The sequence below is a fragment of the Canis aureus genome, chromosome 4 (assembly GCF_053574225.1).
Source record: "Canis aureus isolate CA01 chromosome 4, VMU_Caureus_v.1.0, whole genome shotgun sequence".
Taxonomy (NCBI): Eukaryota; Metazoa; Chordata; class Mammalia; order Carnivora; family Canidae; genus Canis; species Canis aureus.
Genome location: NC_135614.1, coordinates 82,786,233 through 83,074,590, shown reverse-complemented (window position 1 = coordinate 83,074,590; position 288,358 = coordinate 82,786,233). Strand labels below are relative to the sequence as shown.

The 288,358-nt window shown below is 35.3% G+C and overlaps 1 protein-coding gene across 3 annotated transcripts; it reads right to left on the bottom strand.

Annotated features, from left to right (window-relative positions):
• Positions 1 to 93,919: 93,919 nt before the first annotated feature.
• On the bottom strand, positions 93,920 to 269,464 carry LOC144313063 (cadherin-10). 3 transcript variants are annotated; one of them, XM_077896363.1, is made up of 12 exons: positions 269,072 to 269,464; positions 205,742 to 206,097; positions 148,699 to 148,993; positions 147,078 to 147,197; positions 146,480 to 146,647; positions 122,019 to 122,206; positions 120,211 to 120,464; positions 115,343 to 115,479; positions 109,834 to 109,955; positions 103,748 to 103,856; positions 97,620 to 97,871; positions 93,920 to 94,989 (listed from the first exon to the last, which is right to left on the bottom strand). In XM_077896363.1, exons 2-12 carry the CDS (start codon positions 205,970 to 205,972, stop codon positions 94,505 to 94,507), a joined length of 2,361 nt encoding a protein of 786 aa, XP_077752489.1. In that variant the 5' UTR covers positions 205,973 to 206,097; positions 269,072 to 269,464; the 3' UTR covers positions 93,920 to 94,504. The 3 variants fall into 3 exon arrangements, with proteins under 3 accessions (XP_077752489.1, XP_077752487.1, XP_077752488.1); XM_077896361.1 differs by having other exon boundaries at positions 93,920 to 94,995; positions 269,072 to 269,463; XM_077896362.1 differs by lacking the exon at positions 269,072 to 269,464 and adding an exon at positions 262,869 to 263,016 and having other exon boundaries at positions 93,920 to 94,995.
• Positions 269,465 to 288,358: the final 18,894 nt, after the last annotated feature.

Here is a 288,358-nt window from a genome sequence, read left to right as displayed (position 1 = left end):
GAAGAATTGCAAAGATTTGTGAGTATGTGTTAAAACCACCACAATAATTTAAAAAAGTATTTCGATAAGATATTTTAGAAGATTCTTTATTTGTACTATAGGTACTCTTCATCTCAAAATATATGAGTGGCTGAACTCCTGGTAGCCCAAAATTTCTGAAGGCAAGTGATGATTGTAATCGTTGAAGATACTTTTGTACCTTCAAGTTTGTAATGCTAATAAATAGACAAAAATAATAATGATAACTAGAAGAATCACAAGTATAAGTGCTCCAATTAGGACACAGTTTACTCCAAAAGCACATGAGGAAACATGGAATTCTGTGGGTATATGAGAAGTATTTTTAAAATTGTTTTATTTTATTTATTTTATTTTTTTAAAGACACCATTTATCTATTCATGAGAGACGCAGAGAGAGGGAGGCAGAGACACAGGCAGAGGGAGAAGCAGGCTCCATGCAGGGAGCCCGACGTGGGACTCGATCCTGGGACCCCAGGACCAGGCCCTGGCCTGAAGACGGTGCTAAACCGTTGAGCCACTAGGGCTGCCCTTTTAAATTGTTTTAAATGGAAATTGTAGTATAGAAATGGAAGCTATCCATGAGGTGAAGGACTGCAGTCATTCTTTGTACTTCTATCACCTAACATTTGGTCTGATTCATGATATGCTGCTGAAATGTTGAATGAAAAGGAGAACACAAAATTAGAGAAAAAAAAACACAAAAAATGAAACAAAACTCTGATACAGAAATGATAAACTGAACACATTAAGGATTTATTACCTTGAAGCTTAAATAGAGACAACAAATAACCAAGAAAAATAAAATTCAAAAAGTGTAAAATTTTCTGAAGGAATGAAATCCAGAAAAGCAAGATAATTAAAATTTCCCCCCAAATCAGTATTTTTTTTTTAACCCAGAACCTATGTGCTTTCTCTTATCAAAATCAAATCATGGACAATTTATGCTGCGAGTAAGGAGGTGTTAATTAAGAATTGTTGAATGTCAATGAAATAGTATTTTTCAAATATTCACTCCTTCATCGTGTATTTATTGAGTATTTACAATGCAAAATATTCTATGTGGTAAATGAATAGAAAAGGTACAGGCCCATCCTGAATTTCATAAAGCTTCATTTACGGTATTGTTCAATGTATTTCATTAAGCAAGTAACATCTAAGAGAAATTACAAATAAAAAAAATACAAATGTCATTGCTGGTGACAGCATAACACTGTAATGCTTTAGATAACATGGGTTTGTGTGTATAATCCTCAAGGATTTCTGCATGTCTTATCGCTGTGGGTACCTACCATAGCTATGGCATAACCGATTGAATGATACATTGTTAAAGATTTCAAAATAGTTAAATTTTCAAATTTCAAATTGTGTGGCTTTAGGCAAACTACATACATTCTCTCCTCTTTAGATTCTTGGTCTATAAAATGATCATTTCAATGGAGAAAAACTTGCAGATGAGTGGATTTTTCAGTGGAGTTTTAAACTTTTTAGTTCAAGCAGTAGAGTCCCTCTGCTTAAATAAAGTTATCTCTTTTCAAAAAACATTGAGAATTAGAGAAAAGGCCTAGCGTCATCCCTGGGATCTTAGAGAAAAACACCCTAATCTAGAATACTAAAAGCTTTCTACATCAAACAGTTAAAAAAAAAATCAATCTATTCTTTCCTAGGATTTAAAACAGGCAAAAAAAATTGAAAGTGATTTTCTAAACTGGTTGGGATGAAGATGGGAGGATGAGAGGCTGTACTCCTTTTCTTAAAGTTTTATTTTATTTAAATTCAATTTGCCACCATATAGTATAACATCCAGGGCTCATCCCATCACGTGCCCTCCTTAATGCCCGTCACCCAGTTACCCCATCCCTCCACCCTCCTCCCCTTCCACAACTCTCTGTTTGTTTACCAGAGTTAGGAGTCTCTCAGGATTTGTCTTCCTCTCTAATTTTTCCCCACTCAGTTTCCCTCCTTTCCCTATGGTCCCTTTCACTGTTACTCATATATTCCATATATGAGTGAAACCATATGATGATTATCCTTTTCTGATTGACTTACTTCACTCAGCATCATACCCTCCAGTTCCATCCATGTCAGAGCAAATGGTGGGTGTTCATCATTTCTCATGGCTGACTCGTATTCCATTGTGTATATAGACCACGTCTTCTTTACCTATTCATCTGTTGAAGGACATCAAAGCTCCTTCAACAAGACATCAACAACATTGCGGTGTAGGTGTCCCAGTGTTTCCCTACATCAGTATCTTTGGGGTAAATCCCCAGCAGTGCATTTGCTGGGTCTTGGGCAGATCTATTTTTAACTCTTTGAGGAGCCTCCACACGGTTTTCCAGAGTGGCTGCACCAGTTCACATTCCCACCAACAGTGCAAGAGGGTTCCCCTTTCTCCACATCCTCGCCAACATTGGTTGCTTCCTGTTTTGTTAATTTTGGCCATTCTCACCGGTGTGAGGTGGGATCTCATTGTGGTTTCGGTTTGTAGTTCCCTGATACTGAGTGATGTGGAACATTTTTTCACATGCTTGTTGGCCATGTGTATGTCTTCTTCGGAAGGGAGGCTGTACTCCTAACATTATATTCCTTTGAGAATTTTTGCTATAGGCAGCCACTGTTGTGTATTAAATACCTAATGGGAGAATGAATATACAAGTGGACGATGACCAGACCATATATGACAATAGAGATCTGACCCACAACCTCTGCAGGGCCCAGCCCAGGAAGCCAAACTACATTGATTCAGTCTGTCCAGAATTCCACAGTTGTCAGGCCCTGCTCAGTGACAGCTCCCCTCCCTGCCTATTCATGTTTATCCCACTTTCAACTCAGAGCCAATAAAAGAAAGTCAAATATGCCTCCCAAACCTGACACAGAGGTAACCCCACTTCTATTGAACCCTCTTAAACTTCCTTGTGACAATATCTTTTACTCAGAGGACAATTGAACTCTTTTTTCTCTCTCTTTCTCTCTCTCTTTAAAGCTTTCCCATTCCCCTGCCTGCCTTTGAATGTCTACCAAACACAGTGATGGCGGCTGACCTTTCCTATAGCAAGTCCTCAGTAAATTGCCTCTATTTGCTCTCATTAGGGTAGTCTCCACTTATTTCAGAATTAAGGTGTGCGGGTGTAGGGGAAAAAGACAAAAACTATAGATTAAAAGAAACATAACAAAGCACTGCAGTGATGACATTTTCAACCTACTTTAAAACAATGTGGAGTTAGTGGTTTGAGAAATCATCATGAACAAGGTTGCCTCCATTGACTCATGCATTATTTGTACACACGATACCTGAGTGCTTATTTAGTTATTTATTTTACCTTAGAAGAATCTCTTTTGCATCTGCATCCACAGCATTCTTTAGCCAAGGCAGCAAGTGATGTCTTAAAACATTTTTTGTGCTCTGGCATGGTCTCCTTTGATTTCAGCCATCTAGGGCGCGGCCTTTACCCAAGTTTATGCTAGCAGTGTCTCTGCACATTAGCCCACTGCAACGCCATCAGAAAACAAAACAAAACAAAACGAAAAGACAAAACCCCCATACATCTTAAGTAGGAAGTTGTATTTTAGAGTAAATTTGTGAAAAGAAAATATAAAAACATTTTTAAATGTGAAAAATTCATTATAATGTACTATTTTGCATGGGTGTGCTCCTATCGGGGAGAGGTGTGGAAATGGGGTCATTAATGGCAGTGATACCAAAGTGTCCAATATCAACAACCTGCACAGTTGAGATTCTATTCCTTGGGAAACTTTGTAATCCTACCTGTGTCCTCATCTCCATAAAATAGCAATGACCATTTGGGAAACTCAGTAAAAACTGATGTTCCATATTGTTCTCCCTATGCTAAAGTCCTCCCCAGGGGCTAAATAGATTTACTAAACCACATGTTGTTTACCCAATTTTTTGTGCCAAAGCATTAATGAGACTCCTATGGGTAATGATGCTTTGCCAAAATATTGGTTCCTCAGCTCAATATCACCTTTATTCTCGGCAATGCACTTATTTGTTAAATCTATGTTTTTAAAAAAACAAGCAGATTATAATTCAGCGTATCACAGAATACTCAAATGGTCTTGTTGACTTGAATTCCTCTACATAAAATTTAATAAAAAAAACTATTTCAGAATCACTACCCTAGGGGGGTGGGGTGGGAAACAATAAACAGCAGTAAACTTTGAACCATTACATTCAGTGCAGATGAGAAAAATAACCTGACACCTTTGTCTAGATTCCAAATTAAAAAAGAAAAAAATTAAAAATGTGTAAAGTACAAGTCATAAAGGAATTTAAATTGCCTATATATTTGGATTACAGAAAATGTTTACTTTAAGTTTGAATGATCAAACACCATTTTTAATAAGCAGAAAAGAAGGAATTTAATAAAGTTTAAATCTCCTTTTTAATAATACTTTTCTCAATGCCCGTTAGCAATTCCAAGACCCTAAAAGCTTTGAAAACTGAAAGGGTTTTGTTCTTGTTGCTGTTATTGTTGCAGAGGTTTTGTACCAGTTCATTGGCAGCAAAACTAGCCTTGCATCGGCATGAAGCTATTTATAGTAATTATTTAGCGCGCATTCAGTGATTATTCATATGTTATCAACAATAAAAGAATATTTGATTATAGAGTGTAGCCTTGGATCATGATGTGCTTATGATATTTATGCCACTTATTATTATGTTAAAATCCAAAAACAATCTGTATTCTGAAACATTTGTGGCCCAATATTTTGGAGAAGGAATTGTTAAGGAATTCTTAAAATGTGTTAGTGATGTAACTGAACAAAGAAATGAAACAAAAACAAACAAAAACAAATGATGATCTCCAAAGACTTCCTTAGACTTACAGGAAAGTAATTTTAGAAGGCTATCTCTCCCAGAAGAGGCTCCAAGAGGAAAGGAGTCCTTCTGAGAACGTGATATTATTGACTGTGTTGGGCTATCTCATAAACTAATTTAAGAATTGTCAAACCCTCTTCATTTGGAAGGTTTCTCTCCTGGAAAGGATTTAGTAAATGTATTTCTATATACTCCAGAGATCTTAGAAAAATCCTTAATTCTCATATCTTCCTATTTCTTGACTTCCTCATATAAAATTTTTCTTTTATTTTTTTTAAGATTTTATTTATTTATTCATGAGAGACACAGAGAGAGAGAGATAGAGAGAGAGAGAGAGGCAGAGACACAGGCAGAGGGAGAAGCCGGCTCCATGCAGGGGGCCTGACGTGGGACTCGATCCCGGGCCTCCAGGATCACGCCCTGGGCTGAAGGCGATGCTAAACCGCTGAGCCACCGGGGCTGCCCTAAAATTTTTCTTTTTAATTTACATTCTGTTCATGTAAAATTGGTAAGTTAGGCCATACTCAACAATAGTATTTAATTTATTCTATAAAATATCAGTTTAGCAAAGCCATAATATGAAAAATAATATTAAGAGCAATACCTACATTTTTAATGTTAACAGTTTCTGGCATCATGCTAAATACTACATATATATATAACATTAGTATATCATTAGTATGAATACATACAATATATTGAGACAGATATCTCTTTAAAAAATGAGTAGCAATAAGAATGACAGCACTGACACATGTGATGTCTAACATAATATTCCTATGTGTACATTCCTCTATGCTTTTTATATTCATTTATTTTCTGTTTTTTTTTTTCCCCAGAACTTGCCCTTTCCTCCATTTCCTGTGTTTATTTTTTTTCCCTCCTATAGCTTCCATAACTCCAGTCACTAGTGAAGATTTCTTACTTTTCCAATTAGAAAACAGGGAGTGAAATGCAACAGAAAGAGACTAAATATATCACCATGCATTTGGTAATTATTTCTACAAATAAGACAAGCTATTGAGATCTCCCGGTGTATATTTCTAAAGGCTACACAATATTAACTCACTTTACTGTTGCCATAAAGTAACATCTATTTCTAGATGATCTGAGTTCACTTTCAGAATATTCAGAGTAAGGGGTGCCTGGGTGGGTAGGTGGTTAAGGTCGATGATGACTGGAGTTGACTCTTGATTTTGGCTCAGGTCATGTTGTTCTCAGCGTCAAGTTCAAGCCACTTTGGGCTCCCTGCTCAGCGGGGAGTCTGCTTGAGGGTCTCTCTTCCTCTGTCTCTCCTCCTCCCCACATGTGCACATGCATGCCCATGCTGTCTCTCCCTCAATCTAAAATAAATAAAATTTTAAAAAAGAAAGAGCATTCAGAGTAGTTTCCTTTGTCTGCAAATTCCTCAGAAAGTTTTAAATAGCAGGTCTACTTGGCATAGTTGATATGCATACTCAGAAGGCCAGCTATCAATTCTGTGTCTCTCTGATGGCTTACATTCTAAATAAAACTCATTATCTTTTGTTCTCTGTGCACCACAAATGTGAAAAATTGATATATGATTCTATTCATGTCACCAAAAAATAAGTTTGCCCTTCCTTTTTTTGTCCTAACATAGAAAAAAGAATAAAATGATGAAAAATAGTGGAAAGTTAAAAGAATATTGTATTTCTTTTGGATAGAGAAGCATATTCAGCAACATAACATTGGTTTATATGATGCCAAAATAAAATTAGCTCTTTTTATTGTTTCCAAATAAATGATTTCAAGTTACTATCTATATATTCTTATATCAATGCATTTTTGAAGAAGACTATTCACTGCAGTCACTAAGATATTATGAATGGAATTGAATGGAATTCATGCTAATACCATAATGATTAAGAATTCTGTCTACATGTCACCGAGACCAATTTCTACAATAGATTGGTTTTGTAATTTGAGACAAGTACTTACTCTTTCCTACTCTGGATTTCCATTTCATAAATTGGTTATAATCTCATCTATCTCACTGCTTTTTATAAATATTAAATATATAAAATATATAATATTTATATGAATCATATACTAATAGTATATTTATATAGAGAGATAATTTAGCACAATGCCAGAAATCTAACATTAAAAATATAAATACTGGGGTACCTGAGTGGCTCCGTGTTTGGGCGTCTGCCTTTGGCTCAGGTCCTGATCCCAGGATCAAGTCCCACATCGGGCTTCCTGAATGGAGCCTGCTTCTTCCTCTGCCTGTGTCTCTACCTCTCTCTCTGTGTCTCTTATGAACAAATAAACAAAACCTTAAAAAAACTTAAGATATAGTTACTGCTATTATTTTGCATATTATGACTTTGTTATACTGACATTTTACAGAGAAAATTGAATACTGTTCTTGAATATGATCTAGCTCAGCAATTTTACATGAGGGAAATATAAATTAAAAAACAAATTATATATAAGGAAATCAAGAAATAGAAAGATAGGAGAATTAACAATTTTTCTATTTAGTTTATATTGAAAATTAAATACTATGGGTAATTTTGCCATTAGGGAAATTATCTCATAATGATACAGAAGGCTACAGAACAAATATCTCTAAAAGATAGATTAGATAGATAGATAGAGAAAAACAAAAAATAACCTAATCTTGTAGGAAAATAAACATTGAGCTTCCAAGTTTTTAGACATTAAAGCATTAAAGAAAATTTACAAAAACATTTCAATTTAGCTAAATGCTCTTGTCATTTAAGTGTTAACAGATGTGAAAGAAGAGAGATAAAACTATGCAAAAGCACAATACTCATGTAAAAAGTGAAATTAAGTCTTAATTGGTCTTAAATCACTTCATGGTAACATTATCACAGTTCTTTTACAATGATGATGAAAACATGCATGTTTCCCTTAAAATAGAAACCTGATTGGATCAAGGTAATCTTTAGTTTTTGCATTGAGTGTCTGATAAATTTAGTAAATAATGCACCCAACCTCCTAGTGCTATTATTACAAAGGGCTGCCAAAGAAACTCATCTCCTATCAGCATTGGAATTAGGTTGCCGTCTGGGAGTCAAATAGGAAACCCCAAACCCAATGGATGTGCTTAACCATCAGTGTGATTACACCGAACACTTATCTATGAAGATGTGAATGAGCATAGTCTCTCCTCCCATGACTCCAATATTCACAAAAAGTCTTTGTAAATTGAGTTTGGCTTCCAGTGTAACCTAACTTAAGGAAGCAAAGGCACTAAGTGGCTAAAGAAAACATGTGAACTGTTTGGCAGTCACATCATCATTGTTAACAAATAAACAGCTCATGCTTTTAAATAGGTCAGTTGACCCCACCATCATCTATCTGCTCTCGTTTCTTTTTTTTTTTTTCCTTTCAGAGATATTTCACTATTTTTTTTAATTTATTTTTTATTGGTGTTCAATTTACTAACATACAGAATAACCCCCAGTGCCCGTCACCCATTCACTCCCACCCCCCGCCCTCCTCCCCTTCTACCACCCCTAGTTCGTTTCCCAGAGTTAGCAGTCTTTACGTTCTGTCTCCCTTTCTGATATTTCCCACACATTTCTTCTCCCTTTCCTTATATTCCCTTTCACTATTATTTATATTCCCCAAATGAATGAGAACATATAATGTTTGTCCTTCTCCGACTGACTTACTTCACTCAGCATAATACCCTCCAGTTCCATCCACGTTGAAGCAAATGGTGGGTATTTGTCATTTCTAATAGCTGAGGAATATTCCATTGTATACATAAACCACATCTTCTTTATCCATTCATCTTTCTCGTTTCTATCTGTATCTTACATCAATCTGTCCATCCTCACTGCATCTATCATAGTAGATCATTCTCTTTCCACCCATCCATTCTTTTTTAAAGATTTTAATTATTTAATAATGAGAGACACAAAGAGAAGGAGAGAGAGAGAGAAAGACAGACAGAGAGACAGAGAGAGACAGAGACAGAGACACAAGCAGAGGGAGAGGGAGAGGAATAAGTAAGCTCCATGAAGGGATCCCGATGTGGGACTCGATTCCAGGTCTCCAGGATCACGCCCTGGGCTGAAGGCAGGCACTAAACCTGTGAGCCACCCAAGGATCCCCTTCCACCCATCCATTCTTTTTTTTTTTTTTTTTTAAGATTTTATTTATTTATTCATGAGAGACAGAGAGAGAGAGATTGAGGGGAGGGGGGGCAGAGACACAGGCAGAGGGAGAAGCAGGCTCCATGCAGGAAGCCTGATATGGGACTCGATCCCAGATCTCCAGGATCATGCCCTGGGGCAAAGGCAGGTGCCAAACCACTGAACCACCCAGGATCCCCTCACCCATCCATGCTTTTTTGTTGTTGTTGTTTTCCCCCATCCATTCTTAACTTCCATTTATCTATATATCTATGTATGACTTTGGATAGTGTAAGATTGGATGCTAAAGCTGGAACCATCTACTTTCTGTGCTGGTAAAGCTGAACATCAGTGACTGTGCAGAATTTTGCTTACCGAACTGAGAAACATTTTAATTCCTTTCTAGAGGATCAATCTAATGGTGGGGTTCATACAGAAAAATTCCGCTGAATCTCTCTGGAACGCCCAAATCTTAACCTTTTTAGAAAGTAACAATAGCTTGATGTAACTATATTCACCCAAGTGTTCACTGGATCTCCCTTTCATTTAAATAAAACTCTATATTGTGTGCAAATAAATGTTTGGCATAGAGCACTTTAGATTGGACTTCTGCTTTCATTTATATTTGGGGCTTTATTTCAAGGAACAGTCTTCAAATTCCTAGTGAAGTGTCATGTATGAGAAGCAGTTACTACAGACCAGCAGAGTTGAAATGTCCATTATAGGGTCCAGGACACTGCTCTGACAGGAAATGGTATCTTTGACCAAAGTCCTCATCACAAGCAGAAGGTGGCTGAAGTACCCCTAGGGAACCTCTACAAGGGAGAAAGAAATGGGGAGGGGGGCAAGCAAAGAAGAAAAAATACATGGCTTGACTATTCACACTGGAAGCTCACAGGCAGGCTTTATCCAAGGAAAAGAAGTGACAAAAACACTCAATCACAGGTGTTCTTTCCCAAATACAAAGAAGGCATTTGACCCTTTGCCAGATCCCTATTCACATTATTTCATTTATTCTTCACAACTCTGTGAGGTGGTTATTATTATTTTCTCCTACTCCCTGTCTGGGTTTTCTTAGGTTCAACCTATCAATTAAACTTACAAGACTCTCATAGGCAGTCTGTGACACTGGCTTTACCAAGGACCCGGGACAGGAAATAGAGCAGGCGGCCGAGCAGCCTCTGGCATGCCCAAGGGATAGCCCAGATGCAAGACAAGGAGACACAGAGGGTGGTGCTTCCCTGGCTTAGAGGCCCAAGTTTCAAGTAGGAGGCAAAAAATCCTCTTGTGACAGTCCCAGAGGCAAGGCTTCCAGGATCTCAGCAGGGCAATGCCCAGTTCTAAGACTCACTGCTCTCAAGTCAGCCTCGAAGCCATTACTTCTTACTAAATATTTATAGTTTATCCATCGATCTTCTGTCCAGATGTCATTTGCCTATTTGAGGTCATATTTGCTGTAGGCAATGCTGCACAGTTACACGGCTGGCATCCCACGTCTATAGGAGCAACAGGGAGAGAAACTCAAACTAGGAAAAAAAAAGGTTTGTTAACTCTCCACATTCCCATAGAGCTATGAGGAAGCTGATGGTCATAGGCAGTAAGGACTTTCTTAAGATCACACAACTATTATGTGATGGAATGTGACTCGATTCCTTCTCTGTCAGACCCTGCAGACGTTTGCTGAGATTAACACTTGTTTATCTCAGCTCCATACCTGTCTTGCTTTGCCCAGCGCAGCCGGAGTGCATGACTTAAAATTGCATGACTTTCACGTGGGCCCAAATGTCTTATCTATCACAGGGAATTAAAGCTTTTATGAACGAATAAGTCCTACCTATTTCCGATTGTACTAGACAGATAATTCTGAAAACAGCCACTATCTGTGATGTGTCAACATTTGTAATATACATACCATCTAAACTCAATAGTAGCTGCCTCAAGTAATTCATCTTAAGGAATTAATCACACTAAAGCACACACACAAAAATATTTTTTAAAAATAACAAAAATTAGAGAAGGCACAGACAATCCAGAAGATGATATGTACAAAGAATAATTTTAAAACGAGTGCAATAGAGTTGTTACTACAATAATCTTGAAATTTTAAGTGAGGTAGATTAAATTCTGTGAAAAATGAGTATTACTCAAAAACAAATATTTTATAAATAAAAACTAGTTAAAGCTAAACATACCCTAAGTAATATGAACAATAAGAATAATATGTTTATATCTAAGTTCAAAGGAAAGTGAGCGTCTCCCAAGGTGAAAAATATACAAAGAAAAATATGGTATATTTATCTGGATCAAAACTAAGGATAAAAGCTGAAAGTTGGGCAGCCTGGGTGGCTCAGCAGTTTAGCACCTGCCTTCGGCCCAGGGTGTGATCCTGGAGTCCCGGGATCGAGTCCCACATCAGGCTCCCTGCATGGAGCCTGCTTCTCCCTGTGCCTGTGTCTGCCTCTCTCTCTGTGTCTCTCATGAATAAATAAATAAAATATTAAAAAAAAAACTTAAACAATTTTTAAAAAGCTGAAAGTCATTCACAATAGGAAAAAAGAGCACAAGTTATTAATGAACATGAAAAATTCTATTTTTCATGAAAATAATACATGAATAACAATTTTAAAAAATAAATAATTTTACCAACCATTAAATGGTCAACATTTTAACATTTTTAGCAGTTCATTCGTCCAAAGAATTAGAAAACAAGCAATCATTTACTGCTGATAGGAGTACAATGCTGTGGCTAATTTGAAGGCAATTTTACACTAATCTCAAAAAAAAAAAAAAAAAAAAAGCCACTAGGACCAGAACTAAGAATGTTCAAAAGTATAAATCAGTGAATTTTTTATAATAATTATTACAATTAGAGTAAAAATATTCTTAAGTGTACCTCAATGAAGAAGTACTAACTAAACTTAGATCAATTTATATTGGTAAATATAAATATATGTAATATATATATTTGTAAATATTATACAGAAGTAAAAAGAAAACTTAAATCTACTTTGTCTGAGTCTGTCTGAGGTGCTGTAATAAAACACATAGACAGGCTGGCTTATAAACAACAAGATTTATTTCAGACAGTTCTAGAGACTGGAAAGTTCAAAATCAAGGTATTGCTGATATATTCAGGGTCTAGTGAAGACTGACCTCCTGGTTGATAGTCCAGTATTTTCAATATGTTCTCATGTGGCACAGGGGTTCTCTGGGCCCCCTTTTATGAGACACTAATGTCATTCATGAGAGCTCTGTGTGCATGAGGTCAGCACCTCCCAAAATCTTTCTTCCAAATACCATCACAACAGGGATTAAGCTTCAATGTATCATTTGAGGGGGATACCAGTATTTAGACTTATCAGTACTGACATAGAATGTCTTTAAGACGAAAAAATGAATTGAAAAAGTGTTTGGAGGGAAGCCTGGGTGGCTCAGTGGTTGAACATCTGCCTTCGGCTCAGGTTGTGATCCCAGGGTCCTGGGATCCAGCCCAGCATCCAGCTCCCTGCCGGGATCCTACTTCTCCCTCTCCCTGTGTCTCTGCCTCTCTCTCTGTGTGTCTCTCATAAATAAATAAATATAATTTCTTTAAAAAAAAGGAAAAGTGTTTGTAGAGATACTGCATTTATATAAAATCAAAACAACCACATGACTCTACTAAATATTTTCATATCAACAAAAAAAAGAGAAATTAAATTTTCAGAGGTTGGAGAGCATAAAAACTATTCCATATATGTACACTGTATGAAATACTGACTAAGAAATGCACTCCCCTTTCAGCGAATTGGCAGGAACCAAAATAAATTAAAAATCTATTTAAAATAGAAGCTAAAATTTAAAGTATTTATAAGTACATCCATAGCAATATAAAAGTACTGAAATATATATATATTGCAGATATTAATTAGTCTATTTCTAAAATTCTACATTTTATGAAGTGGGGGAATGGGGTTAAAATAAAGCTATGATTATTTTCTTGGCATTTGTAAAATGGGAAAACATGTATTTTAAAATCTTAACAATAGTAGAATAAATGTCCTTTCTATAAAAAGTAGCAGAGAAAACCTTTTTCTTTTCTTTTTTTTCTTTTTTTAGAGATAGAGAGAGAGGGAGAGCATGGTGGGCAGGGGCAGAGGGTGAGGAAGAGAATCTTAAGCAGCCCAGGGTGGGGCTTGATCTCCTGAATCTGAGATCATGACCTGACCTAAAATCAGGAGTCAAAGTATTTAACAGACTGAGCCACCCAGGCATCCCGAGAAAACATTTTTTTTTTAAACAGAGAACAGACAAATATTTTTATATAAGTGAATAAATGTCAAGAATAAAGAAAACTGTCTGCTATGCCCATGTTACTTTTCTGTCTCAAAGTGAGATTGGATAGCTTTATCCTTTAAGAATTTTACTTCCTATATGGCTTACCTTACAATTGATCTACCATTTTTTGCGATCGGTTTCTTATAAGACACATTCATAAAAATTTACCATCTTTATTCCAATTACACACTACTTTAACACTATAAATGAAGAGGCATCATTACAAATTTTCAGTTTGTTATAATACTAAATTGTGTTGTCTATTAAATATTAAACATTGTTTAATTCTTTGGAAATCTTACTTTTCAAATCTATATTTCCCAAAGTAAAATGTTCATCATAACTTTTCAACTACCTTTCCAAAACTAGACTTCTATGTATGACATAAACATACTCGATTTCAAGGAAAGAATGCATAGTGTTTATGCTGTGGATGGTATAAAATGTTATAATTGGTTAAATGTTAGGTTATAACACAAATATGTATTAGTGTTCAAAGACACAGATGGATTATTTAAGAAATTGAAAATTCATCTTCATGCACTGTTGGTGGGAATGTAAACTGGTCCAGCCACTGTGGAAAACAGTATGGTGGTTAATCAAAAAAAAGTAAAAATAGAAATATCATATGATCCAGTAATTTCATTATCGGATATTTACCCAATGAAAATGAAAACACTAACTTGAAAAGATATATGCACCCCTATATTTATTGCAGCATCATTTACAATAGCTTAGATATGGAAGTAACCCAATGATCCTTTGATAGATGAATGGATAAGAAATGGCATATATACATATAATGGAATGTAACTCGGCCATAAAAAAGGATGAGCTCTTGCCATCTGAGACAACATGGATGGATCCAGAGAGTATTATGCTCCGTGAAATGAGACAAGTAGAGGACGACAAATACCACATGATTTCATTTCTATGTAAAATCTGAAAAACACAAGAAATTAGCAAAAAGCAGAAATAGACCCATGGTAGGAGAACAAACTGTTGGTTGCCAGAGGGGTGGAAAATGGAGGGATGGGCAAAATGGGTGCAGGAGAGTGAGAGATACAAGATTCCGGTTCTGGAATGAATAAGTTCCAGAGAGCAAAGGTACAGCAGAGGGCATATAGTCAATGATATTATAACACCATTGTATGGTCACAGACAGTAGCTAACTCGTGGTGGGCGTAGTATAATGTATAGAGTTTCAAATTACCAGTTTTGTACAGCTGAAACTAATGTAACATTGTGTATAAATTACACTTCAATTTGAAAAAGGAGACATTAAAGGCTTACTATTAATTTAAAGTTATAAACAATATTTCAACCTTGTAGTAAATTAAACAAACTTGAGATGATAAAATTAGAGAAGACAATATTTAGAAAAAAAAAGATGTAAAACACATATTGGAGCATTCATAGTAAAACTAATAAATTCATAGACTGATGAGATTTTTAACTTCCATAATACCTTGGTCACCAATGTGTCATGAAATATACATGCTACATATTAAGCTTATTTTTATATATGCATCTTTGTAAATTTATTTCACAGATGAAAAATACATATAATACTAGATACTAACAAAAATTTTAAATAGGCCTGAATATTCAAAATATGTAGCTGGTTATACTTTAATGCCTCAACTGGAAGTAATGATATATAGTCATGTCAAATGGCAATAATAAATGTACTTTAGAGGTATGAGAAAAATGTATTTTATAAGAATACAAAATATAAAATGGTATCTTTTGATAGTGTAAAAATTGTTTTATATTATTTAAACATGAAATAAAGTTTTGACAATTTTTGTTTTCCTTAAAAAAATATCACAGTATGTTTTTAAAGATTTTCTTTATTTATTTTATTTGAGAGGAAAGAGAGAAAGAGATGGTGAGCATGAATGTGTGTAGGGGCAGAGGGAGAGGGAGAGAGAGAATCTCAAGCTGACTCCTCCACACTGAGTGTGAAGCCCAATGCAGGGCTAAATCTCACCCTGAGATCATGACCTGAGCTGAAGCCAAGTCGGCTTCCCATCTCACACTACTTTTTAGTGTAAATAAAATACTCATCTACATCATGATGATATTTATAAATTGTCATAATTTCTCTTGATAACTTAAAGAGTAATATTTTTATGAATTTATACCTAAAAATAATGACATTGAAACATTTTAATAAGCACTGTATACAATTTATATATAAGCAAAGAACAAGGATGTTAAGAAAAAATATTAGTAAAAATACTGTGAGCCTCCAGAAATATACCAGTGATGAAAGCACATTAAGAAGCGAATATAATAATTTTTAAAAAGTAAAAATAAATATTGACAGTTAATATATATTTATATATATGAGTTTTATAAAGGGGAATACTTAAAAATAATTTATGTGAATATTGCATTTAATTATACTTCATGCAAAGAAACAGACATTGATGAAAACTCTCAAATACTATAAAAGTGAAAGTATTTAAAAATACATTTTCTGCAAAATAGAAGATTGTATCTATAGTGACATGGGGAAAGAGGAAATGCAAAAATATACACTGAAACGAACTTAAAAAAATCACATATAACTAGAATTTTTTATAACTTATTTTAAGACAATTATTAGAAATATCCATTGAAGTTATTTTCATCGTTTTTAAGTAATAAAGGCAGTAACTCTCATTACTCAGCAAGAGATAAATGAAGGTAACTTTTACCCAAAGCCATATTTCCTGTAAATAGCAACATATCATAACTCAGCATGTTGTCAGTACAGTCGCTTGAATTTTAAGAAACTATATATAATTTATTCTCTTTACTGTTACAGCATTTGAAAAAAATTACTTTAGAAATTCATAATAAGAAAAAGAAGTAGGCCCACCAAGCTATTTCTCACCTGGCAAGGATTAGGAGTCATTAATTGTTAAGTCTTTGATGTGAAATGTATTTTTCCATTTCAGCTCCTCAACTCGGTTCCGCACACAGTTTTTGTTAATTATCTGGCAATACCTAAAAATGTTTACTTTACATCATAAGAAAATGGAATTCATAATAGTTCAACAATCAAAGACGATGGAGTCCACCCAGTTTCATGCTTCGTATTAAATTCATCACCTATAAACTTAAGTCACCCATCGTGGACTTCTGGAATCCAGTTTTCAAATATGACAAGCATCACTATTATTTGAGAACTTTCATTTAGCTTCTTTGTAACATATGTTCCTAAGCAATGGGAACATTTATATTTTTATTTAATATATAAATATTAAATGATATTAAATGATAAATATATTTAACCCATATATTTATCAATGAGTATTTATTAAGGTATGTCATAGTTGATTTCCCCTGGGAATAGAGATAAATAGGGCATAAGGAGGTAGAGGTGGGCCCAGCAATCTGGAGTGACCAGCCCTGGAGAGTGGGGAGGAGCGGGGGGGGGGAAGGCAGCCTTGCAGAGTGTTCACTGGGTCCTTGCTGTTGGAAGCACACTTTGGGGTCCTCTGGGCTTTCTGAGAAGCATGCAGAATGCCTCCGGGGGTTGCTTACCTGTCACATTTATCCACCAGCTCCCTTTCCCAACTATTTTAGAGTTGTCCCCTTAGACACTAACTCTTGCATAATCCAGAGGACATATTTCCAGGCTGAATGAGTTCCTGCTGGTTTGGAGAAGACCCCAGGCCAGACAGCAGACAGACTGGCATACAGCACAACTGCAGGGGAAGCCAGAGGGCTGGGCCATTGCACACTCGGGACTCCCCAGACCTGTGTGCAAGGGAGCTACTGCAGGTCATGTACAGACCTAGGACTTTGGAATTAATTGAACAACTCAATTGCAGCATATAAAACTATAGGCACCTAAAGACCAGTCACTAACGTCAATGAATTTATAATCAATAATAGCAATGCAAGATTGTTCAGTCTTAATATAAAATGAGTGACTTAGATAAGACTTATAGGAGTTAATTTGTTTAAAAGTCCACCCCCTAAAAAGACAATCACCTCTCTGTGGGCAGAGAACATATAAAACTTGGTATTGTAAAGCCCAAGCATATACTCAGATACATATTCCAAATGAATGGATAGGGGGAAGAAAAAAAAGAAGAAAACCCAATGAAGCTGAGAGTCATTCAGAAAGAGACTCTTAGAAAAGGAACTATTTGTAGTATGCTTCATAATACGGAAGTAATTACACTGTATGGCATGTTTATGGCTATCTGTTAGTATGGTATATTTTCATTTAAATAATATTTTAGAAGAAGAAACTATTCAAAATATGAATGATGGGAAAGGAAAAGATTTTAACTACCTCTAAATACAAATCAATAAAATTACCTTAACTCTTTCATTATTATTTGTAAATTATAATACATTAATTTCAGAACGAGATTTTTGATTACTGAAAACAAAATCTAGTTATAAAACCTGGTTCAATGCTCTTACAACCAGATGCAGGTCTTCTTTGCTTTTGTTTCCTTTTTTTCTTCACCATTTAAAATGCTACATCGTGCTTTCTCTGAGTTTTCTCTACAACATTGGTCCTGACAATTAGGAGATCCTACAAAAAAGGTCAACAATGTCCATCTCTACAGGCTGAACCACATTTGAATACCTCTTCTTGAAATATTTTATTTGGCAGAAAACCCAGAGACTTTTTAGCTCAATAGATAAATACGTTTGTAAAATCAAAGTCTGTGTCAGTGCTTTGCTATTTCAAAGGAATAAACGTTTTATAAATACCCTCAAAGATCAAGAGCTATTTAAAAAGTAAAACCTCACAAAATTCGAGCCAACAACATGAATGTGTGATTTGTGCCAGGTTCACAAGAATAGTATATGATTGAGTCTTCAGTTAATTGAAAATCGCATGCCTTTCTAAGGACATCCCTTCAAATCACATTTTTAAAAATTATGCTGGTCAAAAGCAAAACAAACAAAAATAACCTATGCACATACATATCACTTATTTACTACCACAGTCATGCTGTGTAAAAAGCAATCACAAAACCTTCATGACCTGTATTGTCAAACGTTTAGTTTTTAACTCTCACATCTAGGGTATTCCATTGATCTCAATTAGGCTGGCTCATACATCTTTGGTCTACTCTTCTAGAGCTTACTCACATGCCTGTGGATTAGCTAGGTTTCAGATGATCTAAAATAGCCTGGTTTCAAGTAGACAAATGTGAGTATATCCTTATGTCATTCCAAGGAAATAAGAGAGAAAATGGAAACACACACTTTTCCAGGCCTCTGCATGGATCACATATCCTAATGCCCCATTGGCCTGAGTGAGATATATAAGTGAACTGAGAATTCGGAACTAGGGAAACAGATTCAACTTCTTTAGCAAGAGGAATTGTGAATCCATATGGCAAAAAACATGGATCTAAGGGGAAAGGATGGAGGCTGGGGGCCATTAGTGCAGCCAATCTCCTATACCTGTGTGTTATCTCTAATAAAAAAGCATCCATCCTTGACCTCTACTATAGGCTATAATTGTGCACCACGAAGAATCATTTATATCATTTATATGGTTAGTCTGTGTAATCAAGCCCACTAGAAAAGCTATTAACACCACAGAAGCTGTTGTTGATCAATTTTTAAGGATCATTAAAACACGAGTTATAATGGAATCTGGTCCTTTTATTTATGAACTTATTCTATGTATAATGATTCTTTTTAAAAAGTATTTTATTTATTCATTTAAGACAAAGAGAGAGAGAGAGGGAGCATTAATAGTGGGGACAGGTAGAGGGAGAGGGAGAAGCGGACTCCCTGCTGAGCCAAGAGCCAGACATGGGGCTGGATCCCAGGACCCAGAGGTCATGACCTGATCTCTAATTTTTAGGGCTCCCACAATGCATTTCTGTATAACATTTGTCTTACTACCCCACCAACTGTGAACAATTGCATCTTCGTACTTGTGTCCTGCACAACACACAACACTACTTATACTTCCTCAATAAGTGGTTGCTGAACTGAATTGGATGAAATTACAACTTAGGTTAATCAGTGATTCTTTGGTGCTTTATATTTTTCCAAAGTCTTAGCTAAAGGAAGAGGACCACATACGTCACCCCTTCCTTTTAATCTGCCATGATTCAAATTTGGTAATTCCTTCTCTGATTTTGTCAAAGGTGACTGCAACAAGAAGATACAGGGAGATTAAAAGATAAACGCTAAGAAAATAAAATATTCTTTTTGGATTTCCAACATGAAAGGGAATTAGCTAGGGCTAGATTTCAGGGGTTTAAACATATGTTCCCACAAACAGGCTGGCTATTGCTCTTCTGAGAGTGTGTGGATGTGTGTGTGTGTTTGTTTAATTCCTTTTAAAATCAAAACTTTGACTGCCATGTGAAGGTCCTGTATAGTCTGAGGGTAGATGATTTCATTCTTAGTCTAGCCCAAGCCTTCTCACAAATCATATTCAACCCCAAAATACCTAATATTCATTCTTATTCTGAATGACTATTAAGATTAAATCACTTCCATTAATTTTATGTTCTGGTTACCATAAAATTGTCATCTTTAACAAACTTATAGGAGAAATTTGATATATTTAAATGTGATAAAATGTACAACACACATAAATTATCAGTTTTCATTTGAAAGGTATTTGGTTCTTAAAATTCCTCAAGATTATCATTTTAAAAATTCTACATTAATTAGGTATAATAAAGTAAGCAAAGTCTATATCACTATAGTCATATATGTTGTTAAATGCCTGTTAAGATTAATCTCTATTATCTTATCTCTAAGAAATGTATTCTCATCACATGAATAAGGCTTTTATACATTAAATTTTGAAATATGGATTAAATCTACAAAGGGAAGAAAATTTTATGAATGCTTTTTTTTGAAGTAATTGTATGCTTAAGAATAACATTGTATTAATAATTCAGTACATAAAATTGTTTGGTAGATCTTTTAAATATGGTTAAATTCTGAGTTTTTCACTGTATATAAGATTCCAGCTCCAGCAAGCACAAATCTTATCACCAGCTCAACAGAGGGAAGGAACTCTTTGCTTAAATAAATAATTCATACTGGGGAGAAAAGCAAAAATAAAGTGGCTAAATATTTTTCACTCTTGAGAGCTTTGACCTGTTACTATTGCTAATACTGATCAACCATTGCACACCTAACCCTGATTCAGCACATCGATTGATACATTGCTGAGTGTATTTCTATCTCTAGAATAGGCAAGTGCAGGCATTAAATTATTGAATTATATATTTCTGTTTTTATATTTATATTCTCATAATTATAGAACAAATCATTTGAAAATATTATGAAATTACTGCAGAATTTAAACAAACTACTAACTAAATAATTTGCTACCATGACCACTTAATAGATATGCACAAAAAAGAGCTCCTGACCTCTTGATGGAAATTTTCTGGTACATTCACTAGACAGTCAATGACCCTTATTTTTCCAAACTATGTGACTAAACTTAAAGACCTTTTCAAAGACCTATCTGCCTACTTACCCTGATTGCATTTACACTCTTAAGACCATTTGCTTTTGTGACGGCCACAAGTAACATTGAAATATGGATGGTTAAGTTCTTCAAAAGAAAAGGTATCTCTGTGGCATCCATTCAAACGCATTGTTTCACAGGGGATGTATTTTGAGAAAGGGCAGATGGTAGCATTTCCCAGAACATCTGTTACCCATCATTCTTTCACAGAGCAACCCAGATGCTGTTGACAACTTGTATGTAAATCATGCTGACAATTTGTTCAGCGTCTTTCCTGCTGAGACTGAGGTTGTCCTGGTCATACCATTTATCAGATATAGGAGATACTCTGGTCCCACAAGAACAGCTCCAACTCTGTTTTGGCCAGGGAACAATAACAACCATTAAATCAATGGAACTATTTATCTACTTTGAAGTTATCTCCATATTACAGCAAGGATTTCCTACCCCACTATTCCTACTCTTATCTGAAAGTGTACATTAGATATTAAATGCTCCATAGCATAGGCAAATGCCAAATTGCTTCCTGATATTTGTCCTTAACTTCTATTATTATTTGTTAGGGGTAATCATTTCTTTGACCTTGCATTTTAAAATTACTTTCATCTCAGGGAAATGACATATAAGAGGAAAATTATGCATGCATTGCTATATAAATGTCAGATTTTTTAGTTTGCAAATGTCTGCTATAAAATATTCACAGTACAGAAGTTGATTTACAATCCATTTCAGCCTGTAATCTATCTTATTCTAATTTTGCACCTTGTATCAGGATGCATTTTTCACATTGTAGAAAAGAAAACAAAAAGAAAAAAAATGATCATTTCATTAATTAACCTACGTATGCAAAAAAAAAAAACATTGGCATTTATTAAATGATTATAGCTTTCTAAACAAACTTAATTAGACCATAATACAGGTTGTAAAAAGGGAAAATACATAATTAAATGTTAAAATATCTAAACTGTTAAGGCATTATACATAAGCTGAGCTTCTTGTTAAAATAATGAAGATAAAAAATTAAAAATTTGGTTAAGTAACTTTAATGTCAATTTGCACATCAAAATTCCCCCATTTAATTTGCAAAGTAAATACATTTTACTTTGAGGGTTGATTGATCTGCATCTGATAATAATCAATTTCATCTCAAGCATTTTTGTTACACAGTTACAGATTGAGAAAACTGAGAAAACTATGAACTCTGCTGGCTATAAAATACAAATATGTTCCACATATAGTTTTTAAACTTATAATATACATAATATGGATAGCATATGTATAATATCACATGTATTATTATGTATTGTTATGCACACATACAATCATGAAATAATCTGCAACTGTTAGATTGGCACATTACTATTATTAATTATTATTTATTAAATAATATTATTTAATTATTATTTGTTAAATAATTATTAAAAATGTTCTGAACAGAAATTATAATTATTGCACTAAAAAAGGAGGTGAAGATAGTTTAGTGAGTTCTTTTCCAGGAAGCCAGCCTATTAAATTATAATTGCTTTGGACTAAAAGCAATGTTAAATTTCAATTTTATCTCTAAGAGTGAGCCTCCTGGCCTTATAATTCAGGAGTAGTCTATATAAAATGTCATAGAATTTTAACCAACTTCTCAGGTGATACTTAAAAAAAAAAGTTTTTGCAATAGATGATAAAAGATAGTTTCATCTATAATTTATGTTTAGTATGTACTAGAATCCATACTTATGTGTAACATCTGGGAAGAATAATCATCATATATTTTTGTCACTTGCTTAAATATAAATAGTATGATATAATCAAATTTAGCAAATTTATAGTCATTGTTCTGTCATTTAATAACATATTTATAACAATATTAAGTTTTTTTTCAATATTAAGTTTATATCAAAACATCCCAAATATAATGGCACCGTAACAAAGTATCTATGAATAATTTTTAAGTGTGTTTACCATATAGGTCCATTACTTAAGTTAGTGGACCATAGAGTTAGCAAGAGCCAGGGTTTGGGTTTTATTTTCTTATTAGTCAAGTAGCTTCAAAACAAGATAATTTCTGTGGATTATTATCTGTGTATCTACTAACTGACATACATGTGTGGGAACATGCACACACACACACACACACATTTTTTATACTATTGGATCAAATCAAATAGATCCAACAAGAAATTCAGGAGTAGCATTTGGTCATGCGTATTCTGAAGCCAACGTTGTCCAAATTCATCTGTATTGAAAAGCTTCTGCAACTGTACATGTAGAAGACCAAATTGTGAAAAATAACTTTGACCTGAAACTCTTGAGCTGACGTGTATTTCAAGATTCTATGGCTCTGTGTGTTGGAACACAAAACTCATCAGAGCCCTCTTGCTACTGGCAGCATTCAGGAAGTCAAAAATTTTCCATACATTGTACCTTGTTATGCTTGTTTTCTGGCACACTTAATAATGTCCCCAGTCATTCCGCAATGCACAGGTTACGATGACAAATTGCATGACCACACTACTTACTAACGACCCAAGTGCATCATGATGCTCTACAAAGCTCAGTATCAATTCAGATCTGGAAACCTTTTGAAGCAGCTTAGTTTCTGATTTATAAATTACACATCCAGAATGTTTGTCTCAATTTCCCCAAAACCTATCAGTGGCTCCTTGTTGGACGTCTTTAAAAGAAACTAAAGTCCAGTTAACATTAACTTTGACACCGTGATTCTAAAAGAAAACTGTAGTTGCCTCCTCGTGTACTGGCAAGCAGGGAGGTTTGCTATTTTTAGGACCATAGAAATCATTATATAAAAGAAAGTCTGTTTATATCTGTGCCTGACAACTTGACTAGTCTCACACAGAAGGAAAGATAATAGATGTGAAAAGTGTTTTAAGCACAAGGTGCTTCTCTGCTTCCCAATTTGTCAAGAGCTTTCACGAGTAAAAATATAAGATTCTAGTAACCCGAGGGGATAAGTTATTGTTCAAGTTGACCTACAAATGTATTCTGACATGATAGCAAATCACCTTCTTAAAACTCGGTCAGTTGCACATCCTCTGCCTTAGGTGTATATTAGGGCGATGATCTTATTTCTTTAGCTGCAGAAATTACTTTGTCCTGTTGGTTCAAAAGTACAAAATATATTTGCTTTCAATTGAGCATAAAAGGTCATGATTCTCCGAAAATGATTTATGTCAATAATTAAGTCAATTCGCTATGAAAAGAATAAACCCTTCATAATCTGTAACTTCTCTCTTGTGGCCCCAAATTAAATCTATGGACGTGAAGTGCTAAATGAAATTCAAGCACATCATTTTGTACTTCGAAACCACCTCTGCTGGGTCAACTTGGAGTGTGTTTTGAAATGCCAAGAGACGGAGCTAGAGACATGATGCCTCTGGAATGATAGGGTCAGGGAGTAGCTTAAAATTGGTTTTAATACACACGTATTGATTCCAGTCCAGGCAGTCAAAGTTTCTGGCATTTATCAAATGCTAGATTAAACCTTTGAAAAGATTACTGGTGTCAAATAGTGAGCTGAGTACATATCATCTCTTCATTGTGCATCAAACCCAATGCACTTACAAAATGATATTAAGAAATAATAAATGTGTAAAATATATACTTACACTCAAAAGTAAGAAAGAAAATTTGGTAGGTTAGAAACTATGAAAAAATATCTTAAAGTTTAAATATCATAAGAGACAGAATAAAGATCAAAACTGTAGTTTGAGAGCTATGCAAGAGTGTGTCTTAGTCTCCTCACACTCTTTGCCAGGCAATGGAAGAGATTCACCTACCTCAGTGACAGCATTCCATCAAGGGTGACAGGTTAGTGTAACTGAAATTAAAAAATAATAATAAATATCTATATCTTTTCATTTTATTTGATTTCCTGGACTTAAAGGTATGATAAAAATTGTTTCTTGGCCTATCGTAGTAAACAATTACTAAAAGTTTCAGTTACTGTACACATATATTTCTTCTCCAGTCTTTTAGGTTCTTTTCTCTCCTATTAGGTCTAAAAATGGTGTTGGCTGAAGTAAAAGAGATAAATCATATCAATTTCCTTGAATGCCAGAGAAATGATCTCCGAAAATGCTCATAAAATAGGCAAGCTTGTTTTTCAAAGTTTTGGATGAACTTCCTAATGAAATAGAGATCAATGAGTTCTAGCCATCGTAGTTCCCTCCAGACTTGCCTGAAATCATTTTAGTTGCCTAACTTTAAACTGGAAATCTTTCAGTGTCTATGGAGTCTATACACCCAACAACTGATATGTCAGCAGAAGAACCTAAAAGTCACATAGATTTTGCAGAGCTCCGTTCATATTTAACCCAAATTAACAGAATCTTTCCACTACAAAGCACTTCTTTCGTACTTCCTGGAAGAATTATTTTGTGATCAGACTTGTGAGTCAAACCTAGAGGTTAATTTCCTTTATTTCCAAAGAAAAGATGATGCTATTAATGACTTAGTATTTGCTATCTTCTAACCGTGAGCATTCTTAATGTAAGGATACCAGAACAATTTGTGTTTAGAGATTTTGTTTGTTTGTTTTTATTTTTTTATGATTTTACTTTTTTATAGATTTTATTTATTTATTCACGAGAGACACACAGAGAGAGGCAGAGAAACAGGCAGAGGGAGAAGCAGGCCCCATGCAGGGAGCCCGATGTGGGACTCGATCCCAGGTCTCCAGGATCACACCCTGGGCCAAAGGCAGGTGCTAAACCGCTGAGCCACCCAGGGATCCCCAATTTTACTTTTAAATAATCTCTACACCCAACGTGGACCTTGAACTTACAACACTAAGATCAAGAGTTGCATGTTCTACCAACTAAGCCACCAGGCATTCCTAAAGTAATTTGAAGATGATAAAGGTTTCCTTCTCAAGCCTGTAACTACAATGATAAAATTAGAGGAAAAACAGAATTAATAGAGTAAGGTCTCCCTTACATTTCAAGCTCTATTCTATTACCTAAAAAACAGATAATGCCTCCATCTGAATATTTTCTTTCTGTATTTTATAAAAGCAAGCAGATATTGAACACAATTCCATTAGTACTTGTTATTCCTTGTTTTACTTGCAGTCATATTTTAGTTCAATTATATATTCAACAAACATTTAATAAGGGCCTAATATGAAATAGGCAATTTTATAGAAAAATCCAGGAATAAACTGCATTGAACTATTATCGGTTTTTGTTAACAGAAATACATTTTAAGCAGACCACTTCAGATATAACAGTTTAATTAATCTGCTCTTCACATCAATCTAGGAATTAGAGAAATGGCTGCTTGACAAAGCATGTCACAATTTGAAGCATTTTAATGAAGGGGGTGTTTTATTTTTCATTCTACAATCTTTGCATGTAAGAACATGAATGTAGGCGTTTTAAAGAATAGTATACAAACATCATAGGAAAAAAAGGAAGACATGTGTCCTGTATTCCACTTACATGCTTTTATTATTATGGAAAAGGGATCAATACAGAAAGCAATTTTCCTAATATAAGTAGCATAAAATATAATACCTTAGCATTGGTTTTAATTAAGTGAACATTTTTTTTAGAAATATTAGTTTCCTAGGGCTGCTATAACAATGTAACACAAACTAAAGTGGCTTTAAAAACATAAATGTCTGATCTCACAGTTTTGGAGGCTAGAAGCCTGAAACTATGGTATTGGAAGGGCTATACTCCCTCCAAAATCTGCAGGGACTCACTCTTTGACTCTTCTAGCTTCTGGTACTTTGCCAGCAATCTTTGTTATTCCTTGACTTTGCAGCTGCATAACTTCATCTCTGAATTTGTCATCACAGGACATATTCCCAGTGTTTCTCTGTCTTCACATGGCCATCTTCTTATAAGACACTAACCACATTGGATTTAGGGCCAATCTTATTCCAGTATAACCTCATTTTAGCTAACTACGCCTGCCTTGACCATATGTCAAAATAAAATCACGTACTGAAAGGAACTTGGATTAGGACTTCAACATCTTTTGGAAGGGAATACACTTAAGCCTATAATACCTGATAGTCTTTATTATTTAAAAAGTCAACATAAACTAACTCAATTTATCAAAAAAATGTGGATATATTTCCCTGCAAACGTTTTTGCTGGGAAATCAACCAGCCATGTGTGCCACGCAGGGATATTACTGAATTGTAATAAGGGTAAAGAGGATGAAAACTCTGAAAATTATGCAAATTAAATTGTCTGGCCATAGGTGATGATTTACCTTCACAATATCTCAACCAAATATTTCCCCGGGTTTTGGAGGATGTGCAAGCTACTTCTTGGAGAAAACCCTAGTTGAGCTTTATCGGCCCTGGACCTTTACTCTGGGGAGAGGAGGGAAAACTCTCCAAGTAGAAGAAAGTGCTGCTTTCCTGTTCTAGCTTCAAAATATAATATTCTTACTCATGCCTTCTAACAGACCTGGGATAAGTCAGTGGTTTCTATCACAAAAAGCATGGAATGCCTTTATGAATAAATTTGTCTTAGCTTAAGTATATTCTCACATTCATCTTAAGTGAGAAGGAGAATTGTGCCCTTAGATAATCACAGTTAGGGGCCATTCACAGTCCTAGTAACTATCTTCTTGTACTAACAGGAGACGGAAACTCACACATTGGAATTCAACATAAAATACAGATGGAAACCTCTGTACCATTTCATGGTAAAATCCAAATCCAGCAGAGATATTCATAATATTTATCAACCAACCAAGAAGCACAGGCCAATCAGAATTGACAGGACCCTGAAGTAAACAATATGTCTTAATCATTTCAGACCAGTTGAATGTCTCCTGAAGGCTACGATAACAACTATATTTGGATTATTACTTGTATGGCTTTATATGACATTTTTCTGTAACAGAGATTTTCTAGGGAGATTAATAAACCAATAAAAAAATATGATCTTTTAAAATTTTAATTTTGAGAAGTGATTAGTGATTCTCTTTCAAAAGTCATGCATTTATATGAATACTTCTAATTTATTAGAAGTTTTGTAATGTCTTAATAAAACAGAAAAGTGTGAGATACATGCAAAATCAATATATGAATCTCTTTCTTGAGCTTTTCCAATCAAATAATGTTAGGATACTGTTTCAAGTTAGCCATATTCTAACACATGCAATGACATTATTTTAAATTTGAATGTTAAAGAAATTATTATTATATTTTATTTTAAGATATCAATTGCATGGTAGTTTGCCAAGGTAGTTTTTTTTTTTTTCTTTTCCTGTGATTGGTCCTTACTAAGTCCTTCAAGTATTCTGCATAGAAGGTGTTAGTAATAAACTACAAAGGATAGACAGCATTTCTTCCCAAATAAATAAAGTAAAAGGTTTTTCCCATCCTGTTATCAGTGTTTTTCTTAAGGGATTATTACTCAAAAATGAAAATGCCATTGTTTGTTTCAAAATTAATTTAATGTGTGTCTAGAGTAGAAAATGGGGATTTTTTCATGTCCTTGTAAAGTTATTCGATGCATCTAATTTGCTTGCCTCTCTGTGCCTAACCACATCACCTTTCATCATATAATAACCAAATAATTCTTGAGTGTTTTTATTATGAACCTACAAACACATTTTGTTATTGTTGTTATTGTTAAAAAGTAATATTACCCCTTGCTTTGAAAGGAGAATCACAGTTTTAAATAAAAGTGGAAATGTCAATGAATCTAGATCCTTTTTTTCTTTTCTTTTTTTTTTTTTAATATTTTATTTATCTGTTTGGTAGAGAGAGATCACAAGCAGGGGGAGTGGGAGAGGGAGATGCAGGCTCCCGTCCAAGGAGGGAGCCAAACGTGGGGCTGGATCCCAGGACTCCAGATGACCATGACCTGAACCAAAGGCAGACACACAACCAACTGAGCTGTAGATCCTTATTTCTAAAACACAAAATCACTATATATTGTCTAAGTTTGCATTTATGCAGTACTGCTGCGCTGAAGTGTTTAGTGGAATTTGGAGCATTACAAAATTCCTGAATCATACCAGGCAATGGTTTGTTTTCAAAGTCTTAGACATGATTAGCACATGTCACCCTATTTAATTCACTGCAGCAGGTAAGAAAACTTGTGAGATTTACATAAATATTTCTAGAATATTGTTGTAGAATGATATTTATTATTCTAGATATTATGGAATATTTATATTCTACATATATAATAGAATAAATATTTATTGAATAACCCCAACAGGAGTGTTTTGTTGTGTTTTTGCACTTGTTGCTGTTTTTTTTTTTTTTTTTTTTCCAGGAAGCTTTTCACCCAGTACTTGTCTTTAAAATGCACTGCAGCCAGTCACAGAGGGGAGCTGAGTCTTTCTGTGCAAGGTTAGCAGGACATCTAGCCTGCATCCTCCTTCTTTCATCTCCAAGGATAGTCCTACCCACAGAGGTGGATTCAAAAGAAATCACAATGTATTTTTCTACATAAATTTTAACAATATGTTGGTGTTTGTTGATGTGTTTAAAAAACCCCTGCCCAATACAAATTGATTTCCCCAAATATTTTTTATGTGTTAATTTTTGGTTCACCAGACATAATTTGAATGGTTCATTCCTAAATAAACGTGTAAAGGCCACGAGGAGGATTCTTTTGTTTTCAAAAGACAGCTCAATGCCCTTTCAGCATGTTCATTCAAGGTGAAAAGTAACAGAGTTGGTTGTAGCACTTAAGGCAATTATCAATTCTTAAATGGTTTAAGATTAGCACTGACTCCGCCCATGATCTTGCCCCTGGAGTCTCAATGTCACCAAAATGCCCAGACTGACATTATCTTAGAAGAAATTCCCTCAGCATCTCTGCCACCTGTCTTTGTGTCATGTTACCCACTTTACCGTTCCACCATCTGTCACGCCTTGGAAGTGACCTGTAATTAAGCTCTTTGAAGTTAAGTCGACTCTAAATTATGATTGGACGTAGTCTTTCATGGCCCTCAAAATATAACATTTCTGTTCTTGCTATTTGTCAAGAATTCCCTTGCATGGGGCATGGAGAAGACTGGCATGTGCAGAAAATAACCTTAGTGTCCTAATGACCACTAACTATGCATTCTGTTTTTTAAACAGCACAGGTATATGACAACCATGCAGCTGCTGATCCCAGAAAGAAGAATTAAGGTTTTATCGGGTGGAGATATTTTGTATATTGTATTTCTCTCCTTAGAATATGATACATATTTTGAATTTTATTAAATTTGCTCCTTTTAATACGATGCATATTTTGGATTTCCCCAAATAATTTCCTTATGCCATGAAGCTACTTTTAGTTTTCCTTAAAAGTATATAATAGAATTCACTTATTAGTGTATTTTTAATGTAGTATAAAATGTTTTGGTCATATAAAATACATGTTTGGAGAACAAAATGAAAATGGCTAATTTGAAAAGTCTGCTAAAAAGATCAATTATACATTGTGAATAATATTGTACAATTTCAAGAATTTTATTTTAATATCTGTATTCCAAATGCCAGATGTTCCCATAATGATAAATCCTGTGAGAGGAGGAATTTTTCTCACTTTATTTTTAATGATTTCAAAATTTATTCAACTCACAGATTTGTTAAAAACACTGCAGATATCTTCTTGAATTTCCATATCTTCTGCTTCTTAAGACAACATATTACCATTTGAAGTCATTTTTATAGCAAATTAAACTATATCATTTGGAAGTATAATATCAAACATCACTAAGTAAAAGGGAGATGGAAAAAAATGAGTTTGGATAATTAAAAGAAATTGGGTGAACTCTCAATTTTATAAATCTTCTCATCTTTAGCAATGACATGCTATGTATTTTTAAAGCTGTCCTCGACACACCTTAAACTACTTGGGTGCCCCTTGAAGCTCCAGCACCATCCTCAGCCATATTCTTTAAGACCAGTCAAGCTCTACATCCCAAGCACTTCTATCTACTTCGGATAGTTATCTTTGCTAGAATGACTTTTCTTAATAGTGTGTCAAAAGCTTCTTCCAAACTCCCATTTTTTTATAACAAAGTATTGAATCCTTGGGCGATAAACCTCAAAGCAAACCCTGCTTCTCCTCCCAGTCCATTACAATATGAACATAAGTATTACTTCTCACACTAGAAATTTCTAATCATTTTGCCACTCCTAAAAAAAAGAGAATTTTAAAAATATCTTCAATATTTTTAATGTCTTTAACATCCCAATGGTACTCTAAGACACATCATTTTTATTTTAATATATTGACTATCATATTTCATAAAATAAATGGATCTTTACCCACTATAAACCATTACTGCTCACCATCTGAGTGAATGATGAAGAATTTTATGATGAATAAGGCATAAGGGGTATGGAAAGATAACCTTAGCAGATGTATCTGATTTCTCAGTGCTTTAAAAATATATATGTGTATATATATATACTATTTTATATTTGTTATATTTACATATAATATATACATTGCTATATATATTTATATAACTACAAATATATTTAAATATATTTAAATATACATTATATTATATATGTACAAATATATATATAATATATATAACGGCCAATTATAATTGCTTATCAGTATCTGTGCATATAATTAAGCTATATATAGTCTTGATGTATATTGAAGAGGAATGGTAAATTATGCATTTAATACATTATCTCTACTTCTCCAAATCCCTGTAACTCCTTATGATGTTCACTTTTTTTAATAATAAATTTATTTTTTTATTGGTGTTCAGTTTGCCAACATACGGAATAACACCCAGTGCTCATTAAAAGAAATTGGGTGAACTCTCAATTTTATAAAAGTGCCCCCCCCAGTGTCCGTCACGCATTCACCCCCACCCCCCGCCCTCCTCCCCTTCCACCACCCCTAGTTCGTATGTACACATATATGCATATACATACTCACACACAAAAATACACGCAAGCATACATACACTCATGTAGTATGTGATCTATGCAGTTTGTTGCCTGACAACAGTGCTGGGATATGGTCCAAAACGTTCACTATCATATTTAGATTTACCGATCCTGGAATAACAAAAACAATTACAAGTGTTGACTCCAATTCGGTGAAAACAACATAAAGATACTTGTGAACTCCTTTCCTTATCATTTATTCTTCCTCTCTCCTTTTAGATAAATCAATGAACAGAAATGAAATGAGCATGTGAGACTTTAAAAGGCCAGCTGCTACTGTTGGCATGTATCTGAAGCTAATGGCTAATCTTCAAGTACAGTGCCTGTTTTGCTAAAACCTGAATCCTCTTTCATCCTGACAGCCTGTTTCTGAGCCAAAATCAGGGGACAGTTCTTGAATTTCTGAATCTCTTATTTGAGAGTGGTGTGGGATACACAGATGCAGTGTAGGGGAGAAGGAAAATGTTGTGCATCCTCAGTCAGTTCTCAATGATGCTTTATCTTCAGTTCGTTATTCTTTTAAAGGAAATATATGGAAAAAATTTCCGTGTGAATTATCAAAGATACACTCTATGTTTAGATACTGGAGATATTTTAACTTTCATTATTATGTAGCTGAACCAGAAACATTTGAAATTAAAAATACTACCATCACTCTAAAATATGTCACTTACATGTATACAATACTTGCTTGTTATGATTTTGCATTCTTGCATATGGCTTATTGATGTTTGTTTTATTTTTCAGTAATTTTGTAAATGGCATAATTCACAGTCTGTAACATGGAGCTTTGTTTTAGTATAGTGCAAAAAATGTTTGTTAATTATAAAACTAATGTTTTTTATTTTGTCACAATGGTAATTTAGACCTTGGTTTCCAATTTTCCTGAATCTTAGAAAACATCTACTTAATGATGTTCAAATGAACAAATTGAAATAAACACATTGGGCAATTTAGTGATAATTTAGTGAAACAAACTACTTAAAGTGATGGCTTTTTTAATTGACCAGCAATCAATTTGGTGAATCATGTTCCTATGTTAGACTGTTTCATAGTCAACCTGCCATTTTACATATCTTGAGGATTAACATCGGTTGCCAAAACAGAGTAAAAAATGTGGGTTTTATATTAATGATGCATATATACACACATATGCATGTTTATGTCCATTTACAAGTCTCTATGTGTGTATATATATATATATATGCACATGTATATCTATGCTATTGTTTCACATATAGAAATATAATTGTCGCACATAGTTGACAACTTTGGGGTAGAGGAGGAAGACGTAATGCATAGGTCACATATACAAGTGTATATAAATTTAAAAATTTATATATGTAATTTTATGTGAAGAACTTTTATATATATTAGCATCATTTAAAAAAAATTAAGTCCTTAATTATTCCATTATAAGTCTTTACTAAATATTCATTTCCTAGACATCATAACATATTATGAAACAAATCTATATAGATAAGTCTATATAAATCTTTCTCCTCATTAAAAATAATAAAAGGACATAATGAAATGGAATTGAAGTACTCAAACCTTATGATAACATTAAAGTAGAACTGTTTCTATTAAGAATATCAAGGATAAAATGAAGATGATGATGATGATGATGGTTTTTAAAAATTAGTTCAGAGAAATATACAAGTAATGTAAATGAGAAGATGCAAAAAACATGATTTTTTTTTCCACAAGATTACATTTAATGTCAGTAGAACCCATGAAAATAATACAGCAAAACAAGTAGAAACTTCATGAGATCGACTTCTTTCCCCCAAACTCTTCCTATCAGGCTTGGTAACTTTATTGTCCACAGAGATGAATCAATCACACTCTCCAACCAATATCCCAATCTGATTACTGAACTTCATTCAACCTTCTTACCCTCTCCTAATCTTATACTCCAAACTCTCCCCAGAAAGTTGTTAACTCCCTCTTTTTATTCAAGGTCAAGTATATTCACAGAAATGTTTTTTGTCTCTTTTGATCCCCAATCCATCTTCATGCTCTGGCTTCCTCCATCTCTGTATAAACTTAATCTTGTTGTTCACAATAAAACCTATCACTTTTTAATATTTTCTTAAAGATTTACTTATATTTTAGAGATAGAAAGAGTGCATGAGCAGAAGAGAGAGAGGGAGAGGGAAGGAGAATCCGAAGTAGATTCCATGCTGAGCACTGAGCCCCCCATGCTTCTCAGTCTCATAACCCTGAGATCACGACCTGACCCAAAATCAACAGTCTGACACTTAACCAACTGTGCCATCCAGGTGCCTCTTTTGAATATTCTCTACTGCTTTTTCCTCTCTAACATACTTGTTTGACAAATCAGCAGCCTTGGATCTTTTTATAATCCAAGCTTACACATAAACTTTATGAAGTTTCCACAATAACTTACACAACTAAACTGAAGGAATATAGTAATTTTAAAAAATACTCTAAACAGCACTCAATACCAACTTTTTTGCAAAGAATGTAATGTAGAAAAAAATTACATTCATAACAACAATAATAAAGGAAGTGACAAGCTGGGGATATACTAGATTTATGTTAAATAATAAAAATAAACTGAATTTTTAAAAAAACTTAAAGAATGCAAAAACATTTTTTTCTTGGCTAGAAATACTCAATGTCTTAGATATCATAAATAAAGAAATGTATCTATAAATTTAAGCTCAACTAAAGCATCTATAGAGTGATAATTGAATTAGAAAAATTATAACTATTATACAAATAATGAATATAATTGGATGTTTGAGGGAATTCTGAAAAAAATAAACAAGATGATTAAAAGGATAATAATTAGAAATGTTTGATACTCATCTATGAATAATGCAGGTTAATAAAATCAAATGGAGAGTACTAGATACAAATATGATGGAAATTTAGTATATAAAAAAAGAACAAACTTAAAAGCAATGCAGAAAAAGTTTTAAACACATGGCCAACAATTTAAAGAAAAAATAGTCTGAATATGAACATAAGCATTCATCAAAATACATTTTCAAGATATCAAAAATTTAAACTTTAAAAAGTAAAAGCAGGTGAATACATGAAAAGAAAAGCAAGATTAAAATAAAAAAAAAAAGATTCCAGGGCAAATCCAAATAGAATATTTATCAATTTATCATTATTATGAATTAATCAAATCACTTTTAAAAGTGAAAGCCTCGGGACACATGGGTGGGTCAGCAGTTGAGCTTTTGCCTTCAGCTCTGGATGTGATCCTGGATCCTGGGATCGAGTCTCCCATCGGGCTGCCTGCATGGATCTTGCTTCTCCCTCTGCCTGTGTCTCTCATGAATAAATAAATAAAATATATTTTCTAAAAAGTTAAAGCCTTTATATGAAGTCTTAAAATGTCAAAAATTCTCTATGTGAGATGCATCTGAGAAAATATAATACAGGTGTCACAGAAAGGTTGGGTTTTGAAACCAAGAGACCACAGAGTCAAAATAAGCAGAATGTAAAGGGTTTGAGTAAACTTAGTATAATACTCATATAAATAAATTTGTACTCAACAAACCTGTACCTGATTTTCTCTTCAAGATACAGAAACCACACAGAAAAATTGACAGTGCCCTAGATCACAAAGGAAAGCCAACAAATTTCAAAATCTACTTTCTTGGAGACCGTTCTCCCCAAAGACCAGGCAATAACATCAGACGTCAACAGAGGATATCAAAAATAATTTTAAGGTATAAATATACCTTCTTATGATAATAAGATGAAAGTGAAAGCACTGACACACTTTTATAAAAAGAATATATCCAAATAAATAAGCAAAATTTAATAAAATAAATAAAAACAGGCATACAAGACTATAACTAGCTTAATAATAATATACTTCTACCAGCAAATATTTTTTAAAGATGTTATTTATTTATTCATGAGAAACTCAGAGAGAGGCAGAGACACAGGCAGAGGGAGAAGCAGGCTCCCTGTGGGGAGCCCAGGCGTCCCTGCCTGCAAATATTAAAATAAGGCATAACAATCCCCCCAAAAAATTAGTTGCTACATTTCTTTCAGAAATGCAAAATATATGAATCACAAAAAAAAAACATAAAATAAATGTAAAACTAGACAAAGATGACTCCACGCTAAGGAATCTGGCCAGGGTAGATTATTAGAAACAAATTTTACCATTTGTTCGATAAACAAAATTAACAACTTTTTGAAATATTTTATTTTATGAAACTCTTACGTGAAATGCGGAAAATGACAGCTCAAAATAATTAAAAAGGAGACATCTCGATTTATAAATAGGATAAACCGAGTTGGTACTTGAAATGATCCAATAGAGATTACTTCCTGACGACGAAGTGTGGAGAGCAGCAGAAAATATACATCAAATACATCAAACCATTAGACGACAGCAACAGCAAGACGATTGATCAACAGATTCTGTTTCTTAAAAAGACAGAAATCCGACAGCCTATTAGGAAAAAAATGTCAATTTTGGAAAAGAACAGGAAAAAAGACAAGTTTTCATTGAATAATATAGTTTCCCTTAAATAATACCAAAAACAGTATGAGGAGATTACCTGGAAAATTATTAAAACCAGCAAGAAATGTCAGCAAGTTTGTCAGCAAAAAGATCACCATACAGAACAGTTTTCTTACACAACTCTGGGGACAAATTGGAAAATGTACCAGGAAATATTTCAATGATGGCTGGAGCAAGACAGCAGCAAATATTACATAGGACTAACAACAAACCATGCAAGACCTTTATAGGCTCTTTCTGTGAAAAGAGAAAAATCCTCCGTAACTGTAATATAGGATATTCATGCATAGGGGTATGTGACCATGCAAATCCACCAATCTCCACAGGGACCTATAAATGCAACGTAATATCAATCACAGGCCAATTATATTTGAATGAATCTCGACATGCATAGTCTAAAATGTGTTATCCTAGAAATGTTGGTGCTGTTGGATTTAACAACACTTTACTCTCTCTCTCAAGACCAAAACCATATGGGCTCTCAGTTTAGGAGGGTCAGATGAAGTGTACCTTGCAAGGACGGGAAAGGGTGGGGAGCTTGGGCTTGGGTCCAGCCATCGGGTGCACTGGTGGTCACATCCTCCTGTGGTTACCTCGTCTGAAATTCTCCCTCCCATGACCTGCTTCCACGATCTTGTAAGTCCCCTTCTTTTGCGGTGTCCTCTGAGTGGTCACAGGTGGTCTCGTTAGCTCAGGGATGGCTCATTTCCCAGCTGTCTGGCTGCTGTGGAGGCAGCTACCTCAGCGACAACAGGTGCCTGCAAGAGAAAACACAGGTCAAGATAATGATCCCCATGATAAATTTTATATATATATATATATATATATATATATATATATATATATAATTTTTTTTTTTCCTACCAAGAGCCCTAGGATCAGAAAGACTGAATTCAATCAAGCCCCTAGACTGGGGGTTGAATCACTCAGAGTTCAATGACATAAACTGTGATTTACTACAGATGGTACAACAATCAGACAACTCTTCCATGTTTGGATAAGGGCAGAGCTGCCCCTTCGTAAGGCAGAGCTGATGTCCAGGGCATTCCTGCTGTTGAGGACAGCTTTTATCTTATTTTATTTTTTTTTTCATTAGATATATTTCAGTGGTTGCTAAGGAGAAGCTCTGTTGAACATCACTTAAGGCTTATTGGGTGAGTTTGGTGAGGGCTGTTCTGTGTCCTACAATGGCCTCCAGACAAATGGACGGGAGAAGATGGCAATCAAATGATCACACCGATGGAAAACAGAACAGGCCCCTGGGTCTTGAGGAGATTGACAGCTTTAGAACTTTTTTTAAAATATTTTATTTATTTATTCATGAGAGACACATGGGGGGGGCGCAGAGACACAGGCAGAGGGAGAAGCAGGCTCCACGCAGGGAGCCCAATGTGGGACTCGATCCCAGGACCCCAGGATCATGCCCTGACCCAAAGACAGATGCTCAACTTCTGAGCCACTCAGGTGTCCCACAGCTTTAGAACTTGACCAGGTTGTACATCCCATACAGGTTGGCTGCCAATGGGGGCAGGAATGGGGGTACTGTCAGGGATGAGGACTGGGAGCAAGACATGCTGGACCAGGCCCCTCCTTTCCTTCCTTCTTTCAAGGGATGTTTCATTTCAACCATAGCATATTTCCACATCCTGGCTTGTGGCAGGACAACAGGACCTTAGTGGAGATTGAGTAGTCTCCCCTCCTCCAGGGTGCAAATATCCTGGTGGGAGAGTCCAGGAGATGACGCCTTTTCTCTTTTTATCTTTTCTTTTTTTTTTCTTTTTTCTTTTCTTTTCTTTTCTTTTCTTTTCTTTTCTTTTCTTTTCTTTTCTTTTCTTTCCTTTTCTGTTCTTTTCTCTTCCTTTTCCCTTCTTTTTCTTTTTTCTTTCTTTTTTTTCTTTTCTTGTCTTTTCTCTTCCTTTTCTTTCTCTTCTTTTTTTCTGTTTTCTTTTCTTGTCATTACTTTTTTTTTTCTTTTTTGTAGTTTCATATTTTTATTTAAGTTCCAGTTAGTTAACATACAGTGTAATATTAGTTCCGGGTATAGAATTTAGTAATTCAACACTTACATCCAACACCCAGTGCTCATCCCAACAAGTATCCTCCTTAGCAGCCCTCACTTGTTTAACCTATTTCCCCACCCATGTCCCCTCCAGCACCCCTCAGTTTGTTTTCTATAACTAATAGTCAGTATTATGGTTTACCTCTCCTTTTTTCCCCTATGTTCATTTGTTTTGTTTCTTGAATTCTACATATGAGTGAGTGCATATGGTATTTGTTTTTCTCACACTAACTTATTTAGCTTAGTACAATACTCTCTAGCTCTTTTCATGTCATTGATAATGGCAAGATTTCATCATTTTTCTATGATTGAGTAACATTCCATTAACTATATACCACATCTTCTTTTTCCATTCATCAGTCGATGGACTCTGGGGCTCTTTCTATAATTTGGCAATTGTTGGCAATGCTGCTATAAACATTGGAGTGCATGAGTCCCTTCTAATCTGGATAATGCCTTTTCAATTTTTTCTATTTTTTTTGCCTTTTCTATTTTTTCCTCTTTTTTTCCTTTGCTATTTTTTAAAAGATTTTATTTATTTTTTTTCAGAGAGAGAGAGAGATTGAGAGAGAGAGAGAGAGAGAACGTGAGCGGGGGATGGGCAGAGGGAGAGGAAGAGAGAATTTCATGTAGACTTTGCACTGAGATCCCTGAGATCATGACCTGAGCCAACATCAAGAGTCATATGCTTAACTGACTGAACCACCCAAGCCCCCCAAGATCATGCCTCTTCTAAGTGTTGTGGAACTTGGTGTTTCCAACAACAGAGTGCATTGATCCACAGTGAGAGTTGGGGCAATGGCTGTTTCCTGAGACTATCGTACTCCCCAGGTGTTTCAGGAGGGTTCTACAGTCTGACATATAAAGCAACAGACCCCGCTGGTTGATTATTCAAACTTATTAAAGCATGGTATAGCACTTTAGTCCACACAGCCAATGTGGTTTTATTGTTAGTAATTCAATCTGCCACCTAAATACTCCATCCTTTATTTCTGCCAACCTTTCTGCTTGTGGATTATATGAGAGATCTATTCAGTGTTGTAATCTTTTGCCCAAACTAGTACATCACGACCTTTGAAACATGATGCCCAGTCACTGTCTATTCAATGAGGGTATCTATCTGTACATGATGCACAGTTTTCTAATCCCCTAATGGTGGCAGCCTGGTTTGGGCAGCGACAGGGTTAACTTGGGTTAGAGGAGGTCAGTGTCTACACAAAGGAAATTGTATTTAGAAACTTCATTTGGAGTGAGGGGCCCATGTAACCAATTTGATAATTCCTCACCATTTGTGAACTCCAGTGGCTGACCCAAGGCTTCTTTGGCAATTGCCTTGTACATTGTTTACAACATCCAAGAAATGCTGTTACAGTATTAACAAGTCGCTATATTTCTTCCTTTATATATATATATTTTTTTTTAATTGGAGTTCAATTTGCCAACATATAGTATAACACCCAGTCCTCATCCTGTCAAGTGTTCCCCTCAGTTCCCATCACCCAGTCACCCCAACCCCCCGCCCACCTCCCCTTCTACTACACCTTGTTCACTTCCCAGAGTTAGGAGTCTCTCATGTGCTGTCTCCGTCTCTGATATTTCCCACTCATTTCTCCTCCTTTCCCCTATAAACCCTTTCACTATTTTTTATATTCCCCGTATGAGTGAAACCATATAATGTTAGTCCTTCTCTGATTGACTTACTTTACTCAGCATCATACCCTCCAGTTCCATCCACGTTGAAGCAAAAGGTGGGTATTTGTTATTTCTAATGGCTGAGGAATATTCCATTGTACACATAGACCACAGCTTCTTTATCCATCATCTTTCAGTGGACACCGAGGCTCCTTCCACAGTTTGGCTATTGTGGACATTGCTGCTAGAAACATTGGGGTGCAGGTGTCTCAGATTTTCACTGCATCTGTATCTTTGAGGTAAATCCTCAGTAGCAAGTCACTGTATTTCAAGCATAACCTGGCATCCTTGGCAATACTCAACCCACACAAGCACCGCGGTGACCACTTTTTCTATGCACCCAATCTGCTATATTTACTAAGGGGTCAGTTGTTAGGGCTCATACCTGAGCTAAGGCATTAACTTCCTCTTTAATTGTTTTTTTTTTTTTTTTTTAGATTTTAGTTGTTTTATTCGTGAGACACACACACACAGAGAAGCAGAGACACAGGCAGAGGGAGAAGCAGGTTCCATGAAGCGAACCTGACGTGGGACTTGATCCCAGATCCCAGAATCACACCCTGAACCAAAGGCAGATGCTCAAGCACTGAGCCACCCAGGTGCCCCACTTCCTCTTGATGACCTCTTCCAACAAGAAGATTTGAAAATGATGAATAAGCTGAGAAAGTAAGAACTCTGGAAGGTAACATTTAAAATAAATAAAGGTAGTTCAAGAATATGCTATTAATGTAGAAATAAACCAAACATAGATGAAACAGAATCTAGAACCCCAAACCAACATAAAATGCCAGATCTGTGTCCTCGTTCATAGCATATTTTTATCAGTGAGTCCAAAATGGACAACTTATTTCTTTTTTCTATTTTATTCTTAATTCCCTCTGTTATTTCCCTAACTCCAGTACACGTTCTACTCAAAAATGTTAAATGTGTTTGAGCACATACCTTTAGCTGTGGTTTTTATCCTGGGGAAGTAGTGCTTAATTTACTTGAATATTTTGTCATATACATTTTTAACTTCTTGATCTTTCTCATGCATCACGTGCATTAGTTCAATCTACATTGCTGGGATCCCTGGGTGGCTCAGCCGTTGAGTGCCTGCCTCTGACTCAGGGCATGATCCTTGAGTCCCAGGATCGAGTCCCGCGTTGGGCTCCCTGCATTGAGCCTGCTTCTCCCTCTGCCTGTGTTTCTGCCTCTCTCTCTGTGTCTCATGAATAAATAAATAAAATCTTAAAAAAAAAATTACACTGCTGAGTAGACATTTAGTGTTTTGTTCACTATATTCCATAGTGTTTGTCTGATATTGCCTGTAGTAAAAACTTACATCGTTTCCAAATTCTCTTTCATACCCCAAAATACACTATAGTGACTAACCGTGTAGGCCATTTATTTTTTTTTTTTGCACGTCGTGTGTCAAATTGCTTTAAAGCAACTACTAAATATCCCACCCCTTCCTATGTATGTGAGTTACCATCATTGTATATCTACCAATGCACTGTATGTCTGTGCCTTCTAGTATGTTTCATTAGTCTTTTTATTTTTCTGATTTTTTGGCAGAACAAAATGTTTTAAAAATATGGTTTGTAATATAGTTTTACACCTGCTATGTCAATTTCTACTTTTTTGCTCTTAAGAAATTAATTAACAATGTACTTTTACACTCTTAAAATTATAAAATTACTTTGCACCCTGGATGAGAGGAAACTACTCAATCTGTACTAGGATCCTACTGTCCTGCTACCTGTTCTATTTTCCTGAGGCAAGGGAAATAAAAGCAAAAATAAACTATTGGGACTACATCAAAAATGAAAAGCCTCTGCACAGCAAAGCAGCCAACAAATCTAAAAGGCATCCAACTAAATGGGAAAATATATTTTCAAATAACATACTCTAGAAAGGGTTAGTATCCAAAATATGTAAAAAACTGACACAACTCAACAACAACAAAAAATACCACTAATAATACAATTAAAAAGTGCACAGAAGACATAAACAGACATTTCTCCAAAGAAGACAGACAGATGGTCAACAGACACATGAAAAGATGCTCATCATCACTTATCATCAGGGAAATGCAAATCAGAACTAGAAGGAGATATCACATCACACCTGTCAGAATGGCTAACACCAAAAACAAAAGAAACAACAAGTGTTGGCAAGACTGTAGAGAATCTGTTGATGGGAATGCAAACTGGTTCAGCCAGTGAGAAAAACAATACGGAGTTTCCTCAAAAAGTTGAAAATGAAACTACTCAATGATCCAATAAACCTGCACTGATACGTCATCATCACCCAAAGAACATTAGGGTTCAATGCTGGTGTCGTACATCCTATGGGCTTACATAAATGTATAAAGGCACTTACCCATTATTATAAAACCATGCAGAGTATTTTCACTGCCCTAAATGTCCCCTGTGTTCTGCTTAAACATTCCTCCTTGCCTCCAACTCTGGCAACGAGCGATTATTTTATTATCTTCATAGTTTTGCCTTTCCCAGAATGTCTTACAGTTGGAGGCGTACAATAAATATATATAGGCTTTTCAGATTGACTTCTTTCACTTAGTAATATACATAAAGTCCCTCCTCGTCTTTCCATGACTTGATAGTCTATTTCTTTTTTGTGCTAAATAATGATCCACTGTCTGGATGTACTACAATTTACATCTTCATCCACCTACTGAAGGACATATTGGTTGCTTCTGAGTTTGGGCAATTATGAATAAAGGTGCTATAACATCCATGTGTAGGGTTTTGTATGCACATAAATTTTCACTTCCTTTGGGTGACATATCAAGGAGCATGAATGCTCAACTCTACGACAAGCTTGTTTAATTTTGCAAGGAGCCACCAAACTGTCTTCCAAAGTGGCTGTGCCACGTTGCATTCCCATCAGCAAAACATGAGAGTTCCCGTTGCTTCCGTCTTCACCAGTTTTGGTGTTGTCCGTGCTCTGTATTTAGACTAATAGGTGTGCAGTGACTTCTTATTGTTTTAGTTTGCATTTCCCTGTTGATATATAATGTGGAGTACCTTTGCCTGTAGTTACTTGCCACCTGTATGTTTTTGATGAGATGTCTGTTGAAATCTTTAGCCTATTTTTGAACGACTTGGTTTTTTCATATTGTTGATTTTAAGGAATTCTTTGTATATTTCAGATTACAATCCTTTATCGGATGCATCTTTTGCAAATAATTTCTCTCACTCTGTGACTTGTCTTCTTCCTTTCTTGATTCTGTCTTTCATAGAGCAGAAGTTTTCAATTTGAATAAAGTCCACCTTATCAGTCATTTCTTTCATGGATGATGCCTTTGATGTTTTGTCTGAAAAGCCATCATATCAAAGTTATACTGGTTTTCTACTATGTTATTATCTCCTAACGGTTTTATAGATTTGTGTTTACATTTAGACCTGTGATCCATTTTGAGTTAATTTGTGGAAGATGTAAGCTCTGTCTAGATGCATTTCTTTGCATGTAGATGCATTCTAGCACCATTTATTTAAGAAAATATCTTTGTTCTATTGTATTGCTTTGGCTACATTGTCAAAAAATCAATTGACTGTATTTGTAGAGGTCTATTTCTGAACTCTGGACTCCCTAACATTGATCTATTTGTCTATTCTTTCACCCATGCAACATTGTCTTGATTATTATAACTTTATAGTAAGTCTTAAAGTTGAGTAGCATCTGTCCTCCTATTTTGTTCTTCTCCTTCAACATTATATTGGTTATTCCGGGCCTTTCGCTTTTTCATATAAACTGTAGAATTAGTTTGTCAATATCCATAAAATAGCTTAGTGGGGATGATGATTTTTTAATGTGCCTGATAAAATCTACAAATAATTAAAAATTAATCTTTTCTCACCTTAACAGATACCATAAATTTTTTTCACAGCATTTTTTCTCGTTTAAAAAGTTTTGCAAGGGATCCCTAGGTGGCGCAGCGGTTTAGCGCCTGCCTTTGGCCGAGGGCGCGATCCTGGAGACCCGGGATCCAATCCCACGTCTGGGTCCCGGTGCATGGAGCCTGCTTCTCCCTCTGCCTGTGTCTCTGCCTCTCTCTCTCTCTCTCTCTCTCTCTCTCTCTCTCTCTCTCTGTGACTATCATAAATAAATAAAAAAATAAAAATAAAAAGTTTTGCAAGGTTCAACCTGAACAATAGCAGTAATAGCAGACTTGCTTTTACAAATTCTTTCTCCAAGTTTAAAAGAAATGCATTTTAGTTATTCCACATATTTTAATGATTGTGTTAAGTGCACATAATATAGGCATCATCAGGTCAAAACGTTCCCTTTTATCCCTTCATATAGAGTATGTATTTTTTAAAATCACATATGTAAACTGCATTTATCAAAATATTTTTCTGAATCTATTGATATTATCACAGTAAAATAATGTAATAATATAAAGTATTATATAAAATATATATAATAATGTAATAATATAATTTCTTTAATATAACAAAATTCAAAGTAGATTATAAATAAGACAGTGGCAATAAAACAGCCCAAGATTTAAACAAAGCATTGCAGTGTGTAGAAAGATTTTCCATTGACTATTATCCTTTTCTGATAATCCCCCAAAGACACATACTGTATCCTGATGACATTTTTTCTTAAATGTCTTCTATTTCTAAAGGATTTTCACACAGATTTTTATGTCAGTTTTCCAAATACACATACTTTCTTTCCTATCACTTCTGAAGAAGCATCCCTATTTTTGGGAGAAAGCCAGCTGCTTATGCTAGCTATCCCTTTTTTCCCCATAAGGAAATGTATTATATCCTATAAGTGACATTTCAAATCTGTGAGGTAAATATTAGGTATTCAAAACTTGATGTTGGGTAATGGCTTCTGCATATAGGAAATTAAATTTAGGTTTATAGTCTGCATACACAAAAATTAATGGAAATTAAAGAACTAATCACCAATAGAAAAACTCAAAAATATCAGAAAAATGTGTTTATAACTGAGATCTTTTATAAAGAACATCCAAAAGTTGACTATATCTATATTAAAAATAATAGTATAAAACAAAGAACTTGCATAGATAATTATTTAAAAATAACATTTTTAAAGAAATAATTTGTACCATATATAATATTGACAAAGTATTAATATCTAGGCCAAGGGAAAAAAGAAAATATATCATGAGTAATGTATTAGTAAAAAAATTAAACTCCCAAGAACTAAAGATTATAGAAATATTTAATAGACTTAAGTAAGAACACTTAATTGATTTAAAATAAAGAAAATAATGAAACATATGGGAAACTCAAACATATAAAAATCCAAAGAGACAAGATAATTTTAAAATTATTTAAATGGAATCTCTAAGAGTGTTATTGAGTTTGAATCACAGAAACTTACTGAATTTTAACCAGCAGATTCAACTCATCTGTAAAAACAGAAAGACCTGAAATTGTGATCCACGTTATAGTATAGACAGAAAGAAGGAAAAATATAAAAGGGAGTATAATGAACCAGGAGGCTGGTTAGCATGCCTCGTAGGAATTATCCCGGGAGGAAATAGATGGAATGGAGAGAAGGCAAAGGACTAATTTTATGAGTGAAAAGACTCAGATTCAAAGGCAGTTTTAAGTAAGAAGAATCTGCATGTCAGCATATCTCAGCAAAACTTCAGAGAACTAAATGTGATGAGAAGTTTTTAACACAATTAGATTCTGGTGTATCAATATGCAGAGTAAGTTATTGAAACATTAATACATTATCTAAGGGATTGCTGAGGAAAGAAATTAGTCACCAATTGTATCACATCCAGGTCTCCAGAGCAGGTTATTTTAAGATCATACTTATTTTTAAAACTTGTTAAGTCTGAAAAAAAAAATAAAATTTGTTAACTCTACGATACGTGATAAAAATTTCAAAAGTATCCTTTTGAGGAAAATAATAACAATGTATAGTATAAATTTTTATTCAGTATACAGAGGTGAGAAAATAAACATCCAAAACCCAAAGTTATCGGGGAAAAAAAAAAGCATAAAAAGGAACACACAAATTATAATGGTGGAAATGAGTCTTCACATATTGAAAATTACAATCGAGAAAATGGCCTAAATGCCACATACAAGGGAGATGTCTTAAAAATATGATAGCAGGAAAATTCTAAATAAAGGAAAATTAGCGTTGTTATAATATCATTTGAAAAGAATAATTTTAAGCAAAAGTCTGTTAAGGCATAAACTGAGGCATTTACAAGAATTTATTTGAACAAACATCAATTTCAATGTGACTGACCAAACCAAAATTAGTTAGGAGCAGTCGACAGATAGAAGGTAGTAGAAACGCTTTGATGGAGATGACGTGGAAGGAAGCAAATAATTGTATGTATATAGATGTGTATATAATTATATATCATTTATGTTTTTGTTATATGTTTATGTAATTATGTATGTAATTTATAATATATATAATTTATAATGTATATAATATATGCTACATATAATTACATGTATATACGATTTGCTAGTCTATTCCTTAAGCAACTGCCTTATTTGGGAAAGCCTTTTGGCTGTTTACGATTAGTTGTTCTTTTTTATTTATTTTTTTATTAAAGCTTTTATTTATTTGAGAGAGAGAGCACAAGCAGGAGGATGGGTAGAGGCGGAGGGAGAGGGAGCAGCAGACTCCCTACTGAGCCCAGTGCTGCCCTGGAGGCTCCATGTGGGACTCGATCCCAGGACCCTGAGATCATGACCTGAGCTTAAGCAACTGAGCACCCAGCCACCCCTGTGATTAGTTGTTCTTGAGTTTTGTTTTCTCATATTTGACTGTATTGACTCTGGCTTAGGTTTCATTTGCTTATGCAAGCAAGCAAGGCTTCAGAGTCTCTTCAGTCTAACGGTCTCCTAGTTTAATTCCTTTAAATGCCTTAGTAGGCATCGAAAGTATTATTATTCTATCGATAAACTGGGCTAGAACAGGAATGGGAAAGAGAAATAATGATTTACTCTCACTTATGAATTTTGATACAGAAGTCTTAAGTAAATTAGCAATAGTTAAAAAGCAAACATGATCTTACTGCATGTGTTTGCCGAATGCAGGAACAGTTCGACACTCAACAAGCTAGTAATGCCAAGTGCCACAGTAACAGACACCCGAAAAAATGAGATCATTTCAAAATATGCAGAGATGTCATTAAAGATAGTCAATCAGGATTTAAATGAAAATATCTTATTAACTAGGAAAAGGAGGGAAATTAATTACCTTAATAAGGAGAATATACCACCTTGCAGCAGCCACAGTTAATGGTGAATGTTTGTGTTTCACTTTTTCAAGTGATGCACACCATGTTCAGGGGCCCTGTCTCATCACTTCTGTTTGCCGGTGGGCCGAGTATCCAGGGGGTGCAGACAGGTAGCCCCCCGCCATCACCTGGGCAGCGTCTCTTAGAAGCCCTGCCACCCATGTTCATGGACATAAGAAATAAGGTGGCTCGGTTCCAGATCCCTGCAGCAAGTAGTGTGAAGATCACAATAAAGTGAGTCAGATGATTTTGTTGTTGTTGTTGTTGTTTTGGTTTCCCAGTGGATGGAAAAGTTACATTTACACTACCCTGTAATCTGCTAAGAGTACAACAGCACTGTGTCTTAAAAAAGAAAAATGCCCAGACCTTAATTTAAAAATACTTCATTGCTAAAAAATTGCTAACCATCATCTGAGCTTTCAAGGACTGGCTGTCACTGAACCCAGACCACCATAACCAATTAAATAAAATGAAAAAGCTCGGATGGTTCCAAGAGTTACCAAAATGTGACACAGAGACGTGGAGTGCCGTAGACCTGCTGTGCAGAGTAGCCACACACCTTCAATTTGTAAAGAATGCGATATCTCAAAGCACAATACAGTGAGGTCTGCCTGTGTTCCCTAATGATGCACCCGAGGATTAGAAAGAAATGGGCAAAGCTGACTTCTTGACAGATTATGTCATCAGTACGTTGGACACAATCTGCAAACCATAAGATAGAATGAAAGACTTCCATGTATAATTATTGTAGAAAAATCAATTGTTTCTATACCCAAGAAATACACAATTATAACCTGTACTGGGAAAAATACTACTTCAAACAATACTTGGAAAATATTCCTAATGTACACTTGCCGGACAGGTAAGCCAGGAATAGGATATTAACAAGTCATACAATTTGAACAGGTTAAAAGCACATAGAAGGACTTTACCATGGACAGCTTGGAAGAGGAGCTATGTAAGGAGGGTTTAGGCATGGTGAGTGAATAAAATTTGTTCAAGAAAGAAACAATGTGGGGTTCCTGGGGGGCTCAGTTGGTGACGCGTCTGCCTTCAGCTCAGGTCATGATCCCAGGGTGCTGAGGTTGAGCCCCACGTGGGGTTCCCTGCTCAGCAAAGAGTCTCCTTCTCCCTCTGCTTCTCCTCCCATTCATGCTTTCTCTCATGCTTGTACTCTCTCTTTCACTCTCTAAATAAATAAATAAATAAACAAATAAATAAAATCTTGAGAGAAAGAAAAAAGAAAGAAAAAGAAAAGAGAGAAAGAAGAATGAAAAGAAGAAAGAAAAAAAGAAAAGAAAAGAAAAAAGAAAGAAAGAAAGAAAGAAAGAAAGAAAGAAAGAAAGAAGAAGAAGAAGAAAGAAAGAAAGAAAGAAAGAAAGAAAGAAAGAAAGAAAGAAAGAAAAAGAAAGAAAGAAAGAAAGAAAGAAAGAAAGAAAGAAAGAAAGAAAGAAAGGAAAGAAAGGAAGAAAGAAAAAGAGAAAGGTTGAGCAGGAGAAATTTAGGGGAGTCAGGTCATGAACAGCTTACTATCTCCGCTTACGGAAGTGGCTTTATTCTCCTGTCACTGCTGATGACCATGAAGCTGATATAACTCGGAAAACTGATTTAATAAAATCAAACCTACTTCTCAGGAAGAAGGCCAACTCGGGTAGATGGACTCAAGCAGGGAGAGATTGGAGACGGGAGGATCACTTGTGCGTATCGCCTCTGTATCATTTTAACCTCACGTTTAGCAGACATTCAAACTTTCCCGTGAAATTACTTTCGTAATCCATAACCATTCAAGCAGTGCCGCTCTTGGAATATGCATTATGACAGTGTTTTCCTTCAGCATATTTATTTTTTTGGTAGCCTATAAACTTCCTCATATATCTTCTTAAAATTGCAATCACCACTACAAAAATTCCCTTTCATATCTTATTAATATTGCAATAACCATTAAGACTGTGCAGCATATATCTCCGTAATATGGCAATACCCATTAGCTTATTTTAATGCTAATAAAATATATAAACATGTCACTCTACTATATACTGCTAAGTTTATATGTGTTCATTGGTTGGAGACTTTAATACCATAATGAAAAAGGAGCTGGGTCATAGAGCGGAAAGCCAGGCCCTTTGCAGTCAGACGGGCCTCAACTCAGTTCCTGGCTCTATAATTTTCAAATGGAAAACCTGAGCAAGTTCTTTCTTCCCAGATTTAGCTGTTAATGTCTTTACAAGTAGGAATGCTAATGCCAACCACACAGTAGGTGTTGATATCATTAGTAAAAATAACTGAGATGATGTACGTAATATGAGATGACATCTGTGAGGTTTCTAGGCTAGTTACTGGCATCTCCTAGGTCCCAAAGAAAATGAGTTCCTTCAAGTTTCCCCCAATACTACAAAAAACAATGAGAGGGGAAAGAAAGTGGGAGAGAAATGGCTTTACTCTGTGTGTGTGTGTGTGTGTGTGTGTGTTTGTGTGGGTGTGTATATGGTGCATTGTAGGTGATGGTGGGAACCTTCTGCAGGTTCAATAATGAAAAACATTAAGATGGGAACAGAAAAAAGTAATTATTCATGCCCAATACATTCAAATAATTGAAAGCACACCAGTGATTAACTCAAGGCTTAGCGGTTAAGTCATTATTAATATCAGAGCAGTTAAATGGAGTTCTTAAAAATAAATCTACACAATGTTACAAATATTGAGACAAGTTATAATTTTTCATGCCTATATGACTCATGTGGTAATATATAGTTGATAAAGTTGGATCCAGTATTGTGTAACATCTACCCTTTGTGATAAATATAATACTTATCTTTAGAATCACCTTAGTTTAAATCCCAACAAAACTTTAAGGGAGCACATACAGTGACTTTTTTTTTTAAGATTTTATTTATTTATTTGAGAGAGAGAGAAAGAGAGAGACAGAGAGAGAGAGAACAAACAGGGGGAGCAGCAGGTAGAGGTTGAGGGAGAGCAGGGCTGGATCCCAGGACCCTGGGATCATGATTGGAGCGGAAGGCAGATCCCTAACCACCTTGGTCACCCAGGCATCTCTGCAGGGCCTTTTTAAAAGAGAGGATGTTTGTGCCCATGCGAAGTGTGTGTGTGTGTGTGTGTGTGTGTTTGTGTACGTGCATGTGTATTGAGAAGATAAGAAGAATGAAGTCAAAAGATAAGAAGACCCTTGCAATTGATGAGATAAGGTAGTGGTGTGGACCAGTGGCAACACAGATAAACCCTAATAGCCAAAGCTAATGACTTTTGTTCTAACCACGGGTTTCGTGCTCAGGGGACCCTATAGGAGAATTGAAATCTAATGCCCTGTGTTCAAAGAGCTTAAGCCTTGGAGTTTTAGCTGTGTCAGTCTGAAGCACATTGTTTTTTTGTTTTGTTTTGTTTTTGTTTTTTGTTTTTGTTTTTTTTTGTTTTGTTTTGTTTTGTTTTTTATTCAAACGAGCTATTGTGTGTCAGCAAGCTCTCTGATACTCTCATATTGCATGCACATGGCAGGTATTATTTTAGGTAAGCTACATAGTTTATTTCAAGACAGAGATGCATGGGACACAGTGCCATGTTGGTTTGGGTCCACTGACAAGAAGAATTCAAGATTGGATGTACATACACAAATAATGGGAGGGGCAGGAGGGATGGAGAGGAGTCCTGGGAGGTAAGCAAGGTGCCCTAGACATGCGTGTTCCACCCCCCCTCCCCGGTGTCATCATTATGTTCCAGTCATGGCTCCCTTTCCTGTAGACTGCCATGGCCCTCTTACAGAACCCAAATGGCCTAAAATCAGAAGTCCCTTCCCTCCCTTTCCTTAGAGCACTCAATTTAGAAAACATGTCTTTGTAATTTCTTTGTTTGCTCATTTGAGATGTAATCTTTTTGTGCTCACTTCGGCAGCACATATACTAAAATTGGAGATGTAAATCTTTTTAATAGCCCCTTGCCTGTTTTACCACCCTAGCCGTGTCTTTCTCAAGGACCTGGGGGCCCTCACTTTGAAATGTAATCATGAAGGAAGATGCTGCCCCTCTCAGTCTGAAGGAGAATAGAAGCCTAACCTCCATAGACACCTTGCTTCAACTTGTAAAAGTATCTACTGTCATAAAGTTTGGAAAAAGTTTACTTTTCTTTTGGGTAAGACTGATTGGCAAACACAGATGGGCCATTAGCCTAGTGCCAAGGTTGCCCATTAAAATCGCTCTGCTTCTCTTTCTAATGGACTGACCTTCATCCTCTTGCCATTCTTGGCCATGATGATCTATAGGAAATGTGGCCAAGGCTCAAACACAGTCGTGGAAACAGAGGGTCAGCAGTCACTGAGGATCCTCTACCATGACAGTTGAACAACACATTTGCATGGCTTCCACTGTCCATACTGCTTACTTCTCCATACAAGTTCAGGGAGTAGCAATTTCATGATTCTGTGGGCCTTTTTTTTTTTTTTTTCTGGCTGGTTGGACTTGTAAGGAATAGTTCCATGCCCAAGGCCATGTGTTGGCCTCTCTTGTTTTAAAGAAGTACCATTTTTATTTTTGGAGTTTGCATTTATCTCACAGTGATGGCATAAATATATATCCTCAAATAATATTTTACTAAATTAATTTTAGCATGTTAAATCCAGCAGTGCTAAAATTATTTAATAAACATTATTTGAAGGTACATGTCCATTTCAGCAGTATGAGATGAATAAAGATTTCAAACATAAAAGTGCAGCCTTTTTGAAGTAAACCATTTTAAAAGCGTTAGTCTTTTCTCTAATTTTTTTTGCCCAATATTTTATTTACACCAAATTAGCTTTCATACTTGGCTTTGTTTGTTTGTTTTTTAAAGATTTTATTTATTTATTCATGAGAGGCACAGAGAGAGAGAGAGAGAGACACAGGCAGAGGGAGAAGCAGGCTCCCCACAAGGAGCTGGATGCAGGACTCCATCCCAGGGTCCCGAGATCACGACCTGAACCAAAGGCAGACGCCCAACCACTGAGCCACCCAAGTGCCCCCATACTTGGGTTTGTTTTAGCACAAAAGTGTTATGCTTATGACAGTAGGATCTTCATATTATGCCACTTTTAAGTGTGCTTCCTTTTATTCTGGAGGCAATATCTCCAGCTTCAAAAGAGAAATAAACAAATATATTCAGAAAATTTAATACTATGGGTTTGAACCGAATATGAATGCTGTAAGGCCCACAGTGGAGTGCATATACAAATACTACACTAAATGTGATTAATTTATATTTTTTAGTAAATGTATTAATTTATAAAATGTCTATGGAAAAGTGGACATGTTATTTTTGTCTAAGTTTCACAAAGTGAACCTACCATCATAACCAGCACTCAGACATAAAAACATTACCAGTCTTCTAAAGATTCCCCTTTTTACTTCCTCCTCAGGGTCAATCTCTAACCCAATGATGTTTACCACTATTTGTCCTGAAACAATAAAGTTTAGTTTTGAATAGCATTTCAACTTCAGATGAATAAATAACACATAATGCATACCTTTGTGTTGGGTTGTTTGCTCAACAATATCAGTGAAATCTATCCAATTTGTTGTGCATAGTTATAGGTTATTTATTCTCATTTGTGGAAGATTTTCAATAATATAAATATACTACAGTTTATCCATTTTCTATTGACTTTGTGTTCAGATGCCTCTTCCCTCCTCGCCTGGACTCTTACTCCTCTAGTCTTTCTTATTGCCTTTAGTCCATCACAAATGCTACTCCCTAAGGTATAGTTCTGTTTAAATCATGATTCTGCACAGAATCTCATCAATGGTCCTCTTCCTCCCATAGGATGACATCTTGATTTCCATGCAAGGACATTCAAGAGCTTCCACTTTTGGGAGCTATTATACATTTAAGTTGTGCTCCATTAAAACCAGATTTCTTTTTAATACTATAAGGCCCTATATGTTTTCCTGCCCAAGTATTTGTTTTTACTGTTTCCTCTCCTTAGAATGCCAGCTTGACCCTATCCCAGGTCAAAATCCCGTCCTTGTTAAATGCTCGAAGGACACCTGAAACTTTTATTTGCATCTCCTTTGTAACTAACAATTTTGATTGCACATTGCTTTGTATTATGGTTATTCGTGCCTGCCTTTCACTCTTAATAGTATTTTCTTTCTTAAGGGAATGTGTATATATGTATGTGTGCATATAAAATATACTATTCTATATAATGTAATGGATGTCATATATCATATGACATTTTACAAAAATAGGTAACTTTTATAGCACCACCTCCCAGAATATGCCATGCATAAAGGCACTTAAAAGTGAAATACTTTATAAATGACTGAACATCTACCAAGTAACAAGGAAAATGAATTTCCATTTCCTTTAGGGCTGGTGCAGGTCAACTAAATTGAAGATTAAGAAGCAGAGTCTTAATAGAACAGGTGACCTGAGAATAACCTCTGTGAATTTTACTGATGAAAACAATCCATGGCTGTGAAGAAAGGAGTAGAGAAGTGAGTTCACTGCTTGCGAATTGAATGAAGCTCCCTAACCAACTCTAGCGGGCCCTTGCAAATCTGCCCTAATCCCCAATTTAGGACTATCAAGGCTTGTGCATTGGCTTGTCTGACCTCAATGAGTGGGATGTTGGGGGGCTGTGGTGGTGGGGGGTTCTCAACCCTCCCAGAGAGCACAAGACAGAACTGCTCCTAGGCTTGCACAGGCATAGAGTCACTAGATTTCCCTCCTTCCCTCATGCCACTGCCAGTGTGTCCCAGACCTACCACCTCAAGGGTAGATGATATTGTTATATTTAACTAAGACATGCACCAGGATATGGCTTAATGACAGTTTGGTAATAGATGATGTTTGGAAATTGTTCGACATAACAGTAAATGGACCTTACTTGGAAGATTTAGTGACATACGTTCACACTCAACTCAGTCATACAAAAATAATTTCAAAGAATGACACTTATGAGAGAACACTCTGACTTTGAAATTAACTGGTATTTGGTTTGCTGTGATGGATAGTAAGCTAATACATTCTTGTTAAAACAAAAAATAATTCTGTAAGTACAACATTATTTTGTGTAGTCCTTGTAGGCTATTAGGCAATCTTTTCATAGAGGAGTCCTGGAATTCATGGCGGTAAAGAGTAAACAAATTTTTAAAAAACACATTTTGTTTATTTTTAGTTCGAATCAAAGTCTACAATTTTCTTGCAGGTCACTCAAAGTATTATGAAATTTCTGAGTATCAGGAAACATTTGACAAGGTTAAATTTGATATGGTTACATTAGACAAAAACACTCTCAGGTTACTGTGGCAACGCTAATTCATAATATTGTTAAGATGAAAACTATTTTTGACATTCATACACAAGTTGACCTATTAAAACTGATGTTATATAAAAAAATAAAAAAAATAAAAAAAAAAACTGATGTTATTCCAAGACGATTTGGGTCATTACTTATTTTGTAAATTCTCGTGTTTTCATAGATAAAAATCAAGTGTGTAAATTATACTGGGCCTCCTGTAGTTGAAGAACAAGAAAGGTGATTAGTGGACAAGAAAAAAAATATTTTAATAGTTAAGGGAATAAACTGCTCAAATGTCACTTTTTCTTTGAAAGTGCATATTAGCTTTCATTTCTATAACAAATAGTCAATATTTTATTATGCTTTTCCTAAGTCTTGAATTTTGGCATTTGACTATAATGTCTTCATGCAGTCTTGTAAGGGAAAAGCAGTGGGGTTAGGTTAATATAATGATTCAAGACAAGTGCCAAGTGCACGTCTCACGAGACTTATACTCTCCATAGAGAGAATCACAGAAGCATGGAGCATGGTGATATATGTGAGTGTGGCACCGAAGTTCTACAGATGGATGTAGATATATTGAGTTAGGCACTTAAAGCAATTGCTTCCAGTCATCTCAATGATAAGCAGTCACAGATGAGATGTGTGTGTGTGCATTTGAGATGAAAGAGGTTGGTGTAAATTTAAATCAAATCCAAAGTCTGACATTTATCTCATTTTGGTTGGAGAGGAAAGAAATATATTTAAGTTTGAGAAACAAATTTAAATACTCAAGATGAGTTAAAAAAAAGTTAGAAATTCTGTCACAGAATCTTTACTTAGCTTCACTGTATAAAAATGAGTTGTCGACTGCCTCATATATTCGCATTTAGGTAAATAGAAGACTTCTTCGATTGTGGGTTGAAATGAGATTAATGTGTGAAGGTAAGTTATTGGGCAATCATTTTATTGTTTAAACAGAGACAATCAAGAAGGGAAACCATTATCATAGGGAAATATACATAGTGTTCTAGGTCCATTCAATATAAATCACACTACACATTGAGTAGACAGGACAAGGTGACACGTAAAAAGAATTAAAATCACTGAGTCCTACAGACTACAATATGCAACAAAACATAAGCTGCTGTTCATTGTAAACTACTGTGAATTTAGACTTTGAAAGAGAATTTCTATATTTTTAATTATACATACGACACTTTCAGTATAAAGTGTCCCCAGCATTTTTTAATAGATAAATCAGAAAAAAAGGAGGCCAAAGAAACAGAAAAAAAGAGTCATAAACATTAATGCAATATTGTAGTTTGTCTTATTAGATACAGAATCATCTTGAGGAACTTTCCCCAATGCCCAACACATGCCAATAGAGATGATCAGTCAATACCAGGTTCTGAAAAAACTAAAGGGGCTGGAATTGTTTACTGTGCACAGCACCTAAAGAAGGAATTAAAGCTAACATCCGACTAAATGAACGAACATCCAACTAAAAGCAAAAGGCTTTTATGATCTGGACATTCACCTTCACGATGAATGTGGCTAAGCACAGAGGAGACGTTAATGACTCATACTCAATAGGAGTTTTGACGAACGCTGGGAACTTTTCCCCAGTGGCTTAAAAAGGGCAAATAAGTGGGTAAGTTTGATTTTTAAGATGTTATCTGAAACATCAAGGTTTGGAGCAATCTTTGCAAATGATCACAATTTACTTTCAGTGTAGATCTACTATCATAAAGAATATTACTTACCTTATCACAAAAGTCAAGGTCTTTTGTCTTTGGCCATTGACAAACATTGTCTCATCAAGAGTAGATATTCTGATTAGCAATTTTACCCAAAATAACTACGTATTTAAGAACAATTCTTCTTACTCATGGATTTTTGAAGTATTTGAAGTAAACATATTTTTTCTGTCACATTCTAGAAGATATTACTTCTGCTTTCTATCATTGGGCTTGCAGGTCATAAATACACTGTGTATGTGCTCTCTTTTCATTCCTCACAAGGGGAATATACCATTACAAGTGTAGAGAAGTAGGAAGTTAATCTCCCACAGTTCCACAGGTTCTGGAAGAGGACATAAGACTCTTGGGCCACAAATAAAGTACTGTGTTATTCATTGAACATTAGGCAGCATGATTTTATATTTGTGTGAGATTCCACTTGCCCCCTCAAGGACCCACTGAGATAATCCGGAAATGGGCCCAATTGTACAAAGAACATGTAGTGCATTTTTGCAACAGCTGAGGAACCCCAAGCTTATGAAAACCCCTGTCTTATGAAGGGGTTGTTAGCAAACCTGACCAAACTTTTTCCCAGATGGAGACATCATTTTTGTCAGACTCATCAGGAAATGTACTGCCTTCTGCCCTCAAAGGGAGACATGGCTTTTATTATCCAAGGGTTTTTGCTAACACAAATATCCTTGAAACTAGAGTTGACCTCAAAAGCGATCACAAAACATGTAAAAATACCTTGGAAGATGACCTTCAAAAACAAACATAAATCAAAATATTTGAGAATCAACTAAAAGAAAGCAGAAGTTGAAGTGACATCCTGAATAAAAATATGAATCAAATAGAATAAGAAGGTTAATCCCTCTTTAACATCACATGCAGAAATTAATTAACAATGATAAGCAGTATCTCCTTTGTGATTTCTTTCTATCATATGCCTTTATTTTATTATAAGTGCTCTTGCTTCTTCTACATTGCTGGGATATTCAATGGAGGCTTCAACTGCACTGTTGACCTTTAATTTAATTTAATAATCATATTTTTTCAGTCAATGCCACTTATCACCATTGAGATATTTTGTGACCGCTACATGCAAATTACTGGCATAGATTGATGTTATAAACCAAGGAAACACTAAACTGAGTCATTTTTCAAAGGGTCTTTATTTTTCTTAAAATAATAAAACACAGTTACAGGTAGATAAGATAAACATTAAAGAATTTACACAGAATAAAAAGGACTCAAATAGAATAAACACAAAACAAAATAAGTTCTTATTATGTCAAGATTTCATCACTTTAAAAAAAAAAGATTTTATCTTTTACAATAACACTAACCAGGCTTTTGTATTTTTTTTTTTTCTTTTCAACTCGAGACATTACCTGTTTTTATTGGATGGAGCTTACAATAGATTTGTAGCCTCAACTAAAATATATGGTCTGTTTAACCTTCATCAGCCTTATTGTAACTTTTCCCCGTGGTGCCAGAGAATAGATTTCCTGAAATTTACAGCCACTCTGCTCTTGGTGTATTGGAATTGGCACAGTGTACAATATCTCAAACAGTAATTCCTATTACCTAACAGTACAGACCTAAAGTGAGACAAATCCATTGTACCAATAAAGCAAGACTTCTCAGGCAGCTCATGACTAATTGAAATGAAAGTTCCTCTGATTTCAAGTTTCGTAGCACCATGGGTAACATTTCGTTAATGATGTTCTACTCACTTGTTTTGTTTTTTTTTTTTAATTGATTATACAATTAGAAAAAGAAAATATTTGCTTTGTATTTCTTAATAGGTTCTTATGAACAACTTATAGTCCTTCATTTATTTTAACATTTAGTACACGTATTTTTTTTTACCTTACTTTTAAAATATTTGTTTAAATTCCAATTAGTTGATATACAGTGTAACATTAGTTTCAGGTGTATAATTTAGTGATTCAACGCTTCCATACAATACCCGGTGCTCATCACAAATGCACTGCTTAATCTCCATCACCTATTTCACCCATCACCCCGCCCACCTCCCCTTTGGTAACCATGAGTTTGTTTTCTATACTTCAGAATTCATTTCCTGGTTGGCCTCTCTCTCTTTTTGTTCCCTATATTCATTTGTATACACATATCGCTTTTTCTTTATCCATTCATTGGTCTATGGATATTTGGGTTGTTTCCATAATTTAGCTATTGTAAATAAATACTGCTATAAACATTGGAGTACATCTATCCCTTTGACTTATTAGTTTTGTAATCTTTGGACAAATACCTAACAGTGTAATTGTTGGATCATAGGGTATTTCTATTTTTAACTTTTTGAGGAACATCCATACTGTATTCCAGAGTGGATGCACCACCAATCTATTGGTGGATGCATTCCCACCAACAGTGCAGGATGGTTCCCATTCCTTTACATGCTTGGCAACGCTTTTTTGTTGTGTTGTTGGTTTTAGCCATTTTGACAGGAGTGAGATATATCGTGGTAGTTTTGACTTGTATTTCTCTGATCATAAGTGAGGTTGAGGATCTTCTCATGTGTCTATTGGCCATATGTATTTCTTTGGTAAAATGTCTATTCATATCTTCTGTCCATTTTTAAATTAATAAACATCTAACCAGACTTATCCAAAAAAAAGGAAGAAGAAGAAGAAGAAGAAGAAGAAGAAGAAGAAGAAGAAGAAGAAGAAGAAGAAGAAAAGGAGAAAGGTCTCAAATAAATAAAGTCACAAATGAGAGGAGAATAACAACCAAGACCACAGAAGACAATTATAAGAGAATATTATGAAAAACTATATGCCAACAATTTGGATGACTTGGAAGAAATGGATAAATTCTTAGAAACATATCAACTACCAAAACTGAAATAAGAAGAAATAAAAAAACTTTAACAGACCAATAACCAGAAAATAAATTGAATCAATATTAAAAAAAAACAAAAAAACAAAAAAACTCCCAACCAACAAAAGTCCAGGGCCAGATAGCTTCAAGGCAAATTCTACCAAACATTTAAAGAAAAATTAATACTTACTTTTCTCAAACTCTTCCAAAAAATTGCAAAAGAAGGAAAAATTCCAAATTCATTCCATGAGGCCACTATTACCCTGATATCAAAACTAGATAAAGACTCCACTAAAAAAGATAACTATAGGACACTAAGCTTGATCAATATAGATGCAAAATTCTTAGTAAAATACTAGCAAATAGAATCCAAAAATACATTAAGAGAATCATTCACCAAGATCAAATAGTATTTATTGCTGGGTTGTAAGAATGGTTCAATATTTGCAATTCAATCAACCTGATACACCACATTAATAAAAGAAAGGATAAGAACCATATGATTCTCTTAATTGATGCAGAAAAGCATTGGACAAACCACAGTATCCACTTTTTAAAAAATACATTCTTGATAAGTACACTCAAAAAAATAGGGTTAGAGGAAACATCCCTCAGTATCACAGAGGCCATACAAGATAGACCCACAGCTAATATCATCCTCAATGGGAAAAAACTGAGAGCTTTTCCTTTAAGGTGGTCAAGACAGGGGTGTCCACTCTCACCACTATTATTTAATATAGTACTGTCGGGATCCCTGGGTGGCGCAGCGGTTTGGCGCCTGCCTTTGGCCCAGGGCGCGATCCTGGAGACCCGGGATCGAATCCCACGTCGGGCTCCCGGTGCATGGAGCCTGCTTCTCCCTCTGCCTGGTCTCTGCCTCTCTCTCTCTCTCTATGTGACTATCATAAATAAATAAAATTAAAAAAAATATATAGTACTGTCAATCACACAGCACAAAAAAATAAATAAAAGGCATCCAAATCAGCAAGGAAGAAGTCCAACTTTCACTCTTTGCAGATGACAGGACACTCTGTATAGGAAATCCAAAAGACTCTCCACCAAAACACTGCTAGAACTGATAAACAAATCCAGTAAAGTTGCAGAACACATAATCAATGTAGAGACCTGTTGCATTTTTATACACAGGTAATGAAGCAGCAAAAAGACAAGTTGAGGAATCAATCTCAGTAACAATTACACCAAAAATAGTAAGATACCTAGGAATAAACCTAACCAAAGAGTTGAAAGACCTGTACTCTGAAAACTGTGAAACACCAATGAAAGAAATTAAGGAGGACACAAAGAAATGGAAACATTCCTTACTCATGGATTGGAAGAACAAATATGGTAAAATGTCTCTACTACCCAAAACAATCTATACATTTTATACAACCCCTATCAAAATGCCACAAGCATTTTTCACAGAGCTAGAAAAAACAATCCTAAAATTTCTATGGGACCAAAAAGATCCCAAATAGCCAAAGCAAACTTGAAAATGAAAAGCAGGGACAGCTGGGTGGCTCAGCGGTTGAGTGTCTGCCTTTGACTCAGGGCGTGATCCTGGTCCAGGGATGGAGTCCCACATGGGGCTCCCTGCGAGGAACCTGCTTCTCCCTCTATGTCTCTGCTTTTCTCTGTGTCTCTCAAGAATAAATAAAAATTTTTAAAAGAAAATGAAAAACAAAGCTGTAGCATCACAATTCTGGATTTCATTTTTTATTACAAAGCTGTGATCAAAACAGTATGGTACTGGCACAAAAATAGACACATAGACCAATAGAACAGAATAGAAAACCCAGAAAAGAACCCACAACTCTATAGGCACTTAATCTCCAAAACAGGAAAGAATATCCAAATAGGATAAAGACAGTCTCTTCAATAAATGGTATTGGGAAAACAGGGCAGCCACATGCAAAAGAATGAGACTGGACCACTTTCTGACACCATACACAACAATAAATTAAAAATGGATGAAAGATCTAAGTGTGAGACAGGAAACTATAAATTCCTAGAGGAGAGTGCAGGCAATAACATAGCAACTTCTTACTACATATGTTTTCCGAGGCAAGGGACAAAAAATAAAGATAAACTATTGGGACTTCATCAAAATAAAAAGTTTCTGCACATCAAAGGCAACTTCAACAAAACTAAAAGGCATCCTACGGAATAGGAGAAGGTATTTACACATGACATATCTGATTAAGGATGAGGATCCGAAATATATAAAGTACTTATAAAACCCAACACTCAAAAAAAGAATAATCCCATTTTTGCTCTTAAAAAGTTATCTATCCTGTTAAGTCCCATTCACCACTCTTGTTACTCTGAGTGTGCTTGTTTTTTTCTATCATCAGTAGTCAATTCACCCCTATGTTGCATTGCTCTTTGCTGTCTTGACTCTTATCAAGAGAGTTGAATACAATCGTATTATGTGTATTTCTGAAAATGAACATTAATATAATTTTGGGTGGATTGACTTCTATATTGCTCAATAGTGAATTTACAAAATATTAGATCGTCTTTTGCTTTCTGCTCTTTCAACATGATTTTGAGAGATTTTGGTAACCACCCCCAAAACTTTTTTTAGCTATCTCAAATATCTACATCTACAGGAAAAAAAGACACTGCTTTATGTAAGTCAAGACAAAATGGAGAAATAAAGCAACCAAAGTCATTATTCAATAATTCAATTTATAATTAATGTCAACAGTCTTGGGTGGGTTTCTTTTCATATTCCTTTTCCATATTCCTTTTCTTATTCCTATTTCCCTTAATTTCTACTTAACTTTATTTTTTCTTAGTAATTAACTTCCAAACATTGATTCGTTACTTCCAATGTGTCAGACAATGTGCTACATAGTGAGCATACAATCTAGACAAGAACCTTTTCTTTTTAAAGCTCACACTATTATAGAGAAACAGGCAATAATAAAACAATTAAATGCAATGAGATGTGCTGGGGTCCTATACGAGCATGTACCTGTTTGTAGAAGATTAGGGAAGGGCGTCTAGGCTGTCCTGAGCTTGGAAAAATCACTTTCTCCCTCATCCCCTCTCTCTTCTCAATCACCACATAATTCTCTTAATATTTACTGTCATTAATGTGATGTGCACATTTGGGTCTCTAAAGTGCAATTGAGAGCTTACCATTATTTTAAATTTTGCTTAAATATATCTATTCCTGTCCTGTTTTATAATCACTGAACTAAGAAAAATTAGACATTTCTTAAATTCTTTATTGTTTCTTCCTCTTTCTTTTTTTAATTCGATTTTATTGTTTGAAAGTGTGTGAGGGTATAAGAAGGAGGAAGGGCAGAGGGACGAACAGATCCCCATTGAGTAGAAAGCCTGCCATGGGGCTTGCTCCCAGGACCCTGACATCACAATCTGAGCCAAAGTCAGACTCTTAACTGACTGAGACAGCCAGGCGCTCTGGCAATTCTTAAATTCTCATTAGTTTTATGATAGTAATAGATTAAAAAAAATCTAAATTTCTCTATCATAGCATTTGTTAAGGAGGACACAGCAAACATTTAGTTACATGTATCCTAATGGTATGTAACTACAAGTGATGTATAGTGTTCCAATATTTACATACTATGGGAATATTTTCCATAAACATCAAATGAAACTGGCTTTCTTTTGATTTATGTCATACTCATGGAATGCTTCTCCACACATAACTATTTATAAAAATAACTATTTTTTAAGATTTTATTTATTTATTCATGAGAGACACAGAGAGGGGAAAGAGAGAGCGAGAGAGAGACAGGGAAACAGAGGCAGAGAGAGAGGCAGAGGGAGAAGCAGGCTCCCTGCAGGGAGCCTCACATAGAACTCGATCCCGGGACTCCAGGATCATACCCTGGGCGGAAGGCAGGGGCTAAACCACTGAGCCCCCCGGGCTGCCTCAGAGGGAATTCTTTAAAAAGTCACACAAAATTATCCTCCCAAAAATATCTAGAGACAACAGCTTGATATTTTACAGTTGTCCTTTATGTATAATGCATATTTGTCCACGTGTGTGTATGTGTCCATACATTTAAGTGTCCTCTTCTCGTGCAGTTTTCCCTAATACAACTGAATAGTTGTATAATATAGCACTTGAATTTTTTTTATAAATCTAGCAATTTTATTTTATCCATATATTATTCTTTATAATGTTCTCTTTTAGAAATATTACCACAATGAATATATCTTTACCTGAACCTTTCTTTCAGTGCATTATAATATATTCCACAAACTTCTGAATGAAATAAAGGCAAAAATGTGATTCTTTTTTTACAAAAGATTTTATTTATTTATTCATGAGAAAGAGAGAGAGAGAGAGAGGCAGAGGGAGAAGCAGGTTCCATGCAGGGATCCTGACGTGGGACTAGATCCTGGGACTCCAGGATCACTCCCTGGGCCAAAGGCAGGTGCTAAACTGCTGAGCCACCTAGGGATCTCCCCAAAAATGTGATTCTTATGCTTCACCCAAGCATCCATTTTAAACATTCTACTTTTGTTCCTATTTTGCTGATGTAACCAAATATTTAAACCAATACAAAGAATCTTGTTTGTAATGAGGAAGACTTGTAGTTGAATAAGCCAATTAAGAGCAACACTGCCACCTACAATGACCTTAAGGAAAAGAGATCAGTGATGACAAGACCAAGGGGACAGCCCTCTTCTGGACTTACAGATGCCCACCTTCTTGCTGTGCACGCACCTGGCTGAAAGATCAGGAGAACAAGCTCTCTGGTCTCTTCTTTAAGGACACTAATCCCATCATGAGGACTCTTGACCCTCATGACCTCACCTAAACCTGATTACCTCCCAAAGGGCCCAACTCCAAATACCATCACACTGCGGGGTTCGGACTTTACCGTAGGTATGCACTTGGGTTGGGGGACACCACTTAGTCCATAGAATCCTGCTTCAGATCATCCAGCTGAAAGTCAAGTCTTCCCCTGCCAGATGCCCGGGGCACGTGGCACAATGGCAGCCTTACATGGTACAGGAGAAGCCACTGCCAACACATACTACCAATCACATGTATCCCAAAGGTCACCAGATTATTTTTAAGAATCACTTGCTTATGGAAAAGGGTGGGGAATTGGACAGATTACTTGAAGGAGATACTTCTTTCTTTATTTCTTCACCTTCAATAAACAGGTCTGTCCCTTAAGAGCCTGAATGAAAATGTCAGGGAAAGCTGTTTTGTAATGCCTTCATTCTTCAGCTGTATTCGAGAATCTTCTGGGACACAGAACTCCATCCATCTCATCTCTTGTCCCTGAAGTCAGTAAGAAGGCTTCAATTCAGATCTAGACTTTCTCTAACACAAATAGTTTGCCCTCCATCTCTAAGTCTTACTCCCTCATCAGATGCCTTGGAAATGTACCCACCGCTTCAGCTTCAACTTTCTGCAGAGTCATTTAGTGATGGACTACATTAGCCAATCTGAGAAATTTATGACTTCTTCTCCTTTCATAAAATTTTTTCGCTCTATGCTTTTCACAATACCATTCTAAATATTTAGCATGGGGGCTCCGGGTAGTTCAGCAGCTGAGCGTCTGACTTTGGCTCAGGGTGTGAATCCAGAGTCCTGGGATCGAGTCCCATATCGCCCTCCCTGCATGGAGCCTGCTTCCCCCTCTGCCTGTGTCTCTGCCTCTCTCTGTGTGTCTCTCATGAATAAATAATGTTTAAAAAGATAAAAACTTAGCGTGGATTATACTTCTAAGTCTAAGTTTAAAAACATATGCTCCTGGAACATTCATGAAATGTTCTTTTTACCCTGATTTTCTTATCCCTTATACTTTGCTTTATGCTCTGGGATCATCAAATCACATTTCTTTTGGTCAAAAATCATAGAAACAGGAATAGCATTGATAATGACAATTTGAATGTTATACTATTGTCAAAATACTTTCATGAGAATCAATACATTGACTTTTATGTCAGCTCTGTGAGATCTGAAAATAATTCTTGTCTTTATATTACAGAAGAAGAAACTGAGGCATATTAAGGACATGGTGCATGCGTAAGCCGAGCAATACAAAAGGTAAAGGTCAGAGACTGAAACTGAGATTTTTTTGTTTAGATTAAAACTTAAAAGAAAATTAAAAAGCATACTCTTGACACCACCTCACAGAGTTTTCCTTTATTACAAGTTGTTCCATGCATCTATGTTTTGACTAATCATTTGGAGTTAAAAGGAAATTAGAACTTTATTTGCCTGAATGATCTCAAATCACTACGTACATTCACACTAAAAATTCCTTGTGTTTCTTCGCATTCAAGAGGTCTTTAATTCCTATCACATGAAGAAGGAACTGAAGTTGTCAGACTTCACATGCTGATGTTCGGTTTGATAACAACCTCCTTTTGCACTTTCTTTTATAACTGCTGTGGAGTCCTTGTATTTGCGCAAATCCATCTCCATTTTTGGAATCATTAGGCATACATAATGTAGTTCATTACTATCAGAACTTCGTGCTTATATAATATAACTGACTCACAGTAATTAGTAGGATGCTTATTTTTGCCTGAAGTTAGAAATTTTCATTTTTCTTCCTTTTTGACTCTTGGGTCAGAGATTTAAAGCTAAGTAGAAATTTGTATAATTATCCTGTGGATTTCAAAAGTTCTAGAATGCCTAACCAATTTAAGTGATTAAATAGTTTCTCTCTCTCTCTCTCTCTCTTTTTCTTTTCTTTTTTCTTTTTCTTTTTTTTTTTTTTTAATCTGAGTTCAGGACAATATAAAGCCCTTCAGATATAATTGAGAAATCACATTTTATTTCACTTTGCCTCGCCTAGTTTTTATTATCAACATTCTTAGCCTATATCCTAAAAAATAAATAAAATTTTTTTAAATCACTACATTGCAGGTATTTAAAAAAGCAAGACTTTTTTTTTTTTTTTTGCCACCATTTTGTTCCCAAACTCATTTCATTTGTGCATTCACTTATCAACTATGCATTCTAAGTGTCAGATACTCAGGTAGGTAATTGAATAGAAAAATAAATAGGTCATGTTCTTGATTAGACTTTATAAATGACATATTCTAAAGGAGTAGGCAAAAATAGCCAAAGTAGAATGTAATAAATACGGTAACAGAGGTGTGTATGTGTTACTTTGGTAACTCAGAGGAAGAGGAAGACACACTTCGTCTTCAGGTAGATTGGTTGTCAGGGAGCTTCCCCAGAGAAGGCTGGCTTTTAATCAGAATCATGCAGTGTTTGGAACAGTTTGCCAGGTACACTGGGAAGGATATAGAGAACGGCACATGCGTGAAAAAAAAAACAGGAATCTTAAACTGCATGGATTTTTCAAGCAGAATGAGCAAAACATTCTTTGAGGAAAAGGAAGATGAAGGGCATGGGGCAAATGGCTTAGTTGGAAAATAACTTTTAAATGTTAAGTTTGAAAGGGACATTGAAGTCTGGTTGAATTGTGGGAAGAACGTGGCTCAGGTCCTCCTTCTACATCATCTACATTTGTCAAGGGACAAATTACTTGACAGCTATGTGAAGTTTTGATATTTGAAATATATGGATGGGTAGATAGATAGATAGATAGATAGATATAGATATATACACATGCATATGTACTATTTGTGGGTTTGGGGGATTTAAATAAAATAATAAAATTTATGTGGTGAACATAGTGCTGGACTCTCTCTTTTTTTTTTTTTAAGATTTTATTTATTTATTCATGAGAGACACAGAGAGAGAGAGAGAGGTAGAGACACAGGCAGAGGGAGAAGCAGGCTCCATGCACCGGGAGCCCGACGTGGGACTCGATCCCGGGTCTCCAGGATCAGGCCCTGGGCTACAGGCGGTGCTAAACCGCTGGATCACCCAGGGATCCCCTCTATTCAGATTTCATCAATGTGGTTCCTATTCTTACTGCTCCTACTATTATTAGGGCTTTATTCTATAGGAAGGTCATTCCAGCAGCTGCATGGAGGACCCATGGGTAGAGGAAAACACTGCAGGCTAGGGAATCTCTTTACAGAGTGTTACAACACCCCTGTCTACAGAACAAAGCAGAATAATAATATCGATAGTAACAACAAAAACATTATGTAAAATCACTTAGCACCTTGTACCAGAGAAACAGAACCAATTTTTATTTTTTTAAGATTTCATTTATTTATTCATGAGAGACACAGAGAGAGAGGCAGAGACACAGGCAGAGGGAGAAGCAGGCTCTATGCAGGGAGCCTGATGTGGGACTCGATCCCGGGACCCTGGGTCACGCCCTGGGCCCAAGGTGACGCTCAACTGCTGAGCCACCCAGAGGCCCCAGAACCAATATTTTACACACACACACACACAGTTACAGAAAGACAGATAGATGAGAAGAGACGAACAGAAGACAGAAGCAGAGACAGGGAGGCAAAGAGGTAGAGAGAGATTTATTTTAAGGAATTGGCTCCCCTGACTGTGGGGGCTAGAAACTCAGATCTGCAGGGTAGGTGGCAGGCTAGAAATGCAGACAGAATTTCTATGTTACAGTCTTTGGCAGAATTTCTTCTCCTTTCAGAAACCTCAGTGATTTCTCTTGCAGCCTTAACTGGTTGGCCTTCCCATCGGGGAGGATAATCTGCTTTACTCAAGTCTCCTGATTGTAAATGTTAATCACATCCAAGAAATGCGCCTATAACTTCTCCACAGCATCTAGGTTGGTGTTTGACCAAACAACTGGGCACCATAGTCCAGCCAAGTTGACCTGTAAGATTTACCAACAAAATTGGGCTGATGAAACAAGGTTTAGTAGGTCTTACTGATGACATGTGAGATGTCTGGGAGGTGGTGGAAGGTGGAGCTGGTCTCAGAGCCCCGGGCTACCTGCCCTCATACTCAGACTGTGTCCCATCTGCCACCCCATCTACAGGTAGATTGGGAGAAGAGGGGAGCCACGTGACAGCTATGCTTCTACGAGGGAAATGGGAGAGCAGAGGGAGCATAAAATCATTCCGTATAGCTTATTTTTAATGATTTAGGTGACTGGTAGAAAGATTCTGAAAAGGGGCGATTGTGGAGGATGAAGAGCTGGTGTGTCTTGAATCACGTAAGTTTGAGTCCTGCAAAGACCAACCTGTTACCTCCCTGAGTAAAAATAAATAAATAAATAACTTGGATTAAAAAAAAAAAATCATTGTTCCTTGCCTCCTTCCTTTCCAAATATCATTCCTGCTGCGTGAAATGTCTTTCCACATTTATCCACACACAGCACCCAACTCCTCCTTCAAGTTTTAGATAGATTAGTGTCTTCCTTGTGAAGTCTTCTGTGAGTTTCCAGGCACTTAGTCATCTTTCCAAAGGCACAGCTTTGTCAATGCTCGCACCCCACAGCCACCTCCCGCAGGTCGGGACCCACGTCTGACCCAGCTTTGTAGACTCAGCGGCTCACAGAGCGCTTGGCCCCCCACCACTGGGCACCAAGCCACTCCTGAACGAATAAAGATTAATCTCCTCATTTTATTAATATAAGTATGCATATGGTTGGTCAGGATTATAAAATATGATGACAGATTTATGGATCCTTTTAAATATCTGGCTTAAGTATGAAATAATAGGTTGACTGCCCTATAAAGTGGAACTATAACCATAAAGTAAAATGTTGTCCCTGAACTCATTCATATCCCTCTGAGTTTGGTTTGTCTCAATGTGGACTGCAAATTATGTATCATTCTTATGCTTATATATTCATGTGATTAGGTGTGCTAGAAAAAATACCGTTGACACATGTCACTGCTTATTATTGTGTAACTTGAACTGAATCTAAAAACAAATAATTAAAGGGGGGGAAGGAATTAGTATATATTGTGTTACTGAATAAATTCAGCCTTAAAAAGGTTTTGTTTCCTTTCATAATGAAATGGGGAAAAATAGTATTTTGTGTTTTCCCTTTTTTTGGCATCTAACCCAGGTATTCTTTGTTTTATTTTTTTTCATTCAGGAAAATAAGGTGGCTCTCTAATATTTTGATATAGTTACATGACATTGTACTACAACTTAGGATTGTATAATCAAATAATTGATTCCAATTCCAATGACTAAAATTTAGTCAATAACATCTAATTTAGAAGTACATATTCTAAAAAAAAAAAATAAAAAAAGAAGTACATATTCTGCCCAAACCATAATGCATATTAATTAATTAATTGGGAAGGAAGAGCAAGTGTGGATTTATCCATTGTGGTTCGTATTCTGATTTATATTCTGATTTATATATTCACTTCCAAGGTCCTGAAATTCTGTCTGTCTTTGCAGCATCGGAGCACATTACAAGCGGGTCAGAGCCTTTCAGGGGCACGTAGGTGTCCAGTGGAATTGTGCTTGGCAGCTTGCGTACCGGGTGCACACATCAATAACTGAACACGAGATCTCCCCTCTCAGTTGGAGCCACTTTCTGATTCACTTCTGCATCTGTATATGGTTTTAGCCAAAAATGAACGGATTAGCAGCGACTTTGAGCAGCACATTGGGTAAATAAATGGGATTATCTTCTATAAAAGCCTTAAATTTGAATAATACTGATATATAAAATTCCAGAAAGAGAAACGGAACGCTCACTAACTTTCATTAAAGAAAAATTCCATTGTAAATAATGGAGATCCACAAAGAAGTTTATTTATAGCCGTCAACTTTAAAGAAGCATAGAAAATATACTTTTTTAGATAAAAGGATGCTTTTAGTATGCAGCATATTCTGAATGTTAGAACATTCATTGACCTAGTTACACCTAACCTCGTCTGTTCTAGGAGAAATGCTTATTTCTCTCTTCTCCTCTTCTTTAACTGCTTGTGTAGTGTTGAGTATTCTTAATTTTAAGCCTCTAAATAAGCATAGAGTTGCGTACTCAACAATAGTCTGTGAAATACAAACTATATTCTATTTAGATAAAAACTTTACATTTCCTTTATTAAACCATTAAAACCTTTAAATCGTTAAATTATGTGGCTAAATTACAAATTGTAATTAAGTTATTTTACTCAATCCTAAATACATGTTTCTTCTATGCATATATCCTATTCTTAAAATGAATGTGCATATTTGGATTAGCAATGTCTTCTTCTGAATCTCATCTTAGCTTCAAAAATTCAGGAGAATTGTATTAGCCTCTAGAACATTCTCAAAGAATGCCCCCAGGAAGCTTCTAGGATGCCAACCCCATCTCCCTATCTCACCTGTGGTTTAAGGCATTTAAGATGCCTTACATAATGACATTGCCCTCTTTCTTTCTCTCTTGTATTTCCAAGTTTCTTTCTTGTAATAATTCAGCAAACATTTAGTGAGTGCCCACTAGGTGTCAGACAATCTCCTAGTAATTAAAAAAAAAAAAAAAAGAATGAAAGAAAGAAAACTTTCTTGATATCTTCACATATGCAGAAAGAATGAGACAAAGAAAGCACAGTGTGAGAAAGAAGTAATTTTTTGCTATTTTCTCTTTGAAAATGCTGAAGTAGCCTGCTTCCTGAACATTTTCCAACTGGAGCTGGTTTTATAATTGACTGGATTATAACACTATTTCTTTTAAAAATGATTTTGTGTAGCAAATTAGCACAATAACGTAATTACTGTCCTAAAGACTCATTTGTCATGGAACATTGTTCATATTGAAAAAAATTGTACATATATTTTTTTTAAGATTTTATTTATTTACCCATGAAAGAGACAGAGGGAGAGGAAGGACATAGGCAGGAGGACAAGCAGGCTCCCTGCAGGGAACCTGATGCAGAACTCAATCCCAGGACCCTGGGATCACACCCTGAGCCAAAGGCAGACGCTCAACCACTGTGCCACCCAGGCGTCTCCATACAGAAAACATTTTACAGAAGTTTGTAAATAATATATTTTTTTCATTTATTCACAAAACATTGTTGGAATGTCTATCCTATTTCACAATTTCTGTGAAGAAAACATAAATAAAAAATGATGCCTATTCTCAAGAAACTTACACTTTGCAAGAGAGAAATTAATATAATCATATTCAGAAATGTCAGTCGGAATGTGAACTTTACATGCTCAATCAACATGGAATTTAGGTGCTAATTTAAAACTTAATTCCATTCTTATACCTCTGGGCGATTTTCACACTAAAAAAATCTATGGCATGAACTGTATATAAAACTTTGTTAATTTTAACTAGAGATATACAGTCTTAAAAGAAAATTTCAAATTCAAAAAAAAAAAAAAACTCATTGCATGTCTTGATACTATCGTATTGCAAAGGAGACCCTTTCTTTTTCTTATGCAATGAACATTATTTCGAAAATACTTAGGCTTGCTCCTAACTGAAAAGAGACCTCAAGAAACCATAAAATAAAGGATTCCAGTTTATAAAGGAATTCACAAATCTCTATATTAAGATAGTTTTTTTAAACTGGTGCAATAGACTATACATAATGGTGATTTACATTATTTTGAAATACAGATATAATCTACAAGTTCATTGGTTGATTCTTGATGTTTTGTTTTTGTTTTTGTTTTCTGTTTTTTGTTTTTTAACATTTATCTGTTTATTAGAAGGAGAGAGCACACTTGCCGCACACAGATGAAAGGGGAGGGAAAGGGTGGGGAGTGTGGAGAGTCAGAATCCCAAGCAGACTCCTCACTGAGCTAATAGGTGCCATCTCTGGGGCTCCCTCTCATCACCCTGAGATCATGACCTGAGCGAAATCAAGACCTGGAGTCTCAACCATCTGAGCTACCTAGACATCCCAGTTGATTTCTTTTAGTATATATGCAATATCCAAAGACCTATCTGAGGTTTTTATTATAACTATTCTAAAATCTTCTGTTTTCTATGTTAATGTTTAATTCTACTGTTTTAATCCATTGCTTTAGTCTCATTGTAAAAGTTTTTTTTTTCCTAATATGGGCCAACTCTTATTTATTTAATAATAATATAATTATTAATATCTCATATTATATGGTTTTTCATGTTATATAATTATAATATTATTATCATTTGGAAATTCTATTCCAGTTTTAATTTGCTGTGGCCTTTCCTAGATGTTGCAGAAGATGGACGGAATGTATGGCTCCTACGAGAGGTGTGTGCCAGGGTCATTTCCTCCGAATATGTGCTGTTACCTCTCTTTGGGGTATAATTAGCTTCCAAGAACATTTCTCTATCTCTTCATTCTCTCATTCTCACTGTTCCAGCTCAAGATCAAGTGCGACCACTGTGAGTTCTGAGCAAAATGGGGAGAACTCAAATGGTCTACCCATTCCAAATCTATTTCTCCCACTATTCACCTTGAGAACAGATGTTTCTAAGTTCGTTGGTGCATCCTGCATGCATGGAGTCACTCTGGCATCTCTGGGGCTGCTCTTACTTTTGCAGTAGTTACCTGCTCTGCTTGTTTTGGGAGGGGGTTTCTTTAGGTTTGAGATGTGAACATGTCTACTTTCTACATGTTACGGTTCCCCTCAGTATTTCTGTAAAGTGACATCACTTTTTGTTGTTTTCTTAGACATCTATGTGTTTACTCTTATTTGTGAAATGCTTCTTTGGTTCATTTCACAGAATCTTGAGTGAGAGAGTGTATATATTTCTTACCTCATTATTTTGTTCCATGTTGCAAATTCACATTTATCTTTCAATACCCTGAACACTGTACTTTGTCACACAATTTGTCGCTTTAATAAAGAGGTTGTCATTTGAAAACGGGCTTCTTTCTTTGATTCTTTGTTTCCTTTCCTCAGGGAATGACAACATATCCCCTCACTCCCTCCACAAAACTTTAAAGTCTTATTTCCTTTTTAATCCTATCGCCTCCATTTAAACTATCCAGTGAGGTTTTCTTAATGTTAGTTGTAACTGTTTTTTTTTTTTTCCTCAAATACTTTATATTAAATGCTTTCAAAGCTTCCTCCACTGTCTATTTTTCACTACCACCGTTTGGTTCCACATCTGCTTTTTCTTGACTGGCCTATTGATTCACCTCAGTGGTCATTGCCTTCTTCAGTGTGCCCAACTAATTGATTTATTTCACAGCAGATCAAATTATTCCCAAGGTGTAAATCAGATCTCATTTCCCCATGAATCTCCAATGCCTCTGGAGAATGACCTATCATCCTAAATGGAGCACAAAATCCTTCATGATTTTCAGCTCATATCTCTCTGACTGATTCCTGGCATCCATTAAAGTGGAAGTTCTTTTCTCTGATTCCCCAGGCTCTTTCTAGTATCCTTGATTGTGCATAGATCCCAAGTGAGACACCCAGTCACACCAGAGTACAAATGGATACCTTTTCAGATAAAATAGTCTCTTAATATTTCTTGAATACCTATTGATTACAGATACTAGAATTTGAGCAGATGGATTCTTGGTACCATGATTAAAAGTCTCCCTCTCTTATTCTCTAAGTATTTCACCTCTGGCTTCAGTTTCCCGTACACTTCTCAGTAACCAAAGAAAAGAAAAGACAAGAAAAACAACAACAAAAACTCTCTCAGAAAAGCATGAATAATCCACTGGACTTACCATTTCTTGACTCATTATATTGATCCCAAACCTAAGAAATTACATCGGCGCCTCACCCTCCTATAGAAAACACAAATATTAGTTGACCTTCCAATATCAGATTGAGCCATATAAAATTAACCATCTTTTCTTGGTCAAAAATGTCAGATTTTGCCAATGTTATGTGATTTAACTTAGTATGTACAGTATTACATCCTACAAAATACTAGTAAAAGTTATTGTCTCTGCCTTGTTACATTTTCAGTGATGATATGGTACTGCCCAGAGTTTGGTCTATCAGACACTTCACATACCTCTTAATGTGTATTTAATTCAGGTAAGATATTCTCTCTGGCTGAAATTATTCTAGGAGTTTCTTAAAAATAGACTTTTCTTTGGAGGCCTGGGTGGCTCAGTGGTTGAGCATCTGCCTTTGGCTCAGGACATGATCCTGGGGTCCCGGGATTGAGTCCCACGTCAGGCTCCCTACATGGAACCTGCTTCTCCCTCTGCCTGTGTCTCTGCTTCTCCCTCTGTGTCTCTCATGGATAAGTAAAATATTTAAAAAAAAAATAGACTTTATTTTTTAGAGCAGTTTTAAGTTCACAACGAAACTGAACGGAAAGTACAGGGTTTCCATTACCCCTCTGTCCCACACAGGACAGCCTCCTCCACCATCAATATCCTCTAACTAGTGGGACATTTAATGCAATCAGTAATGCTACACTGGCACATCATATTTGCCCCACATCCTTAGTTCACGTTAAGTTGGTCTTGTATATTCTATGGGTTATGACAAATGCATAATGGCATGTGTTCACCATTATAGTGTCACACAGAGTAGTTTCACCACCCAAAATGTCCTCTATGCTCCACCTATTGGTCCTTCCCTTCCTTATCCTAATTCTTGGCATCCACGGATCTTTTTACATCCCCATGGTCTTGCTTTTTCCAGAATATCATATGGTTGGAATCATACAGTATGCAGCTTTTTCAGATTGGCTTCTTTCACTTAGTAGGATCCATTTAAAACATGTCTATGTTTTTCATGACTCATTTCTTTTTAGTGCTGAACCACAATTATTTATACATTCATCTACTGAAAAGACATCTTAGTTGTTCACAAGTTTTGGCAATTTTGAATAAAGCTTCAATAAACATCCATGTGCAGGTTTTTGTATGGACATGTGTTTCAGCTTGCTTGGATAAATACCAAGGGCATGATTGCAGGATGCTAAGAGTATATTTAGTTTTATAAGAAAAGACCAAACTGTCTTCTAAAGTAGTGATGCCATTTTGAATTCTCATCAGGCTTTACCACTTTTGTTAGCTAAGAGGACTCTCATATACTATTTATGGGGATCCCAGTTCTCATTTTTTTTAAATGAAACTCTCACAATCTCCAGGTAAAACTGGGCATTTTGTTCTCTATTCCACCAGAAATCTTAACTTTTTAAAAAACATGTGTTAATTAGACCCAGAATGAAGCCAAATCTAGGAAAGGAGAACAAGTGTCTTTGGAAGGGTTACCTCACTTGAAAAAGGTTATGATATAGGATGGGAAGTTATGTCAGATATCAAATCTGAGTAACTGAAGAAGATATGTTTACGGGGGAAAAATAAAATGAATTAAATTACAGGTTGCTTGCAGCTTCTCATGCAAGAGCCCTGATCTGTTTTGGCATGAAGTTCCTGTCTGAGCATCACACAGGAAGAGAGACTTTCTATCCTAACATTGAAGTAGTGCTTGGCAGGTTGGGAGCAGCTACAGTGCCCTCACACAGGGTGTTTTCTATTGGGAACAGCTGCAGGATGCCAGAATTTGGCAGGGGAACTTGACTGGAAAAAGGATGGCCTGGTCACAGTTTTATTCTGTCTTTGAAATCATGACCTTTAAGTACAGTTCTTAAAGAAATCGAAACCAGCACTTAGTGATGTCCAGACACCGGTTGATTTGTAACTCACCCTTAAGGGTTAAGGATTGATAAAAATTACTCAAGAAAGGGTATCAGTAGGGGAATAAAACCTCAAAATCAGCAGAAGGCAGGTGCCTTTAAAATATGGCTAATAAAATAAGTATGAAACAATATACTAGGTATAGAAATGATTAGAAATCAAATAAAATAATGTGTATTATTGTACTTCGAAATAACATTCTATACAAGGTAAAGCATTATTTATTATAAAAGTAAATATATTTGGGAGCACCTGAGTGGCTCAGTCAGTTAAGTGTCTGCTTCAGTCCAGGTCATGATCCTGAGGGTCCTGGGACAGATCCCCAAGTCTGGCTCCCTGGTTGGTTGGGAGCCTGCTTCTCCCTCTCCCCCTGCTACTCCCCCTGTTTCTCTCATTCTCGCTCTCTCTTAAATTAATAAATGGATAAAATCTTTTTTTTTGATAAAATCTTTTTTAAAAAAGAGAAAGAAACTTATTTTAATTGTGCTTTAAAAACAATTAAAATTGGGATCCCTGGGTGGTGCAGCGGTTCGGCGCCTGCCTTTGGCCCAGGGCGCGATCCTGGAGACCCGGCATCGAATCCCACGTCGGGCTCCCGGTGCATGGAGCCTGCTTCTCCCTCTGCCTGTGTCTCTGCCTCTCTCTCTCTCTCTCTGTGACTATCATAAATAAATAAAAAATAAAAAATAAATAAATAAAAACAATTAAAATGACTGCAGTTAATATCCTTTAATGAGTAAGATTAACATAGGAAAAAGTTTCAAAGATTACTTCATTTAGTATGAAAATAAGAATATAATTGTTTCAGTTTTGTATTTTTTATAATCTTCTGGCATTTTTGACATTAATATTATCAAAGAAAAAAATGAGTTCACATAATTCAGTAGCTAACTGGCCCCAGGAACTAAAAGATTCAATGCAAGTCCTCAGGAGGGCTAACCTGTTATGTTTAAGTTTTCATATTGAAAACAAATGATCAACAAAAAGTTTTAAAAATGTATTCGCATGTTTAAATGCTTGCCAAACCAACAGTGAGTCTTTAAATATTATTGTTTTTCTCATCCTTAAACCAAATGACATTGACAGAAACAAGGATATCTGCCAAGAAGAAACACTTGTTGTTTCTTGTTCAAGGAGGTAATACGGATTAGACACTTTAATTCATCAAATACTCAAATTTAAAGGAGACTCTAGAAGAAAAAGTTGTTGCATCATTTGAAAGTTTTAAAATTCTTAAACGAATATATTTGTAATATAGATTTGAATTGTATTTTTTTTTTTCTGTGAGAATGATAAATGATGGTTTGCATTTGACGGATTAGAAAAGATGGCTAAATATAGTAGTGGTTAAGATCATAAGTTCAGGTGTTAAACTTAGTGTCAAATCTTATTTTGTCAAATTATTATTATCTCAGTGACCTTGGTTGGGTAAATGAACAGTACCCCTTTCATTGAGATGGTATGGGAATTGAATAAGTTGACACCTGTAAATGTGTTTAACATTTAAAATTAATCAGTGTAATTTACTGCATTAACAGAACAAAGAATAAAATCGATATGATCATCTTAACAGATGTAGAAAAAACATTTAACAAAATTCAAAACCCAGTCATAATAAACACCTCAGTGACATAGCTATGACGAAAACATATTAAACATGATAAAATATTCCATGAAAACTCAATAACTAGCATAATACTTAGTAAACAGACTAAAACTTCCCTAAGCTGATTGAGAACAACGAACGCAAGAATGTCTGTGTTCACTTCAGTTTAATATTATGCTGGAGTTCCTAGCCAATGCAAAAAAGGAAAGAAAAATTTGTTCTTATAAGAATAGAAGAATTAAAAAAAAGTATTTGGAAGAAACATGATTGCATTTATATAAAATTCTAGTTAATCAGAGGGAAAGAAAACTAAGATTACTAATAAACAAATTTATCAAGATCATAGGTTTCAAATCAATATGAAAGAAAGAAGTATATTTTAGTTTCCTCTCTCCATGTCCTGAATCAGTGCTGTCCTGGACACAGGAACAGGAGGACTGAGCTTTAGTGTTCCCTAGTGGCAGGGCCTGGGAGGCTGTCACCAACAGCTGCCCCCGCTTTCCCTATAGCTGGCAGGCCCTGATCCCCTGCTTACCGGGGACCCTCACCTCCCTTACCACACGTCTCACCTGCTACCTTGGGACCTGTTGAATACGGTGCAGGTATGGGTGCTGGGGTCCCAGCCACAGTAGGGGTCCCGGGCCAGGATGCAGTCATAACAGGAGCGATAGCGGGAGCAGCTAGACAGTGGTAGCTGGATGACTCCCGTAGGGGCCCCCACGTAGAGGCTATGCTGGGAGCCAGAGAGGAAAGCTGGTTGGCAACACCCTCAACTCCCACCTACAGACACACATGGTCACTGCCCAGCCATCTACTAAAAAAAATAAAATAAAATAAAATAAATAAAATAAAATAAAATAAAATAAAATAAAATAAAATAAATACTATTTTTAGTAGTAAACTACTACTAAACTAGTAAACTAGTAAACTACTGGAAATTATAAAAACAACACCATTCACAACAATTTAACTTTAATTTAAATTGTAAATTCAAATATATACGTATGTATTTGCAATAAATATGATAAGCCCACTATACTGAAAATTATAACATAAAGCAGAGAGAAATTTAAAAAGATCTAAATAAATGGAGAGATAGTTTATGTCAGAAATTTAGAGGGTTTAAATACTATTAATAGATAAGTCTTCTCAAAATATTCAAAATATGCAAAATATGCTATTCAAAAATAATATGCAAATTCAAGGTCCATCCTGTGAAAAATTCAAGATACTTTCTTGTAGAAATTGACATATTGATTCTCAAATGGACACACAAATGCAAAGGACCAAAGAGAAGACTTACACTACTTAATTTTATTTTATTTATTTTATTTTTTTTATTTTTTTAAATATTTTTTAAGATTTTATTTATTTATTCATGAAAGACACAGAGAGAGAGACAGAGAGGCAGAGACACAGGCAGAGGGAGAAGCAGACTCCATGCAAGGAGCCTGACGTGGGACTTGATCCTGGGTCTCCAGGATCACGCCCTGGGCCAAAGGCAGGCGCCAAACCACTGCGCCACCCAAGGATCCCACTACTTAATTTTAATACCATTGTTAGTATAAATAGTTAGTGGTGGGCAAATAGATCAATAGAACAGAACAGAGAGTCCAGAAATAGACATAAATAGATACAATCAATTAAATTTTAATCCAAGTACTAAGGTAATTAACTGGGGAAAACTTTTTCTCTTTAAATGTCCTGAAACAACTGAAAATACATATGAGGGAAAATGAATCAATATCCCTACCTCAAATGATTCATACAAATTAAATTGAAATGGATAATTGAACCAAATATAGAAATTCAAATTATAAAACTTCAGAAGCAAACTTAGGATGATAGCTTTGCAACCTCTAAGTAGGTAAAGATTTCTTACAAAAATACAAAAATCATTAAATATGGAAGAAAAAGGGGCATAGGTTCACTTTGTCAAAATTATACGTTTCTACTCCTCAAAACACATCTTGATAAAATGAAAGGGCAATCCACAAATTAGCAGGAAACACCTTATAGATGTGAAGCTGTCAAAAGACTCGTATCCAGAATTATCTCCATCTATGTCTGTGTTAGCATGTGTGTGCCTACCTATAATTCAATAATAAGAACAACAGTGTATAAAGTGTGCAAAAGACTTCTGAATCCTATGAAAGGTTGCTCAAAACAGTAGTCATTGGGGATGCAAATTAAAAAGTACTTCATATTAGCTTTAATGACTAAAATTTATGTCACATCAATAAGTTGATGCTATCACGTTAGTGAGTATAAGTGCTACCGAATCCTGTACCCATTTCTGCTGAGTGGATAAGTTATTACAATCGCTTCAGAAGATAGTTGGGCAGTTTCTTATAAACAAGACCTATAATACGACCCATGAATTCCAATCCACTAACCATATGACTCAGCAATTACTCTCAAGAGAATATTCACAAAAGCTTCCTTCTAGTAATCAAAAGGGGAAAATGACACTAATATCCATTAATGGATATAGAAATTGAGGCATTCAAACAATTCATATACAGTAATAAAGTGGACAAACAATTGATGCACACAGTGACATGGATGAATTTTAAAACCTTGTGGTAAGTGAAAGAAGCCAAGAGATAGCACATATTGCACGACTCCATTTATATTAATTTCTAGACAGGAAAAACTAAGTAATGGTGATAGAAGCCAGAAATTTGCTTTGCACTGGAGGACTTGGAGTGAGGATTTACTGACATAGGACCTGAGAAACACACAGTAGTGATGAAAATGTTCTAAGGTTATTTGGGATGGGGATCACATATGGCACATATTTGGCAAAACCCCCAAATTCCATAGTTAAAACACGTTAAAAAAAAACAACAGTTTACCCGAATGCAAAATGTTTTAATCTGTAACTACTGATCTATTAAAAAAAGGAAAAACAGCTACCAGGAGGTATTATATATAAAATCACATAATAATATCTCTATAACTATATAAATATATCATTACAAATAGTCAGAAAAATTGTATATATATATGCATGTAACAGCATTATAAGGGGATATGCATATATATGTATATTTGTATGAATGTGTATACATATATGCGGGGGTGTGGATGCATGTGACATATGTGATATGTCTCCCAGCCTAAGCCAGTAAATATTAAGAAGATGGTAAAGAATAAACAAGAAAATTCAATATATATTCAAGTACATTTTTAAGCCTGATCTTCTTCAGTTATTCAACTACATGTTGAAAAGTTCATTTGAATATTAGTATATATAACTACATTCTTAAAATCATGTTTACATATTTAAATATTATATTCATTATTCCTCTGCACCTAGGTAAAGCTTATTTTTAGCTTTTAGTGTTGGTGATTCATATAGATCATTTTAAGGAGATAAATTTTGTTTGTATACTTAACATATTATTATTATTTTAAAAGCAGGGATCTTTTCGCTTTTTATTGTAACAGGATAATGTAGGTTTTTTTTTTCCTTCCTTATGAGATGATCTTAAAATACTCTTCATAATTACAGACTTAATCATAAACATACTTAAAACTTTGGTAAGTAAATATAAGTCTGCTTCTTTTTTCTCTTCTTTGGCAAAAAACAAAAAAAGAACGTACTAACTAATATTTCCTTTAATTCCATTATTTTCCTATAATTTCAAAACCACTTTTCTCAAGTAATTGAGAGGATATAAGCCAAGACATAAAGTTGTAAAATGTTAAGAAAGACTTGAGCCAACAACCTAGCTTTTGACCCAGGGCAAAACACTCATTAGCTCCCAGCCTCCACCTTGAACCCATGAGAAGGCATGAGATTGATGGAACTGGCCTTAGTAATAACACCAAATGCTGAAAACTTGGTGGGAATATAGGAGGAGCCTATGTGAGAGGAATTGGAGGAATGAAACCCAACATTGGAGAAACCACTGCCTTGGTGTGGGAGGAGACCAGAAGACACACAGGATAGGACAGGCTGGGGATGATATATTACCTGTGCTGTTGTTCCTTTGCAAATTGACCGAGAAATATCTTGTCCTACTAAGACAAGTAAGTACACTTGCTGGTTGTACTAAGACAAGTCTTGTACTTGCTTGGTTCACTAAGACGAGCCAGTACAGCCAATGCCATACAGCAAAGTAAGAATGGGAGAGCCCTGGAGCTCCTATGGATAATTAGGTACTAGTAATGTGTAAAGCAAAGGGTATCAGTGAGTTCCTTCTGCTTTTCCAAATCTATCTCCCAGTGTGCATCATATTTGGAATGCTTGTCTAATGCAACAGACAATTGCAGGCTAAAGATTGTGTAGTGCCTAAAACGGTGGTGATGAGAAATTATTTGAGGTTATGGGATACTCTGTACATACCCAACACATACACACAGGAGAAGTAGAGTTTATTAAAACTAACATCCAAATAAAGCATCCAAATAAATATCCCAAATAAGCATTCTGAGTTTTTGAAAAGTAACAAAAATCCCCCAGAATCAGATATCGAAAATCAAGAATACCCAAAAGGGGGGATAAATGCAAAGAGAATTGATTGGATTCAGGTAAGTCATGAAAAAGGAAAATGTGTGTCAGAAATAAAAAAAAAAAAATAGTACACAGTTGTCAAATTAAGATAAATGAGGATACTGTCTAATAAAACAGATTTATGAAAGGAAACAAAACAAAAAGAAATGAACATGAAATAAAGGAGTGGAAGTGTCAGAAGTAAAAGGGATTAAAACAGAGTACAGACAAAGAAAGTCCACTACCCATATAGCCCATATAGTCTTGACAAAGAAAACAAAACAAACAAGGGATATGTAAAACTAAAATGCAAACCATTATTGTGGAAATGATTTTTGAAACCTTAAATAAATCTATTGAAATTGTCCACCATAGACCTTGGAAAAATTGGGCTATAAAAAATCAATCCTGAGATATATTTTAGTTAAAATTTTAGACCTTAAGACAAAGGAAAACTATCTTAGAAACTCTAAGCAAAAATACAAAACGACTTAGAAGTCAGTGAAAATTCCACTGGCATTAGAGTCCTTAAATGCTACATCTAAAACTGGGCAAAAAAAAAAAAAAAAAACTGGGCAACAGGGTAATAGATCTTCAAGAGACTCAGGAAGCAGAAGCCAAGGTTTTCTAGCCCATCCCAAATGGATTCAAAAGCAACATTTTGAAAAGACAAAAACTCAAGGACTGCCCATTGTTGAGGGTTTGACTGAACTGCTCCCTAACACACTGCCTTGGCGACCAGTTGGCATGACAGGCCGCCATAGAAGCTGCCTGCAGGAGCCTTGAACTGACAGGAGCCCCACCCATGAGCCACAAGCCTATGCAAGTTCCTCATAGGACTCCCCTAACTACCTCCTGATAGCACCTTTTCCTGTCTCCCAGGGTCTTCCCCTTCTGTGACCCCCCGATAGGATCCCCAAGAAGCTTACCAAGACCTGAGAGTCCTTTGATCTGACTTGACCAATCAATCTGGCCTTGAAACAGGAGCCACCAAGCCCTTCCCATGAGGACCCTAATAAAAGCACATGTCCCAGACCCTGCCCCACTCCTTCTGCCTGTACCTGTCTTGACCTTTCATGGCCCCTAAAAGCATACTCTGTACCTCCTCCAGATCCTGCGAATTAAACTTCTTTATTTCACTTTCCCTTGTTTCACCCTACCCTGACTCACCACTGGACACTCCAAGACTTGACTTAACAATGCTAGCAGTCACCACAATTGGCTTCACCAATAGAACCAGATAGATTGCACTACACATAGCTGCAAGTGGCTTTCTGACGGGCTCTCCTGGGTGGGTAATTCTATCTGAGAGGGGCCACCGCTTGCTGGCCTTCAGTTGTTCTATTTTCTCTATTCTGCATTGTACCAACTGTAGGGTTTTGCCTCGGCCTCTCATCCCAAAGTTCAGGCTCTGAAAGAAGGAACCAGATTGCTCCTAAACCTCAGAGTAGTGTTCGTTGGAGCTGCTTAGGGGTGCCATGGATGCATTTTCCACTTATTTCCACTTATTAACACCTCATGGGGTAAAATCCCCAAGTGGGTGTCAGGCTTTGGGTATATTTCCTGACCTAAGCACAAACCCAGCTGCTGAGTGTTACGAGATTTGAGTAGATTTTTTGCAGAGTCCTGTTGCATTAGTTAATGGCCGGGATTTGAGAGTGGCAACCCCAGCCCAAATATGGGCTACTGTACGAAGGTATCCTCAGAAGTGCCCTTAGAAGGAGGAGAGGGAGATTCTCCTTCCCTGACTGCTGTGTTTGGGAGCAGCATCAGACTCCACGTCCTAACCAGTACGCGTGGGGCACCCTCATTCAGGAAGCCATGGGTCTAGCTAGGCGAGAACAGTTGGGGCTGTGGTCCCTCCATCAGTATGTACGTTGCTCCTGTCATACCATATCTCCTGACCCCTTGGGTATCACAGGCCCCTTCCCTGGCACATGGTGTCACAAGATCTAATGGCTGAATACAAATGGCTGAAACACCTAGTCCCAGCTCCCCCTAAAGCTCTCAAGGAAGTTCAAAAGCTTCTTACAAAATCTAAAATGCCCATGGAAGGCCTGGCACACCTCACTGCCACAGTAGGACAAGGTACCAAAGCTCTGGTTCTAGGGGTCTAGGGGTCAGTCCTAAAGATCCTGCCACCATTGCACTAGGACCCCAATCCCCATGAGGTCAATTGGGATACTCTGGAGAGGAAATCAGCCTCGTATGAGTCACACCAGTTTCTTGAGACATTCCACTCTGTGGGCTCTCTGCGGATGCTCTCCCAGACTTAGGCCAGTAATGCAATATTTACCTCAGAGAGGGTGGGCCATTGCCCTGCAGAAGATCAAAGGACCGGCCACTGAGGTCAGCTGACTTCCAGGGACTGTCATTCAGGGGAGGACCTCACAATTCCTCTCCCCGTAAAACATCAACTCCCAACCAAGCTGTGCAGTAGGCACAGCACGTGTTGGGTCTCTTCGCTTCTCGGAGGCCACACATTCCGCACTTGTCCATTCCACTTCAGTCACCTTATGCTCTTTCATGCCAATCAGTGTCTTTCCATCGGAGACAACTTCAACAAACTGCCTTGCAGCTGGCCCAGCAAGCCATACAGCAGGCCCTGCCTTCAGTCCCTTCCCTTGGGGCTCAGACGTCTGAGCTAAGTCACAGGGGACATCTTCTGGAGATAAGCATGATTTATCTCACTGTCCTTGGGGTTCTGGATCAAATGCCTGTCCCACACTGCAGCCGGGTAGGTACATCCCAGTCAAGCACCGAAGTTTGACAGCCTCCTGGACCCTTTTAGAGACAGTGACACTATACAACTATACTATACAACCATCCCCCCACTGTTACGAGGGGATTGGGTACCCTCAGGAAAGGGCTAAATATGGTGTCAAAGGCCTTTCTAGATAGCAGGAGAATGGAGCATCCCCCATGCTCAGCCTCTTGCCCACTTCAGATCCTGCAGCTCCAGATCCTCACATCCCGGCCATTAACTATGCAACAGGACTCTGCAAAAAATCTACTCAAATCTCATAACACTCAGCAGCTGGGTTTGTGCTTAGGTCAGGAAATATACCCAGAGCCTAACACCCACTTGGGGATTTTACCTCATGAGGTGGTAATAAGTGGAAATAAGTGGAAAATGCATCCATGGCACCCCTAAGCAGCTCCAACGAACAATACTCTGAGGTTCAGGAGCATTCTGGTTCCTTCTTTCAGAGCCTGAACTTTGGGATGAGAGGCCAAGGCAAAACCCTACAGTTGGTACAATGCAGAATAGAGAAAATAGCACAACTGAAGGCCAGCAAGCGGTGGCCCCTCTCAGATAGAATTACCCACCCAGGAGAGCCCATCAGAAAGCCACTTGCAGCTACGTGTAGTGCAATCTGTCCGGTTCCATTGGTGAAGCCAATTGTGGTGACTGCTAGCATTGTTATGTCAAGTCTTGGAGTGTCCAGTGGTGAGTCATGGTAGAGGGAAACAAGGGAAAGTGAAATAAAGAAGTTTAATTCGCAGGATCCAGAAGGGCAGCTACTGGTGACCATTAATGGCCCCACTGGCAGTCAGGACAACTCCTGAGGACCAGCTGCCTGACACAGGAAGGGATTCAGCGCCACCCCTGTGGGAAGGGCTGTATCTCTTCATCCTGCTAGTCGAGGAGGCCTCTCCTGGCTTGGTCCATCTGATAGGATTGGTGGCTTCGTGCTCAGCTCCATAAGAGGCCATAAGAATAAAGCTCCAACGTGCAGGCCTTTTTACTGATTCCTGGGTGGTAGTCAATGGGCTCACCGTTTGGTCCAGACGATGACAAACCAATAATGACACGATTCAGGGAAAGTGTCTCTGGGGGGCCTCCATTTGCAAAGAGCCCACTCAGCTCTGTTGATTATCATCAGTCGTGTTAGGGCACACATGCCGACAAATGCCAGAAGCACACTATAATAATGTTGCACACTCCTTATCCAAATTGCATGCCTGTTCCAAGGCCCCACATAAGCCACCTCCTAGAGTCTCAGTCACAACTCCAGATACAGCTATTCCCCCTAGAGATGCCATGTATCTATTAGCAGAGTGGACCCACGTTGTGTCAGGCGGTGTGGGAGTAACAGCCCTCAGTGATTGGGTTTACAGGTGCATGTCCCCACCCACCCACCCTGGCTCTAGCCCAAGTAGTGGTAAATAATTGCCCTTTTGGGGCCCAAATAAAACTCTAGAAGTCTCTCAAATGGAGACACGTGCTCCTGGGCAACGGACCCTATTCAAGAAGGCAAACTGATTTTATTGGACCACTGCATCCTCCGATGGAGCTGGTAGGTACACAGTTACCCTCATTGATACTTTTATGGGATGTCTGGGACTACTTCCTCCAGAATCCTGCTTCCCATCATGTAAACTGCTTCTTAATCAGAAATGTGCTCATCTCTTTTGAGCCACCAGGTGTTCTAGATTCAGTTTAAGGTTCTCATTTCACCTCCCAAGCTGTTCTGTTGTGGGCTGCAAAACATGGAATCTCATGGAACTTCCATCTAGGTTACTCACCCCAAGCAGCTGGATTTACAGAGAGGCATAACAGTGTTCCTGAAGACATGGTCCTTAAGCTTTTAGATGATAAGTAGTCCCCCAAGTGGACAGGTATTTTACCCCAAGCTCTAATAAGCTTAATTCCTAGTCCTCAGATTTTCTACCCTCCCCCCCCCCCCCACACACACACCAACAACCAGTCTCCTCCAAGGACTCCCTTGTAGGTACTTACAATGAATCTTAACACTTTTGGACTTTAGAGAGAACATCATTCGCAGCCACTCACCAAATAAACGTTCCCTTCACCATTTTGATTTTTCCATACACTGGCCACACAGTCAAAAGTGTATTGTACAATAGGACTTTCTTATATCAGAGAGCCCAAGGGGACTAAGCCCTACCAAATTGCTTAGAGAGTATGATTATACATATTTTACTGGCCCAGACAATGGCCCAATATCAGTGGTGAAGCTCAGGCCAAATATGTGTGGTCAAAACCACTATTTTTTTTTTTTTATTAAAGTTCAGTCTCCATAACACTACTGAAAGAAATCCCACTATCACCACTCCCCCAAGATATCAGGATTGATTATTTTATCTTCACCAATAGTAGGCTTGGGTTTAAGAGGACTACCTTAGAATTGAGTCACATGTGTCCCCCAGCTCCACTACGTAAAAAAGAATGGGACTGTGGGCAATTTTACGTAATTCTCACTTGTATTTTTCTGACATGTAAAATTGCGATAGTAGTTACCTCACAGAGTCGTTGTGACAATTAAATGTGTTAGTATATGTTAGACACTTTGAATAGTTCTTGACATATTAATAAGCACATAAATGTTAGTTACTATCATCATCATCATCATCATCATCAATCATCCTCTGTCATCTTCATCGTTCGATTCTATGTGTAAGTTTTCCAAGCACACACATTACAGATATTGTTAATCACTGACATTTTATGTACTTAATTTACCATTTAAAAAACCACATCATTACATTTTAAGTGATTTGGAGAACAACTGTGGTGTTAGTCCTTATTTTCCCTCTTTTCAACAAAATTTTAAAGTGTATACTAATGAATGAGTCAAGATACAAAATTAATTGTGTTCAATATTCCATATTAGTAATGCACTGAGATTTTAGCTTCATAGATAGGGAAACTGAGGCGTAATATGAATATCTCTAGATAAGTAATTCACGTTGCCAATAAATAAACTAAAAATTGAATTCCACTTTTTTCCATTCCTGTCTCAAAAATAAAGTTTATAAAAGAGGGCATCGAGTTTGGGTTTCCTTCCATCGAGTTATCTAAATGCTGTCTGCTCAAGCTATCACTTTTGGGAAGATGATGTGAGAACGTTTCAATATATAGTTGGCATAATTGTGCATAGCTGCTGTCAAGAATTCCTCGGCAGAGACTGTCATCTGAAAAGGTTACTGTGACATTTCTAGAATATGCTTTTTCAAATATGAATGAAACATGTTGCCTTTTTGGTTGAAGGTAGGGAAGGCATGGAACCTGACATTTTCCATAGTGCCAAAATTAGAAAACAAAGTATTAGAATGCCAAGATTAATCAATCACTCAACAAGTATTTGTGTAGTACCTGCTTAGGTGTCCCCGGCACTGCTCAGGACTAGCATTTTACCAGGTGTAGGTTTTTAATCAAATAAAACCTACAAATAAAGGAACTGCTTTAATCTAAATTATATATAAGTGCCAAGAGAATATTCCATATGTTGGAACTACTGAAGTACCTACACACTTTTGAACGAATATTTTCTATGCTCAAAATTATTACAAATGCAGAATAAAATTCTGCCTATAATAAAATTTCACTCTTTGAAGAACTAGAAGTATGAAATTTATGCAGTTAAGATGTGTATGTGTGTGTATATTTATAGACTCAAATCAGTACAATGTACACCTTAAACTTACACAATATTATATGTCAATTATATTCCAAGAAAGCTGGAAAAAATAGATAATACTTTCAAACAAATGACTTGCTGTACTAAAGTCTTGCTCTTCTAAAAGAAAAGCAGAATATGCCAGAAGTTGAATCAATCACCAAGTTTGGCTGTTTTTTTTTTACAAAAATGTATTGACATAAGCAAAACTATTCAGAAAAGACTTCTTTTAGGCTATATTAGCAGTGGGGTTAAATTAATATAAATGGTAACACAAAGACATGGATTTTACACATTGATTTAACAAAGTCTTTTAAAATCCTCTTGATTGTGACAGGAGAGAGGCAAAGATCATGGTAAGAGTCTTAGGAGTGCTTCTAAATATTTCACGTTGTGTAGGAGGTTTATTCAGATAAATTTGGGAATGAAGTTGCTGTGCGATCCTTCCTGCGGAGTTGTAAATGTCATGTTCCAACTTCAGGATAATTCCACAGCTGGAAAAGAGTTTTCACAAACTGTCTACCAGTTTTCTGTTATGCTCTCATTAATTGTTAATCCTTTCTTATATAAATCCCTTAATTTAATAAAGACTGCTCATTGTACTACTTCATGCACACTTTAAAATAATCCTGTTTGTAATAATAGAAGAAAATGAGGTTGAGCAAATCATCTTTATTTGTCTTTTTTGGTTTGTTTTTGCTCCTGCTAATTAGAATTGTGAAAAGTGCCTTTTATTTTTCTCTTCTTTGACTTAGTTCATCTCCATGTCTGAAAAAGAAATGGCTAGTTCAGCATTGAGGTAAATACTACATTTGTAGCCTTAAAGAAATAGTGAGATTATCAGAGAGATTGGGTGCAAATTATAATATGTATAATAAATGAGTGGACTTAACAAAATAAGAAAAAATGAGTGGACTTAAATAAATTATATATACATATATATGTCATATATATATAACAATTATATATTACATGCATTGTTTTGTTGGTTTTGGTTGTGGATATTATATTAAAATATATATATATATATATATATATATATATATATATATATATACATATACTTTAAAAAAACTTCCTTAACCAGCAGTGTAACCTTGGCTCCAAGCATCTTTGCTTATTCACATCAGTTCTCTTGGCTCATTTCCTTGGTTTTGTCATGGGTTCCTGATTCAAGGTTGTCCTAGAGTCCCTACTTAGGTAACTCTGAAGGCTGTCCTCATTGCACATTGGTAACTTGGTATGTTTTTGGCAATTGCAACGAGAGAAATTTCCTAAAAATAATCAAGAAAATATAAGGTCTTTGGTTCCACTTCAACATTCTTTTTCATCTTAATCTTCCTCAAAACCTTCCCTGACCAACAGTCCCTTTAAATGACCTTTCCATAGCACTATCGAGGTCCCCAAATTGTGACCCAGATTCTAAACACATCAGAACCAAACCCGAAAAAGTAGTCATCTATGTTTCTATCACTTACTTTATTTTATGTCAATTCCCTCTTTCATCATTTTGGGGCACTTCACAAATGTTCCAAACACATTTGCAATGTACCTTCATTGGAAACAATGTTTTGACTTTCTCAGATTTGTGTGTCCTTTAAGATTTATCTCTGCTTTCCTAAAGCAATTAGCCAAAATAATCATTGGCTAATTAGCATTTATCTTTAAAATGATGGCCCAGTACAGAAGCAGTCTGGAAGGAAAAAGTTTTCTTGTAAATGATTGTAAAAGTTACGGAGATTCTTTCCATAACTTTGGGTAATTTGTTATCTGAAGGAAGCAGAAATATCATATGCAAATAATATGCATATCTATGCACATGCATGTAAAATTAAATATGATACGTGATAAATCCAATAGTCCAATATTTATCAATTCTCCCAAAAAATGTTTATTGTGCACCTAAGCAGACATACTTCTGTTTATTGGGCATCACAAGGAAGAAAACACAAAATCCATGCTCCCCTGATTTTTACATTCTATTTGAGAGAGACAGAAAGTAATCAGAGTAAACAAGTAAGTCATATAGCATGCTAAAAGGGTAGTGGTGTCGGGGAGAAAACATGCAGTAGAAGAGCAATAGGAAAATCTGTAATTTTCAAGTCGTGTGGACAGGGTTAAGACCTTAATTTAAAAATAACATTTAATAGAGGGTTGTTTTGTTTTGTTTTGTTTTGCATTTGATAAAGATCTGGAACAAGGTAGAGATACAAGCTGGGGAAGAGAAATGGTCAGTGTAAACTCGTGAAGGTGAGGAGAAACAACTGTCAGTAGTTGGAGCACAGCAAATAAATGGGTGAATAGGTGAAAGGGCTTGGCAGAGGCCTTAAGGATACCCGAATGATTTTGCCTTCAACTCTGAGTAAAATAAGGGAAAAGCAGAGTTTAGAACCAAGGAACAACCAAATGGGAAATTCATTTTGAAAATATTTCTTAGATCCCATTGCTGACAGTAGAGTGTAATGGGGAAGGTGACAACAGAGAGACCAAGGTGGAAGTTAACTACCCCTAGTAGTTGAGAAAGGGGGCGTTGGAGATCTAGGGCAGAGTAATGGACATGGTGAGAAGCGGTGGGATCCAGTGCATGTTTTAAAAACAAAACAAATCCAACCTCTTGAATGAGGGATTTACAAGAAAAAGTAGGGTGCAGCAGCACCTGGGTAGCTCAGAGGTCGAGCATCCACCTTTGGCTCAGGTCGTGACCCCAGGGTCCTGGGATCGAGTCCCGCGTCAGGGTCCCTGCAGGGAGCCTGCTTCTCCCTCTCCCTGTGTCTCTACCTTTCTCTCTCTCTGTGTCTCTCATGAATACATAAATAAAATCTTAAAAAAAAAAATAAGGTCCAGAATGACCATAAAGTCTTGAACTGGGACATAACTTTGGAGTAAAAGGGAAAACACAGCTCTTGTGACCAGATGCCACTGTTTTACACTATTTATGACCTGCAGGATGACTTGGTGACCAAGTGGACGCCCTGAACCCCTCTCCGTAAGCCAATACTGAACTCTTTCAAAGCAATGGAAGAGTCCCAGCAGCTGGCCAGATGATCCATGGAGAACAAGGCTTCACTTTCAGCAGATCTGAGCCAGGGAGACTCATTTACTGCTACCAGGAGCTTGCCCAGGCATTCCTGCAGTGCCGCCCAGGGGTGCCTCCGGGGACTAGGGAGCTGCAGCCTGTGGTCAGCAGGTGTCAGGCAACAGACAGTAGAGGGGAGGCATCATGAGGGTATTATATATAGATACTTAGGTGGATGCATTGATCACTGAACCCAGATACTCCTAATTCTCAATCCTAAGTGTTAGGGGCTTCTAAAATTTTTATTCTAGACTATTTTAGGCATCTAATTACTCATAATTTTTATGTTTATGGAGCACCTATGTTTATTGTGCACCTATGTTTACTGAGTCTACCAATAAGCCTCTGGAACTCTTGCACTTGTGTGACAGTATCTATTTGATGTATAGAGGGATATCTCAGCCTAAGAGCATTAATGTATCTCTCCATAAACTTTTCCCTGATATTTTGTTGAGGCTAAAACCAATGAGAATTGATTAACTTAATCACCATTTCTAATGACCAAAGGTTATAAATCATTTTATTTCACTCATCTGAATATTTAAAACATGAAAAAGTGGGGTGCCTGGGTGGTTCAGTCTGGTAAGTGTCTGCCTTCAGCTCAGGCCATGATCCCAGGACCCTGGGATCCAGCCCCACGTTGGGCTCCTTGCCCAGCGGGGAGCCTGTTTCTCCCTGCTCCCCTGCTTCTGCTCTCTGTCTGTCAAATGAATAAAGTCTTAAAAAAAAATAAAACATGAAAAAGGATGACAATAATTTTTCTCTGTGTTTAAAAAAATTATGAACAGTAAAATACTACTAAGTATTTAGTAACAAATTTGGAGTGTTCTTATAACTGTTATATTTTTTTCATTTTCACTCATAGAGGAATTATTAACATATAAAGCTTACATACAATTTATTATTACATCTCTAGAGTCTAGAACACCCTTTGATTTTATAATAGGTGTTCAAAATGTCTGACGAATGAGGGAGTAAATGGATGAATAGATGAAAGACCCATAGTTATGTGATGTCATCAACGACAGGATAATTAGACTCATTTTCCTCATTTCCAATATAAAAAAAAATTAGACATAGAATAATCTGTATATTGGGCATTCTTTGGGAAAGCATCATACCGGGACTCTTAAGAGAGTTTGAGCAGGTCAGTAGAGGGACCCTTTGTCATTTTAGGATCTCCAAGAAATTTAACATATCACTTTCATTATCAAAAAATAATAGGTTATCTGTAACTAAGGACTGTTTCAGAACTCTGAAAAAATGATTTCTGAACAACATAGTTCCTCTATTGCTGAAGAAACCTGTTAATCAATCTCCTTTAGGATAATTTTTTGGAAACCTGATTGGATGATTAGAGATGACTGCTACAATTCTTAAATTTATTAAAAGCCAGTGATAAAATAAGTGACAGAGCAAATTAATATCAGCTTGAAATACTCTGAGGATAATTAAAAACATTCAAATAAGAATTCCAATTACTGATATGCAATATTAATAAAAATAATGCTGGAAATTTTCAAACTAATTTTCAATCAAATGAATATTATATTTTGAATCATAATTAATGTGAAATGTTCATAAGCTACACCTTCTTTTAACCTTTCCGTTTTTTGTTGATTTTATTTGAATGAATAATCTCAGACTATTGAGGGTTTTCTCTTCCTTCAGTTCAATTTTTTTTTTCACCTTTAACTCTGTCCTTTTAACAGTCCACCTTCTGGTTATACAAATGGGTTCCTAGAATATGAGTCAAACAAGTTAAGTTTTACTATGATTTCATGTGTCAGCCTTTTAATGTGACTAATTTTAACTGGACCACATGGGTTGTTTTTCTTTTATAATTATATTACCATGCAAACTAAAATGTCTGTAGTCAGAAAAATGTGTGCCTTTTCACCCTGGAACTTGGAGGTGGGGGGATTCATTCAAGAAGACTGAAATAAATAAATCTGCATTAAAGATATGTCAATATTGTACGCTCACTCCAAAAGCATAGCATTTTCATTAATTTGAAAGCATATAAATCTTTGGTATTGTTTATGATATACTCAGCAGGGAATGCAACTTCCTAGCGTAGGCCCTACAGAGCATTCCATTTATAAATAAATCATATTTGGAGCTTGAGAAACAAGAGATCAGTTGGTGCAGTTGGCCTCTGTGAATCTCAGGAACTCCAGATAATTAACTGCCAGTACTTTTTTTTTTTTTCCCCCTTTCTACTGAATCATTCATTGACAGAAAACCAGACTTAATTACAAGTAAATATGTAATGCACTTTTGAAAACTTGACATAATCACAATGCTGTGCCTTAATGGAATATTCAGCATTATTATTTTCATTACTAGGCATTTTTGAAGTCATCATGAGAGGTAAGTATATTTTCCATTACAGGATTATTTCAGTCTGAAATCTGTCTGAACTATTATTACCTATAACCCTCAGTAGCACAAATGTCATACAAAAATAAGAAAATGTTATATTCTTTCAGATACTACTTAAGTGAATATGAACAAAACGAAATTACCGTACTGCTGATATGTTGGGATAATTAGCATAAGGATGGCCATGTTTTAAATTGGCTCAATTGATAATTTTTAAGTGCTCTCTATATGACCATTACTTTTAATATGACAGGTTTTTCACATATCAGAAAACAAAAACTCACTGAAAAAGAAATTCTTACCTAAATCACCATAATGATTTTGTACCCTTACCTGCATTCAACATCATTTTGTACCAAGATAGTGCAGGGAGAAACTGTTTCTTCCTAGGGAAAAAAAATGAAGCTGGAGACAAGGTAGTTGTAAAAACTTGTTTATTTTTTTTAAAAATAAATACAAAAATATAAATATAAAACATTAGCAGATAGAATTTGATGAAATGAAATTGCACAAACGTTTGTATATACCAGGTTGCAAATCACACCTACTGACACCACATATACGTTTTGTTTTTGTTTTCTTTTTAACTTAATGTACAGAACAGGATATGCCTTAAAATTCTTTTTTTTTTTTTTTCTTCTTCACCTTTTTAAAAAGCTTCATTGGCAGGGGGCAGGATGTGTATCTAAACAGAAGCGGCTTGTGTGTGAGGTGGCTCAAGGGAGAACTATCCTGTTCGTGTTTCTGAGATCATCTTTTATTTCTAAGATGGACAACACTGAATTTCCATAGCTTTGGCTCTTGGAAGTGATTAAAGAAAATTTCGTAGACAATTCCGTGGAGACATCCTACAAGGAGGGGGAAAAAAATAAAGAAAAAGATCAAGGTCATGAATGAACAGATGAAGAAGTCCATGGGACCAAAAAAAAAAAAAAAAAAAATCGTGTGCTGAGTGGCAGGAAGCTTCTGCGGACTGTGAGCTAGTGGCCGGCCGCGCCCAGGTCAGGAGTCCCGGTCGCTGTCCCCGCCGCCGTACATCTCCGCCAGCTTGTGGAACCGCGGGCCCCACTCGCGCAGGTAGTCGTAGTTCTGGTCGCTGTCCGTGGTGCTGGACTCCAGCGAGCTCAGCGAGTCGGCCAGCGAGTCGGTGCCCTCGTAGGCGTAGGTGGCCAGAGAGTCGTAGGGCGGCGCCGTGGGGTCCAGGTCGTGCTCCTTGAGCCTCTCGTGGATGAAATCCCGCACGTCCGTGTTGTCGGGAGCCGTGGGAGTCCTCCGAGGGATAAACAACGTCTCGGGAATAATATCCCGCCGGAGCTTCTTCTCCTCCACGGCCGCGGGGTTGCGCAGGGTGCCGATGTCGAAGGCCTGGGTGTCCTCCTCCCCGCCGCCCTCGTCGTTATAGCTCACGATGTTGTCCCTGATGTCCTCTTTGGACAAGATCAGCGGCTCTTTCTTCCGCTGTCTTTTCAGGGCTGCAAACAGTACGACTATAACTTGAAAAAATAAGAAAAAAAAAAAGAAAAAAAGAAAAAAGAAAGAAAGAAAGAAAGAAAGAAAGAAAGAAAGAAAGAAAGAAAGAGAAAAAAGAAAAAGAAAAAGAAGAAAGAAAGATAAAAAAAGAAAGAAAAAAAGAGAAAGAAAGAAAGAAAGAAAGAAAAGAAAGAAAGAAAGAAAGAGAAAGAAAGAAAGAAAGAAAAAAGAAAAGAAAAGAAGGAAGGAAGGAAGAAAGAAAGAAAGAAAGAAAGAAAGAAAGAAAGAAAGAAAGAAAGAAAGAAAGAAAAAAAAAAAAAAAGAGATTCATTAGCAGTGCACCTACAACACCAGAGAGATGAGGAGTGGAAGTGCAGGAGAGGAATGCAAGGGTTTCTGATTTATGTCTATGACCATCTGGGGGTATTTCTCAAATACAGTGAGACATTTTGTCTATTTTTCTTTTTCTTTTTTTTTTTTTTTCTAAGAACTGTTTAAACTTAGCTCCTGGTCGTGCAGACATTATTTATACTTTGCATTGAAGGGGGACATAAGGTGTTGCATGGAAAATAGACGCAAATTGAATTCGTCTTCAAGTAAAACAATTCGGGAGGACAAAAATAGGCCCGTATTTTGCACATCTTTAACACGCTATTTAAAAGAGGGCATTCTTGACAGGATATACTGTTGGTTTGGATTAAATGGCCTCGCTGATGGATTCACATAGTTGTTTTTGTTTTCTTGTATTGTTAAAAGAAGGGAGGGGAGGGTGACTTTCTGATTACAAACTCTTAGTTTAGCAATCTTTGAGGTTTTACATGGAAATATATATCACAATGAGACCAAAAAGAAAGTTGTCGGATCGCATGGTGACAAAGTGTGAATTTCAATTTCCACATTGAATTACCTATAGAAAGAATGAATGAACTTAGCTTGATCCATCTCAAACAACTGTAGATCCACGAATAGAAATGTGTATCATCCAGAAAGGACATTTCCCAACTTCCCTGAGAAGGTATCAATATTAATAATAATATAATGACTTTACTAATCATGATGGTGATAGCATAAAAGATAGGAGAATGTTAATATCAAATTTCCCCTTGGCTGTATTAGTTTCCCAGTCCTCATTCACTATCCCCAAACATTTTGGACATGATCCTTGAAAATTATGATTTGGGGAAACAGATGCGCATTTGATTAAACAAGGAAAGAGACAGAAAATATTTTACACCAGGTATATATATGATGAAATGCCTATATTTATTTAGCTTTTTTTTAGAAGAAACATTTAAAGGGTATGCGATTTATTATCATTATGAACTGAATGTGTCCTCTTAAAATTCAGGTTAAAGCCTAAATCCCCAAAGTGATGGTATTTGGAAGTGGGGTATAATTAAGTCATAGGGTGGAGCCCTCATGAATTGGATTAGTGTTTTTATGAAAAGAAACCAGGAAGAGGATTGGAGTCGTCCATGTGGGGATACAACATAGGCAGCCATCCTGAAACTAGGAATACGTCCTCACCAAATTTGGAATCTGTCAGTGCCTTGATTTTAGACTTTCCAGCTTCCAAAATTATGAGAAATACATTTCTGTGGCTTAAGCCATCCAGTCTATGGCATAGTTACAGCAGCGTGAACTACGAGAATTATATTAGTATGTGAAGGGCTCTTAACTTTTGTTTTCCCTTTTACTAACAGGACAGTCAGGCTATCTGCCTTCAACCTTGTGTAAAAGGGCAAACAAGAGACTTTTTTTAATTCAACAAAAAATAAGATTTTAATCCATTGGTAAGTATTCTTGACCTTCAAAGTGGCTAAAAAAAAGAAATAGGCTACCACGAAGAGAGGGAAAAAAAAAGCTTATTAAAGCCTTTGAGAAAATATGACATTTTATTTTGCTTAAGTTCGTATTTTCATGCACACACATAAATTTGTGATGTAAAGATTCTAAACCTTAGATTGTTTATTGTCAGCTAAGTGTTCTTACCCAGTAAAAAATGTTCTAATAATGAGGATAATGAAACCTACTATGATTGACTCCAAAATCCAAGTTCATTTTACTGCTTCTTCAAATGTCAGATACAATGTTTTTTGATTAGGGTCATAGGAATATGCACAATAGTTTTAAGATAATGCAACAGGGGAGTAAACTTAATCTGAGTTTTCATTCAAAAGCAGTTAAAAAGCAATTTGCTCTAGGTTATAAAATCAAGTGTTATTGTTGTAGGGAAAAGTAAACCAGGTAAAGGGCCATTTTAACATTATTTCATTGGGAGGGTAAGATACTGAGTGCTTTATCCAGCCACCATAAGATTAAAAACCTAGAAATAAACTTTAGATTTACTGAAAAACTATAACTGATAGCAAAATACTTTGCCTTGGATGAGCCACTACGCAATTGTGCAACTGTGGAAAACATTTTGGCTATCTCTAACTTTCAGTCTTATTATTTAAAAAAAGGTAATAACTGCGTGATCACATAAAATATTTTAATATAAACAGTATCTCATCATTAACTCACGTCTATCTTAAATGTTGAAGTCAACTTGAGAGAAGGTATTTGAAAAATAGAATTTCTTATTTAAAAATACACTAACATAAGGAATCTAGGAAATAATCACATTTTCCTTAAAGTTTCTTACCCAGCAGAATGATGATGCAGAGGAGAATGGCGATGAGGGCCCCCGTGCTGAGGCCAGCAGGGAGCAGCAGGGCTTCCGCGCTGCAGGACTGCATGTTGCCTTGGCTGTCACAAGCACACACTCGGATGGTCAGCGTGCCTGTGCTGCTCTGAATTGGGTAATCATTGTCTGATATCACCACAGGCAAGAGATAGGTACTTATTTCATGTCTATTGAATCCATTTTTTCTGGTTAAAATTCTGGCAGTATTATCTAAAATAAATTTTAAAATATTACCGATGGCTTGGGACAAGAAAGTTCTCTCATCCTGATCTCCACGCTTTGACATACAAGTAAAGAATTATTTATGTAAAATACAAAATTAATACCGATTTTCCTGTAGGATGCATACAATAAGATAAGAATCCACTGAAATAAGATAAATGAAATAGTTTGAGGAGTCTAAGACTGTCACTGCTTATTTACTAGATTTCCAACTTGTTCACAGATAAAGCTTTTGAAATGGTGGATTTTTATAAGTGAACATTTTCTGAAGACCACAAGGATAGTAGCATATTCTCAAAGTTTTCAGAAACCATAAATATGCATATCAAGAAAAAAATTACAGTAAATGTTTTTGTTTATATATGCATGTATGTTTATGCATGACACATACACATAAAAGACACATTAATCCAATAATCATGAAGAAAAATATGAAAGAATAAATTTTATGTATAGTTTCACCTTTAAAATCAATAATGCCCTCAAAACCCATCAAGAATCGCAATATATGAACAATGGCGAACAAGTTATTTATTTATTTATTTATTTATTTATTTATTTATTTATTTTAAAGATTTTATTTATTTATTTCAAAGAGAGTGTGAGCAGGGGGAGGGGCACAGGAAAGGGAGAGAGAGAGGATCCCAAGCATACTCCACATTGAGCACAGAGCTCAATGCAGGACTTGATCCCATGACTCTGAGATCATGACCTTGAGCTGAAATCAAAAGTGGGATGTGAAAACAAGACACCCAGGTGCCCCCAGCAAGTTAGTTAATGTTTCTGAACTTTGATTTCCATCCATTAGAATGAATACAATATATAGCTCAAAGTATTAGGAGAATAAACTGATGTAGAGTACCTCATAAATGCACAGATATAAGGATTTAATAAACATAAGCATCCTACTACCTAGTATATCACTATAGATATTTTCTTTCTTTGATAACTCACCCAGTATCCTTAAATGGACATTGTGTAGTTAATAAAAAAAAAAAAAAAAAGATTTCATCTAGTGCTCTATAATCAATATTTTTTAAAAAATCAATATGCACTTGGATGATAAATTCCTAAGCTGTTTTCCAATGCACTTAGTCTTCTTATGCCAATCCCGTAAACCTATTTAAAATGCTAATGTAGGAAAGGGAGTGAATTGGGTAATGGCTACATCAAATGGGGCAGGAGAAAATAAAGGGTGACAATTTCTTGCAGATATAGTAGTTGAATATAAAGCAGTCATTTCCTAAATTATTAGTAAGATGTTATTTCTACTACATCAGTTAATTATGCTAGGATTAGCCTAATTAAGCTGGGAAAGAAGATTAGCAAAATAGAGGATGTACATAAGCAAATTTAAAAAATAAACTAATCCTGATAATTTTGCAGATTTGACTTCTCTTTCAAAAAGTATTACAATAATTCTTCCATTTTCAAATCTACACTAAAATGAATATTTATATGCATATAGGCATATACTTTTATTTTTTTATTTTCATTTAAATTTTAGTTCATTAGCATAGACTATAATGTTAATTTCAGGTCTAGAATTTAGTAATTCATCACTTCCTTACAACACGTGGTGTGCATCACAAGTACCTTTCTTAATCCTCATCACCTATTTCACCCACCCACTCATCTACCTCCCCTCTGATAATCATCAGTTTGTTCTCTATAGGTAAGAGTTTATTCCTGGGTTTGCCTCTCTCTCTCTTTTTCCCTTTGCTCCTTTGTTTTTTTTAAATTTCACATATGAGGGAAATCACATGGTATTTGTCTTTCTCTGACTGACTTATTTAGCTTAGCATAATACTCTGTAGCTCTACCCATGTCATTGCAAATGGCAAAATTTCATTTCTTTTTTGGTAGCTGAGTAATATTCCACTTTATAGATAGATATAGATATAGATATAGATATAGATAGATATAGATGATATAGATATAGATAGATATGCATAGATATATATCACTTCTTTTTTATCCATTCATCAGTTGATGGACACTAGGGCTGTTTCCATAATTTGGCTATTGTAGAGAATGCTGCTATAAATATCAGGGAGCATCACTTTGAATTAGTATTTCTGTATTCTTTGGGTAGATACCTAGTAGTGCAATTTCTAAATCATAGGATACTTCTATTCTTTAACACTTTGAAGAACCTTCATACTGTTTTCCAGAGTGGCTGCACCAGTTTGCATTCCCACCAACAGTGCAAGAGAGTTCCCATTTCTCCACATCTTCATCAATACTCATTCATGATAAAAACCCTCCACAAAGTAGGTTTAGAGGAAACATACCTCAACTTAATAGAGACCGTATCTGAAAAACCCACAACTAATATCATCTTCAATGGGGGAGAACTGACAGCTTTTCCTCTATGATCAGGAACAAGACAGGGATGTCCTCAGTCACCACTGTTATTTAACATAGTACCAGAAGTCTTAGCCACAGTAATCAGACAACAACAACAAAAAAATAAAAGACATCTAAATCGGCAAGGAAAAAGTAAAATTTTCACTATTTGCAGATGACACGATACTCTTTGGAAATCTCAAGACTACCAAAAACTTGTAGAGCTGATAAAGGTATTTAGTGAAGTTGCAGGACACAAAATCAGTGTACAGACATCTGTTGCATTTCTATATACCAATAATGAAAGAGAAATTAAGGAATCAATCCTCCCAAATCATAAGATACCTAGGAATAAACCTAATCGAAGAGATGAAAGACCTGTACTCTGAAAAGTATAAAACATTGAATGAAAGAAATTGAAGATGACACAAAGATATGGAAAGGCACTCCATGCTCTTGGATTGGAAGAACCATCGTTGTTAAATCTAGTACCCAAAACAATCTGCACATTTAAAACAATACCTATCAAAATTTTTTTCCACAACTAGAACAATCCTAATTATTGGATTGGTATGGAACCACAACAGACTCTATAAATTATAAATTTATAAATTTATCTAACAGATAAAGCAACCTTGAAAGAGCAAAGCAAAGCTGGAGTCATCACAATTCTGGACTTCAACTTATATTACAAAACTGTAGTTCATCAAAATAGTATGGTACTGGCACAAAATAGACACATAGATCAATAGAACAGAACAGAGAACCCAGGATTGAGCCCCACAACTCTATGGTTGACAAATGTTCAACAGAGCAGTAAAAAGTATCCAACAGGAAAAAGACAAGTCTTGTCAACAAGTGGTGTTGGGACAACTGGACAGCAACATTCAAAAGAACAAAACTGGACTGCTTTCTTACACCAAGCACAAAAATAAATTCAAAGTGGATTTAAGACCTAAATGACCTAAATGTAAGACCTAAAAACCTTCAAAATCCTAGAAGTGAACACAGATAGTAACCTCTTTGACACTGGTCATAGTAACTCTTTCTAGATATGTCTCCTGAGGCCAGGGAAACAAAAGCAAAGATAAACTATTGGGACTTTGTCAAAGTTAAAAGCTTCTGTACAATGAGGGGAAACAGTCAACAAAACTAAAAAGCAATCTATGGAACGGGGAAAGATAATTGCGAATGACATATCTGATAAAGGGTTAATATCAAAAATATGTAAAGAACTTATAAAACTCCACACCAAAGAAACAGATAACCTCCCCCAAAAAACAAAACAATACTGCAAATAATCCGATAAAAAATGGGCAGAAGATAAGAATAGACATTTTTCCAAAAAAAAAAACATACAAAAAAAAAATAAAAAAAAAAAAAACAAAAAAAAAAACATACAGATGGCCAACAGACACGTGAAAAGGTGCTCAAGCTCACTGATCATCAGGGAAATATAAATCTAAATGAGATATCAAAAAAAATAAAAAATAAAAAATAAATGAGATATCACCTCACACCTGTCAGAATGACTAAAATCAACAACAGGTGTTGGCATATGGGTATATTTAGAATCTTTTTTTTTTCATTTAGAATCTTCTTGCCTTATTCTTTTTTAACTTTTCAAAAGGTTCTAAGTCTTAATTTTGCCTACAACACTTTTAATATATTGAAGAATAAAATGAAGTTTTACCCTAAACTTCAGGAATGAAAGAAATTCCAATCATTTTATTAAATATTCCAGAAAGTCATCATATAATTATGCTTTTGATCTATAAGTTAGGGAAAAGTGTGGGAATCTTAAGAATTATAAGCTCCAAGTGTGGTATCACAGAAGCAGAAAATTATTTTTTTTTAAATTGTTACCATAAAATTGAAGTTTGCTGAGATGAAGATATAGATAAATACAAGGGTATTTACTCAAGAAGAGCAATAAGGTGATGTCTAGATCATTGGGATTTCTTTCCAAATGCACCCAATAACAAAATAGTGAGTTTATACAGGAGTGGGTCATATATGCCATCTGACTTTAATGGTATTCTATATGGCGACATGTTCAGATTAATATTCATATGGCTTCAACTCTTGCTTTGAGTAACTCATAGAAGATCAAGAACTTTTCTGAATATAGGAAGATGGCACCACTTGTCAAAAATTAATTAAGATTAGCTTTGAGGTGTTTACCTAAATGGGAAATGCTGTGATAAGACTACTTCAAGTCTCTATTACCTTTTACAACTGTGAGGCGGTTTGTTGGGATCCACAGCTCGGTTTAATAGAAACATAAAACAAATTAAAATACACTTAGAAAGAGGTGTAATATTGACCATTCAGAACTTGGGATGTCCAAACTAAGTTCTGTATTTAGGATCCCAGATTCAGCAAATAAAATGATGGGTGTTGTTTTGCTGATATTCTTGTGAAACTGGACATCTTGTATCCTATCTGCCAATTCTATGCTAATTTCTCCCATCATGATTATCTTAGATGTTCAGAGGGATGGAAAACAGACATTTCAGACAGTACGATTTGGTAAACAGATGTTACCAGTGGATGCCTTCTCTTCCACTGTTTTGTGCAGTTTCTGAGATATCAAATACTTCAAATAACAATTGGGTTAATGTAAAACTATCCATTATCTGAACCTTCTTTCTGATATTTTGAAGGTGACTTAGAGGCCATAGAGCGATCTGGCTCTGCCAGCATATACACATTGTTATGAAAGTATTATAAATATGCCAATGTAGCTATTAAATTTAAGAATAACTATATCTACACTGACTCTAAGACAAGTATGCCTTTTTAAGGAAGATCAGCTGATATAATTAATTTAACATAAATTTATGAAGGGGAAATGAGCTCTAACTACACACTTTTGTTTAGTCTAGAATAATTACCATATTTTTTTAAGAATTAAGTTGTTCAAATTTTTTAGAATAGTAACTGTTTTCATATTATTTCCTCTAAATTTTTTGTCCTTTTTGGGAATGCAAGAAATATACAATGTTGTTGTTGTTGTTGTTGTTGTTTATCACAAAGACATTATAAAATTCACATATTACCCAGAAGATAGTGTATCTTGCCCTTGCAACTGCCTCTGCACTTAAACCTGTCACAGGCTAATACTTCTATTTCTTCTAACCCATATCCCATGCATTTTTGGTTTTGGTGAATCTGTTGCTGCTAAATCTCACTGAAATTTGCACAAGGGCTCACTGAATTATTCATTTCTCTACCCTGTTGTCCGATTATTTCCAGCCTTTCCAATGTTTTCAAGATTCAACCTTTTCATTTGTATTCACATTTGAAACTTCTCTCAAGTATCTATTATTTTGAAATTTAAGAGAATGAACACTGGCAAGCAAGAAATTAATATCTCATTAATATCTGATGAAAACAACATTTTGTGACACAGATCAATACATTAATACACCATACAAATGGTAATTGTTGCTTGGGGGAAAAGCTCTTGTTAATGTCACCTTAAATCATAATGATGATGTTCTAAAATTTACCTTCATTATCCTGGACTGTGAAGTTTGGATTGACAGCAGCTAAACTGAAGAAAAATTTCTGTCCACCTAAAGGGTCATCCTTGTCTACTGCACTTATAGTCTGTATTAGCTGCAGAAAAGAAAAAAGAGCGTGTGTATCAGGCTTCCATGAGTATAATCTGCTTTACAATATGTAATTTTTTAAGATTCAATTTTGCCTAAATTTAAAGCAGTTGATTTTCCTCCTTGTGCATGTATCTTTGAATTATTCCACCTCTTTTATTATTACTTTGATTTTTTAAAAAGATTTATTTATTTAAGAGAGTTAGAGAATGTGAGAGAGCAGGAGCAGGATGCGGGCAAAGCAGAAGCAGACGTCCCTCTAAGCAGGGAGTCTGACCTGGGCTCTATCCCAGGATTCCAGGATCATGACCTGAGCCCAAGGAAGACTCCCAATTGACTAAGCCACTCAGGTGTCCCAGAATTGATACATTTTTCCCCATAATTGTGGCAACCTGTTTTATTGGAAATGAGTCAAAATGAACTTGTCTCCAGTAGAAATAAAATAGCTAGTGTTCATATGTAGAGACAGGGGAGATGTTTTTACCTCCTTCTTGTTGCCAACTTCTGATTTCTATTTTAACACGTACTTCCATGTATAGGGTACATATACATATGGATATGGATACTTCCATATATGGATAGATAAACTGTAATAACTTCTTACAGATATGGGTAATGATATGGCCATTACATTCTCTGAAATTGTTCAGGTTTATAAAAATAAACTGAAATTATAATTTGTAATCACAATTGAAAATGCATATTTTTATGAGATAATTACATTTCCTATTTTATTTTACTTTATTTTTAACGATTTTATTTATTTATTTATGAGAGACACAGAGAGAGAGAGAGAGAGACAGAGACAGAGACAGAGACATAGAGGGAGAAGCAGGCTTCATGCAGGGAGCCCGAGGTGGGACTGGATCCCGGATCCCAGGATCACTCCCTCACCGCTGAGCCACCCAGTCATCCCTCATTTCCTGTTTTCAAAAACCATTACCTCTATGTTTAAATTTCTACAATTTTGTGTCTATATATGTGCTAACATATAAATCTTAATGGTAAAAATATTTAAACATAGAAGTCTTATTAAGTCTACTATCTTTCTTGATGTTTCATTTGTCATTTTTAACCTTCAACTTGTAAATCACTATTTAAAAATAAAATCTTTTAGACTGCTCAATAAACAGACTAAATACTTTGACTTTAACAATGTCCCTACCTCTCTCCCTCCCTCTCTGTTTTTTGTCTCTGTTTCTTGCTCTCCTTTCTTCTCAATATCTCCTATATATTATCCATTTCTTCAACATCATAGTAACAATATTATATTTTTACAGCTTTATTAATTTAGATATAGCATTTAAAAAGACTAGATTATTTCATATATATCTAAACATTGATCTGGAAAAGTTTATCTAATGGAGGGAAAATTTAGAAAACTACTGTGATTATGGCTTTCCTCTTATCAAAAGTGAAAACTATCAAAGAATGGAGAGATTTTATAGATAAGCACAATTTTTTAAAGGGAAGACTTAAACATTATGATCTCCTTTAATAATAATGGTTCACTTTATTTGCATTGTCCATAAAACTACAGTTTTTAAATTCAATATATGTATGGGAAAAGGTTATTTTATAAAGATCATCTCTGATTTATTTTAGGATAAGAGACAATATAAGAAGTTATCTGGTAACAAAGCAGAAAATGCAACACCTTATATTATAAGCAGATCACTTCTTTGAGCATAATGATTAATATTATACAAATTTATATGTATCATAGAGTTGTGTACTTATTTGCATATATATCTATTTTATCCTTAACTTATATGTATAACATTTTTTAAAATGTTTTGCATATCTTAATTTTGCAAGAGAGCTTCAGAAGTTTTTAAATTTATGTATTGATACCTATATAAATGGTCAAATTTATGCTTAACTAAAAGGAATATGCTTAACTGCATTGGCTTATTTAACGTGTGTCAATATTTGTTTTTTTTTTTAAGATTTTGTTTATATATTTGAGAGAAAGAGAACATGAGAAAGAGAGAGATCACAAGCAGAGGGGAGGGAATAGAGGGAGAAGCAGACTCCCTACTGAGTAGAAAACCCAATGCAGGAACTCCATCCCAGGACCCTGGGATCATAACCTGAGCTGAAGGCAGACACTTAACTGACTGAGCCACTAAGGCACCCCTGGTGTCAATATTCAATGAAAATATTTTTTTTCGATATTTTGTTGATATAAAAAGAGATTTCAAATTTAAAATGTTATATAATTATAAAAAATTAAGAAATTATTTTAACTTTTCTATATTTAGTTTTCTTTTAAATTACCTTATAAAATAAGAGTGTGGCAAATTTTAGCTACTCCCAATTTAATTATAACCTTACCCACTTATTTCAAAATGATACGAGAAATAATATTGGATCATACAAAGGTTAAGTGTTTATCATCTTGGAATAAGCAACTGAAAAAATTATTTAAACTGTGACTAATGAAATTTTAGTGGTAATTTAAAATCATATAGAAAGCAAAGATTTATTGCTAATGGCTTATCTAGCCAATAAAAAACCAAAAATAGAAAATTGTATAAAAAGTATTAACTAATACCCTTAAGAGGTACCAATGAAGTTATAAAATCATTTCTCAACTGACTTGTTTATTGAGCAGTCTAAAAGATTTTATTCTTAAATAATGATTTATAAGTTGAAAGTTAAAAATGACATAAATGAAACATCAAGAAAGATAGTAGACTTAATAAGACTTCTATGTTTATATATTTTTACCATTAAGATTTATATGTTAGCACATATATAGACACAAAATTGTAGAAATTTAAACGTAGAGGTAATGGTTTTTGAAAACAGGAAATGAGGGATGACTGGGTGGGTCAGCAGTTGAGGGAGTGATCCTGGGATCCAGGATCCAGTCCCACCTCGGGCTCCCTGCATGAAGCCTGCTTCTCCCTCTGTCTATGTCTCTGCCTCTGTGTGTGTCTCTCATAAATAAATAAATAAATAAATAAATAAATAAATAAATAAATAAAATCTTTAAAAATAAAAATAAAATAAAATAGGAAATGTAATTATCTCATAATAAATATGCATTTTCAATTGTGATTACAAATTACAATTTCAGTTTATTTTTATAAACCAGAACAATTTCAGAGAACGTAATGGCTACATCATTACCTATATCTGTAAGAAGTTATTACAGTTTATATATCCATATATGGAAGTATCCATATCCATATGTATATGTACCCTATACATGGAAGTACGTGTTAAAATAGAAATCAGAAGTTGGCAACAAGAAGGAGGTAAAAACATCTTCCCTGTCTCTACATATGAACACTAGTTATTTTATTTCTACTGGAGACAAGTTCATTTTGACTCATTTCCAATAAAACAGGTTGCCACAATTATGGGGAAAAAACCACTTTTGATGTCCAGTATTCATTTTGATGTCCCATATTCATTTTGAGCATATGAAGAATGTCCAGTATTCATTTTGAGCATATGAAGAATAAACACAGATAAGTCATTTATATTTCATCTCCTTAGAGATTATATAATCGGTTTGTATTTTTACTAGGCTATTCTAAAATAACATCAAATCAACTTGAGGGCTTTTTCAGTGATCATGCCATAATAGAATGTGGGATTTTGTGGGGAATGTGTGACACATGGATTTTAAGATATTTAAATAAGAACACCGGTCACTAAGTTGTAATGTTTTCACTTTTCCAGTAGGAAAAAGTGTAGTTAGGTAAGTAACTAAACAGTGTTCTGTGGAAATATGTAATAGGATATTTGAGGTTTGACAAAGGCCTAGAGCTTAGATACTACCTGTGGGCAAATAACAAGCAGCACTCCTCCCTGGGGAGACTCTCTGTGAAATGTGTGAGACTGAAATGCTACTTCCTTCCATAAAGATTAAAAATTATTAAAATATATTTTGTTGACTGAAGGAATGTGGTATGCATGAGGGAAAACGAAAGAAAAATGTAACGGCCAGTCTTCTCTCCTTTCCCAAGGGACTCTTTCTGAGATGGAAAGGATGGAGAGTCAAGTAGCCTAGTTCAGGCACAAGAGGGGACTGTTAATTTACATCAATTTTAAGTTGCATCTTTTCCAAGGGGGAAAGTCTCCTATCCTTAGAGCACGAAATAGGCAGAAAAGAAAGAGAAGATGGCAACTAACTTTATCTGTCTTCTCATTTTGTCCACACACCAAATGAATGGAATTATTTCCTATGTTGTTGTTCAAAGTGCTACTTTTAAACAGTACTTAATTCAAAGGATAATTGAGTGGGTTGAAATACTCTATAAATAACCAAAGTACCCCCAGAAGTCCTAACAAGCTCTTACTGCCTTAGAAGGGGGGGAGACAGAGTTAACAGTAATGTCAAGGAAGTTAAAGGAAAGGACTTTTTCCACATAACCACCTTGGTTTTGCACATAACCTGCTAGGCTATTGTAACCTAGAACTCCACCACTGCAGAACAGTTTAGTTTAAGCAACCATTTATCGGCCTCTGAGACCAAATGACATAGAACAAACTGATCTTATTAAAAATAACTTCTATTGGAAACTATTGCACATTCAGCCAATTACATGAAAATTATTAATCATGTTATTCCTATCAATTTGTCAGAATAGATTACTTTTTAGATTAGAATTGTCTTTGATTTTGTCATTTTTCTTCAATATGCTAACTGGTTTTTTAAGTCCAAAAAATATAAAGTTACTGAACCAGATTTAGTTTTTTTTTTAAGAGGCATAAGAAAAAAATCCCTTGTTTTGTATATTTTGAATACATTCAGAAGTCAGTATTTAAAATGACTTAAATGCTTTGAAAAGATATCTCTTGAAAATCAAATAGAATAACTATAGAGGACGCAATGCATGCGCCAGTTGTAAAGTGGGTAATTTATCTCTTAGAGAAAAGCCTTCAACTTATATCATGCTGAGCCTGCCAAGCAGAGGACTATTTGGAATGGTGTTTTCAGGGCAAACACTGTTTCATTAAGAAGTAGGTCGGAAGTAGCTTTGTCATTTAAATATTCCAAATGAAACATTTCTATAACATTTTCAAATAAAAAAAAATGAATCCAATTGCAGCAATTTCACCATTTCAAACAATAGACAGGCTATTGAATTCCTGTTAGAATCTTCAGAAGGAAGAATTTGTGTTATTCCACAACGTAATTTGCATAAAAATGTAACAATGACATTGATGTTTATAAAGAGCATCAAGTGATGTCAAAACACAATACAGTCTTGTGATGGCTCCTCTTTCTTTAATAAAACACATTTGATTCCCAATTATTATTTATAACATGCAGCTTCCTTCTGTGAAGATAGCACTCAAACCAATTAAGAGCATTTCTTTCAGCCATATACACTGGAGCTTTTCAAACAACAAAATGAGTCCACTGAGGAAAAGACTTAAAGAGTTATAAACAAAGCTGATGTAGGAAGGTTTCAAAGGACGAAAACGAAGTCATTAAGCACTCTAAGTGTTGCTATAATGATAAATATAAGTGTAAATCTAAGAGTGAATCTTGCACGCCCTGCTTTGAAATCATTTGCATACATTGGAATATTGATGCCACGTTTCGCTGATCCCATGTATCTGTGTCTGTGTTTCTCCTAAATTCTATCTCCCATCTCTTCTAGGGGTTCTCAATATTTACCTAAAGAAACAGCAGAGGGTTGGTTTTTTTTTTTCCCCTCTTTTTGTTTGCGAAAATGTAAACAATGAAAGCTTTTTCTTCTTACTCCTTAACTTTGGTGGCAACAATAACATCTTATATTTTCTTCAGAGCTTCACAAAAGAAATGTGAAACTTGCTATAGTGTCACTTAGAACATTTTCCAACCCTAAAAATATCAGATTTTTTTTTTTAATTATATTACTGGGACTTAAAGGAATATTTTTTATCTCTGTTTACTCATCCTTCTTAAGCCTGGGAAAAGAAAAAATTGAATAAGCCTTTACAATCTTCCGAAGCTTTTAAGTCCTGTGGGTGCTCACCTGCCCTGGTCTGGCATTTTCACATACAAAAGTGTCATAGAACACAGCAAATTGTGGGGCGTTGTCATTAACATCCAAAATCCTCACAAAAACAGCCACGCGAGTCATCTCTTTGGGATTGTCTAGAAAAGGGAAAGGAAAAATTCGTTTAGGAAGACACATTTGTGTACCAGAGTTAATTTATGTAAGCATTTTGTGGATATTAAGTGCTCACATAAAAATAAGCATCGTGTTCATTCTACCAACATAATGAGCAAATACAATAAAGAAAATTACTACAGAGCCTAATTAAGTAGTCATAAATTCAGTTATTATTGGCCTCAAGAGAACTACTATTATTTTGGAAAATCTTATAAAAGCACAATCCAGTGTAATTGAGTTCATATTGTATTTGTGTCCTTACCGTCTAAACATAGGAAAATGAACAAATATTTATTAAATCTTTGTCGTACAATATTATATTTTTTTTACTAAGTTTGTGGATGAAGAAATAATTTTAAATAAACTACTAACTTGCCCACGGTCATTAGCTCCTAAGAGGTAGTTGTTATATTACAACTTATCCTTTTGACTACTTTAATCACGAAAAATATTCCAACAGCTACTCTAAACTCTCTTTATGGAAATTTTAGTATATAGCTACTAATTTTACAAGTTGGGTGGAAATTTACAGTAAAATGTAAGGCTTTGAATGTTTCAGTAATTGTTATTGGTACCTTGTCAACAATCCAGGCTCAATTTTGTATAACAAAAGTAGCTCAATAGCAACATTTTGATATCAACATAATGATCAGGATTTTTTGTTTGCTACAAATACTTAAATTGAGTATCAAAGTTTTCACATAAAATATGCATTAAGAATTGTTTTGATTTGTAAATGGAAATTTAAAATATAAATGTCTATTTAGCTTAGTCTTGGGTAACAAACTTGTATTAATCGTAATGACAGTATCTCCACAATGGGATTTTCTAGACACTAGTATTGATATCTGAGAGTGTTTTGACATCTTAAATTCAGGTTATATTTATCAGCCTTTGTGATATCAAAATCTGAGTCTTTGGATATAGTTCAATTTTTGTGCCGACCTCAGCAAAATCAAACTGAAGTTCAACAGCACAGGAGAAAGGAGGTAATTAGCTAAAAACAAAGCGAAACAGAACAAAACAAAATAACAGATGAGGTGAGGGACAATAGCAATCTTACTAAATGGCCTTTACTAACATGGGTTATGGATAGTATCAGTTACCCTTGTGAAATTTAACGACTTTCTAATTTTACCCATGTAATTTTCAAATACAAGGGTAAAAAGTATTGTTATACACAGATAGGGAGTATATTACTATTCAAAAGAATTATTTCTCCTCTTTTCTCTCCATGTAATTATAATATTACTAAAATAATGAAATCAGCACTTTTAAAAATACTGTGTAAGAACTGATTACTCATCAGGGTAAAAACTAAATCCACAAGGATAAATGGGCTTACAAGGTTGAAGTCCTACGAAGGGAGGCAGACATAATTCTAAATCCATGAGAAGTGTACTTTCTGCCTTCCATTTTTCAAGAGAAACTTTAAAAGACACCCTTTATTTAACACCCCTTTCCATTCTTAGTCTTTTTCACCCATATGCGTTCCTTTCCCAGGTTCTGATTTCACATTTGCTAATGGATTGTGGCCTATTGTTCATTTTTTAATATGGGTTGAAGAGTTCAGACCCTGGAGCAGAACAGAGATGCTTGGATTCCCAGATTCACCACTTACTCCTTGTGTGCCCATCGGCCAATTTACTCCACCTCTCAAATGCCTTAATTTACTCAATATAAATCAAACTGGAACTTCTATGGCGTTATTTGAAAAATTAGGTAAGTTAATGTATAAAACTATCAAAAACTATTATCAAATTATTAGCGTGTATTAGCACGTAATACATGTCACCTATTATTACTGAGGTATCTTTATTGTCACTGTGACACCTTTTGCATTTTCTTACATTACTTGAGAGCTTATGCTCTTTTACTGCACAATAAAAATAACATTAATTAGTTTCCCTACCATTCATACAGATCTGAAGAGAACTATATTTGGGGAGAAGTGGAGAAAGGAAAAAAAAAAGGAAGAAAAAATTATATCCCAGTCTTTTCCTACCTCCCCTAGTCCTAAAACCAGTTACAAATAGCCAGAGTTCACCTACATGGGGTTCACCTACAAATGAACCCACAACCTACCTAGAGCTGCACAGTTGCTATGGGTGTGAATGGTATGATTCTTGCATATTTCCTAGGATGTGCTTTTCATCTCCTTATATAGTCAGCAGACATAAGCAAAATATTTTCCCTCAATGTAGAGTCTGGACATAAAAATAACTCTCGTTGGTAGCACTTCACTTTCTAAGTATGCCACAGAGGCCAAGGGAAGCAGAACAATTTCAGATTTAAAAAAACTACAGTCAGTCCTTTCCTTGACACAAGAGGAAGATTCTCCAGAATGGTAAGATCCTTCCATATTTCCTAGAATCAGCTTTTTGCATCTCCTTATATAGTTAGTGGGCCTAAGCAAAATATTTTCTCTCAATGTAGAGTCTGGACATAAAAATAACTCTCGTTGGTAGCACTTCACTTTCTAACTATGCCACAGAAGCCGGGAGAGGCGGGACAATTTCGGATCTAAAAAACTGCAGTCAGGCCTTTCCCTGACACGAGAGGAAGATTCCTCAGCTTCTTTACAGATAACTCAAGCCTCTTCAAATCAAATGCTAAATCCACAAGGATAAATGGGTTTGCAAAACACCGGGCCTAGCGTCACCTATTCAAACAACAGCGCTTACACGAATCTTTTTACTGGTAGATGCTGCAGCTTATGCACAAGTGAAACCATAAGGCACTGCAAGAAGCATCATGGTAGGCGGCATATTAACCACCTGATTCTCTCAGAGCCATCCAAGCACACTCTACTAATAGCAAGAATGTATCAGCAATAAGGGATCTTATCATGTGAAAGCGTTCCTATGTCTACACAGGCCTTCCCATATCCAAGAAATGGAAAGCTTAAATCACTATCTAGAAATCCAAGCCTTTTAGAAAGATGTAACTCTTCTACCTGCGAAGGCCAAGAATTTCCACTATCAAGGAACTAGGTATAGGTAATGGAGCTCTTTGGCCATAAACTTTGCTCTCCGTATCCCAGGATGTAATGCAATGATCATAGTAAAGTTTTCAGATGTGGTGAGAGGAACTCATTAGTTTCTACAACGGATTTCTACAATCCAATTGTGACCTTAATTTTAGATTTTGTATTCTTCAAATGGCATTTAAAAATATTTTTGAAGAAGAAAAAGAGAAGTTATTTCATGGTATAATGCACTAAATAATTACCTGAGGTGGTACTAGCCGTATGATGTGATATACTGCTGTGGAATGTAGAATTAAACTGTTAGAGGCAGGGCTTGAAAACGCATTGGTAAGAAGTACATTTAAACATCCTTCTGCCCCGCTTAGGGCTTGGCGTAATGCATGCTCACCACAAACCCAGTGCTTAAAATCTAGTAAAAACAATTTCCTATATGCTGTTTCCCTCTCTCCCTTATCCATTTAATACCCAGAACAACATAATGGGCCTCTGACTGCTTGTGGCTTGGCAGGTAGGCATTTCCAGCAGTTACTCCATAAATTGATTTCACTTAAGGGCAAAAAATAGGTTTAGTTCTTAAAAAGAAGAACGTAATTGGCTTAGCTTTTTACAGAATTGTAATTACTTCAACTAGCTTTAGAACTTAAATTTCTCAAAGTATCTGAAATGGAAAATGCAATTCCTAACTCATTAGGCTTGAATTAGGATCTTGAATCATGCAGAGAGCACAAACAACCATGATTCTGGAATGATCAGATTGGACCCTGTCGGGCATATCTAACTGTGGTGATATGGAGATAGATAATAGAAATAAAAGCTTTTCTTAAAAGAAAAACGAAAAAAACAAAAAACAAAAAACAAAAAAACCCACAACTCTTTGGTTGGCCTTAAAAGGCACAGCCATTTATATCTCACGACGGAAAAAACTGGGTCATATGGGTGGTGGAGGTAATCTGTATTTCAGAGCCAGATTTAAGGAGAAAGCAAAATCTTTGAATTCGTTGTTAATGATCTGCTCAGCTTAGTTCCATCCTTCTGAGACTTTTGATGACTTGGCCTCATCATCCTGCTTTCCCAATGCTGGAATGGTGGCTTCAAATAAGTTGACCTTGATGTGCGTTTGTCGATTCAGCCTAGCGCCTCAGGTCTGGAATGTATGGGCTTAGTTTTGCAACATGATTCAGTCCCTATTAATGCTTCTTTTAAAACATAGTTCAAGAGTTGCTTTACACCAGTAAATCACAGAACAGGAATTAGAAACCACGGACAGGTTTGCATGCGTGGACAAAGGGGCTTCAGAGGCACGTGCAATTGTACAAAGCCTCACCATGAGGAGGGCCTCATGCTTATTTTAAGGCTCTGCGGTTGCCATGTTAAATGTCTGAGTCATTTTCTACCAAGAGGTCTGACATTTCTAGTTCATAATGGGCTCCACAAATTATGTGGCAAGTCCTGCGATTGGGCAGTAACCTTTGCAATTAGAGACAGATTTGATTTGAAGCCTGGTTCTGCCTGTTATTCCTTGGATGGAATTTTATAAATTAAGTGTTGAATTAAGTACTGGATCTAGAAATAGAACGACTAGCTTTAAATCTCAGTTTTACTACTTCCGGCATTGTGACTTTGGGCAAGTTACCAAAACCCTTTGGAGCCTTAATTCCTTCTCTGTTAAATAAAGTCAATAGAAATATTAGTAAGAAAATTAATATGAAATTCTTAGACTAATACCTGGCACAGAGTGCTTAATATTAGCTATTGTCACCAATACCTTGGTTTCCTAATCTGCGAAAAGGAATAATACTACCTACATGTCTGTTGTTAAATGGTACACGCCCAGCATTTAGCATTGATGTTATAGTGCCCATGTAATCAATCTAGTGTATGTATTTTCCCCCAAAGAGGATATCTTTACTGCCTAATTCTAGACAATTTTTATTAGTCAATATGAAATATTGATTTGGGATACCTGTAACTATCCTTCAATATATATAGAAACTACTGAAGTATAGGTGTTGAGAAGCCTTTTTTTTTTTGCTTGAAATCAATGTTTTATTCTTTTTTTGTTCAAGATTTTATTTTATTTTTTATTTTATTTTATTTTATTTATTTAAATAAATTTATTTTTTATTGGTGTTCAATTTACCAACATACAGAATAACACCCAGTGCTCATCCTGTCAAGTGCCCCCCCCAGTGCCCGTCACCCATTCACCCTCACCCCCTGCCCTCATATTTATATTCCAGTTAGTTAATATATAGAGTAGTATTAGTCTGAAGCCTTTTAAAAACTTAAATTAAAATTACAGTTCATGTGTATAATGAGAAGAAATTATTTTTAATAATAATTATATGTTAAGTATTATAAACATGAAATTCATCTTACTGATTTCAGCAGCTATAACAGTAAGATTGTGCCATTGAGATAGTTCACGGTCAAGTGGCTTTGATGTATAAAGGGATCCATTTCCAGAATGTATGTTAAAGATCCTGTCAAGGTCGGTATGGCGATCCAAGGAAAATCTGAACATTGAAAGCAAGGAGAAAAACATGGCAATATTATTGGTTTGTGGGAGAAAATGGTGCAATGCAAACACACGCACAGTAACCATATAATAATTTCATAAATGCACATAGTACTGATGTAGAATGAGGATTGTTTCATTGATTTATCACACACACATGCACACATACAGAACCCTCACCCTCAACATCTTTACCTTCCTCCTCTTCCCAAGGCATGAGCTAGCACTTTGTTCAGCATTCAAAATGCTGACCTTCTAAATATCACTATCTATTGCCATATTCAACTAGATGCTGGGAAGCTGTTTTTTTTTTTTTTTTTTTTTTTGGTTTTGTTTTCCACAAAATAGTTGGCATTACAGGTGGTTACATTACCAACAACTTGACCTAGTAGTTGAAAATACTGTTAAGGAGTTACTGTAAGGATTGAATGCAAAAAAGCATTCCCCGAAGCAGAGTCGTTTTCTTAGTGCTGAAATTGGAGACATTAGTTCATCATAGTAGTAGATGATCAATGTATGATGATGTTTAGTGACTCCATGGCATATACCCATGGAGCTTCAGTTTGTTAAACACATGTACCATTAAAAAAATGTATACATATTAACTAGAGATGTTTTAAAACAGAAAAGTTTAGGATAGGAGTTTTTATACATTTGTACCAAATAAAGTCTCAGGGGGAAAAAAGAAAAGTCTTAACATATGTATAGAAAACAAATTATGCTGCAAATTGATTAAAGGCATTGTGTTGGGGGATCACTCTAAAGCCTAACACTGGGTTGATCCATCAGGTTGCTCTAGTTGAAATAAATCTCATTATTTGGATTATTTGGGGGAATTGTCAGGCAAGGTTTAAGATTGAGGTTATACCCCTCATCACTACCTGCCATTTCACAGACCTAGTGGCTTACAAATGCTTTATAGTTCCTGAGTAAGCAAGCATAATCCTCAAGTTATATTTAATGCTCCATATTGAAAAAAATAAACAAAGCAAAACAAAGATGACAGGTCCAGGAGTAACATTCAGTAATGGCTTATCTTTTCCTAAGCCACAACCTTCATTTTTTTAAGGAAAATTCTATGAAATATTATTTTTAAATTGTGCTTTGTAAGTAATAATACAAAATAAATTTTAAGGAGCCCTAAAACTCTTCTCTCTTTTAATGTTCCAAATCTGTATGATATTTCCAAAAATCAGTTGAAACCAACAATCCTTATGATGGGTTTTGAATAAATTGCATTAAAAGAACAACTTAAGCTGTCAGTACAGCTAATGCGATTTTACTTTGGAGGACTGCTTATTTTAGATTTTTATTTTAAATCAGTTGTTAATGGAACGGATCAGAAATTAACAAATCTCCTTAATAAGCCCTAGCCCTCTCTATTAACACAACATGAATGCAGTTTTGCATTCAAACCACATATCTTACCATTCACACATACATTTGCAAAACATCGAATCTCTGTATCTGGAATAATTCACAAATTCTGTCTCAAGTTGACAAAATGCCTTTACTACTGAAAGACTCCATGTAAATTTTACCTCCTCCACCCGCGTGTTCCATGATTACCTAAAGTAGAAGCTTATTTATCCCCTTCCATCCTAAGGTACTTGTACCATTCATCACTAACTACAATATTGAAAGGTATCATTTACCACATTGTATTAGGAATTCATTTCAACATCAAAATGTGAGTTACATCTCAAAAAGGAAATCAAACCCGAAAAGACCCAAGCATCATTCTTGAAATGTGATAGGCACTTGTCTCATACTGAATCTTCTTCCTTTATAGACTGAGAACTCCTTGAGAAATACATTACTATCTGATAGGGGATCCACAAATATTTGTTAAATGGAAAAAAGAATAATTAAATTCTTTGGCATTTTGGCAAATAAGTTTCCTTATTTTTATAGAAATATGACATGAAATTGCAATAGGCAAATCAATATAAATCATTATTGGGCTTGTCAAATCATTTTATGTGTCTTTTGTTTTATTTCTTATAATTTGGTTTAAAAGCTAATGACAAAATTTAGAGGATTATGTAAAATTATCTCAAAGATAGAGAGATCTTGGTTCTCTTTCAAACATTATATAATTATATTTTCCAATTTTCTATTGGCAAATAATTTTTGCTAATTTTCATTCTCCTTTTTAAAATCATTTTCAGAACATTTAAGTAAATCCCTTTGATTATTGCATTAACAACCATAATATGACCTAAACAATTTATAATATGTCCAGTATTATCATTTTCATAAATAGTAAAGGTATTTTATTTCTGATTTTATATATATAAGTATATATAAACATATATGTATAAAACCTGTATGACCTATCAATATTAACATCCAAAAACATTCAATTGGATTTTCTACATCAAGTTAACGTAAATTCAATCCTATGAAACTCTTACAGCATAGATTTTGTTATTAATAAGCAATAACATCATTAATTCTGTTACCATATAGTATACATAAATGGATTCTTTCCTTAGGCTTGATTAAATATTTTATTTTTGCTTAAAAATCCTACAGGCATATTTTGACCTATAATAACCATCAGTGTATAAGAGGATGCAAAATCTATTACATTGTTGGAGAATATCTTTATATTGCCACTTTAAAAAACACTGGATTTAAATGGAACTCTTTTTAAAAATATTATATTTCATTTTAAAAAAAGCCACTTTAAAACCAGTAACACAGAACATAGCCTGTTGAGGTCACTTAGGAGAGCGATGCCAAGAAAATGCTTGGAAAGTACTGAATAGGTAAAATTAAACATGTATATTGGTTATATAAAAGCTTGAAAATAGAATTAAAATGTTCTGTAGTTATAAGTAAAAAAAAAATAAAAAATAAAAAAAAATAAAAGTTTGAAAGGAAAAAAATACCCAAGCAATACAGCAATTTCAATGAAGACAAATGGACTGAGGAAGAGGCAATTATGGGGAAGTCACGCTGACAGCTGGGAACTCCACATGATTACCATATATGTAACCTGTGATGCTCTCTGTGAAAATAAGAAAAGGTAATCTGAAAGGACATAGATGGACCCAGAGCGTATAATGGTAAGTGAAATAAGCCAGTCAGAGAAAGACAAATACCATATGATTTCACTCATATGTCAAATTTAAGGAACAAAATAAATGGACAAAGAAAAGAATAAAGAGAGACAGACAGATAAACCAAAAAAAAAAAAAAAAAAAAGAAAAAGAAAAAAACAGACTCTAAACTACAGAAAACAGAGGGTTCCCAGAGGGGAGGTGGTCAGGAAATGAGTGAAAGAAGTGAAGGGGATTACGAGCACGCTTGTCTTGGTGAGCACTGAGGGATATACGGACGTGTCGAATCACTGTTCTGTTCACCTGAAACACGTAACACTGTGTGCTAACTACACTGGAATTTAAAAAAAAAGCATAAAAACAAAACAAAAAAGAAATGTTTAGATAAAATTATATACATCAAATACTAATTTTCATATATAAAACATGACTTCACTTGAAAATGTGGCAGATCCTGGAGCATTTTTAACTTTAACGAGTCAGAGTCACATGACATATAAAATTAGAGATTCTCGACATTTCGCTGTTGTATACTTCGGAATCAGAGAAGAGTGTGCTTGGAAATTGTTGACTATCCCTTAAACGCTTACTTGACTTGTCCATGGGGAGCAAGGGGGAGAAAATGAACCTGTTGAGAATAGGGAAGCAAATGAAACCCAAAACTCATGATGTACTAACGGTTTAAAATGAATAGTCAATAGTTTGATAATCAATATTATATATCTGTATAATATACAGATAATATAATATCTGTATAATATAAATATCTGTATTACTTTTAAAAGGACAGAACAAATGCCAATAAAAAACTTTTGAAAAAAAAAAACTTTGAATCTTTCTCATTTGTATGCATTTATTACATCTCCTACGTTTTTAGGCTGCCCTAAGAGAGCAAAGCGAAGCAAAAAAAAAAAAAAAAAAAATTGAAATTACTCTGATCTTTCTATAATGCTTCAATTTTTAAAAAAAGTATTTTTGGGATCCCTGGGTGGCGCAGCGGTTTGGCGCCTGCCTTTGGCCCAGGGCGCGTTCCTGGAGACCCGGGATTGAATCCCACGTCGGGCTCCCGGTGCATGGAGCCTGCTTCTCCCTCTGCCTGTGTCTCTGCCTCTCTCTCTCTCTCTCTCTGTGACTATCATAAATAAATAAAAATTTAAAAAAAAAATAAATAAAAAAATAAAATAAAAAATAAAAAAAGTATTTTTGGATAAAGACAAAAAAAAAACAAAAAAACAAAAACCTCCCCTTCTATGGTGGTAGTCTAAAGGAGTTTCCAAAACGTGACATAACTGCATTGTAACATTGTTGTAATTATATTCTTTCTATTACAGCTCTCAACTTCACACAGTGTTTGACAACTGAAAGCCCAAATAACGAGACTTGGTTCCATTGTCGCACAGGTGCCACAGTGCCCTTCATCTGTACCCAGGTCAGAACAACAAATATGGTGAAGAGACAGATGATACAAGCTAGGTTTTAGGCTAAGAGGCTCCGGCCCCCAAACATTCAGAGACAATCTAAACACTTGCGCTCATCAGATTTACATACCCCTTACAGAGAGACTCATACATCTCAATGCATTAAATGCTATAAATAGATGTTCATGATCTCTCTATTTATTTTAATTCCCTTCCTTTCATCTCCAACATAGGCATAATTACCTAATGGGGCTAGAAGTAGAATCTGGGTCCCTTGCCATCACAGTACCAATGATCGTGCCCACTTCAATATCTTCGTGAACTTCAAACAGGTAGGAGGATCTGCTAAAAACAGGTGGTTCATCCACATCTTCTACAGAGATTTTTACGATCGTCGTGTCTTTAAATGGTCCCAGGTAATAAAACCGTGGATCCACATGGGTGTTTTCTGCTTCAACCTTCAGAGTATAAAGTCTTCGGCTCTCATAGTCAAGTGGCTGTATAAGTAAATAAATCATCAAATTAGAGTGAGGGAATTGGATTATAAGTCCCTTTCAAGTTCAAACCCCTTTGAGTTCTATTAAGTTGTTCATTAAGTGTAAACAATTAAAAGGAATCAAAAATAATAAGATAACCTTTAACCTATCAGGTTTCAATTTTTACTTTTCAGGTTCTCAATGTGTAATATTTCAGAACACAGGAAGATTAGATTTTTAATCTAACATCTTGGACAAATTAGAAAGGGTCTTAAAACCTAGCTTATAATGTGGTGACTCATTAAAAAAAATGGGCTGAGAGATTGTGTGCTTATGTGTGCCTGGGTGTGTGCGGAAGTGTTGGCAACTGCTTCATGTTGGTAAGCCACAAATCCGGTCATCTTTTTACATTTATGCTGTGGTCCTGTCCATTCAGTTTAATGGTGTGGGACTACCTCAACTTTACAACATTTCGAAGACTAAGAGAACTTTCGACAGATGTATGAAACACGCAAGATAAGAAAGACTTTAAAAAAATAATAAAAAATAAAAATAAATAAAAATAAAAAGATAAGAAAGACTTTGAGTAAAGAGCACAGAGAAAAACTCTGATAGCAAATTAGTCATTGGGTTACATAATGAAAGAAAAAAGGAGAACGTAAACATCGATGTAGTTTGATCATCAACAAGTGTAAAGTCAAGCTCCTCCCTTCTTACTCCTCAAAAGGTATGTTTTGTTAACATTGAAAAAAAGACATTGTTGAGTCAGATTCCTTCCACCTTCCATTTTCATCTGATAAGGTGTAGATTCCATTTGCATTACTATTACTTTCCAGTCATGAAAAACAACAAAGAAGGTGCTCCCTCCTTTGCTGGTCACTGTCCATTTAAAAACATTTCTTGTGTACCTTGGCCTTTGCAACAGCATCTCTGGATAGTTTTGTGATTACTCAGTGCTTCAGTGGTTACTTCATGTTTTTAGGACATGTCATTAGGATCTAAGTTTTATTGGGCCTTGATTTTTTTTTTTTTTATTATAATGGTGGTACAGACTACAAGGGAAAAAAATGAGTTACCTTTAAACTGTATCACTGAGCATATGTTAGCAGAAAAGTTTAATTTAAGTAGCAGAAGGGAAAATGTGAACAATTAAATTATCTTCCAAAATATGCTCTTTTTATTAGCAACTCTAATTATTGCTTCATACATCTGGATAGATGGCATGCTACTTTTTATGCCTCCAACTGTGATGATATATTGCCATTATTAGCTATTAACTACTTTTTCTTAAGAAAACAATGTTATTTTGGGGGAAGGTTAATAACCTGGTTTAGAAATAGAGTCACACGTATATTAATTCGCCTTTTGAATTTTCTACGACCTCGAGTTTCATGTTTCAATCAACAAAAGCATTTGGTCGAAATGTCTGAGGAGATCTTTGGCCTGATGTTTCTCATACTTGTGCACAATATAAGTCACATTTGCACTGACAGTGATGTCTCTCAATGGTTAATGCATGAGCGGATAGCACGTAAGGAAATTTTTATTTGCTGAATTTATACCGATGCCGCGCACCTTTTTCACAGTTATGATGCCTTCCTGTGTGTCCTTCTCAGTTATGATGTCAAACATATCAGTCCCATCACCATCAATAATTCGATATTCAACTTCTGCATTTTTCCCAGTGTCAGCGTCAGTTGCTTTTACGCTCCCAATGGCTGTGCCAACTGGGGAAGACTCAAGAACACGAAGGTGGATGGTGTCTGCAAAAAAATATAGAAAAGGGAGAAAGAGAGATAGAGAGAGATAGAGATTTCTCAATAGAATATTCAAAGTGAATTGTGTATGAGAAAATATTATAAATCTTGAACTCTACACCAATGCTGACTGATTAATGGGTTGAATACACATGATTCAGATAAGACTAAATTAAGGTCTAGAAATGTAAAAAATGGAATTTGAGGGCTTGGGCCTGTGCACATTACAAATAGTGAGTACCAGCCTCTAAGAGTGTTAACAATTCTGGCTTGAAAATGAGCACATTGTCTCTTTTTTTTTTTTTTTTTTCACAAATAACTACTAGAGATCAGCTTTGACTGCAGAGAGGTACCCGTGTTTATACAATCACCATGAATCCCAGAATATACAGTGAATATTTATATTTAATTGTTTTTCCCTCTGTTGTATTTAGTTATTGACTATTGTTAGGTTATTTCTGCTAAAGGACCGAATGTCACAAAATTCTGTGAAATCAGCTGTTAGTAGGGAGGAATCCTCTTTCTCTTTGTGGCAGGAGAAACAAAGGATGGTCTGTGGGAGAAATACAAAGAGGCTGTTCACAGTGTCAATTCTGACAAACTCCCCTCTATTCCAGTGCAAAACAGGAATTTATCTAAGCCTCCAGCTCACCTACTTGTGCTTCCAGTGGGAACCAACCTCTTCTCCTAGTGAGATTTATGTTCTAGCATCTGACCATAAATTACATATTACTGACAGATTAATTGACCTGAAGCACACTTCTGATTGGAGCACCTGCATGCTCCTAAACCTTACAGAATTCTCCTGAATAGACACAAGAAAGCCCAGACCTCTTATCCAGTTACGATCTTTCTTGTGTGTATCTTTCTCAGTGTATTTTCCTTTAGTCACTTCTATGAAAGATTTGCACCAAACTGGACTTTTCAAGGTTTCCCTGTCTAAATCTCAATTTCCTAAATCTCTCTCTGTTTTCCATGTGGTATTTCCCTCACGTAAAAGTCTTCTCCCACTACCTTCTTATAATCACAATGGAATTTACCAGATTCGAGAAGATGGTGCTGTTACAGTATTATGGTAAGTGTTTGGAGGCTGTGCTCCTCAAAATGCACATATTGATGCTCGATCCCCCATTCAGTACCACAGAATGTGGCTGCATTAGGAGAGAGGGTCTATAAGGAGATAATTAAGGTTAAAGGGGATCATTAGGGTGGGCTCTAATCCAATATGATCGGTGTCCTTACAAGAAGAGGAGTTCTGGACACAGGCACAGAGGCACAGAGCACATGTGAAGACACAGGGAGAAGACAGCCATCTGGAAGCCAACCAGAGGCCTCAGAAGAAACCAACCCTGCTGATCTTGGGCCTCAATCTTGGACTTTTAGCTTCAAAATCTGTGAGAAAACAAATTTCTGTAGTTTAAGCCACTCAATCTGTGGTACCTTGTTATGGCAGCCCTAACCACCTAACCCAGGCACCTCTATCTGTTTCCTTTGGGATGTCGTTTTCATCAGGAGACAGCAGTAAGACTTGGCTTCCAGTAACCCCCAGTTGGTTTCAGCCTGTTTTTTGTTTGTTTGTTTTTATATTTTCCTCTCCATCTATTTTTGGTAACACATTATTGAAAGCAACTCTGAACTCATTGCTTGGCTACTGTCCTATTGGCTCTCTACCTGCATATTCAGATGGCTCTCACTCACCTCCTTCACATGACTGCCTCAGAGCCTTCATCAATAACCTTGATGAATATAGGCTTATTGAAAAGCCACTCCTACTCATTCTACATATTACTCACAACAGCTACTCATCATATTCTTTATTACCTTTTCAGAACATTGATCTTATGGATAATTATTCAGAGCTTCAAACTTCTTTGATTGGTCCCATTATTCTTAAAATAAAACATACATAAGCTGGCCTTCCATAAATTGGCTTCTCTGTCTTATTATCCTTTCTCTTAACTAATATTCTCCACAATACTGTCTCTTTTTAGGTTTAGGTTTTTCCAATATGTTTTTCTTATTTTGATTTTCCACATAACTCTTTGCCTGGCAACCTCTGACTCTTCCTTTTGAAAACACTATTTCACTATACTTCCATCACAGGACGTCACAAACTCAACCTATTTACTACAAGAACTTTCTTTAAAAAATTAAATTTTATAGCAGCAAAATAAATGGATAAGTTGATTTATTACACTGTAGTAGAGGTAGCTTTATAAAATATAATAAGAATATCATTGCTCTACTGAAGCCACATATTATTGATGTTAGGATAATTTTTAATTTCATCATTTAGTTTGCAATGTCTCTAGAAGTTGCTTTCTGTTAAAATCTTCAACCATGATTATCTATTCTCAGATCAAGAGTATATGTGAAATATAGCCACAATAATACTTTTTTCAGGTAATGATTAACCAGCCCAAGAACATGGAATATATGGAATATTTAACAAAATAAAAATAATTTGAATTATTTGATTGATATGTATATGAAATCTGCACAAAACCTCTAGAGAATATAGATTTTTTTTAAGTGGACATGAAACTTTGAATCCCATTTGATAAATAATTAAATTATTAGATATGTTTGAATACATTTTAAAAAATCAGTATCAACTAAATTCTCTGATCATGCTACAATTAAGTCAGAGGTTAATATGAAAAAGATCACTCCCAAATACTCATATCCATGAAAAGTTCAAAGAAAAAAAGTAATTTCTATGTAACTGATGGTTCAGGTAAGATACAAATATAGAGATCTAAAAATAATTGAAAAATCAATGAAAAGAAATTAAAACGAGGCATAGAAAAAAATTCTACTTAGAGAAGAATATTTATAACTTAATGTGGTTTTATACAAAGAAAAGACAAGCTGAAATTAATGAGCTAAGCATTAAACATAAGAACTAGGAAAGAAAGACATAATAACCATAAAAGAAAAAAAAAGTAAATAATTACGATAAAAACAGAAAGTAATCAAGTTGAAAACAAATATAGGAACAAGAGAATAAAAATGCCAAAAGTTAGTTTTTTCAAAGGACTCACAAAATAAATAGATATGATGAAATGGTTCATGAAAAAGAGAGAAAGAGCAAAAAATATTAAGAATTATTTTTAAAAATGCTACTAGAGAAAATGTAGCGACAAGCGATTAGAGTGTATTATGAACACTAGTAAGTCAATAAAATTAGCTAGTTAGCTAGAGTGGTAAATTCCTAAAGATAATTAAAAGTATATCAAAGCTACTAAAGAAGAAATAAAGCATAACTTAAAATATGATTTAACACATAATATAATATGTAATATATTATATGATTTAAATGATCCACCCTCCTAAATATTAGCATCTCAAATATTTTTAAGGAACATTCATAAAACAGAAGATTCCTTATTTTCTGTTCTTTTTTTTCTTTTTTAAAAATTGTATTCATGTATTCATGAGAGACACACAGAGAGAGCCCGAGACACAGGCAGAGGGAGAAGCAGGCTCCCTACAGGGAGCCCAATGTGGGACTCGATCCCAGGACCCTAGGATGACACCCTGGGCCAAGGCAGACATTCCACTACTGAGCCACCCAGGTGCCCCCTGCTTTCTGTTCTTATGTAAAGTCTTCTGGAGTAAAGTAAATGAGGCTTCTTTCCCACCTCATCATGAGATCAGTATAATCCTGACACCAACACCAGACAAGAGCCCAGGGGTTATATAGTGTGCACTAAAATTCAAAATCCATCACATCGAATTGTATAACATTCAGCAAGTTCATTTTTAATTTTTGATTTACCATCATTTACATTAAGTTTAGTTTTGGGGAAATGCTATTTTAATCACTTCACTATTAACTAGTTCTAAACCCTGTTTGGATTTCACCAGCTTCCTCATTAAAGTCTTTGCAGAGATCCTAATTTGCATTTGGTTGTCATGTTTTCTTACTCTCTCCAATCTGTGAGAATTTTGTAGTCTTTCCTTGTCTTCTATGACCTTGACACCTATGACCTTGACACTTTTAAGGAATACTGATCAGTTCCTCTGTAAAATGTCTTTCAGTCTGGGTCTATATTATATTTTCTCATGATTAGATTGAGGTTTTTTTTTTTTAATTTTTATTTATTTATGATAGTCACAGAGAGAGAAAGAGAGAGAGGCAGAGACATAGGCAGAGGGAGAAGCAGGCTCGATGCACCGGGAGCCCGATGTGGGATTTGATCCCGGGTCTCCAGGATCGCATCCTGGGCCAAAGGCAGGCGCCAAACCGCTGCGCCACCCAGGGATCCCTAGATTGAGGTTTTGCATTTTTGTTGACAGTACACAGAAGTGATCTTTTCTCAGTGTATCATATATATATATATATCATATATATATATACATATATATATGATATATATATATCGGGGAGCATAAGATGTTAATCTGTCTTGATCATATGGTTAAGAAGGTATTTCTGTCAGTTTCCTCCATGACTAATAAGTATTTTTTAAAATAATTAATGCATATCTTGGGAGATATACTTTAAGATATGCAAATATTCTGATTCTCCTCGAAAATCTGCCCATGGATTTTAATATTGATCTGAGATCTTATCTGCAATAATTAATACTGTGATTTATTTATTTATTCATGAGAGACACAGAGAAAAAGGCAGAGACACAGGCAGAGGGAGAAGAGGCTCCATGCAGGGAGCCCGATGCGGGACTCGATCCCAGGACCCCAAGATCATGACCTGAGCTGAAGGCAGACACATTCAGCCACTGAGCCACCCAGGCACTCCTACTGTGATTTTTTTAATGATGATTTTCTATTTTGTTGATTCTTTTCACATATTTTTATCAGTACGGACTCAATGATGTTTTGTTTTATACTATGTATTCTAATCCAAAAATATTCTATATATCATTTTCTGCAAATTCTTATAGGTTTATCAATGGGTGATCTTTTAGGTTGTTTATAATGTCTTTTCAATATGCTTCCATCATTTTTTTAAAATTAGTTTCTACACTTAGCATGGGGCTGGAACTCATGACCCACAGATCGGGAGTCAAATGCTCTACCAACTTAGTCAGACAGGTGACCCATCACTTTATTTTTGAGTACTTCCTTAATACCTGGCATCACAAAATGTTATGAGTTCATCTTATATTTTCTCTGACCAAGCCCTATAATCCGCTATATCTCAAGTCTTTTGGTAGAGATAGAGCCATAATTTTGAATACAATGTGGTATTCAAAACTTACAATAAATGGAATAACTTTTGCTTCATAATGCGCAAATGTGTCAAAAAGCCAGAAGGAAGGTAACGATTTGTATTTGAAATAAGAAATCTAATTATATCTTTGATATAAAAATAGAAATAACAGTAAGTGATCACCATTTAACTTGTTAATTGATCTTGGTTTTTAAAATAAAATATCTGTATCATTCAAAAGGAATGTAGAGTGTTTGATTTATAATATTAGTGTTTAAGTTTCTATAGCATAAGGGAAAATCCTATACTATAATAGAATAAAAATATTTTAAAATATTATAATATTAAAACTGATGTTATAAATTCATTCTTATAACTAGCTGTACATCTTTATTTTAATTGTCGTTTCTGGAAAGGTCTCAAATTTTATTCCACTAGCATAAAACACAACCCTAATGCCCAAACACTGGTCACCAGTGTTCTCTATAACATATACTAAATTTTCTTGGAGATTTTCTGTTCTAAATTGGAGGAATGGAAAAGAAAGTAAGATCAGGATTTCTTCAGACAGAAATTGAAATGTCAGATTAACGGGATCATAGAAAAACACAAAAATCAGCTTCTTTCTATTGTTCATCATTTTGAAAATTTTACCATCAATAGTATAATAATTTAGTTGATTTTAAAAAAACAAAAAAAACAAAAATCAGGCTTCTGGCATTGCCAGCTAGATAATTCAGTTCAACTGAAAACAACTGTGGATCATATACTAAGAAATATATGTTTGAAGGTATTAAAGAAGTACAAGCCCCGAATTGACAGAAAATGAGACCCTGCAGAAGCAAACAGAAAACTGAAGTCACATTTTGGCCTGAGGATATTTGTTATTTCCACAAAATTGACCATGATTTTTATGCCCTTTTGAAGCAAGGAGTCCATACATCTACCTCCAAGTAATCTAAAAACTGGTTCACGACACAGTCTCCTTGATAAACCAGGACTAGTGTTTTGCACAGAGCATGATCTAGACACAAACCACCCTTCGTAACATTTTATGTCCATGGTATAGGTTCAAATGACCCTAAAGAGATATAATTCTACAGACATAAGAATTTTAACCACTAAGAGTGAAAGACGGCACGGTGGCATCCATCAACACAGGATCCTAAGGCAGCCCACAGTTACTTTAGGGAGAATCCGTGTCGGGACGAGAAAACCACTGAAATTATGCTACCTGGGAGGACCTGTCTTCACTGCCCCTTGCCATACTTTTCTTTTGCAAGTGCTTTTTACAAAAGGGAGACATTAAGACAAAAGAAATATTATAGTTCCGTGAAAATAGAGTTGTAAATATTTGCCTCAAAAAGACACAAAGGAAGGAAAATGATGGAGTTAGATGCCATAAGATCTGGAACAACATATCAAATGCCTTCAATGCCTGCTGTGATGCACGCACACATGCACACATAAATATATATGGATACACACACAAAAATGTGTGTATATATATATATACTTGTACATACATATGGATATATATATATTCTTTGCACGCAAATAGTTCTTTAATATTTTAATGGAATATTTTATCAACAATCTTTACAATTAAGCTTTTGAAATTTCCTAATGAAGATTAATGCTGCCCCACCAGACGGTTACAGGTTTCTTTGCCTTGATTATGACAAGATCACTTCTTCGGATTAACATCATAAGTGTCCTCTCTTTTTCCCTCGTGTTTCAGAATAATCCTTAAACTACAAAATATTAAGTAAGTCATATCTGTACAATAATCTAATTATTTTATTGCTAAAGACAACTTTTTTTTTTAAAGATTTTATTTATTTATTCATGAGAAACCCAGAGAGTGGCAGAGACATAGGCAGAGGGAGACACAGGCTGCCTGCTGGATCCCAGGACCCTGGGATTGTGACCTGAGCCAAAGGCAGACACTCAACACTGAGCCACCCAGACATCCCTAAAGACAGCTTTAACCTACACAGGAGGGTGATGACACAGGGATGTGTTAATTTCCAGCTTTATTCTGCAAAGGTCCCTCTTTAATTTCCTTACATATGCAAAAACTTTAGTTAAAAATTCTAAGCCAGTATCTTTTTGGTTTTGCTCAGCTCACACACACACACACACACACACACACACACACACAAATTGTTTCTAGAACTTTAATTTACAAGTAAAAGTAGGCCAATGATTTAGGAATCCTTAGTAAGGGAAAGATTTCTAAAATGAGACAAATGAGGGATCCCTGGGTGGCGCAGTGGTTTAGCGCCTGCCTTTGGTCCAGGGCGCAATCCTGGAGTCCCGGGATTGAATCCCATGTCGGGCTCCCGGTGCATGGGGCCTGCTTCTCCCTCTGCCTATGTCTCTGCCTCTCTCTCTCTCTCTGTGTGTGACTATCATAAATTAAAAAAAAAAAAAAAAATGAGACAAATGATTAACAAAACATAAAATAGAAGTTTGATAAATCAATCTATGCTCTAATTAACCACTTCTATAAATACAAGACAATATAGAGAAAGTGAAACATGTCACAAATAAAGAGAAGAAAATAATTTCATATTCACAAACATAGTATCTCTGAAGATCCATAGAAAAGACCTACAAGCCATCAGAAAAATTAATTAGTCAAGGAGTGAACAGCAAACAGTTCATAGTAGGGGAAACAAGAAAGACAAACAAAAATATACTGTGTTTTAATCAAGTGAATGCAAATTAAGGCCATGATGTGATACTATTTTATACCTACTAAATTGGTAAAAATTAAATGCGACAAAACCAAGTATTAAAAGTATGTGGTATAATGAGAACTATTATGCAGAGCTGACGGGTATTAAATCTGGCACAATGACTTTGGGAGATGTATTAATTAGCTAGGACTGTTTTAACAACGTGCAGAAAACTAGGTGACTTAAAACAAGGGGGATTTGTCTTCAGTTCTGGAGCCTGGAAGTCTGAGATCTGCGTATGTGCCAGGGCCATGCTTTCCATCATGGCTATCTCTCTCTATAGAGAGAATCCTTCTCTCTCTTCTAGCTTCTGGGGTTGCCGAAAATCCTTGGTGTTTGTTGACTTGTAAGTACATCATTCCAGTTACTTGGCCACCTTCTTCCTGTGTGTTCACATTGTCTTCCCTTCGAGAATGCTTCTATGTCCAAAATGCCCCTTTTTATAAGGTCTCTGGTCATGTTGGATTAAAGCCCAAACCGTAAGACCTCCTTTTAGATTGATTACTTCTTGAAAGACCCCATTTTTATATAGGGTCACATTCTGACATACTGCTGTGTAACACATTAAAAATATATACTTTTTAGGGGCACCTGGGTGGATCAGTTGATTGAGCATCCAATTCTTGGTTTCACCTCAGGTCATGGTCTCAGGGTTGTAAGATCCTACCCTGTGTCAGGCTCCACACTCAATGTAGAGTCTGCTTGAGAGTCTCTCGCCCCCTCTCCTTCTGCCTCTCCTCCACTCGTGATCACTCTCTCTTCCTCTCTCTTTTCTAAATAAATGAATACATCTTATTAAAAAAAGAAAAAAATATGTTTTTTTTTTTAAGAAAAAAATATGTATATTTTTTAAGGGACACAATTGAACCGTTCATAACAGGAAACAATATGGGTCTATACAATGTGAAGTTAAATAGTAGCATAAACAAAATCCAGCAACGCATGTGGGAATAGTTGCAGAAATGCCATATGGAATTACTATTTGTAAGATGGGAGAAAAAAAAGAAAAATAAGACAACTCAAATGTCAGACGGCATGAGAATAGGTAAATAAACTTGTTTCAGTGCCTGGGTGGCTCTGTCGGTTAAGGGTGGGTCTTCAGCTCAGGTGACCTGGGATCGAGCCCCACCCCAGGCTCCTGCTCAGTGGGGAGCCTGCTTCTCCCTCTTCTCCCTGCCTGCGTTCTCTCTCACTATCTCTGTCCCTCTCTCAATAAAGTAAACAAATAAATTCTAAATTTCTTACTGAAGATTATGATCATCTAAGGAAGGAACTTGTGAACTACAGGATAAATGGAAGGAAGTACACATCATTGAAAACTAATAGGTAACTGTGAGTTTGCAAAAAAAAAAAAAAAAAAAAAAAACCGACATGGATTAAAATGTCAATGGACCTTTCAAGGTAACCCCTGATGCTAGAGAAACACTGAGCAACATCATCAATATCTGTTGATAAAACTATTGTGGACCTCATCGGCATATTCATCAAGCGTGATAACCAGATAAAGGTAGTTTTAGAATCAGGAAACTTCCCTCCCTTTGGGCCTTTTAAAAGAACCTAATGAAGAATGCATTCAGGAAAATTAGGGGCTAAATCGAGATATGGGAATACATGAGATCTAGACAGTTTTGTATCTAAATTACGAAAGTAAAAAAGGAAAGTCTGAGATGGCAGGATTTCCTGAGCTATAAAGATCGCAGGCCTATATTGGAATGGGAATGCTGAGGACTCTAGGTGTGTAACCCTACAGCTGCCAACAGGAAGCTCAATGCTATAGGGCTGCTCACTGACAAACTCTGAGCAGCTGTACCCACATTAAAAGCACAAAGCTGCAATATCTTGGAAAAAATACAACTTTGCTAAAGAGGATCTCTAATATTCAATAGTTGAAATTATTGCATGGGGAATAAAATGTCTGGCTTTGTCTCCGAGTCGCTTGAGAGCCAGAGTATTCTCTATTAAATATTTTGGCACAAAAGATAAACATTTTACATAGTTAATAGCATAGTATTTTGATAAGCTCATTTTGAAAATTGCAGGTTTTTTTAAACAATTAAAATCTATCTATATATATATCGTGCTTCTATTGAAAATGCTATTGGGACAGAAAGAGAGAGACAGAATGGTGGATATAAAAAAAATATAATCATATATTCTTTAAATTTGCTAAGATAAGCGATAGAGAAATAGGAAAAAACACGGATATGATTACATCTGGGGGATAACTGGTTGGAATGTTCCTTGAGCTCTATTTTCATTGATTGTGAAAGGAAGTCAAAGGTGATACATAAAAATATTTCAACAAATAATAATAAGACATTGCTTACAGAATTGTAGCTTAACCTAGATGAACTAAAAATAACAGTTTAAAGTTGTTTTCAGTGACAATTAGAGCTACAGGTGAGGAAGGATGAAAGAGGTGGCTTCTGTTTCTTTACTTTTTAAAAAAATCTATAAACTTAGTACTTTGATGCAAAATATTTTTAAATATTTCACTAGAAAACACTCCTGACGTTTTTAGAGATTATCAGGTTCTGGTGAAAGATTACCACATCATGGACCTTCTTTTAACAGACCGAGAAAGAACAAAAGAACAAAACATTTTATTGTTTCATTTTTTCATTGTCACATAGATTTCACTGAGTATTGTCTCTGGGAGTTTGTTCTCCCACTTATTATTTTTAGCTTGGACATTTTTGAGATTACTTGTATTTTTAGGCACATGCTTAGCTTCTGAAAATCTGTCTGCTTTAAACTTGTCATTATAGTTCTGGTCAAGGATCCAACATTATTTATCACTTCATTTTATTTCTTGGTTGGTGCAGGCTCTTTCTCCACTGCAAAGTTCTTTTCCTTTTGGGGCCAGTAGGCATTATATATGTTAATTTTCAGTACCTTCTGAGACTTAAACAGGAAAGTAAACGTGTTTCATTGGTTCATATTATAATAAGCCTAAACTTAAGATAATCTGTATCTCAGTTGTCTTCCATAGTGATTTGTTGGAAGGGACATACACACACACACACAGACACACACACACACACACACCACACATATAGTAGGTGAGCTGTGAATGTGTCTACATACATATGCATACATACATTTATTTATCCCTGAGACATTAATAAGAGTATTTTCAAGGTGTCTCCTACTTTCCAGAAAAGTTTCACTCTTTCCATGATTAAGATTGAGCCCATTCATCAAGATGGCATAAATTTAATTCTATGTTAAGTGATTCAGATAGCTAAATTATCCAGATACGTATGCTGCATACCCACCTAAAATACACACACATTCGTGATTGTTTTAATTACATGACAACTTCAGTAATTCATTGGTTCGACAATTTATTCGGTGCCAACATATATAATTTAATAATGTTTTCTCTGGAATTACGTTCACGTTCGTCAACCTATTGAGGGAGATTTTTTTGGTTTATTTCAAAGTTACCAGACTGCATTTCTACATTTTAAATATATGGAAGGGCTATTCATTCATATTTCCTAATTCATTTCCAAGAGTTGTCTGTTGAACACAAGTCTCCTGCTTTGTCAAACAAACAGAAATTACTTTCACTAAGATCCTGCAAGGGTGTTTACCATGTAGAGAAGAGCAGCAGGAGGGGCATTAGAAAGGAGACAGATTGTTATGCATATGCTGACAAAAGCAAAGTAGCTCCTGTCACCCATCTTAAGCTTCATTTTTCCTTAAAGACATCTATTTGCATGTTCCTTATTTTTTATCTTACAGTTGATGGAGCTTTAATTATGTGCTACGCTTTCCTATCAATTCCAATTTATAGTTGTTTTAAACTCATTCCCAGGTGTCAGATTGAATCATTTGCTTCTCTTTTAATGTTTAGAGCAGATAAATGTTTCTTTCTGGTGAGTATGTTCTTAGTTTGGTTATCGACTTGAGCACAAAGGCATGAATGCAAGGAGGAATTGCCATTTCTGTATCACGTATGGAAAGTTGTATTTAGAAGTAGAAACCTAAAAGGTGATTACTGCACAGACTTCCCAAGAACTGGGCAAAATATATGGTAAGCGCACCTTGAGACCATTATGGACAGCCTCACGCAACATCTGAATTTTCATTAGTGAAGATTTCAAACAATCGTGATGTATTTCTGGTTTTCTAGGATTCAAGACTAAACATTTCAGGTCACTTATTTTACCAAAGATTTGATCAATGGGACCTTTGCACTTGAATATTAAAAACACTACAGATCTGTGTGTGCTAGAACTAGAAATAATTGACGGCTCAACATAGGAAGCTTTGGAGGAAAGACATGAGACAGGCAAAGTAAGAGATGTGACAAGGTGACATCCTCTGAAACCACAAAGGAGATGCCAGAAAACAACTGGGAGGGCAACAAGGGCAAACTCAGGTTTTGAGCCCGCAACAAATACTGCTGTTTTGTTTTGTTGATAAAAAACAAGAAGGTTCAAAGAGATATAATTTGTCTTTTTCCTTTGTTCCCTGCCCTTGTTTCTCTTCACATTTACATAAGAACTCTCTACATTTCCAGCATTGTGGTTAAAAAAAAAAAAAAAAAAAAAAAAAACCACATATATGAATCAACAAAATAATTTAGCATTAATTTTTTTATTTGCTTTGTGTGTAATCTTATTGTAACATCTCTGTGCCGCATAATCATCTCAAACAATACTTGCTTTAAGAAAAACGACACAATTATGCACGTTTATAAACCACTCCATTGTATAATGCTTAAAAGATGTTTTTTAATGAGCTGAACAGGAAGAAATTAAAAACAAGCTAAAGCTCCTTGGAGGAAACTGCACAGTAGTTAAGGAAATTATGCAATGCTAAATGGGCATTTAGGAGAAAGGAGAGGAGAGCTGAAAGTCACACCAGAGATTGACAAAGGAATGAGGCTTTGCAACTCAAGATTCTCACCAGAGGAAAGACGGAAACCTAAATTTGTGAGCACTGGAGACGTGATTGCCAACTTAGCTTTGGGCATTGAAGTTGAATTAGAGCAAGAGGAGATGCTGTGTGATGGCTTAGTTTTCTGTTCAGTGAGGAAAGCAACAGGACGAAGCTTTTAGAGAAGCTGCCATTGATCCCCAGAGGGTAGGAAATCCATCCCAATAACATATCTTGGAGCTTGTCTCAGAGGTAATTGGCACCCAGAGCTGCACACAATTGCGATGTATAGAAACGAAAATGTATATAGGACTCCGGGAGTTTAAGGTAATCTTAAATTAGTGATTCGGAAACAGATTACATCGCCTGAGATACTCCCTCTGTTTGCAGTGTGTTTCCCAGAAGGCATACAAAAAACTCGGGCACAGCTAAACATATTTGCACAGCTGGTTTGTACGTTTACATCTATACCTACCCAGGGGTCTTTTTCATCTTTCCTCTGGAGAATTCAGAGGAACTCTGGATCTCACTTTGCAAAATACCTAATGGTTTAATTTAAGGCAACTTTCCATGGAATAACCGGAGAGTTCCAAGTGGACTTTTTGTATAATTTCCATGCGTGTTATTTCTTTGACGGATTTATATATTTCATCACAGTTGGCAATACTGTGCATTTCCCCAGCTACGTGACTCTGAACACTTAGTGGAGCTGAGGTCATACCTGTCTGTTTTTACTTATGTGTCATGTGTCTACTTCAGATCAACACACCTACTCTCAGATACTTAAAACCTACTGTCTTTCCACAGGCATCTCAATTCAAAAGGTTCAAATCAAACTGAAATCCCCATCTTTCTCTTCAAACAAGTTCTTCTGGTAGGAAGCTAGAAAATGGCTTTTTCTCTTGCTCTCCTCTCTCCCTCAAACCTTTTATCGACCTAATTACAAAGTCCTGTGGATCACCCACTTAAATGTATCTTAAATCCCTCCTCTGCTCAGCGTTGGTTCAGACTCTCAACTCCTGCCCTTGTGATCCACGCAGTGTGCTTCATTGCTGCCCGAATAATTAGCCAAAATGAAGAACTGTGCCTGGTGCTCTCTTAAAAAAAAAAAAAAAAAAAGTTCCTTTAGATAATACGAATAGCATTTTATTTTTATATCCATCCCTCTTCCTGATGCTGACACTGCCTATGTATTTCCCTTCTCATCTCATGGTCCCTGGCAGCCCTGGGGTGCAGCCACACCAAATCGTCCTCATGTTTCTCATACCCCAGTTTCCTTCCTGCGCCTTCCTAAGGAAACTGGGCTCCCCCCTCAATGCCCCTTGTTTTCCTGCCTAGAACACTCTTAAATAATGTTCTCTCTCCTGATCCACTTGTATCGGAAGAGTTTATCGTTTTATGATTTTAGACATTAACTGGCAATTGCAGCATGAGTCCTATTGCATCATTCTCCAATTATGCGTCTGCATATAATGTATCCCTATGAGCACCGACGTGGGTACGTGTACATATATGTGTGTATATACTGATATGTATGCATATGGATAGATGTGGAATCTCTGTCTACAGACAAAAGCAAGCAAGAAAAGAAGTGAGGAAGGCAATGGGTATGAGAGAAATGACAATAGAACACACAAGGGTGTATATGTGTGTGTGTGTGAGAGAGAGAGAGACAGAGAGGGAGAGAGAGAACTTGGGTCTGTGCAACCTTTCCAAATACAAACCATTTATGGATGTATCCTGTATCTCGTAGCTCTCTTTATTAATTATTATTATTTCCTAGCACAGTTCCTGCCCACGCTGTTGGGCTTCAGTCAGTGTTTTTATAAATCAAGGAATGTTTTTATAATACCATTTCTTTGTAATTCTTTTTCTTTTTTAATAGATTTTGTTTATTTATTCATGAGAGACACAAAGAGAGAGGCAGAGACACAGGCAGCGGGAGAAGCATGCTCCATGCAGGGAGCCCTATGTGGGGCTAGATCCCAGGACCCCGGGGTCATGACCCGAGCCAAAGGCAGACGCTCAACCACAGAGTCACCCAGGCGTCCCAATTTTCTTTGTAATTCTTATAAACTTTAGATGGTAGGACCATGGCGAAGACTCCTACAAATATTTTGGGGGGTCACAGTAAACATCACAGCTATATTTAACCAATATAAATTACAGAAGGGTGCTTTTTAATATAAAGATATTCATTTTGTTCTAGACAATAAAAAAGAGGAAAAAAGACATTTTAAATTTTGTTCCTTCTTTCTCATGCTAAAGCATCTTCCTTGGGACATACATGACTGTTGCTCTAGTTGAAATGTGCTTGATAATTTTAAAATATGCAAATCAGCCTGAGGCCTACATTACCTTGGAATCCCCAGTAGAGGAGAGGTTGACTCTATTTACAAAGCGAAAATCAGCACTTATTAAATCAAATCTCTCTTGTACCAGGCAGGGATTATGGTAGTCTCACAGCTCACTGCATGTACGGGGCTTAAATCCCTACGTATATCATATAGACATTTCCTTGAAAGACCTTGTCTCATGCAAACTTGATTATTTATCTGTCCAAGGAATAGAGGGACCCTAGCCAAAATACTCAGTCGTGTCTAGTCCCTGGGTATTACAACAGCACCAACCCGTAAAGGTTTCATTTCCCTGCTTGTATAAAATGCATAGATATTTTAAGAATTTAGTAAGCCCTGTCTAAAGCTGTCTGTATAATCTATATACAAATAGTGAATCATGGAATTAATGAAAAGTGAAATGCTTCAGGGAAGATAAAGAGAGTCTTTGATGTACCAACTTCTTCCTTGGTGTGGTGGTTAGAAGCATAGATTTTTGAGCCACAGAACCTGGATCCCCAATCTGACTTTTATTTATTTCCCAGTTGTAAAACTTTGAACAAGTAACTTAAGTTTACATGTTTCTGTTTTTTTTTTTTTTAACTAATAAAAAGGAGTAAGCAATTGTATTGTATTATATTGTTATAATTATACACATGTGAAGATTTAATGAGTTAATATTTGTATGATAGTATATAGTGTTCAGTAAATGCTGTAACACTGTGCCTATTACTATTATCCATACACTGCTGCTTTATTTTATTTTATTTTATTTTATTTTATTTTATTTTTTTATTTTATTTTAGGCAAGCCAGATAACCCATATTTATGTAATTTAATGGGCTCAATAAAGTCAATGGACAATCTAGATCGTTCAGATAAAACACATAAATATACATGTGAAATCATTTTTTTAGACTCTGAGTGGTTCTGGAATTGCTTTCTGTTGCTTCTGATTTTGCTCTAGCTTTGTATAATCTTTAGATATGCTTTAATGTGAATATAAAGAGATGTCATTAAAATATTCATAAAATTAGAGTCTCATTAAGTTTATTTGTACACCCAAAGTGTCCCATTACCTATAATTTATCTTTCTTTTTAAAGATTTTATTTATTTATTTGAGAGAGAGAGAGAGAGAGAGAGAGCTCACATGAGCAGTGGGCAGAGGCAGAGGGAGAGAGAGAGGGAGAAGCAGATCCCCTGCTGAGCAGGGAGCCGGATGTGGGTCTCCATCCCAGGACCCTGAATTATGACTTGAGCTGAAGGCAGATGCTTAACTGACTGAGCCACCCAGGAACCCCAACTCTAATTTATCTTAATAAAAACTTCCCTATGGGGGGAAAATATTGTGTTAATTTTCAGAACAACCCAATGAAGAATTGATATTTGTTACTATTCTTAATAATCAATGGCAAAAAAATATTGTAGATGGCAATAAATTTACTCTTTTGAGTTTACTTGGGATAGATCTGGAAACTTGCATAATAAACATTATGTCACATTCTCATATATCTGATGATTACCTACATACATAATGTCCTAAAATTTATCTTAAGAGAGTCAATGATAGATTAATACAAATAAAACTAGCACTCAATTTGTTTGTATTTAATAAATATTCCACCTTCATAAAGTCCCAGCTTGGCTGACATTACATACATGCACTAGTTACTGGTCCCTGACTCTGGCGTGTCCAGCTAAGCTTGGTGTGAACATGCCTGGGACTCAATACTAAGTAGATGAGGGGCATGGCTGTATGAGAGTTCATTTTCTCAGGAGCACATACTCCCAGATAAGATGGTGTGAAAACAATCTATTCTGTCTTTTGTTTCTGTGATAGGATGTGTGGGAAAGCATCTAAATGTGAATAAAGAGCTGTGGTCTTGAACTATGCCCTCAAGTTGTCTCCTTCGTGGTTTGGAACTTTCTGCCTGGGTCTCAGATGTTTGGTTTCCTTCTTCCTTCTTGAGTCCTGGTGAAATATTGTCCCATCCGAAAACTAGAGTCAAGACCCAGGCACCAGCTAGCTGGCTAGGACCTGACCATCTGCATTAGTGCTTCTATAAATACTTTTTCTTTAAGCCTGGACCTTCCTTCTTGATGTCTATTTTGTTGTTTTTAATGGACTTGAGAGTCTTATCATACAGCGTTCTGTGCTGTATTATGGCAAAGATAGTGGGACTAGTCTGGCCTCTGAAGATCAGATATTCCTCAGTGACTTACTCTGGTGTGGATGAAAATCAGATATCATAACATTTCCAATAGATGCTTTATTATTATTATTATTATTATTATTATTATTATTATTATTTTATTCATGAGAGACACACAGAGAGAGAGGCAGAGACACAGACAGAGGGAGAAGCAGGCTCCATGCAGGGAGCCCAACATGGGACTAGATCCCGGGTCTTCAGGATCACACCCTAGGCCAAAGGCGGTGTTAAACCACTGAGCTGCCCCAATAGATGCTTTATTTATTTATTTATTTATTTATTTATTTATTTATTTATTATTATTATTTTTTTAATAGATGCTTTAAATACACACACACACACACACACACACACACACACCAGGCACCTGGGTGGCTCAGTCAGTTAACTGTCTAACCCTTGGTTTTGGCTCAGGTCATGATGGGGTCATGATCTTAGAGTCATGAAATCCTTCCTCTCCCCAGGTCATGCTCCATTTTCAGTGGGGGGTCTACTTGAGATTCCCTCTCTGACTCCTTCTGCCCCACCCCCCTGCTCTTTCTCTCTCCCTCTCTCTGTATCTCAAATAAATAAATACATCTAAAAAAAAAAAAAAAAGTCATTGGACACACATCTTGCCCCAGTTGGGTTTGCCAAGCCCTACAGTGATCAAGTTTCAGTAATTTAATCTTTTTTTAGACCTCTTCCATGGAGCCTATGTTGTTTTTCTGATTTTAGGGAAAGGAGAGAGGAAATGGGATGAAAGAGGTTAAAATATTCAAACAAGACACCAGGTGCTTAGATTTCAGATAAAGTGTGATATTTTCTGTGTTACTACAATGAAACCGCAACATTCAAGGACCACTGAATATTTGACTGGTTGGAGAGCAAGGAAATGTGCTCTGCATCCTCATTCATGCAAACATTCCCTCCTTCACGTGAGGTAAGCACATCCATGTTGTTGTGGCCTCTGAGGTTGTTGAGTGTCTCCAGGCTTCAAGTATTTTTATTTAATCATTGGTTGGCCACAAAAGAAAAGAAGCCCAAGCATCAGAGACAGGAAAACAGTAAGATCAGAAACATTAGATTTACGCCTGGAGAAGGAAAAGGGACGGAGAGGAAATTCATTTTTTTTATCAAGAACTTACCGTGATACTGCAGTTACTACTGAAGATATTTTACACATGTGACCTCATTTCTTAACTGTAACATGCTCAGTATTGTGTGTGTAGGACTGAAGGTATAGAGAAGACTAAATTGCCTAATATTATATATTTTCAGTTTCGTAAATTCCTCAGGCCTTCTTAGACAAGCCTCCCCCATTCATTCTCCCTAAGGTAGCACTCTAGGCCCTACAGGCTTCATGAGCTCACGGCACTTACCACACCACCGGACATCACACCTTGTCCATGTTGTTATCACTCTATTGTCTACGCCTTCCACCAGGAGCTCAGATCCTTTGTTGGTCTCTGTAGCCTAACTCCCATGTGGTGCCTGCGCTCTAGGAGGCTTTCAGAAATGATCTAAACCACCCTTAATTCAAGATTTCTCTCTACTATCACAGATTCTTTTTCTGTTTTATTTTCTTGTTCATCGTAGCATCTTAAAATACAGGCAGTATTTCTTTAATCCTCCTCCTGCTTTTCTTTTATTCCTCAACTTAACATCCTCTAGCTTCTTCCGAAATGATTGCAACCAAAACTGGGAAAGATCGTCCACAATTACTCCCATTATGTAAATTCCAATGGCTGCTATGCAGTGCTCACTTAATTGGACTTCTTGGAAACAATTGTCACTTTTGTCCTTTCCATTCTATTATTCTGTGTTTTTGTTTAACATGATCAAGCTACAGAAATGTATAAAAACAGAAAATACAGAAAAGCAAATATTAAAAGCATCTACTATCTCCTCACCAAAGAATTCTCACCACCACTTTGAAGCATGTCCTTTATCATCTTTCCTGTACAGAATATGCGTTTGCATAAATTAGAAACTTTGCCAATTTCCAACTTGCTGAACCCTTCTTTTTCTATCTTTATGGTATATAGTAGTGTCAAGTAGTAGTGTTAAGATAACTCAGATCAAGACATAAGTTCTCCAAGGGCTCCAATGTGGCACAGTTGGTTAAGCCTCTCACTCCTGGTTTTGGCTCAGGTCATGATCTTGGGATCCTGGGATCAAGCCCCATGTCAGGCTCCACACTCAGTGTGGAGTCTGCTTGAGGTTCTTTCTCTCCCTCTGCCCCTCCCCCCATTCATGCTCTCTCTCTCTCTCTCTTTCTCTGAAATAAACTTAAAAAAAAGAAAATAAACAAGTTTTCCAAAAGCTTCCCCTTTAAGTGATATACTCATATCCTTGGCCCTCTATTTGGATAAATTTGCTTTTCTGGTTGCCTGTTACATTCCGTGCATACTTCCTTGATCACACATGATTTCCTATTGAAATATTCTCTAATCTGCTAGACAATAAGCCACTCGGAATCAGGAATCAAGACATTAATCTTCATGTGTTTAGGTGCAAACACAGTCCTTGGCAGTGAAAGGTAAGCAGTAGATTTTTGTTCTTACTTGTTCTAAAAATTAACTTATGTCACTTGAACTAACCCAGGACTATGAAAAAGCTTCAACAAAGCAGAGGTATCTTTTTGAGAATGAAAAATACAAGTTAGTATCTAGAGCAAAATAGCAGAAAATACTTTTGGAACTCAGTTTTCAGGTGCCCTGTAACACTGTAACCCATTGCCTCACTCTTAGAATCATACTAGAGGTAGGCACCCATGTTATATTAATGTTCACCTACCCATACCCCTAAAGGCACAAGACCATGATTTTTGTTAATACCAATAAAAATTTACTATTATGGGTTTGGTGGTCTTTTTGGGGGGGCAGGGGGTCCGTGTTCTTGTGAGTGTAGAGCTTTGATCTAATCTCCCACCAACCTCCTCTCACATGCCACTACCTCTGCTTGGTGGATTTCCCCACTTCTCTGTATGGGTGGGTCTATTTCATCTTGCCATGTTTGAATAAAATATCACCTCTTGAATGAAATCTCCCCCTTATACCTTCCCCTTGGCACACACATATTCCTCCTTTTATCCACGACTGAGCCAATACTCTGGAGGGATATCATGGTTTTACTTATGTCTGACCTGCTTCCTTTACTGTAATGAAAGGTCATAGTGACAAAAACCATGACTTTTTTTTTTTTTGGACAAAATTCATATATCTCATTTCTATAATAATAGTGTTTGGTCCAATCATGGTTTCAATAATATTTTTAGGTAAAGGAATTTATGATTTCACTTGAACAGATCCTCATATAACATATCAAAGTTTCCTAACCACAGCATTGTTACTGTTGACATTTTGGGCCAAGTTATTCTTTGTCATGTGAATTGTAGGCATCTTTAACAGCGTTCCTGTCTTCTACTCAGTAGATGCCAGAAGTAGCTACCAGTTGAGGAAGAACAAAACTGTCTCAGACATTGTTAAATGTTCTCTGGGTGGCAAAACTGTCCCTGACTGAGAATGACTATTATAGATTCACACAATAAAATAAGGTAAAAAATGAAGCAGGACATCTGAGTCTTCACCTCTCCCTGTCCCTTCCGAATGATTGAGATTTTTATCATCCACCGATGTAGTGTACTGGAAAATGTTGAAGTTGGATCAGCTAACCTACGTGGAAGTTTAAGTTAAAACTAGCCTCAGCTAGTTTTATAACATTGACTAATAATAGTAATAGAGCAGCACTTGCACAAATCAACATTACCGAACACGTAAATAGGATAGTGGCAGCCACTGAGCCAAGTGCTTCAGAGACATCAAATTATTTAGTCTCACATTATTTCATAGAGTATGCACTTCTATCCAGTTTTACTGAATTGTACTGAAAAACAGAGGGGTCAGTTTAAAAAGCTACTAAATGAAGAAGACAGCACTGGGACTCGTGCAGAATGACTCCACAGTCTGCTCCTGAGCCGTCCCATGTGGCAGCCACTAGCTAAGCCACTCACCTTCAAGCAGCTATTGACTGGAAATGAGGTGAGTCTGAATTGAGACCTGACAACTGGAAAATACTTGAAGCCAGTGGTTATCTCAAAGAATTATGGGGACAGAATATAAAATATCTGAGTAAGTTTCCATACACTGGGTATTACAATAATAGTAACAAGGGGTCTGTATAGGTTAGTTCTGAATTCTCGATGTTATATTGCGTATGGTCTTCATAAACTGTGGAACTCTCTCCAAAACTTGGCTATTTAATGAAATGATATTGGATATAAAAACTAGTTTTCTGTGTGTTAGATGACTTAGGAGATCAAGTAACATTTTAATTGCCATGACTGAGTGTTCCCAATAGTAAGATATAGTTGCAAATATTCATAGCAGAAAAGATAATTGAGAAAATAAAAATCCACAAATTATGTTTCTACCTATAACTAAAAAATAATGAAATAAGAGACAAGGTGTTCTAAAAATTCCTCTAAAGCCATTGTGTTGTACATCAGGCATTGGACATGGATTTCAACCCACCCCTGTTCCGTCATTACTTGTAGTTTGGCCTTAACATCTACGATCTTCCTTTTCTCATTTGTAAAATGGAGGTCATGACATTGAGCTGAATGAGTTATTGCAACTAAATGGAGTAGACCAATAAATAACTTGGTACAGGGCCCCCCCCCCCAAAAAAATAGGGTTTGGAAAATAGGGTATGTTGCTGCTTCTTTTTATTTTCATCATTGTTATTATTACTATTATTACTATTATTATTATTATATTTTAGTAGTAGTAGTAGTAGTAGTAGTAGTAGTAGTAGTAGTAGTAGTATTACCAGGGCTATGGCTTTTATAATTATGTCAGGGCTTGTGTAATGTGCCTATCAAATACCAATCATAAATTCTGACTTCACAAAAGGAAAGGTAAAAATTATCGAATGAATTAATAAAGGTGTTATAGTAGATGAAAAATAGTAAAGTGAATTTCATTGAACATTATTATTTTTCAAATATTTAATACTTGTCTTTAATTAGAATATATTAATTTGCTTAATTGGAAGCATCATTTTTAGATGAATTGCATTTTGACACTTGTGTACATATGTTCCTGAGCATTTAAAATATAATATTCCTCCTAATGGTCATTTATTATTGACAAAATACTTTTTTGAGGAATACTTTTCCTTATTGTGGATAATGAAATAATTCAGTTATGGTTTATTCTATTAGATTTACATGTTCATTCTCCTGGTAACAAGTTCATGCTAAGAGGTAGTAAGAAATACATACAAAATGTGAAATTTAAATTTTAATGCAGTGAGGCATGCCTTTATATATATTCTAAAAGAACTATTAGGGATTATTACTGGTCTTCTTTTTCCTGCCCATGCTACAGGTAATCTGGAGCTGCAATCTGATTATTTGAAAAGAGCATAAACAAATACTCTTTTCTCTGTGTTTTGGCCAAACACCACAATAGCAGACCTAATGCGCATATAACTTAGTATCTAACAAAAGAACCATCACAAGTAATAAGAAACTGACTAGTCTGCTCAAAAAAATTCTGTGTGAATTTTATAATTTTCTACACATATGATTTTAAATAATTCAAATCACGCACTATTACTAATGATCAAAGTTAGATAAAGCACAGAAAAGAAGTAAAATGCTTTTAAACTGTCACAATAATACAAGGAATTCTGAGACCTCGATTCCTTCTGCATTGTAGTCTTTTATGTAAAAATATAAATATCACAAAAAGCTACATTTCAGTACAATATCACAAAAGTATTTATGCCAAAAACCAAACTAAAATTGGGGATCAATTTAGAAGTTAATACACCGCAAATGCTAAAATTCAAAGACATAGATCATACTATAGCCTGTACATTAGGCTGCGTTTCTAATAACAGAAAATTCCATCTTGAAGCATAGGATCTTTCAGATTAGTAGGAAATTGTCTGATTCTTAGGAGTGTCCATTGAGATCTAACATCACCCTCTCTAATTGCATGTCCTCCAAATTTGTATAAAAAGGGGGAATAGGGATCCCTGGGTGGCGCAGCGGTTTAGCGCCTGCCTTTGGCTCAGGGCGCGATCCTGGAGACCTGGGATCGAATCCCACATCGGGCTCCCGGTGCATGGAGCCTGCTTCTCCCTCTGCCTATGTCTCTGCCTCTCTCTCTCCCTCTGTGTGACTATCATAAATAAATTAAAAAAATTAAAAAAAAGGAGGAATAAATCATGTATTATATGATCAGAAGCTAATGATTCTTAACCTATTCTTCATCTTTTTTGAGACTTTGAAGGATTGATTTAATAACAAAAAAACAGATCTAATTAGAGAACAGTAACACTGAATAGATTTAGTGTTTTATAACTAAATAGGAAGAATACAAAATGTTTTAGTTTAAAAAAAACTGTTTTAGTATGATTACCATTCTAAACAGATATAATACCTACAAGTCTGACACAGTGATATTAAAGTGCGATTAGTTTGTTAGGTTCTTTCTGGCCTGTGTAGCCCTTTCTGGCTAAGTCCTTGTAATACGACAAATTAGATATTTTATTGAAAAATGTTACCCTCCAGTGAGGATCCACCTTATTAAATTCTAAGTGAAAATAAACACATTCATTGTAGAAGTATGACTTTGTTTTCCAATAAAACATTATTTCCTTTCGCTAACTAAAAGAAACAGTTCTTGGATTACAGTGGTAGATGCAGGTTTTGCGATCATAGATCCCCATGAAATAAGACTGAAATATTTAACTTTTATATTTTAGTAACAGTGAGTTCATCAGCATCCACACCTTGTTTTCACTTTTGCAGCACATTTTCAATATTTTTTGAAATTAAACGATTGACAATTGCTTTTTCCTTTACTTTTCTCTTTTTAGTCTAAAGCTTTTGCCCTGTGGAAGACCATGAAAGGCAGCTTACTCTGGGGGAAGCGAGGTGGATTGTCATTTACATCTGTCAGCGTGATGTTCACCGTGGTGGTCCCAGATAAGCCTCCCATCTGGCCGCCCATATCTTTGGCCTGGATTACCACTTGATATTGCTCCCTGTTTTCTCTGTTCATGTTTGGTAAAGCAGTCCTGATGATACCTTGAAGAAAGTATAAAAACTTTTGTTAACCCTTGTTAAAAATCTCCACTGTTAGTCAACTAAGAACACAAATGATATATCTAGAGATTTTTGAAAGACAAAGCATGTTTTTGCTATTAATTGTTATTGTCCAGAAACTGTAACAGTGAATCAATGTAAATATTTTACAATTTGTGTGGTTTTCCTATTACCTACAGATGGCCATATGAGCCATATAGAGACCCAAACCCATATGGAAAAACCATAAAAACAGGTTTATTTCCAACAGTTCACTCAATCATTCAACTTTGAACTCTTAAATTGTCAAGTGTGGCATCATCACTCTCGTGTAAGTATGACTGTTAATGTTTTGTTCTTCGTTTCCCACCTTTTTTCTACTTTAAAGACCATAAAGACTTAAATTAATAAACACTGATTCATGATTCCTGACCTGTTTCAGGCTCCACAGAGAAATATGGCTGCCCTTGGAGTATGCTGTAAATAACTCTGGCGCTGTTCCCGTAGGAAGGGTCATCGGCATCTGTAGCTGTGACTTGCACCACAGAAGTACCTGAAGTATCCAAATTCAGCTTAGTTCTGCACAGTACCAGAAGGAGGAGCAAAAGCACTGGTTTTCATGGAAGACTTGAATGATTTTTGGCTTTTATAATGACCTCTTAAAGAAATATTCATGTATAACTGACATGAAAATCATACACACAGTGTTATTACAGGAAAATTGTGAATTCAGCTGTATATTTATTTAGCCAACAGGTATATTTTTATGCATGCACAGAGAAGACCACAATGTGTCAGATGATAATAAATGCAGTTACTTTACAAGTGCTCAGGTTTGATATTTAAATTCATTTTCACATAATAGATTTGTTGCGTGTAAAGGGCATATCTGATCACAAAGGAGTAGGTGTTCTTCTCTTTCCTCCTCTCCACTAATTAACTATAAAAATAATTAACATCTGCTCTAGAATACAATTTTATGAATAGATTAAATTCCAGATTTAGAAACAATCCAAGATGATCCCAAGTTCCATGAACTATTAAAAGCAATTTAATAAAGTTCAAGAAATATAAAGGGGCTTTATAATAAAGCAATTGCCAAAGTCCTTGGGATTTAGGGAAGTAAATATTAAATAAGAATCCCAGAACAATGCTTTTGAGAAATGCAGAGTTAAAAATGTGCTGTTATAACTGTTAAAAGTATCAGAATTATTTCATCGGTTTATATGACTTCTCTCACATTTGAGAAATAAATCTTTTCTATTAAGTCTAAACATGTATCTCTAAAAAATGTTATCATTGTTTCCTAATATGTATTTTTGTCATTCTCCACTTAACAAAAAAGAAGTCTTGACTTCTCTGCTTACAAATACAATTTTCATTTATTTCCAGTGAAAAAGAAAATGCTGTTATCTTGAATGTTATACTTATAGCTTTTTCATGTCCTCTGTCTTATAGATCCTACAACCTAAATTTTAAATTCTGTATCAGTATGTGATTATGGAATTTCAACTGGTTTATTTGAATAACAGATTTATATCAGCAGAGTTTTATATTTAATGATTATAATTAAAAGATGTTTTGAAATAATATGAATCAGGTAATGTAATCAATGCCACCTTTTGTATTATCTAGATAACCCAGACAAATTCTTTAGACAAATTATAACTAGAGTATGTATGCAAAGACTCTACATCTACAATGTTCTGAACGTGCTTATAATATATTTGAGGTCAGAATTTTACACAGCTATTATACAAAGCTATGTGACAAAGATGCTATATTTTCATAGTTTTCTACTGAAGTTCAGTGGTATTTTCTTGGGTTTTTGAGGGGTGTATCTCCTTATTTGTAAAGATTTACAAATCCATAGCATGTAAAAAAATGATTAATCTTTTTTTCTCACTCATTTTCTACTTGAGGAAATTAAATAAGTACTCTTAGGAGGGAATCAAAGAAGATGTCAGTTAACTGATCACAGTATTTTAAAAATTTCTTGATAATAATTTCTTATACTTTCTGCATACCATGATAATTCTTATAAATGAACTTACCTACGACGGACATTTCTGGAACACTAGCTGTATAAATTTCTTCTGGGAACGTTGGCTCATTGTCATTGATATCATGGATTTTGATCACAAACTCAGACTCTGGTTCTACTGGTCTCAAAGTTCTTCTGTTAATAGCTTGTGCACGCAGTGTATAAAAGGCCTTTTCTTCCCTATCAATTCTTCTTGTGGCATGAATGTCACCTGTTTTTTCATCAATAATAAAAAGAGTACCTGCTCCATCTCCAGATAAAATATATTTGAGTGATCCATCTCCTTTATCTTGGTCTGAATGAAGCTGGGGGAAATAAAAAAGAGCATATCCATGATAATGTCTAAAGGTACATAATGCTGAAAGAATTCAAAGTCTCTCACGTCCCAACACAGAATAATGGGGTCAGTTATCTTAGTTCTTGAAATGAAAGTTGAATAAGTATGAACACACTCATCTATATATCTTAAACAATAAGACTAGCTTTTCACATATCTGTGTGATTTTTACTCTAAGTGGATAAAAGTAATAAAAATAAACCAAACACAGTTCCCCTCTTTGCTTTGCTTGGCAAATAACCATTTTCATAGGCAATTAACTCCTGACAAAGACATATGTCATCAGTCTTGACATGCTGTGTAAACATTACTTCTCTCATCTCTTTCTGTGAGTGGAGAATTCTTTTACTCTCATATTATTGAGGAAATGCTTATAAACTTGTTATTTGTTATTGCATTTCCATTGGAGAATTAGTGATATTCTGTAAGACAGGCTAAGTTGTATGAGATATAGCTCCTATGTTAGAAACACTATGTATTATTTTTTGGTTCACACACACACAAACAACTGCCCCACAGGTAGGTTTGGAACTCAGGGAAAGAGTACAAATCGATGTCTATGTTTTAAAATTATAAATCAAGTTAATAAATTCTACAATAAATTATGCTTCTCTGTAGGCTCCTACCTTGTCAAATCTAGTTTCTTCATAACCTCAAACAAGTTTTGTGCAGGAAAAAGACAATGCAAAGCAAGTCTGTTTCTTGCCCTTTGCTTATGCCCACAACACTCATCTTTTAGAATTCACTAATCACGTCAAAGAGCTTTGCAGGAATTCATGAGGACTTCTCAGGCCAGTGTGCCACGCATCCCAGTGCAAATGCTATCCAGGATTCCATGGTTTCATGGGTAAATTCCATCAATGCTGTATTTTAACAGATGCCCACTAGGACTGCCCCCAGAGTTAAGGACAAATATAACAGTGGATACGTCTGGCCTTTGGGTGTTGACCTGAAGAAAAGAATCTCCCTGGACTTAGAAGCAAGCCCAGGGATGTTTAGGCAGGGAATAATAGTTTCAAGTACCTTGAGTATGTTCTGGAAATTGATGTGTAGGTTCCAGGTATGAATAGCCCCTGCTCTGCATAGAGTTCTTACCCTGAGTGGTGGGGCTTAGGTGTAGGAGGGACACAGCATGGCTTTGTAAAATACAAGGATTATAAGTTTTTCTTTAATTGTACCACCCAACCAATAAACATTTTCTAGGCTGGGATCATAGTTTGATTATTTACAATAAGATTATTTTTTTAATTTTTAATTTTGTTTTTATCATATCATGAACACAATATGTAGATTTTCTAAACTTCCATAAGTATTTATTATAACTTAGACATCCTCACAAACATGTTTTTTTTAATTTACAAATTCATGTAAAATGTAGTCATAAATCAGAATAGGCACACTGATGTATAATGCAGAAAGTTAAAAATTAGAGACAATATCCCTCAATTATGCAAAAATTTAGAAAGTTGGATATTTATCTAAATAAGGTTTGATATTTTACTTTAGATTATTTACATCAACAAACATTTTCATCTCATTGCATATAGAAATAGTAAACTGATTACTTTCTATTTAAAGTAGAATTTTATTTCTTTATTTGGAAGTTTGTGGGTTTTTTTTTTTTTTCTGTTTTGGAGCTTATGTCAGTGAACTTGGCTGCAAAAACAAACTTACATGAACATGAAACTGTTTAAAATAAACGTATTAAGAACACACATATGGCTAATATATTGGATTACTGGTTATTGTTGGATCTATAAAAGCAGTCTACTCTTCAGTTAATAGTTTTTAGTAATTAGCATTAAGCCATCAAAATTGGATCAAACTCAGTTTTTCCGATTTCTGGACAAAACTCATTATCACAGATATAATGAAAAAAGAAAACCAAATGGATATGTACTTTAAAGAAAAAGAGAAGTCAGGTAACAAACAGCTTTTGACTGCATTTTTAGCTATTCGTAAACAACATGGTAAGTTTGAGAAACTTGGGAACTATCTGCTTTTAGCTAAAAAGCTCTCAGAAGTAACATATGACTGTGTTGTCCAGGGAACCACTCTCAAAAAGTCACAAGATTGATGCTTTTTAGTAATTGAAAATACACATAGTTGCCAGGAAACTTTCCAATTACATGAATGTGAAATAGTGGCAATTTTCCAAATGGCAGATATAAGTATTGCATATTTCTTATTCTGTCTAGGAATCAAAATAATTCAAGAAAAGATTATTGGCATTATCAATCATTTGATCAGATAACTGTGGTGGGTAGTAAACAGTTATGACTTTTATTGTCTATTAATTCAACAATTTTAATTGAGAAATATGTGTTGACTCTCATAAGAATCAAGTACTTCTAAAAGTAAATCAACAATTTCACTCTAATGCTATGAAAAATTCAAATGCTGTGTGTAATAGAAATTCACAGGACATCTCTAAAACTAGCCCACAGCAGTATGTGAGGCTTTCCTACAGCATATAACACTTAAACTACCCAATAAAGAATGAGTAGAGTTTTAAACTCGGGAAATTTTTTGCACTTTACAAATTGTAAGGAACACTAGACGAATACAGAACAGAATACAGATTTGGAGTGGGGATAGGAGGTACAGCAAGATGGAAAACATTAAGACCAGTTCTGCTGTTTTAATCAGACATGCACAAAAATTGCAAGAATGGGAAGATCCTAATTATTATAAAGTTCAGTTTTGGAATATGAATCGCAGCAGGATTTTTACCTCCATTTATACTACAGAAAGAGAACATTACGTCTTGTAATTGGACCCCATACTGTGGAAGTTTCCGTTGGATTAGAAAATTGAACACGGTAGAATGAAATCAGAGAGATGAGGGTGAGAAGCTAGACTGTGATTTGGGGAATCAGAAATGAGTAGATTTCTATTTCCTCATAATTAACAGAAACAGATTAGATCTATGCATTTATAAGTTTTGGTCTTAAGAAACCAGACATAATACATTTTTATTAAACTATTAGAGCTTGCATAAATTTTTTTTAAAAAGTATCTTCTTTTCTTACAAAATACCAATATTAGAATAAAGGGCCCAAATGACCACATTTGGGGGCTTACCACTGGCCTGTGTTTATCAAACTATGATTTAAATAAACATGTTTGGGAACCGGACAAGTAAGGAAACTAGACCAGATATTTACTATGAGGCAGACAGATGCGTTCCTAGACTCCTTGAGACCTGGGGAGTTGAAACCATGGTTGAAACTCTTACAAGAGCTAATTCCTAGCAGGTCTGAGATTACTGATTTTTTTTTAAGATTTTATTTATTTATTCATAAGAGACACAAGAGACACACACACAGAGAGAGAGAGAGAGAGAGAGAGAGATTGGCAGAGACAGAGGCAGAGGGAGTAGCAGGCTCCACGCAGGGAGCCTGATGTGGGACTTGATCCCAGGTCTCCAGGATGATGCCCTGGGCAGGCACTGAACCGCTGAGCCATCCAGGGATCCCAGATTAAGGATTTCTTAACAGTTACAGAAAGAGACCAATGGACAGCATTTTTGAATTATAATCTCCCCCTAAACTGTCCTCTCTTCAAGTTTCTCTATTATTTTAATTATCTCTTCTTCTGCATATTTTTCCCACCCTTACCCTGATATCATGTCTCTGGTCCTCATTCCTCATGTGTGTGATAAAATGTAATTCACATTCCAACTCATTTACTAAGTAAAGATCAGACCAGGGCTAGTTAGTCCTTACAACGATAGCTTTCTCATTACTCCTCTCTTTTTTATTAGGATGTTAGGTATCAATACTTGGATTTATTAAATATTTAATTGAACAAAATCAGTTAGTTTATGTTACTGAAAAGTACCGTTACGGATCACGTGCCAAGTAACTTAAAGCATCCACTGTGAAATACCTTTTGTATTGATTTGACCTTGTGCTATTTTATTATGTGAGACATTAAGTTTTCTTTAAACATAGAAAAAAATGTCAGATTATTGTGGCTTTAGTTCCTCAGTAACACCTGTTCTCCTGTGTGAAACATTTGCGCCACAAATCTTTAAGAAGAATTTTATGTTAATACTGACCTTTTCTTTCCTTGAGGAAAGCCTATTAAAAATTCACAACCTGCTGTGTTCCTTGTAAATTCACAAGCAGATAAAGGACATGGCAAGATACATGACAATTAATGAAAATAGAACAACTGGTACTGTGCTGCACATTTAAAAGTCATTTTCCTATTGTTTAACTTTTCTATTTAGATGTGGTTAATTATATAACACATTTGCTTGTATTGAGTAGCTTAATAATTAAGACTAAACAATCCATTGATTTTAAAGAAATACTTTAACTACAAATTATCTAATTAAAGTCTGTAAGTGTCATCTTAGGGTATTTGTTTTTAAAACAAAGTTTGTAAGTTAAAAGGGGTCTTGTAGCTTATCTAATTTAAGGCCACCTTTTTTTTTTTTTAAAGAGGAAGAAACTGACATGTGATCAGTTGTTGGGTTCTTTTTTTATGATAGAAGTTAAATCAAAATCACACTTCAGGATAGCTGCTATGTTGGTGAAATCTTTATTTCTATATATCAGTTCATTTTTATTTTTCAGTTCCTCACATTAAGTAAAGAAATATTATTAAAAATAATCAAAAAATAATCAAAGTATCTATCTATAAAGTTACAGGGAATTTAAATAATTTGTTACCAAAAGAATAATTGATAAGAGATTTTGCCTTATATTTTCATGCTTGGCTGGAAGAAAATGAAGACCAAGTTTTAGGAAGTGAAAAACCATACTGTCAATACTGCCAGGAAAACTCTATGATTACTATCACTTCAGAGGAATCTATATTTCTGTGTGAGATTCTGTCTCCTTCAGAATATTGATGCGTTTTTGGATATTGGTAATTGTTCATATTTAGTTCCATTCCAAAAACTGGAAGGAGACAGAGAAAATTTGAATTATGTTTATAAAATTATATATTATATATTATATTATATATTATATTCATAACAGTTATACCAGGTCTTTTTTTTAAGATTTTATTTATTCATTTGAGAGAGAGAGAGAGAGAGCATTAGCAGGGAGAGGGACAGAGGGAGCCGGAGACCCACACTCCCTGCTGAGCAGGGACCCCAGAGTGCAGCTCCATCCCAGGACCCCAGGATCATGACCTGAGCTAAAGCTTAACCGACTGAGCCCCACTGGTGCCCTTAGACTAGTTCTTTGAAGGGTAAATTTTGATAAACATTAAATCACAAATACTACAACATTCGCTGAGTTTAATAACTTTTCATGTGTATGCATTAAACGTAAAAATATTAGAAATTGCTCAGTAGATTTTCTAATGTACAGTGATAACTTAATGCCTGTTGCTCTTTCAAACAGCCAATATACTCTATATTTGTTTTAAAAAGATCCAGACTGTGGCAAATATGCTGTGCTATTCTGGTACCGTCATCATTAGCATTTTGCTGTAATTGCTCTTGTGGGTAATATAATATCAAATAGAAAATAAGACATTGAATCAAATACTTCAAATTTGCATCCAATAAAAAAAAATAGTAGTAAAGATGGGCTAGCATCAGAAAGCAGCTGAGAGCATGTTAAAACAAGTAAACACAGTCTGGTCAGAAATAAATACGTAGTTACTCATTATGTTGAGAATGGGTAAGAAAAGGGAAGAGGAGTGGCAAATCTTGAATTGGAGTATGTGAAGCTTACAAAGTAAAACTGGACCTTATTTTAATATTAAGGATGTGGAAAATCTAGCCAATTTGTATGAATCCCAGTGAAAACATTTTTCCTTCAAAAATAGAAATGGACAGGAGAAATTAAAGCTAATCAATGAAATGGATTGTAAAACCAATTATGATAACTTAAAAATACCCCAAATATATGATTTAGATTGTAAATGTTAAAAAAAAAAAAGATTGTAAATGCTTTTCTGTACAATCTTATTCTGGGACCAGAGGCAAGAATAGAGGATTAAATGATAGATGGATAATGATATCTGCTTAGCTTAGAGTCTGGTAAAATATATTTTTAAATACATATATTTATTTATTTATTCATTCATTTATTATTTACCATATATATAAATTATAATAAATATAAATTGTATTTTATATTATAATAAATATAAATTATAAATTTATAATATAATTTAAGATTATTTTAAGTAATAATTTATATAGATATATAAATCTATAAGTTTTAGATAATTTAAATAATTATTATAAATATATAATATAATTATATGTTATTATAATTATTATAGATATAGAAATATATAGATAGAGGGCAGCCCGCGTGGCACAGCGGTTTAGTGCCGCCTGCAGCCCAGGGCGAGATCCTGGAGACCCTGGATCGAGTCCCACGTCAGGCTCTCTGCATGGTGCCTGCCTCTCCTTCTGCCTGTGTCTCTGCCTCTCTCTCTCTCTCTCTGTGTGTCTCAATAAGTAAATAAAATCTTTAAAAAAAGAGAAATATATAGATATAAATCTATAATTTATAGATAATTTAAAGATAATTATAAATTATCTATATTATAATAAATATAAAATATATTTTCTATTATGTAAATATTATATATTATATATTTATATATATATAAATGGTTTATTTTCCACATTTGAGAGGGTTCTCCAGAGAATGTCTTCCAAGAGGAAAATCCCCATTGAGGTCTAGCTTCAATAACTAGGGATTTCTTTCCTCATTTGGTCTTCCAAGAGTACAGCCTGTTTTTGTTGTTGTTTTGTTGTTTTTGCTTATGCACCACCCTGACTGGTGAGTGTAATCTGGGATCGGTCCTAGAGTGTTGGGGCACTCTTTGAAGCCATTGGAAATTACTCGAGACCCTGCAACAGATCAGGTTTCTTTACAGAGAGTGTTGTAAAATTCAAGAAGACATCAGTGAGAACTGCTAACTCACATCTCGAAGTGTCTCAACTTGAATGCATCGCTTTGCTAGTCCTGCAAAGATACCAAGATTACACTGAAGGGATTTATTTAAGTTTTCCATAGACATAGTTTTACGGGGAATTATCTGCTTCAAGACTTTAAATGATATATATAATACACAGGAGTCACATTCTTTCTGATGTATTAGTTTATTCTTTCTGAAGAGAGTTATGGGGGAAATATTTTAAAGGAGGTTCATATTCTTTTAGGAGCTTAGCATCTGCCTTCTTATAATTTTGAAAATCACTAAATTATGCAAAGTATCCCCTGTGGTGTGAAAAATGACATAAATATTTTACACCTCATTTCTCCCCAAAACTTGGAAAAGTCTTCTTAAGCATCTTGGATTTGTAATATAGAAATATATGTAAATACATGTCTAAATAGTTGTGAAGGAAGTGCAAAATAATTAACACTAAGAGATTTTCATTTTCAATCAATAGGGTCAAAAGAAATTTGAGAAGAATTAATAAAGGACAATCACTTCTTTTCTGTGGGCCACGTGCAGCTGAGAACCCTTCTTTCTTTTCACCAACAAAGGGCTGAAAATAGGAGCTGTAAAAGGAAGGATAGGGCTCGGGATAGCTATGCATTGAAGACATTTAAATAAGTGTTTCTTGAACTGGATTGAACTAATGTAAATTGAAGGAAGTGATGAGAATTCGAAGTGTGATATTTTAGGACTTAGAAGTTTTGGAGATTTTGCTACGGAGGCAGTATTTGAAGCTGTTGGGTTTCTAAGACTTGTAAAGGTGCTTTCATCTTGCAAGCTATAGAGTAACAAGTACATGATCGGATGCCCAAAGGAAAAGGACCAGGCAGCTGCCTGCTGTCTCTAGGGGCTACGGTCAAGAAAAATGAAAAGGGGTTTGGATCTTTACATGCATTGGATTTTTTTGAAGCACTAGCTTAAATAGGAATCCAAAAAGGGCTATGAATGTTCTCTTATAAAGGAAATTACATAAATGTGTGTGTGTGTGTGTGTAAAATAGAAAACAATGTTATGTGTGGTATCAAAGAGTACAAATATCCTCTGAAATATGCCCACAGGCCACTAAGTTAAAAATTCCTAATCTAGGTCAACTTTCTATGTTTTTCTACACACAGAAAAAGGAATTGAGAAATCAGGATAGACATTATCTTCAGGAAAGGGGAATGCTCATTTGTCGCAGAGACCATTATATCTTCATCAAATGAGGAAACCTGGTTCCCAGACAATATCATGCCTCTAAAATTTGTCTCCTCTGCTTCTTTGATTTATCCACCCTGAAAATTCATAGCCATTTCAAACTCCTTTGTAAGGCTACATTAATCTCTTATTCCTTTGTGCTCCAGTTATAATTTGTGTGTATTTATATGAATATGTAAATATATGTATTACATATATATATGTGTGTATATGTGTATTTTATGTGTGTGTGTAAAATTTCATAATATCTGTAGAAATATTGAACTATTATTTTTATAAGTCTTTATGGAGCTAAATATACTATAGATATATTTGCTTTGAGGATAAGAACCAAGTTTCTATTCTTTCAATTTTGTCTGCTAAATATAATATGTTAATTATTTGTAGTTTCTTCCTATTCTGTTTTTGGTCTTGCTTAAGTCCTATAATCTTGCCTTTTTGCATGTAATTTTTTATTCTTATTATATATTATGTATAAAGAACTTAAAGCCTCCAGAATGGGTTATTTTTCACTGGAAAATCTTCTAAATGTATTGGATTATTTGGTTATCAGCTATGATCACTAATTTTATATATCAACTTGACCAAAATATGAGGCTCAGTTGTTTGGTCAAACATTAGTCTAGACATTTCTAGGAAAGCAAGTTTTTTATGTGATTAACCTCTATAATCAACAAACTATAATTAAATCAAATTATTCTCCATAACACGGGCAGGCCTCATTCAATCAGCTGAAGGCCTTAAAAGTGAAAATTGAAACTTTTAAAAGAAACTTAAAACTATAACATAGAAAACTTGCCTGAGTTTCTAGCCTACTGAAGATTAGAACATCAACTCTTACCTAAATTTTGAGATTTCTATCCTTCCCTACCGATTTTAGACTTTCTAGCTTTGACATTCTGATGAGCCAATTCCTTATCATTCTCTCCCTGGATAGACAGATGTAAAGAAAGATATTTATAGATACACATCACCTATTGGTTCTGTTTTTTGGAGAACCCTAACTAATACTAATACATTACCACAATTCACTCAGGGAGTGAAGAAAATCAAGCTAGAAGAGCCATTTGGTAAGACTATGACTTCTACGATTTATTCCTTTTCTGAGAGAGTGAACCCATCAAGTAAGAGTGGTTCCTATCTCCCCCTTGACCACAAAATTCCACAATTCTACCCTTGACAAATTAGTCATTTGCTTGAAGCTGCTTCAACAATTGACAGAAATCTCCAGGAAAGTAAGCTATGTTTGTCACTTAAGCTCTGCATGAAAAACAATACACGTCCTGCTTTGTTTTCTCCCTGTTTGTCAAGGAATCAAGACTGTACTTGTAGCCCGCAGAGGCACTGAGAATTACTGTGTGCCCCTAAATGAAAAATCCCTGCATTTCCTCGGGTTCAATCTGACATTCCCTGGGAGACTTTCAAATTTCACCTATTCAAGAACCTCAAGTCTCTAGGAATGTGGACAATTATATTCTGGCTTTCAGAGGCTTTCAGCCTGGATCTTTAGCCATCTACTGATTCATAATTCAACAAACGTCTTATAGGAAGCCCTTTGGGGACCTTCATTTTGCCAAAGATAATTATGTACATTCGAAAATGAAAGAAAAAGATTGAAAAACCAGTGAAAAATGTAAATGAAAAAGAATCAAAAGAGCATTCTAAATGGAAAAATACAATATCTGGTTTTCATAAACCAATAGAGAGGTTTTTTTTTACAACAGATTGGGTATCATAGAACACAAGATCAGTCTTTTAGAGGGTAAAATGGGGTGGACAATCTGGAGTTCGGTATATAGGAACTGAATTGCAGAGAGAAAATATATGAAAAAATAGATAAGATCATTGGATGCTTGTGAAAACAAATCAAAAGTTGCAACACACATGAAATTGGATTCCCAGAAAGAGAGAGAGGAGAGAGTGGAGCACAAATTGTATTTGAAGGGAAAATGGGGAAAAAAATTAAAACTGGTATAAGACATCAACCAACAAGTACAATGAGATATGAGAAACTCTAAAGACACAAATAAAAGTAAAAGCAAATTAATCCCATTAGAGTCACATTTTTAAATGAAAACATATAGAGAAACTGCAAAAGTATTCAGGAAAAAAAATGCATTAACTTCAAAGTAGCAAGTTTTAATCCTGACTGCTGGTTTCTCAATAGAAATGATGGAAGCCGAAACACAATGGAATGACATCTTAAAGCAGTAACAAAATACCTAGCAACCCAAAATTCTGCACTGTGCAAAAACAGGCTTCACAAAGGAAAGTAAAATAAGTATGTTTTCAGATTAAAAAAAAAAAAAAAAAAAACTAAGGGTATTTATCCCTATGGGCATTCAGCGAAAGGAATATGAAACCAAAGTTTTCAAGATGGAAGAAAATGACCTCAAATACAATTTCTAAAAGGAATGAAAACACCAGAACTGTAATTATGTGGTAAATATAATGATTATTGAATTTACAGAGTAATAATAGTAATGTCTTTGGATGTATAAATGAAGTACATGACAATAACTTAATAGAAATGAAGTAGAAGGGGTCGAAGTTTAAAAATTCTAAATTTAAACTGGTTCGTGACAATATATTAAATTATGGAGCTTTGATATGCACATTTTTCTGCATGATTATTATACATCAGTACAAAGTTAGCATAGCTTATTTTGATGTCTTTCCACCTTCCATCTGACCCCTTCATGCACCATTGACTCCACGCTTGCAAATCTGGCTCTAATTCCCAAAGAAAACGGATGCCACCATAATGGGATATAAAGAAGAGCATAGAGAATAATAAACCAAACAAATGAGTGCTAAGATTCCATAAATGTCAATATTTTGCCAAATTTATGTAAGCTCCTTTTGCTTTAAGCAAAAAAAAAATTATATTAAACTGTAATTCGAATAATTGAAGCCTTCTCTGTCCTTTGCTCCTTTCTTCATATCCTCACACATGCCACCACCTTGAAAAATCTTTTTCTTCCATATTTTATGTTTACATTTTAAGTAATAGCGCTTGTCCTAAACAGAATGCTGCATTTCCACCTCCCCACAAATCAACTCTTCTCATTTTCCTGAACTGCATGATTATCAAGCCAGTTGTTCAAACTGAGAACCTAGGGGTCCTTCATTTTCCGCCCAACTCTACTCATTTATTCCATTAGCAAATCCTTTAGACTTCAAATTCTATCTCCCATTGCTTCTCACTGACTTCTCAGCTGCCATTTTATTAAAAAAAAAATCACCTTAATCTGTCACGATGCTTCCACACAGTCTCCCACCTCTAGTTCCATCCTTTGGTGAAGAGTTACCACTCTCCACACACTAGCCAGTGATTATTGGAAAATGCACACTGACGTGCACATTACTCCACTCAGAATTCAGCAATGGCTTCCCTCCCCATTTAGGACTCTAAACACCTCACCCTCATTCACAGATTCCTAATGATGCCCACATCTGTCAGGTTGATCTCATCTCTTTTTATTTTCCCTTTAACCACCTGAACTCATATGGACCTTCCTGTTTCTTGAACATGTGAAGTTTATTTCTACCACAGGCCTTTGCACTTGCTGTTTGCTTTGAATGGGACACACTTCATCACTTAAGTTTTTTAGGCCATTCAGTTTATCTCTTGTCCATTCTTTCTTTTTTTTCCTTGTGTCTCTTGCTCTGTGAATCGTATTCTTCTCAATTTGTATGAAATTCTTTACTTAGGTGAACATTCGTAATTCGTTCTTAAGCCATCACAAATGTCTTCTTCTAGTCTGTTTCTTTTAACATTGGTAATAGGGCCTTTAGTCTTGGAAAACGCATAATTTTAATGTAATCAAATTTCTCAGTCATTCCTTCTATGGTAATTTCTTTTTGTATCTTACCCCCCATATTTTCCTAACCTAAAGTCATATATATGGCCTCATACGGTCTCTTCCCTTTCAATATTTTTAAAGCTTTCCTTTAGACATTTAGCTCACTTTTACCATTGGAATGCTGTGTGTGTGGAGTTGGGGTAGTGATGGTGTGTGTGTGGGGGGTGTGGGTGTGTGCATGCCAAGTGTCAGCAACAGACCTATTTTTCTCTAATAAGGATTTATGGTAGATATCATTAAACCATTGATTTTCATTTCAACTCTATCACCTATAGGTCATTCTATGGAACACGTATGTTTTGTTATTTATGTATTTATTTTTAGCATTGCTCCAAAAAGAAAGAGCACCACCGAGGGTTTGGTGGACATCAAACTGCTGTGAGGGCCACTGCCTTCCAGCAGAATGTCTCGGCTTCCACTTCTTCACCCATGGGCGGTCTTCTCCAGCTCCTGGCCAGGAGTCTGTTGCTCACCTTTATGGAGAAGTACAACCTCAACAATCCCACTGAGCAGGCCCAGCTGGACACAAGCCACCCTGGTCAGTGCGGGGCCTAATGGAGTCCTTGGCTTCCTCTTCTCTTAGACCATGGTGCGAGGCCCAAGAGGCAGAGCTGGGGAGTGTCCCCTACTGTGGTTGCTAGTTGGCGCCTCACCCCTGCTCTTGAACATCATGAAGGAGAGCTGCCTGGCTTCTTTGGGGCCCTCTACCAGCAGTGACTGGGAAGGGCCTCAGCACCTTCCTCAGATTTCCAAGTCCACAGTTTTCTAAGCACAAATGACCAATAAAGCTAATGTTTTTTTTTTTTTTTCAAAAGATGTCTTATTTCTAGATAATCATAGGTATTTTGTTCCATTTGTTTCTTGGCACCACTATGACATGAGTACTTAACACACTCGATTTCCAAAGCTTTATAATAATTGAAATCTGTTTAAATTAGGACCCTTTATTATCCACTTTTTAAAAAAATTGTCTTGGGATTCTTGGTCTTCACTGCATGTATTTTTTTTTTTTTTTACATTTTTTACATTAGCACATTCCTTTCTATTAAAAATACAAAACAAGGGATCCCTGGGTGGCGCAGCGGTTTGGCGCCTGCCTTTGGCCCAGGGCGCGATCCTGGAGACCCGGGATCGAATCCCACGTCAGGCTCCCGGTGCATGGAGCCTGCTTCTCCCTCTGCCTGTGACTCTGCCTCTCTCTCTCTCTCTCTCTCTGTGATTATCATAAATAATAAAATAAAAAATTTAAAAAAAAATAAAATAAAATAAAATAAAATAAAAAAATAAAAAAATAAAAATACAAAACAAAAGGGCACCTGGGTGGCACTCTGGTTGAGTGTCTGCCTTCAGCTCAGGTCATGATCCCAGGGTCCTGGGATCGAGTCCTGCAGCAGGCTTTGGGGATGAGCCTACTTCTCCCTCTGCCTATGTCTCTGCCTCTTTCTCTCTTTGTATCTCATGAATAAATAAATAAAATCTTTTAAAAATAATAACAAAAAGAATATTTAGCAGTTTTGTGTTTTTGTTTTGTTTAGTTTTTAAAGAATTTATTTATTCATGAGAGACACAGAGAGAGGCAGAGACACAGGCAGAGGGAGAAGCAGGCTCTCATGGGGAGCCCGATGTGGGACTCGATCCCAGGACTGCAGGATCAGGCCCTGAGCTGAAGGCAGAGGCTCAATCACTGAGTCACCCAGGAGTCCCAACTGCTAAATATTCTATTGGAATTGCAATTTGTAGGTTAAATTGGGGAGAATATAATCTTAAACATAAGAACACTTCTTATTCTCAAATATTGTTTTTATCTCCATATCTTAATGCCCTTTGGTATAATTTTCCATTTTGTGTTGACACTTATTTCATTTTTATGATCTGAATTCATGAGACTTACTAGGTTTCCAGAGACTGTTCTATCAAGTGGGATCATTTCAAGTACTTTTTAAATTCATGTGATCTCTTCTGTACAAAACCATTATTTTGAATTACAGTAATTTGAAGAAATTCATTATATACACAGGTCAATATCAACTATAATCAATACAATAAGTTTTCCACTAAACCTTATTTCATAATTTTCTTGTTTTTCCTAGAATCTGATTGCTCATCTCACTGTCTCTTTAGCAAATCTTTTTGTCTATTATCATTTTGCCAACCATTCTTTTCTCTTGTTAGTGTTTTTTCATGCATTAGTTTCAAACTTTCTTTGTTGATATAATTAAGGTCAACTCTTAAAACACAGAGTTGATTTAGGGTCTTTTCCTCCAGCCCCACGATGATTAATTTTACTTTCCAACAATTATGTTTGTTACTACTCACACTTTCCCTTTCCTCACAAATAGAGAAGACAATTAAATCCTTCGTTTTCTGTGTGTGTATGTTTTCCTTTAACTCAACCACACTCTTCCCCAACTGTGTGAATTTCCTCTCAAGCCTATGAGGCTAGAACAGTTTTCATCTTCCTGAAGACAATCTCCCAGATCCCCTGCCATGCCCCATAAGGGGCCATTTGAGATTCACTTTCCTTCCAGCTGTTACCCTCTGCTCTTTCTTCACCAGAATCCTTTGCCTCTCCAATCTCCAGGATGTTTCCCTCTTTTGGGTTGTTCTTGCTATTTGATTTTGAGATGACAGCCAAGTACCGGATGTACATGTATTTTCTTGTTGGGCAGAGAAGTCAAAGCTATAGATTATTTTTCTAGAGACTATGAAATTCCATCATCTTTGTAATGGTAGTATTGCTGTTAAGAAATCTGGTCTTCCTGATGTCTGATCTTTGTATAAGGCCTAGGGGTTTATTTTTCTCTGGAAACTTATCTTTTGTTTGTCTAGATTTCTGAAAATGTTTGGTACCGTTCTTTGGTGTTTGTGTATTTCTATCCAAATTGTAGGATTTCTCACTGAATTCTTTCATTCTGGTATCTCTGTTCTGGGACATTCTAATTCATTTTCCACTGATATCTCCCCTTCTCCATTTCCCTGTTCTGGAACTCCCATTCTTCAGATAGCAGTCCACATTGTTTTTCCTTTTCACTTTATTGTCACTTAGCTCTGATTTTCCAACTCAAAGTCTTGTGCTTCACTTCCTAGGTTATGTTCCTACTGTCATTCTCCACGCCATCTACCAAGATTTTTATATTTGATACGATATCTTTATAATCCAAAGACAACTTTTTTCTACATGAATTCACTTTTAAAAATTACATACATGTAACACAAAACATTTTCGACCCCTAGTTGCAATATTTCTACCCTATGTCCCCTTCTGATAACTTGCCCCTGCCTAGTCAAGAACAATAGCTCCATACTCCTCTTTGGGACCCCACCCCCCCACCCCCAGGAGGGAGAGTCTAATTCCTTTCCCCTTGAATCTCCTGTCATGAACAAGATGTAGCTAAGGTAATGGAGCATGATCTTCTAGGCTATGGTTAGAAAACATAGGGGAAAAATGTGAAAAAACCTACTGCCCTCTGAGATACGACACTTGGACTATGGCCTTGAGCCATGGTGTAAACAATCTAGTCTTTGTGAAGCTATTAATAGGCTCTAAGGAATCCCAACTACACCTGGAGAAACCACAGGGAGGATAGACACAGACAGACAGACAGATGAATGGATAGAGAGGGGAACCAAGGCAAATAATAAGATTATTACTATGACACATCATGATATTTTGTGGTGGTAGGCGGCAACCAGACAGTAATCTTTCAGTTTTTGAGTGTAACACTTATGCATTTATACGCATTAACGTTGCATGATGTGTATATTATATATTAAGATGTGTTACTCTTATATCCCCATAGAAGTTGTTTTTATGGGTTTTTCTGTACATATTCTCTAATTCCTTCAAGTTCCTTTTTGTATTTTTTCATTATGATTTATAAGAACAGCTTTCTTCAAATGTCTTGATTGATAGATATATAATTTTATGTTCCAAATAATTTTTTTCCTCAGAAAATTTTAGAAATTGTGCCATTTTAATCTAACACCCATTTTGGCTGTTGGAAAGTCTATCATCAGAATCTGATTTTTATTTGATTAGAATAAGAAAAAAAAAGATATTCTGGGTATATTTAATCCAAAGTTCTTGTCGTTATGGTTTTAAAGCCTCATAATAATAGTTCTGGAAATTAAGTACCTTCATTTTTTAATCCTTTATGTAGTCCTTTCCATTTAATCATTGATGTCTGACCTCAGCTTTGGGGGAAAAATATGCTATTTAATATTTGATTATCTCTGCATTTTCTCATCTTTATTTTCATTCACTCTCACACTTTTTTTCTTTCTTTTTTTCTCTCTCTTTCTCTCCTTGTCTCTTCTTGTTTTTCTAGGTTTGTGATAGCTTATTAGATTTTCTGGATTTATCCTTGACAGTTTTATCCATATCACCTCCTTTTAACATTTGCTTTATTATTTGAAATAAAATTAGTTTCAAACGATTATTTTTATTAAAATGTCCCACATTGTTTCCACTCTCTTAGAAAATATAATTTAAGTATTCTAAAGTTCTTAACTGTTTTCTGACTTATTTCTTGCTCCCAAGAGAGTGATGTTCTATTTATTAAATGAGGTACTTCTTTTTTTGTGCTACAGGATTTCCTGAAGTGTGACATTTTGTTATTCTTTTACATTTGTGTCAAAGGTTCATTACAGACTTAAGTGACTTTTCTCCTTTCTTACAAGCCTGACCATTAAATGATCATGAGGACAACATGATGTCCAAATAAGATCATCAAGCAGCCAAGCAGTTCCTAAGCAGTGCTTGGTAGCAGCTGCTGGGTTGGCTTGCCATGCTTCCACAGATTTTGCTGCAAAAGACAAACTGAGCCCAACAGATTTAGACAATTTATTACTCTAAGTGGAGCAGGCTGCCTAAACTTCATGTCTGTACTCATTTCCCTTGCTCCTTAATTCCTAAAGGGGTGATGCAGTATCACACAGTGGGTCTGTATCATAGCGGAAAGACACCAAGCCCAGGAAATCCCCAAAGAATTTCTAGCTTTCCCATTATTTCTCTGGAATATTCCAGCAAATCTTTACTGGGAAGAAAGAAAGATATATTTTTTTTTATCTACTATTCTGATATACCCTTGAGGATTGAGATTTTTCTCTATTTGTACTATAATGTAAATCAATCTAAACAAATTGACTGTTAATACCTAGAAGTAGAAGAAATGTAAGAGATTTATGAAAAAATTGTCTTCCAACAACAATAAAATAAGTCTATCAGGAATGAGAACTTTGAAATAAACTGTGCATATGGAAACATGAAGTGAAGCTCCCACCTCCACTACCATGCACACTTTGAACATTTCAAAGTTAGTAATACCCACTTTGAAAGCCATAATCACTTCTAGGAAGATATCTGATTGAATGTTTTGCTTATGAGGTTAATAGAAGTAGGAGGAGGGGCAGTAGGAAGTAAAAGCCAATTAATATATCTCACTATTGGGGCACCTGGGTGGCTCCGTGGTTGAGCATCTGCCTTTGGCTGAGGTCATGATCCTGGGGTCCTGGGATTGAGTCCTGCATCTGGCTCCTCATGCAGGGAGCCTGCTTCTCTCTCCACCTATGTCTCTGCCTCTCTCTGTGTGTCTCTTATGAATAAATAAAATCTTAAAATATATATACATATATATGTGTGTGTGTGTGTGTGTGTGTGTGTGTGTGTATCACTGTTGAGGAATTAAACTAAATAACCAATGACTCCAAACTAAATAACCAATGAGTCCAAAATAAAGTCGAAAATAATACTTCCATCTCACCTTATTTTTCTACCACTCTCATGAAATATTTACTTCTGCTCTGGTGATTGGTGTAGCTATCAGTGTGACCCTTTGTACTTTAAGTTGCCCATAAAGTCTTCATGATTTTGTTCACCTAAAGTCTCATCTATACCCTCTGTTTCTAATCTCTACATATCTTTTCATTTTCTTCTTTTTTTAGGCGGGAAAGGAAATAACCAAGAGTGAGTAGGTTACAATGTTAAATGATACCATGTTGAACTATCAAAAAAAAACTATTTCTCCAAATGATATCACATTGAACTATTAAAAAAATAGATACCGTGCAATTGTATTGGGTCAAATTGAAACTGTAGGCTCTCATTGCTCTATAAATAAGTATTGTTTAAATTGCATTATTCAATAAAATATAATAAATTTATTAAAATAATATAATACAATATATAGTATAATATAATAAATAAAATATAGTAGGTCGTGAAGGTTGTTTAAATTTTATTTTTTTGTTGTAGAATATCTAGATTTCTAGTATATTTAAAATCTATAAAATGTATTCCTTTACTCATTTGTTTTGTTTCCTAAATTCCACATATGAATTAAATCATATAGTATTTGTCTTTCTTTGACTTATTTCACTTAGCATAATACTCTCTAGCTCTATCTATGTTATTGCAAAAGGCAAGATTTCATTCTTTTTCATGCCTGAGTTATAGTTCCTTGTGTATATACCATTTCTTGATTTTTCATCAGTTGATGGACAATTGGGCTGTTTCTATAGTTTGGCTATTGTAGATAACACTGCTACAAATACTGGGGTACATATATCCCTTTAACTTAGTATTTGTATTCTTTGGGTAAATATCTGGTAGTGTAAAGGAGTAGCGAACCAAGAAATAAATTATTAATTATAGAGAACAAACTTATTACCAGAGGGAAAGTGGGTGTAGGGATGGGTTAAATAGCGGATGGGGATTAAGGAGTGCACTTTAATGAGCACAGGGTGATTATGGAAGTATTGAATTTCTATATTGTATGCTTGAAACTGATATAACACCATAAGTTAACTAACCAGATTAAAATAAAAACTTTAAAAAATAAAGTCTATAAAATGTGGTTATTTTCTAGGATTAGTTAGTTCAGCAGGACTTCTTCATAAAGTTTAATTAAAATCACTAAGTCTAAAAAAAAAATTTTAAAAAAATCACTAAGTCTAAACTGTATCCTTACTGAAAAATCTATTCAAGGTTCTTTTATTTCTAATAATTTACACAAAAGTTTTTATTGAACTAACCATTAAATAGTAATCTCTTGGATGACTTTTTACATTTAATGACTAGAAAACTAAAAAAATATTTAAAATATTAATAAAATTTAATAAAATATTTAATGCATCTCTATTAAAAAGCAACCCACTGGTCTATAATAGAGACCAATGTATACATGATAGCCTATAATAGTGGAAATAAATTAAGCATAATTTATTCTTATTACTATTACACGTTGATGACCTTGACACATCCACTTGTGTTCGAGTTGTTCACAAAAATATTTTTACATATATTCTCACATATTTGAAATGACTGAAAACCAAATTAAGTTTTAATCTTAATTTTTTCATATTTTTATATAAATGAAAGCTATAAATTATATATTAAGTTATTCTCATTTTCAATTTTGCTTAGACCACTTCTCTACATTTCAGTGTAGATGCTCTCTATTTAGTCCTCATAGCTTCTTGACAATTTTTTTTAGGTTGAAATTTTCTGCTTTTTTTGCATTACTTATATTTTGATTTTATTGCCAACTGAAAATCTTGATACTTTTTCTACTATTTTAATACCCTCAGATAATCATTCTTATTCCCCACTGTGTGTGTGTGTTTTATTTGTAGCTCTTCTTTTTTTAGTAAAATAGAACTGTTGCTGGTTGGAAAGTAGTGTTCAATATATTACATATAATTTCATGCTTAATTTCAATTGTGATCCTCTCCACATAAAAATAAGGATAACACACTATTATTATTTCATAGCTTAATTCCTTTTTTAAAACTAAGTTATTTCCCTGTATCCTTTAGTCATTAGTCAAGGACAAAGAAAATGAAATAAACTTCCAGTCAGTTAAACAAACAAACAAACAAACAAACAAAAAAAAGACGAAGAAGGCCTGAGGTTGCCAATAGGTATCTCTGGCCACAAGAACATAACTACTTTGGCTTCTGTAGCAACTGATGATGTCCCAACAAAACTGTCTCCTGGATCTAACAATACCTTCAAAATTGGCATAGTCATGAAACAAAATAAGGTGAATGGAATGGATTGAAGATATAACTAATGATGCATATCAGTTTTCTCAAGCGCAAGAGCTGATTTGTTTTTAACTCCTTTGAGAAATCATGACAGAAATTTTATATTTTGCTTAAAATATTTATCACCCCCCAAATTCAAGTTTTTTGAAGTAAGATTCAAAGTATAAGAACATTTTTGTGCCTTTTATAACTTTATGTAATATTAAACAAGCATTGGACAAAAAGGCAAAGTGTATTCTTTAAATTGATAGTAATAAAATAAAGATATTTTAAAACAAAAATTATTTATATCTTGAAAATCTCTAAGACTTTCAGTAAGTAATGTTGAGAATTACTATGCTTTTGGGCAAATTTCCTGTAACTGAATTTGCTTACTTAATACAATGGTAGTATATGTCATCATCTCAGAACATTTGGTTATACAGAAATTACATATAGAATTTAGATAACTATAATTATTTAGTCGCTCATTATAAGCTATAATTAGGATTCTGAATTTTCTGAAATGTACATAGTTTCAAATATTTCTCCAAACTATTACTTATGTTTAGCAAGCAAGGTCACTATGACAAAATAATAAGAAGAAAATAAGTAAAGTAATAAAATCTATTGGGATGAATTTTAAAAATCCTAATTAGTCTGGAGAACTAATTTATAAAACTACATTTTTATTTTAGATAACCACACTTTATATTGAAAATGTATTCAGTCCTCAAATGGAGTAAGTATATATTTTAAGAGATATTAAAATTCATGACCCTTCTCAAAGTGTGCTTTTGAGATTTAACAAAGAAAATGGTTGAAGTCAAGAAATGAAGATGTCAGCATAAAAATATAAAGAGAAAAAGGAACAGAAAAGAAAAAATCAAAGAAATATTGTAAGAAGGGGTATCCAGATTATTATAATTTAGGTCAGTTTGGTTCAATATACACTTATAAGTATGCACACTATATTAGAATCTGGGGTTCAGTATTGGAGAAGTCTGTTTTTACCCTGCTGTGACCTGTATATGAAATGTAATACATCATAGTTGTTATTGAAGTATTTTACATTAATGTGTTTTAAGATCTGGTGTCCTTTTGCATGTACCTAATCCTACCTCATTCACTGTCCAGGTTTTATTTATTTATTTTTATTTATCTATCTATCTATCTATTTATTTATTTATTTATTTATTTATTTATTTATTATTTATCTATTTATTTATTTATTTTTAGATTTTTGGAATCTTATTTATTTATTTATTATTTTGGGGGGTGGGTATCTTATCCTCTAAAATAAACATTTTGCTTAGGGTGGCCGAGTGGGATGGACAAGGGGGGAAGGGAGTTCTGCATAATATGAATTATTTATTTTATTTACTTTATTTTTTTATTTTTATTTTTTTTGAATTATTTGTTTTAACTGATCTCTTTTGTAGGAGAGTTATTCCCATAAAAACAATCATTTGATTTCTTATTTTATCAGTGTACACAAATAAACATAGTGTTAGGAAATAGCTATCAAAAGAATTATTCAGTTATTCAGCCCCTGTTTAGTAGAAATAAACAGATAAAGAAAATAGGCTGTGGTTACTCTACTCTTTGAGCAGATCATCCTACAAAATCATTTTAGCCAAGCCGCACTTCAGAGCCAATTTTAGTAATGAACAGACACTGTTGAAATTTGTTATTTGGTTTTGACACTTTTTAGCTATGAATATGTGTATACAAATGTATATCTAGACACATAAAAGAGCCATTCTTAAGGAATTATTTTTTTAACCAACAAATGCATAGTTACAATATGAATAAACTGAACCTAGGTCAATATCCAATCAACAACACTTCCTTTAAGCATTTCACTGTTGGACAGATTTACACTGCAGTGTTCTATCTTGAGATATATTTATTGAAAGAGAAAATTCAAAATTTCTAGTCGACTGAAAACATATCATGGGTAAGGTAGAGAAAAACAGTCTGTTCTAATGCAGGAAAATCTGTGGTGAAAATATGACTAAAAATGGATATCTGACAATGAAAAAAGTTACAACAGTAATTGATAGGTTTTGAAGAAGAAGAAAAATACTAGTTGTAAAATGACCCTTTGCGAACAAAGTCCAATTTCCTAATAGAAAAATGTTGCAATACAGTTTAACAACACTATTCAACAAACAAAGATTGAAAATTTTCCTTTGGAACTATTTAACTGATTAAAATGGGAAAAAATCTGTTTATTTAATAGATAAGATTTCAGTTGTAATATTATTTCTGGTCAGAGAATAAATGAGTGGTTATACGTCTCATGATAAGGTATGATTTTTAAATATTTTGCAACTTTCATATGATTGCTCTTAAATGACTCACTAGTTTTCATTAATAAATCTCCAAATTGCGAACATCTAACTATTTGTTTCTTTAATTTAACATATTTTGATGATTTTACTTTAGCAATCCATGATTCCAGCTGCTCAGCTAAAAGCAAGATTTCTGAAGAATGCCTGGCTAGCTCAGTCAGTGGAGCATGCAACTCTTGATATTGGTGTGAGGTTGATCCCCATATTGGGTGTAGAGATTACCTAAAAATAAAATCTTCGAAAAAAAATAAAAGAAGAGCAAGATTTTCTTTACTTTGGTGATTAAATTAAAATAAGGTAATGAGGTTTCCTTTGGAAACATTTCCACTTCTGTGTGTTTATGTGTGTGTATCTATGTGCAATGTTCTCCATAGTTCCTTTGGCTTACATGTTTCTGGCATATTAAATAGGCCAGTTGTCAAATACGTTGGGAAAGAAGCCCTGCCACAAACATAGCACATGACCAACATGTAATTTACTTACATTGCCATTCCATTTCTCAATATTCCTTTAGATTCTTCTTTTCTTTTTTTTTTTTTAATTTATTTTTTATTGGTGTTCAATTTACTAACATACAGAATAACACCAAGTGCCCGTCACCCATTCACTCCCACCCCCCGCCCTCCTCCCCTTCTACCACCCCTAGTTCATTTCCCAGAGTTCGCAGTCTTTACGTTCTGTCTCCCTTTCTGATATTTCCCACACATTTCTTCTCCCTTCCCTTATATTCCCTTTCACTATTATTTATATTCCCCAAATGAATGAGAACATATAATGTTTGTCCTTCTCCGACTGACTTACTTCACTCAGCATAATACCCTCCAGTTCCATCCACGTTGAAGCAAATGGTGGGTATTTGTCATTTCTAATAGCTGAGTAATATTCCATTGTATACATAAACCACATCTTCTTTATCCATTCATCTTTCGTTGGACACCGAGGCTCCTTCCACAGTTTGGCTATCGTGGCCATTGCTGCTATAAACATCGGGGTGCAGGTGTCCCAGCGTTTCATTGCATTTGTATCTTTGGGGTAAATCCCCAACAGTGCAATTGCTGGGTCGTAGGGCAGGTATATTTTTAACTGTTTGAGGAACCTTATTAGCCAGCCTTATTCTTTTCATTTATATAAACTTGCATTGATTAAGTAAGCTCTTGTGTTTTTATTCAGTAATGTGTGCCCTAAATTGTAATAATGCTGGACATTTGGATGGGGCTTGATCGATTTTTAGAAGTTTGCATATTCATTATCTAATTTTGATTTTCAAAATTACAATTTGCACAAACAGATGTTATTATTTCCTTTAAAAATATGAAAACTACACTCTAAAAGATTAGATCACGTTTTCAGGGACTCTTGGAGGCTAATGTGCCCTGAAGTTAAAACTCAGAGTTTTTTGTCTATAAATGTCAGTATTTTCAGTGTAAAGCAGTTTCAAGTGGAAAATTTAATGCTTATAAACTTATATTTTCAATAAAAACCCTATCCACAAAAATAAAATAATTTTCTTCTGTGATGTTTTACATAATTTACTAATATGCTAATACACTATAGTTAAATAATCCATTTCCTGGTAATATAGTACTACATTTGAATCCTTGCTATATAATTTACTAGCTAAATAAGTAGCTTTAATACTTACCTTCTCTAAGCTTCAGTTTCTGCTTGGTAAAGTAGAAATAGTATTCCTTGTGCTGCAAAGTTTTGTGTAAATTATAGCATTTAAAGTGCCCAGCAATATCTAGCACACACTATGTCGCCAGTACATAGTAATTAGCATTACTTTTATTTAATGTATAAACTTGTATAAAGTAAAATATATGAATGCAACAGAATATGTATGAATTTGAGAGTGAAAAGGTCAGGGAGTTTAACATAAATGTCATACTATTTGCTATTTATTTCATAAATAGGTGTTTGGTATAAATTTGCATTTATTTCATAATCAAAAATATTTTTAACATAAATAAATAAATAAGACTCTGGTTTCCAGTTCAGCCTATGAAAATCTTAGAAGTTCCCTCCATCTTAACTAGAAGTAAAAACATGTACAGATTGAAGGATCAACAGCTCTTGGGTGCCTAGGAGAGGGAAAGACACAGGGCAAACTACTGCCATCAAAATTAGAGGCAGAAAAGCAATCACAGGGTACCAGCTTAGCAAATCAGACTCATGACTTGAAACCAACACAGGAATCTGTGCCAGGTTGGGACACCTAAACTGTTATTATGAATTGATGGAATTCAGTGAAAACTGCTGAGTTAAAGACACCAAGAGAACTCAGTTATAGAGTGTTTCTCACACTATTGTGAGATTTACCTCTAGGAGTTTAAAAAGGATTCCACAGTAAGTATCTGAGAAAAATTCCCTCTGGCTCCCAGCAGAGGAGAGGAAAAGTAATCATTTTGAAATATGTCAGAGAACTGTATTCTTCTTAACCAGACCTCCTCTCAGGGGAATCTAGTTAACAAGAGCCTAATCTGCTGGCATATTAACAGAACCTAACTGTTTTAGGAAAGGGAAATACCTGACTCCAGGCCACTCTAACCTTCCACTTGGCAGAGTTTAATATCACTCAACTCCAGGATCCTCCAGTCATTCTGACTCAACTACGTGGGGGAGAAAAAATTGAGAAACATTTGTAAGGGTCACAGTCCAGAGTTACAGGATCACTTATAGAACACTTCTCTTCTCCTCACACCTCATAATCATATTAACAAAGGATTTTTTACCCAGTAAGTCAGGTCCAGCTTTCAAGGAAAAAAAAAAACAAAATACAAGGCATACTAAAAGGCGAAAACAAAAACAAAAACAAACAAACAATAAAAGAACAAAAAAATGAACAAAACCACAATTTGAAGAGACAGAGCAGGCATCAGAACCAGACATATAAGAGATGTTAGACTCATTAAAATGGGGATTTAGAACAACTATGATTAATATACTAAGGGTTTCTATGGAGAAAGTAGACAGCATGCAAGAACAGATGTGAAATGTAAGCAGACAGATGGAAATCCCAAGGAAAAAAAAAAAACAAAAAGAAATATTAGAGATAAGAACAACAAAAAATTGTCACAAAACTGAAGAATATGTTTGGTAGGCTGATTAGTAGACTGCACATGGCTGAGGAGAAAATCTCTGAGCCAGATTACATATGAACAGAATCCTCAAAAACTAGAAAGCAAAGACAGAAATATTGGAATGAACAGAATAAAATATTCAAGGACTGTGAGGCAACTACAAAATGTGTAGCATATCTTAATTAGAAAACTGAAAAAAAAAAGAGTCTGATCTATAGAGGAATAAAGATAAGTTTTATATTGGCTTCTCCTCAGAAACTATGAAAGGAAGGAGTGCTTGGGGGCTCAGTCAGTTAAGCATTTGACTCTTGATTTCAGCTCAGGTCTTGATCTCAGGGTCATGTTTTGAGCCCTGTATTGGACTCCATGCTGGGTATGGAGATTACTTAAAAAAAAAAAAAAAAAAAAAAGAAAAGAAAAGAAAGAAAGAAAAGAAAGAAAAATTAAAAAGAAAGAAAGAAATTATGCAAGGAAGAAGGTAGTGGAAGGAAACATTTAATATGTTGACAGAATAAAAACCCCACTAACCTAGTTCTGTATTCTGTGAAATTATCCTTCAAAAGTGAAGGAGAAATAAAGACATTCTCAAATGAAAATTGAGGGAATTGGTCATCAGTAGACTTGCCTTGTAAGAAATTTTAAGAGACTGTCTTTAGAAAGAAGGACAATACTATAAGTGAGAAACTCAGATCTATATAAAGTAAATAGCATGAGAAGAAATAAATGATGGTAAAATAAAAACTTTTTGTTTTTATTATTCTTAATCTGATAGATAACCTTTTTTTTTCCAAAATAATAATACCAACAATATATTTGATTGTGTATGGTTATACATGTATCATATAAATGCTAATGTGTACTTATATAGAAATAAAATGATGACAGCAATTATACAAAAGAAGCATGAGATAAATGAGAATTATTCTGTCATTATAAGGTTCTCGTACTATTTGGAAAGTAACAGAGTATAATTTGAAATTTAATTTAGGTTAGTTGTAAATGTATATTGCAAACTTTAGGGTAACCACTAAGAAAAAAAAATCAAAATTAAAAAAAAGATAAGAATGTTAGGAAAAGAGAGGAAATGCAATCATATAAAGTGCTCAGTTAAAACCAGAAAAAGCAAAATAAGAGTGAAAGATTAATAAAATATGGACAAAAAACAATGGCAGCATATAGAAAACAGTAACTATTATGGTAGATATTAATCCATATATATCAATAATCACTCTGAACATAAATGGTCTAAATACACCACTTAAAAGATAGAGACTGCCAGAGTATATCAAAAAACAAAACCTAGGTATATGTTGTCTACAAGAAACTTATTTTAAATGTAAAGACACATATAGATTACAAGTAAAAATGTAGAAAAAAATACTATGCTAAGAGTAATCAAATGAAAGAAGTTTTAGTTTAGTTTAGTTTTGTTTTATAGTTTTAGTTTTTTAGAAAGGAGTAGCTATATTAATTTCAGACAAAGTGGACTTCAAAGCAAGAGAAGTTATCAGGGATAAAATAGGACATTACATGATAAAAGGGGTAGTTCTCCCCGAGGACAGAACAATTCATAATGTGAATATACCTAAGCATCAGCCTAGAAAAGGCAAAAACTGATAGAGTTACAAGGAGAAATGGATGAATCCACTGTCAGAGAGACTTCAAAACCCTCTATCAGAAATAGACAGGATCAGCAGGCAGAAAAATCAATAAAGATGTAGTGAACTCAACAACACAATCAATCCACTGGATATAACTGATATTTATGGACTACTTGATCCAACAACAGCAGAATACACATTCTCCGTAGACTAACATGGAATAGTCATCAAAATAAACCACAATCTGGGCCATAAAAAAAACCCATTTAACATTTTTAATAGAATAGAATCACAATGTCTGCTCTCAGAACTCACTGAAATTATTTTTCTAAGATTTTAAACTAGCAAACAATAACAGAAATGTTACTGGAATATTCCCTAATAAGTGGAGTTTAAACAATCTATTTCTAAATAACACACGTATATAAGAATATTATGATAAATTAAAAAAGTATTTTAACTAAATGAAGATGAAAACACAATTTATCGAAATGAGTGGGATGCAGTGAAAGTACTGTTTAGAAATTTACAGCATTGAAATATAGTAAAAAAACACATATAAAATCAATTGTCTAACTTTCTACATTAGGAACTTAAAAAAAGAAGAGCAAGCAAACTATTTTTGACTTAAGCAGAAGAAGAGTAAAAAGAACAGAAGTCAAGGATATTGAAAACAGGAAGTCAATAGAGAAATAAATGCAAAAAGTTGGTTTTATGGAAAAAATCAATAAAATTGATAAGCTCCTAGTTAGGCTAACTAAAGGAAGAGAAAAACAGAGGACACAAATTACTAATATCATAATGATATAACTAATATCATAAACAAAAGAGGGGACATCATACAGATTCCATGTGATAGAGAATACTGTGAATAATTCTATGCTTAAAAGTTTGATAAGCTAGATGTAATGGATCAATTCCTTGAGAGACACTATCTCTCAAATCTTGTACATGCAGAAGACAATCTCAGTAGCCATATATATGTGGCATATATATACCAGCAGGCATATGCACACACACACACACACACACACACACATTTGAAATTGAATAATTAATCACCTTATAAGCAGAAAGCATCATTGTTGCCATCACCAGTAAATTCTACCAAACATTTAAAGTAGATATTTCACCAATTCTCTATAATCTCTTTCAGAATATAGAAGAAGAGGGGATACTCTGTAACTCATTTATGAAGCCAGCATCACCTTAATACTCAAACTAGACAAAGGCATCATAAAAAACTGCAAATCAATATCTGAAAAACATAGATGTAAGATCTCTCAACAAAATATTATGAATAAAATTAATGAATAAAAAGAATTAGACACCACATCCAATTGGGATTTATTTATGTAGGTTTGCAGGGCTGGTCCAACATTCAAAAATTTAATTAAATAATAAACCTCATCGACAGGCTAAAACAGTCACATAATTATATCAACAGACAAAAAGCATTTGACAAACCCAACATCTGTTAAAAAGAACTCAATAAACAAGTAGAGGAAATCTTTTCCTCTCAATAAATAATATCTACAAAGAACTACAGGTAATCACACAATTTATTTATCATATGAAACTCAAAGCTCCCCCCCCCCTTTTTTTTAAGATTTTATTTATTTACTCATGAGAAACAGAGAGGCAGAGAGGCAGAGACACAGGCGGAGGGAGAAGCAGGCTCCATGCAGGGAGCCTGATGTGGGACTCCATCCCAGGTTCCCAGGATCAGGCCCTGGGCTGAAGGCGGTGCTAAACTGCTGAACCACCTGGGCTGCCCAAGCTCCCCTATTAGAAAGGATATCCTCATTCATCATTGCTTTTCAACACCATACTGGAATCTCTAGCTAAATCAATACACAAGAAATGGAAAAAGAAATAAAGGGTATACAGATTAGAAAGGAAAGAACTGTCTTTATTCACAGACAACGTGACTATCTACATAGAAAACCTGAAAGAATCAACAAAAAATTGGAACTAATAATTGTAAAGTAACAGGATATAAGGTTAATATATAAAAGTTGATCACTTTCCTATGTAACAACAATAAATAAGTGGAATTAGTAATTAAAAACATAATACCATTTACATTGGCACCTCCCAAAAAATAATAATTAGGCATAAATCTAGTATAAAATATGTAAGATCTGTCCATGTTCATAGGCAGGAGAATTTAATATTGTTAATATGTTAATTCCTCCCAGCTTGATATATAGACTCACTGCAATCTTTAATATTTATTCTTATTTTATAAGACCTATTTATAATAAATCTCCTATATCTGCCACCATCACCTCTCTCAGGAGAATGCATCTCCTTGTCCAGGCTCCCATACCTCATACTGGTCCCTTCTATACACAGAACACCTCCTCACTCTGCTTATACTCTGGTTTGTACCTTGGGCCACTCTATGTGTATATGCCCACTTCATCCTTCTCTGACTCTCACTGCCAAAATCAGATCAATTCCCTATACAAGTCCCCCTATCTTGCAGTCTCTACTTTGGCTGCCATCTCTAAGAATGCTTGCTTACCCTGATTTGGTTCTGAAACCTCATTCTGTGCAACTAATGCCTTTTCAGTCCTGGAAGTGAATGTCTAGTAGTTTCTGTCCCAAACAGATACAAATAAATTGTCCAGAAAGGGAATGGAAGAGAAAGAGAAAGAGAAAAGTAAGGGTGTATAAAATGATCTTTACTCAGACGACCTAACTGTGTAGGAAATCCTAAGCAATCTATTTTTCAAAATGCCAGATCTGTTAAATAGATTAATCAAGGCCAGAGTACAAAGGGTCAAATACAAAATATTGTATTTCTACATACTAAGAAAATATATCCTGGAAAATTGGCTCTAAAATATCTTTTATAATAGCATGTTCTTAAACATACAACACTTAGAGAAAACTGTAACAGATATATGTAAGATCTCTACACTTAAATATGTAAAACAGTTCTGATATAATTTTAAAACCCCTAAATAGATGGAAAAATTTAACATGCTAATAGAGTGGAAGACTCGATGTTAGATGTGTAATGGACTGAATATTTATGTCTACCTCAAATTCGTATGTTGAAACTTTATTCCGCAGTTTAGCTATACTTGGCAATGGGGCCTCTAAGTAGTAATTAAGCTTAAATAAAGTCATAAGTGTGAGGCTCTGATCCTATAAAATTAGTGTCTTTATAAGAGACATAAAGAACTAACTCTCTTTTTGCCCCATTTGAGCACACACCCTGAAAAATGGCCATGTGGGGACATAGTGAGAAAGCATTTACCTGCAAGCCAGGAAGAGAGAGCTTTCAACAGAAACCGAATCTGCTGAACCTTGATTTGGGACCATTACCCTCCAGAATGGTGAGAAAATAAATTTCTGTTGTCTAAGCTAACAATCTATGCTATTTTGTTATGGCAGCCCAAGTAGATTAATGTAAGGTGTTAATTCTATACAACTTGATTTATAAATCCAAATCCAAATAATACTCAGTATATATTAAATATATGTTTGGTGAAGTTAAAGTATTTATGAAAATGCAAGTGCCATGCAATTATCAAAAATACTTGAAATAGGACTGTGTGGGTGGCTCAATCCATTAAGCTTCTTCCTCTTAGTTTTGGCTCAAATCATGATTTCAGGGTCATGAGATACAGCCCTGAGTTGGCTCTTTTGGGTGTAGAGTCTGCTTGAGAATCAATCTCCCTCCCTCTCCCCCTCTGCTCCCCACTCAGAAAAAAGATACTTGAAATAAAATCAAAGCTGATGCACTTACTTGATTTCAAAACCTACTTCGAAGCTATAGTAAGCAAGATAACATCAAAATGGCATAATAATATACAAGAAGATCAATGGAACAAATTGATCATTCATAATTAGACTATAATGACAGACAGGGTCAATTGATGTGTGACTAAGGAATGATAGCATTTCAATGAGAACAAGAAAATGCTTTCACAAATTGAAATATAACAACTGATTCTCTATATGGAAGAACAAGAGCAGCAATGACAACAATGAAACCTCTATTCTTATATTACACTATACACTATACACAAAAATGTATGCAAATCCAAATAGAAAAATTTGTTAGACAAGACTTAGTAAGCACTATAAAAGGAAAAAATAAGACCATATATATATGACTTTATTAAAATTAAAACTTTTTCTTCAACATAAAGAAAATAAATAAGTCAACCAGAGATTGAAGAAAAAATAATTCATAGTAATTATATATCTGGATAAAGAATTTCTATCCAAAATATATAAAAAAAAAAAACTCCTATGGCTTAATTATAGAAGCCCTGAAACCCAATAAAATATTAGGCGAATTTCAAAAAGACACTGCATAAGATATATCTACAAATGGGCATTAGTCATTTAAGTCATATTAAATATACTCAATGCCATTATTCATCAGGGAAATACAAATCATTGTGATACTACTATGCACTCTACAGAATGGCTCAGTTTTTAAAACACTAGTCACCAATGTTATTCACAATGGTGAACAACCAACCAGGAGCTCTCATATATTAGTACTAAGTGTCAAACGGTATATGTAACTACTTCAGAAAAGTAGAATTTCTTCGTTAAATTAAATTATGTACCTAGCTCATGACCCAGAAATTTCACTTCTATGCATTTACAGAGAAAGAGAAAGAGAAAGAGAAAGAGAAAGAGAAAGAGAAAGAGAAAGAGAAAGAAAGGAAGGAAGAAGGAAGGAAGGAAGGAAGGAAGGAAGGAAGGAAGGAAGGAAGGAAGGAGAAGAAGGAAGGAAGGAAGGAAGGAAGGAAGGAAGGAAGGAAGGAAGGAAGGAAGGAAGAAAGAAAGAAAGAAAGAAAGAAAGAAAGAAATAAAGAGAGAAGAGAAAAAAATATATGTACACAAAAGGTCCCAAATACTCATCAATAGGAAACTGGATAAACAGATTGTGGTATACTAATCCAACAAAACACCACTCATCAATAACTAAGAATGATCCACTGATGAATACAAGAGCACATAAAATCCTCAAAAAAAATATTCTGAGAAAAAGAAACCACACACAAAAGAGTAACTGCTATAAGTTCATTTGTATGACATTCTAAGTGGGGAAACTAATTGCTGTTGGAAGAAATGAGAACAGTGGTTGCTGTTGGGGATAATGGGTTGACTGAGAAAGGACACAGGAACGTTCTAAGGTGATGGAAATGTTCTATGCTTTATGTGATTGCAGAGGCATATGCATTTTTTCAAAACACATTAGGCTCTACCTAAGATCATTATGTTTTGCTACAAGTAAATTAAAGTACAAAAATTCAAAAATGTTTTTCTTGAAGAGATTTATTGAGAAAGTTTAAATATGCCAACAAATAATATCTCCTCTTTCTCTAATTCTGTAACTATGTGTGTATTTTTTCTTTGCTTTTTATTTTATCAGCTATGTTAATATAGAATTATAAAATGTGATGGTATCTCAAAGTCGATCTCACCCAAATACTCCTCTTTTAGTGATAGTCAAATCAGAAACCCGAAGTAGTACATGTTTGCCCGTAGTCATAAACAGAATTAGAGGCAGAGCATGGTATTCAATACGTAGGCTGTGATCCACTCTCCAGGAAAGATATCTACAAGCATATTTGCCTTAACTATGTATTTTTAGTTTTAGATTTAAGTAAAAGGAATTTCAAACATTTTTTTTGTATGAGCTTGTTATAAAAGAAATATATGTAGAATAGAAATCAAGGAAAAAACATTAATGTATACAACATGTTACCTCTGTAAATGAATATCAGGTACAGAGAATGTATTCTTAATTCACAGTTTAAAAATCATTTAAAATGAAAGAATTTTAAATAAACATCCGAATTAATAAACGAGCAAAGCACTTGATAGACATTTCTTCATTAAAGATATACAGATGGCCAATAAGCCCAAGAAAAGATGTTCACTATCACTCGTCTTGAGAGACATACAAATCAAAACCACAATGAGATCCCATTAGGATGCCTGTTAAAAAACAGAAATAAAAGTAAAGTTTTGGCAACGATCTGGAAAAAACTAACATTTTTGCATTGCTGGGGGGAAAGTATAATATAAATAATTTTAGGAAATTTATCAGCATACTAATTTGAATATACATGATGTGTAATGATTTTTATACATATGCTAAAAGAAATGCAATAAATCCATGCCTCTGAAGACTCACTCAGAACATTCAAAATAATTTCCATTGTCAAAAAATAGTTGTTCCTGAGAACCGTTAATGTAATTTCTCAAGTAATTTGTGCAAAATTTATATTTAAAACGACTCTATACTTTCTCCTAGTTTACACCATTTGGTGTTTTTAGAAAATTTTGGTAGGTCTAGCAAATTTATTTCAAATATATATAGTTGCTTCTTTCAAATCTTTATCCTGCATTGGGAAAATAATGTCATCTCTGTGTGTGTTTGTACGAGCAAGTTTGTGCTTTCCTGAGAAAATTTTCTGAAAATGTTCCAATATTCTGTTATTATGAGGAAGTGCTATTTTCTTAGAGATATTAATGTGTAGAAACTTCTACATATGATTTTAGCAGTGCTAAAATATTTCTATTCAATTATTATTTTAACTGAAAATAGTAAGAGTAATACTTTTCTTTGTGGTCCGCGTGTGGAGTTACCATGGCCTGTTCTGCCTTGAAGGACAGAATGTGCTTTCAGCTGTGTGGAATCTCCTTCGTGGATAGTCTCAACTTCAGGGGGTTACCCAACCTAGGTCCCCATTTCTGAGGGAAAACCCACATCCAGAATCTGATAGAGGTAAAAATATAAGGATATGATCATTTCCATTCAATGAAAGAAGATTCTGATAGGATATTTAAGCTCCAGACACCAAGGAGGTGAGCGGAGGCTGTAAGGCCTGCATCACTAACTAATTCTTTGTTCAGTTTTAATTCTGAACCATTCCCTTCACAGATGGTTAAGCCAAGGTACTCGCTAATACATATTCTGAAAGGCTCCATCACACATCACTCAAAATGCATCCTACTTGACACTTGTGATGAGCACTGGGTATTATATGTAAATGAAGAATCACTAAATTCTTTTCCCGAAACCAACATTACACTATATGTTAATTAACTAGAATTTAAATAAAAACTTGAAACAAACATACAAAAGCTATAGAGCTATCCTGACCTGAATCAAAACAACAAAACCAAATCAAACCAAACAAATCATGCTGGTCGCTTGGTATCTGCTCCTTCAAAGGATTTATGGTAGGAAAATGCTCTGCATTTCTATCTCATCAGACCTCAAGATTTAAAACTGTCTTTAAAGAAATCTAGAACATTCTGCTTATACTACATTTATGCTTCACATTTTTTTACTTAATTTGCTTTGAACCATTTAAATTGTTACCAATTTTACAAGCTTACTTTTGTGAATGCTTTGAGATCATTTTAGTTTTTCCAAACAAAGTTGTGTCCTGGCTAGGCTCATGGCCACATGAGATGAGGAGTGTGTTAGTAGCTGCTGGCTTATTAACTATTTTAATAAATATTTGTTCCTTATGGCTTTTCTCAAAACTTAATGTGAAGAAAGAAAAGAAAAGGTGTCCATTAATTCATTCCTTCTTTTGGTCATTGAGTGTTACTCAGAATGGAATTTTGCATCAGTAAAAATCCAATTTAAGAGTTTTTAGGGAGAACAAGTTCTCTCTCTCTTTATTGGCATCCACCAAAATCAGCATTTTTGGCAGTTAGTCAGTCGTGGATATTAAATAGAGGGTAAATGTATTAATGATATATATTCTTTGGTGCATTTTAATAGTGAGATTCATGATGAGCCTTGAAGATTATAGAGACAAAGGGAAAATGTTAAGAAGTTACAAAAAAACCAAAACCAAACAAACAAAAAAACCCAAGAAGTAAGAAATAATAACACCTTCAATTCAACTAAAAGAATAAACAATCTAAGAAAGATTTATTAATGCTAAAAGCTGCAGGGGTCAGCAGAAAGAAAACGCCTCAGAGAAAGGAATAAGTAAGGAATTATGTGACAGGAAAAGAAATTAATTTAAGTCAGAGGCCAGGAAAGCATTATCATTCAGTTCTGAGTTGAGATTAGTATAAGAATAAAAAAACAATTAAGAAATTCCATGAGAACTAAAGATAACTGGTTTGAGTAAAGCAGCAGGAAGGCAAGAAGGGAAAGAGATTACTAACATCTACTGAGTATTTACAATATACTAGAAAACATACTTAATTATTCCATAAATTATTACATTCAGTTCTAGTGATATCTTCCTGGGGAAAAAAAAAAATGCTGCTATATAGTGGTGAATTGGCAAATCTTTAAAAACTAGCTCTCCAGTGGCAGGAGGCCAGATTTGTAGTGTCTGCCATTTTTTGTTGTGTAAATACTACATTATACTTAATTTTGGGCAGCCCAGGTGGCTCAGCGGTTTAGCGCCACCTTCTACTCAGGGCCTGATCCTGGAGACCAGGGATCGAATCCCACATCCAGCTCCCTGCATGGAGCCTGCTTCTCCCTCTGCCTGTCTCTGCCTCTCTCTCTCTCTCATGAATAAATAAATTAATAAAATCTTAAAAAAAAAAACTATCACTGTGGTATCAACTGACATGTAAACATCCTGAAAAATTAACAAGGGGCTCTTACAAGCAGGCATGACATGAGCTGGCTCATTACACCATGCTGTTATGTAGAATCTAAAAACAAAGACACTAATACAAATAATAAATCCGGGATAGGGTAGACTCAAATTTATATAAACTTTTCTGGTTCAAAAGTCATGATATTTTTACTAAACCCGACTTAAGGAAAAACAAGAAATCTTGTTTCTCCCCTATGGAGGAGTCAGTACTATTCCAGAGCCCTGGCTGGGCCAGAACTTAAAATTAATTTGAAGCTTAAGAGCACCCAAGTGGGGGAGCCAGAGGAATGAAGTCCATCTTCTCTGCATATCCAGAATGGAGTTCTGGAAACTTGTTTTACAACTCCAGTTAAAAAATAACAATTTATAGAAAAATTTTCCTTTTCCTCTTATTCAAAACACCTAAAGGAATTTAGGAGATCTAGATGGAAAAACACCAGCTCCATCTTTGAAGAAACTAAGTGATACACCGAGGCTAGTCAAATGCAATGGATTGTAAATGGCAGGAGAAAAAAACATCAAGAGAGGATGACTGGAGCTGAGGAGCTAAAGAACATTAGTAGAATTCTATTTGACAAAATATTTGATATTACACGACAAGGAAAAAAAAATCAGCATCTTCTTATATAGAAAAAAAGGAATGGTTATGTGGATTGATGGCAAGAGTAAAGATGCTCTGTTTTGACACATGCATGGCAAGGTAAAATGAATCAAACAGAAGAGTCATATTTCCAGGAAGTTATGATAGTATGAGACTAAAAGATAAGAGAAATCTGTAGTTTGAACAGTTCTAGAACTACCAACTTGATGGCTTCAAAGAAGTAAAATCTAACAAAAATCTTGTGTCTTATTCACACCACATTCATGTCTAGCTCCCATCATATCCATAAAATCAGAGATTTCCTTGCACTCTTGCCTCTGCTTCATTCATTTCATATCAATAACCAGACAAGAAAAAAATTTTATTTAGTGATGAGTTAAAGAAGATCAACTCAGAATCTGTATAATTATATTAGAATAAGACAAAAGAAAAGGAGAAAAAAAAAGATCATCAGAAAACTATGATGAAACAGGCATGATTTTTTATAGTATAACACAACTTATATGGAATTATAAAATACCATACAGGTACTAACGTAGTAAGTGTGTTTTTTTAAGCCATATAATGATGATAAACACAACATGCATGATAACAAGCATGGATTGTTAAAAATTGTAATGAGAAAATGTGTTTCTCTATAAAAAAGTGCAAATTATTTACGTAAGAGCTGATAGAAGATATTCCAAAAACACAGAATAGGTTTAAAATATAAACATAATTTAGGAAAAAAATGAGAAAAATAAATGGAAAAAGGGAAGGCAACGGTGGAAACAAAAGAGGCAGTAGAACTTCCTATAAACAGTAAACAAAAGAGAAGTCTAGACAAAAGCAAACAAAGTGAATTAGAAAGATCAGATAAACTCATCAAATAAAGGTGGGATATCCAAAATACGCAAAGAACTATGACCACTCAACAATAAGAAAGCAAACAACCTAAATAAAAAATATGCCAAAGACCTTAAAAGATACAGATGGCAAAGAAGCATTTGAAAGCATTTTCTACATCATATGTCATCAGGGAAGTGCAAATTAAAACAGCAATAAATTACCACCACACAGCTATTAGAATGACCAAAATTGGAACCTGACAACATCCAATATTGGTGATAATGTGAAGCAGCAGGAACTGTCATACATGTTGGTGGGAATGCAAAATTTATACCATTTGGAAGACAATTTGGTGTTTTGTGGGTTTTTTTTCATATTTTATTTATTTATTCATTCATGAGAGACACAGTCAGAAAGAGACAGAGACATAGGCTGAGGGAGAAGGAGGCTCTCTGTGGGCAGCCCCATACAGGACTCGATCCCAGGACCCCAGGATCACAACCTGAGCCAAAAGCAGACAACCACTGAGCCACCAAGTCCCCCTAGTGGGTTTTTTTTTACAACAGATTCTTAATGTGATCATCCAGTAATTGTGTTCTTTGGTATTCACCCAAAGGAGTTGAAAACTTATGTCCACCCACTAAACAGATGTTTAAAGCAGCGTTGTTTATAATTGCCAAAGCTTGGAATCAACCAAGATGCCCTTCCATAGATGAATGGGTAAATAAACTGTGGTGCACTCAGACAATAACATAGCATTCAGTGCTGAAAAGAAATGAACTACAAAGGTATGAAAAGACAGTGTGAAACCTTAAAAAATGCATATTACAAAATAAAAGAAGTGAATCTGAAAAGACTACATATTATTTAATTCCACCCATATAGCATTTTGGAATAGGTAAAATAATGGCAAAAAATAAATATCATTGGTTACTAGTGTTAGGGGATGGGAAGAGATCAACAGATTGGAACACCAGAGATTTTTAGGGCAGTGACATAGCACCTATGATTCCATAATGGTGAATACATGTCATTATACATTGTTCAAACCCACAGAATGTACAATATAAAGAGTAAACTATAGGGTAAACTATGAACTTTGAATTATTATGATGTGTTGATATAGGTTCATCAATTGTAACAAAAATACCATCCTGATAATGTGCATGTGTTTATGAGAAATGACTGTACTTCTCAATTTTGCTGTGAACCTAAAATTGCTCTTAAAAATGAAGTCTTAAAAAATAAATTGAAATGTGTAAGGGAATAAATAACAAGAATAACTTCAGAGAGGAGATGGCATTTTAAATCCAATCATCATAGTTATCAGTTATCACCAGTAATGGGACTGGTTGAAATTGAAATCTTGTACCACCTGACAGGATACAGTGAGAGCAGCATCACTTCTGTGATCTCCTGCCAAAGATGCCTAATCTAAATCTAACCAGGAGAAAATACCAGGCAAACCCACGTTGGAGGACATTTTACAAAGTAATTGGCCTTTATTCTTCAAAGGTGTCAAGGTCATGAGGTCCAAGAAAGATTGAGAGCTATCTCAGAAGACAGAAGGAAACCAAAGAAACATGACAACTAAATGCAATGTATAATCGAGATGCACCATTTCGTTATAAAGGATGTTCCTTGGACAACTGACAAAATCTGAATGATCCTGAAATAGATGTTTATAATGCATTAGTGTTAATCCCAAATTGTGTAAGAGAATGCCTCTATTTGAAGAAAATAATTGCTAAACTTTTTGGATGTGGAATGGAAAGATTTTGAGAGAGTAAAAAAAGAAAGAATAGAAAAAAGAAGAACGAAAGAAGAAATTGTTTCCAAGAAGAGAATCAGGGAGAAAAATCCAGATAACAAAACAAATAAATAACTTCATAAAAAATAACCAAATTGCCTGTGTAGGAATACATACTCAAATGGCTAAATACAATATACACTGGTAAAAATATATTTGAAACTCATAATAAAACTCTTAGAGACTTATGTTTTCAAACACAGTAGAGATTTTGTTACAAAAACCTATGTTGGAAACAATTTAAAATGCTAGAGAGAGGGGATGCCTGGGTGGCTCAGTGGTTAAGTGTCTGCCTTCCACTAAGCATGTGATCCTGGAGTCCCAGTATTGAGTCCCACATCGGGCTCCCTGCATGGAGCCTGCTTCTCCCTCTGCCTATGTCTCTGTCTCTCTCTCTCTCTGTCTCTCATGAATAAATAAATAAAATCTTAAAAAAAATCCTAGAGAGAATGTACACAATAGTTCCATAAAAGTAGGAAAGACAAGATGCAGCAACAAAACCTAATGGAAAGTCAAAACCTAGACCAGTTAGTAGAACAGCAGATCACAAAGCTGAATTTTCCGTGAGAATATGTTTATATAGGAAAACTCACATTTCTATTTTGTGGGCCCCCTTGGGTAGCAGGTACCCCATTCAAGGTCAAAAATATCGATTCAACATGCAAAATTAAACAGCTACAAATAGCTGCTCACGCTACGGAACTGGAAAAAAAATTACCTTAAGATTGAAGAATAAAGGAAGCTCCTGCATAAATAATAAAGGTGAAGAAAAAACAACTGACCATAAGAAGCTCTGACCACAGGCCCTCACCAATATCTTGGGCCAGATTAAGAAGTGGCAAGTAAGGGCATCTGGGTGGCCCAGTGGTTGAGCATCTGCCTTTGGCTTAGGTCATGATCCCGGGGTCCTGGGATCGAGTCCCACATCAGGCTCCCCATAGGCAGCCTGCTTCTCCTTTTGCTTATGTCCATGCCTTTCTCTGTGTCTCTCATGCATAAATAAATAAAATCTTTTTAAAAAATCAAATAAAGAGGGGCAAGTAAAACCAGAGAACTCTGAGATAAAATCTTGAAAAGCAGTCACACAAAAAAAGTCTAGTTATCTTCAAAGGGGAAGCTGACTGTCGGATGATTTCCCAGTAGCAGCAATTCATGAATAATGCAGGAGACAGAAAATGCCACCTGAAGTGGTTGCCATTCCCAAATTCTATACCCACAAAAATTAACTTGTTAGCACAAGGCCAGAAGGGTGATCAGATAAACAGAGCTGAAGATATTGTCATCGGTATACGTATTAATAAATATTAGGAAAAAAAATATTAGGGCAACTGATTCCTAAATGAATGTCTGAGCTCTAAGAAGAAACAGTGAAGAGAATTCAAATATGTAAATCTAACTCAAAGAAAGAACATAAAAGACAATGATAGTATAATTCAGGCTGGAGACGAAGCACTGGCGTATTCTGTGATACTCGTGCAATCCAGCCTCTAGCTCACTTTACAGATTAAAGAAACTCTAAAAGATATTTTACAAAGAAAACCCAATGAGTGTGAGAACTTGTCAACGCATAAAAAGATGCTCGCTCAGTAGCACGTATATGATGATAAGAACGTAAGCACTGTTCAAACTAGTCGAGCTTTCTTAAGATAAATAAAACACTTTCATTCTTCATATTTCTGATCTTTAAATTATAGCAGACTTAGTAATATTAGTTTTATATTTTTTCACATCCTATAAATTTATAGCAAATATTAGAAGGGTTTCTTTTTTAAAGTTTTGATAAAAATAAAGCAATTCTAAAGTAATAGAACAATTGTAATTTCACTCAGTGATATTAAGAACATGCTACATGGTTTTGGCTTGCATAGACGTTTTTATGGTTCCATACTACCATGCAAAAACATAACTTCCTGTATTATTATCCTAAACAAACCGTGAACACAGGGTCAATGTACATTTTGTGTACATGCTAAGGAGCAGATAATAAATATTTTCAACTTTGAAAACCACATATAGTCTCTACACCATAATCTTCCTATTTTTTTTTGGGGGGGGGCCAACCTTAAAAAAATGTACAAATTATATTTACTTAAGTCATGAGCTAAAAGACTACCATCTGGAATTAGGCCACCAAGCCTAATTAGCTTACCAAGATACTAAGATAACAAAATGAAGAGTTACAGCTGATAAGGAGCAACAAAAAGTAATAATACAGGATTATTAAAAAAATCAATTTATTCAAAAAGACGTATAAAAAGAGAAAAACAGTAACAAAACCAGATGGTACAAATAGAAAACAAATAGGATGAAAGGCACAAACCTAAATATATCAATAATCATATTCAATGTAAATCATCTGAATACATCAATATATAGCTTAGGAATGAAATTAATCACTTTTAACTTTTACTGGGAAAGTCTCTCCATTAGAATGAAGAGGAATTGGAAAAAAAAAAAAAACACTGTTTTCAAGCAAACTTCTAATAGTTATTCACACTGATCTGAGACAAAAAGGTAAACTTTGCCCTCACTATATCCCACATCCTCTGTCTGAAATTTTGGAGTGGTCTATGCTCCATCTTTCTAAGAATTAATTTAGTTTGTCTAAAAATTGACAAACATTTGGCTCTATTTGCATTCTTTTAAAATGTTTTGTGTTAGGGGGGCACTTGGTGGGATGAGCACTGGGTATCATGCTATATGTTGGTAAATTGAACTCCAATAAAAAAAAAAAAAAGAAAAAATCTAAATGTAAAATAGATAAAGCAATAGCCCTCAGGGGCAATGTGACTTTCAAGAAATAACTCAGTTATATGCTAATTATACCTCAATAAAGCTGGGGGAAAATGTTTTGTGTTGTGTCAAAATGTAAACTTTAGGAAGGTCAGAACTATATCTGATTATGCTAGATCCTTAGCTTCTAGTGTGCTGTAGGTGCTCAAAGAAATATGTGTGTTTTTTTTTTTAAGTATTTATTTATTTGGGAGAGAGAGAGTGCACATGCAGAGAGAGCAGAGGGAGAAGCAGACTCCCCACTGAGCAGGGAGCCCCACGTGGGACTCGATCCCAGGACCCTGGAACCATGACCTGAGCCAAAGGCAGATGCTCAACCAACTGAGCCACCCAGTGCCTCAAAATACCTGTTTGTTAAATGACTGAATAAACGTTATGAGCAACAGACACTTATATTCACTTAATTGTAAATAGTGCATACCTTCTATTTCATATCATTATCTCGCATAATGGAAATATTCTTTCCCAGCCACATTTCCATGCGCTTTCACAGTCTGTATATTTGTTAAGACTCGTGCAAGTTTTACATTGTGTTAACACATCTTAATTGCTTCGTCATTATCCTGTTGTTGGTAGTTTAGATAGGCTCCCATCTGTTGTTTTATAAATAGTATTTCTGTAAACATTTTTGTTTCTTTTTGGAATTAATATTTCCTAAATTGTACAAACTGGAATTGTTGGGTTGAAGATATGAAAACTTATAGTTTCTTACATATTGTCTAAAATATTGACTCCTGATCATTTGAAGCAAATAACTGAGCTATGGTTCCTTATTTACCTGCCAACATCATTTGCACTTACTGTTTCAACTTTATTTTGAAGATGTTATTTCTCTCATCTTTCTAATGACAGTTTGCACTTTTCTTTGTCTTCAATTATATCAGCTGTAATTGAATTTAAAGTCCCTGTATTGTTATCCAGGAGCTCCAATAGCAATTACAGAGAGGATGATTTTTCTATTACCGAGTTGCTAATGATGTGTATTACATGTAATTTTCTTAGAAAGGTTTCTCTCACCTTTTAGAACATGTCTTTTAATTCATTGATTTGTTGTTGTTGTCGTCAGAACCATGTACTTTGTAGGATGATGACATTATGTGACAAGCTCTGGAAGAGTAAATCTCTTCATTGGTTTTCTACTAAAAAAAAAAGTCCCCTTTGAACAGTATCTTGTTTTAGCACCGAGGCAGGAAATATACCAGATTAACCCCGGACATCTTATGGTGCTAGAAAATAAAAAAGTGCTCAAAAACCAAAATGATGGGGTATGTTCAAAGGGATATAGGAGCCAGACAGAAAGAGTTCCTAACGGCCAAATGTGGATCAGTTTGAGCAACAAATTAAAGTAAGTGACACTAGCTCGTAATCCAACATACAAAAATAGTACCCAAATGTCTGAATGAATATAGATGAACTATTAAATAAATGAACAGGAAAGAAGAGGCACATGTCTCACACAGATGAATTTTGAATGATTTTGTAGATTTTATTTCTCAACTCTTTGGAACGGTAAGTGTCTGCCCCTTGACTATGGACTATGCTTTAGTGACCAGTTTCCAGAGTACAATATGGGAAGTGATGCTATAATGGAGACTTTAGCCAGGTGTCAAATCAACATTAACATGATCAGGGATAAATAATATCAAAAGCATGTGCCCAGGTCGTGATATGATGCTGAATGACATTTAACCTCTGTGGTCTTCAGGATCCCCAAAGCTCATAACCACAGTCTACTCTTGAGGAAAATATCAAGAGAACCCAGCTGATTGACATTCTACAAAATACCTGATTAGTACACCTCAAAAATGTCAAGGTCATAAAAGCAAAAGAAACATGAGAAACTCCCACGGTCCAGAGGAGCATAAGAATACACGACAGCTAAATGCAATATGGTCTCCTATTAGGGTTCTGGAAGAAAAAATGGTCATCAGGAAAGATAGAATGAAATCCTAGTGAAATACGGAGTGTCGTTAATAATAATGTAGACATATTGTTCCTTACCTGTGACAAATGTACTAGAGCTATATAAAATCTTAATAATAGGGGAATCTGTGTGTGCATTAATAGAAACTCTACACTTTTGCAGCTCTTCTGTAAAACTTAAATACTTTTTAAATAAAACAATATATTTTTAAAAGTCTTTTTGGGACTCTTTTTGCATTATTGTTCTGTTCCTTTAAAAAAAAAAAACATTTAACAGATGACAAAAATGCGATTTACAGAAACTGGGAAGGAAAGAGAAACTGAGTAGAAACCTATGAGGGGTAAGGAAAATAAGAGTCCGGGTTTCTTTACAATACTTATCATAGGGTATTTTTAGTGAGTCCTAGTTAGCATTCATGAAACATTAATTCAATCACACACAAATTATTTAAGGTAACAAAAAAAGTGGTAGCATTTCCTATTTCATTTTACGTGATTATCATAACTTTGATATCTAAATATGGTAGGAATAGACCTAAAGAAATTTCACAGGGTGAGATCTTGTATAAAAATACATGATTTTATAACAGTCAAATTTTAAACAAAATAAGAGCAAATGGAATACAATAATGGAAAGCTATTATATCATTACCAAATGTGATTTTTTTTCAAATCTACTAGATCAAATAAGAAAAATCATTTAAGTTAATCTCTCAGATTAATTTATTAATGGAGAAATAAACAATTAAATAGACCCATAAATATAACTGATAACATTTCATATTCATTTATGACTTAAAAACATAGCATGCTAGGATTCAAAAGCAATCTTTAGTATAATAAACATATTTTTAAAAGCAACCCCATGAAACTTCACAATTAATAGTAAAATGCCGAACACTTTAATAAAATCATGAACAAAATGAAGATGCCTCCATCCTATCATTTATTCAGTACTGCATTAGGATTTTCTTCAGTGCAGAAAGTAAAAAAAAACAAAAAAAGTTGTTTTTTTCTTGATCCCACTAACATTGTCTCTTTCTAGCTCCTGCTGCATACACTGCTCCTCTCTGTAGCAAGACTCCCTAAAGATGCTGGCATATACTTACTCCAATTTTTCTCTCTTCATTCCTTTTTAAATCCACTGCGATAAGAATTGTGGATGATCATATCATCAAAACCATAACACAAGTTCATCTATAATCTCCAGAGTTAGTGTTCAATTCGAAACTCTCAACACACTTGACTTTCTAGTAGCCTTTGGCATAGTTAATACATTCTCTTCTCCACACATTTTCTTCACCTGTATTCTAGGACACCCCAGGCTCCTAGTGTTCCTAGCAGTTCAACGGATGTTCACTGTCCATTGCATTTGTTGGTTTTTCTTCTCTCCCCACGTGTCCTCCTCTATCTCACATGTATCTCAATGTGGGTTTGCCATGAACACAGCCCAATGTTCTCTTCTCTCATTACACTCAATTTCTTGATATCATACATCCCATGCTTTTAAATATCTCCTATATGTGGATGACTCCTGAGAGGCTCTTGAAATTTTTAAAATAAGCTTGTCTGTCTAGAGTAACGGAAACTCTCATACTCTGCCACTGGGAATATGCATGGGTTAAAATTTAAGAAATTAATATGGCACCATCTGGAAAAACTGAAGCTAGACACACACTATATAGGTCAGTAGTTTTACTCCTAATTATATACTCTAAATTTATTCAATATACATACATGTCAGGATGCTTGTTCAGATGTTCAAAGCAGCATTGCTAGGAACAGGCAAAGCTAGGGAGAGGAGCAGCATTATAGATCCATTTTTTGTTTTTAGGATTTTATTTATTTATTAATGAAAGACACACATAGAAGCAGAGGTACAGGCAGAGGGAGAAATAGGCTCCCTGAGGGGAGTCCCATGTGGGACTTGATCCCAGGATCCCGGGATTATACCCTGAGCCCAAGGCAGATGCTCAACCACTGAGCCACTCAGCCATCCCCGGATCCATTAGTAATAGTGTATCACTAAATCCAAATATGATATAAATATAAAAAGAGACCCTCTGCATAGAAATATGGGTTAATTTCATAAACCTATTTGAGCAAAAGAAGAAAGACACATAAAGAAATAAAAAAAGAAGAAAGACACAGAAGAATATATGAATGATGATTATACTCAGTTTCAGAAATATTTAAAACTCTGTTATTTTGTGTAGGAAGGGCTACATAGAAGTTCAAATTGTAAAGAAAAGCAAGGCATTATTAACACAAAATGAAGCTTATTGATACTTCCTTAAAGGAGAAATGATGTTGTTAATAGATCCATAGAGAGAGTTTCATAAGCAATTTTCCACTTCCATTGATTTATATTTATTCATTAAAGTGTAGATACATGTGTTATTCAACCTCTGTATGGATTACATTGGAAATTTTTTTAAAAGTGTGTTAATAAAAAAAAAAGGTCCGTTAATAAAAAGAATTTATGGATAAAAAATCCTATCTAGTCAGTAGAAAAATTGGTAAAAGATATAAGCACTCATTTAAATAAATGGAAAATGCTTTAAACACAGGAAGAAATACTCATCCTATTTAAAGAGAAATGTTTTCATTCATAAGACTGGAAAAAATTCAAAATGATGATAATAGATTTGATACAATTGTGGAGAAATAGTTAATTTCATCCATTGCTCTTGGCATGATAAGTTGAAACATCACTGGAGAGTAATTCTGCAATAATTATGAAAGTTTAAAATTTCTCAAGACTTTGCTTTAGTGTCTCCACTTCTTGTCATATTCCTAGAGATGTACCAGGAATGTGTGAAATAACAGTTCATAGTATTTCTAAATGATTTTTTAAAATAACCAAATGCTTGTCAAATGGAAAACAATAAAACAAATTATGATACATCCACAGGAAAGAATACTATGCAACGACTACTTTTTTAAAAAATGAAATATAGATTTATGAACTGAAACTGAGACTTCTTAAATTATATTTTTGAGTTAAAAGATTATATAAGATCATATAAGATTATATAAGATTGCATAAAGTATATACCAAGTTATGTAAAAACAAATTATACATGTGTGTTCACATGGTTCTATACCATCTCTTGAAATATACTCGCTGCCCCAAAACACCTGGTAGATGCAATTGTTTCCTAGGAAGAGAACTATGGATTTCTGAGGATCATGGTGGGAATCTTAGTTTTAGATGAATACTCTATTTTGTCCTTCAAATTTTATACAATCTCAGATATAAATTAAATAATAAACATGTAACAAAGTAAATTTGACATCTCCATGATGTAGCATAAATATCTGTTACTTATACAATTTTAGTTCTCTGTTGATGTCGTTCAGAAAACTTGGCTAACAAGACTTATCATTGTACTGCTTACATAAGAATATAATTTTTGGTGAAGTAACACACCTAATATTAATAAGAATAAGAATATTATTAAAAATGGTGTAATGAGGTGTACTGTGGGTTAGTATATAGTCTGGAGTCGTATTTTCTGGGTTAGAACCCCAGCTCTACAAGTTACATGACTGGTGGCCTTAGACAACTTATTTAGACAATAAGGACATATTTTTCTCACTTGTGAATGAGAGATAATTTAAAAAAAAACTACCTTATGTGATTATTGGAATATTAATAATAAATTAAATACTTTTTAGAGTTATCATTATCAGGATATATTAGAATGCTTCAGATTATTATAAATTATATCTTATTTCTCACATTATACTGTATGTAATAATATTTACACTATTGTTTGGGGGGTGGTTTCCAGAAGTGTGTTAAATAGGTATTGCCAAGAAAGGTGTCCTTTTTTTTTTTTTTTTTTTTATTGTTTTACTTCTGTCAGTAATTTAAATGAGAATACTCTTTTTGTTTGGTGATTATGATCATGTATGATGTTGGCTGTTGGTTGAATAGAGATATTTTCAATTCTAATTTTTAATAAGGAAAGTGAACAAATTTGTTGTGCACATGCACAGCCTCTCTTTCTGTCCACATCATACTATCCTATGTCTAGCTCTTCATCATTTCAAAATACCTCTCACTCTTCACTCATTTTGTCTCATTGGTAATATGCCTGTGAGAACCTTCTGGTGTGTTGCCTTCTGTCTAAACCAAAGCTGTCTGACTGCCATTCGCCACAGTTTATTAGAGTAACTCTCTCCTTTGTCCACACTGATTTGTAAGTGGCTACACTTGTCTTTGGGTTGCGTTTGCATTACCCAAGCTTAGTTACCTATTCTTCGGGCTTTTTTTTTTCTCTCTCTTTTGACCTCTATAATAATCCTAGTCTTGTCCCTCTTCCCCACCACCCCACTTCTCCTTCTGTGCCTCTACCTCTATGTTATTTGACTTTTAATCCAAAGTCATGTCCTTGATCTTTGCTTTATCTCGTAATTGTTTTCCTTCAGAAACTCAGCCATCACAGATCCAGAAGCCTGGTCCGTTCATGATTCACAACTCTCTCCGTCTGCTCTGCTAGACTTAGAATAGTCAAACACATACGTACAAACTAAATTTGGTGCTAGATTTGAGGCAGGTTTGTGACAAAATTGGTGTCAAGGAAAATTGAAAAACTCAGTGGTTTCAGAGTGTTTTTTTGTGGGGGGGGGGATATTTGGAAGACACAACACAGAACTGAAAAGTTCACTGATGGAATTTAAGCTAAACAACAGCCAAAATAGGAAATGTTCCTTTAGAAAAATGTCTATAATAGTACATGCTCTTACTTGGTAAAATTTCCTACTTGGTAAAATAATTTTAGTACTGGGCTGAGAGTTGGCATCTTAATTTAAAATTCTAAATTTAATAGTTTTATATAATCCATAAACACATAAAGTATGGTTTAAAATGTGAAGTTAGTGAAAAATTTTTTACCTAAAGAGGAAATCTGAAATTTACATAAAATACCCTTTGCTTATTGCAGATTAGAGTTCTAAGGAGAGAACCAAAGGTGTGTATATTATATCCCAGCAAAATTACTGCTCTTTTTTTTTTTTTAAGATTTATTTATGAGAGTCAGAGACGGCAAGAGAAGAGCGGGGGGAGTGTGCAGAGGGCAGGGGAGAGAAGCCACCCCAGCTGAGCAGGAGTCCCATCTCTGCGTTCAATCCCAAGACCTCAAGTTCATAACCTAAGTTGAAATCCAGTCAAATCCCCTACCCACTGAGCCACCCAGGTGTCCCTGCTCCCTTTTCTAAATTTAGTTCCTCTACATGGAAACTTATACGTTCGTACTGTTCTTTATTTCAGCTTTTAGTTACAATTATGAGAAGCCATAGAACAGTTACTCAACATCACAATAGTCATAAAAACAATAGTAATAGCAATGATAATAAAATAAAATATTAAGGTTAAATAATATTCTTTAATAAAGCGAATGTAAAAATTTAACTATATTATGTAAAAATTTAAGAGCTCGCTTCAGAGAATTTGTTATAGAATTCCCTCCTTTTCATGCTTTCATAAGAAGCAACTGAGAATTTGAATATATGGACATATACAGAGTAAGAGACATTGATGAGCAAACACAATAACATACCCTCCCACTTTTTCATTTTCTTTACTAAAGAGAGTATTATTCTTAGTACAATGGGGACAAAATTTAATTGGATATATAATTATGGATTGTCTCCAAAAATGAAAATGAGAAGGCTTTGGTAGAAATTCATAATACCATAATAATAATTTCCCATGCTTCATGACCATTACACATGCACCTGTTACTGATAAATTACCTTGAGACACTTTCTGCTGAGCAAATTTACATGAGATTTAATACATTTTTCATCCACAGAGATTTCTCTCAAGTTTTTGCTAAGGGTAATTGACTTAATTTTCACATCATCTCCATTATAAAATAATTATGTTTCCTAAAAGTTTATATTTGAAAAATGATGGGTTAAATTATACATTTAAATTGAACTATTTTTACATACCAGGTAAAGTTTTTCAAAATGTATTTGGCACAGAAAAAATTTTGAGTCATCCTGTATTATCAGTCTATTATTATATGAAAGCTCTTCTATCTACTTCCAACTATTACTAGCCTTTGTGAATTCACTGTCCTAACATCACAGAGCAAAATTCTTTAGAAAGTAAATCCATAATTGTATTCTATCTAAAATATGTTCTAATAAAAATAAGTTCAAGGGTTATAACATAGGGAGGTAGATTTTAAAAGATGCTATGTGACTAACCGAAGAAACAGGGAAAGACAAGAAGAAGCTTCTGTGGATAGGGGTTAGTAAAATGGGGAACATGAGACAGGAATATGCAGAAGGAAGGCTGTCGTGGGAAAGAAACGATCACATTAGTAGCATTTCTGGGTTAGGAACTCAAGGGGGAAAAATAAAGAATGGGTGAAAAAAAACTTCCCATAAATCCCGGGAGGACAGAATGGGCAGGGGAGTGTGACAAATGCGTTTAGTTGGGTTTTGTGTGTGTCTGTGTGTGTTGTTTCATGAAGTTTGTAAAATAAAGTCATCACACGTATACATGAGTCCTCTTGATTTTGGTAACATGTCATGTCAATAACTTCATGGAAGGCTGCAGTAAATGTATGTTATCGCTACTACTTATAAGGACGTATAAAAGAATGATTGTGGTGGTTGTTCACATAGAAGCACCCCATACTTAATTCTATTTATCTCATTCACTTTTTTTTAACATTCAACACTTGACAGTTTGCTATTTTTCTGTATTTTGAAAAGGCTAAAAGGGAGACTATCTCCTATTATCTTAAATGGGAAAAAAATATATATAATGCTCTCACATTGTACCTAAACTCAAAACCAATGTCCTCAAAAGCAACCAAAGTACAGTAAAACCTATATACTATGAATAACGTGCTATAATGTTAATATGTAAAATGCCTAAACCCATGTTACCTGAAGGTTAATATGAATTTACATGGCTTCTCTGTGTGTTTATAAATCTTGCTCACATGCTTTCTGACAGTGTTTGTTGTCTTCAAACCATCTATGTGTGGTTTTAAAGTTTTATTTTCAATGGAAGCGTATCTGCAATGCAATTCAATACCTTTCTAAAGATTGCTTTGTTAAATTATTATAGTGAGCTTTGAGAATGTAAGCATATTTTCCCTATATAACTGCCGGCTGAAATATCATTGTATTGAGAGATATAAATATTGTATGCACTTTGAGAATTAAAAACCAAGAGGTGGTCTGCCTGGGAAACATTATCAATGTTCTGCAGGGCATGCCTCTTTTTAAAAATGCTTTAATTTCCTCTTGCTTGAGGATTAGTGTAAAAAGGTCTTAAAAACTCTAATTCATATTCACTTTATTTTGTGCTCTTTATATATCAGGGAAGAATGTCTTTATTCATCCAAAAAGTCCAAATGTCCCCTCATCAGGAAGGTCTATAACCATCTATCTAAAGGAGTTTCTACCAACATCTATCAAATCATCCTGATTTATTTTTTTCCCAGGACTTCTTCTATTTAAAATTACCTACTGTGTTGTTTCATGCCTCAATTCTTTTAATGGCTGCAATTAATAAGGTCCAAATAGAAAAGAAATACCGACACTCTGCCCGGCCCCATCCCACCACTAAAATCAGGCTGATATATATTGAGCAGTTGAGGAGTTTCCTGCTGTTATTACTTGTTTTTTAATGTAGGTCTTTTTGGTCATATTTGGACTAAAAAAAAATCATCCGGATTTTTAGCTTCGAGAACAATATCATGACAGTTATTAAACTATCCAATTCTCTGAAGAGAATATTCAGTGTCCATTAAAATGTTTGCAGTTCTCTGAACTCATATGTAGCATAAGTTTCTCCACGTATTCGATTCAGATCTGTTCACCCCAGGAAGACGGTAATGGAGAGGTTGGGGCAGTTTCTTATCTCTATCCAAGTTCCAACTATTCTTTCTCCACTGCTCCATTGTAAACAGGTTTGACTGGATTGCACTCACTTTTTTTTAAAGATTTTATTTATTTATTCATGAGAGACAGAGAGAGAGAGAGAGAGAGAGAGAGGCAGAGACACAGGCAGAGGGAGAAGCAGGCTCCATGCACCGGGAGCCCGACGTGGGACTCGATCCCGGGTCTCCAGGATCAGGCCCTGGGCTGAAGGCAGCGCTAAACCGCTGAGCCACCCGGGCTGCCCCTGCACTCATATTTTTAATGGCAAAAGGAACATGGTCTAATAAGATGGGCACAGTTGGTATTTATGGTATCCTGTTTAAAACTGGGTCATTCTTTCACGGATCATGTTTTATTCAATTTTTGGAAAATCCTTCTAGAAATTTTCAACAATCACCTTTTATGAAGTTTTGTACATCCAAATACCTCCAAAGAAATATCAACAGATAAATAAAAAATAAAAAGATATACCTCGACTGTCCATTCTAACTTTCAATGTTATTGATCTATGCAATACCAATCCAAAACCGTTTTATTTTTTATTTTTTAATAATAAATTTATTTTTTATTGGTGTTCAATTTGCCAACATACAGAATAACACCCAGTGCTCATCCCGTCAAGTGCCCCCTCAGTGCCCGTCACCCATTCACCCCCACCCCCCGCCCTCCTCCCCTTCCATCACCCGTAGTTCATTTCCCAGAGTTAGGAGTCTTTATGTTCTGTCTCCCTTTCTGATATTTCCCACCCATTTCTTCTCCCTTCCCTTATATTCCCTTTCACTATTATTTATATTCCCGAAATGAATGAGAACATATAATGTTTGTCCTCTGATTGACTCATTTCACTCAGCATAATACCCTCCAGTTCCATCCATGTTGAAGCAAATGGTGGGTATTTGTCATTTCTAATGGCTGAGGAATATTTCCACTTTATTTACAGTACTTCAGAGATAGAACATGGGGATTATTTGGCATTTATTTTTCTCTTCTTGGCTTTTGGGTTCTGTGCTCCATCAGAGATTAACCTGCTGTTAGCTCTACTTATTATTTTCTCCTTCTCTTAAAAGCAGATATTTTGTGAGCAGAGAAACTATATTTTTGCCACTGTACACTTAATGCAATAGTAGTACCTGATTGGTACATGTAGATATTTATTGAAAGAATAAATGCATACTTCATTCCTAGTAGGCTTGCGGAGCCCACAAGTCTACAGAGAAGGATGATCGAGAGGCTGGAGCTAAATGCATGCCCTAAGGATTAGATAGGACATGAAGGAGAGGAGACCTTGAAAGAAATCTAGGTTTCAAAAACCAAATACTCATGGCAACTCTGGAAGGAAGAAATAAAATTATAACTGAGAGCAGTTTCGGAAGTAAGAACCCAGAAAGAACTAAAATAAAGATTGAGCTGTTTAGGAAAATGTAAACGACAGGCAAACTAGGACAGGGTTTCTCTGTCTTGGCACTACTTATGCTTTGAACTAGAGAATTCTATGGAGGTTTGTCCTGTGCATTGTAGGATTTTTAGCAATATCCTTGGGTCCTGGCAACTAGACGCCAGTAGCAACCCCCTCACCTGGTTGTTTTCATTATATCGAGAAATGTAGATAGTTACCCTAATTATTTTTAAAGTATTATTGTGTTTTCACTGCCTGGGGTGAATTGTCTTACTATGCTGACTCAGAATCAGTCGTATTGTTACCCAAGTACGTTATTAAATTTTTGGTGTTTGGGGATTCTTCTCAGTATCTGGTTTTGATTAAAAATCTAATTTTAACATACTCTTCTCCAGTTGAGAATAATTATATAAAATGCAGACAAAATTTTTGCAGTAAATAAAATGAGTATTTCTCTTAGAACTCTGTATCTATTATACTAAAAGTAAATTCAAGAGTATCTAGTTCAATGTCATTATTTATTCTATTGAATATTTGGAAGCTAGAGATTCAAAATTATTTGTCCACGGCAACTGAATCAGGCAGTGAGAAACTGTGATTAAGAGTTATGCTTAAATCAACAAAAGTAGTTTATAATCACAATGTTTTTCAAATTAGAAAACTATAATACAGCTGTAGAAGGTTGCAATATGAAAGCAGCGTAGTACAGAAATGGATCACTTGGAGTTCAAGTTTTACACCCCTTGGAATGGAAGGTAAAGTCAATTTTGTGATTATCTCACTGAAAAGAAAAAAAATAACTTACAACAAACATTTTGGTTTAGAATGTATTTGATTGCATGACGTAGAGGAAATTTTTGATCATTGAGAGCTGAACAAAGAAATGCTTTGAGTTCATTTTCAGTTGGCTTGTTTTTTTTTTTTTTTTTTTTAATAACTGTGAGAAAAATAGTGGTAGAAACAAGGTTACATCCTAGTTCCACTGATGGTTGGTTACAGTCTTTTCCTAAGCTCTTACCCAATGAGAAGCAATTGGTTTTTCCCTGTTTTAACTCCCTAAGTAGTAATGGGTTTTTTATGTAGAAATTACATGCCGTCCATTCTTTATAGGATGTGGTTGGCAGATTGTTATTTAAAAAAAAATGTTTTCCTTCTTTGCATATGTGGTTCAGGCTTGTCCTCACTCCATCCGTATAATTCTCTCCGTTGTTCTTATTCTCAGTTCCCCAAATATCCCCCATTCCAATGGAGTGTCTATCATCTTCCCATATGTCAATAAGTAGAACACTACCACTACCTCTAAGCTAACCTAGAGGCATCGAATCACTTAGCATCAGTATTAACTCTTATGTTAAGGGTAGTAAAAACTGGAAGTGAAGTTTCTGAAAGAAAGGATGAATATATAATACATTTATCGTAAGTACTGTCGGAAAGAATACTTAGGGGATTTGAAATTTTTTACCTTCATTTTAATTTATGTTTATTAAAATATTCTATATTGCACATTGCCTTTTTGACATATGCAGATGTGTACATTTACAACTGAAAAAGGTTTCTAATTTGCTTCTATCACACAGAAAAGGAAGAATAATATTTGGGTTGTTACTCAGCTATTAGAAATGACAAATACCCACCATTTGCTTCAACGTGGATGGAACTGGAGGGTATTATGCTGAGTGAAGTAAGTCAGTCGGAGAAGGACAAACATTATATGTTCTCATTCATTTGGGGAATATAAATAATAGTGAAAGGGAAAAGAAGGGAAGGGGGAAGAAATGTGTGGGAAATATCAGAAAGGGAGACAGAACGTAAAGACTGCTAACTCTGGGAAACGAACTAGGGGTGGTAGAAGGGGAGGAGGGCGGGGGGTGGGAGTGAATGGGTGACGGGCACTGGGTGTTATTCTGTATGTTAGTAAATTGAACACCAATAAAAAAATAAAAAAATAAAAAAAAAATATTTGGGTTGTATATATCAAGATGCGTACATTGTAAGTATTTGCCAGTTTCAATTGCCCTTAGGAATGTAAATTCTCGACTTGTTTTCCCCATTAAAGAGCCAAGTAGTATCAGATGATTCTGGGAATTCAGTTCACTGCAACTAATTCAATCAACTAAATCTTAAGCTCTACTCAGCAATAGAGACCAAGTGAACTCTACAGTAAAGGTCTTGATCTCAAAGTGCTGACATTCTCCTGAGAGACAACAAATGAAAGTACTTAAGTCACTGGACTATCATAAGAGAGTATATAATGTAATAGTAATTTTTCAACACTTATTAAATCCTCATTAAAATGTACTAGATGATGGAAAACACTTGCAAATAAACCAAATAAGTGCTATGTTTAGGAAGAACCAAAGGGGAACTACTTTATAGTTTCTTGGGTCTAGATTTCTTTTATTTCATTTTCATGTGATTGCTTTCATGAACTTAAAGTTGTCTATCACAACAACTATAACATTTACCTCAACCCTCTGATCTTAGGCATCCAATCAGGTGCGACCTGCGATGTCTGCTACTATGTGCTTTCTGGTAAGATTACTCTGATTGCTGTTGCTTTTCCTCCTTCTTCTAGTCAATACAACATTTAACCTTTAATTTCATCTTTGTCATTTTGCCAGACATTTAAAAAGGACTGAAATAATTGGAACATGAACAAACATAGCCAAGTGTTTTAAAATCAATGAAAAAATTCTTTCAAAAATAGTTTTAAAAAATAGTTTAAAAATAGTTTTTCTTAGAGGATAAAAACTTCTAGTACAATTTTAATTATTTGAACAAAGCTATTAAAGTTTAGGTTAATACAAAATTCTCCATCATGAAAAAAAAAAAAAAAAAAAATTCTCCATCATGGTATCATAATTTGTATAGGAGTATGTGACCTAATTTTACAGTGTTAACAAATGATGGATTAGCATGTGATTATATTTGGTTTTATTTTACTAGTGTATTTCTCAGTTTTCTTTGATATATTTTATGCTGTCCATAAAAATAACCAAGGCTATTAAAATGAACTTCCTTAAGACATTATCTAACTTCTAGCACATTCAGATAGTGCCAAAAAAGAACACTGAAAATGAATACAATGTAGTATATAAAAACATTCATCATTACTTTTCATTTCATTCTCAACCATAACTATTTTTCCTCACTAACTTTTATTATTGAATAGAATGAAAACTTGTTTCTGTGCACATATCACAAGTAAACTACTTCTACCTGCTTCTCTTCTATTTATTTTTCCTTTATACAAATGTGCCCATAGTATGAGATAAAAGGAAAATAAATAAGACTCATATCTGGAATACATTTTCTTATCAAAAAGCTGATTTTTGTCCTTAGGTCATATTTTTAATGACATTTGCCCTCTCATTCTGTAGAATATTAAACAACTTTTATTATTATTTTTTTAAACAACTTTTAAATGTCTTTTCTTCCTACTGAATTCAAGAGCAATATGTCATTTTAAGCAGCTATCTTGACATAGTTTTCTCACTATCACTATGAATCCTAAAAGTGCAATTTTTAGTACTTATTTAATCCATAAGGAAATGGGCAGAGTTAATTCTAGCAAATGAACTTCTACCTTTATCATGCTGTATTTACATATTCCATAGTTTTTCAAATTACAATGTGTATTCCATAAACAACAATTGCTTTAGGGATATTTAGAGAATCAAATTTATTAGAAACCTTCAAATTTTCCTTACTAAGACATGTAAAGAAAGAATGTAAATATTTGACATTTCAGTGCAGACTTACCTTGCCCACGTATTGATAATCAGATCCTGTATATTCCTCCAGTAAGAAAAATTGATTCCACATCCACCCACGTTTTTGACGATGCAGAATTTTGCCATCACTCCTAGGTACACGTGTACCTAAAGTTCTCTTCTGGGGCACAGGAGTCCTTCTGAACATTATCTCTGGAGAACAGAAATGTGGCAGGCATACCCAGAGTAGAAATAGTACCAAAAATTGATATATTGTCATAGTTCACTTCTTGAAAATTTCCAACGTGGATGAAGAGAAAGCAGTCTTATTTTATTGGGTTGAATTTTACTGTGTCTCAACTGGTTTCCAACATCTCATCAACGCCTTGGACATGTCTCCAAAAACTTCAAACAAACAAACAAATAAAAAAAGTCAGTGGACAACATTATGAATGTTACCTGTCACTTTAAACTTAAAGTGATAGAAATTAACTAATAGCAACTAAAATGTTTACTTTCTCTCTTTTATATAAAATAATGATTAGCCTTGGGAAACATACCTGTCTAGTAACATGTCTAAATTTATGAAAAGACCATGGGAAATAATTTCTTTCAAATAGTTCTAAGGAAGGGGCATATTATGCTTTTATCTATTTTTTTCTTTTGTCATTACAACAGGTTTCAAGAATTATTATCCCTATATAAAATGAAAATGTAGTTAATTCTGCATGTCAAGTTTTTCAGAGTAATTTAACATAAATTGAAACATTGAAAACAAAATAGTGATTCAAACACACTATAGAAAACACATCTGTTGGCAAAGCAATGACATTTAAATGTTTATTTATTATTAATTAATTAATTTATTCAGATAAGGGGTGGTGGGAGAGAGTGGAAGAGGTGGGGCTGGGGCTTGTGCTTATATCTGTTTTTTTTTTCCTACTGTGTTTCTCGGTTTCCTGTCTCCTTCAGGTCTGTCTTAAAATCTTTCTTCGTATTCCATATACACCAAATTACTACGAGTACTTCATTTATTTATTGGGGGGTTATATTCTGTCCCCTTGCTATAATTCCATGGATTATTTCGCTGCTGTATTCACAGTGTCTACAACAGACACTTACACACAGTAAATGATCAATAAACATTTTAATTGAGTAAATGAATACACCGTAAATTGATTTGAAAATCTGGACCTTCCCCGTTTCTATATAGTTATGCCTCAACATTATGCATGGAAATACATATTTTGAAATCATAATTATTTTATTCTTCATTTATATTATTGTGAATCCTAACAATATCATTTTTATTTTAAAATCTTCTTTGCAGATTGTTTTTTGCCTGTTTGTTTTCCGCTAGGTATGAATTTTATTCCAAAATAGGATAGAATGTTTGTTATCCAAAAACTGGTTTGGGGACCAAAAGGATTGAGTTCCTCTTCTCTAAGATAGCAATGCATTCGAAGCACTCCAGCATTGACACTGACATTTGTGCTTCCATCTACAGTGATCTGTAAGCAGTCTGCTTACTGCTTTTTTTCTTGGTTTTATTTTATTAAGAAGATTTAAAGGTTAATGCAAACATGCTTTACAAATAAGATTAATGGTGAAGCAGAATTTCCCTTGAGTGTATTAAATGACAGTAGAGCTCTCTACAGCATGTGAAGCATTCAACATGACAGATGTAAACTGTATTAAGAAAACATCATGTAATGCTATACTTTGAGTCGAGAAATTATCTGATACATAAAATGATTTTACATTACAAAGCACTGACTTTACAGAAACTTAAATTGATTGGATTCTAAGTAATAGGAACATTTACCAAAACAATGTTTGTCTTCTTACATAACAGGGCATGATAGATGATATTCTCCATAAACATACACAGTTCTAAGAGAGGAAAGTGTGTAATTCAGAGTATCTGCTCTTTTCTGTAAAAGCTTTAAAACTTATTGAAACAACAGTCATTCTCATCTATTTCTTCATTTTAAAAATATATTTCAACAGTTGTTGAAATATAATATATTGGTGATTATTTTTAATGCAATTATAACATTATCTATAATTTTAAAAGCCTAAGCATCAATATTTGGGGAAGAAGTAGGTGAAGATTGCATCCAATAAAAGTTGTTAGCAAATAACTGGAGCTTCACATGTGCATGGAATCTTTTTTTCCATAATCACTCTAAAATCTATTATTTAATAATAAGTTTCCTGAAGGGTCTATAATAAAATACATTACTTAGTACTGATTTAATATCAGTATTTAATATATTTTATATAAATATTATTGGATAATAATAATGGTTTGTTGAATAAAACCATTTCAAACAATGACAAGATTAAGTAAAAATTTAAAAGCAAAAGTTTTAAATTTTTATTATTTTGATTTATGATTTTTTCTTTCTTTATTGATTGAGCTTTTGGTACCATACCTAAAAATCTTTCCCTAACTTACAGTCAAAAATACTCCTCTTTTATGTTTTCTTTTCAAAGTTTTATAGTCTTAGTTGTTACACTTAGGTCTATAATCCAACTTGAATCAAGTTTTGTATATGGTGTGAAATATGAGTTGAAGTTCTTTTTTTGCTTATGAATATCCAGTTGCCCAAATGCCATTTGTTGAAAAGTTCATTCTTTCTAGTGAATCGCCTTTGTGCTTTTGTCAAAAATCCATTTGTCTACGTATGTGTGGGTCTATTTTTAGGATCTTTAGTTTATTACATTCATCTATTTGTTCATATTTCTACCAATAAGCCCATTGTCTTGATTTATTTATTATATTTTAAAAGATTTTATTTACTTATTTGAGAGGGAGAGAGGATAAACAGGTTCCCCATTGAGCAAGGAATTCAATGTGGGACTTGATCCCAGGACCCCATGATCATGACCTCACAGGCACCCCAATTACTGAAATTTATGTCTTGAAATCAGGTATTGTTAGTCCTTCAGCTCTGCTCTTCTTTTATTTTTTTTTTTGTTTTTAATTTTTTTGCGTTATTTTAGGTGTTTCATTTTTTATATTTAAATATATTAAAAAATTATAATTACCTCAGGGTGCATGGGTGGCTCAGATGGTTAAGTGCCTGCCTTTGGTTCAGGTCATGATCTTGAGGTCTTAGGATTGAGCCCTGCATAGGGCTCTCTGGTCACTGGGAGTCTCCTCCTTTCTCCTTTTGCCACTGCCCCAACTTGTGCTTTCTTTTTCACTCCCTCTCCTCATTTCTCTCAAATAAATAAAATAAATAAAATCTTTTAAAAAATTATAATTACCCTGAAATTTCATGTTTAAAAGGCTATGAGGATTTTGATTACAATTACATTGATTCTTTAGAAGAACTGGGGAAAATGGGTATCATAGCAACATTGATTCTTCTGACCTGTACACTCTGTATATCTCTGTGTTGATGAGTTCATCTCAGTAATGTTGTATAGACTTTGATATACAGATATTGTTCACTTTCTGTGAAATATAACCCTAATACATTCATTTTTCTGTTGTTATATTATGTTCATTTTTAAACCACTTTATTCAGGTATGATTGAGATACAAAAAGTTGTACATGTTTAACGTATACAACTTGATGAATTTGAACATTGTAAAATACATCATTTAGTGCTCATTTAAGATCATTAAAATATGTTTGAAATATATTTTAAGAAAAAATAGACAAGCTAGAAATATTTAATAACAGATTACAAATCATATTTGATAATGGACATATATCTAGAATACACAAAGAATGCTCAAAATCCAAAAATAAAAAAAGCCCAAAGCCCAACAAATGAATGGGGAAAACAGTTGAACTGACACTTTACCTAAAAATATAGAAAATAAAAAAGTACATAAAAGCATTCAACATCTATCTTTATTTGAAAAATGTAAATTAAAATGTCTATTAACTATTAACTACGACTAAGTGTTAGTGAAGATGTGCAGGAAGTAGAACCATTTTACACTACTGAAGGAAATATAAAATATGCTTTCCTTGGAAGACAATGTATAATTTCCTTGGTAGGTTATATAATGGCCCCTCAAAGATTCTAATCCCTGGAATCTGTAACCTATGAATATATTACTTTATAACCTAAAAGGGACTTTGCAGAGGTTATTATTTGCAAGATTGCAGAGATTCAGGAGAGTGCCCTGGATTATTTAGGTGGGATCATTGTCATCACAAGGATCCTTTTAAGAGGAAGGCAGGAGGATAGGAGTCAACAGTACAAGATAAGATAAAAGAAAAGGTCAAAGTGCCCTCAGGAAGAGGGCAGCAGCTGAAACACAGGAAGCCTAGAAACTAAAAAAGGAAAGCAGTGGATTCTTCTCTAGAGCCACTGGATGGAATACAGCACCATGGACAAATTAATTTTAGACTTTTGAGATCTAGATATCCAATAGAGAAATCTATGTTGTATTAAGCCACTCAGTTTGTGGTAAATCATTAAAGCAGCACAGCGACTGGCAGATGCTTAAAATAGTAAATATACATCTACAGTATAATCTAGTCTTCTGCTCCAAGGTATTTTTTTTTTTTTTACAATTTTATTTATTTATTCATGAGAGACACAGAGGCATAGGCAGAGGAAGAAGCAATCCATGCAGGGAGCCCAATGTGGGACTGGATCCTGGGAGCCCTGAGCCAAAGGCAGATGCTCAACCGCTGAGCCACCCAGGTGTCCCTGCTCCCAGGTATTTAAAAAATAGAAATGAAAGCATATACTCATCTAAAACCTGGGGGAGGTGGGGCTCAAGTCATTTGAGTTTCAGACTTTAGGTTTTGGCTCAGGTCATGATCTCATGAGTTGTGAGATCGAGCCTCCCTCTCCCCAGGTTGGGCTCCAAACTCATGGGAGAGTCTCCTTGAAGATTCTCTCCCTCTGCCCCTCCCTGCCAAATAAATACATAAGTAAAATTTTAAAATCTTGGATATGAATGTTTATAGAAATTTGTGTATAATAGCAAAAAACCTGGAAACAAACCAAATATTACTAGTAAATGGAGAAACAAATTATAGTATATCTGTACAACAGAATATTACTAAGCAATAAAAAAGAATGATCTTTTTTTGTGTGTGTGTTCCACAAGTAAGGAGCTTGAAGTTACCACTACAATCTAACAACACAAAGCTGAACAGACTGAAAAAATTAGCAACTCTTCTAGATCCAAAAGTTCCACAAGAAGGATTCTGGGCAAACTAGTGCTCCTGAGATTGGAGGGACAGAGAGAAGGAAACCAGACTTATAAGCAGAGATTCAAAAGCAGAAACCATTTTGGAACCAATAGTGTGTAGGAAACATGAACCATAACTGACAAATTACTGGAGGCTTAGTGCACACCACTCTGAAAATTAAAAACCCCAGGGGCATCCCATGATGGTGGGGGAGACGGGGTCCTTGATATTGTGAGATATACCTGCTGGAGCTTGACCAGGTTTCTATTGTAAAATATAAGAAAAACCCCCTCTGCTTCCAGCAGGGGGAGTAGAAAATATTTTGAAATTCCCAGATCACTCGGTTCCTAACAAGGTCTGCCCTCAGGGGAAACCAGTTAACCAGAGCCTAACTTACTGGAGTTTTATCAAAGCCTAATTGGCCTGGGGGAAGGGAAACATATGACTCATTTTGATCTAGCCATCATATTCCACCCACAGAAGGACAAAAACTGAGAAATGTTTGTGAAGTTCACAATCCAAGGGCACTGGCTCACTAAATTAGAGTATTCATCATAGGCTATAGAATGCTTCCCCTGGCTCTACTCTTAACCCATCATATGACTATAGGGCGATTTACAGCAGTTTCATCCTTCTGTTTTTATACGGATATTTAAAAAAATGAAAAAAAAAAAAAAGAAAGAAAAGAAAAAAAAAATTACAAGGCATACCAAAAGGCAAAGGAGCACAAACTGAAGAGACACAGCAAGCATTAGACTCAGACATGGCAGGAATGTTGTAATTATCAGAGTTGGAATTTAAAGGAACTATGATTAATATGTTAAGTGTTCTGATAAATAAAGTAGGTAGCATACAAGAATAGATGGGCAACAAAGCAGAGATGGGACTCCTAAGAAAGAACTAAAAAGAAATGTGAGAGATTAAAAAAACACTGTAACATAAATGAAAAAGGCTTTTGATATGCTCACTAGTAGATTGGACGTGGCTAAGAAAAGAATCTCTGATCAAGAGGATATAGCAGGAGAATCCCCATGAACTTTACACATTCATCCTTGCATATTTGTCCAAACCCATAGAGTGGGTAACACTGAGAGTGAACTCTAAGGTAAACCATGGACATGGAGCAATAATGATTGTCAGTGTAGGTCGCTCCTTGGTAAAAAATATACCGTTCCGGTAAAGGATATTGATAATGGGAAGAACTATGAACGTGCAGGGGTGGTGGGTATATGCAAAAACTCTGTACCTTCCTCTTAAATTTCTTAGAAACCTAAAGATGCTGTAAAAAAAATGAACAATTCATAAACACACACTCAAAATAAAAAAAAAAAATAGGAAAGTATATGAAACAAACCAACAGTTAATTTGCCCTATGTTAATGCTCCCGAGGTATGTTTTAGGTAGCGAGAAGCCCAGTTATTAGCCTTTCCAAAATATTGCTCCTTTATTACAAATACCACAAATAATCACTCTTCCACTAGCCTGACTCAAAATACAGAACATCTTTGACACTTCATTACATCAAGTACATCTCCAACATGGTCTGTCCATATATACCCTTGCTTTTGTTTTTTTCTTCATGGCTCTCAGCCCCGCCTACGCCCCCCCCCCACTTCCCGCCCCCACGACTCACTGTATTCTATTTGCCAATATACTATTTAAATCATCATTTCATGCAACAAGTGTCCACTATCTAATTAACAGATTTCTTTAAACTTCATCTTTTTTACTTTAAAATATATCCTACAGGGTGTTAGCTAAATTAATTTTCCGAAACCCACTTCACCAAGACCCAAATCAATTAAAAATTTTAAACATATCTGACTACCAGGAAGATAACAACTGAACCTTACAGTTCATTGCAATGTCTGGAGCCAGGTGATCTTTTTAAAAATGTATACAAAAATAAATAAATAAATAAATAAATAAATAAATAAATAAATAAATAAAATTATTTCCCATTCTTTATTTAATTTCAAGCCTGACATGTAATTTTTACATATATAAACCATTCCCTCACTGATATATGGATTTCAAATCACGTGTAGGTGTTTACACTTTATTGAACCTCCCTCACTAGTGAATTGTTATGGATATATAGGTGCATAAGTAAATATTTTTTGAACTAAGTAATAAATATATTATAAAAGAGTCCTTTTGAATAATTCAGGTTGGATTATTTACAGTGACAAAAATCCTAAATTTTAGAATATGAAAATATCATATAAGGGAGCTACACTTGTTTGAAGTTGCAGACGGAATTATAATTAGAAGGAATTAAGTGGATTGAGACCACAATTAAACTACTTCCTGATATGAAAATGCTAAAAATTAATGAAATTCTATAATGTCATTTCCAGTTCATAAATTTATTTTCAAGAAATCCTTTGAAAACCACAGTACCTTATTCTAATCTCAAAAATAACTTAATATGAGTATCACATGAAGTTTAAAAATTATTGAGCCATCCTGTAACATCCTGCAGCCCTATAATTCCTTTAGATCAGCGTTTGGCAGAATTTAATGTAAATTCATATCTCCTGGGGCTCTTGTTAGATGTCAGTATCCTCCTTCAGCAAGTCTGGGTGGGGTCCAAGATTTTGCATTTCTAACAAGCTCCCCTTTAAGGCCAATGAAGCTGGACCACACACTTTGAAAATAGAAAAATCGAAGACCTCTCTAAACCTAAATTATCTTCAGAATGTGTTTATGATTCTTTTCCTGTTTAATGATTCACAGCCTAGGTATGTGGCCTATTACACTGATGGGAAAGTAAAATAGAAGGTGACTACTGCAGGAAGACCATTATTATTTCCAAATAATCATTTTTTCCAGATTTTTTTTTCATCAGAAGAACCTGTTTGATTCAAGTCAGCACACTACAGCAGTTCATCTGCTCATACTACAAACTGTATTTCCCTTTATATGCACATTTTCAAATGTTTATCTGAAGTTTATTTCATTTTTACAACCATAGAGTTTTCATTATTATTCTGAAATATTTATCAAAACCATTATTTTCTCTAAAACATGTTAATTTTTTACAGATATGTAAGCCAAGAATCGCAGGTCATAGGCTATACTGTAGTAGACATTTGACACATCTCAATTACTAATTAGGTCTCCACACATCACAGATGATCAATTAAGCTGTAATCCATCCTTGGCTAATAAAAGGAATTAGTCATTCTTCATCAGTTGATTATGTTGATTAAGATCTTAATGTACCAGCTTTTAAAACTTTCTTTAATTTTACCATTTATAATCACAATAGAAAATCCTAAAGATTATTAAGACCAAATCCAAGCCTCTATGGATGAACAATTTTAATCCTTTTAGAGTTTCATAGCACCAATACAGCCTAATGAATTTTCAACATTGAGAAATAAAGGAACATTTTTCAGGTGTGTTTATACAATTTAAATGAGCCGGCGCATACTAAATACTTCCTTTTTATGCAGCTGATACCATTTTATGCGTCTAGTATAAAGCACTACGTGAGATAATTGAATCAAAGCACTACACTAAGGACTCAAATAATATGAGTCCATATGCTTCATCATATTTTCCAAGAGTTCATTACATATTACCTACTGTGCTTGAATGTCATAGGATATATATAATTCTAAGTTGAATATTTATCATTCTATCTTAAGTATGCATCTGCATATGTATCTCTGTTTAGACTGTAAATGTGAAGCAGGGTCTTGTATCTTGAATCAAACGTTAAAATAAAGAGATCGCATAACGTATTGCATGGTTTTGGAATTGGATTGAATATTATTATTCTTTCAAAAACGTTTCGATGAGAGGGAAACTTTTTCTAAACAAAGCACAACAACGTGTCAAGGGCCATTTATAGCATTTTATGCTCATATCCTATTTCTGTATTACATCACAGAACTCATACAAAACATTAGTCAAATAGGAAATCAGTATATTATCTTTTTTTTAGTATATTATCTTTGAATGAAATGCGTAACACAGAGGTCTGCTAGTATCAGATAAGTTCTCAAACAACGCAAGGATTGTTACCAACGCATACAGAATTCCAAGAAGCTCTGATCCTTGCTATTCTTCTCAGCTTAAAATTCCCCTTCAAGCAAAACCATTTGAAATTAATTTTATTCTCCAGGAATGTGACCCGCACACAAACCAGTAAGGCACTTCGCCAGCTACACTATGTGCTAGCATTTTAAAATGACAATTAGCAAAACCAGATATAACACATATAAATTGGGGGCAGTGGGTGGTTAAAGCATGTGGCGGGAGTAAACAGAGAGCATTGGTGTGTGAGACACATAAGTTGGTGTGGCTATTTTCTCGAAGGTTCCCACTAACAAGCTAAAGAACAGCACCCAAGAGTTCTTGCTTCGCTCTCAGCAGCCTTTTTAGCTTCAGTAGCAAGTGACAGTCCCAGATGTAACGTGATCCTCGATCAAGTTAGCAGTGCTAATACAGCTGTGACATTACACCTGCTGCTTCCTGGAAGTCTCATTCTACTGTAGCTAGGATTTATTTCACTTTGTGGAAATTGGTAGCAAGAATGCTCTCAGGGTAACTTAAAGATGTTAGGATAAAAGCCATCTGGTACCCAATTTTCTTTGATTCAGGACTTGAACTGCTTCTGAAAAGCAATGAATGAAGAGATAGGGAGAGAAAGCTTGAGAGTTTTATTAGGAATTCCTTTCCAAGATAGGATATCATTCCTCATTTTGTGCATTCTCAGTAGAACATCAAGAAAAAATTTCCATAGCTAGAAGAAAAAAAAAAAAACCTTAAAGATAATTTCCTCCTAAAGTTACTTATGTGAAGACCTGTGCATGTACTAGTAACTAGTATTTAAACAATCACTACACATTTCAGCGTGTCCTACTATGTGAATGTGTAGCATAGGCACCAAGTTGGGATTAACCATAGAGCAAACTGCATTCTTGCTGTTAAACCTAAATGTGCAAGAAGACGTGATATTAATTTGTGAAGTTAGTCAAAGCTACAAGCGTGGAGATATACTATCTGTCATAAAAACTCTACTTAACTTATAAATATAGTTATTACACGTGGATAAGCAGAGCAATCATAAGACAAATCTTTTCGGCATGCATTTATGAGACGGCCAGGCTTAAATAAAAGAAGCAGACAATTTTATCAGCACTAATTTTTAATTCTAATTATGCTTAAATATTTGGACAATACTAAAAAGCCCATTTGCAGATAGCCTATCTTATCTCTATGTGGAGGCCCATTACATAAAAAAGGATTAACTCTGAAATAATGCATCTGTAGCTGAAATATAAAATTGAATAGCATTGTGTTAAATTTCATCTTCTTGAGGGCAGAAAGCACTAGATTGTAATTTATTTTCTATTTTTTATAATGCGTGGCTCAATGTTAAATGGCATTTTCATTGTGGTTTTCAACTGAACTAAAAAAGACAATACAAGGTTTGTATCTTTCTTTCCTAATACTCATTCATGTTTTTAAGTCTTAAAGATATCAATGCTTAAGTATAGACTCTAGACTTTAAAACATAGTCTGAGTTTTGTAGATACTTGAAGTATTAGGCTATATTACCACGAGCACCCCAATGTACTAGCTGTATCAATAGTTGTATGTGGATGTGGTATTTCTTTTTCTTTTTCACAACCTCAATGGAGTGTGTTCAGAATTTTCTCTATGTAGATGGGGTCCCTGACATTCAGAATTGTTCTCTCAGCAATGTTTATGGAGCATATTCTGGGTGCCACACATTTTGCTATATGGAAGCTGTCAACTGTGAACAAAGCCAAAACAATTCTCACCGTCTAAGAACTCACAGTGTTGATGGGTGAAAAGAGCACCCAATCCAAACATTGATGGTCTGAGAAATCTTTCCGCAGGAGATCATATCCTAAATGACACCCAGGGAAGAGGAGAGAGTGTCAGGAGAGAGAGAAAGTGTACATGTGAGCCTGTTGTATGCAAACAAGCGTAGTAGTTAAACTGAGTTCTGGCAACCCAGTGGGATGGCATTGTGCTCTGTGAATTGGAATAATGAGTCATGAATATGTAATGGATCACAAACAGGGAAAAGGATGTGCAAAGCTCAGGGCAAAAAAGGAGGGTATGCATTGACAAAATGGAATCACTTCACTTTGATTGTAGGACACAATTCCTACGTTGCCTAAGCTCAAACCTCAATTCAGGTCGAGGCCTGTTATAATGCAGAGTCCAAGTCATTTGATTCTTCAGCCACAGTTTTCTCTATCTCAGTCAGGCCTGTGTTATTGAGGAGGAAGCAGAAGGCAGGCTGAGGACAAAGCACAAGCTGACACCCACCCCCACCGCCCCACCCCCCGCCCAATTCCAGGTAAAATATGAATACGTGTGATATTCCTCAGGCACTCCTGCCTGAGCTAAAGCTTAGGGAAGGAAAAACAAATGGTTAATTTACAGAGATCACAGTCCTGCAAGACAGGAGTCTACCTCAGTTTACAAATGTCTCAGTGATTTACAAGTAAGTAAAAAAAAAAAAAAAAAAAAAAAATCTTACCAATAGCCTAACTTCCAAAGACCCACAGACTCAATTTCCTGGAGCCCTAACATCACCCACCCATCCATAGGGATGTAGGAAACAAAGGTAGAAGGGAATGTAAATAAAATAAAATATCCTTATAACCCTATAGCCCACTGACGAGTCCTTGAAGTAGGCAGAGTGGCATTCCGCTAAGGCCTTAACTGCCTGGATGTTGACAGTTCTCTAAAAGCAGAAGTCAACCTTAGCCCGACCCCCAGGATCCTGTAAGTCTACTTTAACATGTAAAAATTCTTTTGGAAACTTCTTTCTCTCTACCCCCTCATCTCAAGAAACATGTTGACAATCTTCCCCCAAAGTGTATGACCCATCGATATAGATCTGAAGGGTCTCCTTGAGTGAGGGATAGCCAGGGCTAGGTAGGGAGAGATTGGTAAGGGTCTAAGGGATCAGGTTCCCAGAAATCCCCAAAATGTGGAGGTATAAGGAAATCAGAGATGAGGGAACAAACTAGACCACCCTGCCCCGGCGTCAGAGCTGGGATCTTGTTATAAGTCACTTGTGCCCAACTCCAAAAAAAGAAGCAAGCCATCAAAGATGTTACCAGCAGTCTTAACTCAAACCAAGATGATCTAAGTTTGTTGAGACCATGAGCTCCCTAAATAAAAGACTGTCGGTGGAGACACAGGTTGGCAACCCGGTAGGGAGCCCTCTCACTCTGGGGAGCTTTCTCTTGTCAAGAACCTCACTTTCCCACTTCATGATGTCTTGCATGGACCCTTCATGGTTTACCTTTGTGGGCCCTTTCCTCGGTAAGATAATAATAGCAAAAATATATTTTTGGAAAAATATTTTACAACTACATTCATATAAAGACATATATATTAATATGACATATTAAAGCACTATCTTTGACCTAAAAGTTCAATTTTTACCCCTGATTTTAAAAGAAATAAAACCACTTTCATAGCCCTTCCTCCCCAAAAGTACAGGGGGCCCTAAGCTCTGTGCCTATTTTGCCTAATGGAGAAATTTGCTCTGATCTTAGCAGCAAACATATACATGATCATGTACTTTTGAACTGAGCTTCAGAAATAAACTCCATCCACCCCAATTTAATCTGACAGATATGGAAATGGTTTCAAGAGTAATGCTTTATGATGTGCTCAGTCTCAAAGAGTTAGTGTCATAACCAGAAATATGACTCAGGTCACCAGATTTCCCTTGTATGGTTCTGAAATGTCTTACATAATTTAATAATGAATAGATGTGATCATGATTAAAACTTACACTTAAATACTGTTATCGAGAAGACATCCTGGCTGGCTTCCAGTTTGCTGGGCACAGAAAATATAAACCCATGGAAGTGGGAGATCTGACCCTCTAGAAGTGTTGAACTATAGACCCTGATAGGATTTGGACACATATAGTCAGATTCTGGATAAAGAATATCTATTAAAAATGTTAATGAAAATGTGTTTGGACATGTAATTATGCAGATTATATTAGTTTTAGTTTTTATTTTATTTTTTATACCCACCCCCACCAAGGTAAACAAATAAAATCGAAAAAACAAACAAAAAATGCATATGTTTGACATGTTGAATTCTAAGTATAAATTTGCTATTCCAAGTCCCTCTGAGAACAGCAGTTCAGTAGCAATCTTTCTTTTCAAAGAACTGTGTCTTTAGAAGAAAAGCTGGAATTAAGATCGCAATTTAGCTAAAAAAAAAAAGAATTAAAATTTTTCTTTAAAAAGCATGGCTACATGTAGTAGTGTCTGTCCCTTACAACCCTGATCCTGGCCTCATCAGCATCAGTCAATTCCTAGCTTTGCCTCTTGGAATTCCACCTGAAATACAGTTCTCAGTTTTTCATGTGATATGTTGTATGACCACTTATTCTAAAAAGTTTGGTTTCCATGTATGTGTATTTGACTTTTTTTTTTTTTTCAGGGCAAAGACCAATGGGGGTGGGGGGAATCATCACCTGGCTGTCATTTTTAACCATTCAAAAGTATTACAGTTTGTAAGTTTGCTTTACTACATCATTTAGTGCCTAAATGCAGTGTAATACAAAGTCACTATAACAAAAATCTACACTTCTGAAGACAACGAAATTTATAAGCTTTCATATATTAAGGAAACAACCAGTCCCTGAAACAATTATACACTTGACCCGTATTCAGTCACAATCACTGCGGGAACTAGAAAGAGAGAACAGTGGTAGGAAGCATAGAATTTTGCATAAGTAGTGGGATCAGTTTCTGCCCTCCTAAGATTTAGCTATAAAGACCGTTCATTTCAACTTGTACTCTTGGTCTATGGATTCTAAGGCAAACCAAGCAGGACACACACACACACACACACACACGCACACACAAAACAGTGGACTCATACATCTATCACTGAATTTACTTTAAAGCTCTAAAGAATGAGAATCTATAGCATTGGGAAATGGCTAATAAAATGATATGACAAGACACACAAAAAACAATATATCATTTAAGATCATAAAGCTTAAAAAAAATCATAAAGCTTGTAGTGGTCCTTTCTGGTTCCATCCCCCCGAATACTGGATATGTCTGATGTGTAGTGCGAAAGGTGCATCCTAAGTTTGCAATCACAAAGTGTGTTTATAAAATCACAGTTGAAAAGAAATTGTGCAACTGGAAAAAATTAATTTGGGGGCTAATCAAAAGTAGTTTTAGTGTGTATATCCACATTATTACAAATGGCAAGATTTCATTCTTTTTTATAGTTGAGGTATATTTCATTATTCTTTATCCATTCATCAGTTGATGGACACTTGGACTATTTCCATCAATCAGTTGGCTATTGTAGATAATGGTGGTATAAATATTGGGGTACATGTATCCCTTTGAATTAGTATTTTTGTATTCTTTTGGTAAATACCAATAGTATAATTGGTGAATCATAGAGTAGTTCTATTTTTTTTTTTTTTTTAAAACCTCCATACTGGGGATCCCTGGGTGGCGCAGTGGTTTGGCGCCTGCCTTTGACCCAGGGCGCGATCCTGGAGACCCGGGATCGAGTCCCACGTCGGGCTCCCGGTGCACGGAGCCTGCTTCTCCCTCTGCCTGTGTCTCTGCCTCTCTCTCTCTCTCTCTGTGACTATTATAAATAAACAAAGAAAAAAATATTAAAAAAATAAAAATAAAAATAAAACCTCCATACTGTTTTCTGGAGTGGCTATACCACTTTGCATTCCCACCAAGAGTGCAACAGCGTTCCCCTTTACCCACATCCTCACCAAGAACTGTTGTTTTCTGTTGTTGATTTTAAATTGAACAAAATTTTTAAAAATGATGTATTTCAAAATTTGTAGGGTATAGTTAAAGAGATGCTTAGAGGGAAATTTATAGCATCAAATACCAACTTCAGTAAAGAGAAACATGTCCAATCAATTATCGAAGCTTTGTTAAATAGACTATTAAGAGAAGAATTAACCTTAAATCGAGGAGACAAAGGCATACGTATATATATAATAAATATGTATATTTAATACAGAAAATGGCATATTACATATATTATTTCTTTTATAAGAAACATAGTAAAAAAAAGAATCATAGTAAAATGAAAAAATAAGTCATAAACCTGGGGAAAATAATTGCAAACACGCATTTATCCATGTTACATTAAAAACATCAAAGTCAATAATTAAACAACCCAATTAAAAATGAGCACAGGCTTGAACAGACATCTCAACAATAACAACAAAATACGTAATAAAATATGCCAAATAATCTCATAAAGAGATGCTCGACATCATTCACCATTCATAAAAACTTGAAAAGTAAAACCACAATGTTTACCACTACCGTACATTTAATAGCTAAAATAAAATTTAAAAAGACATTAACAAGTGTGAGAAGGATGCAAAGCAAATGAAACTCTTATACTTTGTAAGTGGAAAAGCAAAATATTATAGCTACTTTATTTTTTTATTTTATTTTTTTATTATAGCTACTTTAGAAAACAAATTGAGGTTTCTTAAAATGTTACACATGCACTTACCATTGGCTACAACTTTCTCACTCGAGGTATTTGTCCAGGAAAAATAAAACCATTTGTTCCCATGAAACCACAGTATATGTCAATGATTATACCCACATTATTCTCTCTTCATTACCATCAAAAACTGGAAGCCTGGGGACCCCTGGGTGGCTCAGCAGTTTAGCTCCTGCCTTTGGCCCAGGGCATGATCCTGGAGACCCAGGATTGAGTCCCACATCGGGCTCCTTGCATGGAGCCTGCTTCTCCCTCTGCCTGTGTCTCTGCCTCTCTCTCTCAATCTCTCTCTCTCTCTCTGTAGTCTCTCATGAATAAATAAATAAAATTAAAAAAAAAAAACTGGAAGCCACCCGAATGTCCTCCAATGGGTGATGGGCACAGGAGCTGTGGTACAACTGTACCCTGACATGTTCCTGTCAGTACCAGCATGTGAACTACTGATACAGCAACACGGATGAATATCAAAGGCACTAAAGAAACCAGACTTAAATATCATATACAGTGTATTTAACTCCATTTATATGCATTCTTGAAAAAGTAGAAAATATAAACCAAACCATAAAAGATGAGTAGTTGCAAGGCACCTAAGTACCACAAAGTGACATGAGGGAACTTTTGGGGGACACGGAAATGCTCTCTACCTTTTCTGTGGTGATGGTTATGAAACTGTATACATCTGTCAAAAGTCATAGAAATTTACACTAAAAAAGGATGAATTTACTCTATGTAAATTAAACCTTCATACAGACGGCTAATAGGTAATGAAGAGATGCCCAAAATCACTAACCTTCAAGGAAATGTAAATCAAAACAACAGTGAAATCTCACCTCACACCTGTCAGGATGGTTATTCTATAGAAGGATAGTGATAAATACCATTTTTTCAAAAAGGATATATAGCTTCGCTGTACTTACCTTTATCAAATACTATAGTTTTAAAAGCATTTAAGAAGGTGCACTTCTATAAATTATCCAGAGAATGAATCACTACATACTGTTTATAAATCTAAATAGGCAGTATCCAGGAAAGGTCCATTATTTTGAAATTTTATTCAGATCAGTGGATCCTTTATTCTACTCTGAGATATTGGTGGTCCAAAGAAAAAGATGCCCTAAACTATGTGCTCCATCTCGCTTCCTGTTATTCTTTCATTCTAGCTAGTTATTGGTTGTCAAAACAACAGACTAAACCTAACACCCAACAGTGTGCCAACTATCTTTTTTTTCAAATCTCCATAATCTCATCAAGACTTTATAACCTGAGTTTGGCCTGACACTCAGAGTTTCCGAAAACAGGGGAGTCAGTGCAATAGTGCATAAAATATCAGGGTTCTGAAAGCCCATGCCTGCTTCTGGGAGTGTGTAATTTAATAAAGTGTTCACTGATGTCAGCGCACTGGCTCATCACACTTGTGTTGATGTCAAGCCTATAGCACAGAGACTCCTGCTGCTAATTAGATGACTGAAGTTAAGATTACATTTTCCCTTGGAATCAGATGCAAAAGGTGGGAAAGTTATTCCCAAAGGGGTTTAGATTTACAAGTATCTGATGGAACAGAACAAAAATAGGGAAGGGCACCCTTTAGGGAAAGTCAGCTACGGAAACAAACTCAACAGAAATGCATTATAAATGAGAACAAAAGTTATGAAAGCCACCACCAAGCTTCCCCTATTCCCACTTTATTCACACACAAATTTCTAACATGAATTATAAATAAGGAATAATATTTTTATGACTTGCATGCTAAAATTTCTAACAATCTTTTGTAAATCCCAGAGAAATTGGAGATCCGTGAGTTAGAATTCCATATGTTGTATTTTACACCTTACTGTCTGGGGATCCCTATTAACTATACCTCTCAAATTGTTTCTGAAAAAGTCAAATTAATGATTTCTCAAAAGGAGTTGAATAATGTATCGTTCACAGAGCTAGGAAGGATTTTTCATCTGAGATCATACAAATGGAAGTTTTGTTAATATTGAAGCAGAAGCAAATATCTTGTGATGATTTTCATAAAAGTGTTTTATTTAATACTTTAAATATTTTATCTCTTAGTCTAGCCTAAGTATTAAAGATTACCTTGTGATAAAAAATTATCGACTCAGTGTTATTGTAAAGGTAATTATATATAAGCAAGCCCTCCCCCCTCTGCTTTTTTAATTTGATAACATCAACCTGGACATCTTAGCTGCCTGACAAACTGAATCCTTAGTTTGCTACTGAAATATTCTTGACAAGAAATGTTAGTATTAGGAAGAAGTACACTGAACAGTGTATGTGACACAGTATTTTTTTTAAAGATTTTATTTATTTATTCATGATAGTCACACAGAGAGAGACAGAGAGGCAGAGACACAGGCAGAGGGAGAAGCAGGCTCCATGCACCGGGAACCCGACATGGGATTCGATCCCGGGTCTCCAGGATCGTGCCCTGGGCCAAAGGCAGGCGCCAAACCGCTGTGCCACCCAGGGATCCCGTGACACAGTATTTTGTATTTTTAGTAATAACATAGACATATTCTTACAAAATAAAGATATTGCAAATAGAAATATCCCATTTTAAACCAGCAACGATGAAAAAAGATATGGAATAGTAATGGATTCTGTTAGCAAAATGAGCCATTTTTTCTTGACTTCTCTTACTTTACCTATCAACACAATATGTGTTATTCTTGAATGGTCTGACTTACTTGTGTTCTGAATATTTTACCAAAAGCTTTCAAAACATAAAGCATTAACACAAATTGCATTGTTTCAATATTTATGAAGAAAATTAAAAGTTTTATTATCCCGTCACTTGATCAATCCATTCAATGAACAATTATTCAATACTTTGTATGAACCAGGTACCAGATTTAAAAGTACAAGACTCTTTTAAACAAAGTTAGTATTCAACAGGGAAAAAGAGGTATTAACAATATAAACTGAATGTACAGCATTAGATTTATACATTTAAAAAAACTTCTCATGACACATGTTGCTAATTGCTACACCCCGATTAATTTAACACCATTCTTCGGGCTGGAGATTTTGGGGGTTTGGCTCCAAGGGTTTGGATAGACGGAAATGGTGATTATTTAGCACTGAGTTTCAAATTGTATTTTCTTTAAGTATATCTGTAGAAAGGCAGTAATTGTTGAATTTGTAAAGCTTTCCTAAGAACCTCAGTATTGGGATCCCTGGGTGGCTCAGTGGTTTAGCGCCTGCCTTTGGCCCAGGGTGTGATCCTGGAGTCCCGGGATCAAGTCCCACATCGGGCTCCCTGCATGGAGCCTGCTTCTCCCTCTGCCTGTCTCTCTCTCTCTCCCTCTCTCTCAGTGTCTCTCATGAATAAATAAATAAAATCTTTAAAGAAAAAAAAAAAAAACTTCAGTATGGAAAAAATTAAGGAAAAAAACAAAGAATTCTCATTCCACCAGAAAGGAGGAAACAACTCTCAATTCTGAAAGAAGGGCTTTCAGGAAAACAAACGGAATGGCAAGTGGTCAAAGAGGGTGAATCTCCTGGCTCCTGACAAAGTCTTCCTCTTCTGGGCCTCCAGTCAGCTTCCTCAAGGCTTGGCTGGGGGGGTGGGGGGGGGGAAGGAAGAGTTAGAAGCACAACCTGGGGAGTAGATAGAAATGGCTGATGAATGTGTCCAGGTGGTGATTCGGAGGGCAGCCTGACAGAGGCCATACAATCACTCGTGTTCTGAAGAATCAACTCGTGAACCAGAGCCAACATTAGAAGGGAGAGAGGAATAGACAAGGAGGTGAGATCACAGACTTCAGGCCACACAACAGGACACTACCAGAAAACATGAAGCCAACCGTACCACATCAGAGGCCTGTACGACTCTAGGGTTATCCACCCAAATGATCACCCCTGAAATGATTACAGTGTAGTTTTCAAGGGTGAGCTACTTGGCAAGAGAGACCAACAGATATCCAAGAGACAGGCACTACCACCAGCACAAGACTATGAGAGCTTCCCTGCAATGCTCTGCTTTCCGCTCTTCCCTATTAGGCTTCTCCTCACATACACATTTCTCAGCCTGGCTGGAGTCATCGTCACCTCTGCTGGCCATCCCCTAATTCCCCTGGTCATCTGGCTTTGCCTCCATAATCAGACACCCATCAGAGTTACCAATCATGCTGCCAGCTGTCAGATGTCCGTCCATCTCTTCCCCTGCCAGTCCAAAATTCAGGCGATAACCCTGATAAGCACTGTAAGGCGACACAGTGATGCAGAGCAGAAGCAAAAATCTATTAAAAGTTACTGGCATATTTTAAGGGGGTCCTGGACTTGGAAATATTCCACATTGGTACACATACACCGGACATTTTTAGCTAGCTGATCCTTTTTTTTTTTTTTTTTGTAGAGTCTAAGTCTAGCTTGAAACAGTTCCAGAAAATCATCTTTTATATATGACCAATTATTATATTCCAACCACTGAACAAAGTACTCTTACAGATGCTGTTAATTCTCAAAATACTGTGAATTGGATTTCTAATTAAATAATTGAGAAAAATAAGGCAAAAATACTTCAGATGCATGTGTTGGGATATAGAAAATAACATCATATTAAATAACTTCTTAAATATAAATTGAATTCTTTAATCTTAATTTCAATAGCGGTAGTTTTATAGTCCATTTAAAAGTTGCATTGACTAAGGTCATATATATATTTTTTTTATTTCCACTATGCTAATTGTAGTTGATTAAATTTAAAGACAGATACTTAAATATTAATATTTTTTCATGTTATAAATATGAATGTTTGGCCTCCATTTAAAAAAAAACACTCATGAATAAAACATTAAATTTTCTCTGAATGGCAATGCTAAATACCTCTACCAAATGGAATTATGATCCCTGAATATAGAATTCTATATTGATTTAATTTATTTCTGGTGAAATCTTCATACTAACATCAATAAATACTTTCTAGCCACATTCTAATCCTTAATTTTATTTTCCTTAGTCCAAATTCTCAAAGCATTTTAAGTGTTTGTACTTATGTGCATTTGGGGGCACAAAAAATATGGGACATGATAAAGGGGTAAAAAAGTGTAAACAGGTGAAAGTGCTGAACAAAATAGGGATGTTGTCCCTTTTACTGAGCCCCTTGAGAGGATAACTCCCCCCTTGGCTGTCCCTGAAGGATCAACAATCAATACCTATTAAAAGACAATTAAAAAAAAAAGAACAAAAAGCCTCTGAAAGGTTAACATTGGTTCAGTAACATAAGTTAAACATATTTCTATATAGTATAAATACTGTTTCCCTTTTTAGATTATTTACTGCTCTGGGAGAGAATTTTTTAAATTTTATTTATTTATTTGAGAGAGAGAGATTGTGTTTGTGTGTGTGTGTGTGTGAGAGAGCAGGAGGAGGAGCAGTAGGAGAAGGAGAGAATCTCCAGATGATTCCCCACTGAGTGTGGAGCCCAGCCTGGAGGCTTGATCTCACAACCCAGAGGTCGTGACCTGAGCTGAAATCAAGAGTTGGTCACTTGACCAACTGAGCCACCAGGTGCCTTGGGATAGGACTATTTATTACTTTGTTTTTTATCCCTAGGACCTAGTATAGATCCTGGTATATATAGTCACTCAATAAATTACTGGAAAGCAACATAGAATTTTTTCCTTGATAGGATACCCACTACTAGATCACAGAAACTATTAATACCACTTACTTGATAAATCATGCAAGTCTGAGGAATTATGTAACATGGTTCATGAACATAGCTAGTAAGTGGCTAAACTAAGATTTTACAACAGTCCCTTTCATTTGTCTTTATTATATCGTCTTCTACCTATAGACTATTCATAACATGTAAAACAGCAATAAACAGGACCACTAAAAATGTTTAAAAATTCCTGTCTCCTATTTTTCAGCATAGATTTTTATTAATTCTGATAGGTATATGTCTAACATGGTCCCCAGTGATCCCTTCCTCCTGGTGTTCACAATCATGTGTAATGCCTTCCTCTTGAATGTTGGGCTGGCCTAGCGACTTGCTTCTAACCAACAGAATTCTGGAAATGTGAAGATATATTAACTCCAAAAATTGTGACTTAAATCTTGCTAGCAGACTCTCTCTATTGTTGTCTTTGGTTCATGCTTGCCTGACAAGCTGCCATGTTAGAGAGGATCATGTGACAAGGGATGACTGGCCTGCGGCCAAGAGCCATCAAAGAACTGAGGCCCTCTGTCCAACACCCTGTGAGGAACTGAATTTGGCCAACAACCATCTATTCAGTCCCTCTCTTGGCCCCTTTGACTACAACATGTGAAAGAGATCCTAAAGCAGCAGACCCAGCCAAGTTACGCCCGTATTCATGACCCACCGCCGCTGTAATAGAATATAAGTATGTTGTTTTAAGCAGCTACGTTTTCTGATAATTTGTTACATACTAATACAACACTAATATGATAACATTTTAAGAAATTAATTTTTTAAAAGGATCGTATATTCTAGAAAAAAGTATCAGTTGCTTATAACCATGCAATATAGGTAGTAAAGGGACAAAGTATCCTAAAGGCCCATTGGAAGTTAAGAACAGTTACTTGAACTACAATAAATGCCACACTTTATGTGATTCCAACCACAATAAGGTACATCAAAAAGAAAAATTTTTAAAAGCTAAAAAATGTTTTGGATGTCCCCCATTTCTTATGACCTGAACTCATCAATTCAAAGATACATTGTTTTTTTCATATTTTACCACATATGCAGAACGTAGAAAACATCATTCAATTAGTGGCATAGTTGAATTGAAAGAAGTTTGTTCTCTTATCGACATAAAACAATAATGCTCATACAACTGATAAACCAAAATAATCTATAAATGTGTTAATGATATAAAACTTTGATATTCTTTTTTTGTTTGTTTGATCTGTAATATTGGAATAAAAATCGAGGTTCTAGAAATCCAGAGGTCACCTAAAAAAATACACAGCCCTCAAATTTATACACATATTTCTAATGGTAGTTTAAAGAGTAATTTTTTTCATTTGTTTACATTTTTTGCTGTGGTTCCTTTTAATTGGTATAGTGAAATTGGTATGACATTAATTGAACTTTGGAAATGCAGGGTAGTTTTTTTAACTCATCAAAAGTGTACGTGGTTATGACAGCCTCTGATTGACTATTACTATTATATTTTTTAGTCTTTTTTAAAAGGATGACTGAATTTTTGAATCTGGATTGTGCAGCACCTTATTTGTATAGCATGAAGACACAATCTTCAGAGATATAAGTCACATCTCCTGTTTTTGAGACAAACTTCAGGAATAGCATTGTGATCTAGGATGATCCTTGCACACTTTCATATAGAAAAAAAGTAAAAGAGTGCAATGCAATAGTTTTCATTCTACCTTTACTGGAGGTGTCTGCTTCTTAAAATTGAAACAACGTGTGAAAAGTGGCCTAGATATCAGCATTGAACTGTTATTATTCCATATATGACTATAGCTCTGGTGAGCAAAAGTACCTTAAAAATAAAAACTCTGGAAAAACAATGCATTCATGCTTTCTGCTGTAAATATATCTATGAGCAAGTACAAATAACTGGCTGGTTGATAAGACTCATTTTTACAGCAGTATGATTCACTTTTATAGTCTTCCTAGCCAAAAAAGAGATTAAATCATCTTTATTTTCTACATATCCTCTTACTTTCCTGTATAGCAGTTTTCAAATTTTGTTCATTGTTTTCATTGCATTCTTTGCCCTATTCTTTGGCTTGCAAGCCTCTTCTTACTGGAAAAAAAAGAAATATAGCTTTCATTTATTATAAAAATGAAAAGAAGTCCTTGGAAGTACATGAGGCAGCTTGTGAAGACATTCTCAGTAAGGAGGAATTGGGACCGTGTTGCAACACAGAACATTCTGGCAAGTGTCTCCAGCTATACATGAACTAATTTGGGGGCACATAATTTATTAGTCATTAAAGAACCGGTCTCTTGCAAAGATACAATACGCAGTACAGATGAAATTTTCTCATTATTGTTTGAGTAGAAAGACTTGTAACAGAAAGGCCTTTTTGAGCTGGGCTTCTCCTGCTCTCCCATCCCTACTGAAAACACCTTGACTCAACGATTAGGTAAGTAGAGGTATGTTGAATGAAGTATTTAATGAAAAAATTATAAATGCAACCTGAAATCTGAGGAATTATCTATTTGTAGGAATCCCTAAACACCAAAACTAACAGATAGTCTTGAGAGAAAAAAACAAAAGAAAACAAAACGCGTTCTAGAAGAGTATGACTAAAGTCAGATCAGACAGCTAAAGAACATAGTCTTACTATTTTGATAGGGTGTTTTCTGGTTCTTTGTATGACTGATGTTAGTATATGGCAAACACAGTGGATCTGAAAGTGTTGAAAAAAAAATGAGTACTCACTCTTGATGGGGCAAATATTGTGAGATCTAAGGATAGACCATATCATTGCCCTGATAACTCATGAAGTAGGAAAATGTAAAGTATGGAAAAGGCACGTTCAAATACTGAGGCCTGGCACAACACAACATTCAATGTATTCCCTTTCCAAAACCAGAAAGAAATAGAAAAATATCTTTTACTGCCATGAAATTAATGCAAGCTTGCTCCCTCTCAACGGCAGCCACCCTTCCTCCTGATCGGAAGACAGAGAACTTAGACAATATAAATGTGGAACAGAAAGAGTAAGAATCGGGGAACTGTATTTGCTGATCTCACTGTAATCAAGGAGGGGCCCACTAATTTTTAAAACTTGAAATAACAGAGGGCTGGTAAGTATTTGGCAGAGGAGCCAGCATGGCATCGCGGATGAAATGGGTGAGGATTCAGTCACAGGAGGTTTTTTCTGTCATTGCCTTTGACAACCTTCTCGTTGCTGGGGCCACCATCTGCTGAAGCCAGTTTTGTTGTGTTTTTTCAGATAAGGTAAGTGGAGGTCCAGGCACAATTAGGGGGCTACTGAGGCCTGCAGTAATTCTCTCTGCCAACCAGACTGATATTTGAGAATGAACCCGGGCACTTTTTAAATTGAGGCAGAGCACAAGATCCATATTTATCTCGGCTTTCATTCTCCGTTTTGCCACCTGCTTGCTCATTGTTTACCAGCTGCATCCAAGAGAACAGGACTTATTTTTAAATATAGTCCCCACCCCCCCACCCCGGTGCTTTTCTTTGCCTAGAATAGTAGGTGATGAAGATGTGCAGGCTTTGGCTTCAACCAAAATGCCATCTTCCACTGCAGGAGTTTGGCACCTGGAGGCGCTCACACATTCTGATGTCTCCAGTGAGTGTGGCCACCACCTCAGGCCATTTACATACATTCTTAACTATGCTTTTGCTTCTTTTTAAATTAAATTTAGGTATACTTTATATACAAAACTCACCTATGTGATCTATGCAATTTGATGAGTTCGGATATATGCACACACCTGTGACATCAACAACACAAACGAGGTAATAAACACGTCCATCACCTCCAAAAGGTTTTGTGCATCCCTTGCCTTTGTGTGTGTGTGTGTGTGTGTGTGTGTGTGTGTGTTAAAAACACTGAGCATGAGATCTATCCTTTTAAATTTTTAAATGCACAGCACGGTGTTCTTAACCATAGGCTCCATGTCACACAGCAGAACTTATTCATCTCCTGTAACTGCGACCTCCTATCCATTGAATGCCAACTCCCCATTCCCTCCTTGCCACATCTTCTCAATCGCCCAAGTTCCTCATAATGCATCATACCCTGTCTCTGTCTACTTTTCTAATGCCATCTCTCATCTTTTCTCTCAGTTGGCTTTCTTCTATCTCCATTTATACTCACCAATACATCAAGAATATTTCTGCATCAGCATCTTTGCACCTGCTGCTCCTCCTGTGTGGAAAGCTCTTTGCTTAAATTTTGCATAGTTCATATTTTTCAAGGCTCAACTCAAATATCACCTCCTCAGAAATTTCTGACTATCTTACTTGAAGATAGGCCTCAAAGACATTCTTGCTCACTTCACCACATTCATTTCTTTTGTAGATTGTATCACACAGTGATATTAGCGCTATTTTTCTTAAATATTTATTTATTTATTTAAGAGACAGAGAGAGAGAGAGCGCACAGGCAAGGGGAGCAGCAGAGGGAGAAGCAGGCTCCCTGCTGAGCAGGGAGTCGAACACGGGACTCCTGGAATCATAACCTGAGCCGAAGGCATATGCTCAACCGACTGAGCCACCCAGGCGACCCAATTAGTGCTATTTTAATCTATTGCTTAACAGTCATCTATTCTTAAAATACATTCTACATGAATACAAGGACCTAATATTTATCATTTTTTGTTGCATCCACAAACACAGAACAGTGCTGAGCACATTGTAGAACAATATTCTGTTGGTAACAAATCAAATGAAACAAAGAATGAATAACTTAAGTCCTTTCTAAGACTAGGGAACTTCTCTAAAGCCTATTATCTATGATGGATTGTGCTTCTTCTGGTGAATATAAAGCTCCAAATAGTATAGACATACCTCTCTAACTTTCACTTTACTTCCAGGTACAATTTAGGTTCTCATCTTCAAGCCTATCCATCAGACTGGCTTTTATTATACTGATGATGCCATAAATTAATTCATATATGTGATTCCACAAAGTGATCAAGGCATGTCTTTTGGAAATTGTGCCTTGAGGTATGAAGTGGTCCTTACTGTGATTAGCCATAGCAGATGTTCACTATCCAAATCTCTTGGCAATTAGAGGTTATGATTTTGACTCTGGCATTTGTAATTTATCTTTCCACATTGTCAAGCCAGCATGCCTTCTGTTACTTTAAATTACTCTATGCATGCAATGTTACCTATAATTATTTTATCTTATGCATTTTTGAAAGAAAATATATATATATTTTATCACATTGCATGGGTTTAGTTCTTTTAGGCAGGTTAAAAAGAAGAAGAGGGCCTACATGTAATAATTTTCTAGAGGTATCCAGATTTGTTAAAAAAAAACAACAGCAACAGACTTCAGTTTGTTTTTCAGCTGCAAAAACCATGTGATATTTAAATGTTCACTACGTAAGTCATAAAGAGAGAATGATTTTTGTGTGTGCGTTTCTGAAAGCTAATGAGAATTAGGAATTTTTTTAAACAATAAATTCAGATTGTAATTAGCATTACGGTTTTCAAGTTTTCTTGCATTTTTAGGGAAGAACATTGACAAGGATTCTACACTTGGGGATTTCTTAAAGCCAAAAGACAGAAAAAGAGAAGAGAGCAAAAAATAAATAGGTGTAAAAAAATAATAACATTGATAGATGTGAATCGAGTTAGTACAAAGTAGGAGCTATTACTAGATTGCAATTATTTTGGAAACCCTGAACATAACTAATTCTCTCTATATGTAAAAAAGTATTACGGAATCAATTGTTCCCGTTTTGAGAAAATTTAGATGAGGAACAAAATGACATTTATTCCCCAATGTGGTTTAGTAGGCATTCAGATGTTTTCATTGATTCTAGAAAAGCAGGAGTATCAATTGCATATCTCTTAAACCACTGGACTAAGGCCGAAGTCTTGTATTTATCAATTTGCATGTCCGCTAAATTCGCTCTGTGGCATGACCATAGATTACACTGGTCTTCAGAGTGCATGTGTTATTTTTCCTCTAGTACCTATTTTATAAATGTGTCTTCTTCTTTTTCAAGAAGATCTAAGCAAGATAGTTATTTTAGAAAAATACAAATTTCTCATTATTTTGATTCCATTGGTTTTAATATCTCATCATTTTAACACATGTATCCTTTTGTTCAAAAATCTTTGCATGGTTATCACTGCAAAGGAATGGCAAATCCAGCCTCTTGCAAATGCAGCAAGTTGCATTCCTAGTGAATCTATGTCAGTTTCCTGACAGTGGCACTATTGATATTTTGGATGAGAAAAGTCTTCATTGTGGTGGCGATAGGGTATCTTGTGCAAGGTAGGGTGTTTAGCAGCATCCCTGGCCTTTATTCACCCCCTGCCAGGAGCAGTGACACCCTGCTCAATTGTGACAGACAAAAATGTTTCCAGGTATTCCCAAATGTTCTCTGGGGAAGTAGAAGCAAAACTGTCCCCAACTAAGAACCACACATTTGAAACATCACCTATAATATTCACATTTAGATGGATAACTTAATTAAGCACTATTATTATTAGCAAACCCTAAATAAATTGCATAAGATTAAAGGAAACTGAAGGGAAGTTTAGAGAGAAAGGAAGACTAAGGGCTGAAGTTAGAGGCTTCAGGATTAAAGTCCTGAAAAGAGGTAAAGCATTGGGCAGATGTTTACAGTTGCACTAACTTAAAATATAGGGGAAAAAACATATTCAGCCATAATTTACTGATGAAAGTATTGATTATTTGAAATACAACTGGATTCTCATAGCCTAGGCATGTCAACATAAATTCCAAATGACTTACAGAGGAAATGTAAAAGCAAAGTTATCATTTAATATTTTTCAGATCTTAGAGGGAAAAGCAGAAGACTAGAGAAATATCCAGCCACAAATTAACAGAAGATGCTGCAAAGGAATAATTAAACAACCACTTCTAAGTCTTCACTTGCTCTTTCTGTTAGGTTTATATATCCGTACATTTTGCCACGCATCTCCAAAGAGAAGAGTCTCCTTGGTGAGTGAATGACCCCTGTATCTCTACTCCACTCCCTTTCATGTTGGCCATGTAACTTGGTTAGGCTAATGACTAGCAGCCCCAGGAGCAAGAGGACTACTAAGACTTTGTTTTGTTTACACAGGAACATCAAAGAAATAGCTGACAAATATAACCTTTGACAATATTTCTAAATATGCATTAATTTCATATCCTTAGGAAAAAGATAATTTGAATACTTTTTGAGAAACAATTGGAGGGGAAAAAACCCACAACTTAGGATTCTGATGGAATCTAAATCAAAATGTATAGGAAGTTAATTATAAAACCATCATACCACCATTATAGACATGACCTTTTAAGGAAAAAAAATAGAATACATTATATCTTTCTATAAGGTAGAAATACAGCCAATGTAAAAGTTGTAATAATAACAAACGTACGCATTTTTAAGGACAACATTCATAATTGGAAAAAATATGCAACATGTATGATAGAAGATTCAATATCTCTAAGGTAGAAAGTACTTGAATGAGTTAATAAAAAATGAGAACCACAATAAAAAAAATGAGTAAAAAGATGAATAGGCAATGCCTTAAAAAACATAAGAATCATTATACTATATATGTGTCATTATTTTTGCTGACAAGTCCATTTCAAATACTTTTTCAGTATTGATTAAAAGACCTGTCTTTTCATTCCTGAATCCCAAGAAAGAATTACAAAGAATAGATTTCTCAGCCTCCTTTGCAATTAGGAAAATCACATGAGAATTTGGCTGCACAAACTTGATGCATGACAAATTGGAATGATACATAAATTGGTAAAAGTGTTTGCAGGCCCAGAACCTCAGGGCTATAAAAGACATGTTGGCTTTATTATCAGGCCTGGTATAGCCGATGGCTCAAAAAAAAAAAAAAATCCAGCTGAAATTAAAAATGAAATTTTATCATCTCATGGTCTGCAGTAGCAAAAGAGCTAATTAAATTATGACCTATGGTCACCTAGAGTAAAATGCTCACTGAGCAGAGGGCTTTGAGGAATCAGGTGGCTGTTCCAAGAGAACAATGTAAAAGGCGTGAGGAATGTGTGAATTGTGAAAGAGTTGGTTGTTTCAAATTGTACTGACAGCTTAAAGAAGAATAACAAGCTCAAAGCCTAAATCTTGGCTCAGGGTACAGAGAGAAACCATAGGAATTTTGTGACTAATGAAATAATCTTGTATCATCTACAACTGTAAACCTAAGTCAGAGCACTAAACTCAAGAATTTGATCCTGCCAATTATGAAATGTTAAGTCGGTTGCATACACAGTCTCATTACTACCACAACGTGAAAACTAGTGAGCTATTTTAGAACAAGTAAGATTCTGAATATCGGAGTAAGGAAATATGGTAGGAACCAGATGGCTCAGTGTCCCCCCAAATCCCAAATAACTCTGATTCTTCACTATTAGCAAAAGTAACCCTTCCTTCCAAGTGCAATAAGGCCCTTTTTGCTTTTGCTTAGAATCCCATAAGGATCTCATTTGAAAGAGTTACGTGACAAGGGAAAACTATTCTTATTATGTCCATCTTCCACCATTTCTAATTACCTCCTGATCTAAATTAGAATCAGAAACCAATGTGCTCAAGGGAAACAATTACAAATTCAGATTCTAGAAGACATGATTAAGCATAAAAACACTGCGAGATGTTTTGGATTTGTATCAGCAAAAATCTAGAAAATACATATAGTATTACATTTTGAAAGTAATAAATCCACGATTGCAGAACATAATTTTATAATGCAGCATGTATTAATATGGTCATCCTTCCTGTAAACTTTAGAATTATTGTGCTAACCTCAGCACATGATAATAAGGTTTGCTTTGTTGCTTTATTAGCTAATTGAAATATGGACTTAATGAAGACTCCGAGATGCCCAATACTCTTTGCTATTTTGTGTATAAAAAGGATTCATTTAATTAAAGAAATGAGAATGCAGATTAGTTTCATCATATGTAATTCACTCAATTTATTCCTTATATAACTTAAAAGAGGATAAAAATGACTTATAAGCTGTATATTAAGAAATGCATAGGGTGCCTGGGTGGCTCAGTGGGTTAAATGTCTGCCTTCAGCTGGGGTCCTTATCCCAGGGTCCTGGTGTCGAGTCCCACATCAGGCTCCCTGCTTCACGGGGAGCCTGTTTCTCCCTCTCCTTCTGCCTGCCACTCCCCTTGCTTGTACTTTCTCTATCAAATAAATTTTAAAAATCTTAAAAAAGAAATGCATATATGATGGCATGTCAGCATCTTCAAAAAGTATTGAATAGGATTTTCCCTTTTAGCTAGGATGCTATGCTGCTAGGAGATTATGCAGTCAAAAATGCTTCCCTATTTCCATGGGCACGATGAAACCCTTGACCATTGGTATTTGAGAGCAAATTTGAGAGTATTTGATAGCAAACAATACCAGTGGACCATCAGATGCAAGATGAAATTTCTGTAATTAACAGTGGTTCAAAAGAGCATTTTTCAGTGACTAACTGATATAGTCTCTAGGACTTAAACAGATGTATAGCACTCTAAGGTCTGCAAGAATTATATAACTGAAAATCCTTTAGATTGGTCAGGTAGAAAAATGATGCTCCAACTACAACAGATTTGTCTCTTCAGCCAAACTCCAGAACTGCCTCACTTAAGAGACTCGGAGACCAGTGAATGATTAAGTATTTGACCCCACCCGGGTAATAACTACGATAACAGCAGGAATACCACCTACCTAGCTTTTCCAGATGAGGTTTTCTGGGTTAACTGTGAACTAGGAGCACAAAAGTAGCTAGACATTTTGAGAACTTTGATAAAATTCTCAAGCTTATGAAAATACTTAGGGACCTAAAAGATTTTCTGATCCACTACCCAGAATGAGGACAAATGACTGTTAAAATGGGTTTTAGATCTAGTTTCATCTTATGATCAGCTCAGTGAAGCCTCAAACCCATTCAATAGCAATGTACAGCTTCTAGGCATATTATTGAAATGAACATGCTCAGAAACTGGAAGAGAATCCCCAATAGCTAACTAGCATCCATTCCTTTTTCCTCTTTCTTAAATATTTAATTTCATATTCAGATGTTTATACTGTACTCATACTTCGTCAGCTCATATTCCTAAAGGAAAGATCTAACCACATCCAATTTTATAATTCCAGCAATCCCAGACCCCTTGTTCTTGACTGCTTCAAGGAGAGAATTCTGAGAGGATTTCTTCAGTTATTCTTATGCTAGATCTGTCTCATTCTCTTTCTCTTTTTCCTGCCTGCTAGTCATTAAGAAGAAAGCATGTAACCTAGGTTGCCATTGGCTACTTTTTACAACCATAGGGGCCTTATCACTGGAATAATTCAAAACTGTGAATGAAAGAGAATACAGCCGGAAGAAACCTGGTTCTCAAACAGCATAGACTCCCCATATTGGACAACTGCAAGGTTGATCCATCTGTGGCCTTCTAGTTAACTGAACCAATAAATTATTTTAGAGATGGAACTAGATTCACTAACTGAAGTTCACTAAAATTTGCAAACAAAATCATCCTAACTTCCTGAGACCAGTTGTGGATGCATAACTGGAAATAAAATGGTATTTGTTGTTTTGACTCTATATACAGGACAACATATTATAATTACACTATTTATGAAATTTTTTTCTAGCCCAGGTGTTTAATTTTTATTGATGAGAAAGCAATTTTTTTATTGAACAAGAAGAATTCTAGCCATTGTTAACATTAAATGTGAAAAAAAAATCATGATACCATTACTCACTTGGCAAATGTGAGCTATTTCTAGATAAATTTCCAGTTAAGACGTTTAATGATCACTTCAGGAGAATTTATACTTCCTAAGAATCTGCCATGTGACTCCCTAAGGGTGTGTTTTGTTACAGGTAACATCTTAGTCATTAGAGCCACTAAGACATTTCATAAGGGATTTAAAATTTATCAGTGAACTTACTTATTAATATTGTATCATAGATTTTATGTTATTATGAGGTTTTAAAAATAGTTTTTAAAAAGACATAAGTAAGGATTTGAAACTTTGAATACTTGAATCTTAAGTCTAAACCACAAATTTAACCAGTTAATAGTTTAAAACCTATAACTTCATTAATATAATTCATAAATCTAGTATACCATGTCAGGTGTTTTAAGTTAAATAATTTATGCCTATATTTTCTTCCTAAAATTGAGATGCTCACCACATATCATTTATGTTCAATTCTATAGAAAAAAATCTAATTTACATCTTCTGGAAACATGTAGATGGGTGCTTAGAGTCATTCTTTCGGTGTTCTTGCCCTCTCAATTTACAGATAAAAGTTGACATTTGTATAAATATATAAAGATTAGGAGATTCACATCACTATTGCATATATACTCTTACCGATTCAAAAATAAACTCATATTTTGACTTATTTTTAAGCTTGACTGTTTTAGTAGATTACTGAACAATTCTACAGAACACACTAAAACAATAAAGAAAAACATAAGAGTTAAAATTTTGACAGAGGCTCTTGAAACTTGCAAATAATTGAAAATTTAAAAATCAAGAAAAAGTTTTAAATACATATTGAGGATGATTAAGAATATAGGACATTTATTAGTGACTTTATACAACGCCTCTGGATGCTTAATATGACATTTAATTTCAGTATAAAATAACCTCTACAAAGGAAAGAGAAGTCTAATTAAAGAAAATAAGATGTTCCTGTAGATACTGAATTTCATGATCATGAATAAACATTTGATTAAACTGTTATAATATTCAATCATCACTTAGATAATTATACAATATAACTTTCTTTCCATCTATCATTCTGTAAAGTGGTCAACATCAATTAATGGACCACCTATTTAAACAGTTAAATGATTCTCAGATAGAACCAGCACTTCCTTGAAACACTATGCCAGAATAAAATGAAGGCCAGAGCTTAAAAGATGTAGCTAGTTCAAATTTAGAACTTTAATAAAAATATAAAGTTCAAAAAAGAAAAAAAGGGCTTCATGCTTGCCCACTTAATGTTTGTGCATAAAAGTAGTATAATTGTATGAATCTTAATAGTGACATTTAAATTAAGTAAATATTATGTTAAATGAAAATACATAAAACATAATTGGTAACAATGCACCCAGTAACCAACTTTACAGAATCTGCATGTTCAACCACAGTTGTCTCCTTAACTGGTTTGGACTTATGCTTCATAACTAATCAGCCTTCAGTAACATTCCAAAGTGTGTGGTTTCCACAGACCAAAAGATTACTGCCATCATGCCCGCATCAAAATATTGTAATCCAATATCATCCAAATGTATGCTTTTACTAAGAGTTCATTTCTCTGAGATGGGCTCCTGAATGAACAGATGATAAATCACCTCGTGGTCTACATATAAATGGATGAGGAGGGGCATGCCCTCTTACCAACACACATTGGGGTTGGACCCAGGTAATTGGAGGGTGTAATCTACACTTTTAGGAGTTGCAGGAGACACAGAAGAAGCACAGAACATTTTTGACAATGGTATTATAAAATGAGGCTGGAGACAGATTGATTGCTAAGATCCTGTCTTAGTCTCTTTGGACTGCTATGGCATAAAAATACCATTGACTTGATGACTTAAATAACAAACATTTATTTTTCATAGTTGTGGACACTGGGAAGTCCAAGACCAAGGTGCCGGGAGATTCCATGTCTGCTGGAATCCACTTCCTGTTTCATAGGCCACCATTTTCTTGCTGTGTTCTCACATGGCGGGAGGGGTAAGGGAGGTCTCTGGGGTCTCTCTCATAAGGTCACAAATCCCATTCATAAGGCTATGCCTTCCTTTTCTAATCACCTCTCAAAGGCCCACCTGCAAATACCCTCATGTTGAGGATTAGGTTTCTACAAAAATTCTGATAGGATACAAACCTCAGTCTATAGCAGATCTCTTATTTATTTGCTTAACATTCTATTTCTTTACTTGACAGAGAGAGAGAGAACACAAACAGGGGGAGTGGGAGAGAGAGAAGCAGGCTCCCCACTGAGCTGGGAGCAAGAACCAAGGCTAGATCCCAAGACCCTAGATCATGACCTGAGCCAAAGGCAGATGCTTAACCAACTGAGCCATCCAGGTGTCCTATAGGAGATCCCTATAATTCTAAAACTGTACAGATCTATTACCAAAAATCCATCTAAAGATGACTAATTAGTTTTGTAGGTATATCGATGGTGATGAAATAATGTCATGTCCTAATGCATCTCCTCAAAAAGTCCTAAGTCTACCTGTGGTCTAAGTTATACTTTGGTACCCAATCAATTACACTTTTATAGATAATTTTATATGCATATGTTTTTAAATATTTCTCTTATTTATAAATTCATTGTAGTTTCTTATTGATCTTTTTATCCACCTCCATCCTACTCCTCACCACAACTAATGAAGAAAACAAAAACAAAAAAGAGTGTAGTATACAGCATCTTGGAGAAGTTTTCACACATACTCACAGCAAATGATGTTTTTCCTTCCTCCCACATCCAAAGAGAAAACACTGAGCATTTTAAATTTCACTAAATACAAAGGGTATAATATTCCATTATCAATCATTTTAACCCTTAACCCCCCAAAAATGTATTCACCAAAATGATTGATATTTTTAAGGATCAGTAATTCTTCCTAAACAAAAATTTTCTAGAGCGTTAAAAATTGGAAATATTTCTCCCTTTATATGTCTTTAATAGGAAAAAAAAGTGATATTATTATAAAGTCTCAGAATATAGATGTACATACTGATAAAAATGTATATTGAAATATGGGATTTGCATTGGTATCTAGAAAGAAAATTATATCATGTTTCATGTTGATAAAAAATTTTATAATTTATTTTTTTTTTATTTTTTTTTATTTTTTATTTATTTATTTATTTTTTATATAATTTATTTAATATGGAACCATAAGTACTTTGGGAAGAGGTGAAGTTATCATTTTGTTTCATCTCAATAGTATGCATGAAGAGAAAATTAAGTGCAAGCCAAAATGTTCGAAAATAGTTCAAAAATTTTAAATAAGTTCTACAAATGCAATTTGATACTATATCTCCATGCATTTTAATATGTTTTCATTAATGACTGTATTTAAAAAATATATATATATATATTTTTTTATTGGTGTTCAATTTACCAACATACAGCATAACCCCCAGTGCCCGTCACCCATTCACTCCCACCCCCCGCCCTCCTCCCTTTCCACCACCCCTAGTTCATTTCCCAGAGTTAGCAGTCTTTACGTTCTGTCTCCCTTTCTGATATTTCCCACACATTTCTTCTCCCTTCCCTTATATTCCCTTTCACTATTATTTATATTCCCCAAATGAATGAGAACATATAATGTTTGTCCTTCTCCGACTGACTTACTTCACTCAGCATAATACCCTCCAGTTCCATCCACGTTGAAGCAAATGGTGGGTATTTGTCATTTCTAATAGCTGAGGAATATTCCATCGTATACATAAACCACATCTTCTTTATCCATTCATCTTTTGATGGACACCGAGGCTCCTTCCACAGTTTGGCTATCGTGGCCATTGCTGCTAGAAACATTGGGGTGCAGGTGTCCTGGTGTTTCATTGCATCTGTATCTTTGGGGTAAATCCCCAACAGTGCAATTGCTGGGTCGTAGGGCAGGTCTATTTTTAACTCTTTGAGGAACCTCCACACAGTTTTCCAGAGTGGCTGCACCAGTTCACATTCCCACCAACAGTGTAAGAGGGTTCCCTTTTCTCCGCATCCTCTCCAACATTTGTGGTTTCCTGCTTGTTAATTTGCCCCATTCTCACCGGTGTGAGGTGGTATCTCATTGTGGTTTTGATTTGTATTTCCCTGATGGCAAGTGATGCAGAGCATTTTCTCATATGCATGTTGGCCATGTCTATGTCTTCCTCTGTGAGATTTCTCTTCATGTCTTTTGCCCATTTCATGATTGGATTGTTTGTTTCTTTGGTGTTGAATTTAATAAGTTCTTTATAGATCTTGGATAGTAGCCCTTTATCTGATATGTCATTTGCAATAAGTAAAAATATAATACTTATTGCAAGAGAAATTCAAATAACCAAAAATCAGATTCTGGACATGCCAATAAGCATCACAAATGCTTCAGATGTCTCTCTTTTAAAAATGAAAATAAGAGAGGCCTGGGTCGCTCAGTTGGTTGAACGTCTGCCTTTGGCTCAGGTCATGATCCCGGGCTCCCGGGATCGAGTGTCACACCGGCCTCCCTGCATGGAGCCTGCTTCTCCCTCTGCCTGTGTCTCTGCCTCTCTCTCTCTCTCTCTCTCTCTGTGTATCTCTCATGAAAAAATAAATAAAATCTTTAAAAAATAAATAAAATAAAATAAAATAAGAATAAGTATCATCCTGGCTCTTTTCCCTCTACAAATGTAACACTGTCATAAAAATTAGCGTGTATCTTTTGACGCATATTTTTTCTACTCTTGCCAAAATTTATGTATCCAAAAATAACTAAAATGAATGTGGTATATTCGTATGTATTGGCCTAGACACTTCTCTGAAAAACCTGTAAGTTCTTTCCTTTTCCAATTTACCTTACTGAACTCAGACATAAAGCTATAATGTCTCACAGATGTTAACACATTCAATTTTTCTTATCACAGTGACCATAACAATAGTTTTTTAAATATTCCTGAACTTAGATGTTTCCCTATTGTCCTTTTGTCGGACAGCTCAAAAATAGTCAATTTATTTATACTCACTACATTTTGACAAAATTATATACATTAAGATTCCATGTTGTCTTTAAGATGTACATAACCTTCCTTCGTATTTAGGCCTCCAAATACACTGAGAAAGATAGTATTAGAAGCAAAGTTCTTCATTTTGTGTAGAATTAACAAGCTTTCATCAGGAATCAATTAAGATAAGAAAAAAAAAACTTGTATAAGACATATACAGTGTGATTGAGTGCTCTTTGTTCTCAAGAATCTGGCCTGTGAATAAATGAAGGCCTCTAAAAATGAAGCAGCACATTAATACTGCATTTGATTTAAAATCACATAAATCCAACTATTTTTCTAGGCGGGTGGTGAGGACAGGACATATACCTGTCAAAGTTGTACTTTTCTGACCTTTATATATTGTTTAGAATTACCCTAGGCAGTCAACTCTGAATATGCCAGTTATATATGGCCACAGTTACGGGGCAAAGCGGGTTTTTTTCCCCCCTCTCATTGCCAGTTTTGTAAGTGGTGCATGTACCAGTCAGTATTCATATTAGACATAAAGAATGTTGACAGAAGAGGCGCAGACAAAATATACAAATTCCAGAAAACAGCAATCAATTTAGCTGACTGACGAGTTCTGGACAGTTTGTTTTAACTTTTGAAGGTTTATGGAAAATTCTTTTTAGTTTCATCTTATTGTCAAGGTCTAGCTGTCAGCATAATATACCAGACATTTGGGCCTATCAGCATCTGACTTCATATTTTGAAGCTGAAGCCATTATATATCTGCTAACATGAGCAAGTACTGGTAGCTCTGATGCAGTTTAATCCAGGAGGAACCTCCTCCATCAGCTGTCTCCCCAAGGGCAGTCAGAACTACGGGGTCAGGGGAGCCTAGAAGTGCCTTTGCCTCTCACTCCTTGCCCACAATCCTGAGGGATGTCACAGCATCAGTGCGGAGAACAGAGAACGAAAACCAGAGAAGTGATCCAGAATCCTTGCAATCTCCAGGATTAGTCACCACCCAGAGACCCTACAGATTCCCCAGATCCATTCATTATTTCAACATTCACCCATGCATGTGAACTGAGAAGACACAGAGCTGAACAAATCAAACAACATCCTCAGCCAGCAGTGAGCTTACATTTTTATTGGAAGGATTCAAACAAACAAACAAGCAAACCCCACAATAAATAATACAGCAGAAACAAAACAAGTGAATTCACTGTCATCAAAGAGGCTTGATTTCATTGGGAGGATACCAATAAAAAACAAACGGAATAAGTAAATATATAGGATGCTAGATGTAAGAAATGCTTAGGAAACTCTGAAATTGGATAAAGGGCATAGGCAGCATAGAAGGATTTCTACTTAAACTAGGGATATCAGGGAAAGCCTTTCCGAAGGGGTCATGTTTGAGTAAAGACCCAAAGGAAGGAAAGGAGGGCGAGTGAGCCTGGCTTGGTATATGCACAGATACATACATACATACATATAATATATATAAATGTGTAAAAAATATACGTGTAAATAGATAGGTTGTGTGTGTATATGTATATATATATGAAAATCTTTCCATGCAGAAGGGACATAAAAATATGAAAGCTCCACTCAAAGCCTGGGCATAATAGAACGTTACATGCTCAACCAGAAACCCAAATGGCAGAGGTGGTGATCGGCCCTGGGGAAGAAGGAGAGGTGCTTGGAAAGAGATTGGGAACTAGACCATTAGAGGTGCCTCTCCAGTTCCTACAAAGTCTTTGGCTTTTAGGCCAAATGAGGCATTGGCACAAAGGAGGGACATGAACTCGCCCCCTGGGGCTGAGAATAGGTTGGGGCAAGCCTGGAAACAAGGAGAGCCTTCTGAAGGCTACTCACTTCAGTTAGAGTGAAGATTCCAGAAAAATGTCAGTATAAACAAATTCACAAGAAACAGCTGACTCTTGACAAAACATATTCATTTAATGTGGCAAAATCTTTTTCAGCTTTTGAATGTTGTGGGCAAGAATACACACGGTGGAGAAAGAATATATTCCTCATACGTGGGCTGTGGGAATTTGCAAGGAGGAAGAGGAGGAGAGTACGAGGGAAGAAGGGGCATTCTCCTAGCCAGCCCTCTCAGGTTCACGAGCTCTGCTGATATGAAAAGATCTGTTCTGGTAGGCTGCAAAATGTGGAATGCATTAGGATGGAAGGCAATGTGCAGAATCAGATCCTGTGATTTAGCCAAATCACTCTTACTTCTACTGAGAAAATGGATCACCATTCTTAATCCCAATAGTTGTGACAGTGATGATCATGAAGCATTTGAGGTCTGTTAATATAAACTTTCGGGTACACAGGGTGCCTTACTCTTCTTCAGGTCCCCAGTACTTACAATTTCTGGGATAGAGGAGGCATTTATGGGTGGTGGTAGTATGGCGGGTTTCGGTATTTATGAGACACCAACCATTACTTCATGTAGTTTAATTACAAGGAAAAATACAGGCAGCAAGAAGGGGAAAATCTTCTAATGTCACATTTATATTTTACCCACATCCACATATTTTTTAAAATAAATCTTTATTTAGAATCATTCTATTGGGGGACGCATGGGTGATTCAATGGTTGAGTGCCTTCAGCTCAGGGCATGACCCCGGAGTCCAGGGATTGAGGCCTGCATCAGGCTCCCCACGGGGAGCCCGCTTCTCCCTCTTCCTAGGTCTCTGCCTCCCTCTCTGTGTGTCTCTCTTGAATAAATAAATATATAATATATTTCTAAAAGAATCATTCCATCTTATAAAACTCAGAATTTAAAAAGATAGAAATTATCTAATTCAATTCCTTCATTTCTGGACTCTGAGGAGACCAAATCAAGCTTTGCAACTTGCATATCTGACCTTAGTTCTGGCACTTTCTAGGACAAATAAAAATATGAGGCAGCTTCAAAGAGTGCTGTACTTATAACGTCAAGTATGTGGAAAAGAAGAAAAATGGTATGGCTCTGCCAGAAACGAGAACTATTTCACTTTTCCTTTGTGTCACCCAGGAAGAAGATACAGGATTGGGGGAAATGAAGCCACTGGATCAGGGCAGCCCCGTTGTGTCCATTCACAGCCAATGCCACGCCAGCGGTTCCTGCAGATGCAGGGAAGCCAGTCAGGCACCCTCCCGATGGGGGGACTAGTTTTATTTAACAGTCTTGAACAGCTGGAGAGCACACAGCTAATGACCACTTGAGCATGAAAGTGTCTGATGACTGCATATAAAATGTGACATGTGATGAGGATAAAAGGTAATAACAATATATAAGAGAACAAGCGTGCAGTGACAGCCCACAACATGTAGATCGCATAACAAATTTTAAAAGAGAATGTCACTGCAGTGTGCATTCTTATGGTAGAGTATTTCTTTCAAATCAGAAATAATTTAAACAATCAGAGAATTTCTCCTTTCAGATACCTGGAGGCGACGTGAAAGGAAAATGATGCAAAGATAGCAATAGGGAAATAAGAAAACCCCAAACAGAGAGATTTGCAGGTCCAGCAGGGGTTTTTCAATAGCATTTAAGCATCATGTGAACAAAAATATTTATGAAATCAAACAACCCTCCGGCCAGAGTATCTCTTACCTTGCAGAAAAGGAAAGCCATCAAAAACAAGGCAAGCAGAAGGCAATGCTGAATTCCAAATGCAATTGCAGGGTGAGCTGTACTTTTAAACAACCGCAAATATGTTTTTAGGGATTTGTCTCACAGCATGTGTGTGTGTGTATGTGTGTGTGTGTGTGTGTTTCCCTTCACATAACTGTCAACTATATCAGTGATGAAAATGAAAAATGTATCACTCAAAACTACTTTTTGCATTTTCGGAACTGTACCTTATCTAGTGAGAAATGAAAGTTCTCTCTTTTTTTTTTTTTCCCCTGTGAAATACAGTTCTATAACATTTCTTCACGATCACAGTGTAACAGCAGGTTGAAGAGGAAAACAGGACATAGCCAGATACCCAGACAGCAACTGTTTTTCAGAGAGCTCGCTAGGTGCTCCAAGGTACGGTAGTGACAAAAATCCAGCCATCAAAGCAGCAGTATCCTGTAGTGAGGAAGGAACCACTTTTAGACCAAAAACACCCCCTCCTCTGCACAGTTTCCTCCACACTTACTACGGTCGCATATTAATTATTTTTTTTTTGTTTTTAGGTTTTTAAGGTTTGATCTCCATCCTGGAATGTAAATTCCATGAGGTCACAGATTTGTATATGTCGACTTTTGTCCCACTGCTTCAACCAATATATAAATTAATCAATACAAAGTTACCAAATAGTACTGAAAATTATTTATTCAAATTGTGGGGAAATAATGTTAAGTGAAGAGGGAGGAAAACATTCTTTCTGAGACATTTAAAGAAAGCTATAACGAGGTGACATGAGACCAGGAATGGTGGTTTTGGCGGAATGAGAAAGTTTCTACGTAAGTATATACAATGACGTGGCTAATTCCATATTAATCATCACACAAAGGTGAAATCTAAATCCTTTCCTGGTATTCCTTGCCTCATTAACCACATCCAAGATTATTTTTTTTCTTTTTTAAAACTAATTTTGTAATTTCATTTCTGAGATTCTAAATTCAGAAAAGAAATTAGAGGTCAACTCTTCTCAATGCCCAATTTTGGGTGAAAGCAAACTAAACCCAACAGGTATAAAGGCATGTGTTAAAGATCTCTTAATCGGTGGAAAGGGCAAGATAGGAACTCATATTCTGAAATGCTCAGTCTTTTTTTTACGAACTTCTATGGCCCACTTGCCTGAATATTCTCACGCAATACTGACTGCATTGCCTCCAAGAAATATAGTCAAGCCAGAAGATTCTCACAGAAAGACAACTAAGCTATTGTTAAAGAAACGGAGCAGCTTTGTATAGGAAGAGCTTAAAGATTAGAATCTTCAATCTGGATACTCTGACATCTATTAAATCATGGAAAAGGTTGATAGTGTGAAAGCCAAGCTATCCACAAACTTCAATTATACAAGGTCTAAGGGCATCCTTTGAAGTTTAAAAGAGATAAATTTAGGACAAATAATGGGAAGTGCCATACTACTTTATTTATTAGATAGAGTGCTTATGGAAGTAACACAGGCTGAAAATATAATAGGTTCATAAAAGGTTTAGATAAAAAACATACAATAAATCAATCGTAGACTATTTAAGGGAAGTGGCCCAATATACCATTAAAACCGCTTTTATTTCCATCAAAGTACAGGGCTCTTCTTGCTCTTTAGCTATATTGGAAGTGATCAAGCTTGAACATTTTCACACTGAAATTAAGGAATCAGGTGTCTTGGTAACCAGGGCTAGATAGCAAGAGTCGGTGTGGTGCAGTGCTCTACACATAACTACTCAATAGCTAACTGTTGACTGAATTAATTTCCTGTAGTCAAGATAAAGTTTCCAAATGACCGTTATAAAAACGTGATTAGATATCCTGAACTCTCTCTGAGAGTGCATTCTCTCTGAACGTTTGAATTAAATCTCTACATGTGGGAGGAAGATCTCTCTGGTCTGGAATATATATACACATATATTCACAAATTCACAAACATCAGCACGTATCAAAGACTATCTTTCTACCAAAAATGCACTCTAGATTTTGGTACACAGGAAGCTCTATTTTGAAACATCTTAGTCCCTTGGTGTTAGACATCTATACATTTCTCTAGTGTCATGAGGTCTATCACATTTTAAAATGTTAATCTTAGCTGCAGAATAAAAAAAAAATCACCATTATACATTACTCTCAGCAATTATGATTTCCAACTACTAAATATGGAGAGATAAATCTGGATTTATCATGGGCTTTTATGTTGAACTGTGTTCTCTTATCATAATTCCTGCTGCTACATTGATGTGAATGACTTGTAGAATAATGTTACTGAAACATGTATAATCTAAGCATAAGAGCTTTTGTGTGTGTATGAAATGACAAACACTTGTACTTATAATACAACACAAAAAGCAGCAATTGCAAGCCAAAATGACAAAATTAATAGCATTCAAATTAATACTAATTTTATGTTACAAATTATTTCGGTTCACAAAAACTAATTGGTTGAGTATGAATATGGCACTGAGAATTAAAATGGAAATTGTTTAGAGAGTAATACATATAGAACAAAGTAAACTCTTGGTTCACTTTTCTCTGCGTCGCAAAACTTTCAAATAATTCATGTTATTCATCACAATAGCATATAAAGCTCACTTGGCGACACCCATAATATATATAATATTTCCACTTTTTTTTTTATTTTGAGAAACTTAAAAGAAGTATGAAAATGACAATGATCATAGTGGAGTAGTGGGTCCTGGAATAACCTAAGGGTAATTTGTTAAAAGATAGTTATTCACCTTAAATATATGATTAACTTAAATATATCCACATTATCACATGAAAAATCATAGTTTTCAAAATTCACATAACCTGAATCAGGCTTGAGAAACAAACATTGGTTTATGTCACAATCTCAACATGGTTTTCTAATGATTGATTTCTCTAAAAATATAAAATTCCTATTATGGTAAGAGCCACGTGAGAAAAGACAAGGTTATTGAGTATTTTCCTGGTGACAACTATTCAGTTTACTAAAGCACAGTAAGTAGTGTTTGTATGTACATTCACTTATTAGGTTCTGTTTTCTTTATATAAAGAGACAGTGAGTCAATTTATGTTATAAAGATGAGTTTCAGAGTATGGATGGAATCTTTCAATTCACTTAAACTCAAAAAGCTTCATGATGATTGACGTGCTTTTTAAATATTGTTTTGAAAAATTAACTTATATTCATAACACTTTCTTTTCTTTAAGATTTTATTTATTTATTCCTGAGAGATACAGAGAGAGAGATGGAGACACAGGCAGAGGGAGAAGCAGGCTCCATGCAGGGAACTTGATGATCCCAGACCCCAGGATCATGACTTGAGCCAAGGCAGACACTCAACTGCTGAGCCACCCAGTCACCCCTCATAACACTTTCTAATAAAATGTAGTACCAGGTATTAATTAGTGTACAATGAAGATGGTTCTCTAACTGTCGACACATGGATCCCTTACCCCATATCTAGAGGTAATCATTGTGGCGATTTTTCTGTCTACTTCAAAAATATTCTACATATGTTAAAAAACATTAGCATATGCTTTATTTCTACAGTTGGAGGCACTAAAAACAATAAACTATGATAGTATATTAAGAGAATGACATGACATCCATGAGGAATTTATAGCTACTTTTAGGTTAGATGTTTTAGCAAAACTTTCCTTATCTACTTTTCCTTCTCTTCATCATTTATAAATTTTGATCATTCAATTGTATATACTAATAAAGCAGCGCTGAAAATATGGCACATTTGTTGTCCTTTTACATGCTAAACCCCACTTATTTCTTTAATATTTTAAAGATCTTATTTATTTATTCATGAGAGACACAGAGAGAGATACAGAGACACAGGCAGAGGGAGAAGCAGGCTCCCTGCAAGGAGCCCGATGTGGGACTCTTTCCCTGACCCTGGGATCAGGCTCTGAGCCGAAGGCAGATGCCCAACCACTGAGCCACCCAGATATCCCAAACTCCACTTATTTTTAGGCCAATTTTCTTTCACTGAAATAAATAAATAAATAAATAAATAAATAAATAAATAAATAAATAAATAATAAAAACAGTCATGGACAAATAGAAATTTTACAAAAAAGAAGATAGGAGCAGAAAAGAATAGATTATATATTTCCTTTTCAACAATGCATATATGTGAACATGGGGTAGATGGTAAGAGTAGAGGGCCAAAGACCATCCTAGAGAGTCTGCATTCTGGCTTTCTCACATACTAGCTTTGGGATTTGTGAAAGTCATCTAACCTCTCTATGCCTTGGTTTTCTCATTTGAAAAATGAAAATAATATTGTTCACCTCTTTAATGATGATTAAGAAACATCCTAGATGTAAATCACTGTGAACAATGTCTGGCACTTAGAAAATGCTCAAATAACTGACAGTTATTATTATACAGATTCAGTCCTTCGCTTTAAAACTTTTTAATAACAGATCTAATGTTACTAAACATTACTACAAAAAATCAGTGTTAGTGAAAGCACAATGATACTTTAATTATTCTATAAAGAATATTAGTGTGTGCCACGTAATTCTAGCATATTACATGGATTACCTCAGTTAACCATAAAAAATATAAGCATGTGAAATTTTTAGTGTTTGAATTTCCATTTTATAGTGAGGGAAATCCTTATATACTTTTATAGCATGGCAGAAAGAACACAGGGATGGGGATTTTTTTAAGACATAAACTCTAATTTGTATTTTGCCATTTTGTATTTGGCTATGAGATTAAGAAGAAGTTGTTTTTGTAAGAAAAGCATGTACCCGTAACACACAAATGGGCCTCAACTGAAGTAGGGTTTTAAAAAGCCATCTGACACCTCAAAGATGTTAACTCATTACCATCACCATCAGTGGTTTTAATAGCTCTGGAACTCCAGATCCCATCAGCAAACTCAGACTAGAGAAACTTGGATTTCCATTAGCAATAGAAGATGCTAAACAGTGATCAAGCCATAAGAGATATGTTCGGAGTAGAGGAAAGTTGCAGACATCATGTGGTAACTCAGGGTATGCATGTGCTTGGGAGCACCTGCAAGAAAACTGCTCGCGGTGGAGAATGGGCAGTGGATTCAGACATCCTTTTTACTAGCGTGATCCCATTGGCGCTCTCTGGTTGGCTTACCTCAGGGAAACACTTTCTGGGTGACTCTGAAGCACTTGATTTCTATTAACGCTACCACTGGAGGCATTCAAAAAGCCAAGAATAATACTTGATTATTTTTTTAACCTTATTTGTCTTAATAATTCAGGATAAAATAACACCCTTAAAAAAAAAAAAGAGATTGAAAATAGGGCATCTTTCGTGAACTTTTAAAATCATTTCTGAACTTGTTTGCAAGTTTCTTCATACATACAGTATTCTCAGCATAAACCCAGCTTTGTTCCTTAGCAACCAACCAATCTTCCATATTCATTCCTGTTTTTGCTCCTAGTGATAAAAACCGTGAAATGACTGCCCTTTGCATACATTCTATACATCCTCCAAGCAAAGGTCAAATAACAAGTCCATCTCCCTCATTACTTCATCTTTCAAAATTATACTAATGTTCCTAATACTTCGTGGTTTAGAGTCATTTTAGCGTATAAGAGAGGTGAACAATACTATTTTCATTTTTCAAATGAGAAAACCAAGGCATATATATAATTATATACCACCAAGTATTACCTGTGCCACTTTGATTTTTTTTAATAGATTTTACTTATTTATTTGAGAAAGAGAGAGAGAGAGAACACAAACAGGGAGGAGGGGCAGAGGAAGAGAGAGAAGCAGGCTCCCTGCTCAGGGACATGGGACATGGGACTTGATCCCAGGACTCTGACATCATGACCTGAGCCAAAGGCAGAGGCCTAACCAACGGAGCTACCCAGGTGGTAAGTGACCGTGCCACTTTGTTTCTTAATAATATACCATGTCTCTTATTTTTTCTTTTTTTTTTTATTTTTTCTGTTATATTTATCTCAGTGTAAAACACAAGGCTCTGTACATAATAGGTGCTTAAAACAAGAAATGGCTATAAAGCAAGAATCAATTAAAAAAGAATCAAATAAAATTTTGTATATTTCTAAATGAGTAATGTCTCCTTCAATGGAGTTACTTTCAAGAAAAAATATGTGTTATTTTCAACGTATTTAAGAAACTTTCCATTTTAAAACTGATTTTGTAATCAGCTTATGGGCTCAGACATAAAAACATCACCGTATCTTCTAGCTGCAATTATTTATCTGGTGTGCACATTCAAATCATCCAGTAAGAATTTTAAAATATGAAAGGTCATACCATAAGTCCAAAAAATCTGATGCTGTAGGTCTAGGATGGGGTCAATTGTGCATAGTAACTGAATAATTAATCAGTTTGAGAAAACTGCTTTATAGTTTGTGCTTCTAAAAGCGAAAATTGCCTTTGGTTTAAAAAGTGAATATAATAAATACTGCCCACTGGAAAAGAAAACATCTTTTGTGTCTTCAATGAGTTAGTGTCTTAGGTACTCTATGGTAGCATATTTATGTTTAAATTATGATCCATACTATATGTCCTACTTATCTGATGCATGAATTTCCTTACCATACATTTGCTACTATGTGGAAGTTATTGAGTTAAGTGCTGGTGTTATATGTCAAAATCAAAATGATCCTGGTTTTAAGAAAGTAATTAGATTAAAAAAAAAAAAGAAAGAAAGAAGGAATATACAAAAAAATAACTCAAGGCAGATGACCCATGGGTAAAAGAGAAGTGTAAATGAAGAGTTAAAACTTTTCTAAAGCTAGAGCCTTTCTAGCAGGAGAACTCAAGGAGCATCTCAAGGAAAAAGTAACATTTGAAGCCTACCTGAATGGTAAGAGTTTTAGTCAGTAGAATCTTGGGGGAGAGTGACCAATACAAACAAAGCTAGAGTGATGAAAAATAATAACTAAATAACATACAGGACAAGGAGAATTCTAGAACTGAGAGCTGGTTGATTTGTCTGTATTAATGCAACAAAATTTTAGGTGGGGGCAGGGTGAGGGCATGCAGAAGGACCTACAAAGATTTAAAAGAAGAAGAAAGAAATAGATCAGATTAGGTTAAAAAAATTTGATTTTACCCTGTGAGCATTAATAATGCTGTAATATTTATTAGACATTCATAATTGTCAAATGAAACTCTCAGTGCTTTATACGTACAGCATCATGTAATCCCTTCAGTAGGCCTAAGAAGTAGCCACCATTACCCCATCTTCCAGACAAGGAAACTGAGCTGTATCTGGATTAAAGAGCTTAAAGGCAGGGGAACCCTCTTACACTGTTGGTGGGAATGTGAACTGGTGCAGCCACTCTGGAAAACTGGGTGGAGGTTCCTCAAAGAGTAAAAATAGACCTGCCCTACGACCCAGCAATTGCACTGTTGGGGATTTACCCCAAAGATGCAGATGCAGTGAAACGCCGGGACACCTGCACCCCAATGTTCACAGCAGCAATGTCCACAATAGCCACACTGTGGAAGGAGCCTCGGTGTCCATCGAAAGATGATGGATAAAGAAGATGTGGTCTATGTATACAATGGAATATTCCTCAGCCATTAGAAACGACAAATACCCACCATTTGCTTCGACGTGGAGGGACCTGGAGGGTATTATGCTGAGTGAAATAAGTCAATCGGAGAAGGACAAACATTATATGGTCTCATTCTTTTGGGAAATATAAAAAATAGTGAAAGGGAATAAAGGGGAAAGGAGAAAAAATGAGTGAGAAATATCAGAAAGGGAGACAGAACATGAGAGACTCCTAACTCTGGGAAATGAACTAGGGGTGGTGAAAGGGGAGGTGGGCGGGGGATGGGGGTGACTGGGTGACGGGCACTGAGGGGGGCACTTGATGGGATGAGCATTGGGTGTTTTTCTATATGTTGGCAAATTGAACACCAATAAAAAATGAATTTATAATAAATAAATAAATAAATAAATAACTAGCTAGCTTGGCAAACATTCCCATGGTCCTTGAGGGCAGAGGTCAAACTATGGAGTCAGAACCCTCAACTCTGGAGTGAGAATAACTTACCACTCTGTAGGGGTATCTGTCAAAAAGGGGACGTGCAGGAAAATTTTTGAGCTAATTAGCGACACAAATTTACAGGGTTAGCTTTAATCTCATCTCTGAAGGGAGACTTTCTTAGAATCTCATGTTGGTGGGACGCCTGGGTGGCTCAGCTGTGGGTGCCTGCCTTTGGCCCAGGGCATGATCCTGGAGACCCGGGATCGAGTCCCACATAGGGCTCCCTGCATGGAGCCTGCTTCTCCCTCTGCCTCTCTCTCTGTACCTGTCAAGAGTAAATAAATAAAATCTTTAAAAAGAAAAAAAAAAAAGAATCTTACATTAGCATATGCCCTCCTCTTTAACTTCATGGTACCCTGTGCTTGTACCGATCCTTGCAATTATCAGACTATATGGTAATTTCTATTTTGATTGCTTCCAGGAAAATATCAGAAGGCATTTGAGGTTAGAAAGCTTGAATATTGGTTATTTTCCATCATACTTTGATAGTTAATATATTGACTTGTTCATAATGAAAAATAAATAAGTAATAGTAACTGAATAATTATGTGAAAATGAATTAAGGAAAATATATTTTAGGAATGATTACAGCAGGGAGCGAGAAATCTCCTAGGAGGCTTTGGATTTGCACATACTCATGTCTCTTGTTTCATTAGTTTCACCTTTAATAACCAATTAAATAATGAAAAGTATAATGAAATAACACCTTTCAAATTTCCCTTCATCTCCTCTATGATTAAATTGCCATGTCCCCTCATCTTCATTCCCCTAAAACCTCATTTATCCTACAAGCAAATTACTAAATAATTACAATTGTATTTACCTTAATTTTTTTAAAGATTTATTTATTTATTTATTTATTTATTTTAGAGGGGGGGGAGGGAGCTGGACAGAGAGAATCTTAAGCCGACTTTGTGCTGAGTGAGGAGCCCAACACCGAGCTGAATCCCATGACCCTGAAATTATAACCTGAGCTGAAACCAAGAGTCAGATGTTTAACCAGCTGTGCCACCCAGGCACCCCTGTATTTACCTTTAAAAGTTGCTTTTTCCTACTATATTTTCATTTCATTGAGGAAAGGACGAAATTATAACTTTCCCAAGTTCCTGGCAAACTCCATAAAACATATGAAAAACTCTAAAAAAGAAATGGTTGAGAAGGAAAGATGTAATCTGAACCTAGATCTGTAGGTATTGAGTTGGAATCAGAAAAAGAACTAATTTTATGATTTTTATAAATTAGAGTTTAAAATGGTTCATCAAATAATCTTATAAGGGGGAGGGTTAAGATTGACAAACAATGTATTTTAGTCCTAAGTAAAAATGATAAATTGTTCAAGAATGGTCTTTGGAATGATAGTTAATGATGGACCATCTGTCTTATCACTTGAGGCTACATTATCGGGAGTATGTAGGTATGTTATGATCTAGACTAAAATTGACCAGGAACTAGAATTAAAAAAAAATAAAGATTTTATTTATTCATGAAAGACACACAGAAACTGGCAAAGACACAGGCAGAGGGAGAAGCAGGCGCAGGGAGCCTGACGCAGGACTCGATCTCAGGACCCCGGGATCACAACCTGAGCCAAAGGCAGACACTCAACTGCTGAGCCACCCAGGTGCCCCAAAACTAGCACTTTTAAACTAAAAGTGTTTTGGGCTGTTTTTTGGTGTCTACTCACCAGGACAGGTGTTTTTTATAAGTTTCTCTCCATACTTATGATTTTCGTTTGCTAGCCACTCTGCAAAAAAACTTTGCCCAAAGCAATAGTACTAAATGTGAATATGACATCATCATAGGATTTCATCTAAGTTTCAAACATTTCTAAACTCTTAAAGCAACATTTCAATTTATGTTCCCTTTTGGAGTTCGAATAAACACTTTATATGTTTACTTGAAATAATACAGTGTGCAGCATTGCACAGAAAAAAAGAAAAAAAAACAACCCTAGCAGTCTTTTGAGAATAAAAACAAATCAATAGTAATATCTCTTAGAATAGAAGCACTTTTGTTGACAGAGGGAACATAGCTTAATGGGAAGCAGAGTAATCTTTGTTTTCAATCAGACTATTGGGCTGTGCATGAGAAATGCATGCTCTGACCACTTGTTTTACATTAAAAGGCGTGTTCAAAATAGAGACAGAAAATTATTTCCTTTTAAAGATGGACACCTTATGGCTTTAACACGTAACACAGAGATAACCTTCATAAGATTTTCTTTGTGTGTAATTTTATGAGTTTGTCTTCAATTCCCATTGAGCTCTATTCATTTAATTAAAGTTAAGCATCCCAGTGACCCAAAGAGATCCTGGAGCTGTTCACATTGTGGGCTGTACTTGTGACTAAGCTATCCTAGGTCCAATATTGGAATTGAAATCTTAGGTGATGATGGTGATGGTGATGGTGATGGTGATGGTGATGAAGAAGAAAGAAGAAGAAGAAAGAAGAAGAAAGAAGAAGAAGAAGAAGAAGAAGAAGAAGAAGAAGAAGAAGAAGAAGAAGAAGAACAACAACAACAACAACAACAACAACAACAACAACAGTGTTACTTTAGGATGGTAACATAAATATGCCCAGAGAGACAGACAAATAGACAGAGATAGCTATAGATATAGCTCTAGATACAGAAATAAATCAAAGGAAAACAGGAAAAAAGTTTTTCTTATCTTTTGCTTCCTATAGGCAATGTGTGAAGAAAACTTACTTGATCAAATTTATTTATTTTTATCTGTAGTGTATAAACAATGAAGAGTAAGACCATATAAGCAATGACTGCTCTAGAGTTTAAAATCTAGTAGTGCTTATTTCTAGTCTCGGAAAATAACTGTTGTTTTGTTTTTCACGTGTAAGTATTTCCTTGTAAATATGAAGGTTAGTAATTATGGGTCCTGTTCTCATGCAAGTGTTTTATTAGGTTATTAGAAAGAGAAACCGTAAAAAGGTGGCTATTTGGAGACTATGTTAGGCCACCCACAGTACAAATTATTCTAGTATTTATGGAAAAATGAGAGCAAACAAATTTATCTTCCTAAACTTCCAATGAGCTCAACTGAAAAGCACATCCAGCAACAGTATTTGTGTGCTTCTCAGGCAGGCTATGTGTTTACACTTAACGTCTACCATAACACAGCCCCTGCTCTCTTCGTGCTGCACACCAGAAGATGTTGAAAGAAATTTTGCTTGAGAAAGTTAAATATTTAAGGAGAAATTCGAGTTGACTTGCAACTACACCACAAAATATATTTTAGGTTAAAAATGGTATCTTGCTTCAAAAGTGATGTTTAAAATATTTTGCTTAGATTCTTGAAAAACAGTATTTTATAACCTCACATGGACATGCAAAAATTAAACGCAATTAATCTAAAAATGGTCCCTGTTCAATGCTATTATATAACCCTTCAGTTCACATTAGTTTCAATGCTTCCAAGTGCAAGGTTTAGTTGGGAAAGAATCTGAAACCAGAACATTCTCTAATATACTATGATATGGCCACAAGGTGGCTCCAAAGACCTAAATATATTATTATACTTCTTAAGAGGGGAATGGATTTTTTACCAGAAATACTAGCTATAATTTACCCTATAAATGGGACAATACTTCAGAAATATAAAGTCATTTCAACCTTCTAATTAAGTTTTGAGGTGTAATTTATAGTATTTTTAAAATGCAATTATTCAAGACAACATATCAAATGATTGAAAACTTTGAAGAATTTGAAGGATTTTGAAGGGAAATGATTATTTAGCTTGCATAATTAATTATTCACCAACATCTCCTTTGTTTAGGTTTTTATAATTAATTTCTCTTCTAATTTTGCACAATTTGATTCTCACTTGATTACCAAAAAAATGAAAATAACTGCAACTTAATGAACTTTTTCTCTAGCATAAAGAACTTTAAAACTCAAGAGAAAGCTTGTCTAATTTTTAATCTTTGGAAGGGTTAATTCTAAAAGCACATACTTTGAGAAAATCTGATAAACTAAAATATATAGTATTATCATACTTTAAATTAGACATCCCAATCAGCCATAAAATTAAATCACTTGGCCAAATATTATAATGAAGTGAGGGGGAAAAAATGAGTGTTATAAAATAATTGCAATATTTAATAAAGAGGGCATAAGACAGTGAATTTGATTAAATGAATAATAAAAATATATATAATAAATATAAACATATAGCTATGAGAAAAAATGAAGATTATCTTTATTATGTTCAAAAAATTACATCTGTTGGCTAGGTTTTTGTAGTCTCTATGATGACTCACCTCTCCTTCATATGTGGATGGATAATAAGGTACTAAGTATATTCTTTCAATATGTGAACTTCTAAAATAAGTATATTAATTAGTCCCAGGTTATAAATAAAACTAAAAGAAAATGAAAACTGTGATATAATTCTGGATTTTAAAAACAAAATTTTGAAGTGAAAGATATTTATGGACTCACGAAAATGTATATTTTATGACCCTAATGTTCTGATTTGTTTTTGTCACCCATGGAATTCATTTCAGATGCTTTTAAAATCACCATATAGAGCCCCAAGGCAGGAAGAAGAGAAGTGATTTTAAAATGATCTTCATATCACCTTAAATGCGAAGGATGAAAAGAAAGAATTATCTAAATAAAATCTGTTAAAATTTTCACGTTTTGTAGCAGAATCAGTCTTCATCAGACAGTTTCTGGAAACTAGTCTAAGAAAGCAGTAGTCCACTGACCTTTCAGCATGTAATATAGACTGCAGAATTATTCTTGAGATTTATGGGTATCCAAACTTTAATGGGATTATTTCTGTAATGCACTGCCTCTGTTCATCATTCTTGTTCTAATTCTCATTACTCTGACCTCAAGAAGGAGAATCTGTGAAAAGAACCATTACTGCAGTGTATTCAGAAATGGTTCATGTTTCACCTGAATGAGTTTATGTGGCTTATGGAACTCACAACTGTAAGTCTCTATCTTTCTAATGCTTTCTCCCTCCTCTGTCCCCTTTCTGGGTCCTTTACATCGTTTTCAAAATTCATATCCATTAATTCCCTAGTTCATGCAATTACCAAATGTGATTCTGAGAATGCAATTTAAGTTTCCAGGCTACATTCTCTCTTTAGGCAACGGACATTTTCACAATCATTAGGGAATGAACATAGCAGTTATATACTGAGCCCTTGCCAGTTACCATAGTAGATCGCATGAGCCCTTTCTAATTATAACAATAGGTACACTGTGTCTTTGGAAACTATATGATTTAAATTTCCATTTCACAAACAAACAAAAATTTGGAATAAAGAAATTATGATGCTATCAGTAGAATTAGTGATAGAATCTGACTTAAAACAGCGAGGATTTTCATTTCAACTCAAGCACAAAATTATTATTATGGAAGTTAAAATTTTCAAAAATTTTGAAAAAGTGGTAGCCTAAGTGCTTTAAAATAAAGTACATTCAATATTAATTTTAAAACGCATAGATCAGGGGAGCTTGGGTGGTTCAATCAGGTAGAGAAGCGTCTGCCTTCAGCTCAGGTCATGATCCCAGGGTCCTGGGATTGAGCTCTGAGTTGGGCTCCCTGCTCAGTGGGAGTGTCTGCTTCTCCCTGTCCTTCTGCCCCTCCTCTTCCCAAATTGTGCTCTATCTCCCCCTCATCTCTCTCAAAGAAATAAATAAATAAAATATTTTTTTTCAAAAAAGGCATAGATCACATGAATTTATATATAGTAATAATAATACCAAAAAAATAGGTAACAATAATATGTAGCACTAGAACACCTATTGTCAGGTATTGTATTTTACATTTATGATTTTAAAAACTCATTAAAAATTCTACTATTGTGTAAGGACAATTATCTCATTCTACAGATGAAAAACTATCAGGAATATTAAATATTAAATATAGAGTAAGTGACATAGGTTTTGAAGCCAGACAGCTTGGTGCCATGGTCCATGCTTTTATCCATCAAAGAAATTCTAGGACAGGCATTCTTGCCAATCTTACCATTCCAAGAAAGGCAATCTCAGTGCTTCTGGCATATAGCCTTATCACTATGTAGTCTTCCTATTAAATACGACCTTCATCAGGTATCCTCATAAAAAAAGGGTATCATTATCATATCAACTTGTTCAAAGAGTGGCCAAGTTTCAAACTCAACAGCTTCTATGTCAGTGAGTATTTTAATTACTTGTAGGAATGTGAGAGCTTCTGTTAGCAATTTTTAGCAATAGAGTTTGGGGTTCTACTTAGTCTTCAGAAACATACATTTTGTTTAGGCTTCTTGTCTGGAATGGGCATATTAGTCTCAAATTTGAATCCTTGCTGCAAGAGGACAATTGGCTACTATAAATGTGACATGTAGACAACCAATTAAGATGGTGGCTCCTAATTGAAGCACTGATTCAGGATCCACTTGCAGGAGTCCACTGAATGAACCTGAGGGTACACAAAAATGTATCTGGAACTAATCTAATGCATTATGACATTTTCTTGGAAGATGCCATGCGGTTTTGAATACAATTGTTAAAAAAGAGGTGAATCAGAGCCCCATATTATTCATTTTATAAGTATGCAGTACTCGACCTTCTTATCAAAACTGGGGAATAATAATAAATCATGTCATTGCCCATTTCATGCCTCACTGTTCCAGAGGTTTGGTTATATATATGTATGCTTTTTCACTGTCTGGTGTATGGTAGGCACATAAGAACGTACGCCAAATGGGGCAATGAAAGAATGAATGAATTAAAACAAGATACTGAGAGGCTTCTTGTGTCCTTTAAAAAAATAGAAAATCAAAACTGAAGATTTTGTGTTAGGTGGAGAAACAGGTGGCTGTCTAAATGACATTCTGGTACCTAGTTCACCGCTATTCTATGAAAATTGAAACATTTAAAACATAACTGCCTAATATTTCTATTATTCATGTAAGATTTACTGCAAACATTTATTGTGAATATCTTACATTAAAACCAAAATTTACATTGGATTGATTCATCTTTATTTCTCTGAATGTGGTATTAAGGGATTGGCTCATAGAAACTTCCTCCAAAATGAATAAAATCAATTAGAAGCTGAGGGAAAATTCTTATTGTTTAGATTCCAAGAAATTATTTAAATGTATAAAGTAAATGAAAAACATAACATCCCAAGAACATGATAGCCCACAACCCAAGACAGTTAAATTAACGATTGTGAATTTTACATCATCATAGATCTCAACCTGATGCCACTATGAAAAATTGATGATGTCCATAAGAACTTTTTAAGGACAATGGTTTATATGGAACATCTTAGTTTGCTGCTACAAAGGACAAGGCTCTTCTCATCCACTCTTGTCTTTTTTTTTTTTTTTTTTTAACCTTGGCCTAACCCAAAATGGGTTTGATCCAAACCTTACCTATAAGATGAAGTGCATAGTCTTTGCTCTGAAATCAAGATAATAGTTGTTATTTCTCTAACTTCACATCTCCACTGGGCTGGATGCCCAGTAGAAGTTGTACACCTAACAATCACATGGCTTTGTCCTAAAAAAGAAAACATGTTTTCACCCCACATAGTTAAGATGTCATATGATGTTGGACACTAATCCAATTTTAAGAAAAAAGAGTTTAATGAAGAAATGATTTATTGTAACTTAGATTTGAGGCCCACTTCATTTCCAGCATTTATTTTTTTGTATTGAAAAGAATATTTGTGTCTATTCACAAGATAGTGAAGTTTTACAAATTAATTTTCAAAATGTAGAATTACCTAGGTGATAAATGTGGAAAATTTGGGCATATATGGCATATATTTAAAAAGACATAATAGCTAGAACAGAAGAGATTCTTAGTGTGGAGAATTCTCATTTTCTTACTTTCATCCATCCAAAAAGGTGGATAGAGATTTCCTGTATCATTAAAAAAAAAAATCCACTTTTGTTTCACAGATAAATTCTATAGAAAATCTCCACTTTTCACTTCTTCACTTCAGCAGGAATATATATATATATATATATATATATATATATATATATATCATATACACAGGAAGAAAAAGTTGAGGAGAAAGAGGGAAGAGTGCCTCTAGGTGCATGCCTGTGTTTAGGATGCAATGTTGAACACATCTCCAAAAGAATAGCTGAAACTTGGTGAAGGAATTGATCAGGAAATAAAGATTTTCTCCATAGGTTTTTACTTATAGGCAAAGGCTTTTGGAGCACTCCCCCTTTATCTAAGACCCCTAGTGGATGCCTGAAACTGCAGACAGTACCAAACCCGAAATAACACTAAGCTTTTTCCCCAACACATACATATTTGTGATGAGTTCAATTTATATAGGCACTTCAAGAGATTAACACTAAATAATAAAATAGGACAATTATAACAACAGACTATAATAAAAGCTGCAAGAATGTGATCTCTCTCCCACTCTCGAAATGTCTGTACTCATACCTTCTTCTTAGGATACTGTGAGGTGATAAAATGCTTATGGGATGCGATGAAATGAAGTGAAGGATGCGGACACTGCGACATAGCATTAGGCTGCTATTGACCTTGTGAGGATACGTCAGAAGCAGGTTCTTCTGCCCTCAGATGACAGTTGACTCTGGGTAACTGAAAGCTGTGGAAAGCATCTTGGTGGTTTTCACTCTCCAGAGACTAACCATCAAAAAGTCACTCTTGTGACTGCTTAGGATGACTGAGCACTTACCATGATTTGGGAAGAAGCCCCAAAAGAAACAAAGAAAGAAAGAAAAGAAGAAAATTTTATACTTGACAAGGCTAATTAGTAATCACTGCGTGCCCAGTTTTTGCTTATTTGATTAAAGGAGTCGACCTATGTCATTTTACTCCAATGGTTTCTTTGCTTTATGTAATTGCTAAAGCAGATAAATACTGTGCTGTTGGTATAGATAAAAGTTTATGTAATTCATATCATTTATTTTATCAGCAATAGAATTAAACCAATGAGTTCGAGGTAGCGAATTTTTAATAGTTTAGTTTCTTTAAAGCAAAGTTTTTAAATAAAATAAGAGTCTACATTTAGAAGATGTGCATGTTAAACACCAAAATCAGCCCCTCAGATAGTACAAATTTTGTCAAGTCAACCTAAATAAAAGACTATTATTTAAAATCAATGCTTGTAAGTCAAATTATCTAGAAATATTATGTGCTTCATCTAAATTTGAAGTCTGATTCAAGAATTATGGAAACATTTATTACTTTTAGATATCCCAGAAGTTGCCATGGTTTTCAAGTGGAGTTGATTTAACTTGATTTTATTGGGAGTAGAGTTACATACAAAAGGAAAAATCCGTCATTTTTAAAATTTATATTAGCATTATGCAAAAAAAGTACTCAATAACCTAGGCAAATAAATTGATTGCCTTTCCTCTATTCATATAATTATGCCAATTTTCAGCTTTGATTCTTGTATTTATAAGTCCTGCGTGAACATTGCAGAGAATTATCAGAGTAACCCAAGTTAAACATTTACTTTATTCAGTTTATTGATTAATTTCCCATACATTCTGCTTAACTCGATTATGGTGACAGTTTATGTTTCCCAAATTTTCCACTGAAAATGAGAAGGAGCAATGATAGTTCTTCACAGTGGCTACGATGGACATTTGCTCATGATTTGTCAGTTTGCATTCTTATCTCAGAAACTGGTAATATCTGTATCATGCAACAAAGAAGAATCAACATGTCTAATGAAAGGCTGCTTCCTGGAAAGTGCAATTTATGCTTAATTTATTTTTAAAACCAGGACTGTCAAACTACTTCAATATCCTCTGTTACAGTAAATCAACAAAGATTCCCAATCAATAAACCGATGTACTGAGGATAATAACTCATGTCTATGCATTCTACATTCTGATACTTTGGAGAAGTCATTTCATTAATAAATGCAGCGTTTCCCATACTTTGCTTGCTAGTGCAGTAAACTACATTGGTGCCAATTCCAATTCCTTAAAAGCCTAGGTGTTACACTATCTAAAAGAATTGCTTTCATTTTAAAGGACGTGAACCAGCCAACTGAACTGTCATACACTTTATGCTATGATGCAAAGAATAATGTGATAAGTCAAATGTATAATGTGGCAGATGATAGAACACTGGCTATAAGATTCACAGGATTTACAGAAATATTATTTCACCTAGAGTAGTATTTTTAAAAGGCACATGGAATGCTCAACCAAGGACCTTTGTAATTGCCATAAATGAAGGAGGGGATGAGGGAAGGGGGGAGAGGGACAGCGAGGGGAACAAAGGGAGGAGGGAGGATGAGAGAGAATGTGCACTGCAAAATTTCTGAGTATCAGCAGGGCTCTGAAGTGTTTAGACATGTCATTTAATGCTGAATTCCTTGTTGTGAAGCAAGGCTCCACCTTATAGCCTATTGCCTAATTCTGTCCTGAAATCAAAGTGTTACTTAACTTTATTTATTTGTGCATCGTGTAGAGTATGGAGAATCAAGGCCGCTTTCTAAAAGGAGGTGGGAGCATATAGAGATCACATGGTTTGATAAAGTGCTTTATAATGTCACTGTCAAACTCTCTACGACATCCCTCTACTACAAGGGATTGTTATATGAAGGCATTTCAACTCCCAGAGGCAGTCATTATTTCCAAGGAATGCTACATTTGATTTCTTAAAATGAGGTAAAAGGAAATTTCACTGTATTCATTCTTATTCAATTTCCAGTTTTCCCTTTCTTTAAATCCCCCACCAGCGTCATGATGTTTAACAAATGCCTCTTCATAATAGAGAGGAGAGACCATCACATACACTGCAAAAGAGAGAATCTGGATAAAACTGTAAAGATATTTGTGAAAACAAAGCCCCTTTATTCCTTAAAAAAAAAAAAAATCAAGTTACTTTTTTTGGGGGGCAAGAAGTTGCACTGGTAATAAAGAGTTAAGTGAAAGTTATGTTGAAACAATTTTTAGGAAACTGCCAGATTATTTAACTGATCAATGTTAGCATGACATTAAGGATAATGCATTCCCAGCAACCTACAACTTTAATGGGATGGATGCTTTCTTACAACGTTTGCCTCTTGAGTTAGTTGAACTGAGCAGTGACAAAGGAGATACAGCAAAGGCAAAAATGGCCTCATGTTTTAGCTCTCCTTGCGAAAGACAACACAACTGTGTTTGAAAGGGCTCCAAGTCTCATACTAAAATGTCAAGTGAAGTGAGGCTGCTGTAGAGCAAGAAAGGAAGAAGAGAGGTGACCCTGAGCTGATATTGTTATCTTAGAAAACAGGCACTCCTTGTTGATTGAAATTTTCTCTCGTTCTTCTGCGTGAAAAAAATCTGTAATTTTGAGTGTTGAACTTATTAGAGATAAAAGCAGGGAATGCTATACTAGGGCTCTGTGGACATAATCCAAATGCTTTAGCTAGGAAAAAAAAAAAAGAAAAAGAAGGCAGAATCTAAAATGTTTATTTTTAGGACATTTCTTTCTACCTGCATATTCCGAATTAGTTTAATTATGACAAAATACAATTTTCTCAGTGAACTCACTGGTCTGAATGAAGTGGCAAGAAAGGGAAAATATATTTTTCCTATGTTTGCTTTCATTCCTCAAATATGTGTTCATGATGACATTCCTTGGGCTCTGTTTTTTTTTTTTTTCAAAATATTCATAATAGGGACCATATATACTTAGCATAATGCTTCATCGGTCTCACCATTGCTCAGTATAAGCCTAACAAGAATGAGGGCACCATTCCTGCCACTTGGTTTTTAACTTCAGCCTATTTGAGAACAAGACTGCTAAATATAATATGGTTAGTAAAGTGACTTTTCTGAGACCCTTCAGGTTAATCAAAAGTAGAGTTTTCAAGCATAGCCTTGAAATTTGGAAGTCAAATACCTGCATGGAACTACTTAGAGTTGGCATAAAATATGTTTCTATTTCTCTGCTTATATTTTGTCACTTTATTTCACTATTTTACAAGCACTTCTAATGTGGCAACAGCATTAGAATGCATTTTGCATAGTAGAAATAACAATATATTATGGCTAATACTTTTTTAAAATCCAAGGGCTAGACCAGAGACAGTTGGGTTTATACCCATGATTTGTATTAATTGCTTACTATGCAACACTCTTCCTGATAATAACACTTAACAAAAATATGGTTCACTTTGCTGCTGAATCAGCAGCATTGGAGCACATTAGGCTGTGCTGCAGCCTAGCGGAATGATTTGGTATAAAAATGACATATTCCAGGAGGACACAGTGTTAACACTCGCTGCAAAGTAGGTTAAGAAACATAGGAAATAAGTCATATGTCCAGAAATCCCTTAGATAATGTGTGTTGTGTCTCAGTTATTTGTTGATATGGGAAATTAAGTGAAGATCGTGATTTAAATCCTAGAGTCGAAACAGGGTTCACATATTTTGGAATTAACCTTTTCATTTCAAATATACTCTTTTCAACCAGAAAAAAAAATAAAATCACACCTCTTTTAGATTACACTACTTTCTTAATAACGTGCCAGAAATGTATATCACCCCAGATAGAAAATCAATTTTCTACCCCTCTTTTCTTTTTTTTTTTTTCCTTTTTAAAGAAAATCTCAGTGTAGTAAAAATCTGACACTGTGATGTTAAATTGCATACCTGTCTCGTGCTGGTATCACCAAATAGCTAGTGTTTATCAACATCTAGGAATATCACCTGAAGCACTGAACAGGTACCAGGAATTTAGCCACTCACCTCACATACATGCATATGTATGTGGATGCCACACACATTATACGCTGCTTTCCTATTTCCCTGGCTCCCCCCACCCCAACCCAAGCCATATAAGTGTATGGAATTCTATTATTTGATTGGAGTCAGGGAAGGTATATGCATTCTCCGGGGAAGTCAGTTTGTTAAGCAGCAAGTATCCGAAACCAAGAAAGTATCTGATTTCATGAAAACAGACATTGACTCCTACTTTCATAGCAGCTGAAAAAAAGTGAAGGCAAATGAAAGAAGCATTTCTTTATATTTTTATCGTCAGAATGGATTTGTATTTGATGGGTCCCTAAGACACAGATATATTGTGCTTATATTTGTGTACTCCCACCCCCACACACACACCCCATAAACTACTCTTTCCTTATGCATTACACACTGAACACATACGTGCCACCTTCCCTACACCGCAGGGAATGGGGACAAGGTAGATGGTCTATGCAACTTATCTCCCTATTTCTCTATGACACAGCCTCTGCCTTTCTTCTTCCTCACTTTAACTAAAACTGAACCTCGAGCTCTTGTCAATGACATAATGTTTTCATGAAAGTTCTACTAATTAAAAATCCTCACCATACCAGACCTAAAAAATGAGCACACTCTTGCCAAGTGTTATTCACCACAGAGAAGCTCTTGTAGCTACATTTTAAAGAAGGATAGAGGGAGGGGGATGGTGTGGAGGGAGAAAGTCTACTAACATATGCATTGAAGTAGAACAGTTGTCAGCATCGGAGGGACAGAAGATTTTTAATATAGATCCTTTAAGAGAAAAGGAGAAATCATGCATCTCCGAAGAGCTGAGAGTAATGGATGTGCAGTTTTGGATAAGAGAAGCTTTTGCTGGAATGAAGAACCATATTATAGGAAAGAGATTTCTGTGCTTGTTTTTTTTTTTTCTTTTTCTTTTTTTTAAGCAAAAGATGATAGGGCACTTTTAAAATGATGTTTGTCTTTGATTGCACCTGTAGACCCCCCTCCCCTTTTTTTAATGATAAGGAGATGGTAGGTTTCTATTGTGGTGACATAAAAACACTTTCGGACTACTGCTTTTGCCCACACTTACGGTGCTATCAGTAGTTACTTGTTGGGGGCATGCATTTAGACTTGCAATGTGCTGCATTAATTTAACACCACATAAAATATGGATTTTATTGCAGCAGAGACAATAAATGCTGCAACTGCTGACTACATGCATTTAGTCTCCCTTCTTCCTCTCTCCCCTCACTTCTGGCTCAGATACGAAATGTGAATGCAGGGACGATGCCTCTTCTATTTCGGAGGAATGTCAATCTATTTTATTTATGTAGATGCTTAGTGACCATTGACAGTTTCAAGGAACCTGTCTTCTGCTTGTCATTTCTCTTTATATTGGACGGACAATGAACTATGACTGTGAACAAGTGCAGAGTGAATCCATTCACACGGAATGCAAAGTAATGTTAGATGATGTTAGAGTTCACAGCAACAAGGTTATCTCCGCAACTGATTTTTAAGACACAGACGAACAAGTAGGAGCATGACAGACTGCCCTCCACGACATATTTTTAGCATTTGTCCAGGGCGCACGGATTCACAAACTCTCCTATCATGACCCGCTGTTGAGCCTAATACATAATTGATCTAGTTTTCCATTATCTCCTATAGAAATTCGAAGAGGTGGTTTCTAGAATCTGATGTGCGGAGTTTCATGCTTATTAATCTCAGGTGTTAAAGATAATTATTTGGAAATAATTGCTCAATGCAACTTAACAACAAACATTCCCTCCCCTCCCATCTCCCCAGGGAAAGAAAATGAAAGCCTTAAGGGGGCTTGGGGGGGAAAAAAAAAAAAAAAAAGAGGAGGAGGAGGAGGAGGAGGAGGAGGAGGAGGAGGAGGAGAGCATGAAGTCTTCCTACCTTTTTTATCAGCTTCTGGATGACGGAAGTTGGCTGCAGCCAAAATCACCCCGGAGAGATTGTCACCGTGTCCCCCTTTTTTGTTTGTTTTCGGCTGTTATTTCCCTATCGCCGAGGCTACTTCAATCTAACTCCAGCTCTCGCTCAGCATCACTTTCAACTCTGGACGGCAGGGAGCCGCGGAGAACGGGGGCGAGCGCTCGCTGATTGGCTTTCATTCAGTGCTTTCTGATTAAGGGGAGGAAAAAAAAGAGAGAGAGGAGAGGAGAGGAGAGAGGAGGAGAGGAGAGGAGAGGAGGGGGAGGGGAGGGGAGGGGAAGGAGCCCTTCCTCCCGCGGAGAGAAAGGTTCTGCGGCGGGAGCCGAGCGGCCGCGCTCGCCCGGGAGGTTAGAGACCCGGAGAGCGCGGGCGGGGGGCGGGGGAGGGGCAGGGGCAGGGGGCGGGGCGGGGCGAGCAGCGGGGGCGGGGCCGGGCCGCAGGGGGCGGGGCCGTGGAAGCCGCGGGGCCAGGGGGTCGGGGCGCAGGGGGCGGGGCCAGGGGCAGCGGGGGGCGTGGCCGGAGCGCGGGGGGCGGGGCCGAGGCGCAGGGGGCGGGGCCGGGGAGCAGCGGGGGCGGGGAGCAGCGGGGGCGCCCTGCAGCCCAGGGGTCGCCCTGCAGCCCCGGGGTCGCCCCGCAGCCCCGCGCCGCGGCCAGGCCTCCCAGCCCAGGTGGCAGGCTCGGTGCCCCGGGCTCAGGTGCCCAGCTGGTCCCTAACGCAAGCCCGGCGCCCGCCTGCTGCTGGCCCTTCCTGCCCGATGCACACCTCTTCTGATGGTCCAGCTTTCTGCAGCGTCTACCTCCCCCTCCCCCCGCCCCAGGCTGCTGAACCCAAGCCCTCCCCCCCCTCCAGGGCCAGGTCGCCTTGCACCCCGAGCTGATGATGCCTTGCCACAGCGATGTCACTGGGACGTTCATGATTTTTTTAAAATTTATTTTTTGCTTTCCGTGAACTTCCTTTTTTTTTTTTTTTTTTCTTTTTTCCTTCGGTTGTCCGAATAGCTTAGTTTTCTGACTTCTTGTCCTCGCGGGGACATACCCTCCGGATGGTTTCTACAATGCCCCTGAGCCAGTCTTGCTCCTCAATCTTACGTGCTGTGCCTTCTGATAGTCTATAGATCGAGTATTTTATTCATGATTTAACTATGCGATTAATTAGTGCTGTTAAGGTAGTCAGACTTCGGACTGGCCACCATCTCCTTCTTCTTTTTTTTTTTTTTTTTTTCTTTTATCTTTTTGGGTTGGTTTGTTTCTCAGAAATTTGAGTCTCATGCCCAGTGGGTGTGGGGACAGAGGTAAATCCATCTGGGTGCTTCTGTTTCTTTCTCAACCATCTAACTGTTCATCTCTCTATTTATCTATCTCTGCATGGAGTTCTATTCGATCAAAACCTTACCAAAGGATGTCAGTATAGCTCCACAAAATAATGCACACCTTTATATTTCTCTGGCTAAGTGTAGGATTATCTTTAGGGTAATTAAAATTTTAATATGTGCTCTGAAATAGTAAGATACTACAAAATAGTTTTAAACCTGGAGGAGGGAGGATGAAGGTGATCTTGTCTAGCAATGACTTTTCTAAGGATGGATAATACTGCTCAGAAATGTTAAATGACTTGCCTAAGGTGACAGGGCTAACCAGTGATAGGGTTAAAATGACAATGAGTTGATATTTCATATTGATAAAAACATGTTTATATCAACAGAGAACATGTATTTACGCATCTTTAGAATCCCACTTTCCTACTGTTTCTAGATGTCGTGCCACCTCCTAGGTACAGAGTTGATCATTGCAACACCAGTAGCTCCTTTCTACAGTCGGCAGAATGAGGAAGGAAAGAAACTCAGGACGGGGGAGGAGGGCGGGGGAGAGAGATGTTAAATTAGATTTCAAAACAGTTTTACCATACCAAATGTTATTATATGACCCATGTTCCTAATTACTTTTATATTTCACAATGCCAAATATTTTGGCTCAACAAAATGATAGAGTGGAAAGAGACTTTTTGAAACTCTTGACTTCACAGATGAGGGCTTGAAAATCTGGAAAATTGTAACGTATGTGATAATAGAGCTAGAATTCTTAAACTCATTTCCAGATTGCTTACCCGTAAGTTTTTAGGTTTTTTGTTTTTGTTTCTTTTTTTGTTGTTTGTTTGGTTGGTTGGTTGTTGTTTTTTGTTTTGTTTTGTTTTGTTTGTTTGTTTGTTTTGGTCTTTTATCAGAGTGCCTTTAGAGTCAGGTAAAATACATAAACAAGCAAACATTCCAGTTTTTTTCCTGCAACACACTTGTTAATATACATTAATATGCTTGTGTGTTCAATATACTACTGCCATTGACATATTAAGGTTGGTTGTCAAGAGAAAGTATAGAATCTCATGCCCTGTATATGTTACACAGTGTTTAATTAAGTGCAGGAGGACTGGTGTGCACACACATGATGGCCTCTTATTAGACTGAATATTTTGCACATCGTTGCTAGTTTCAGACTGAATGGCTGCATGATGTGAGGACTTGTTTGGATTTCATTTAAATGGGTCCGATTTAAAAAATAACCAAAGGCTGAGATCAGATGTGAAATGCTGTTTTATTCCCCAAAATGCATGATGTGATGATGTGTTCCTAAACAACAGCATCCTAACAAGATAGAAGTTTTTTCTCTTATATAAATTTCTGAGTTGATATCATTGCGGTGGGGTCTGTGTAGTTACCAGAAACTCAGGCTTCTTCTGTCTTCGTGCTCAAATATTCTGAAAGAGTTGAACTCGTATGTGTGATCCAAGAGAGGTCACCCCTACCTCTGCTTTCTAGAAAGAGAAATAAAATGAAGAAGCAAAGGATGTTCCCTTACATTTGATTTCATTGGCCGGAAATGAGATACTTGGCCACAAATTAGTTGTAAGAGAGACTTGGTAACGTAGTATTTATTCTGGAAAGCCATTCGCCCAACTAAGGTCATCGATACTATTAGAGAAAGAGATAACAGAATTGGATACAAATAGCAGTCGTGCTGTCAAACAGTGTATCATAGAGTAGTATATTTTCCGGCTGTTTAGGAAAAAAAAATGTTGTTTTTGTCTAAAATTCAAATTTGTCATGATGTTGAAGAATGATATCCATACAAAATGACTGTAATAATATTTTTAAACTTTAAAATGTGAAACAGTGGTTTTGCCTGTTACTGCACTTTTGGTTTATGATCAGCTAATATATTTAGTAAATGATAAACAAAACACCCATGTATTCCAAGTTCAGGAGCGATAGATATGAGAAAGAGAGAGCGTTCAAATCATGAATTCTATTAAAACGTATCCTGTTTTCCTCAATGCCCTCCTTCTAAGAGAGAGACTCATATGCAATATTGTCGAATATAAGCTTTAGTAACAAAAATTAAAATACAGAACAAATAGAATGGCACCTTAAAATTAAGCCTCTGATGAGTTCTGTTTTATTAAACCAATATCATTTATTCAGTTCCTTCTTTGTTTTCACTCTGTAAATGGGTTAACTTGGGATTCTGCTACTTCTCTATTTCTTTTGAATTATCTCTAGAAATACTGTGTAAACTAGTCCTGTGAATTAGAGAAAACTTCTCCATAGTCACCACTGTTAAGAAATAGTGGCCCATGAAAAGTCATAAAGACAGACAGTAAGGTCTGCATGAATGAGATGAATGACTCACTGGCTCATAAGTGTCCCTCATTGTAAGGAGAGGTCACATGTCCATTATAGGAAAATAAAAGCTGGTGAAAACTTGAAAAAATGTATTTCTATACTTTTTTTTTTTTTAAGGATTTTCCTGGGGTGGGAGGGCAAAAGGGGAGGAGAGAGAGAGAGAATCTCAAGCAGGCTCCACGCCCGGTGCAGAGCTCCATGTGGGGCCCAATCTTTGGCGCTGAGATCATGACCTGAGCCGAAATCAAGAGTCGGATGCTTAACCAACTGAGCCACCCAGGTGCCCACATTTCTATACTATTAAAACTAAATGAGAAATTGCACAGAAGATGCCTGACTATAATCATAAAACACTCAAGAAATTGAAGAGCGTCCTGTCATTATAATAATAGGACTCTCTGAAGGCTGACCCCCTTCAACAAATGGAAAATACTCAATTTTGTTAAAACCAATTAAATAAAACAACCTTGTATTTCATGTGGAATTATCTGCCTAAAAGTTGTCACGTTGTCGTTAAACAATAAATGCCAGTCCTTAAGGAGTCGCTTACTAAAGAGCTACGTACTTGTTAAAATCAATAACTTCTCAGCCACCCTTTCCTGGGTTCCTTCTAATGGTATTAGAGATAATATCAATTCTCACTATAACAGAAAATTAACCCAACCTAGTTGTCTCTGTATGGCTATGAGATGAATGTAAAGAATGTCTACACTGCTTCCTTCTCCACAAATACATTGGAGGAAAAATAATTTTGCGTAGCTTTTTGACACATTTTTTTTTTCTAATTTCCTTCCAGTCTGCCTTATGGACTGTAGAGTCTGGAAAACTAAAAATTACATTCCCCTGGCAGTGAGTGTTCAGGGTGGGGGTGGGGAGTGATTCATATGCTGTTTTTCAGATGTCCTCATGATCCTTAAATTAGAAATTGAGTCAAATAAGGAGAAAGAGAAGGTGGAAGGCATTGATTTGGACAGCACGGAGGAAGCATGGTTTTGCAGCCACCCTTACCTGAGGCACTGCTGGCAGCTGCTTGCATCACAGGAAGGGATGTGTGATTCTGGGGCTGGAAGTACACTTGCTAACCCTCTAGTTTTTACCTTGCTGGTCATGTTGTAAATGACCATCCACATTAAAAAAATGCAATTATTGTTATTATCACAATTTTTATTATCACCTAAAGTGCCTAGAGTGGTTTCTGTTCTCTGCAAATAAACTGTTACTGAAACCCCTGTTTCTAACAGTAACTTCTGTTACTGTCACTATTTAACCATATTTCAACATTTCTTAGATCATGTTACTTGGAAGTGGGAAGAGGGAGGGTTGAGCCAAGGAAACATTAAAGTATCAATTAGCCAGTTATGTTTTCAAAACTATAATTATTTTGTAAAAACAATCAAGAGGTAATGAAAGGACATTTGATCCTAAATGTTTTATGGTCCTCCCACTCTCCCCCCCACATAAGCCATGTGTTCCGTGTACTTTAGGTATAAAAGTCAGAGCTGGTTTTCTCCTAATTTTCTTAGCTCACACCTGAATCACATTGCTTGGTTTTTTTTTCCCTTCTATTTTTAATGTAAAAATTTTTGGCTGCATATGAAAAGATTTACAAGTAAATTGAATCCCATCTTCTTACCAAGACAGAAAAAAATAGATTGGATATTTCTCATGTTGATTGAAAAGTAAATTCTTACTCAATCTGATTGCTTGCATCCATACTAGAATAAGGTTAGTGGCCTATTTTAAATTTTGAAATATTGGTGAACTAAAACTAATCAGGAATGAATTTTCCATTGTCTGGTTATGATTTCACTTTATGCCTAAAAAAGTGAATGAAAGAAAAAAATCCTTCAAATAAAAAAAATAGTGTCAAACAATAAATTTTAAGGGTAATATGTCTTCAGGTGCATTTAATGAACAATAATATAAATCTTTTTTTTTTTTTGACAAAAAGTGAGAAAGAGTCTGAGCAGGGGGTGGGGCAGACAAGTGAGGGAGAGAGCATGCCCAGTGCAGAACCTGATCTCACAACCCTGCGATCATGACCTGAGCCAAAAATCATTGGATTCATAAGTGGCAGCCACCCATGTGCCCCTAAAAATATAACCTTTAATTTTATATTTGAAGTTGTATTGTTAATGCTAAGAACAGGTTTGAGTGGTACAAGCATCATTTAAATTAATAAGATCCCTGAAAAAATTCCAATAACTCTTAGAATCTTTTTAAGAAGGGCAATATTTCAAATAAGTTATTATGAAAAAAAGATTAGACAAGTCATCACTATTGTTTTATTTATTTTTTTCCCTAAAATATCGTTTCATTCCTCCTCCTGCTTTCTTTCCCATATTATTTGTCAATAACTTAAGTTGGGGGTATTTCAACCTCCTTAGAAGCTATCAGATTAGCTTGCCAGCTTCATGGATACTCCGCAAAACATATGGGATTCTAAGTCAGAGACGGAAGGCATGGGAAGCAGCATGACTGTCCTATTTGTTTCAATTTCCTTTGTCTCTCGCATTTCATTTGAATGATGGCTGATGTGGGCTCACATGAATGTTGCACATGTGGTGACTCTGCATTGTAACTAAAGGACACCAAGCTTAGGGAACCCCACTTTTTCTACAATGGGCTGTGAACAATATCCTAATCATCCTCAATTTTTGATCCACCACCCCTGAGATGATGTCCACCACCCATCAATTTTTGATCCACCACCAAATGATGTCCAAATGATGTTCAGGTTCCACCACCTCTGAAATGATGTCCAATTACGGTGTTCTGCCTTCAGCAAGAATCCTCTTAGGTCCTTTTAGCCAGAAATCCCATCTAGCGCCCTCCTCATGCCTGATGTTACTTCTTAATAGTTTTGCATCCACTGACCCCCGTCATGCTCCTCGGCTATGAATTCCCATTCGCCCATGCTGTGTTCACAGTTGAATCTCGCCTTCAGTGGTCCCTACACCAATCACAATGAACTCCCTCAACAAAGTCTTCCTTACTAGGCAGTGCCACTGAATAATTTTTTCTTTAATGTCTGGGACAGTAGTTTTCAAAATGCAGTCTGTGGACCAATGATAGCATCACCTGGGACTTTGTTACAAATGAAGATTCTCAGACCTACTGAATCAGAAGATCAGTTCTAAACTATGGGAGTGGTCAGCATTCTGCGTTTTCAAATGTCTTCATGGTGAATCTGAGAGGTAAAATTTGAGAAGCCCTGGGCTGCAGTCGCTTTTAAAGCAATCTAGAAAAGAAAGAAACCCTGACTTAAAACTCATGGTTTACAAAGAAGAGATTTGTTTATGCAGTCACTTATTATTTTTAACACACACACACATACAGATATATATGGATATATATCCAGAATCACCGCAAAACATATGCTGTTTATGAAATTATAGGGGACAGCTATAACCATGGTCCTGGCTAAATAAGGATTTAACCATCTAATGAGAGACAGAAATGAAGACAAGTGATACACGAAAGTAAATGAAGGGGAAGAAAGAAGGGAATTTTGCCAAGTGTGTCACGAATGTAGAAGCAGTTACTCTCAAGATTCCCAAATACAATATTATAACTCTGATGAATGTCAGTTTTGGTTCTCATGCCGGCAGTCAACATCCTTGGAGAAGAATGGCAGTGAAAACTCCGGGGCCGTGATGCTTCGTCCTAGCAGCGTGTTGATTAAACAAAGTCTTGCCACAGTTGCCAAGAGAACAGACCAGAAGGAGGAGTTCTGAACCCCTTTCTTGTAATCTCTAGTGGTGGTGGTAGCTTGCTTTGCATACAAATGTCTGTCCTTACCCCTCTTGTGATTACATTAACTCCTGTGTAATCCTTCATGGGATGGCATTCTTGGAAGTGATGAGGAAGTGGGAATGAAATAATGAGAAGAAACAGGAAGGGGAGAGTTTCATAAAATCAGATTCCAAAACTAAGGAAAACCAAAAAAAAAAAAAATATTTTTTTTCTCACGGGCAGGACTCTCTTTATGGGTGCACAACCCGCATAGTCACACACAGTTCTGTGCTTAAGAAGGGGCCCCAATTGGATTAATGCATTGCCAGAACATTCTTGAATTTCTTAACAATTTTTGAAAAGGGGGCTCCATGTGTCGTTTTGCATTGGGGCACAATGCAAACGATTTTGTAGCTGATCAGGTTTGTAACCAGCTGACAGTGCTGATGCAGAATGATGTCACCTGTGGACTAAAAAGGTCCTGTCATAGATGAATGTTTGAACAGTAATCAATGTTGACATTTAACAGACAAACACATCGATAAATCGGTCATTAGTAAACAAGGACAATAAAGTATACTTGACTCATGTTGAGCTGGGCTTGACTCTATAACATTTGATCTCTAGTGTCAAGGCGTTGGCATAAGGCCTCAATGAAACCAGTAGGTAAAATTTCATTCATTCATATATTCAGCTATGCAGTCACCAGCTACTGATTGAGCCGCTACAATGTGCATACATTTTGTTTGGCACTGGGATGTTATGGCAATTAATAACTTGAAAAGCTCTTAACTGCATAGAGCTCACTCTCTAGCAGGAGAAAGGAATAATTATGTAATCTCACAAGTTATTATATTATTATTCACTCTGGTAAGTGCTCTGAAGGAAGGCACTTGAGTCTACTGCAGCTTATAAAGGCCTTGACCTAACTTGGGGAGCAAATAGGATGAGAGGCTGGTAAGGGGGTCACAGAAATTTCCTAGATGAAATGAGGCTTGAGATGAAATTAGAAACATGATGGAATGTCCTTTATTCCAGTGTCTTTGAGAAGGAATCATTTCCTGTTTTGTCTGGTTGCACTTAAATCATGTCCTCCTAGCACTTAATTGGCCAAGCAGTTCTATTACAAAAACCCCTGCCACAATAGACTCCTGATTTATCAGACATTATGCATTTATGTATCTCTTGTGTTGCCCTAAGAACATCATCTTGCTCATGCTGTCATTGGGATAGAGCAAAACATACTTCAGCTACTACAATGTTCCAAAAGTCACATCTATCTAGACCCTGGAAAAGTACTTTGCCAATTTTTCAGCCACATTTCAGCACCAGGGAAAGCAAAACAATAACATCTATCAATTCATTTGTAAATTCTTTGGTATCAGACCATATATAGGGAAATCATGGGGTTAAAAAAAAAAAATCTGTTCTGGAACAATTCATTTACATAGTAAACTATGACATTATTTAATTCATATGTAAAGATTTATTATATTTATTATACTGTGGTCTCTGCATAAACATACCCTTTGCAGAAAAATTACTGAGATTTATCAAATATTTAGATTTTTTTTAATATTTAGGTTTTCTTTAACACAATCTCATTCTGCCTTTGGTTAAACCAAGAGCTAAAATAAAATCACTTTGATTAAAGGAGACTTATTTTTAGATGAAGATTTACATTTTATAAATTTCATCATTTGTTTGATACAGTAAATATTCAACAACATACAAGGTCTCAGAGAAAGTGGAGTATAATGCTTAACATTGTGAATTTTTTATCCTAACTCATTTAATCCAAATGGACTAAAAGTTTTTGTAAAAAATACACAATCAAGTGCAAATTTTAGGTGATTTGTTAAAAATTTTACCAGTTCAATTTTGCCTAGTTTAAAATATTAAATTTGGGGCATCTAGGTGGCTCAGTCGCCTAAGCTTCTGACTCTCGATTTTGGCTCATATTGTGATCTCAGGGTTATAAGAGTCTCTGTCTCTCTGATCAGTATAATCTGTCATTTAATTAAAATGTATAATAAATATAATTAACTATAAATATAAATTAAATATAATATAAAAATTATATACAAATAGAAGTCACCGAAAAATTTATGAAAACTGATAAGTAGGTACAGATGAGAAAATACAAAACTTTAGTGTATTAGCAGTATTGACACAGCTGTGTGAACTGTATACAATAGGTGGATGTATTTAAATTTAGCATAATATACAATCACACACAAATAGCTTATGTGATATTATCAAGGGAAGTACACTGCAGATATTAATTATTAGAACCTTGAAAATCCTTATTATGATATTATGATCTTTTAGCCTTTCCGTTCTCTTTGTTAGATTATAGTCCACAATGCAGGCGACATCGCATGTGCCCACTTTTGAAGCCAATAAAAATGAACATGTAGATCTTTGTTTGCAAACAGAAATATAATGTTTTTATGCAACCTCTCAAAAATAAAGTATACTTAAAAATTAAATGATAAACACTCAGCATAGATTTATGACCATAGCCTAAGGGAATTAAATTCAGACAACAATTCTATCAATGAGTTTTAACACTTTTCATTAAAGGACATTGATGTGCAATACTCAGTATCAAATATTTGGACTTCATTTGTTTTCTCCAGCCACCCTCTTTGCCACATATACTTTGGAAGTTTTGGGAGGTGATCTAGCTTAATAGCCAATGTACTATTGTGTGCTTTGTATTTCTTAAAGAATAAAAGTGTCATCTGGTTATAAACTTTCAACCTAAGATTTGTTCATTTTTATTTACTTAACGTACAATTCCTTGGTTGGGCATGGGGGATGTGTTCGTTTGCCAGCAGATTGCTATAATAAAAACATATGACATATCTTATTTCATTACATGTGCAAATTCTATTCTTATGTTTAACTGAAGTCACAAATTTCTTGAGCAACATTTCTTTTCTTTCTTTTTTGTTAGAGAGAGAGAGAGAGAGGGAGGGCCCAAGGGAGACTGAGAGAGAGTCTTAATCAGGGTCCACACTCAGCATGGAGCCTGACACTGGATTCAATCTCACAATCCTGAGATCGTGACCTGAGCCGAAATCAAGAGTCTGCCACTTATCCAACTGAGCCACCCAGGTGCCCCTTTAGCAATATTTCTTAATTTCAACCTTAACTCTACTATTCCTGGTCATAAATATTTATTCTAGTTCTTAAATACTTATGACTTATTTATTTATTTAACAATATTTCTTTAATGCCTCTCACATCCCAAGGAGTGTTGCAGGCCTTGGGGATACATCAATAAAGAAAGTCTCCAAAGTCTTTGTTCTCAAGAAGCTGAGCCCAGCCGAGAGGAGAAAAAAAGTAAATAAATAAATAAACATATAATACCATAGATGGTGGTAAGTGCTATAAGTTAAAATAAAACAGGGCAGGAGATATATGTTGTAGGTAGAGGAATGGCCCCCAAAGATAGCCATACCCAGTCCTTGAAACTTGTGAATATAGTAAGAGGGATTTTGCAAATGCATTTAAGTAAAAGATCTTGAGATGAAGAGTTCATCCTTCACTATTCTGGCAAACTCAATATAATCATATGAGTCTTTAAAACTAGAGGACACTTTTCACCTCAAAAAGAGATAGAAACAGAAAAGAAACAGTGAGATGGTGGCATGAGAAGGACCCAACCCACTGTTACTGACTTTGAGGATTGATGCGCTGAGGATGCAGTTAGTCTGTAAAAGCTAGAAGATACAAAGGAATGGATTCCATTTGTGATTTTTAAGCATTTCTTACATTTCCACACTTCACATATGTTGAACTTATCTCTCTTTTACCCTGCCTTCACAATGATTTGTGATAGTCACAATGTGATAGTCACATTGATTTGTGACTATCAATGTTTTCATTGATTGAAAAATTTCAGAACCATAGTTTAGAAGAGACCATTTTCATGCTTGAAGCCACATTCTGTGTTGCTCACCTAGAAGTTCCTATCTTCAGCATCTTCTTTTTACCTGTCTTCCTCACCAGCCTGAAAACTATCCATTTTTCACTTGTAATTTCTAGTTAATGATTTTTTAGATAAAACCAATGTGATAATCCAAATAAGAATGATATTTTGAAGGTATATGTAAATTCGCTGAGATGAGACTTCAGCATCATAATGTTCTGTTCTTTGATTTTCTAAGTAATGGTATGTGATGTTAAGTGCATTGAGGACTTTTGGCCTATTAGGTGACAAGTTTCTAACATTAAAAATGACTATTATTATTTTCAAGAATTAAAAAATAAGAGCTTCCTATTTTAGAAGAACACTGTGTTAGGAACGAGAAGGCCTAGGTGTACATACTTTAAATTAAAAAGTGAATTAATCAGAATAAAGTCAAAGATAATTTGTATTTAATTAAAACATTTTCAAGAACTGCCATCTTGTTGAAAAGAAGATCTCAGTCATAAACTCTCTCAAAAGTCATATGAAGTATATACATTTAAATTCAATTTATTATAAATTAAAAGTTTGCACATAGTATTTTATTCAACGTAACTTAAATGTGTGCATCTCTTACTATGTTATAGCAAAGTAGTATTTTTAAATGTTTTAGTTGAATGCCAACTAATGAAATTATTTTGCTCATGTATTTGGTAGATTGTCATTAAATATCTGAAGTATTACCACAAGCTTAGAAATTCCTAAAGAAAAAAAAAAAGTTCTTTCCTGCCTGGTCATGTGAGCTTTCTGCAGGTTAATCTGTGTTCCTACAGGATTCGCTGTGTTAATACTGACCTTTGATGCTGTCGTGTAGGCATACACATCTGGGTGAATTCTTATAAGCACATGGTGTGAAGAGCACCACATCGATAGAAAAAAAGGATGTTGTATTAAATAATAAATAGTTAATAATAAATATTAGTGCCAACTGAGCCATGACCTAGTTACTGGATTAATAGCATAATAATAAAATACACTCACTAATTTATGTCTAAATATAAAAAATATCATTTAAAGCTAAAATAATGCCTCATTCTGTTTCACAATAAAAAATGTATAGTCTACAAAATTCAGAATTTTGAAAATAATAGTATTAGATTATGGTTCTGTTAATTTATTGAAATCAGATAAAAATTATGAATGCAGAATAGCTTCTGTTAACCCCACTGTTTTTAAAAAATTAATGTGAGATGTGATCAATAGCCATGCAAGGGAAACCACAATTTTATCTCTGTTAACATCATCACTAATCAACAGGGTAATTTCCTTGCTGCACATAAAATTTAGTAATGTCAAAATAAAAATGCTCAGTTTTGCTTTCTAAGTATTTAATTAATGATTGTTCTGTAAAGGTCTTATTTTTTCTCACCATATTAAATCAGAAAGCTACTAATTTTAATATATTCCATTCATTTGCTACAAGGCCTTTTATTTATAAGTTAAATAACTTGTTTTATGGGGTGCCTGGGTGGCTCACTTGGCTGAGCATCTGCTTTAGGCTTGGCTCAGGATCTTAGGGTCCTGGGATTGAGGCCCTCCAGCTCCCTGCTCAGCAGGGAGTCTGCTTTTCCCTCTCCCTCTGCCCCTCAACCCCCTCACTTACATGCTCTGTCAAATAAATAAATAAATAAATAAATAAATAAATAAATAAATAATAAATAAATAAATCTTTTTTGAAAAGTAAGTTAAATAATCCGTTTTTATGCCTTAGTATTTGGCTATCACATTAACTCCACGAAAATTTTCTGATGTCCTATAGCAAACATTTCAGAAAGGACAAATATCTAACAATATTCTCTACTGCATGATTACCTTTCTTCTATCTTTTAGTCTGTGACTATATTATGTGACCTCCTTTATAACATGTTCATTGTTAACCAACTCACTAAGTTGTAAAATCTTGGGTCTGGTTGGAACCTTGGGAGTAAGCGTTTCCATAATCATTGTTTGAAAGTTGAATAGAATGAGTCAGAAAAATATTAAGCCTTGCTCAGTATTAACATGCTGATTTTCAGCAAAATTGGGACCTGTCAAACAAATGAATACTTAAGCATTTATTTATTCTTGTGCGTGCTGTCACAGATTTAGAAGCACGCTGAGTCACATGTCCTTTGGGGACTAAGGCACTTGTTAACTTGGAGCTGTATGTTTGAAGTCGAGGATTAAATCTTTAAGAACACTCGTTTGTGCAAATAATGCACCTTTATGTAAAGTCCTTTGGGTGATACTTCTCATCAACTCTCTTTGTAGACTTTGCAGTTTTATCTTTTTTTTTTTAATGAAAGATTGATGATCTATTTGCATATTTGCATTTACACTGTCTTACCCCACTTCCCAAATTTAAGAAAACAAATATTCACATTTTCAAGATCACTCCCCAGGGTTAGGGAACCAACCTATGGCTAATGGATTGAATTAATGGGACAGTGGAAAACAAACCGATGACCTCAGCTGTTTTGTTTTGATTTACCGTGACCTCACCAATTGAAAAACCAGTTTTTATGTCCCATGTAGAATTACTGCGGCTCTGTAGGCTGTAACTTATTTGACAAAGGTTAAGGCACATGGGTCAATGTAGACCAGAAAGCAGCTTTCATCATGATAATTTTCTCTGAAATAGAGTGTTGAAATATTATTACTTTTGGTCTAGGGTATGTTTCAATTCCCTAAAGAAATTTTTATCTCCTTATCTGCGGAAAGTACAGGGGAACACAGAATAATAAGCCCATAAAGAAGCCAAAATAATATCGGGTTTTAGCTTAAGGTAATATCTATTTTTTCAAAAACCAAATACACAAACAACCACAAAAGTGAATGAAGAGTTTAGAAGGCCAATGGTCTTTATTTTTCATTTATAAACTGGAAAGCAGCCTAGGGCTTTGGATTCTAGCTCCTTCATTTTCATGACTTCCCTGAGAAACCTCACCTAAATCTAGGTTCTAAAAGTTTCTAATCTGTGGTACTGAATGAAGGTGGGGGCCCTAATGAAGAGCTGGGGGAGACTATTAGCTCCAGTTTATAGGCTTGGGGATGTTTGTCTTTGTTTGTTTGTTTTGCCCACGTTCAGTTTTTTAAAATCCACCCAGATTTAGGAATTAAAGAGACTTATGTAAAATTATTGCTCACTTTTCACCAGCAGATCATATTCAAATATAGTTATTTCTAGTTGCTCATGTACTTTATGTTGTTATCATCATAAAAGTACTACTCATTGTTATGAAGGGTTAATATTAATACAATTTTTAAATAATTTGTTTTCAATAAAATTTTAACAAAGGCAATTTAGAAAATGCTCCATATGTATGCCTTCAGGAAAAATTTCTTCCAAGATAATGTCTTCCAAATATTGTTTCAATTATAGAACATTACATGGAAAAATTGTACTATAAATTGATCACCATCTGACAACATCTTATACTTTTTCTCTCATTTACATTTTCATTATTGGTCAATTATAAATGTAAAACTGCCAAACAATCTTTCACTGACTCAATGACACTTTTACAGGACTGAAGAGAATCTACAAAATAGCACAGTGTGTATAAAATGTTATGCAAAAAAAAAATGTTATGCAATATAAAGCTATGTTTTGCTCCTTTAAAATATATCAGCTTTTGTGTTTGTGGCCATATCAACAAAACAATACAACTACTTGAAATTTTAAAAAATGCAGTCCACTCATTCATTTGAGGAATATAAAAAATAGTGAAAGGGAATAAAGGGGAAAGGAGAAAAAATGAGTGGGAAATATCAGAAAGGGAGACAGAACATGAGAGACTCCTAACTCTGGGAAACGAACCAGGGGTGGTGGAAGGGGAGGTGGGCGGGGGGTGGGAGTGACTGGGTGATGGGCACTGAGGGGGGCACTTGATGGGATGAGCATTGGGTGTTTTTCTATATGTTGGCAAATTGAACACCAATAAAAAATAAATTTATAAAAAATAAAAATAAAATAGATCAGCTTTTGTGTTTGTGGCTATATCAACAAAACAATACAACTACTTGAAATTTTAAAAAATGCAGTCAACTTGTTTTTAAAATGTCAAATAATATTTCTGGTAGGTTTTGGAAAAAACTCCATTGATTTTTAGTCTGAGTTAAGAAAATTTCAGTTCAACATAGACCCTGATCTGGTCTCTCCAGGGGAATTGCCGTGGTTTCATTTAGAAACATCTCGTCCAATTGAAGCATTTGTATGTGTCTTTGGTGCTTAATTGATCATGTCTAAACTGAGATATATTTGTTTGGGAGGTAAGATATCAATCTCAGAATACTTGTAGAGCAAAGTGTGTTAGGCAAAGCCCTGAATGTTATTTTTTCTTCTCTCTCTCTCTTTTTTTTTTTTCTTTCATCTTGGGGGTCAGTGACAGCAACATACATTGGTAATTAGAATTTGTCTTGCCAACGGAAGAGGAGATGAAATATTTCGTTGTATAACTTTACACTAGAGAATGTGTGTGGTAGTTCTTGCTGTAGCATTATGGCTCACAGGCTGTGTGGCATTGTGCAAATGACTTAAATTCTCTCTACCTCCATTTCCTCATCTATAAAATGGAGGGGAAACAAGGCCTCTCTCTCCCTCTATATTGCTTTTAGTATTGTCACTACTTTAGAAGTAACAACTGCTGCTATGGAAAACAGCATACAGGTTCCTCAAAAAATTAAAAGTTGAACTACCGTATGACCCAACAATCCCACCTTATGGTACATATCCAAAAGAACTGAAGTCAGCATATCAACGTGGTGTTAACAGCCCCTGATTCATTATAGTATTATTCACAATAACCAACACGTGGAAACATTCTAAATGTCCATTGACAGAAGAGTGGATTAAAAAATGTGGTATGTACATACCAGGGGATATTATTCCGTCTTAAAAAGGAAGGATGTTCTGCAGTTGGAGACAACATAGATGAAGAGGGAGGACATTATGGTAAATGAAATAATCCGTCACTGGAGGACGATTACTTACATGAGGCTCCTAAAGTCGTCAAACTCATACTATTACATGTGGAATAGTGGTTGCCAGGGCCAGGGAAGGGGGAAATGGGAAGTTTCTAATCAACAGGCATAAAGTTTCACTTATACAAGATGAATAAGCTCTAGAGATCAGCTGTACAACATTACATCTGTAATTAAAAATACTGTTTTGTGCCCTGAAAAATTTATTAAGAGGGTTAATCTCACGTTAAGTGTTCTTACTACAGTAAAACACAACTTAAAAAATACAATTGCTTGAAAACATATTTGAAATCATTAAAAGTTTTATAAGAATAAATCATGTAATCTCCTTCATATATGCAAAAACAGTGCTGCTTTCATAATGTGCTTTGCCAATCTGGTCTAGTCTTCTGGAAAATCAACTGCTTTAATGGTATATAGTAAAACCTTTTTAATATTTTGGCTTACTTTAAAATATCTTTGTGTTCATTTAAAAAAAAAGTCTGGGAAATAAAACCTAGTATATTATTATCCTTGAAAAGACACACACACATATTTGTATTTTTTTAATTAAATATTTTAAATATTACTATATGAATATTAGTAAATTGATTAGTAAACTGAATATTGCTTTAATCATAGAAAACAAATTATCATTAATGTTCAAAAAGGATTTTAGATTCGGATATATAGAATTACTCCAAGTACTGTGTTGTATTTAGGTAAGTCAAAGATTTAATTAAAGAATATATAACTGGGCAGCCCAGGTGGCTCAGGGGTTTGGCGCGGCATTCAGCCCAGGGCCTGATCCTGGAGACCTGGGATCAAATCTGGCATCAGGCTCCCTGCATGGAGCCTGCTTCTCCCTCTGCCTCTCTCTCTCTCTCTATGTGTCTCTCATGAATGAATAAATAAAATCTTTAAAAAAAATAAAGAATATATAACCATAAAACTTTATTTCTTAGACTTCTGAGGGAAAAGTCCTTAAATAGACATTGTTATATTATTTAGGTTAAAAAATAGTACATACCTATATATTTCCTTAAAAATATTTTTTATGCATTTTCTTATATATTCAGCTTATGCTTACATATCAATATGGCCAATGCAATATATTTTTAATGTAATACAGTTTTTTTTTTTTTTCCCAGGGAGGGAGCTAATTTTGTTGGATGATTATCACTGTATAGTACTTCAGAGAGGCTTCCAATCAAATGTTTCAGCTAAAACCCAGGACTCAGGAAGTTAAGCATAAACTAAACTGCTCCACAAGGAAAAATAAATGAAGGCAGGGATTCCCACTTCAATCTCTTTAGGGGAAGACTCCCTAGACAGAGCTGGTTTGCAGTAAATGTTGAATGGGATTTTAGATGGGAAATGCTCTTATGTGGTAAGAGATCTCCATTGCTAGTATATCCAATAATACACTCATTCAACTTAAGATTTTTTTCAGTAAAGCCATGTAGAATAGGTTTCTTTTTCTTTTTCTTTTTTTTTTTTAAGATTTTATGTATTTATTTATGAGAGACACAGAGAGAGGCAGAGACACAGGCAGAGGGAGAAGCAGGCTCCATGCAGGAAGCCTGAAGTGGACCTTCATCCAGGGACCCCGAGATCATGCCCTAAGCCAAAGGCAGATGCACAACCTCTGAGCTACCCAGGCGTCCCTAGAATGGATTTCTTTTAGAAAATTGTTAAGAAGTACTCTCCAGTGTTAGCTTAAAGAAGAAATAGAGGTTTTTCGAGCGAGGATGGTAGCCACATCTGGCTCTCCGTGTGTGTATGCAAATGTGTGTATGTGTGTGTTTTTTATGCAGTTCAAAAAGAGTGCATTTAGAAGATTTGTAATAATTTATCAACAGCTCTATTCCTTTACATGCATGTATCAAAACTAAAATAAACCTATAATCCACAGAAATATTTCTTTTTTTTTAATTTATTTTTTATTGGTGTTCAATTTCTCAAAATATTTTTTTCCTCTCTCTTCCATGAACTGCCATTATCCTCTGTAGCTACTCCTCTGTGCCCTCATTACTCTCTCCATTCATCTCTACCCCAAAACATCTTCCTTATTCTTTAAATAAGTGTATAGCTTTTTCCCTTTTTTTCAAATGTAAACTGTATTTATCATCTCACCTTAACCAGAGCTATTCCAGGCTTAAAAAAATTACCCATGTATCTATCATCTCTTGTAGGGGTGAGCAGTATTAGGCACCTCTGTGCCCACAGAAAGAATCAAATACTAGTCTTTATTTTTCCTTTGTTGACCTTAGCAGCTTAGCAGTCTCTGAGAGACTAATGGAGTGGGAAGACAAGAGTTTCTTCAATACCACATATCATGACCCTTTTAGTGTTCAGGTTCCTGTCGTACTTTTTGGAGGTCTTTGCTATGAAAGGCTCATTAACTCTTAGGAAGCCTGCATGCATAACATGGATGCTGCATGCAAAATTCCAGTCCAAATATTGGCTTCACCGCCAACTAGCTGTGAAATGCTAGGGAAGTCATTTATCCCTTCTACAACTCATTTTCCTCATCTGAAAAAGGGGGAACACAATAGTCCTACTTCATAGCTTTGTTTTAAGGATTAAGAGGTAATGTATACTTCAGAATGAGGTAATTTAATGGAAGTAGAAGGGAAATGTGTAAATCTCTTTTAATCATATACAAAATACAAAACCAAAGATCAAAACTCAGCATATGTATAATAAAATTTAAATAATTATAACATTTATTTCCTTCTATTAATAATGTCATCAACATTTTTTCTTTCTTTTTCAAATGTACCTTTAGTAATCTGTTGTCCAGTGGAGAATGACAACAGCAAAATGGCCTTTTCTTTACATCAATTCCCTCCTTTACTAGAGCATAATGTAGCACTCTTCAAATGTTATATGATAAAAATCATGTTTATCATCGTC

Coding starts and splice junctions, on each gene's coding strand:
- LOC144313063 (XM_077896361.1), bottom strand. CDS start 205,972: ATGACAATATATCAATTTTTGGTACTATTTCTACTCTGGGTATGCCTG. Junction 109,956..115,342: donor TGTTATAGCTGCTGAAATCA/GTAAGATGAATT, acceptor TCCCTTTTCTAG/ACAATCCCAAAGAGATGACT. Junction 97,872..103,747: donor CACAGTCCAGGATAATGAAG/GTAAATTTTAGA, acceptor AATTTATTTTAG/ATAATACTGCCAGAATTTTA.